The sequence below is a fragment of the Hypomesus transpacificus genome, unplaced genomic scaffold (assembly GCF_021917145.1).
Source record: "Hypomesus transpacificus isolate Combined female unplaced genomic scaffold, fHypTra1 scaffold_105, whole genome shotgun sequence".
NCBI lineage: Eukaryota > Metazoa > Chordata > Actinopteri > Osmeriformes > Osmeridae > Hypomesus > Hypomesus transpacificus.
The window spans coordinates 539,807-799,970 of NW_025813697.1; the positions used below are offsets into that span (position 1 = coordinate 539,807).

The 260,164-nt window shown below is 41.4% G+C and overlaps 3 protein-coding genes and 2 long non-coding RNA genes across 12 annotated transcripts; 2 read left to right on the top strand and 3 right to left on the bottom strand.

Annotated features, from left to right (window-relative positions):
* The first annotated feature begins 41,319 nt into the window (after positions 1-41,319).
* On the top strand, positions 41,320-87,795 carry itgb2 (integrin, beta 2). 4 transcript variants are annotated; one of them, XM_047050222.1, is made up of 17 exons: positions 41,320-41,436; positions 41,944-41,999; positions 42,506-42,560; positions 42,699-42,790; positions 44,787-44,973; positions 45,069-45,239; positions 45,323-45,564; positions 54,334-54,492; positions 54,607-54,702; positions 54,841-54,930; positions 55,177-55,314; positions 55,413-55,603; positions 55,795-56,027; positions 56,395-56,614; positions 67,608-67,816; positions 68,054-68,220; positions 87,308-87,795. In XM_047050222.1, exons 3-17 carry the CDS (start codon positions 42,509-42,511, stop codon positions 87,371-87,373), a joined length of 2,313 nt encoding a protein of 770 aa, XP_046906178.1. In that variant the 5' UTR covers positions 41,320-41,436; positions 41,944-41,999; positions 42,506-42,508; the 3' UTR covers positions 87,374-87,795. The 4 variants fall into 4 exon arrangements, with proteins under 4 accessions (XP_046906178.1, XP_046906179.1, XP_046906180.1 ...); XM_047050223.1 differs by having other exon boundaries at positions 42,506-42,557; XM_047050224.1 differs by lacking the exons at positions 42,506-42,560; positions 42,699-42,790.
* Positions 59,559-63,450, bottom strand: LOC124487862. The gene is made up of 2 exons (XM_047050227.1): positions 60,356-63,450; positions 59,559-60,250 (listed from the first exon to the last, which is right to left on the bottom strand). The coding sequence occupies exon 1, from the start codon at positions 61,908-61,910 to the stop codon at positions 60,363-60,365; it is 1,548 nt and encodes a 515-aa protein (XP_046906183.1). The 5' UTR covers positions 61,911-63,450; the 3' UTR covers positions 59,559-60,250; positions 60,356-60,362.
* A 1,027-nt stretch (positions 87,796-88,822) lies between the features above and the next one.
* Positions 88,823-240,976, top strand: vil1 (villin 1). 3 transcript variants are annotated; one of them, XM_047050221.1, is made up of 20 exons: positions 88,823-88,903; positions 110,748-110,853; positions 111,083-111,157; positions 111,306-111,502; positions 138,432-138,540; positions 139,295-139,405; positions 139,744-139,949; positions 140,335-140,413; positions 140,613-140,711; positions 154,897-155,050; positions 155,277-155,377; positions 155,583-155,720; positions 155,871-156,029; positions 208,918-209,097; positions 209,405-209,550; positions 227,376-227,520; positions 227,682-227,870; positions 228,072-228,140; positions 228,387-228,530; positions 240,126-240,976. In XM_047050221.1, the coding sequence occupies exons 2-20, from the start codon at positions 110,773-110,775 to the stop codon at positions 240,237-240,239; spliced, it is 2,496 nt and encodes an 831-aa protein (XP_046906177.1). In that variant the 5' UTR covers positions 88,823-88,903; positions 110,748-110,772; the 3' UTR covers positions 240,240-240,976. The 3 variants fall into 3 exon arrangements, with proteins under 3 accessions (XP_046906177.1, XP_046906176.1, XP_046906175.1); XM_047050220.1 differs by lacking the exon at positions 88,823-88,903 and adding an exon at positions 108,502-108,558; XM_047050219.1 differs by lacking the exon at positions 88,823-88,903 and having other exon boundaries at positions 109,734-110,853.
* Positions 154,946-159,446, bottom strand: LOC124487863. 3 transcript variants are annotated; one of them, XR_006958553.1, is made up of 4 exons: positions 159,370-159,444; positions 155,614-155,668; positions 155,330-155,416; positions 154,946-155,037 (listed from the first exon to the last, which is right to left on the bottom strand). It is a non-coding gene; the product is annotated as an uncharacterized LOC124487863 (long non-coding RNA). The 3 variants fall into 3 exon arrangements; XR_006958551.1 differs by lacking the exon at positions 155,614-155,668 and having other exon boundaries at positions 159,370-159,446; XR_006958552.1 differs by lacking the exon at positions 155,614-155,668 and having other exon boundaries at positions 155,330-155,372.
* LOC124487864 lies at positions 166,328-172,710 on the bottom strand. The gene is made up of 2 exons (XR_006958554.1): positions 168,546-172,710; positions 166,328-168,304 (listed from the first exon to the last, which is right to left on the bottom strand). It is a non-coding gene; the product is annotated as an uncharacterized LOC124487864 (long non-coding RNA).
* Positions 240,977-260,164: the final 19,188 nt, after the last annotated feature.

Sequence of the window (260,164 nt, forward strand, 5' to 3'; positions counted from 1 at the left end):
GGAAAAACTCCCAGAAAAACTCCCACCGGGAGAAAAAATTGAAGAAACCTTGGGAGGAGCAATTCAGAGAGGGATCCCCTCCTCCAGAGACGGTTGGTAAGAGAGAGGAGCAGAACACAAGCTAAACATAGTCATACAGTGTCAATCCATTGTCCACCAAAATCCATTGTTCGGCTTTATAGACGTTGGATGGGACCGGGAAACTCGCTGTTGGCCGTCATGGAGACTGGATTCCGGGTGACGACCTGGTTCAGCGTTGGCAGACCGACGACCAAGCAGGTCCTGACAGCTCAAACCCCCCACACCACAGGGAATGTGTGGGGGGGGACAGAGAGGAGAGCAGGGATTAGAGAATGCCAGGAGCAGCTAACAGTTACAGTCAAAATAGAATGAGATCCCCACCGGTCAAGTGTGGACTAGTGCAGCAATTTAACAGAGCAAAAAGGGTATTTGATGCAGCCCCACACACCAAAACAACGACAGCCCCCCTCAGTTGGAACATGAAATCTTGTTTTGCTGTTGCCTTTTGCTGTTGACACCTTTTGTTACTTACAATCCATTATGGAGAATAATGTGTTCATTATTTGTATTAGTCAACAGTTGTTTCGAATTACTGGATGTTGTGAGTCTATATAAGACCTGATGTGTTTTGGAGTCGTCCTCACTCGGCTCAACGACATTTTTCCTCCAGTGGAGGAAGACCTTTAACAGAGCGCTCTGTTGAAGGTCACATGATATGCTGTTTTTGGATGCTTTTATATAGGCCTTAGTGGTCCCCTAATACTGCATCTGAAGTCTTTTTCCTGAAATTCAGCCTTGGTGCATAATTACAGCCACTACGAGCAGTCCCACAATGAGCTTTCCTCAAGACGCGCTGTTTCTGTGTCTGTACCTTTAAATGCTAATGAGGAGGAGAGAGGCAGCACCATGTGCTAATGTTAACAATGGATCGCAATGGCTCGTAGCCCCGTTGCTGTAAGAATTTTCCGAATTCTCATCTGATCACCCTGGTTTGCAGAGGTGCACACTAGTCATTTCAATGAGAGGAAAGGCGGATATCGCGCGCGCCATAAAAACAGCAGAATGGTTATCCAAATAACAACGAAGTGTACAACACTGCGTTACAGCATGTGTATTCACACACGTACTTGATGCTATTTACTTTTACATTAGCGACAGTAACTGTTAGCTGTTAGCTGCAGAGCTAATGTTACAGCCACATTCTACGGGTAGCACTTGGTAACCATATACAGTAAAGCAATAAAATGATATAGCGTTAGTTAACTTACTTGTCCGAGGTTTGTAGCTGGACTTATAGGAGTTAGTGCTGATCCAGAACTTTATTTCAGCAAGGCCAGCTTTGTATTAGCTCAAGTTGAGGAAACAGTCGTGACTGAAATATTTGGTGCAGACAAACATTTACATTTATTCATTTAGCAGACGCTTTTATCCAAAGCGACTTCCAAGACAGAGCTTTACAAAGTGCATAGGTCACTGATAATAACAACAAGATAGCCCCAAAGCATTGCAGGTAGCCAAAAACAGAAGTACACATTGTGAACAACCAAAAATAAGTGCTAAAGGGAAGAAACCATAAGAGCATGTAGTTAAGTAAATTACAATTACACAACATGAATCTCTAAGTGCAAGTGTACCTGTAGGAAAGCAATACAAATAGGATTAAATATAATACAACTGTTTAAATCAGCTACCACTAACCAACAAGAGCAACAGTCTAAGCAAGAGTCATTGTGATCCTTGAGGAAACTAGCGTTGGGTTCAACAAACCATTCCTAAGTACCGTTGTACTCCCGGAACAAAACTTTGGGAAGTTGTGTCGGCGCATTTTCAGAGAAAATAAAATTAAGACACTGGATCTTCAGAGGCTCGGATGAAGGAACTGTAAAAATACTTTTGTTTTCAAGTTCAAGTCTTTTATTTGTCAGGTACACAGAACAACACAAGGTCAGACTGGGCCCTGAAATTCTTAAGACAAGACAATGCAAGCACCTGGCATAACATGACATATAAGTACACAGAACATAATTTACATCTATGCTGAACTTAAATAAGTGAAACTTCCTAGATATACAGACAACAATAAATAATACACAATACTAACTCTAAATGCATATAACACCTAAAACAACCCTACGACCTATTCTAACTTAGGTGGAGTACAGTACAATAGTGCAAAATTGCAGATCAGTGACTGTCAATGACCATACAGGAGCCTGATGGCGAAGTACAGTGAGGTACAGTAGTGCAATGTTACTGATAGTGCAACCAGTACTGAAAGTGACTAAGTGACTAGTGTGCAGTGAATCAATGTCCATATCAGTGTCCATTCGGAAGCCTGATGGCCCTTGGGTAGAAACTGTTGTCCAGTCTGCGTGTGCGCGACCGGATGCTGCGTTAACGCCTGCCAGAAGGCAAAGGGGTAAACGGGGTTTTCCTTTGTACATCCAAACTGTGCAAATGCTTTGTTTGTTTGCAAGCCATGATGTTTCTTGAGGATAAAAACACTTGCACGGTCGTAGCTCAGTTTCTCATGGGCGGGCCAGATTATTTGGGTGGGCAAAGCAGAGAGGGGAAATAACCTTCCTCCTTGTGACGTCACAAGAAGGAGATTTTCAAACGGAGTGTATGAGCTTACATTTTCTCAAAGGCGGAGAAGAATACCCAGGGCTTGGTTTACACCTATCGAAATTTCTAGCCACTGAGGGACCAAAGGCAGGCAAGGGGAACTCATATTGGCCGCGTTTCCCAGATTCGTTAAGAAGCTCTTAACACTTAGGAGCGTTATAAACGTTATAGAACGCTCCTAAGAATCTCTTAGCATTAAGAGCTTCTTAATGAAGCTCTTAATGTTAAATAATCTCCCAAAGTGAAGTTTTCATGTCATGTGACCTTAAATTCTTCAGGGTATGGAATAAATAATTTGTATTAAATTGGCATCCTGATTATTTGAGCCCACAGTGTCTTCAGATTTTCCACAACAGATTGGTGGCAGCGGTGGGATTCCTAGTTGAACTACAAAGGAAAACCATGTGTCTCCCTGACAACTGATCATCCAGCATAGCTGCCTTTCCCTCACTTCACAATTGTAGGTGAAAATGCGGGGCGAGGAAGCGCTGGTCTGACGTCTGTGGTTGACGCAGGAATCGCAACAAACGGTGAGAAGTCCTTTGACGGTCACTGTGTGTTTGAATTGTTTGCCGATAGTCTGGGGGTGTTATATAGGCTATTTAGGTCAAAGTTATATACAATTACTTATTAATAGTTATTAGGAGGTAAAGGCCTGTTATGTTAAAGTCGTGCAAAGGAGTTCGAGGAGTAAGATGCATCAGAGGAAGTGGAGTATTTACGAAATACAGATAAAAAGTTGAAGTTGATTAAATTTAGGGGAAAAGTGGATTAAATTAAGTAAGAAGTGAATTAAATAAGTGAATATATTGTGGAAACCAGCTGTGTTGTAAAAAAACAAGTTATAGAGTACTTAAGATGGAATTTCAGTTCAACGTGATTATTTGTTTTATTTGAGTTGTTCTTTGATATCTCGGATATCTCTGTATAAGAATGATTCTGTGTTCAGCATTCCTTGTGTGTAGAGAGAGGCCTACCCCCAAGTCTGAATTTTGGGTAACACGAGTGTTGTGTATTCGGTCTATATTGTATAGCCTATTGTTCATGCATTACAATAGCACAACACCACCTAAGGGCGCTGTAGCCTAAGTTCTGTATGCTGGGTGGAATGCCATTGAACTTAAGATGAAGAAGTGAGAAAAAGTATGTACGTTGAACATACGGTGCACGTTTCTGCCTCGTTATTACTTTACAATACTAAACTACAATACTAGTACAAGTGTTTACATCTAGGGATAGAACAAATTGGCGACGAGGATGGCGACTGCAGCCGTGCCTCTACCTGCTTTATTCCTGCCGTGTGCCGGACAACCTACAATTCCGTTCGACATGTGGTCTAAAATGTTCATTCTAAAACTGGTTGTTCCCATCCTTGATTGTGATTGGCTATATCGCATTCCAAGCCATTGTAAAATCCAGCATAACCTCACAGGTTGTCCTCATAACATTCTTTAACATTCCATATTACTGCGCATCGAATATTTCAAATTGAAAAAGACGGCAAAGATGTCCATCTGGCTGTTGCGTGGCAACGATTTATGTAGGAACTATACTTTGTGGTAGCGGAAGAATGACAGTTTATTATTAAACTATTTTGTTTCTAATTGTTTTTATTGATGAAACCATATCAAATATTTGTAGTAACAGTTTTAGAAAAGCAATAAGCCCCGCGTGTCCGTGGTTTACGCTGATTTTAGAACAGGTAAGGGGGTTTTCTAACAACTCCCCTTACCTGTTCTAAAATCAGCGTAAACCACGGCCTCTTGGGGCTTATTGCTTAATGAACCACCTGCTAGCTGTTCATGCAGAGGGGGACGACTGGCCAGACACGAGGTTACGTGCAATCCTCTTACACTGTCTGGGTACAGAGGGCCAGCGTGTGTTTTACACACTTGCAGACACAGGTACGACCTACAGTGAGGCAATGAATGCACTGCGTGCACACTTCAATCCAGCAATAAACGTTGTGGTGGAACGGCATAAGTTCAGGCAAAGAATACAGAGACCGCAAGAGTCCATTACAGAATACGTTGCGGCGCTGCGCGAGCTTGCCACGACGTGTGGATTTGAAGAATATAGAGACGAAATGAAATTATCCGTGATCAGATAATTGAGCATGCTAGCTGCGCAAAGATACGTGTGAGACTGCTAGTGCAAAGTGATGTAAATTTGACACTAGAGAAAACACTGCGAGTTGCATGTCAGGTGGAAGCTGCCATCGGATTTGCGCGGACTCTAGGCCCAGAGTCCCAGGCTCCCGTGCACGCTGTGACGGCGAAGCCTGCATTCAAACGTCCATTCAAGAACAGAGTGAAGAACAACTCTGCAGAGCATGGGAACGCCAATCCAAGACAGGGGGATAGATGCTGTTTTAGGTGTGGGTCATCTACTCATCTTGCAAATGCTCCGGACTGCCCTGCGCTGAAAGTGACTTGCCGTAAGTGCAATAAAGCAGGACATTTTGCCTGAGTTTGTAAGTCATCTGAAAGGTCAGCTGAAAAGCCAGCCAAGAAAGTAGGTTAAGTCTTTGTGCTGGGAATAAATACAACACAGCCAGCTCAGAAAATAGCCTGTGAAGTGACTATTAATGCAAAGTCAACTTCCTGCCTTGTAGAACTAGTGGTGGATACGGACGCTGCTGTGTCCATCATTCCTGAACCTGTTTACAGAGAGCATTTCAGCAATGTGTACCTGACTGAACCTCAGGTTAAGTAAGTGTCATACACAAAGGCAGATATCCCAGTGCTAGGCTGCTTATCAGCTACAGTGCGGCATAAAAATACTACAGTGCCAACGACATTATACATTGTGAAAAAGGCAGATACGGCTGTTTTGGGGATGGTCTTATTCAGGGCACTGAGACTTTCCATTGTGAACAACACTGTGCTTCCAACTTGTGTCTACAGACGCATCAGACTACGGCCTGGGGGCGGTACTGACACAACTACACCCAGATGGGACAGAACGTACGGTTGCATGTGCCTCATGCTCACTTATCTCCGCTGAACGTAAGTACTCCATTGTTGAAAAGGAGGCGCTAGCCTGTGTGTGGGCAGCTGAAAAATTGAGGACTTTTTTTATGGAGTACTAGGTTTACACTACGCACAGACCACCAGGCTTTGACCACTTTACCTGCAACAAAAGGCCTGGGCCGCGCAGGAATGCGTATTGCACGTTGGTCTGCGAGACTACTGTGCTTCACATACGATGTGGAGTACCGTCCTGGCTCACTAAACCAGGCTGCCGACTGCTTTTCCCGGTTGCCCCTCGCAGCAGACGAGGATCCAGAGCCAGTGACCGAGCCAGAACTTGTTTCTCTGTTGGACACAGAACTGAAAGCTCTCTCTGTGAAAGACTTTACTGAGGCATGTCAGGTGTGCCATGAGCTTACAGCTCTTAGAGCACAGATACACAGGGGCTGGCCTAAAACAACAAAGTCGTTACCAGAAGAGCTCAAACCTTACTTTGCCACAAGAAATGAACTGTCAATACAGGATGTGATCATTTACAGGGGCCCTCACCGACGACTCGTGCCTGTGGCCTTAACCTGTTTTGCGTGCGGGCCCGCCCGCGGGCCCGAAACACTGCCCCCTCCTCCCCCAGTTATTACGCATTAAAAATCATAAATAATTTTTTTCGACTAGTACACATGTAATACATCGTTGGAAAGCTACGATTCTTGTGCTTCCATTGAAATAAACCAATTCAAGCTCAACTTGCAACAGAAAGTAGCGTCAACGTCTTTGTCCGGTGACCGTTCATTCAACAATGCCAGAGAAAAAAGTTGTACTTACCTTCGATTACTTAGGAATGTCCAGGTATGCACACAACTCATCAAAACCTCATCTGCTTACATTCCCAAGGGTCCAAAGTATCAAACCATGTCGAGTAGTTGTCCAAACAAAGAATTATATCCACACATAGCCACGATCTTGTTGCTTCATTGTTACTTCGTAAAAAAAAATAATTCTGTCTCTCAACGCACTTTAGCTCATAGCATGAGATCTGGGTCAATTAGAAACACCGGGATAGTCTTAAAATGGCCGCTACACTCTGACCTTTTGATAGACACCTTGGTTTAGCCAATAGGAGCTTCCATGCCCCGGTGACAGTCCTCTAAAGCCAACTAGGTCTGTGCGTCCAGCCCACCCCCCGCCCACCCCCCCCCGCCCCCTCTACACGATTTTTTCTAACTGGCTTGGACTGACTATGAAAAGAGCTAGTTATCCTTGTAGCTTAGCGCTAGCTGTAAATGGCGATACCCCATATGCCAGGTTTTGTGGAGCCTTCAAAATAAAAGTCGATTGCTGGATAAAACCGAGGTTCAAATTTTTGGTCCGAAAAAACACCGAAATAATTTATCCCATCTAACCTTAGACTTAGACGGCGTCAAAGTATCTCAAAGCCAGCTGGTAAAAAAAAAATCTGGGAGTCACAATGGACCCAGACCTTTCGTTTGAGTACCATATTAAGCAAATCACCAGAACAGCATTTTTCCATCTACGTAATATTGCCAAAATACGAAAATTCCTCTCAAAGGATGATGCTGAAAAACTATTACATGCTTTTGTTACGTCCCGATTGGACTACTGCAATGTGTTGTTCTCTGGCCTCCCAATTACCTACCTAAAAAACTTACAGCGGGTGCAAAATGCTGCTGCTAGACTATTGACTAAAACTAGAAAGTTTGATCATATAACATCGACTCTTATCTCTTTACACTGGCTCCCTATCCAAGCCAGAGCTGATTTCAAAGTTCTACTACTAACTTACAAATCTCTGCATGGATTGGCACCACTGTACCTCTCCGGTCTCCTTGCACCCTATTGCCCCGCAAGGACTCTAAGATCTCAAAATGCCGGCTATCTGGTAATACCCAAAGTTAAGAAAAAAACTGCTGGAGGTAGGGCGTTCTCATATAGAGCACCTCTTCTTTGGAACAAATTACCCATCTCAATTAAGGAAGCTGATACTGTCTCGACATTTAAAACTAGATTAAAAACGTTCTTGTTTAGTCAATTCTATGATTGTTAAAGGGAAGTATGTGTGTACTTTCTATGTAAACCTGGGGTGTGTGCTTGCCTATGTGTGTATCACATGTAACTTTTAAATTGTAATTATAGCTTATGTTCACATTGCCCAGCTAGATGTTACAAATAAAGTAAACCTGTTACTGTATATTGTTAGTATTATTATTATTATAGTTCCGTTGCTGTATATTGTTACTGTTATAGTTTTTATTACTAGTTGGAGACAACGGGGGACTGGTTGTTTTCATCCTTATTCGTATAAGTATAACCTACTTTAGAGTTCTTTCCCCTGGAACAGATTTCATGTTCCAACTGAGGGGGGCTGTCGTTGTTTTGGTGTGTGGGGCTGCATCAAATACCCTTTTTGCTCTGTTAAATTGCTGCACTAGTCCACACTTGACCGGTGGGGATCTCATTCTATTATGACTGTAACTGTTAGCTGCTCCTGGCATTCTCTAATCCCTGCTCTCCTCTCTGTCCCCCCCCCACACATTCCCTGTGGTGTGGGGGGTTTGAGCTGTCAGGACCTGCTTGGTCGTCGGTCTGCCAACGCTGAACCAGGTCGTCACCCGGAATCCAGTCTCCATGACGGCCAACAGCGAGTTTCCCGGTCCCATCCAACGTCTATAAAGCCGAACAATGGATTTTGGTGTTTCAAAACCCATTGACACTGTATGACTATGTTTAGCTTGTGTTCTGCTCCTCTCTCTTACCAACCGTCTCTGGAGGAGGCGATCCCTCTCTGAATTGCTCCTCCCAAGGTTTCTTCCATTTTTTCTCCCGGTGGGAGTTTTTCTGGGAGTTTTTCCTTGTCTTCCTTGAGGGTTTAGGTTGGTTGAGGGGCAGTTCTATGGGCGCATGTGAAGCCCTCTGTGACATGCTTGCGTGTAAAAAGGGCTATACAAATAAATTTGATTTGATTTGATTGCGCAATATGTCAGTGTTCTTTGTGTGCCAATCCTGGGAATCAGATAAATCACTCCAATGTGTTCATGCTTCAGTTTTTGTGTTTCATTAATACTAATGAGGGATTTAGCTGTTATATATGATAGTTCTAAGGACCACCTTTCATTAGAGATAACAATTATACCTTTTTATCCTAAGAATTTGACCTTGGTTAGAAGGGTCATTCTGGAGTCTCCAAAAGGCCCTTTTAGAAAACGCCTGGATGTACTCTAATAAAAACATGTGTCAAATATGAATATATTGTGGTATTATGTTTGACTTTTGATCTGAATTGGGTAAGGCTTCAACCTGTGGTCCAATTCTGTCTTCCAGATAATACCTACCACCTCTAGGCCTCTTCAGGCCTCTGTTTTCAAAACAAAATCCAGGCGGAAATAGAAACGTTCACTTTCCTTGTGTTCAAGCTTCTATTACTCAACACCAGTAGGACTGACAGGGGTCCTGACAACAAGGAACATAACTTCAGAGTGTCAGCTTTCAAAAGAGTCAATTTACATGCATGTACTCCAAATGGTTCAAGAACAGCTTTCAATTTACTTTGGGCATGCTGTTTAGGCGTTTTTAGGCACATTTAACAGTCTCCAGAACAGGTTAAGGAAGCAGCTGGTGGGCTTGGCACACGAGACACACCAGGGTGTTGTCCGCACCAAACAGAGGCTGCGGGACTTACAGGACTGTCTCAGAAAATTAGAATATTGTGATAAAGTTCTTTATTTTCTGTAATGCAATTAAAAAAACAAAAATGTCATGCATTCTGGATTCATTACAAATCAACTGAAATATTGCAAGCCTTTTATTCTTTTAATATTGCTGATTATGGCTTACAGCTTAAGAAAACTCAAATATCCAATCTCTAAATATTAGAATATCACGAAAAAGTATACTAATAGGGTATTCAACTAATCACTTGAATCGTCTAACTTGAATCACCTGCAAGGGTTTCCTGAGCCTTGACCAACACTCAGCTTGGTTCAGTAAACTAAATCACAAGTATGGGGAAGACAGCTGATCTGACTGCTTTCCAGAGGACCATCATTGACACCCTCCATCAGGAGGGTAAGACACAAAAATAAATTTCTCAAAGAGCAAGCTGTTCACAGAGTGCAGTGTCAAAGCACATCCACAAAAAGTCTGTTGGAAGGGGGAAATGTGGCAGGAAACGCTGCACAACCAAGAGAGATGACCGCAGCCTTAACAGCATTGTGAAGAAGAGTCGCTTCCAGAATTTGGGGGAGCTTCAAAGACAGTGGACTGAAGCTGGAGTCCAGGTATCAAAAGCCACTGTTCACAGACGTGTCCGGGAAATGGGCTACAATAGCCGTATTCCCATGGTCAAGCCAATTCTGAACTCAAGACAACGGAAGAAGCGTCTGACTTGGGCTATGGAAAAGAAGCACCGGACATTTGCAGAGTGGTCCAAAGTCCTCTTTTCAGACGAAAGCAAGTGTTGTATTTCATTTGGAAGTCAAGGCGCCAGAGTCTGGAGAAAGGCGGGAGAGGAGCAAAATCCAAGTTGCTTGAAATCCAGTGTGAAGTTCCCACAGTCAGTGATGGTTTGGGGAGCCATGTCAGCTGCTGGTGTTGGTCCACTGTGTTTCATCAAGTCCAGAGTAAATGCAGCTGTGTACCAAGAGATTTTAGAGCACTACATGCTTCCGTCTGCTGAAAAGCTCTATGGAGATGAGGATTTCATTTTCCAGCATGATCTGGCACCTGCCCACAGTGCCAGAACCACCAGTAACTGGGGTACTGACCATGGCATTACTGATCTCGATTGGCCTGCCAATTCCCCTGACCTGAACCCCATAGAGAATGTGTGGGGTATTGTGAAGAGGAAGCTGAAAGACACCAGACCCAACAATGCAAATGAGCTAAAGGCCGCTATTGAAGCATCCTGGGCATCCATAACACCTCAGCAATGCCACAGGCTGATTGCCTCCATGCCACGCCGCATTGAGGCAGTAATCCGTGCAAAAGGATTCCCAACCAAGTACTGAGTGCATTAATGGACATTTTCAAATGTTTGATTTTGTTTTGCTGTTATAAATCTTTTTTTTTACTTGGTCTGAGGAAATATTCTAATATTTAGAGATAGGATATTTGAGTTTTCTTAAGCTGTAAGCCATAATCAGCAATATTAAAAGAATAAAAGGCTTGCAATATTTCAGTTGATTTCAGTTGAATCCAGAATGCATGACATTTTTGTTTTTTTAATTGCATTACAGAAAATAAAGAACTTTATCACAATATTCTAATTTTCTGAGACAGTCCTGTATACTGGTGGCCCGGCATGGACATGTGTGTGCAGGAGACTATCCGTACATGTGGATCATGCCAGATCAATGACAAAAGTGCCAAGACGCATCCCACCCCTCTCCAGCCTATCCCACTTCCAGATGCCCCGTGGCAGAAAGTGGGGATAGATATTGTGGGACCATTCGAGTCAGCAAACTGGGACTGTCGCTTTGCAGTGTCGCTGACTGACTACTACACAAAGTGGCCAGAGGTCGCTTACACGTCAACCATCACAACCGCGGCGATCACTACCTTCCTATCTACTGTGTTCTCCCGGTTTGGAAATCCTACAGAACTGGTGAGTGACAATGGAACTCAGTACACCTCCAGCGAATTTGCAGAGTACCTTGCAGCGAGAGACATTGAACACAGTAAAGTGTCTCTCTACTATCCCCACAAGCTAACGGAGCCGTAGAACGCTGGAACCGCGTTCTCAAAGAAACACTGCTCTCTACCGAGCAAGAGAAGAGGCCATGGAAGCCGTATGTACAAGATTTCTTGCTCACCTACCGTGCTACTCCACATGGCACCACCGGGGTGTCACCGCATGAACTCATGTGCAACCGACTGATGCGCACCAAAGTGAACATCGGCCCGGCACGAAAAACTGACCCACTGCCAGAGGAACAACTGCGCAGTCGGGTCGCCCCCAAACAGAAGGCATCGAAAGCGTACACACGGGGAGCACGTTTTCCAAAGATCAAAGAGGGAAGCTTAGTCAGAGTACGGAAACCTTTCCATGTGAAAAAGGGACTGTCTAAGTTTCAGAGACCTACCAGAGTGATACGCAAAGCTGCTTCAAGTGCCTTTGTGCTAAAAGATGGGCGTACATGGAACGCTACCCACCTCTCTCTGGTCCGTGAGAGTGAAACAGACAGAGGTGCAGTCCCTGAACCAGTCACTTGCCCCTGCTTCCGTGACGGAGTCGGCTCAACAACCAGTTGGTGCTGGGGTCATGGACAGACATATGAGAGTGAGAAGGGAGCCTGCTTGGCTTAAGGAGTATGAACACTTGTTCTGATGAACTGTGAGGGATGAAGAGAGAATAAGTTGAGTTGAAAAGAATACTGTTGAGTACTGAAAAAAATACTGTTTATGTTGAACATTTCTGATTGTGATTTATATTAGGCTGTTGTGAGTGCCTTTCTTACTTTGATTTAAAAAAAAATGATTTTACAGGCTCAAGAGAGATTCCCCGCTCAAGTTACAGTTATTTTACAGTGAAGCTGTTGGTTATGGTTATTATGAATAACATTACTAATGTGAAGATTTTTTATGATGCTGAAAAGATAGCACTTATTATTTATTTAGTATTGCACTGCTGGTGTCTGTGTAACGGGACATAGTACTTTTGTTTACAGGTAAGCTTCTAAAGAGAGGGGGAATATGTTGTGTATTCGGTCTATATTGTATAGCCTATTGTTCATGCATTACAATACCACCACACCACCTAAGGGCGCTGTAGCCTAAGTTATGTATGCTGGGTGGAATGCCATTGAACTTAAGATGAAGAAGTGAGAAAAAGTATGTACGTTGAACATACGGTGCACGTTTCTGCCTCGTTATTACTTTACAATACTAAACTACAATACTAGTACAAGTGTTTACATCTAGGGATAGAACAACAAGGCATATGTAAACAAGGTTACCTGGGCTGACCACTCTCTCTTACTGGAGAGGCCATAAAAGATGTCTGGCCTTATCTGTGTTGGGTGAATCATATGGTCAAGCTTACAGGGGTCAAAGAGCGCACACACGCACACACTCAAACACGCACACGCTCCAGGTCTATGCAAGGGAGCCAATGAAGAAGAGCCACGGGACATTTGCATGCGTTTGTCTTAACCAATGACAGTCAAGAGCGCTTGTGTGTAAATAGCTAGCTAGCGCAACATGCTAGCAGACAAAACTTTTTTGCACAATGGCACAGACATCCCAAGTCTGTGGGAAATTCCAGGAAGTTCTGGTTGAGGGGGTACATCATGCGTGCGGATTGCGTCCCGGGGAGGGGGGGGGGGGGGGAGCCACGTCCCGGAAATGAGTCTCTGCAGGTTGGGATGTCTAATGGCATGTGATGTTTTTGTCTCCTTACGGCCGCAAGCAATAAAGCTTTCTTAAACTTGTTCACCGACTAACTGTGCAATGCTTGATAGATGAATATTTCTGACACAATGGTACTTCGAGAAGCCTGATTCCAGTATCCTTTCCATCATCCACGAAGAACTGAAATCGTGCACAACAATGGAGAAAGAACTTGCAGCAAATAATTGTTGTTTAAAAAGAGTTGCCCTCCAATGGGTTTTTCCCTGGGCGATGGAGGGTGATGGAATTCTGGACTAACTATGGGCAGAGGCACAGCTTTCGATGGACAAGGTAAGAATAAATTGTATATATATAGTCAACTTTTGTGTTCAGAATTGAGAATATTCACAGTGGGGTCGTTAAAGAGCACTGTGGTCATAGCTACTAAGATCTGTGATCTGTAACAGTGAACAAATCAGTGAACTAAATATTTTTGTTAAAATCCTATAAATATATTAGTGAAGTGAATTGTGTGTGCACTCTTTTAACTAAGACCTGTGACAGATAGGTGAATCGAAATGTTTGGTTGAAGCGATGACAAAGCAGAAAGATCGGTGAAGTATTACCCAAGATCCGTGATCGGTTAGCCTACGATCAGTTTTTGAGGCCTGTCCAAACAGAACTCTATTTGTGCTGGAGGTTGTAATACCCAGTGTTGGGAACGTTACCGAAAATTAGTAATCAGTTACAGTTACTAGTTACTTATTTTAGAAGTAACTGCATTACTTTACTAGTTGGATAAAAGCGTCTGCTAAATGACTATATTTAGTTACTGCATAGAAAAGTAATTAGTTACAAGGGAAAGTAACGTATAACGTGTATGTTGCTCATTAGTTGCCTGAAGGCAACGGACTCAACTGTTGACATAGGTTGCATGTCTTGACAACATACCTGGCAATCAGTCTGTTTAGTTCTGCCTGGCTTAGAGACTGGAAATACTTCTGTTTAAAATCAAGCCCGGGCTGTTTTGATGAAGTGGCTCCGACTGCTTGATCAGCGGAGCTAGCACTGGGTTCTTTCACGATTAGCTTTGTAGAAGCGTGTTGTTTTACTAGGTGCTTGTGAAGATTATAATTACTATTCTTCGCAGTGGATAAAGTTCTCGCACCTGCACACAAACTACAACTAACCAGTATATTTTTATCCTTGATCTGGACAAGGGAAAAATAATGTCGATATTTCCATGACACAAAGCTTGCATGGTCCAAACTGTCGGCCATTGTGTGGGCTGGTCTAAAATGCAGAGAGATTCATTCATACACTGCGTCACCGTACACTTGTTTAAGTTAGATTAAAAACAGGAAATTGGGGAATTCATGCAAGAAAAAAGTTACGAGTAACGAGAACAATTTCAGTAATGTAACTGCGTTATTTAATTGAAAAAAGTAATGAGTTACATTACTAGTTACCGCCAAAAGTAGTGGAGCTACTTTGTAACGCGTTATTCCCAACACTGGTAATACCCATCCAAATGAATATGCTGATGAATTGATGCGAAAGCAGAAAGATTGGTGAGGTTGTTCACAGTCAATTGAGGGACACTACAGAAATAAACCTCCGTGTTCACGTAAAAGATTGAACCAGTCCGGGGGACTGAAGTGTATACAAGGGCGAACCAGTTTGAGAAACTGAAGCGCAATTGTTGTTAAGGGCAAAGGTGCTGCATATGTGTTTCATACTGCTGAGGTTGTTTTGCTGAAATGTGTGGGTTTGGTGGCATTAATATTTACCTAATCAAATGGAGTAGTTGAAGGCTTGTCCAAACAGAACTCTGATATTTGTAGCTAAACATCTCTGACGAGTCATCTAAGGTGCATATGTAGACTTTGGACCAAGTTTTATGTTGAAATTGAAATGGTACTAAGAGTTGATAACATTGTAAAAATCTAAGTTCTATGTAAATATAACCATGGTTAATTGTTTGAAAAGTTGTACAGAGGAAGTGTGAAATGCTTAGAAATATGGAAACTTTGGAAATTTGGGTTCAATGGTGAAATTTTAGTTTTGTTTGAATTCCGATTTTTGTTAAAAGTTAAAGAATATAGTGAGGAGAATGTGGTCACTTGTCTCAAATGTGTCTTAAACGGTGTTGGGTGTAATGCGTTACAATCTAACACGTTACAGTAGCCAGACTCCTTTTGTTAGGTAACGAGTAACTTAACGGGTTACTTATTTAATTGAATGAATCCGTTACTAGTTCCTTGTTCAAACAAGTAACTCGTTACTTAATTTAGTCTTTTGGTCGCGAGCCCTCATCATGTAGCTAAAAGTCTAGGAAGGTTGAGGATACTTTTCGCTAGGTATACGAAAACGTCTTAATCTGCTAGACTGGTGGGTTCCCATTCGTTCTTTTGGTGAGCAGTCTCACAAGCCCAATTTACCCGGCATCATGGAGCCGACCAGCTAAATGGTTATTTAAGACTTGCATGTACAGGCCTACGTAATGTCACATTAAATAATGTATTGAACTCAAGCTTGTGTGATGTGTTGCTGTATTGTTCAGTGGTTTAAGATTATATAACAGTAAATAAAATAGTCTGCTTCAGTACATAAGTGAACACCATTTTGCTACCATATACCTAGCTATAGCTTAGCTTTGTTTTGCTCCTAGATTCAAACCTAGCCCTGGTAAATTGTAGAGCTAGCTAACCACTAGACTTCTGCATGGCATTTTACAACATTTATTGATTAAAGAGTTTCTTGATTCAAGAACTTCATGCAAATATTGCTTTTCATTATGGTGGATTATTACCTTGATCCGTCTTGCTGTATAAGGATTGATCATGTTATGTTCGAGTGACACTGAACATTCGGTACAATATGTACTATTGCTGAGGTCAACCCATTAAATGTGCCTTCTGGGCATAAGAGTGACTAAGGTGAATTGTCTTAGAAATAAAATACTTTTCCTAATGTAATGCCAAAGTAACTTAACGCCTCACTCTCTACAGCAAGTAACTAAGTAACGTAACTAGGATTGAGGCCTGCCTCGCTGACATCTCTGCCTGGATGACCGAGCACCACCTCCAGCTGAACCTCGCCAAAACAGAACTTCTTATCATCCCGGCTAAACCCTCCATCTCCCATAATCTGTCAATCACCCTGGGATCTGCGACGGTGACCCCTTCATCCTCTGCCAGGAACCTTGGGGTTACCATGGATGACGAGCTCTCCCTCACGGCCCACATTGCCGCAGTCTCCCGGTCTTGTAGATTCACCCTCTACAACATCCGGAAGATCAGGAGATACCTGTCTGAGCACTCCACCCAGCTGCTAGTCCAAGCAAAGGTCCTCTCCAAATTGGACTACTGCAACTCGCTGGTCTTCAAGTATGTGCAACCCGCCCTCTTCAGAGGATTCAGAACGCAGTAACGCGCCTGGTCTACAATCTACCCAGACGCTCCCATGTTACCCCGCTCCTCATCTCTCTCCACTGGCTACCCATCAACGCCCGTATCCGATTCAAGACCCTGGTACTGACCTTCCGAGCAGTGAACGGGACTGCACCCGACTACATCAAGTCTCTCCTGCAACCTTACACCCCCACCCGTCACCTACGGTCTTCCTCAGACAACCGCCTGGTGGTCCCACCGCTCAAGACTGCCAGGTCCCAACACAAGCTCTTCTCCTGCCTGGCCCCCCAATGGTGGAACCAGCTCCCCACCTCCATCAGGGACACCGACTGTCTCCCCACCTTCAAGAAAAGGCTCAAGACGCACTTGTTCCGGGAGTACAACGGCACTTAGGAATGCTTGGCTAGACCTGTTGTTAGTTTCCTCCAGGATCACAATGACTCTTATTGAGTGACTTGTCGCTCTTGTAGGCTTGTTATAACGAAGTTAAGTCTTGTACTCGCTGTGAAATATTTTACTATTGATTGTTCTTGCACAGGTACAGTCCTGCACTTTTTTGTGATTCATGTTGTTTTAATTAGTAAACTTGTATAACTGCATGCTCTTATGGGTCTTCCCTTTTGGCACTTGTTTAGTTTTTTCACGATGTATGCTTCATGTTTTGGCTGCTTGCAATGTTTGGGACTACCTCGTTGTTATGATCAGTGATCTAGGCTCTTTTGTAAAGCTCTCTCTTGGAAGTCGCTTTGGATAAAAGCGTCTGCTAAATGCATAAATGTAAATGTAACTAGTTAACAAGGAATGTAACTAGTAACTGTAATTAGTTACTTTAAAAAGTAACGTTACCCAACACTGGTCTTAAAGAAGGCTGACATGTTTCTAGCGAATTTGCCAGTCCGCTGTCTGTTGAAAAAGTATTTAACAAAATGCTAGGATAGCTTTGGGATCTGAGAGGAAAAGATCCAGGCTGTGACTTTGTTAGCTAATAGCTAAAGGCTAACGGTGAAAACGTGGAGGAAGTGCATTTTGCACTGTTCTCAGACAAAGGAGTGTCCAGAAAGCTAGATTTGCAACTATGGCAACGACATTTGTAGCTAACAAACTTACACAGACTCAACAGCGATGGCGGCGGGTACAGGCTACTGAAGGAATTATAGCTTTACAATTGATAGTGGTTAACCGCATAGCACATGCACAGACGCAAATTTAGAGAAATAGATTAATTTGGAGCGAATTTTACATATTAATTTGGTTACTTTTGAAATATGTTACGTGATGAGTATTTTGAAACATTTGTTTACAAGATTTATGGTTGTTTGAGTACATTTTACATGAGTTTCAGAAATTTCAAGGAAAGGTGGGGGCTAAAATAGAGTCCCGTTAGGTTGAAGTTTTACAAAGGTGATCCCAGAGGGTGTAATTCTGATTAATTAGTGTTAATGGTGAAAGATGTGTTCGTTTGGATGAATTTGAAGTTTGGCGGGTTACCAAATGCGTGATCAACATTTGTTGTAATTTCTAGCCAAACAAGGAGGTTTTTTGAAGCCTTTCCGACCAGAACTTGTATTTATAAGCGGCATATCTGTGATGTGTGATGGCATGTGAAGAAATTGAACCCTTGTTTATAAATTGGTTCTAATACAATTGGAAAAGTTATACTACAGCAAAATTAAGTTAATAGAAGGTAAATGCCAACCATCTGTGTTGTTCAAAGAAAAAAAGAGAAGAAAAGGTTTAGAGTTTTTGCTTTGTCCCAAAGCGCGGTGTTTGTTTGATTCGAGTATGAAATACGCGCTGATAGAAACAATATGATTCGAGTTCTTCGAGTAAAAACTAAGATTACTTGAGAAAGTAAGAAGAGTGTTACATTAAATCATATACAAACTACAAATTATTCAAATTAAATATTTTAATTTGGGGTTTTTGGTCAACAAATTTGAGATTTGAAGAATTGTCCGTGCATTACGCATGCTGAGGGCGTAATGGCTGGTAAATATAGGAATATTCTAAGAAGTATTATGTATTACATTCTTTGATAAGACGTTTGAGAAGTTAAGAAGTTTTGTTTTACGGGTTATGTTACTCTTGTTAAATTGTGAATTTAAAGGTTTAAAAAGAAAAAGGGAGAATGTATATTTTCTTTTGTCTTAAGGGCATTGTTTGATTGACGTGATTGCGAGTCGTAGCGTAATTCTAGAATGAATTACTTATTCTAAGAGCAGTTTTAACTGTCAGAACATGGATTTCATGAAACAAAGTTATGATAACGATAGTTTAAAGCAAATTCAAATATGGGTCAGAGAATTAGTAGAAGGCTAATTTTGAAATCAAACGGCGAGATTCAGTTAATAATGGCAACCTTTTGTGTTATGGGAACTTATGGGAAGTTTGTGTTCAGACAGGAAGGTTGTTTTTGTTTGACAAAGGAATGTGTTTTGTTTAAGAGTTTGATTTGAAATGTAACTTTATTTTCTAATAACCACGTGCACATCAAATATCCATTGACATGGAATCAATGGATGGCACTTTTCCAGTTGGGTTATTTTGAAGCTGTGTTTTCACAAATGTTTTATTTTGGTTTGAGGAAATGTATGTAATGTTTTTTCATGAGGAAGCGATTAGAAAGTTACATAAAATATTGGTTTAGAGAAGGTTATGAAATACCATATTGTGGATGTGAAGAGATGATTGTTTTAAACACTATGATGTTCTGAAAAGGGAACTATGCATATACTTTGAAGGTATATGGGAAAACATTTTAAGCTCTGTTGCTGTTGCAGGTAGGGCTGTCCCCACTCAGTCAACTAGCCAATTTACTGGTCAATATGCTCTTGGTCGACCAAGATTTTTTTAGTCGAGCTGCTGTATGGTAGCCTGGTCCTAACCAGACCCTCGTACATTTCAATTGTACAGAGGGTCTGGGATTACTCCATTGACAAGCGTTAACTTCCTTGAAGGCGGGTCCTCTGTTGAAGTTTAAAACTATTTGATCTGCCCAGAACCACTCTGATCTGCCATAACCAATCGCAAGCGTTCGCCTTAGCCAACTCCTTAACCACTACTGTAATGGAGCTAGCTGCCGTAGCTGGAAAATCAAACTTTTCCCGAACCCCGTGGGGAGGAGGGCCACAACATCATGGCCACCAACAAAACTCAGCAAGGAATGTTCTTGCTCCGGCTTTAACTTATGGATATTCGGCAGCTTTGCCACAACCGCACTACGCAGAATAGCTTCGCTCGCATCTTTCTCCGCCGCCATTACTGAACTACTCAAACCAGTGCACGACATTAACATCATCGTTCTCAGCCACTTCCTCTGTTCGCCTACAAAAAATGTGTTTCTGAAAACCGACTTCAAAGTCAAACTCCCAGACCTAGTACAGAAGCAAAATCCAAATTGAGCGGAAGTAGGCTACGTAGGAGGGCAGAGCCAGGCTAGCTGTATGGCAGTGTGAGATCTGATTCCCGCTTGTGTCATCATTGCTGAATTAACGAAATGTTCTACAGAAATTGTAGATTATATTATTTAAGACAAATAAAGCAACTTAAAAAATATATAATTTAAAAGGAAAGGTGTTACTGTTTTCCCTTTCGCTAATCTGCGCTCTGTTTTGTTTTGGTATTTTGCACACGGCACGAGCACAATTGGCTGCAGCACTACAAACTCTGCCATAGCCTACTTTGTCTGTGTTATTAGGCCGAATCCCAATACTCCCCCTTACCCCTTACTACGGTGGCCGACATGTGCAAACGTGCTGCAAATTACAAAAACACATCCAAATACACAAAACACAAGCAAATTAAGAAAACGTCTTCATGAATTTGACAACACATGCGCAGCATTCAGCAAACGTGATACACAGACACACAATACAACCAAATACATAAACGCGCTGCAAATACATAAACGCGTTGCAAAAACGAAAGCACGCAAACCAAAAACGCTGCATCCAGTTTTCACAACGGAAATTGACCAAGCCTCTAGGGGGAGCACTAAGTGGAACAGCTTGATTTTCGGCCTCACGGAGTGAAAGAGAGAGAGTGTAGGGGGTTAAATATTGGCCAAGCAACCAAAACGAATTCCCCTATGGTTTAAAGGAAGATGGGAAACTGAACAGTGTATTAGCATGAACCATTAATGCCAAAACCAATAGAATTCCAGGTATTTGACAATATGGGTTAAAGCAGAGCAAGAATGGTCAAAGTACGGTTAAATGAAATACGCATTTAATAACATTGCAAATGAATGAAATCAATTACAAGGCAAACATGTTACAAAATGAAGGCTTTAAATCTTACCCACTCTACCATGATCATTGTAAATCAGAGAGAAAGCAAGAGGTGAGCAAGGAGTAGGACAGTAGGACAAGGGAGAACTGAGGAGAAGGTCTCAGGAGATGAAGAATCCAAAGAACAATGCATTACAATTCCCTTTATACACAAGAACAACCAATCAGACCACATCTTGAATGGGGTGTGAGAGCCATCAAGTTGAGACCGTCCAGAAACTCCAGACTTTAGCATATGAGAGGTGGGGGCAGGTTTGACACCCAGCCTTACGATACAAATGGAAATTAGTGAGACAGTGTCCTAAAACTCAAATGGAAAAAATAGGTGAACAACAAGAGCATATGAGAAGTTTGGACCAAAATCGAAGTAAAGAGGCGACATAAAAAGGTTAGTATTCATTTTTACATGTGGCCCTCCTTTTTTACAGTTTTTCAAAAGAGCAACTTCGATTTTGGTCCCATTTCCAAAACAAACTTCTCATATGTTCTCTCTCTCTCTCGCTCTGTGGGGCGGAAAATCAAGCGCTCCCCCTAGAGGCCTGGATAAGTTCCGTTGTAAAAACTGGATGCAGCGTTCTTGGTTTGCGTGCTTTCGTTTTTGCAACGCTTTTATGTATTTGCAGCGCGGTTATGTATTTGGTTGTGTTGTGTGTATTTGCAGCACATTTGCTGAATGCTGCGCATTGTGTTGTCAAATTCATGAAGATGTTTCTTAATTTGCTTGTGTTTTGTCTATTTGCAAGTGTTTTCTTAATTTGCAGCGCGTTTGCACATGTCGGCCAACATCCCTTACCCCTAGCCCTTAATTTACCCCTAGCCCTTGGCCCTCGAAACTGAGGGGATCGATATCTCCAAAGCAAGTAGTGTTACGCACTGATATCAAACGAAATTCGCTGCTAATGGATTTGACTTAAAACTGTAGACATGCTAGTCAGAGAAATGCGGGACTGTTGTGCAAATCAGCACTGTAACATTAGCGTACCAAACTAACGATTTTTTGAAACGTTTCAATTAGGAAAATGGTTGCAAATATATATGTACAGGACTGTGTATACCACAAAACAAGACTGTCATCATTTTTTAATCAATTAATTATGCCGAAAATATAACATTTATCGGACTGGATGATCTGGCCGCCATTGTTGTTGGTTTACATTTACATTTCTGCATTTAGCAGACGCTTTTATCCAAAGCGACTTCCAAGAGAGAGCTTTACAAAAGAGCATAGATCACTGATCATAACAACGAGGTAGTCCCAAACATTGCAAGCAGCCAAAACATGAAGCATACATTGTGAAAAAACTAAACAAGTGCCAAAAGGGAAGACCCATAAGAGCATGCAGTTATACAAGTTACTAATTAAAACAACATGAACCACAAAAAAGTGCAGGACTGTACCTGTAGAAGAACAATCAATAGTAAAATATTTCACAGCGAGTACAAGACTTAACTTTGTTATAACTAACCTACAAGAGCAACAAGTCACTCAATAAGAGTCATTGTGATCCTGGAGGAAACTAACAACAGGTCCAGCCAAGCATTCCTAAGTGCCATTGTACTCCCGGAACAAGTGCGTCTTGAGCCTTTTCTTGAAGGTGGGGAGAAAGTCAGTGTTCCTGATGGAGGTGGGGAGCTGGTTCCACCATTGGGGGGCCAGGCAGGAGAAGAGCTTGTGTTGGGACCTGGCAGTCTTGAGCGGTGGGACCACCAGGCGGTTGTCTGAGTAAGACCGTAGGTGACGGGTGGGGGTGTAAGGTTGCAGGAGAGACTTGATGTAGTCGGGTGCAGTCCCGTTCACTGCTCGGAAGGTCAGTACCAGGGTCTTGAATCGGATACGGGCGTTGATGGGTAGCCAGTGGAGAGAGATGAGGAGCGGGGTAACATGGGATCGTCTGGGTAGATTGTAGACCAGGCGGGCCGCTGCGTTCTGAATCCTCTGAAAAGGGCGGGTTGCACATGCTGGGAGACCAGCGAGCAGCGAGTTGCAGTAGTCCAACTTGGAGAGGACCATTGCTTGGACTAGCAGCTGGGTGGAGTGCTCAGACAGGTATCTCCTGATCTTCCGGATGTTGTAGAGGGTGAATCTACAAGACCGGGAGACTAAGGCAATGTGGGCCGTGAGGGAGAGCTTGTCATCCATGGTAACCCCAAGGTTCCTGGCAGAGGATGAAGGGGTCACCGTCGCAGATCCCAGGGTGATTGACAGATCATGGGAGATGGAGGGTTTAGCCGGGATGATGAGAAGTTCTGTTTTTAGTGGGGCAGATAACAGCATTTTTTGATGAAGAATCGTTCAAATGTGGATACAAGCGTCAAAATTGGCACAATTATTCTATGGGTACTGCTCTTCCAATAAAGAACGTTAGCCAACGCAAAAAAAACTCATGTCGGCCGCGGCGGCCATTTTATTTCCCGCCATTATCAAAGTATGCGTTTTCCATTTTATCTCCTGAAAAAAACATCAGACCACATATACGATAATGTCAACCCCTATGTTTTGATGGTTAAGGAATGCAATGATACCATCGACAACATCATTGAATGCTTTGTGGCATTCGTGGCCGCCATTTTGCCTTCCTCCATAACCAAATTCTGTATTTTGCGTCATATCTCTTCAGCCAAACACAATAAATGGAAAGTGGTAATTTCTACCTCTATGTTTTGATGGTCAAGGATTACAATTGGTTCTTCAATATGAAGCATCAGCCAGTGCCAGGGAGGGTGCAAAGCACACCAGTCACCATGAACAGACAGAACATGCTCAGATATCGTTCCTTGATAGAGTGAATAAGCTAACCAGTGTTCTCGAGGATCTGGGGAATCCTTTTGCTGAGGAGAGCCATGATCTGTTTTCACTTGACACCAAGGATATTGCCAACCCAAGTGTCGCTGTGTTAATTCATACCCACTTTGAGAGAGGTAGAGCCTGTTTCAAAGAGTTCATGAAAGGGTTAGAGGAAAAAGAGCCCAGGCTTTATGAGCCAATCAAGAAAAACTACACAAACTTCTTCCATCATGGCTCACCCTCAGTCAATCGCTCAAAACAGAAAGTGCTGAAGGAGGACTGCCAGCTTTTCTCCAAGCTTTTTATCTCATGTCAGAGCAGAGAATGTGATCTCAAAGAGTTTTTTAAACATGAAAATCAGCCATTCCCTGCTGCCTTGAGTGATGGTGGGAGGCTGCACACTGTTCAAAAAGCTCAGTTGGCAGCCATACTTGAGTCTCTTATCAAAATATATGATACCGAACCAGAAGTAGAAACCATTATCATTGATGGCTCTGCACTCATCAACAGTTTGCCCCCACGGAGCTCAAAGACATTTGACGACTATGCATCATTTGAGTTTCTCCCAAAGGTACAGGCATACGCTGTGAAATACGAGAGAACAGACATAGTCTTTGACGTGTACCAGCAGTCAAGTCTGAAAGCAGAGACCAGGTCTAAGAGAGGACATGGAGCCAGAAGGAAAGTGACCAGCAATGGCAAAATACCAACTAACTGGCGGAACTTTCTTAGAAATGACGACAATAAAACCGAGTTGTTCCGCTTCCTTGCTGACAAGGTTGCACAAACATTGGCACCAAATGTGCTTATAGTGACCAAAGAGGAGCAGGCTGTCAGCAATCAGTCTATCAACCTAGATGAAGTCAGTTCATGCCCACATGAGGAAGCGGACACCAGGATCTTTGTCCATGCCAAGCATGCAGTAAAAAATGGCAGCAAAAACATCATGGTCAAAGCCAGCGATACAGACGTCCTTGTTATAGCAGTCAGTGCTTTGCCAGTTCTTCAAGCAGCAGGTCTACAACAATTATGGATTGCTTTTGGTCAAGGAGTTAACATGAGGTGGATCCCTGTACATGACCTCTGTCAGTGTATAGGAAGAGAGAGGAGTAGAGGAATCCTTTTCTTCCATGCCTTTACAGGCTGTGATGTTGTTTCAGCCTTCCGTGGCAAAGGGAAGAAGACTGCTTGGCAAACGTGGGCTGCATTTGATGAAGCCTCTGAAGTCTTCACCAAACTCAGCCACTATCCACCAAGAATAGATGACAGTGACCTGAAGACTTTGGAAAGGTTTGTGGTCATGATGTATGACAAATCCAGTGAAGCAGCAGGAGTGGATGATGCCAGGTTAGACTTGTTTGCCAGAAAACAACGGTCATACGAAGCCATTCCTCCGACTAAAGCAGCATTGCTCCAGCATGTAAAGCGTGCAGCCTACCAGGCAGCCTGCATTTGGAGTCAGGCAACAACATGTCAACCAGAACTAGTGAGTCCTTCTGAGTGGGGATGGACCAAGAAAGATGATGAATGGCAGGTCCTCTGGACAGAGCTATCACCAATAGCAGAGAGTTGCCAGCAGCTGACCAAATGCGGATGCAAGGTAGAATGCAAGGGAAGATGCAAATGTTACCAGTTTGGTCTTACCTGTACAGCTCTGTGCAGCTGTAGGTGTCTGGACTAGAAAGAACTGCAATGAACTTTCAAACATTTTAGATGTCCTAGAAAAACTAAATAGATCTAACCTCAATAGCATGATACATTCTGTCAATTAAACATTCTTTATATTAAATCATTTTTCTGTCTTTTTCCATGTTATTTACTAGAGCCTTTTAAAAGACCCTCAATCCTTAAGATTTTGTACATTATTGATGTTCCCAGGGCAAATAATAGAGTATTTAATGGTAAAAATATAAAAATATGTCCCATGGGTACAATTCTGTGGCAGAATATGTCTGTCAAGCAGCAACATTGGCGGCCATCTTTGAAAATGGCGGCCATCTTGGAAATTTAAGTGGCTAACGTTCTTTATTTTATTAATGACCCCAGAGGGATGCATATACAAAATGTGGTACTTGTATCCACTTTTGAACGATTGTTACAGTTATCTGCCCCACGAATTTGGCGAGGTTCAGCTGGGGGTGGTGCTCGGTCATCCAGGCGGAGATGTCTGTGAGGCAGGCCTCAATCCTAACTGAGATCCCCGGATCAGTCGGGGGGGACGACAGGTACAGCTGCGTGTCGTCAGCGTAGCAGTGGTAGGAGAAGCCATGGGAGGTGATGATTGGTCCAAGTGAGGTGGTGTACAGAGAGAAGAGGAGGGGGCCAAGGACAGAGCCCTGTGGGACACCAGTGGAGAGCTGGCGAGGGCCTGACAGTTTGCCTCCCCAGGAGACCTGGTAGGATTTTCCCGACAGGTAGGATGAGATCCACTGGAGTGCGTACGGTTGCGCAGTATTCACATAGCCCTAGGTTTCAAGTAAGCTCCCGATCTTACTTGGTTTTAAGGGGTGTATACCCCTTCGTCTTAGCCCTACCCCTAGCTCCAAAAGATTATTGGGACACCACTAGCTCTCACGGGAACGCGCAAAACTAAGGGTAAGGGGTAAGGGGGCGCATTGGGATTTGGCCTTAGTCAAAATGGCAAAGAAATCTGTGGTATGGCAGCATTTCATTAAAGTACATTTAAAAGGTACCGGGTGACTCGAAAAACGTTGAATGCTAACTCTGCCAACAACGGTTTATTTTTCATAGTTCAACGTTGAATATGATGTAGCCTACCACCTGAAAAACTTAAGTTGCCCTAGCCCTACTTCGCTCATGCTAACGCGCTGGATTGAAAAATGAATACGCCTGTTATAAGAATCACATCCAAATCGAATGACATTATCTTCTCCGGCCAAGACAACTAAATCTTTCTCTGTTCCACCGTTCCCCACTCAGCTTCTACGTAAGTTCGCATGCTGCAAGTTTTCAGGCAGTGATAAGCGCTCTGATGATTTGCATGTTAAACATGCATTTAATTTGTAGTACATTGTGAGAGATACATACAGTCGGCAATTGGTTACAACAGGAATGGTGTGCGAGTCTTATTATTAGTAGAAAGAAAGACCTGGTCCAGCCCAGGTGGGAGGTACTGCTCACCACACCCACTACAGTCAAAATAGCAGAGAGGACATCTTGGATACATTTGTCACATTGTAAGAAAGTAAGGGACAGATTAGTTACTCACCACAGTCTTGAGGCGCACATCTGACTACAAAGGGGTGTCTTTTTCTTATAGAAGGCCCCGTCTCAAACTCAGTGAAGAAACCAATGACCAACAGAGACATAGGGTGTAGACTACATAGGATAAAAAGATAGGAGACAGTAAGCAAAGCTATACCTCAACCAGGCACACTGCTATTCCCAATAAATCCCACAGGTTTACAATGTATGCTTCAACATTATAACAATAGTTTTATGTTTACTGAACAATGCAAGAGCCTCTCATTACTGTTCGCTATGGTCAAAAGATGCAATATTTTCTACAAGGGAAGATAGCGATTGTGAAGAATTTGTTTACTCTACTAGAAGTCAGGCATGAAACGGGTCAGGGGTGAAAAAGGTGAGAAGGATCAGGGCTCGACAATAACGATGGCCCAGGGCCAGTAAAATGTAACGTCGGGACAGTTAAACTAGCAACTCACTGGCCCGATCGGGCCACTGCAAATTATTGATTGAAAAAAAAAAACGCATTGTAAAACTTAACATCCTTCATATGTTTTGCTATCTGCTAAATGCATACAGTGCCCTCCAAAAGTATTGGAACAGTGAGGCGAATTCCTTTATTTTTGCTGTAGACTGAAAACATTTGGGCTTGACATCAAATAATGAACGTGAGACCAGAGATCAACGTTTCAGCTTTTATTCCAGGTATTTACATCAGGATCTGATGCACAACTAAGAAAATATCACATTTTGTTTAAATCCACCCATTTGTCATGTGAGCAAAAGTATTGGAACAGATATACTTAAAACATATTTAAGTGAATAAGACTTAATATTTAGTTGCAAATCCTTTGCTTTCAATAACTGCAGCAAGTCTGTGACCCATTGACGTCACCAAACTTTTGCATTCTTCCTTTTTGATGCTTTCCCAGGCTTTCACTGCAGCCTCTTTCAGTTGTTGTTTGTTTTGTGGGGTTCCTCCCTTCAGTCTCCTCTTAAGCAGGTAAAATGCATGCTCTATAGGGTTTAAGTCTGGAGATTGACTTGGCCAGTCTAATACCTTCCATTTCTTGCCCCTGATGAACTCCTTTGTTGTTTTGGCAGTGTGTTTTGGGTCGTTATCTTGCTGCATGATGAAGGCTCTGCCAATCAGTTTGGTTGCATCTTTCCTTAAATTGGCAGACAAAATGTTTCTGTAGACTTCCGAGTTCATTTTGCTGCTGCCATCATGTGTTACATCCTCAATGAAGATTAATGAGCCCGTCCTAGAAGAAGCCATGCAAGCCCAAGCCATGACATTACCTCCACCGTGTTTCACAGATGAGCTTGTGTGTTTGGGATCATGAGCAGTTCCTTTCTTTCTCCAAACTTTAGCCTTTCCATCACTTTGGTAAAAGTTAATCTTTGTCTCATCAGTCCATAAAACTTTGTCCCAGAATTTTTGAGGTTCATCTCTGTACTTTTTGGCAAATTCCAGCCTGGCCTTCCTATTCTTCTTGCTAATGAGTGGTTTGCATCTTCTGGTGTAGCCCTTGTACTTTTGTTCATGAAGTCTTCTGCGAACAGTAGATAGTGATACCTCACTCCTGCCATCTGGAGGTTGTTGCTGATCTCACTAACAGTTGTTTTAGGGTCTTTCTTTACAGCTCTCACAATGTTTCTGTCATCAACTGCTGATGTTTTCCTTGGTCTACCTGTTCGACGTCTGTTACTTAGTACACCAGTAGTTTTCTTCTTCTTCAGGACATTCCAAATGGTTGTACTGGCTATGGCCAATGTTTCTGCAATGGCTCTGATTGATTTTCCATCTTCTCTAAGACTCACAATTGCTTGTTTTTCACCCAAAGACAGCGCTCCGGTTTTCATGTTGTTTTCACCTCTGAATACAGTCTGCATAGACAAAACCTATCTTACCCAATCTGAACCTGAGTGTAGACATTCAGTGGTATTTATTGATTGAATAATGTATGTAATAGGACACACCTGGGCAACAAAACACACCTGTCAGTCATATGTTCCAATACTTTTGCTCACGTGACAAATGGGTGGGTTCGAACAAAAAGGTGATATTTTCTAATTTGTGCATCAGATCCTGATGTAAATACCTGGAAATAAAAGCTGAAACTTTGATCTCTGGTTTCACATTCATCGTTTGATGTCAAGCCCAAATGTTTTCAGTCTACAGCAAAAATAAAGGAATTGGCCTCACTGTTCCAATACTTTTGGAGGGCACTGTAAATAACTTTGCAGCTCGTGGGGCACACAGTTAGCAAATCAAGAGTTGAGAAGTGAGTGTCGAGACGTCATATTGTAATTCTCTAATCTCGATACACTTTTTAACAACTGGCGCGAGACAATAAAGTGAAGATGGCAGCAAAGTAAAGCTACGAGCTCAAACGGAAGCAACTTTTTATATGGAACGAAGATGCACTGTGTCGTATGTTCCCTTCTAAAGCGGACAAAAGCAGATATTTTTACCAAGGCACCGACCATTTTTCGAAAACAATCCCTGACCAGCCATGCTAGCAGACAGCACCTGGTTTGCGTGACAGCTAAACGGATGGTTGACAATCCATCTTCCAGGCCGTTGACCATGCTGGTCAGGAATTTAAATGTAGATGCCCATCGTGTTTTTGCACGACTTATAACAACGGCATTATACGTAATAAAGACGGCCAGCCGTTCGCCTCGTTCCCTCAGGCTATTGAACTGCAGCAGAAGAATGGTGTCGACTTGGGTACTTACTAGTACCATACTATGGAAGTTTTTATATATTAGCAATGACGGACCAGAGGTTTCAGTTTTTCTGTCAGACAGAGTCGTGCAGAGATGACTGTCAGCAGGGAAGAGAGCACGTCATGTTTGAGGTTAAAAGTCAATTGTTTTGATGACTATTACCTTTTTATCACTAGAAATGTGATTTCATTGTTGTTATTTTTATATCCAGGATGTGTTAATTAAATGGTTAAACATGTTAACAGAATAACACAACTAATAAGTCTTTGGTTTTGTTGGGGGGGCCAGTAAAAATGGTCTTGGGGCCAGTAAGTTTCAAACCCACTGGCCCGGTGGGGCCAGTGCCAACATTTTTTTATGTTGAGCCCTGAGGATATTACAGGGTTCATACACATTTTGACCAACGGATTTCCATGACTTTTCCATGCCTTTTTTAATGACTTTAAACCAAATTTCCATGACCAAACTTTTTGTGAAATCTTGGTGTATACGTTAAAAAGTTGTATTACACGGCTGTTCGTAATACTGTAGAATGCTCCTTTCACTTAAATAGGGCTTCCCAACATTCTGCGGTGAACAATTTTTTTACATTTGAACTTTGCTATGCTTATTTGACCGCTGTCAAGGGAAGTGGCCTTTTTGCCTCGGATTCACATCTTTTGTAGCACTCCGCAACCAGTCCGGTAACTTTTCAACCCCAGCGTACTCCGTTGCTTAGCGACGTCAGCTGATTTGAAGCCTAAAGAATGTTCAACGTCGAACTATTTTTCTGCTGATCAACACTACGAACGGTAACAAATAAATTGTAAAAAGACACACTGTATTGAGTAATTTTTTTGGCAAGTAGCCGTGTAATAAGCGGCATAATGTATAGAACGCCGGTCATAGTCGGGAAAATAAGCCCCTTCAGCCCACATTACCTCCGCAGTTAGGACTTCATTTTTTGTCACAGCATCGTTATCGACCCCTGCTGCTAGGCGTAGCAGTGGACCTCGCTGTGGTGAGAAAGCCGGTGATGGGTGCTGCTGTAGCTTTGCTAGCAGCACCCATCACCGGGCTGTTGTAGCTTTGCTAGCAGCAGCGCTCTGATGTTTGCTACCTTTGGAATGGCTAGTTAATGCCGCCTCTCCCATGTTTGAAATGTCGAATGACTTTCCACCACACAACCGACATTTTGCTCGTCCCGGGTCTTTGTCTGTTTAATGTATCTTTCCATTTGTAGCCAAGCATCGTTAAAGCTACACGTTCCTGGCATTTTGAATTATCCCTCGCGCTTCTCTGAGTTACTGTTGTTATGGCCATCTAACTTTTCAGTTAGTATGAGAGCGTATGCCTGCTTAAATTTTGAACGTATTTCTTTTAAACGCATGTGAATTATTTAAAACTCAGCGTAAATGAACGACATGAAAATATGATTATAACAACTTTCCATGACTTTTCCAAAACTTTTGGGATTTAATTTTTTTCAAGCACTTTTCCAGGCCTGGAAATAACCATTTAAAAATTCATTTTCCAGGTTTTCCATGACCGTATGAACCCTGATATTACCCCTCTAAGGGGGTCCGGGTGCATGCTCTCCCATATTTTAAAGCATCAATCTGATGCATTTTGAGACACTTTTTTTGCCAACCTGGGGAGACTCCTCAAAAAGGGTTAGAGTCCTACTGTATGTTACTAAGGGTTGAGAGGCCTTGAGGTGAAATTCCTCAAAAAGGGTTAGAGTCCCACTGTATGTTACTAAGGGTTGAGAGGCCTTCAGGTGAAATTCCTCAAAAGGGGTTAGAGTCCCACTGTATGTTACTAAGGGTTGAGAGGCCTTGAGGTGAAACTCCTCAAAAAGGGTTAGAGTCCCACCGTTTTATGTGTCTTTAGGGTTCGAATCTGTGTACTGTTTTGTGTGTCAAAGGTGTTAGAGTCCCTTGAGTCCTTACAAAGAGGGGTTAAAGTCATCTGAACGAGCCATATTTGAGTGGAGTAAGATTGTGTTAAATAACAATAGAGAGGAGTGTGGTGGTTTTTTCTTTGACCAGGAAGTTAAAGAAATCCAGAGGAGAGATGGAGAAAGGTGGGGGCTAAAAGAGTCCTTTTACTTGAGATCTTACAAAGGTGGGTGTATACCCAGAGGGTATAGTTCTGCATAATTATGTGAGTATTAATGCTGAAAGATGTTTGTTTAGATTAATTTCAAGTTTGGTGGTTAACAAATGCGTGATCAACATTTGTTATAATTCCTAGCCAAACAGTATATATTTTTTTTTTAAGCCTTTCCGACCAGAACTTGTATTTATAAGCGGAAAATCTGTGATGTGTGATGGTATTCAGTAAAAATGCAGACATGTAACCCCCTGGTTTATAAATGGGTTCTAATACAATTGGAAGAGTTATACTAGAGCAAAATTAAGTGAATAGAAGGTAAACGCTAACCAGCTGTGTTGGTCAAAGAATGGTTTGAGGAAATGTATGTGAAAAATATGAGGAAACAATTGGAAAGTTACATCAAATATTGGTTTAGAGAGGATCATGGAAGGTTATGAAATGAAACAAGGACGTTTTGTGGATGTGAAGAGATGATTGGTGGAAACACTGATGTTTTGAAGAGTAAATTAAGGTATATGGGATAACATTTTAAGTACAAATAGTAAACATATGTTTTTTAAGAGTTTTGATAAAGGTATTAGATGTAATTTGGTTAAAAAAGAGCAAGAGAAAACACTAAATCAGAGTTTTTCCTACATAGAGAACATTTTGGTGCGCGCCAAAGCCGTTTTCCCAAGCGCCAATGACAAATCCCGAGCGCCAAAGGCAAAAAAACCTGTGTTCATCACACGTGCAATGCATGTCAGTGAATATGTTCTCAATAGTATGTTTCAAGTAGGCTGCAGCCGAACCCTCGTTTTGATCAATAATAATCAAGTTGATAAGCGTGTGTTCTTGTCTGATCAATACGCAACTGTCAGGTGCGCAAATGGACAGAGTGGCCACTAAACTGTCGTTCCGCTACGAGGGCCATCCCGACGTGCACGAATAGTACACCTGTAGCCTACAAATGCTAATTACATTTCCACTCAAAATGCTGACAAAAGTTTGATTTACGATTTCAAACGCAGCCTCCATTGGTATTCTTAACCTGGAATGATAACATATAGTGCAGTGTTTCCTCTATGGCTACATTTCTGCCGCCACAGTATTAGAAATCAGGCTGTACAAAAGTTTAGTCCGTATATCAGCCGTGAGTGCATGTCGGAGAATAGCACGGGCACGCGCTTCACACCGCAGTTGAGATTACATCAAGTTAACTGGTGATTTTCGTTGTTTGTATTCTTCCCCTGCTTGCTAAATTGCCCATGTCTGTTGATTTGATAGCGATTGCTGCCCTTTCTCAGTTTTGTATTTTAGGTGCATTATTATGCTGAAGTAGTTTTAATTAATAAAAAGTGGGTATATTGTTAATATTTGCTACAGAATGCCTAGCCTATCAAGATCAAATGAAGCAGGCAGTGTACATGCTTCAGAGTGGCCTACCTTAATCGATAGGCTAGGCTACTGACCATTTACATTAAGTTGTTACGTCAATTATTAATTGGCAGCATTTATGCCATTTAAAACATACTTTATAACTTTATTGCTTTAGGGGAAATAGGACGAAAATATGTGTGTGTGTGTGTGTGTGTGTGGGGGGGGGGGGTACAAAACACTTTGAATATTGAATAAATACATTGATTAGAAAAAAGAAAAAAAAATATAGATATACATATATATATTTTGGAGCATCGAAGACCCATTTTGACCCAGGAAAAACCCTGTGTATTGTTATTTGGATTTTATTTGTAATTTGGTTAGTTATTTGTGGTAATTTGAGAGTTTTATCTGAGCCTGGCATACTGTTTGGGATAAACAGTTAGGCTGTGATAATGTTGTATTAATAAATGGTATTAGTGCATGTTATTATAAACATGCAGTCTGATGAATTGTGGTTATGATGGTTTGAGATAATTGACTCGTTTTGAACTGCAGCAAAACGAGTTATGAAGTTCTACCTATCTGACCTTTATAGATAATATATTTGAGAAAAATGTTTGATTCATAGCTACATAAAGAACATTGTTTGGTCTATATTTCATTTAAGAAACATAAAGAGTAAATTCTGGTTTGGCATAATGAAAATTGCTTTTATCATATCTTTGATGAAGAGAGGTGTGATTTGTTAAAATGGAGAATCTGAAACATTATAGGTCTTAAACTTAACTTTTAAAAGGAAAAAAACGTATATAGAAGTGAAAGAAACAAGACTAACTGTTGATTCTGTTTAAATAAGGAAACAAAGAAACAGATTGTACATTCTGGTAGGTTATGTAAATTCACAGGAGGAACTTATATTACTAAGGAATCTGTTTCATTATGTGCTGATTTGAGCCATGGGATGAATCATGTCTCAAACAGGAGGGATGGAGATAACGAAAGAGTGTTTATAGCATATGGATTAAAAAACGATTCAAGAAAACCTTAGGATTTTTTTAGCATACCCTATTAGTGCAAACATGATATGTATGAACTTTATTGAACTAAAGACATGTGAAGGGGAATTGCCTGGTAATTATAGATACAGTATGTTTACTATGTGAATTGAAGTCTTTCCCAGTCCAATAGACCAATTATTTGTTTGTAAACATTCGGGATGCGCACGCAACGTGGTTGCAGAAAACAAGGAAAGGATAGCATTTTAAATGGCAAAAGGAACACATGGATAATACAAATAGTTAGATTTAAAAAGACCAAAAAGGTCGAGGAGGACAGCCTTTAGGAGAGAAAGCGATTACCCATTGATCTGTCGCATTATAATTTAGATTTGGGTCACGAAAGTCTTGAAATTTGAGTGAGAATGTCGCCCGGTACAGACTGCATAGTCGAGCGGCAACCACGTCTTCACGTCATGTCACAAAGTTCATAATTTTACACTTTTACAGTCAATTTTACATCTAAAAAGTCGAGCAGGGCAGCTTTCAAGAGATATGCAAATTCTGCTTTTAGCCATCTGGCCCAATAATTTTTCTGATTTGTTTAAACTGGCAATCTGAGTGAGACTGCATCCCCGTTACACTGTTTTGCCGTTAGCCTCAGTCAGACTTGCTCACTGGCAGTGTGCACAATGTTGTATTTCACCCCATTATACACCACAAACGTCAGGGAGGACTGCCTAACTTTATTGGTTCGTCGCAGTTTAAAAACAGAATTAAAAACCAATGTACACACATAAATAATCATTACTAAATCGTTACATTACACAATATAAACAGATATTTAGATGAGTGTACAACAGACAATATATTATGGATAAAATACCAACAAACTGTGAGCTACAAATGACCACACTGGTTTAAAAGACGTGTCAGATATGGTATAGGCGAGTTACTGTATCTCAGTGTGTTAGCCTTTGGAAGGCTGAGTTTGTATCAATTTCTGATGCGAGCCTGATGAAGATAGCCAGCATCTCGGATTGCTTTAACCGAGCCTGTTTCATTCGTCATTTACCTGAGAAAGCGACCTCCCTTAGCCAGGTTAGTTTTGTCCGATCACTTGGTCAGGCTAATTAAGGGTATCGGGGTCAAGGGACTTTTGTGCATAGACAAGTGAAACGTAAATGTATTTGTCCAAAGGCCAAGAGCCTCAAAAAGTTAATATCAAGCCCTGCAATCCAGTGGCCAGAGATATATGATGACCTGAAGGACACTCCAAGAGTAATAGAACGGGGAGAAGTTCGTCTTTTGCAACCCACATGCGCAGTTGAGCCTGCTTGACAGTTGTGTGACGTAGGGTGATAATTGGTCTATAGAATCTTCAATTTTCGCGATCTGACTCAATGGCTGCTGGACATTGCAGATTCAGCCGCTAATAGCCTACTAATAATAAGACTCGTATCACCAGTCCTGTTGTAACCGAATGCCGATGGTATTTAGTATCTCTTACACTGTACTACAAATTAAAAATATTGTTTGTTCAACATGCAAATCATCAGAGCGCGCTTATCACTACCTGAACTTGCAGCATGCGAACTAACATAGAAGCTGAGTGGGGAACGTTGCAACAGAGAAAGATTTTGTCTTGGCCGGAGAAGATAATGTCATTCGATTTGGATGTGATTCTTATAATAGGCATATTCCTTTTTCAACCCGGCGCGTTAGCATGACTGAAGTAGGCCTAGACCAACTTACGTTTTTCAGGTGGTAGGCTACATTAGGCTATTTCAGGTGGTAGGCTATCATTTTCGACGTCGAACTATGAAAAATAAACCGTTGTTGGCAGAGTTTGCATTCAACATTTTTCGAGTCACCCGGTACTTTGTAAATGTAAGTGTACTTAAATGAAATGCCGCCATACCACAGATGTCTTTGCCATTTTGAATTGACATTATTTTAGATGAGACTGCACCATGCCCATTGTAATTACAAAAACTGCAGCTATACAGTGTACAGTAAATACTGACCTTTCTTGGTATTGCTGGTTGTAAATACTGTACACCTGCATTCATACTTGACTGATAAGACACACTACTATAACTACATTTGAACAATTTGAGACAACCCTTCAGTTACTAACTATAAATTATGAGTATTCATTATGGTTCCTCAATATACATTTAACATATTACGATGTAGGCTGTCTTACAGCAATCATTTTGGTGTCCCCCTTAGAAATTGCTCTCGAGAAAATGTCATATAATTGTCCCCCCCAAAGTTGATAGCAGACTTTTGCCACTGTGCTAATGCACAGAACACCAAACGCATTGACGACCTCGAGCAGTCCACCCCAGAGTGGAGTTAATCAGTCATGACTCTTGAAACTACTGTGAGACAATTGCAGTCAGAAGTGTGCAGTTTGACAGAGAAGTGCTTGGACTTGAAAGGCCAGAGCCAGATATCCGTCTAATAGGAATAGAGGAGTGTGTAGAAGGTAAAAACCCACGGCAGTTCCGTGCGACTATATAGAAAGAAGTATTGGATTTGGAAGACGCCACGTCTGGACCGTGGTCATCATTCACTGGCACCAAAACCTCGAAAAGGAGAGAGGCCCAGACCGTTCATAATTTAAGTGCATCACGAAGACGTGAAGGATCGCATCCTCTGCATTTATCCAGCTATATTCTGTATCACTTTCAGGGATGATGAGAAATCCTTCACTGATCCTGAACTTTCCATATCTTACATAAAGGAGATCATTCTGCCATCATCATGATCAGGTACATTGTTATTAAAATGCATACCTTACCAGTTGGTTAATCCAACTTGAATTGCTCAGGTTAAACTCTCACTGAACTGCGTTTTTGTACTATTCACATTTCAAAATGTTTCTATGGTCAGAATATAGACTTAATATTAAAAACCCTGGCTTGGGCCCACATTGTGTTAAATTACAGGTTGTCTTATTTTTTTTATTTCTTTTTACGTGACACTCTTTCCTAACTGTTTGATTTTAATTTATGCAGTATCTGTTAGGTTTAGGCTACAGAGTGTTATGCATAAAGTGACAACTCTCTCTTTATTTCGAAGCAGTTGTCACACTGCCTAAGTCAATTTTTTTGTGTTACCTTTTATATGCAGTTATGGTATTTTGCACTGCTTATTCTTTTTATTACTATTGGATTGCTTGCTGTGCTTTGGGTCAACCTAGGTTAAGTTTTAAGAGACCTAAGTTAGTGAGTTTGGGCATTTTGCTCTTGGGGATATGCACTTTGTTTGGGATGGTGCTGGCAGGTGGGTAAGTGTTTTTTTTTCCATTTAATGTTTTTTCTTTGTAATTAGTATTTTTACCTTGTCCATTTGTGGTTGCATTTAATTTTGAATCTGACTTTTGTCAGAGTCACAGAATCCATTTACATCAAGACAGATTGTCATGCCTGTTATATCATCTATATTCAGACATGAAAATCCCTCACCTTTCGTCAAAATTCGCAGTTTTTAAAGCAAAATAGGTAATTAGATAATTCTAATTCCACTTAGTACTGCTAGTTTATGTACCCTTAGTATAGATAGTCCACATATTTTTATTTTAGGTTCCTATATGTTTATTGTATGCACCTTCCTGAAGTAAATTCCTTTTCCTGTGCAAACTTTCATGGCGAATAAATCCCTTTTCTAATTCAGATTCTTTCTAACTGCGTTGCAGTTTTCAGTATGGTTTTGCAATTCACCGCTGGAACGTTAGGGGCTGCGGGAAAGAGTCGTTATCTGACCAATGACAGCCCCGCGGTCTCCATAGGTCTTAGTCTCAGTCGCCTCGACTGGTAACATTTTTTGGAGGCACATGTCGGCTACCATAAGCAAAGCTTTACTTTTACTCTGGGATTCTTGAATCGGCCAAAACAGTGTTAGGGCCAGTCTGATCTACAAAGCAACATTCAATTGCTTGCAGATTTGGCTGAAAATGAAGTAACTGAGCAGGTAATGTATAATATGTAAATATGACTGCAGCCCCCTTATTCAATAATATCATACTGCTTTAATCACCAATATTTAAAAGCTAAATGTTTGTCTGATGCCGCTGATCCAATAGACCTTTGGGATGTGGTACAATGGGAAAATGACAGCATGAATGTACAGCTAACACATCTGCAGAACTTGGGAGATGGATGTTTGTCGATGCTTGAATTTAGGCTGTTTTGAGACCAAAGGGAGGCCCTACCCAAATTTATCAGGGTGTTCCTAATTAATTGCTCAGTGTGTGTACATGGTGAACAACTAAATAATTATACATGAACATCAACAAAAGACTAAATTCAACGACACAGCAAATTTGTAGAAAGGATACATTCATAAGTAAGCTAGCTTGGCTGTTGGCTGTTGGCATCTTTCAAACTAAGGCTATGCATTCAAACACCACACATTATTGACAGAGTATAAGTATTATATTAAGTATTAGTAACAGAACAGCGGTCAGTCAACCTGCATTTACTTTTGCATCAAATTTGACCAAGCACTCTGGACACTTACCTTTGCATAAACTTTGGCCCAGGTGGTCTGTACATAGCCAGGTGTTGAGGCACTGGCACTCGAGGCACTGGCACTCGGGGCACTAGGTTGGCGGCGAAAGGTAAACCTATTTTGGCCCTGCCAGCTAGGTCAACCCTCACCACCTCCCTCCCCATGCACCTCATAGTGCCCACCAGATACAAGGTCACTTGGGTTGAAAATGCCATCTGGTCCTGGAAGTATGCCTCAATTGTTGTCATCGGTCATAAAAACTGAATGAGCAGGGACATGGAAATAAACAGTTTTAATTACAAAAGACTAAAAATCTCTTGAAACAAGTGGCTGCACAAATTAAAGTTTGTGATTGCTCATATTTATCTTTTGCACAGTTTAGTCAGTGCTTGCTTGATCTTGAATCAAAGACTTAATTTATTAGTACCTCATTTATTCTTTTTAGCCAATGAGTTAAGTTGTCTCTCTGCCATCACGTGGCATGCATCCTAGGCTACATCGTTTTTTTTCCAGCCTATTTGGCTAAGCAGAGGGCCGTCTCTTCTCACTTTCTAATCTAGACATAAGGCTACACGACAGGGTTCTAAATGAGATCAAACGTGATGGATAATGTTATAGGGAATTTACCCAAAGTTTAAAGCTAGCAACGGGGCTGCATTACATTGCTAGTAACGTTTGCCTTAATGTAACTCCAATTAACTAAATGGCCAACTGTCTATAATATAGACATTACCTGAAAAATCATAGAATGTTTTTTTCGTGAAAAACAATAAAGCTTGCAGCCATCTGTGCATGTAGGCTACTAAAAGAAATGCGCCTGCACCTCCACATTTCCCCCAGAATTCCACGACTTCATCAAAATATTACAATAATGAAACAATCACAATGAAAAAATTCCTTTTCCCGTTTCCTGTTTTGGTTTTGAAACAGAAAAACATGTTTGTTTTTCGGTTTTTCCGATTTGGTTTTGAAACGGAAAATTGAAAGAACGAAGGGTACACGGATTCTTGTACCACATTCTGACAGTTTTCTGCAATGTCTTAGCTCCAGCTCACAAACTTGCGAATAGTTGTCGCAAACTATGACGTATACAGCTAGTTGCAAGCATGCACGAGTTTCGGAGCTAGGAACAAGCTTCTGCGCAAGACCGGACGAGTCGGTCTGGAAGGTGGCGAGGTCCATTAGGAGCTCTCGCTTGCCTCACTGTGCCACTGAGCACTTTACATAGAAATTAATGGGGACGCCATCTTGGAAGACAGAAGTAGCTGTCTCAAGGTGCGTTCGACATGGACTGCGGCTGCATGAAACGACCGGCGAGAGTGGCCGCTTGCAGTCGGGGAGGAGTTGGGCCGATTAAGCGCTGTTTGCTTACTTTACTCTATTTATAATTAAACAGTCTTTCCGTTCGTGAAGAGGCGGAGTAAAACTCTTCCATACATTTTTTTTAAATTCAACAGTTTGGTCCGGATTTGAGCATTGGCGAAACTGAAGGTGTCCGAATGTTACTAAACACGCGTCAAAGTTGTCGTGTGTGAGTCTGGCCAATCATGAAATAGCTGTGTCGTCACTTGAACCCGTGCAGTTGCTCTTGAGAAAATGCGCTCTGCTACACAGCCGGCAGTTCTCTAATCGATCTCACGGTACTTCGATGGCTTCGTCACAGTGACGTATCCTCGGCGCCGTCTCAAGTCGGACAAAAAGTCTAACCAGAATTCACTGTTTCAAGTCAGCCGCCTGCAGCGCCTCATGAAGTCGGGTCATGTCGAACGCACCTGCGGCTGCATGAAACGACCGGCGAGAGTAGCCGTTTGCAGTCGGGGAGGAGTTGAAAACTGCTCTGTGAAGTCGGACATTCCAGCTTCTCGTGGTTTGCTGCATTGATGTCAGTCATGGCCGATCAAGCGCTGTTTGCTTACTTTACTTTATTTATAATTTAACTTAGTCTTTCCGTTTACTTACTTTCCGTTTCCGTACTTTTTTGAGGTTTGTTTGGCGAAACTGAAGGTGTACGAATATTACCAAACACGCGTCAAAGTTGTCGTGTGTGAGTCTGGCCAATCATAAAATAGCTGTGTCGTCACTTGAACCCGTGCAGTTGCTTTTGAGAAATTGCGCTCGGCTACACAGCCGGCAGTTCTCGAATCGATCTCACGGTACTTTGATGGCGACGTCACAGTGACGTATCCTCGGTGACGTATCCTCGGCGCCGTCTCAAGTCGGACAAAAAGTCTAACCAGAATCCACTGGCTGTTAATTAATCCGAAGGACGCTGAGAACGCAAGTACATTCTTTTGAAAAACGTTCTTGCAAGCGTCCTTGCGAGAATGGTCTTGCAAGGACGCAAGGAACTGACGTCAGTTCGGGGGCTTTTTAAAACCGACTGTTTTACAGCAAAACATTTTTATTTTGAGACTCAAAATATTACTAGTAGTTTCTAAGAATGTTCATGTTCTACTGATGGTGTGAATGAGCAGTTGCTTCATGAATCAGTTTATTCTTTCTAGAACCATTTCACCAGTTGTAAGCTCATGATAACACTAGTTCTAGTATTGTTTTAATATTACAAAGGGTATTAAAACACAGACCACTGTTAAAAACAGCTCACCTTGTGCATCTTGCCCAAACTTGGTAGTACTTCTACCTGCGTCCAGGTGCAGATACAGTTCATTACAAAATCAAATAGGAAGTGAAGAGGCATGGGACCTGATAAGTCACTAAGAATTTCTGATCCGAACATGTTAATCAAATTGACCATACAAATGCTTTTATGGATTTGTTACTATATTCATTCAGCTTTGACATTACAAGTAAAGTGAAGTTAAGACTTATATTTGGGTAGACTCAAAATTGTTCACTGTTTTGGGAATGTTATCTTTTTGGTGATACCCTCCTGACTCACTGAGCATGCGTACATACATCATAGATTCCTCTTTATAAGCTGTTTGTTGCTTCACCCTGCTTCCTCTATGTTAACACATACTCTTATTGTTGGTTGTTTCGACAGAAACAAGAAGTAGGTTTCATCTGCTCTACAAAAAATCATTTACAAAGGCTGGAGGGTTGCTGACTTAGGTAAGTGGTCTGTTATTATACATGCTGTTTAATTTGATTTCTTCTGAAACAAGCACTAAAGTATATGATTATTTTTCACAATATACAGCACATTAAACTAATTTTATAATAGCAATAGAACATTTTTCAGTGGATTTTATTGTTTATAAAAAATATAGGAAAGGTAGTGACAAAGAGTTGAGCTGTACTTTGTTGATCCTCACATACCATTAGTTATTTTCCTTTACTGATGATGGGAGTTTCTAAGCATATATTGTTTTGTGAAAATATTTAGTTCCATAAGGTTACAGTGATACTTGACTTATACTCTGGATTAGGTAGATAACAAGCAAACGTTGAATTAATGTGATGATTTAAAAAATGGTTTGTCATTTATCAAGCTCATTGAGTTCCACCACTGAATCAAAGTATAAATGTTCAACTTTGTTGCACATCTTTGTGAATGCGGAAAGGGTGTAAACATATAGTGAACCGGAGGCCAAGCATTCATTTCCTTTTCCCTTCAAGGCTTTGGTTTCATAACTCACTGTTTGGTTTAAATACTGTGAAAAGAGTGCAAGGGGGTAAGTATATCATTACTTCTTGCTTTGAACTATTCAAGACTTCCTTTAGATAGCCAGGTTACATTTTGTAATGTATTTTACAGGTAAATCATTTGAGTTATTTCAGTATATTTATATAGTTATAAAGTTTGGTGTCCAGCTAGTTGCCTCTCTGACTGGTTCTCTGAAAATACCGTTGGGTTGTAACTTCTGTGTCTATTGTGTGCTTCCAAATATGTACCATTTTGCATCATCAGTTGTTTTGCAACACATTTCATAACCCTTCAAATTAATGTTGACACTTAGTTTAAGGCACCGCCCTTCCCCACACAAACATGTTAATGGTTCCCTTGTCAAAGTTTCCCTGTTGTACTCGTAAAATAAATCCTTATTTTCCTTGTATGTGAGCAAGAAATGCATAGTAATACGCTTTTATTTAATGTACATCACCAAGCTTGGATGGATATACATTTATGTTATCAAGATTGCTAAGGTTGTAAGCAAATTCTCCTGTATATTTTCTTCAGGAAATGGACAAGTGGCTGTTTCTTCAAGTTTTTCTTCTGTTAAAAGGACATGGTGGTACATTTATACAAAATCTTACAGTGGCTGTAACTTTAATTTGAATCTGACTTAATCATGAGTTTCATCAATTGAAAGAAGAGTAACTTTGTCTAATACATTTGTTTGCACATTTGTTTCCACCAATGTTGTCGGTAGTGTTTTCCAAAGAAGTATGCTCAAAGACTGTCATCCATTCCTGCAATGACTGTATCAGATCAGGACCATACTGTGTGTGGTGCAAACAACTGGTGAGGAGAGGACTATGTGTGTGCGTATGCAGTGCTAAAACTAGAGATGAGCAAGGTGTGATTACTCATATGCAAGATACGTTGAGCTGGAGGAAGGAGGTTGAGATCTTTAAATACATTTACATTTATCAGACGCTCTTATCCAGAGCGACTTACAGTCAGTACAGGGACATTCCCCCGAGGCAAGTAGGGTGAAGTGCCTTGCCCAAGGACACAACGTCATTTGCACAGCCGGAATCGAACCGGCAACCTTCTGATTACTAGCCCGATTCCCTAACCGCTCAGCCACCTGACGGGGCGCATACCTGGGCACTGAGATCGATCACCACCTGTCCTTCACACAACATGTAGATGGGGTCTACAAAAAGGCCCAAGACCTCATGTTTCTACTGAGAAGGCTGAAAGGCAGACAGGACATTATAACAACAGTATACTAGGGGCCTGTTCCATAAAGGCCGCTCAAATAAGGTGGACTTAAAGTCCCAAACCAGACTTGAATTATCTTAACAAGTCAAGCTGGGCTAAAGCGGTTCCATAAAGGCCAATTTCAACTGACGCAGTCCTACTAATTCAAGTCAGATTTAAGTAGTCAAGCTAATGGCGCATGCACAGCCGTGTAAACTTGCATTGTTCACCCCCCACTCCATGGCGAGAGTTACATTGAGGAGTGAAGCTAGTGAAAGCTTGCCTCGGGGGGGAGGGGGGGGGGGGGGTTGTGGTGAAGCTCGCGAAAGCTCGCCCCTCGCACCAAATCTCACGCCAAGATTTTGGAAAAAGTTGGCAGCCCTGTGGTTGTGTCGGGAAAATGGAGGATATAGATGTAGCCTAGGGATTTATGTTTGTTTTGCAATTGTAGACTACTATTAACAACTATATAGCTATGATAATTATACTTGGATAATTTAGATTGAGATAGGCCTATGCCTGATGCCTAAACATTTGAAATCACAAACTAGGCTAGCCATAGGCTACGTTCAACGTGGCGTGTATCAAATCAATGTTCATCATCGTTTAATGCATTAGGCTAAATGTTGTAGCCTATGTAGGCTATTTAAGTTGATTTTCTATCAATGTTGAACATATTGAACTGATGAGAATAAGAAAATTAGAATATCCGTGGTAAATCATTGTTTTCCCGTTGGGTTAGTGTTACAGGAAGGTCTGGTTAAGCACCAATTGACGCTAAGCCTGACAGTTAGCCTGCCCCAGACCAGACTAGTTTCGCAGCCTAAGTTGCCATAGTAACCGAGTTCAAACTATGTTGAGCTAGCTTTATGGAACCGAATGAATTAGAAATGAGTCCAACTAACTGACATAAGTCTGGCTTATTCGGTAAACTCGCTTTATGGAACAGGCCTCTGGCATTTGTCATGTTAGTCACATTCAACATTGCATCCGGATAAAACTTCCTCTCAGAAATACAAGAAAAAAAACAATATATTTTAAGTCACACAGGAAAAAGAAAGGTAGACTGAAGGACCCCTTCACACCCCCTTAGGCAATTGCTTCAGAGCAACTCTGGCCAAGAAAAGAGCGTACAAAAACTTACATGAAATGTACATTTTAAACAAAGCTAAATAGTCACTACTTTTTGATGCTCCTCTGCACATTTGAACACATAAACCACAAGAAATTCAAGACTTCCCAAAGACACAAACAAAAGTGACAAAATAAATAGCAAACCAAACAAGACACAAGTGCTAATACTTAGAACTGATTAGCCAACCATAACAGGTGAGAACCCTTTAAACACAACAACAAATTAGAACACGGAATCTAATGCAGTGGGGGAGGCAGAGTGCAACCTGGTTGACAGCTCTGTGGAGCTGGGCGTTACAATAGCCACTATGAGGATATGTATTTTGATTCTAATAGAATATGAATCACCCAAAATGGAAGTAATAAATCAACGATTCTAGTTTGTTAATGATTGTGCTGCAGTATAATGTATTTACTGCTCCTAAGACATGTTTGGTCTTCTGTTCCTTACTCCTAGAACTTTACCAAACCAGGGGAGCCAGAAGCATCTCGTTGTGACACAAAGGCACAGTTAATTCAGAAAGGATGCATGGATGGCAACATCATCTCCCCAAGCAATGTACTACAAACTGAAGAGAACAAGCCTCTGATTACAGACTCTGTCCAGCTTAAACCACAGTCGGTCAAGCTGCAGCTCAGACCTGGTGATTATTCCGAAATAGTCAAAATAATTGTTTGTGTTGATGCAATTGAATGTGCCACTTTTCCATCCTTCCTGTCTTGTTTTCATACACCATAGGAATGCCTCACACCTTTACACTCGAATTCCAAAGAGTTGAAGGCTACCCAGTTGATCTTTACTATCTGATGGATCTGTCCTATTCCATGGAGGATGATCTTAAAGAAGTTAAACTTCTGGGACAGGCCCTCTTTAAAGCTCTGCAGACCATCACAGGAGATGGTCAAATAGGTAACAACATTTTGGATTGACTCAATTCAAGATGAGACATTAGTGATTACTAATCTCATGTTAATGCTGTGTTTTCGGTCCAGGTTTTGGCTCTTTTGTAGACAAAACAGTGCTACCTTTCACAAACACCAACAAAGTGAAGCTACAAAAACCTTGTGATGAAAAGGAGGTGAACTGTCAGCCAGCGTTTGGATATCGTCATGTTGTCAGTATGACTAAAAATAGCTCTGAGTTTAACTCTGAAGTGTCCAAGCAATTCATCTCAGGGAACTTGGATTCTCCTGAGGGAAGCCTTGATGCTGTAATGCAGGCTACTGTCTGCGGGGTAAGCTAAAAACAAAAAGTGTAATCTTTGAACAATGCTCATGCACAATAAGTGAAAGTAGTCAATGGTATGCAAAAATATGCCTTGTGTTATTGCTTTGGTGTTTACTTTGATACTTTTAAAATGACAAATGTTTCAATACCTAATAATTTTATCTCTTACTGATGTTTTAGTGCTCACAGGACAAAAATGGCCTTAGTTTGTGTAACAAATTAAAACACAAGACATAGTTTGAAAATGGTTTCTGTGAACAGGATACAGTTCCTTCACCTACTGAAATTGTTATCTATCTGTTATCTTGTATGCGTCTCTGCATCAATACAGGGGAGCATAGATTTAAATATTTGTTCAAAATAAAGGAGTTATAGCTGTAAATGCCCAAAAATCGAATTAAAATGAAAGTTCATGGTGTGAATAAGTTGCAGCACAAGTGCCCACCACTTTATGTATCACAACAGGGTGCTGTCTAGTTCGTCAGCCAAGGATGTTTAGAGATAGGGAGACTGTTGAAAGGCTTGTGTTCTCCTAGTATAAAGAGGTGCAAATGTGTGGTCTGAACTTGGTAACTCCTTGATGTTTTCAAGCACATGGCATTGGTCACAAGTGCTTAAAGCTGGGTAGAGGGCCTACAGCAGCTGTTGCTTTTTGCAGTATGAAACCTTGACATAGATGCAGTTATTTCCTCTTGCATAAGGTGGTTAAGGACTGCGATTTATAAAAAACATGTCACATGTTGTTGCTGTGTGCTGTGGCCTGGGTACTTAACAAAAGCTGCAGAGCTTTTACATCTTCAAATGGTAGCCCTGCCCTAGCTGGTGGCAGTAGAACACGCTAAGGCCAAATCCCAATACTCTGTCTTACCCTTACCCCTAGCCCTTGGTTTACCCCTAGCCCTTCTCTCGAAACTGAGGGGTAAGGGCTACATAGCCTTATGAAATGAGACACCACTTGGTTATGGTTATGTATATTGATGTCTCCAAAGCAAGTAGTGTTAAACACTGATATCAAACTAAATTCACCGCTAATGGAGTTTAATTAAAACTGTAGACATGCTAGCCAGAGAAATGCGGGACTATTTTGCAAATCAGCAATGTAACGTTAGTGTAGCAAACTAGCAATTTTTTTAAACGTTTCAATTAAGAACATGGTTACAAATATGTATGTATAGGACTGTGTATAGCACAAAACAAGACAATTTTTTAATAAATTATTTAAGCCGAAAATATTACATTCATCTGACTTTCCGGATGATCTGGCCGCCATTGTTGCCGGTAGCGCAGTATTCACATACCCCTAGGTTTCAAATAAGCTCAGTTTTCACTTGGTTTTAAGGGGTGTATACCCCTTCGTCTTAGCCCTACCCCTCGCTCAAAAAGAGAATTGGGACACCACTTACACGAACACGCAAAACTAAGGGCTAGGGGTAGGGATAAGACAGAGTATTGGGATTCGACCCTATCCACATCCCCAGTAGTTTACATTTACATTTAGTCATTTAGCAGACGCTCTTATCCAGAGCGACTTACAGTAAGTACAGGGACATTCCCCCCGAGGCAAGTAGGGTGAAGTGCCTTGCCCAAGGACACAGCGTCATTTGGCACAGCGGAGAATCGATCCGGCAACCTTCTGATTACTAGCCCAACTCCCTCACCGCTCAGCAGAAACCACACTGAGGCTATGCCTCGACATCCGTGGCTGAGAGCTACGATTTCATCATTTCCCCTGCAGATACAGCTAGATAGAAGCTGGAGGCTGTGGTGATGGGGGCAACATGAGCAAAGTGAGTGCATCACACCTCGAGCAGTGTCAGTGTGTGAGTTCCTGGTCTTTAAATAGACCACCCTGTGAATTTAGAGGGGTTCATTGAATGTACATAATATGATGCAGGAAGCTGACTAACAGTGAGCTTGTCACAGTCTCCCACATGAACCAGCACCACTTGTTTCTTTTGTGTTATTCCCTCAGAAGGAAACCTATTGTTATTAGGGTTCCTCCATTAGGAGGAATTGTTATTGGTATTATTATAATAATAATTAGGGTTCCTCCAAGGACCTCCATAGCTTCTAAACAGCTTAGTAACTTTTACAGACCATGTATAAACTTACAGAGACCAAATAATTGCCCTTTGGTGGCAATGTTTTGCCATTGTGTAATAAACACCGCCCTCGATTAAACGCAGCACCAAAAAAATCTTAAAACTGTTATTTCATTAGCTAATTTAGCTTGTCGACTCTCTCACTCACAAGCGTTCCAAAAGGCCTTCAATATAAAGGCACTGTACTCTTACCAAATAAAGTCACTTATTAATACTGAATGCAATTATATAATTCAACATTATGACATTGGTTGATAACGAATTTACATTATAATTTTGTAATTGCGACTATTAGATGTAGCCTACAATATAGCGAGATAGCTGACTTCATCACTGGCGAATTTGCCTTTCATCAACCCCAAGTTCACGTGCTACAGATCTGTTGTTGCTGGTGAGCAGTGTTGGGGGAAGTTACTCAAAAAAGTAATATATTTCTTATTATTGTTCAGTAAGAGTAGTGTGATTAAGTTACATTATTACTTTCTGTACAAAGTCATTATTACTTATTGGGTGTGCTTTGCCTTCGGCGAGGGCGCAACCTTTGTTCTCTCACATATATATATTTATTCTTATTGTTTCTTTTTGCCCCCCTAAGGATGCCTCAATAATTGGACCACATAGAAAATGTTGGTGTCAAAAGTTTTGTCTTGGTAGTGATTGAGTTGCTTGTATTTTTATTTACGTTCCGTTGCATGGTTTAAGTTTAACTTACGTTTTTGTGGAGAAAAGTGGAGTTAATGGTGGCTAACTTGCTAACCACAGTCACTGACGTGACGTTATACGTCACTAATGTCACGAAAACACGCGTGACTACCTCTAGCAGAGGAGTTCCAAGATGTAAGTCAAAATGACAGCAGCGGTGTGATTTCGCTCTGTCAGGTAACTCGGGGGGTTTGAGTTTAACTAACCGATGCAACTTTAAATATTACTAGAAGGCACAATAGATAAGTGACAACATAACAAGGACCTGAATGGCCAAATGGAAAAGCAAAAACCTTGAGTCTGGAGAAAACTGACAACACTCATGTTCCTCTGAACATGCAGCACATGGATGAAGCTAGCAACAACCCTTTTGACATGCAGGATGTGGATGAAACTAATGGTCAAGAAAAAGATGGTGACTGGTTTGAGGCAAGTCCAGACGCACAAATTGATTCGGAGTCACTTGTGACTCCACTTCCAGATACTCCGATAAAACCTCCAACAAAAAAGCAAAATGCGACAACAGAGAGACTGCTGGTATTCTAGAAGCTATCCTTGTGTTATCTGGGAAACATGATGAGGCTTTTCGGAAAATCTCTGCTATAGAAAAAACGACGGAGTCAACTTTAAAACAAATAGAAAAGCTAACTTCGACAGTTCAGCAGCTCACTCTGGATGTTAAACAACAGTAACAAACACTAGAAGTTATGAAAAAAGAGAGAACTTTATTTTCACTTAACATTTACACCTACAGTTTAGTGTAGTGTAATTGTTTGCTGTGATAAGTAAATGCTAGTGTGATAATAAATGACAAACTATCATGATACATTATTTTAATGCAGGAATTTCTTTTGAAATAGTATCTGCTGGTGCCCCCCCCCCCCCCCCCCCCCCCCCCCCCCCCCCCCCCCTCCCCCCCATTGAAATGAATGAATGACTCGAAAAAAGATTTGTTCATTTTACTGAACGAGATTCAAAGAACTGAATCAGCAAAATGATCTGAATTTCCCATCACTATCAGGAGTAGAATCATCCTGTGCAAAGTGGCTCCTAATATTCGTGACAACCTAAAGGTGGGGATCGACATCGTCCGTCGTGTTGGGCAGCGTTTCTTTTAGATAACAAACTGAGACTCACAGAAGCTCTATCCCCTGAAGAGAAAGCAGCCAGAGAGATACTGTGGCCCTTAGTGACGAAAGCAAGAGATGAAGGGAAGAAGGCCTCGTTTCGCGGCTCCTTTGTCTTCAACGGAAAAAAGATGGACTGTTCACAGGTAACATAGAAAGTCTATACAGTCGTAAGTCTCAGCTTATACTGAGAATGGTCACTCAAGATCTTTGATACTTAGGCCTAGGGCTGGGCGATAAATCGATAAAAATAACTACCGAAGTAATGACTTCCCTCGATAAAGATATTGTAACATTAATTCATTTTCAATAATATTGATAATGTCGATAGAGAATAATTAGGAACAGCAGTCCATTTAATTTCTGTGATGCAGCAGGAAGTTGCGGAGAAATGGTAGCCTATGCTCACTAAAATATACTGAGCACGTCGAGTGGAGTAGCTAATGTTAACCGCGGAAAATTAGTCTTATTGCCGAAAACAGTGGCAGCAATAGCCATGGCGAGGGAGCAACTTCCAATGAAGAAATTGTTGATAAAAAGGGTTAGTCTTGTTCAGTTATTTGGAAGTTGTTTGGCTTTTTGAAATCCTACAAAGAGCAGAGCAATGTTCAGTGCAAATTGGTGTAGTAAACAAACAGGTGGTTACCAAGTCTGGTAATACGACAAACTGCAAATGTGGACTTATTGTTGACCTCGACCTACGGTCTCGGTTAACAAAAGTTTTAACAAATCTCTGCTTACAAAGGTGTTGGTAGATCTGTCGAAAGTCCATATTCGTTTTTTTATATAATATAACAACACGTAGGAAAATCCCAAATCAAACACGACGAATCTGGCGCAGACGCCATGTTGTCAACATCTCCAAGGCAACCGCTTGCTTGGTCCGTAAATCGTTTGAGGACCTCTGGAGAGGTCGACAAACGGTTTTGCGGATTTCTTATAACGTCTCTGGACATATAAGAACAGCGTTTTGGTCCAATTATAATACCAATATATATGAAACCTTTTTTACATTTACATTTACATTTAGTCATTTAGCAGACGCTCTTATCCAGAGCGACTTACAGTAACTACTACAGGGACAATCCCCCCTTTTTTACCACCTGAAGCAAAATCACTCCTTGGAACATGCAGAAATTTAGCTAACGAATTTCCATATCGAATGCTGCTTGGCCCCTTCATTGCTGCTTGCAGCTATATTTATTATTATTATTATTATTATGCATAGCGATTGGTGCGAAGTTTTGAAATTTGGCACACTGATTTGGAACGGTCTCCTGATTATCGTCACCAAGTTTCATGTTGATCCCTGAAGCTCTATAGCGCCACCAAGGCGTCAAAGTTGGAGGTGCGTTTACGCCCACAACTTTTGAACTGTGAGACCGTTTTTCTTAATTGAGGTATCATTGGATTCCTTGGATGCAGATGATTCGATTGAACCCTGTGACGTCATTGTCGTCATGATGGTTTTTACGTCATTTGTATTTTAAGAAATTGCTACTTTTTCGAACTCGTCCTAGGCCGTTGCTCCGATTTTCATGAAAATTGCAACAGATCATCTTCAGACCATGCCGACAAAAAGTTATCATAATTTTTTTGATGAGTCAAACCGTTCACGAGTAACGTGCAAATGATTTTGACAAAGAGCACGCCAAAGCGGACGTGAGGCCTTGTCTCTGCGACGGTTTACCGTATGGAGACGAAACTTTGAGAATGTCATCACAAGCATGTCATCTAATCATCTTCCTACCACAATCACCTTGATATGTCAAAATATGACTGAATTACAGCTGTTTATTCTTGGGTCAAATCTGACAAAGCTCGCCACGGGACAAACGGCTTCCTTTTTTTTATAAAGTAACCAAACACATCATTTCTTAGCAGACAGAATAGCTCACTGGGATAAGAAGGGCTGCCTTGAAACGCAAGGTCGTAGGATCGAATCCAGCCACAGTCGTCAAGCATGTCGTGACACTGGATTATCTGTTTAGCGAAGCCAGGTATGCCACAGTAGCTGTCTAGCAGTATAATCATAATGGTAACGATAACGTTTCATTGTCAGGGGATTTATAATCAAGAAGAAGCGGATTTATTGTGCTTTGTAGATATAACGCTGCTACATGTAGCCAGCGCATTCTGTCTCAAAATGACATGAATGTTTTTTATGAAAAGTTTTGCTTTTTAGCAACTGAATTTCCATATCGAATGATGCTTGGCCCCTCCATTGCTGCTTGCAGCTATATTCATTATTATTCTTGAAATTTATCTCATGAACACATTGGTTAAAAGTTTAGAAATTTGCCATATTGATACAACATGCCACAACTAAGGCCCAAACACAGGCTGGCCCACATCAGACCATAGGGGGCGCCACAGGCCACGCCCAAATGTCCACTTTTCAGAGTGACTGCATTTCCACCCCATTGATCCAATTCTTCTGAAACTTGGTGTGCATGCCTCATTTTTCATGAGGAACGAAAAAGCCTCAAGGACCCAAAATGTCCACCATGATTGATTTTCTTGTACAGTGACGATTTGGGAAAACCTTCAAAATAGTTTTCATCCAACAAAAAAGGTCAAATTGACTTGAAATTTTTACAGATATGTATCATTTACATATAAAAAAATGTTACTTAAGACAGTTGAATCAAATACAAAATGGCTAAAAGGGGTGTATTTATGTAAATGTCCACATTGCCTCAATAAGTTTGTGTCACTAAATCAAATGTCATTTTGAATGATGGGTTTTCAAACCTAATAGGCTTTAAGATGAAACCACCCTGAAGTACCCTGCAAAGTTTCACCTTGATTTGTGAAAATATGACTGAATTACAGCTGTATGAGCTTGACCAAATCTGATAATGCTTGCCATTGGAAAAACATCTTATTTTATTATCCAGTTGATGACTGAACATGGCTGATTTCAGATCTGGCAATTGCTCAATTAGTTGAGACGTTGTGCTTGTAAACAAAAGGGTGTAGGTTCAAAACCAGTCAAAGGCAAAACACTTTTTTTTGACAGAACGGTTTCTAGTCTTCCGGTCAAACCTCCGGATGTAAAAAATAACAATGAGTGTTTATTTGAGCCCATAAAAACCCTCCGATCATCTGTTTAGCGAGACTGTGTAAACCACTGCAAAACAAGCCAAGTTTACAACAGTAGCTAGCTACTTGGAGTTTACGCATGGTAGTGTCAGATTCACAACCGAATTAGCTCGAATGAAGGATATTGATTATTCAGCCTGTTGCCTGTTGCGCAAATTCATTTCAGGAACCTAAGCCAGGACAAATCGCAACTGATGCTAGGCATGATTTCAAATTCCCTTACATGACAAGTTTTGGCACCCCAAGCAACCTTTTTAAAGCACTACGAGTAAGCTATTCTTTACAGCAGCAACTCAGTCGTCCCGTTGTCCCGTCTTTATGTCCCATATATAAATTGGACCAAACTACAGCTGTTTGAAGTTTAACCAAATCTGACAATGGGTGCCATTGGAGAAATTTCTTATTTTCTGATACAAAAACTGAATAATCTATGTCTAAGTCTGTTAATGGCTTAGTAGGATGAGATGCAGTGCTGATGTGTGAAGAGTTGTGGGTTCAAATCCAGTCAGAGATTCAAACTTTTTTATTCTGACAGAAATTACAGTTTCAAATCTTCTGGTTAATCCCAGTGTAACTATCTAATATGTCAATTTGGCCATTTTCAAGGAGGAATCTGCCATTGCTGCTTGCAGCTATATTTGTAGCATATTTTTGTCAGAAGGATTTCGGATCAGAGAGTCAGAGTGGAATATCTTTCAAATTGTGAATGATACAGGAAGACATAGCTAGAGACTCCTATAATCTAGCACATTATATAGTCAAATATGAGGTTGTCCCTTGCCCTCCATAATCCTATCTCTCAATATTTTCCCACACTTTCTCTCAGTTCATTCACCCTCTCATGACACGACATGTGTTCTTGGCTATATCAGTCTATGGTCAGCCTGACCGGCTCTTTCTGTTCCCTTTCTCCTCTTAAGGATGGGACAGATACTCATAACAAAGGATATGTTCTTCTGTTCTATGGGTTTCTCCTTTTAACCTCTGGCCATACCCCTATCCCTAGGGAGCGTGATGATTCTTATTGTATTGTATTATATAATTCCCTGTACTATTTACAACAACATTTCCCGTGGAAGTGCAATCAATGCACACTCCCTCAGATGTTGGCACGTCGTGGCAACATCCAGCCCTCCCTACCATGTAGGAACATTCGTCATTCTAACCTCTAGTCTGTGTAATCAATACATTTTACGCTACATACAACATTATTTTGAAGTGCAAATGAGCAGCAACAAATGAAAAAAGCTTTTTAATCTATGCATCTAAATAAATAATAAGTATGCATACTTATTTATAAGTTATTATACCTAAATATTTGTTAAAATATAAGTTAAAAAAACAGGCCCATCTGCAACAGACGCAAGCACACCTCACAATTTCCCCAGAATTTGTACCCTCTCTAGTTATAATATAAAATATGGACTGTGCTTGAAAATAGGATTGACTGGAATTCTCAACATGTATTAGTAGTTGAGTATATGTGCAAAAAGACACAACGTTTTGTCAATAAACAAATATTTTTGAAGCACTTAGGTTTTAGTGATGGTAAGAATTACTCATACTGTACTTTTACTTTACTAATAATAATGTTATATACATGACCTTTATTCAGATGTTTCTTCTATGATTACATTGTTTCATTATGCATACATTATTTGTGGTTCTTCTATTCTGTGGTACATAAAACACAAGGCATACAAGCTATACTCATATGCAACTAAATACTTTTTATCACAGGACAAAATTGGTTGGAGAAATAGCAGCACTCGGTTGATAGTACTGGCCACAGATGCTGGTTTCCACATGGCAGGGGATGGCAAGCTGGCTGGCATACTGGAGCCCAACGATGAGAATTGCCACCTGGAGAGTCATCTGTACGCCAAGAGCAACAAGATGGTATGTGACGATTGGTAAAATGCTTTAGTTTGGGGTTTTACTGTGCCACCCTAAGTTGAATTAATGTGGCACTGTGTCTGACTATAACAGTTGTGTGGGTATTGTATTTATTAGGACTATCCATCTGTTGGTCAAATAGCGACACAGCTGAAAAATAACAACATTCAGCCCATCTTTGCTGTGACACAGAACATGAAAGAGGTGTACATGGTAAACAAATGTTTTAAACAATCTACTTTGGGCATCTACTTTGCTGTATATAATATACATGTTTCACATATATTTACTATGTTAATACATGTTTCTGTGCATTTATTATGTTGCTCTATGTAATTGCTTTTATCACAGGATCTTAGTGCCATGATTCCAAAGTCTGAAGTGGGAGTGTTGTCTGATGACTCCAGAAATGTAGTAGAATTGATTACAAAGGCCTATGATGTAAGTAAATATTTGCTTACTATTTTTTCCCTGTCAAGTCATCCTGGACCTAGTTCAGAGGAAAATAATTGTATATCATTTTAAACTACTGAACTGATTTGAACCTAATAATAAGCTTTTATATTTATCATTTTGATGTAAATGAAGTGTTCAACTCCTGGCCTCAGGTCATTTCATGAAATGGGTCAACAGAATGGATCAATACTCATAAAAATGAACTGTGGGTTATTTTGAATCCTTCCACAGAAACTGTCCTCCAAAGTCACTGTGACACATGGTGAACTTCCTGAAAATGTAAAGGTCACATACACCCCCATCTGCAAGGGTATTGTGGGAACCCTGGGGGACAAAGGAGCATGTGAGAACGTGGGGGTGGGACAGTTGGTAAGTCGTAAAAAAACATCTCAGTGAAAGGTCAATATTTACATCAAAACTAAACAAGTCATTTAAGATTTATCTCTCTCATGGCTTTTTCTTTCCAGATTATGTTCAATGTCACAGTGATAGCAGATGCATGTATCGATGAAACATCGTTTTTTATTGGTCCCCTTGGCATCAAAGATAAGCTGCTAGTCAAAGTATCAACTCGCTGTGAGTGTACATGTGACGATCCACTGGTTAGCAACCACGCACACTGCTCTGGCAATGGCACGGTCAGCTGTGGCATATGCAGGTAGGACAGCCATCAAGTCTCCAATTATATAACACAATTTCTAATATATCTGCAAAAAGTTCCCAAAGATTTATTGTGATCTATTTAATATCTTTGCAAAATCATATATATATTTATATAACTCCCTAATATTAACTTTTGTTTGGCACCTTATGCAAAGTAAGAGACCCATTTTTGTCCAATCTGTTCAGCTGCAAAAATGGATTTGTGGGGCAAAAGTGTGAATGCGCCATTGGTGAAAAGGATGAAAGCTCTCTGAGGGTGGCATGCCGGCGCAATAATGGCACTGAGTGTGAGGGACGTGGGGATTGTGTGTGTGGCCAGTGCCAATGCCATGCCCAGAAAGGTGGCAGCACATACCACGGTCAATTCTGCGAGTGTGATGACGAGAACTGTGAGAAATTCCAGAACAAACTGTGCGGAGGTAGCATCTATTTCTTTCTCTAAGAAATATACAAAATAAAAAAATGCTATTCAAATAAATTAAACATAGACCCAACACATATTTAGCCAATCATTTAGTAAGAAGACCATTTAGAAATGTTTTGTCAGATAATGCCACATTTGCATTGACCTCAAGTCTACCTACCTGTATAATCATCAAGATATGCTAACCAGTATCTGAAGCAAACACATGCAATCCATCTCTTGTGGGTCTTGTCTATTGCTGCCCATCCAAGCACTCTAAAGAAGCTCTAAGATGTATTTTGCATTAATAGAACATTTTGTATTATTAGGAAGTTAAACTTTGTACAAACGATGTGTGTGTAATTTATATTTTTTGCTTAAAGGTAATGGGAAGTGCAACTGTGGCAAATGTGAATGTAACCCAAAATATGAAGGACCTGCCTGTAACTGTAAGAAGTCGGATGAGCAGTGTCGCACACCAAGTGGATCTGTATGCAGTGGCAGGGGCACCTGTAAATGTAACCAGTGCGAGTGTTTGGAGGGTTATGAGCGTCCTTTCTGTGTTGTCTGCCACGGTTGCGCCTCCACCTGTCAAACCAAAGGGTAAGAGGCCTTACTGTACTTACTCATCAGTTATTTTAGTGCTATATAACACAAACAAAAACTAAATTGTATGGGTAGATTTATCTTTGCACTCATTCAAATTCGAGGACCCTGTTTTCTTAACTTTTCCTAGATGTTTTACCAACCAAAATGTAATTTTTCTAAATCACAAAGTGGAAGCTAATTTAAAACTACTGTAATTTGCTCCAGTTTCTGTCAAAATGCTGCAAGCTGCAATTTTTGACCTGCCTTTTAAGGCTGCTATTCTCTTGTCTATCAGCAGATGCCACAAGGGCTCCCTTGCACAAGTGTTCTGTCATTTAGACAAAGGTTATATCCTAAATACGATTAATATTTCTAGCAAAATATGTACAGTTTATGTATAGCCTTTAATTGTATGCAAAATACAATTAAATTCTGCAACAACAGTTTTGCTAATGGTAACCCATCAATTCATCTTCATCCACGGTTCGCTGTTGCACCAGGCTAAGCAGGGTACACTCCTCACCCTAACTTCGCCTTCCCGTCCCATCCATGAATATCAAAAACAGGATCAGATACAAGCGGCAGCCAACACCCACTGGAAATTATGTGTTTGACTTTGTGTTGAGAATGCAAACAAACTTTGTTTAAACAGAGACCGGATGGCTTATAGCAACGGCCCCAGTACCCCATATTCCCGCAATGCCTCCTACAGGATTCCTGGGAGTCATAAGTCTCTGAGTCCCATTTTATTTTTTTAGCTTCACTACCCATTCGTCATTTGTTCCTCTTGAACCACTCTGGATTGAAGGAGTGTTTTTTGTCCTCCCCAGACTGAAGGATATTAAAATCCTCTGGCTGGTGTGGTCCCTAACATTTAATCTCAAATTGTTCCTCAAATGGCAAAGTACAAAATATAACTCTTAATAAATTGTTGACCCAGTTCATAATTGCAGTAGTGGCTGGCCAACATACAGTAACTGTGAATGATTAAAGGATGACAGTTGAATTTGTCGACTAGCTGGGTAGCAACTACATACCAAGTGAAAGTCTTGACGTATGTCATTTGATTATGTTTCATTGGCTATGGGGCCAACATGATTGTGCCCCAATCATGTTTACAACAACAAACCTGGTTGTAAACTATAGCAGCTGAAATTACTGAATCTCCGGTCCTGGTGTCGTAAAAGCACTTCCAAAAAGATGACAAGCAAATGGTCACTAGACCTTACGGCCGAATCCTAATACTCTGTCTTACCCCTAGCCCTTAGTTTACCCCTAGCCCTTGTGTCTCAAAACTGAGGGGTAAGGGCTACATAGTCCTATGAAATGAGACACCACTTGGTTACGGTTACGTATATCGATGTATCCAAAGAAGCAAGAAGTGTTGTGCACTGATATCAAACGAAATTTGTTTGAAATTCGCTGCTAATGGAGTTTAATTAAAACTGTAGACATGCATGGAGTCCATTCAAGGCTAATCAGAGAAATGCGGACTGTTGTGCAAATCAGCAACGTAACGTTAGTGTAGCAAACTAGCGTTTTTCTTTTACGTTTCAATTAAGAACATGGTTGCAAATACATATGTACAGGACTGTGTAAAACACAAAACAGGACTGTCATAATTTATAACAATTATGTAAGCAAAAAATATTAAATTTATGGGACTCTCTGGATGATCTATCCGCCATGGCGGACATACCCCTAGATTTCAAGTAAGCTCTCGAGCTTACTTGGTTTTAAGGGGTGTATACCCCTTCGTTTTAGCCCAACTCCTCGATCAAAAAGAGTATTGGGACACCACTTACTCTCACGGGAACACGCAAAACTAAGGGCTAGGGGTAAGACAGAGTATTGGGATTCGGCCTACGTGTCCACCTAGCTTTGTCGAACAGTATCTCCTTTAAACAAACCAACATCCTCTAGTCTTACTCAATAACAAATGCTCACCCTTCCCCAGGTCAACAAGATAAGGGTCCAGTATGTTTACGTAAGCCTAGAGTTAATTTAGGGATAGCTTCTCTCTCTGTACACATGGAATGTTAAACACAGTATAATTCTATACCTAAAATCCTCTGGCTGGTGTGGTCCCTAACATTTAATCTCAAATTCTTCGTCAAATGGCAAAGTACAAAATATAACTCTTAATAAATTGTTGACCCGATTCATAATTGCATAAGTGAATGCTGCGGTGTTCTCAGCTAATGCTGTTGTGTTCTCGGCTGATGTTGTTGTGGTCTGAACCAATGCTGATGTGTTGTCACTTAATGTTGTGGTGTTGTAAGTAGTTGATTGTTTTTTGAAATGCAGTGTTTTTATAAATGTTTAGTTTTTGTTAATGTGTTTTGTGCTAATGTTGTTGTTTTTAACTTTTGTTTGCTTCGCTAATGTTGTTGTGTTGTGCACGCGTGGGCCACCGTAAATAGCTCATGATTCACGCACCTAAGACCCCCCCCCCCCCTTTCAACGGTGACATCCGGTAGGAGGCAGTGTTGTTCTCTGCATTGATGGCTGTGTAGTGCATTCAGGGATTTCGCTCCGTTAGGGCAATATCATCTAGCTATGGCTGGACAAAAAGGATCGCCTGCTGATGGTGTGTCTTCAAGTAAAAATCACATCAAATTGCCTTATTTGCTTAACAGTGAGATAGCAAGCCAGCTAGCTAATAAAATGTGTATCTTTGCTAAGAGAAGTTATTGAAACTGCTCATAAAAACATGACCTTACTACTTTGGTTCTTGTTAATTAGTTATTAGTCAAAGTTACAAATTGTATTAGCTAGCTGGTAAGGCAGTTTCAATGGATTTGTACTTACTGTCGAAGACACACCATCAGCAGGCGATCCGTCTTGTCCAGCCATAGCTAGATGATATCGCCCTAACGGAGCAAAATCCCTGAATGCACTACACAGCCATCAATGCAGAGAACTGCCCCCCTACCAGATGTCACTGTCTGCAGGGGGGGGGGGCTTACGTCCGTGAATCAAGAGCCATTTATGTGTGATTTAACGCGTGCATTGGGCGATCCACAAATGCAGATTCAACACTTCACACACGGAATTGTAGATTTACATAAGTGCACGTGTAATGTTGTACCAACTACGCCACCTAGTTGTACGTCTAGGAACTCAATTGGTTCGTTTTGAGAGGGAGGAACCTGTGTGTTTGACCAAAGGAACAGTCGACAACCATGCCATATAAAGTAATGTATTTTAATCAGTATAAAAGGTATTTCCAGGATTCCGAAATGTCTACAGGTTTAAAAGAGAGAATGTTTCAGTCTCTAACAGCGTCACCCGTGTGTGCTGACTGGTAGCCTCGTCTGTAGGGCCAAGTCCGTAGGTCTCCCTCCGTAATCCGAATCACTGTCTTGCGGTCCTCTGATTACCCTGGTTCCCGTCTCGTTCCCACAGCGTCGTCCGGGTGTGCCGAATGTTAGCCACGCCCTTAGATCTCCGTCCGTGGTTCCTCTGTGACTTCGTTGGTGGTTTAAGACTCTTGTTTCCCCGTGAATTCCTTGTTTTATAGGCCAGGTATTCCGCCCCAACTGCGCTCCAATTGGTCCTTTCCTTTATTGTCAATTAGGCCCAACTGCGCTCCAATTGGTCCTTTCCCTTATGTCAATCAGGCTCGGTGACTCCGGAGGTACAGCTCCGCTGTCAAAAGAGAAAGGCAAAACAACCACACAGTAACCAAACAAGGCACACTACTTCAACCCAAATAATAACCCAATTAACTAAATATACAAATACACCCTGTACCTCACTTTCAAGCCGGTGACATCCCCCCCGACTTTATCCTTGCCAGGCCCGGGCAAGCCAATCTTTTAGTGTCCGTAACTTCCTGGTGGTAACCCAGGTTGGCTCGGGCGGAGCGCCTAAGGACTTCCCCTCTGTCTGGGTCCCTTACCGGTAGGTGGTGTTCTGGTCCAACAACTTCAAGCCTTGGCACAAGATCATAAAATGGGGGCTGTGTCCCAGCCACAGCATCGCTGAAAGGTGCAGTGCTAAACAGTGGAGTTTTTATTTCTACCTCAGTCCTAGATGTTAGTTTCTGGTCCGGTATCTGGTGCACAGGAGTAGTGCAAACTTTAAGGGCATTTCGATGTTGGGTGCCTTCTTTCCCCCCTCTTTCTGGTCTGACTTTGTAGACCACCCCTGTGTCGCCTACCAGACCAACCACAACATAAGGCTCTGGGTTCCACCAGCTATGCAATTTCCCTTGCCCTTGCCTATTCCTGTCCCGCACCCACACCCGCTCACCAGGTAGAATAGGGGCTGCTTGGGCCTTAAAGTCATAATGGAGCTTTTCTCGAGAGGCTACCTCCATCATCTTTTTACTGGCAATGTTATATGCCAGTGTCAACCTCTGATGGTGATCTCTGACCCATCCCGCTATGTTTTGTTTTGGGTATACGGGAGTCACTCCTAAACTTACATCGACGGGGAGTCGGATATGTCGGCCAAACATTAGGTATGATGGGGCAAAACCAGTGGCACTGTGGGCAGTACTGTTGTAGGCTTGCAGCAGTTTGGGGAGGTATTCTGGCCACCTAGTCTTCCTCTCCGCCTCCAAGGTCCTCAACATGTTCAACAGGGTCTGGTTCATTTTCTCTACCCTCCCATTCCCAGAAGCATGATAAGGGGTGGTCCTACTCTTGACAATGCCGTAAAAGTCACAAAGTTGTTTCATCATGTCCGACTCAAAATTGGGGCCCCTATCAGAATGGAAACGAGCCGGGCAGCCAAATGTTTGAATTACTTCAGACCGTTTCCTTCCATATCGATTTTCCTCTAATAGCGCAGCCTCCATCTGGATCTCGTCAAAGGATGAATCTGGTTTCTGCCGAACATGGATTTTCAAAGTCTGAAGGAGGGGGCCATCCTCGAGGCCCAACAGGAATTGTTCTCTTAGCTGGATATCAGTAGGGGCTCCATCTGGGTCTAATTGCAGTAACCTACAATGCAGTTCTTGTAAGCGCAGAGTGTAGTTTTCTACCAATTCATCTGGTTTTTGAGTACAACTATAAAACTGGGACCTCAACACAGGGATAGGAACCTTCTCTGTATAGCGACCATCAAATATAGTAACGATTTTTGCAACAGTATCTCGTTGCCCTGGTGCAACCACACTAACCTGACGTTTGGCCATCCCTGTCAATGCTCCCATTAAAATGTTCACCTTCAAAGGTTCAGTCATGTCCTGTACTCCCAACAGGCTTTGCATCTGTTCCTTCCATTCTCTGTATCTAATGTCGCAACCTTGGCCTTGGAATTTTGGCACCCAGGGTGCTCCCGGATAAATTGGCATCATCATGATTCTGTCCTTTGGTGTCACACACTGTTCCCAAGTCTCAGATCCTGCCGACTACGCCAAATTGTCACCGACGTGTAGTGTTGAACCGACTACGCCACCTAGTTGTACGTCTAGGAACTCAATTGGTTCGTTCTGAGAGGGAGGAACCTGTGTGTTTGACCAAAGGAACAGTCAACAACCATGCCATATAAAGTAATGTATTTTAATCAGTATAAAAGGTATTTCCAGGCTTCCGAAATGTCTAGAAGTTTAAAAGAGAGAATGTCTCAGTCTCTAACAGCGTCACCCGTGTGTGCTGACTGGTAGCCTCGTCCGTAGGGCCACGTCCGTAGGTCTCCCTCCGTAATCCGAATCACTGTCTTGCGGTCCTCTGATTACCCCGGATCCCTTCTCGTTCCCACAGCGTCGTCCGGGTGTGCCGAATGTTAGCCACGCCCTTATATCTCCCTCCGTAATCCAGAACACTCCCTTGCGGCCCTCTAATTACCGCCGTTCCCTTGATGGTCCCGATCGGTTCCTCCGTGACTCATACATAAGTGATAGACCATGAGAAATGCACACACTAAATGTTAAGTATTTTGAGAAATTACAAACTATTTACAAATAGACATTTATGTGTACAAATCATAGCACATTTATGCCAACTTACAAATCATGATTAAGAATTTTGTTTTTGTGGATCGCAAAACAAATTTGTAGATCGCAAACATTTATGGATCATGGCACTACTATAATTTTGAGACATGTCTCTCTCCATACTTTAAATCCTTTACAAATACGTGTTCCGTTTTTGTTTTGTTTTAGGGAAAAGCCAGACTCACATAAGTAGGTGGTTGCAAAAGGGAGAAGGCATTTCAGAGCCCTCTCAGCCACGGCGGGATAGTTCTTTCTTACATGCAGCCAGAGAAGGAAAATGTTTTGGTTTGCCATCTCAATCAGCTCCTCCTGTGATTAAGTCCATACTAGAACCTACATCAGGGGCAAAGGGATCCCTGACCCAGTTAAGATGTGTGTTTTCAAGGTGTTTTTAAATAGTCTCTGAAATATCCCTGGAGGTGCTCCAGGTGAGATGGTGCCCAACTCATCAGGCGACAGCAGCTCCTGGTGAAGCAGTGGGAACATTTCTATAACTCCCTCCTGGAGCTTGTTTGGCCATAGAATAATCTTCTTGGAAAAAACATGCAATTTGTCTTGCACATGCAAAATGTATGTGTCATGCCCCCTTGGATGCTTTAATTCGGTAAATTTAGATGGGGGAACACGTCTGACATATACAAGTTTAGGAATGTAGACTGCATCTGTAAAACTGTCTGCCAGCTGATGCTTTTCAGATGAGAGGAACTATGCAACTTCTGTCCACACCTCATACAGAGTTCAAGACTGCTCCTTGTGACAGCCATAGCGCCCTTCTTGTTACACAGCAGAGTGAACGGTCTGTTTCCAGGGGCAAGCTTTAATGAAATTCAGTACTTGTATTTTGTCTTGTAGTACCTGATTAAGGCCGAATCCCAATACTCCCCCTTACCCCTTCCCCTTCCCCCTTCCCCTTAGTTTTGCGCGTTCCCGTGAGAGCTAGTGGTGTCCCAAGACTAAGGGGTATACACCCCTTAAAACCAAGTAAGATCGGGAGCTTACTTGAAACCTAGGGCTATGTGAAAACTGCGCGACCGGCAACAATGGCGACCAAATCATCCAGAGAGTCCGATAAATGTTATATTATCGGCTTAATTAATTGATAAAAAAATTATGACAGTCTTGTTTTGTGTTATATACAGTCATGAACATATATACAGTGCCCTCCAAAAGTATTGGAACAGTGAGGCCAATTCCTTTATTTTTGCTGTAGACTGAAAACATTTGGGCTTGACATCAAACGATGAATGTGAAACCAGAGATCAACGTTTCAGCTTTTATTTCCAGGTATTTACATCAGGATCTGATGCACAAATTAGAAAATATCACCTTTTTGTTCGAACCCACCCATTTGTCACGTGAGCAAAAGTATTGGAACATATGACTGACAGGTGTGTTTTGTTGCCCAGGTGTGTCCTATTACATACATTATTCAATCAATAAATACCACTGAATGTCTACACTCAGGTTCAGATTGGGTAAGATAGGTTTTGTCTATGCAGACTGTATTCAGAGGTGAAAACAACATGAAAACCGGAGCGCTGTCTTTGGGTGAAAAACAAGCAATTGTGAGTCTTAGAGAAGATGGAAAATCAATCAGAGCCATTGCAGAAACATTGGCCATAGCCAGTACAACCATTTGGAATGTCCTGAAGAAGAAGAAAACTACTGGTGTACTAAGTAACAGACGTCGAACAGGTAGACCAAGGAAAACATCAGCAGTTGATGACAGAAACATTGTGAGAGCTGTAAAGAAAGACCCTAAAACAACTGTTAGTGAGATCAGCAACAACCTCCAGATGGCAGGAGTGAAGGTATCACTATCTACTGTTCGCAGAAGACTTCATGAACAAAAGTACAAGGGCTACACCAGAAGATGCAAACCACTCATTAGCAAGAAGAATAGGAAGGCCAGGCTGGAATTTGCCAAAAAGTACAGAGATGAACCTCAAAAATTCTGGGACAAAGTTTTATGGACTGATGAGACAAAGATTAACTTTTACCAAAGTGATGGAAAGGCTAAAGTTTGGAGAAAGAAAGGAACTGCTCATGATCCCAAACACACAAGCTCATCAGTGAAACACGGTGGAGGTAATGTCATGGCTTGGGCTTGCATGGCTTCTTCTAGGACGGGCTCATTAATCTTCATTGAGGATGTAACACATGATGGCAGCAGCAAAATGAACTCGGAAGTCTACAGAAACATTTTGTCTGCCAATTTAAGGAAAGATGCAACCAAACTGATTGGCAGAGCCTTCATCATGCAGCAAGATAACGACCCAAAACACACTGCCAAAACAACAAAGGAGTTCATCAGGGGCAAGAAATGGAAGGTATTAGACTGGCCAAGTCAATCTCCAGACTTAAACCCTATAGAGCATGCATTTTACCTGCTTAAGAGGAGACTGAAGGGAGGAACCCCACAAAACAAACAACAACTGAAAGAGGCTGCAGTGAAAGCCTGGGAAAGCATCAAAAAGGAAGAATGCAAAAGTTTGGTGACGTCAATGGGTCACAGACTTGCTGCAGTTATTGAAAGCAAAGGATTTGCAACTAAATATTAAGTCTTATTCACTTAAATATGTTTTAAGTATATCTGTTCCAATACTTTTGCTCACATGACAAATGGGTGGATTCAAACAAAATGTGATATTTTCTTAGTTGTGCATCAGATCCTGATGTAAATACCTGGAAATAAAAGCTGAAACGTTGATCTCTGGTCTCACGTTCATTATTTGATGTCAAGCCCAAATGTTTTCAGTCTACAGCAAAAATAAAGGAATTCGCCTCACTGTTCCAATACTTTTGGAGGGCACTGTATTTGCAACCATTTTCCTAATTGAAACGTTTTTAAAAATCGCTAGTTTGGTACGTTAATGTTACGGTTCTGAATTGCACAACAGTCCCGCATTTCTTTGACTAGCATGTCTACAGTTCTAAGTAAACTCCATTAGCAGCGAATTTCGTTTAATATCAGTGTATAACGCTACTTGCTTTGGAGATATCGATACGTGCTAGATGACGTACCTGTAACCAAGTGGCGTCCCATTTCCTAGGGCTATGTAGCCCTTACCCCTTACTTTCGAGGGCCAAGGGGAAGGGGTAAGTTAAGGGGAAGGTGTAAGGGGGAGTATTGGGATTCGGCCTTAAGCTTGTCGTCGATCCTTTTCGCAATGAGTGCCTCGTGGTGGAGCTTGCAGTGTGTGGCAACTACATTTAGGGATTTCAGCTTGATGGAAGAGGTTACTCCACTGTTCCTCCCGGTAATGGCTTGTACAAAAACACCCACCCAATGAGACAAGTCAAGTCCATTAGATTTGATGTACTCATCCAAAATTTGAAAAAAATGTCACTCCCAATGGTTCTACTTTTGAGCACTTTGAGATTTCCTCAACACGCCTTTCCTGGGAAATTAATGTGATGTACAGTACACAAGCAGTTGTGCAGCATTGGATACATCTGTGCTCTCATCCAGCAGAATGCGAAATATTCCCTGGCTCTCACCTGCTCCAAGAGTTGAGCGGACACATCCTGAGCCATGTCACTAATCTGTCAGTTCACTGAATTATCAGAGCAGTGATTTTTTTTTTTTTTTCAAGTAACGCTAAAGTTGAGAGGGTTTTAGTCACTCATTTGAGAGGGTCTCTCTGTAGAGAACACATTTCACGCACTCATAGCCATTCTTACATGCAACAGTAAATCCATACTTTGTATTCTGCCTCATACTTTTGGGGGGGGGGGGTTTATTTAGCCAGTATTTCTTATGATTTTTCCAGCTCAGTTTTTGTCAGTTGGGCTGTTGATCTGCTCGTCAAGTCTTTTCCTTTTTTATTTTTTTTAGGGGGGAATTAGCACCAGCTAGATAGATGCAAGCTAAATTTCAGGAGCGAAGCAGTTTGTGGCAGGTGGCAGGCCAATGCTTGGAATTCCCCTGTGACAAAATATATGCCCACCTCTAAAATCCTCAGATTCAGTTATTCAGTAACTTCACTGGCACTGACTCTGGAAGAATCCGTGTTTGAATAAGGCAGGGATTGGTTAACTAATAGCTAACTAGCTATGTGACTTGACTTGCTCTATCATAATTAATCACTTTAACTACAAACTTATTTTGAGTAGTTATGCTTCAAAACTATATATTTAGTATTAACTCTCCAAACTGAGCTTAAAACTGAGCCTGCTGTCAGATAACTAGCTATGAGTTTCAAGAAACATGAGATGTGCTAGCTAACTTGCGGCTTGGCTGCCACTACATAGCTACATGATAGCTAGTGTACTGTTGCGGCGCACTAATTAAATCATTAGCAGACATTTTTTCAGAGCAGTTTCCCAGCATTGACTTTTCACTATCCTTTCTTTTCTTTTTCATGCAGCAGATTTATGTTGTGACGACATCTTCCTACCACCCGTTGCTAACACAATCCAACTGTCACACTGTGTCAATACTTCGCAAAAAGTAAAGTAATGTTATGACATCCGAATTGAGCGTGCCTTAGTCTACACACAGAAACCCAGGCTATATGGCTGACTACAGAAAACTTGTACAAGAATTGCAACCTAAAAATACATGTCTGAATGCTAGGCTGGCAGTTATCTAACAGAAATATGAGTACAATGACTGATTTTGAACATTTTTGAATATTTGGTTACAAAACACCCATCTCTATGAAAAGTCAAGAAAGCCGGGTCCTGGAATATTTTTTTTTTCAGTGCATTTACATGACTGCCGCTCATCACTAGCTAACTTCACTAGCTCGCTAATTAAAGGGCATGTCCCCTACCCCTAAGGTAACTATCATCGTCTGGCTACAGTAGCTAGATAGCTTGGACAAGAACAGAAGTCAGCATGTTAAAGCTGATGGAAGTTTCAGAATTTTTGTAGTCTATAGAATCCCAAAAGGTAAACACTTAGTTATAATACTTAAATAATGCCTTTACATTTAAAATACTAACAAAAAATCCTTAATCATTTGATAATAGTGAAGGTTAGGCTTAAGGTTACCCTAACACATCAACAATATACATTTTATGTGCATACTGACACTTCTCATCTTTCTTTTACAGGAAATGCATTGAGTGTCTTGGTTTTGGGACAGGCTCCTTCAGTAAGAACTGCTCTATGGCATGTAAGGGCCTCCAGTATGATATGGTGAAAGAGTTGAAGGTCAATAATCCATGCAAAGTCAGGGATGTGGACAGTTGTTGGTTGTCATTTTCTACTACCCAGCTGGATGGAATTGACAACTACACTGCCCAGATCTTAGACACCAGAGGTAAGATTCACCAAAGTACATTTGATCTTTTTGATACACCACATACGTTGCCAACACAGAGTGAAATCCCCAGACCCCTGGACATTTAAATTTGAAGTCATGTTTGTGTCACAGTTGATGCCAATGTATGTACATATTTCTTGTACATGAAACAGATTTAGTAGATAAAAAATGAAACTTCTCAGCCTTCACAGATAAATAAACATAATTTTTTGAAATATGCTTCCTTTGGTCTAGAATGTCCTGAATTGCCAAATATCTATGCCATCATTGGGGGATCCATTGCTGGTGTTGCACTGATCGGCCTACTACTCCTCTTCCTTATCAAAGGCCTCATCTACATGAAAGACTTGAAGGAGTTTAGGAAGTTTGAAAATGAGAAGTCGAAAGCCAAATGGGCAAAGGTGAGATTTTTAATCCAAAACACAGATGGCGATAAGTATGGCCCAATTTAAGACAAATATATGCCTTATTTGCAGTAGTCACATGTTAAATTCAGCACCTTAGATCAAACAAACATTCCTCTAAATCAGTGTTTCCCAAACTTTTTTTCTGGGGACCCATATTTCAAAGTCACAAGCCTTCGCGACCCAAGCCAATAGACATTATTCGTAAATCAAAAAATTAAGGTGGATTTGACCATTATTGAACAATAATGAGGATATTCTATTGTTATTTTATGGTGATTTCAGAACTTGTAGGCCTACTGCCATTGTTAATAAGCTATCTCAGACTGAGGGATCACTTCTCGCTGAACAATTGAACCAGCTCATTTTCGGCCTAAATCATATATATTTTACATTCATTTTCTAGTTCACTGGCTAGTTCACCCCTACAACGCTAGCCTAGTCTACAGTATATTTACATGTATTGATTTAGCAGACGCTTTTATCCAAAGCGACTTCCAAGAGAGAGCTTTACAAAGTGCATAGGTCACTGATAAGCATTGCGGGTAGCCAAAACATGAACAACCAAAATAAGTGCCAAAGGGAAGAACCATAAAAGCATGTAGTTAAACAAGTTACAATTAAACAACATGTATCGCTATGAATGAATGAACGATCAACGAAACAATATTAAACTCGAAGAAAATGTAGTAATTAGGTTCAACTGAAAGGCATGTGGTGTAGCTATAATTGTATGAAATGTATGATGAAAATTTGCTAGCAACTTAGCAAATACCAAGAAAGGTTGCAGCAGTTTGTCTTTCGACTACACTTACAGAATCCGCAATGGGACTGAACTTGAATAGCTTCGGTGACTTTTTATAGTACAAAATTAGTGTCAATCAAAAGGAGATGCAGTCTTTCGACAGGCATTTAGTCATTTAGCAGACGCTCTTATCCAGACCCTCCAATCATCACGCGGAAGCCCATCGTCCAGGCCAACCCACTCCTCCATTCACCCCCAGAGACGCTGAGCGTCCATGGGCGGGACATAATCGCAGTTTCGAAGCACTGAAAAAAACTGTTCAAAACTGCCCCATTGAAGTCCATGGAAGCTGAGCTTCAACATGGAAATGCACTGTGGCGCTACGGGAATGAACGCGAAGGAAATCAGTCAGTCGACCTGTTAATATGTGTAGCTGATTCTGAATGAACTCGTCTTCGATATGAACGTGTTCTAACGCATTTAAAATGTTAACGCAATTGTAAATAATTAACCATTAATTTGTTTAAGAAATCGCCATTGGCAGAGATACAGATCGTGACGATAGGCGACCCCAAAAAAATCTCTTGCGACCCACCTGAGGGTTGCGACCCAGTCTTTGGGAAACACTGCTCTAAATCCTTCACCCCCTCTTGTCCTAACTCCTTTTCTGCAAAATGTAAGCAGGATGTTCCCTAACAATGAACAAAGAAGCTTAAAGTTCAACCACTATTAAAACACATTCATTGTACATACATCCTGAAATTCTATTACAGCACTTAAAGCATTAACACAAATAAGTGTATCTTATTTTAGGGTTGAGCAGATACTCCGCTTAAGTGTACTTAGTAAGTACACTTGTTCACTCCGCTTAAACAAATGTACTTAGTAAGAGTATCATCCGAGTGAAATGTGTCATTATCTGTACTCGTAATAAAGAAAATCCTCATGGGGTAGTAGGGCTGAAACGATTGTCGACATTCGGGCAAAATCGTTCATGGGAACACAATGTGCATGTTGGAGCATTTAAAGCGGAAACATTCTGGCATGATAGGACACATACAACTAGCCTTGGCTGCGTTTCCCGATAGCGATAGATCGTAGCTGTTGCGAGGGTTCTCTACGATCAAACTAATGATCCATCGTTAGTTCTTACGTGCGTTTCCCGAACATGCTTGTACGGAGAACCATCGTACGTGACTCTTAAGTTGCACTTAACAAGACGCTGTCCATTGTACTGAAATGTGATTATTCTGACGCAACTTTAAGAATTTAAAATGGAAACGTTAACCAAAATAATTGACGAAATACGGTACACAATTTTTTTTGGGTCGCTACAGAAAACTACATTTATTTTAGGCTACTTATTTGAGTACTTTTCAATGTACATTGGATGATGCTACATGATTAACTCAGATGCAAACTATGCTGCATCTGAGTTTTACACCGGTGTTAAGACCCTACAATCAGCGACACAGGATGCTAAATACCAATAGGAGGTCTTGGAAATTAAGTGGGCTTGTCTCCAATATATATGAGTCCTATATTTACTACTTGATTGAACTACAAGGTTAAAAACCATGCATATAAATGGTATCACACATGGCATGTCCCAGCTAGCAGCCTAAATAACTCAATGTACAAATACAATACAACATCTCAATCCAAAATATTTACTGTTTTATTTTCTCGTGCTGATTATATCAATCTAGTGCAATCTTGCATAGGCCAACCGCTTTCCGTGACCATGTTTGCAATCTCATAATTCTCACATATTGGCCACATATGACATTGTGACAAATGACAAACACATAAGTAATGAATACCCCATGTTTTCAACATGGAATCATTGTTTCTGACATGAGTAATCAACTTTACTTTAATTGATGGTTGATCAATTATACTCATTATGAATGTAAGATATGTCAGATGACATCATGATATCATGATGCTCCTGAACCACATAGAAGCAGACCTGCAGAGGCAGGTCCTTTGCACTGACCCCTGCAACCCAACTACTGGCAGTGTTAAGGTTCTATGCCACTGGCAGTTTTCTGGAAATTTTTGGAGATGGACATGGGCTCTCAAAGGCCTCCGTGTCAAGATCTGTGCAGGCTGTCACAACTGCATTACTTTGCCACATCCCAGACCACATCCGATTCCCCACAACCAGAGGGGACAAGTCTGCGGTGCAGGACTTAAGCTATCTTCAATGGCTTTTATGATTTTTGAGTTTTCACTCCCTCCTGGGCCCTTCACCCTGTGTGACATCCCAGTCAACCCTGTGGAGTCTTTCCATTTCCTGGGCACCACCATCTCCTAACATCAGGCTTGGCTCTGCCACAAGCCTCTTCATCCACCGGGCTTGGCATGCTACCAGCCCTATAATTCTAATAAACATCTTCAATGTTTATTAGATGTCAAGGGGCGGCCCGCGAGAGAACAACTGGAGGTTGCATCCGTCCATCGTTTCTCTGATTAGGACATGCTTCGGCCAAGCACAGGTTTGCGTCACAAGCCAACACACAGTGTTATCTATGGTTCTTGCTGCACACAGAGTACAGACGCCCATACCTTACCAGATGGATGCGCTCTCTCAGGCCGGAGGCCTGGTGAAGAGCCCTCCAGTGATCAGAGGCCCACCCATGGCTTAGCTACTGAGAGGGAACTCTTACTGTGCAGAGGTCTGTCAGATGCTGTCATCCAGACCATTCAGAGATCAACTGCTAGAAGGTACGTGTCGTGCTGGCAAGCCTTTTCACGATGGTGTGGGAAACAGAACGTTTGCCCGGTCTCATGTCAGGTGGAAACATTCTTGTGTTGGTTGTTTGATGAGGGCTTAGCTGCAAGCACTGTTTGTGTTTTGGCTGCCATTTTATGAAGGCTGCCATTTTATGAAGGCTTTGCCAAAACGACTTTGTTCAACCACCCCTGCTGGTCAAGCGATTTCTGGCTGGGGTATGTAGGCTCAGACCCCCTCTAAGGGTGCTGCAGTTGAAGTCCTCACTAAGACCAAGAAAGTGGATCACATCACTCCAGTTCTGAGTTCTTTGCATTGGCTTCCTTTAAAAACCTGCTGCTGGTTTATAAAGCACTGGTTTAGGGCCTAAATACATTTGTGATCTGCTGCTACCTTATCAGAATGGGTTTTTATTCGCTATGAAAGTTTGCACAGACAAGGAATTTACTTTGGCCGGAAGGTACCGACCAAGGCAGCCATTATCAGCGCCATCTATTTTATGAACCATCCCGACCCCTCAGGTCATCTGGGACTGGTCTACTTTGTGTTCCAAGAGTCAGAACTAAACATGGAGAAGCAGCGTTCAGTTTTTCAGCTTCACATATCTGGAACAAGGTCCCTGAAAGCTGCAGGTCTGCTGAGACCCTCAACTCCTTTAAATCCAGATTGAAGACTTTACTGTTTGCTGTTGCGTTTAATTGAACCAGATTCAAGGATATCAATTTCTGCATCTCACTCCTGTATTTTATTTCTTAAACTGCACTGAAACTTTTATTTAATTTCTTGCTTTTTGACTGTTTTCAATGTTTTATTGAATGTTTTTTAATATTGTTTTTTTTCATTATGTTTTGATGCTTTTAATCGTTTCATGTGAAGCACTTTGAATTGCCTTGTTGTTGAATCGTGCTATACAAATAAACTTGCCTTGCCTAAGGGTGTCAAAGGGCTCTGTCTGGGGTGCCATTTGAGCCCATGGACATTGTGTCTCTTTGCGCCCGTCAGCGAACCCATCAGGATGTACACAAAGGCAGGACGTACGCTGGGACACGAAGATATGTTTATCTAGTGAGAATGACTAGTGTCAGCAGAGCACCTGCTGTTCTCTGGCCGGTGTCCAGGGTGTCTCCGCAGATATCTTGACTCGGACGCTGGATTCTGATCGATTGCTACTGAATCAGAGCACGTCTGCGGATCACCAGTGCTGAGCCAAGATCTACGGAGACATTCAACCATGATTGTGATCCGGTAACCTCTCATCCATACAGGGCAGAGTTACAACTGTCTCTAGAAACCCATTCCTCTAGCGCTGGTCGCCAACCCCAAAGATGTACGCGAGGCGTGCATGTACTATCAATGTCCCAATGTGAGAATGAGATAAACAAATGTCTCGACAGAGCACCCGCCGTTCCCTGGAGTCCAGGGCATCTCTAGAGATATCTCGATTCAGACACTATGGATTCTGATTGATAGCTACCAGATCAGAGCACGTCTGCGGATCACCACGTCTAAACCGAGATCTAAAGAGATATTCCACTGTTATGGGTTAACTAGCCGACCCAGCCACCATCTGTAATGCAGGCTTGTCTATTGACACACTGCAATTAGTCATTTGACAACGTGGCCGCAAAGCTCGTTCACATCAAGCTCATAGATCTCTGGACTCCTACAATGTCCAGGGCATTGGGGCATACATAGCGCTCGTAAGCCAAGGACGACCAGTCCCCATCATCTCAGCGTGGCTAGGTAATTGAAGATGCCCAGATGGCAGCCCCAATCCGAAAGCATTGCGATGTATATCAATCCGGGGACAGCCCACAGCGAATCGTTGCGCAAACCAGGATTTCGTCATGGCCTTGCCGGCATCGGTGACAACAGGAACTCGGAAGGCGTCGCCCGGGGCGACATGGCAGCTACCGGGACATAGAGGAGAGGTGACAAAACGCACTTAGTTTGAGTAATCACAATGGAGGCACCTTGTATAGTATCAGATTGGAATGTTCAGGACACAGAAAACTTTCACTGCACAATAGTGGTGAATTCCACACACCCTGTAACATTAAAAGGTTGTGAAAATACTGACTCAAGAGTATAATCGCCGTATAGGACCCGAAGTGGGCCTTCCCCTTGTTCAGTTGGACACCAGTAATTGAAGGGCATAGCCCTATAACAACAATGTCACACAGGGCACATATACGCCCACAGAACTTCCCTCAACCAACTTAACCCTTAGTGGCCTATGTGCAAGATGGGTAGAATGATGGTAGACTCTATCTTGATTCTGAATGCTGCTCTCTTGGCCCGTTCTTCAGCCTCTTGCTGAGGGCTCCAAACACCTTAATTGAATACCCAATACCAGTGTTAAACACATCTGCGCTGTGCACTCCACCACAAAGTTGCATCCTACATCCACCAGTGTGGATTTAAACCTTCATGTATTCGCCGGCAGACACCGACATAGGCCTACATGTGCACCGCGCACGCACCCGGGCCTAAGGTCCAACAGACTGGACACGAACTCTGGGGCATGATGCACGCCGAAGTAGGCGCCCCCGGGCCCCGCAACAACAGAAGTTCGTGCACAGCCATAGAAGCGGCGCCCGAAGCGGCCATCACAACGCCAAAGACACGCTCCGAGGGTAACGACGCCAGCATGAAACGCTTTCAGGAAATGCCGAGAACTAGGTGAATGGACCCACGGTCTACTCAAGAACAGAGAAATGTCCACGCAATCGGACGCGTCCGAACACTGAGATGCAGCATGGGAGGAGACCACGGAACATCCTTCCAAATCGTCCAGCAGGTGCACGATGCCAACTGGTGCTCATTACCAGGATCCGACATGGAGCCACTGACAGCGTGTCGATGTGTGGGGCCGCTGCGGCGGCCAATACCACTCCACCGAGAGTAGGCTACAGCTGCCGCCCGCCAACGCCGATTAGGTGCCACTGAGAGGCATGCAGCAGAAGCGCGGACCAGGGGTCATTGACCTGCAGGCAGGCTGAGAAATAGCTGTCCGCTTGAGATGTGAATGCTAGAGTTAAGGCCATTCCCTCAGAATGACGACACAAGAGGGACTGGTGCAATCGTTGGTTACTCGTAACTGTTAACCTATGTACTCGCTGTGAATCTCAATATTGTTACTTCGAATTAGCGTCTGCTAAATGACCAAATGTAAATGCAGTCACATTAACACAGATGATATTGAATGGTTCGAAGCATGTAATGCAGATAGACGTACCTTCATGCGATGATGCAACAGTACCCATCGACCCACTAGCCTACCAGCCACAGCGTAGGGGCACTCTGGTGGCCCATCACACGTCAATTACACCCGCAACGATTTTGCATTGCCACACTCTGCACACTTAGATGCGTGAGTCCAATAATCCCAACGCTCCCACAGCATGAGTGATTCCCTAAACCGTAGCTAGCAAGCTAGCTTGCTTGTTCCTTCCGGCAAGTACCTAGCATGACATAGCTAGCAACGCTAGACCTACTAGATGCTGGGGTTAACCTTTACGTTACCCTCTTGCCAGTATATGTTTGCCACACCAGCGTAGGTGCATAGAGCTAGAATAGTCCGTATGCCTACTGAAACATTCATTTGAAATATCTGAAGTCACACATCCGCGATGGTAGGCTACGCTGTGGGGCCCACACACGACGACAGACAGATACTGTGACGCTACTCAACTGGTTAACCAATAATATAGGGATACCATAATTCCACCTTAGTATGTATTCGACGTTTGTAAAAATTGGCTACCTTAACATCTGGCCGGGGACAGCAGACAAAATTAGTCTCTGGCTAACTGCGCATTTACAGTTTCTGTTGATCAGTGCGCACCCCTGAAATAAAGAAAATTACAATGAACAATATTGACAAGCTGTTACATAAGCACTGGCTCATACATTCCCAATATCAATTTTGTTTGCACAGCATATATCACTGAATGCCATGGCAATCAAACAATACAATCGATTGAAAGAGCCGCAGATAAACAAACCCTCTCATTCGGGGTACGCCATTCCTGATTACCAGCCGGTGGTGTCATAAGACACGGAACCACGTAATTCCTCCCTTGAAGTCAGCGCGAAGTCGAAGGCCACGGGAGCGCCTCCGAAGCAGTACCGGGGATCGGCGGATCCACCGCCGTCTTCCAGCGCGAAGACTCGAGCACTCATTTCCACCAGAGACCTCGACGTCCAGAGGGGCCAACAGCAGCGGACCTTCCTCCCTGGACCAGAGCCTTCTTAGTGGGCACCTTTCGAAGAGAAGGAGAAGGAGCGGCCTCGCTGCACTCCACGAACGTGCGGTTCATCATGAAGATGATGCACTGATACACTCAGTGCATCACACTCAGTACACTTCCCTTGAGTGTATCATACACTCAAGGGAAGAGACACGACCATGACATACATGGAGTCCAGGATGCGTTGGACCGCCAGTCCTGGTAGTAGGCGATCTTTGAGCCGACGCGAGTTACGCCGGGCTTGGCTACCTGCATCGTCGCAACCGCCATCGGGGTGGTTCTCAGAGATTGCGAATCCGGGTGAATGCCCAAAACCTCCTGCAAACACCCCCAAAAACAGTCAACCCCCGGTTCGCAAGAACCGGACATAGCAACACAGGCGAAAGCAACAAGCCGACAACGCAGGAATACGAACACATTGGCAGCACTGATCGTACAACAACCAGGGGGAGTGTGCGCGTATCCGCGCGTCTTTTAAAGACACCTTATCGGACGTGGCCCAATGGATATGCGCCGCTAACATGGGTGTGGTAGTGGGCGGAGGAAAGGACGGTGGAGTGATTGCCCTGCCTGAACTAGCTCCGCTTATTGGGGTGTGCTTGCCTTCGGCGAGCACAAACCATTGTTATCTCACATATATATATTATTTATTGTTTATTTTCGCGCCCCTAAGGCTCAGTCAATATTTGGACCACATAGACAACGGTGGCGTCAAAAGTTTCGTCTTGGTAGCGATTTCGTTGCTTCTATTCGGATTTACGTTCCGTTGCACAGTTTAGGAGGTTACAACGTTTTTGTGGCAACAAAGTGCCTTTAGTCGACGAAGGGTAATCTGTGCTAGCTACGTCACCACATCAACACACGTTAGCAACGACGCATGGATACAACATGATAGATACTTTCTAGCACACAAATTGGAGCTTGGATTACGAGTGAAAAATCCCACCCCAAAAAATCCCAACCATTTGGCTTTGCCCGGGCTAAAGCGATTTCGAGTGGAACTGCAATCTCGGATGTTTGATTTAGGTCGTCAAAGTCTTTGTAATTTGAGCGAGTCTGGGTCGCCCGTGAGACCGCCTAGTCTTTTAGGCGGCAGCCATGTTAGAAAGCGTTATAGTAGTATTTTTAGTAGCTAATTTTATAGTTCAATTTTACACAAAAAAACAGAGAGGGAAATTTTATGACGATATGACTATTGTGAAGACTGCCAGGTGGTGAGATTTTAATGTAGGCTGCTGTAAAAACGTTGATTTGTTTGCTACGTGAGAGCCCCGTCAGCCTCCATTGACGATTGCGGCAGCAACAACAGTGTTGTCAATGACTGTTTACACTCGTCGACAACAGTGTTGTCGATCTGCGTCTGATGAGTATTTTCTTAATTTCGTTAATTTAGGCTACAGTACTGTCTTCAATGCCACAGCTATGGCTAAACTTTATCATGTCTTATTACACGGCTGTTCTTAATATTGTAGAATGCTCCATTCACTTGAATGGGGCTTCCCAACGTTATGCGGTGAACAATTTTCTCATATTTGACCGTTGCTATGCGGTGTTGTGCATGGATGCGTTCATTGAACACGTTCATTTTTATGAGAACGATGAACGAAACTTAATGACAAATAATGAATTGAACGGTGAACACGTTCATATTATCAGAGGTTTAGCTAAAACGTTACGGAATGTTTTCCTTCTCTTAAGGACTGACGCTGTCTAAAACGAATGCTTGCACCATGTAGTTGCTCAGTGCCCGTAAAATGTTTGCTATGTAGACTAACCTAAATTAACTAACTCGACTTCGCACTACGTTACCCATGATTCATTCCACACACATGTAGACCAAACAAGCAACGCTAGGTTGCTAGGTAACGGAAGCCAACTAAAGCTGGCTAGGTTCCGTTTCGGAAGTGCTTCTGTGGCTTTCAGTGGTTGTGATGAAGAAAATTACGTCACCCTGCTGAAAATGATGGAGATGGGTTACATTTATGGAACTATCTAATTGAAAAGTGAATGTCTCAGTTATTCCTTATATTATACCCTAAGTTGTATTATGGGAAATGTGATGCAAAGTTCTGACTGAGTAAAAACAATGGAAGTGTGAAACGTTGGTTTTAGCAAAGGAGGATAGGGAAGTACCACTCTAAGGAATTCAGAGGCCTAGCCGTAAATTAGAACGTACACATAGGGCCAAGCTGCAGGAAAACTCCTCCAAACCAAGTCTGAAACTGTCACCCAGGTCAGGCCTAGGTCTGTGTCTAGGGGTTTTCTATGTTTATAAAGCACAAGCATCCCATACCAACTAGAAGAAAGTCTAAGATGTGTGTGCACCCAACACAAGCCTGGACATGGTCAGATTTATGTAAGGACAGAGATGCCAACGTGACACAACTTCTGTAATCAGAAACCCTAGTATAGGGGCCAATTGGGTGACAAAGCGTGGAAATGGTCATCAACAGAAAGGTACCAATAATGTGAGGATGCATAATGTATCTGTGACCAACAGTGTTGTACCAATAGCAAAAAATGACACAAATAATAGGCAGAAAATACAGTATATAAGAGGACGTTTGGAGAGAACTTGCCAGTCTGCTCTTGGGAGCTTACTCACTTGGATACCTTTTTTTTACCCTGTGTTGGAATAAACCTTTGCATCAATACTCTGAGTTTCAGTGCATCTTTGGGGACTTAGCCTGAGTTTTGACTGGTTTGGACTTAGAATAATTTTCAACGTTGGGACTTAGCCTGATTTTTGACGGGTCAACACTTAGAATAATTTTCATTGTTTGGACTTAGTTTATTTTTCATTTGTCTACACTTGGAATCATTTTTAACCTTTGGACTTAGTTTATTTTTGACTTGTACGGACTTAGGATTTTCTTCACTTCGACACTCTGATTTATTTTCACTATACACGGGAACTGGAATAATTATTTACGACAGTTGTTTATGTGGCTTGTCCATATATTAAAGCAATAAATAAAACAAATAATACATTATTTATATAGCCACATATTAAAATAAGAAAATAAAGACATTTACGTTTCGGCATGGCTGCAGATGTCATGTGCTGTTGTAAACAATGCAACTAGTGGAGGCGGTAAGGTGCTCAGTGTTGCCAGATTGGAAATGCCGAAGTATCGTAGCTACCAAAGGCAAAAAATTATCGTATTTGGAGGATAATGATCGTGCATCTGGCAACACTTCTTGTTCGCACAAGAAGGTGGAACGTAAGGGAGATACACTTGTCTAAACTTGTAAGGGCGTAATTAATAGTTTGTTCAAGACATGTATATATGTCTATCGTACGGTGGCCAAGACCCAAAGAAACACAAACATCCAACGAGACGAAATCCCAGACGTTTTTGGAATCCGTGCCGGACGCATTTTTTAGATCTTGAAAAGAGGACATGTCCGGGTAAAAGAGGACGTCTGGTCACCCTATGTGTTAAAAAACAAGTTTAGTCTTTAATTTGCAATTTCCGCATTAAAACTATGAAATGAACTGAATTATGAACGCGTTCAGAATTTAAATGGTGAACTATGAACGTGAACCATTCATATTGACTTGTATTTGACAGCTGTCAAGGGAAGTGGCCTTTTTGCCTCGGATTCAACTCTTTCGTAGCACTCCGCAAGTAATCCGGTCACTTTTCAACCCCGGCGTACTCTGTTGCTTAGCGACGTCAGCTGATTTGAAGCTTAAAGAGCGTTCAAAGTCTATGAAGTTCAACGTCTTTGGCGAACTATTTCTCTGCTAATCAACAATACGAATGGTAACAAATACATTGTAAAAAGAGACACTGTGTTAAGTTATTTTTGTTGGCAAGTAGCCGTGTAATAAGTGGGATAATGTACATAACGCCCGTCATTATTGGGAAAATAAGCCCCGACAGGGCGAACAGCACCCCGACGCGAAGCGAATGACCGGCGTTCTATACATTATCCCACTTATTACACGGCTATCAGGGAGTCAGATGGCTGAGCGGTTAGGGAGTCGGGCTAGTAATCAGAAGGTTGTCGGATCGATTCCCCGCCGTGCCACATGATGTTGTGTCCTTGGGCAAGGCACTTCACCCTACTTGCCTCGGGGGGAATGTCCCTGTACTTACTGTAAGTCGCTCTGGATAAGAGCGTCTGCTAAATGACTAAATCTAAATGTAAATTATCCATTACAAAAGAAACGTTCTCATTTCCGGCGCTTTCAAACAATCAGTGAAGTGTGGATAGCAACAGCAGCTAGCTTGCCTCTAGCAAACTGCTTTTGAATTAGCCCTGTCCCCTTAAATTAATATCGAACTTATTGACGTTTTGGGGGGCTTATTTTCAGTTAACAGACGGTAGCCTACTATTCTATTTGAATCGCAATTCCATCTGAAATACTGCCAGTGACAACGTTGTTACAGTAGCTTGTTTCAAAGGAGTTTCTTGTTTCAATAGGTGTTCTTAATGAATTATGCAATATGATTAGGCTAAATGCTTGAAAATATCACTAGATGGGAAAACTGACCCACCTGCAAGCAAGCACACCCTACAATTTCCCCAGAAATTGTACCCTCTCTAGTTTGTCTTCCACTACAGCAAATTATTACATTAGTTATGACAACTTAAAACTTTGTTGTAGCTACTCAATTCATTTGAGGAAACTGATTGCCTTAAACCTTTTCAATTGGATTAACATAATTTAAACATGTATGAAACAATTTAGTTGAATGCTGAGCACTCATAATTGAATACAAAACATTTCATGTTCAATTCATGTACACAGCCCTCAAAATGTAGTTTACTACTCTCTTTTCTTCTATTAATGACAACAACAAAAAAAACACCTGTTCAAGGTTGAAACTTCAGTAGACTTCATCCTCATATTATCATCAGTGTCAGCCTCTAATCTAAGCCAATCAAATTGACATAAAACAATATGTATGTGTATTTAAGAGGAACCCAAATGGGTCTATAATCTGTTATGACATTTTACTCACCATCTTAAGTACCGTCTTACTTGTGGTGGTGCGGCTTATATTTCGATGCGGCTTATAGCACGTTCTTGTAACAAAACAACAGTAGAAACACTTTTTTCGTGAATGCTATTTAAATATTATTAGTTAAGTCCCGGGCAATAGAAAACATACATTACACACTTACTTTCGTTTTCGAAGTGTTACACAACGGCATGCTGTAAGATCGCCTATACTCGTGCATTTCTTGTTATCATTGTTCCCATATCAAGTGCGGCCTATATTCCAATCCTTATACTCAGATTTGCAAACACAGCTCCCATTCTGGTGTGTGCAGCTTATACAAGGTGCAGCTTATTTCCAGAAAAATGCGGTACATATTTTGGACACTGATGATAGAGACCACAGATCCTATTCCTCAAACAGGTTTACCCTTGCAAAAAAGAAGTATACTTCAAGTTTATTTTGTAAGTATACTTAGTATAAAAAGTATACTATTATCATGTTACTTAAAGTATACTAGCAGTGTACTTATTTACATACTTTTTTGTACTAAGTAAACGGAATTGGTCCACTTTATAGGTCATTTAGTACACTTTAAAGTGCACTTAGTGTATTTCAAGGTTTACTTTTGAATACTTCAAAGTAGCCTGTGTAGTGCACTTTCAGTTCATGAAGTATACTTCCTCAAGTACTTAAAAGTATACGTTGGAATACTCTAAAGTAACCTGTGTAGTGCATTTTCAGTTCATGAAGTATACTTCCTAAAGAGCTTCAAAGTATACTTTGCAATACTTACAAGTGCACTTTCATTTAATGTAAGTACTTCAAGAAGTAAACTTCAAAATTTAATTTGACTGTTACTTACTAATGTATTAAAATGTTTAGGTGCCCCTCAAACGCCTCAGATCTTAAATCACGTGGTGAAAACGGGGCCCTCGCATCATTTCACTACGGCTTCTTAGCTGAAAGAAGCAATGCGCCACACATGGTTGGAAGAATCCAGCTGTTCTTATCAAATGTAACAGTCATTTTACTCATGGTTACAATGGTAAACCAGCACAACAATGACAATTACCACGCAACAAAACACTACATTCTAAGCAGACACATTTAAAAAACGAAATTCATGAAGTTACATTTGTATTTCGAGCAAACGGCAAACTTATCAGCATAATGTAACACTATTTACCGCCTTGCATCATGGGAATTGACTAGCCAATGAGCCACACTATCTTCATTATTTCACGTCGTTATTTCGTTCTTCAGTCAGTTTGACAGTATAACCTTCAAATGCATAATGCAACCCTTCTGTCTGCTTGTTTCTCAAGTAGCTTTTTCGTTTTTTTTCCATTAATATTCCAATTGATAATTATTAGTATAAGATTATAGGGCTTCAGAAAGTTTTGGCAGTAATTAAGGTTACAGCTTCAATACCAAACAAGATTCAATGTGCAATGCATAATAGATTTTCATAGACATTAATAATAAGGATAAGATGGATCAAAAAAATGTACTTAAAAATTAATTTGACAGTTTTTGCTGTATAACGTAGAAAACGTACATCCTACTCCAGAAGAAATGTATACCTTTTTCTGTTTCGAAGTATACTTCTTAAAAGTATATCAAAAGTGAACTATTTTTAAAGCATACTTAAAAGTATGTCAAAAGTGAACTAAAAGTGTACTATCCATATTTTAGTATACTTATAGTATACTTTAATATACTTCTTTTTTTGTAAGGGTAAGCCAATTTTTACCACTTATAAAAAAGAAAGATCACGAAACTCAGATCAAACTGTCAAATAAGCAGTGCTGATCAAATATGGATCAAGATTATGTTACTGCATTTCCTTTTTCTCACCTAAGATGTTTTCAGAAACATATTTTAGTGACTGTTTGGCTGTAATATGAGAAACTTTGTAACCTGGCCACCATGTTGAAAACGGACACAGGGAGGACACAGAGGGGCTCACATTAAGTAACATGCCTCAGCCTCCACTTTTACAGATAAAAGTGATATCAACCTTGAAACTCTTGCCACTCACTTGTCCTCAAAGTTATTGGGTGTGCTTTGCCTTCGGCAAGGGCGCAACCATTGTTATCGCACATATACATTTATTTATTTATTATTTTTGCCCCCCCAAGGATCAGTCAATATTTGCACTACATAGACAACGCCTGTGTCAAAATGTTTGTCTTGGTCTCGATTGCGTTGCTTGTATTGGGATTTACGTTCTGTTGCACAGATTAGGAGGTTACAATGTTTTTGTGGCGAAAAGTGCCTTTAGTCGACGAAGGGTACTCTGTGCTAGCTACGTCACCACGTCAACACATGTTAGCAACGACGCATGGATACAATGTGATAGACACGTTCTAGCACTCAAGTTGGAGCTTGGATTACGAGTGAAAAATCCCACCCCAAAACATTTCCAACCATTGGACTTTGTTGGGAAAGCGATTTGAGTGGAACTGCCATCTCGTATATTTGATTTAGTTCGTGAAAGTAATTTGAGCGAGTGCGGATCGCCCGTGAGACTCTGAGAGTCTTTTGAGTCTTTTAGGCGGCAGCCATGCTAGAAAGCGTCATAGTAGTATTTTGGTGATTTTATAGTTAAATTTACACGAAAAAACTGAAAGAAGGAAATGTTATGAAGATATGACTATTGTGAAGACAGGTGGTGAGCCAGGTGGTGAGATTTTATTGTAGGTTGCTGTAAAAACTTTATTTGTTTGCTACGTGAGAGCCCCGTCAGCCTCCATTGACAATTGCGGCAGCTACATAAGTGTTGTCAATGTTGTCGATCTGCGTCTGATGAGGATTTTCTTAATTTCGTACCAGGGTCAATTCTACATCAAAATGGAGAGCAGTGTTTCAAAGATATGGCGATTGCGAAGACAGCCAGCAGGTCAGCATATTTTTGTGATTTGTGTAAAACTTGGAATTTGAGTGAGACTGCGTCTTGTTTTGACGTTAGCCGTCAGACTCGGCTTTCCCACTGACAGTGTGTAGTAGTAGGCTACTGCCTTCAATGCCATAGTTATGGCTAAACTTTATTATGTCCAAAGAAACGTTCTCATTTCCGGCGCTTTCAAACAATCAAAAGTGTGGTTAGCAACAGCAGCTAGCTTGCGTCTAGCAAACTTCTTTTGAATTAGCCATGTCCCCCTAAATTTATGTCAAACGCATGGGCGTCAGCAGCATTTTGAGAGTGGGGGGGACACATTTTGCCGGGGGGGTCTGTACTTTTTTTTAAAGATGTAGATGCAATTTTCCGCATTCTGGTGCATTTACCACAACTATTTAGCATAGTTGTTATCCACATACTGAGGGGTTGGACATTAAAATATTTTGAAAACTAAACTTCCCAATAAGCAATGGGACATCTTCAACTACCTGTCACCTTTCAGCACTCATCTCAGCAACAGAGCTGTCTCCAGTGCCCCTGCATGCTGCCCCTGCCTCTGACTCACTCTCAATCTCAACCACCTAGGCTATATCAGGAGACATGGAGATGCATTGAGCGTTCTTTCACATTAATAATTGAAATAAGCTTCTGGTAGATTGTTCATATTAATATTTCTGAGATGTAAATCATGTTATCAGCATATAGAATTCACAATTGGTATAGGTTTAGTAGCCTAATAATCATGTAGGCTACATAAAAAACAGCATCTCCCTATAGCATGACTGGACAGTTCAGAAATGGTCAAATCTGTGTTCAAACCTGAAGTCCTTTACACAGATCACTTCCTTAGGACGTAAGCTTTCAGAAAATACATGGTTTAGGTGGTTGAATCTGTTTCCCGAAATGGCACAGCCCAGAAATGTATCAGCCATACTCCATTTACCACTACCGAATTTTTTATGCATGGGCAGCATACTAATATGGAGAGAAGGACGTGTCTCTTGTCTCATAAGATAACATCCTGAGTGTATAAGCTTTCAGAGGATATGGTTTTAATGGTTGAATCACTTTTGCCTTCATGTTACAGACTAACATGTGGCAATGAAATTCTGCGAATTGCCAAAATCACAAGTTGAGCATCCTTGTTTAATTTGGAAGACAATTCTGAATAAAGGTTGTTTTTTTTCTTCTTTTTTTGTCGTTAGAAAAACTAGCATATAAGCGAAGGTTAACTCCAGATTAGCTCACGGTTGTTATTGCAATAAAATAAAAAAACACCAGGAATTTCTTTTGTAGCTACTTGGAAAAAACATCCTTGTCATCTTTTTCTGCCTGAAACAGACGCCTAGGTCTGAACACGGCCAAAAGCACAACATATTTCAGACCCAGATTAAGAAATCAACAAATTCTGTTCCACTTGTAATGGGTAAATAAAGTATTGTATTGCCTAGCGCTAGATGTAGGTAAAAAGCTTGCTTATCTAGCTAGCTATAGAGGTTTTTCACCGACTTCACGTTCTGGGCAGTAACCCGGATGCGCGGCCATTGTGGAGGCACTCGGTGTAAATAACTGAACGGAGTACAATGGAGTATTGTGCGCTTTGGATACTTTAAGTGAATGTAGCCATGTCCAAACAACCGAAAAGCTCATCAAAACGCGTCCAAGATGCAAAGGCATATAGGGAAGGAAAGGACCACAAGAAAATGCACGATATTTCGAGAAATTACGATTTATTGGCGGTGCAGATCCCTACGAGTTAGCTCCCTCTTGGATCCGTGACAACCCGGTGATTCTTCCTTTAGTTGCATATCCCGATATAAGCTAGTCAACTGCCTGGTTTTCTCGCCGAGCCCATACACAGCGGAAGACCTTAAATCCTACAAAGGTTTGGAGGCCTATAACCAGATGGTGTGTGGATGGGTCAGGGAGACGCAGTACCAAGTTATCAACGACCGTTGTGTTGTGAAGGCCAAAGTAAGTTATACAATAACGTTTTTAACCAACCTAACCTTAACTGTATGATATCATTGCGATACTCAATGAGGTGTAGCCAAGTGACTCTCAATCCAGTTTTTTCCCTGGTAGATCTTGGTTGAGCATTGCCAACCACAAGCACCTCCTTTACTTTGATAATCTCTGACATTCCTCTCCCTGGTTTTTAATAACTTTTGGAAGTTGCTAATATTGCTAATATTAATAAATGTTTTTCTCGATCTGTCCTATTGGTACAACCTGAAACACGGCAATAATTAACTATTTTCCTTGACGACGTTCGGTATAAACTTCAGTGCCTGTGCTTTGTTGTGATGCGGAGTGCCTCCAATATGGCGACTTCCGATCTGATGACGTGCCGTGAAAACCCTCTATAACCATGATGTTTGCAGAAGGATCTTTGTGACTTAACTAATGCTATTATAGTCAGAGAATGTCTCATAAGGGTGCTTTGGCCACTGAAGGGAAAACTTGGGCAACTCTGACTTACTTTTCTCTCCCTCGAAAAAAACCTCCTTATGTCCATCTCGTCTGTGGAACAGTCATGTCCGAAGTGCTAGCTGCAGCGCGATGCATCGATCAAAGAGTATGGGAGTTGAATCTGCATGCGTGATGCTGTTAGTCTAGAAAACGCGGAGTGGAATTCTATTGCTATGGGTATTCTCCCTACTGATAAACTGGAACGGATTGGATTGTTAAGCAATGGAAAGATCGCTGGACTAGTAGACCAGTCATGCACTAATATGTTTATCCCAAATGTGGGGGGGGGTCCAAACGACTTTTTTTTTAAGTGAGGGGGACATGACCCCCCCAAGTTACAAATTAACATTAATAGGGTTAGGGTTAGTAACACTTTCAGGTGTGGTAAACTAACTGATTGTTATTGACAATGACAGAGCCATTATCAAATTGACCGTTATGTGCAATGAACATATGAAAACATATATTTACGTTTAGTCATTTTTTTTAGCAGACTCTTATCCAGACACATGCATTCGCATCTGCCTGACTGAAGCAACAGCATCAGTTTTAACCTAATTAACTTTTTTGGGACACAGGGAACGCTATAACACGGCAAACGTGATGTCATTTACAAATCAGTTAAAGGTTATTTTGCTGCTGCTCAACAACAAAAACGGAGATGGCCAAAGTAGTGGAAAGTTGCTAGATTTGTTGCTCGTTGTTAGATAGGATTTTTTGTCACTAGGGAAGGGGAAAATTAACCAAATCTGGCAACACTGTGGCCAGTAATTGGCCCCACAGCAGTTCTCACTGGCAAATAAAAGGCAATTTTTCATGTCTTTCACCATTGAAGTTTTTTTAAGTACTGTCCCGGTCTCATGAGCTGAGTGTATTGTCACATCCCTACTCCTTACTTATGCATAAAAAGTTGTGTATGCACGTTTTTTTTCTCATTGACAGTTGAGAGACACATGAGGCATATAGCTGACATATAGCTCTTTAATATCTATGATTTAATATTTGTCCCATCAACAGGCTGGTAACCCCCTGTTCAAGAAAGCTACCACCACTGTGGCGAATCCAACCTTCACTGGAGAATAAGACCTGACTCCTACACATCATTCTATATTACATGTGGTTTAGGTTAACATTGATTAACAATTCTATTCATTTTCTCTTACTTAAATCTTCAGTATAATAATGTTTATTTCTTACATGGATGAAAATCAAGACAGTTCTGAATTTCTATCCTTTTGTAGTATTTATCGCATTTCTGTCATCCTATCTACTGTATAATGTACAAAAACATTATGACTGGTTATGATCAAAACCATTATGATCTGCAGTATGGTATAAATCAAGGAAATGTTCTTCATTGTTTTATTTTACAAATAAAGGGAATGTTTGAAATTCCACTCTTAATTGTGTAGGTGTCTCAAAAAAGAGGAGACAACCTGGATTCTATCCCATGGCACTAGTGGTTTTTGCCAGTATAAATAAAGCGTCTTGTTTGTAAGCAGAAACATGCTGCCTTTGCTTTTTGTAAATTCTGCCACATTAGTCCCTTAGCAAAAAGGCAGCAGGCATGTCTCTTTTACATCTTATAACAACTCTTTTTTCCACGGCGAGGCACAAGTATAAAGGGAGGGCCATTGAACTGAACTAGTGTGCTGGTCAGGGCTGAGTTTCAGGGTAATTTAAGGAAAGGGGGGTCAGAAACTTCCTGGAGCCCAAGTGGCTGCGTCTCAGCTCCATTGGCTTGTTTCCTTTCTGAGGGTAAGCATCAACGCAGTACTAAAGGCTTGGTTAATGAGTTCAGGGAGCCAGAGGGAGAGGCTGGCCAAATAGGGGTGAAGTTCACTGGAAATCAAGCAAGTGTAGAGAAAGAGAGAGAAGGTGATTGTGTATGATAGCTGGACGCAGCACTGTCAAGGAGACACACACACCCTCCACCTGGTATATAGGTAAGTGTAAACAGTGTTTGAACAGAGCAAAAAAAAAAATCACTTTTCTGCTGAAACGGCTTTGATTTTGAGATGTACTGTGTTATGCAGTGGGAAAGTAATGCAGACCACTGGGATTTTAAAAGGAATTACATTAAATATAAAGACGTCAGGGCTACAAAAGTTGTGTGTGTTTGGGTGCGTTACACCATGCGATACACCATGTATGTGTGTGTTTACTGTTCTATAGGTTGTACCCTGTTCTTGTCATGTATCATTTATTGCAATTCTGTAATTGAATGCATTAACCTGTCAAGGAACCTGGCATATTTGTTTGTGTCTGCAGTATGACAGGTACATAGGTAATTTTCCCAAGCTGTCCTCCACTCTAATCATCAGTGTTCAGGGGGTATGTGTGTAGCATTGATGCATGATTTCCACAAGACAAAAGCAGGGCCCATTAAGGGTCCAAACAGTTGTGTACTGTACAGAGGATCTCTGTTAGCCTCCCTCCCACATTTCATGGCTGGTTTAACTCTCTGAAGCGCCGGCTCTCAGTGATTGGGCCAAATCCGATCAAGTCGACCCACAGATAGTCCATAGTTCCTAATGTCCTGTATAGCTGGTTTGGAGACAGAGAGACCAGTGTGACAGAAGTGACAGAGGAGAACTTGGACAAGGTGAAGAGGTAAGAGTATTTTTTTTACTAGAATGTTGTGCTTTTTTGTGTGATAAAGGTTAGGTTTGTAGTAATTTGGTGTGTCTGTGTGTATTTGTTGGTTTATAGTGCTTTACAGACCTGTCACAGTACAACAATGAACAAAAGGGTTTAACCAATTGCACATTCCATCCCAGATTTGGGTTGCTGGGGGTGTTAGTAAAAATACCATTAAGATTCATTAAAGATCTCATACCATTATCCATAGATTTGTCACAGTTTGAAAAAAACTACGGACTCACTTTTTATTTGTGTGCTTGCAAGTCACTATGGAACCAATACAATGTTCTCAAATGTTGATGGCCATGCATGTGTAGCCGGTGCTTTTCGCCTAGGGGCACACATCTGCTGAGTGTACCTCTGACGTGGGTGCGGCCCACGGCCAACTCTCCCTCAAGCCAGCCACCTTCTCTCTAATTACCCAGAATTCACTAAAAACCAATCAAGGAAATAGCACATGATGTCAATGTCGTTTTCTATGGAGGATTATAGGGGTCAAAACTAAATAAATAAATATTATAACACAAAGCTTAAATAAATGACTAATTATATAATGTACTGCCTAATTGACAGACAAAATATATAAATTACAAATTAAATGAGACACTAAATATATAAATGTTACATGTATTTGTGTATATATATATATTTACGTTTTAATGTGTTCACATTTATTTATTTATACTTACATTTATTTATTTATACTTACATTTATTTATTTATCCTTACATTTATCCACGGTGTAACTTGCTGCGGCAAATCGATCTCAAGACCGACAGTGGCCGGGTTTGGAAACCCGGCAACTATCGATACCAACGTTGGTATCAATAGCCTGATTGATAGCGTGATAAGATCAATACTTAAGTTTCATTCCACACTGAGTACACAACTCCCTTTACATCATAGTGGTTGTGCAAACACCGTCTAACTTCGCTCAAACTCACTTTGCCCCTCCCCTGCTAGGCTGAGTTGTTGCCGTGTACGTGCAGTAACACGACTCAGCGGCACACATTAACAGTACTTTTGACAAAACTCGTTGTCCTATGTTTTATTAGGATCATAATCATGAACAATTAATTAAAGGAAACATTTTAAATGTTCATTCAAATATTCATATTGATGATGCATTCATTTAATCAATTATGAGGCATTGCTTTCCCCGACACGAAAGTAGATAAACTGCTTTTCTAAGCCAAAAGTATCGGTATTGGCAATACTGGCCCTGTATTTACTCCTTGGTATCGGATCTATACCACATCGTGCAGTGTCGCACACCCCTAGCAGCTGTAGAGTGAGGCGATAGAGGATCCCTCTACATTGAAGAGAGCTTGATCGACTGGTGGAGTCTGCCTTGTGTGTAATACTGTTTATTCATACTGTTCGTTCAATCAGAGGCTTTAACCCGCCCCCTGACTTGGTGACGGGGGACGACTGACTTATTTTATATATAATATATAACATTTATATATTTAGTGTCTCATTTAATTTGTAAATTATATATTTTGTCTGTCAATTAGGCATTACATTATATAATTAGTCATTTATTTAAGCTTTGTGTTATAATGTTTATTTATTTAGTTTTGGCCCCTATAATCCTCCATACTTCTTACCCTGCGTCATGGAGCCTAGCAGCTAAATACTTATTTAGCACTAGCGTTAATACTGTATCCCTGCCTGTGTTTGCGCTGTTATACTCGGCATGTATGGTGTCGTGGTGTTGGAGGACTGATCGAAAAGCGCATGATACATTTAAGTCATTTAGCTAAGACTTGCATGTACAGTACGTAATGTCACATTAAATAATGTATTTAAACTCAAGCTTATGTGGTGCGTCGCTGTATATCAGTTGTAAAAATTTCAGTAAAAAACGGACCCATCTGCAACCGACGCAGGTACCCCACAATTTCCCCAGAAATTGTACCAGGGGCGATTCTAGGATCAGACCTTTAAAGACCCCAATGAGAATGTGATATGAATACAGTGCCTTGCAAAAGTTCTCAACCCCCTTGCTAATATAAATCCGTAAATTCACTGGATAACAATTAATACATGTATGGATTATTATGCAAAATATTAAATTAATGAAAAAACTAAGGATGTCCCTTTCTTCATGAACTACCAGCATTAGGTCTAAAATTGCCACTGAATTGTACCCTCTCTTGTTACATTAATAAATGCATTGCAGGTCAATATAAGGTGTGCCCCTAAATGTTCTGCTTGCGCTCCAAAAAATTTCAGTCAGGGGCTACTGTGTTCCTTGTAAAAAAAAGTTAGTCTGGAGCCCTGCCTTAGGTTGTAAATATTCAACCCATGGGTGGGTTTGATACCAATGATTGTCGAAGCATCTTCTTGCCCCTCCTTATACAGTTTTGGGAAATACCTTCAACTGTGGCTGTACTGGTCCATCATTTTTATATTTTGACACATCTAAAAAAGTAGAGCAAAACATTGAAGAAAAAAAATATTATATTAGCAATGCAACTGTATAAACAACTGTTGCTAAATTCAAAACTAGACTGCAGTGTTGCTTACTACTACAGTATACTGACCTTCTCTAACCTAATATCACAAACGCTTTCAGTAATATTTCTTGCATTTATTTCACTATTATTGTGAGTATTATTACTAGTAAAGTAACACTTGGCTGTACAAAAATCAGTCAACTAAGGCAAATAACTAACGCTTATGGTTATCTACACCACAAACAAACCATGTGGTTCAGCTACACTTGGGGTAGACATTTCAATCTCTCCCCTCACTTTCCAACTCTAGGTTCCTGGCTTTCTCTTTATCTGTCCCACTATCTTATTCCTTCTCTCTATCCTTATCCTGATCAACACCTGTCTCAGAATCTCCTTCTTCTGTGGGTCTGCTGATTCCATCTACATGACTCTCTATTTCTTTATTTCTGTTTCTCAGTTCACCATCACTGTCCTTTCTCTCACTATGCTCTCCTTCTTTCTCCAGCTCTCCCTCTTTTGTGAAATATCCCCACTTTTACATTTCCTTTTAATTTCCCTACAGTATTCAAGAATAATCATAAATAAGTTGCTTTAAATCATGAAAGAAATGCAACAGTGTGAAAACTCCTTGATTATTAATATACAAATACGTATTATGAATTTAAATGAAAAATAATAATTACAACTACATAAGACAGCTTTGTGAAATGGATTTAGCAATACTTATGAAATACCAAACATATTACCATTTAGCATGGCCATATAAGAACAGTACTGAATCAGGGCTCAAAATTAAGGCTTGTCCACGGCGCTTGTCGGGGACAAGTGGATTTTTTAGTAGGGCAAGAAGTAAAACTGAAACAAAATAAAATGCCATGTTACCACTCATTACGTGTATTTGACCGATTTTAATTGACCGAATTCTGCTTTAGAAAAACACAGGGGACAAAGTGGCTCTTGTCCCAAGACCTCTACAGACTGTGCAGCTAATTTAATGCTCAACACTTGAATGGGGGCTACTTGAAAGAGGAATTATTTACTGTGTTGTCTCAGTTACACTATCAGGGCCTGGAAATACTGTGACTTGGCAAATCGCTAGTAGAACATAACATTTCATAACAATTTCAGTAAATAAAACCGCTGGAAGACCCAGTGAAATGTTGTATTCACCTTATTCCGCCCCGCCCACTTTTTCATCTTTTTGCACTTCTGTTGTATTGGCACTTCCGGTTTACCGAGGATATCATTCAATTCAATGGAGAACTGCCGAGAAGTCCCGCTGCTAAAATATTAAATAATTAGGTGGATTTGTGCCAGATGTGCTATGTCCGTGTGCTACAACGGATCGCTGCCCTGCGCTCTGCTGTGCTGCGATGGCGTTACATTTGCCACAAACATTGGATGTTCTAACGATTTCACTGCAGGGGATATGCATTTGCTATACCTTTTTTGAAAGCTTAGGTCCTCTAGAATTCAGTCGTGCGAGTAATTTTACAGTCAGTAAATGTATTTGAGATTCCCACGCAAAGCTGACCAGCTAACATTGTTAGCAGTAGAACCAGAGAATGTCTAATAAAGGGAGAACTCCCACTCTCGGGAAACTTCCGGGTTCTGAACTGCACTTAAGTTCCATATGAGGGCGCGAATGAATTGAGGTCTATGGAGCTATACCCCTTAAATCCACTTTTGTCAGGATATAAATTTTTATCTAGTAATTTGAATTCTGAATTCGAAAGGGGAGGCAAAAAAATACACACCGCTGGGTGTTAGATTTTTTTTAAATCGACTTTCCGTTTTAAAAAGCCTTTGAAAATGTAATTGACGTCATACACAATGTACGACCAGAGCTACTGCTTGACGGCAAGCTCAGGTTACTTCCACTTTTCTCTCGAGGCATCGACAACTCAGCTGACAGGTTAGGCTCTCCCTGTCAATACACATGCTAGAAAGAGTTTTGGCTTGTTAATGTTGTTGCTAATGTTGCTAATGCTCTGACATTCTGGTTTTGCTTCGGATGCCGTCAAGCAGGATCTCTGGTCGTAGTCAGTCCTTCACTAACCACAGTACAGACACAAAATTGATTGATTGACCTTAAAGAAAGACAAGGAAGGAGCTGTTCTAACTTCCAGAAGAAGATTATTCCAAAGTCTTGGAGCAGCAATAGAGAATGCTCTATCTCCTCAAGTCTTAAGTCTCGATCTAGGAACTATTAAGAGGCCTAAGTTTGCAGATCTCAAAGTTCTTGTAGGTTGATGGACTTTCAGCTGGTCAGAAAGGTAGGACGGAGCTAACCCATTTATTGATTTAAAGACTAAAAGCAAGATTTTAAAATGAATTCTGTGGCACACCGGCAGCCAATGAAGTTTCTGACGGGCAGGAGTTAAATGTTCCCGTTTTCGAGTTCCTGTCAGAACTCTGGCAGCAGCATTTTGGACTACCTGCAGGCGGTAAATGGATTGACTGATCTCCAAATACAGCGAGTTACAATAATCCAGCCTTGAAGTGATAAAACCATGTATAACCTTTTCAAAATTTGCGAAAGAAAGGAAAGACTTAATTTTAATCAAGGTTCGGAGTTGGTAAAAGCTTGCCTTCACAACTTGGTTCACCTGTCTAACAAGCTTTAGGGCACTATCCAATACCACACCCACGTTTTTAACATATGGTTTAATATAGGATGCCAAAATGCCAAGATACACATTTGTTGTGTTATGTACACTGGAAGATGTAAACACCATAACATTACTCCTAAAAGATTCAAAGACATCCATGCTTTCACATCCTCAAGGCAGGCAGTCATCTGTTCTAAGCAATTTTTTTGTTTAAAATAAATATATTTAGTTGATTTGTTAATCCAATGAACAGTCACCCCCATGAAACTTTTATTGTTAGCTGTCCATACATCTGCTCTAGTGGCTACATATTCAATGCCATCTAAGGTTTTTCTGAGCTCTTAAGCTTTATCCAAGTCAGCCGTAAATGTCTTTCGATCGGGTAGTGAATGCTTCCTTGTCGAGATGATTGGTATTTTGCTGATAAGTTTCCTAAATGCAAGCGACTCGGCTGTTGACAAATGGCCTCATGTCTTCCACAACAAGCAACACAACAGCAATTAGTTTGTTTAACTCTGCTGGTGTCACCCCAAGGTCTACATTATCTAACTTTGTCTGCTTGGCTGATGATGAACCAGCAGCCACTTGTTGCAATGGGTCGCCATCTCTCTTTAAAGTTTTGCTAGCTTCCAGCGTTGTTTCTTTGTGTACAGTTTCAAGGTTTTTTTTCAAGTTTGAGGTACTGTTTTTGGCAGTAGATTATATTTTTAAAACAAAATGAACCCCAAAAAGTACAAGACTGTACCTGTAGAAGAACAATCAACAGTAAAATTATTCACAGCAAGGTATTACTCAATGTCAAAAACGAACGCGATAATTTGTTACTCACTTAATTATATTGCATAACGCGTTACCCCCAACACTGGTGGCAGGGCTTTAAGTATTCCAGCACCGTGCGGCCATGTTTTTTGGGGAACTTGCATGCGGTTTAATATTTTCGAGTCAATTGATTTCCCCTACCAATCACATCAGAGGAACGCAGGTATAACTAATGTTACAAGCCTATCACAAGCAGAGCAGGGCGGGTCCTGGCAACACAGTGTGAATGAGATCCATACGCAAAGTTAGCATTGTCGGTGAAAGCATGGAGCGCAAATTCATGAAGCCTGGGGATGATGTCCTACCCATAAATAAATGAGTCAAAAATAAATGGAATGGCGCTGGGCGTGGATAGAAGAAGGTAGAGACTGAACGATTCATTCATTCATCTTTGTGTCTAATCCAATATGTAATGATGGTAATCAATGACACAAATATGTGGTGTCGCAGAGGTCCGATAATATCAGCTTTAATGCAGCAGTTGGAAATCAACAAGTACAGAGCTCTGGGGTTGTCTACGTTTCCCTACCCGCAACAGAGTTTGGGCTGGTTCACGAAGTCCAACTGGCTATCTGTCCCTGCCCCAGCATATATTATACAGTGCAATTGAAACAGAAATATCAAAAAAGGGTTGAGCTTGTTCTCTCGTGCATCAGGGAGTTTGTTCTTCCCCACGCATCCCAGTTAGTATTGTTTCTTTCACTTCAAAAAAGGTTTTCTTTCTTTTAAAAGATAAGTTCTACAAAGGTCAGATAGGTAGAACTTCATAACTCGTTTTGCTGCAGTTCAAAACGAGCCAATCAGCTCAAACCATCATAACCACAATTTATCAGACTTGATGAGTCTTCCCAAATGATTTCAGAACTCTGCTACCAATAATAACCCTCTTCATGCACTAATACCATTTATTAATACAACATTAGCACAGCCTAACTATTTATCCCAAACAGTATGCCAGGCTCTGATAAAACTCTGAAATATACGGAGCCCCTAAAGGGCCATGAAAAAACAAAAAAAAACAAATCTGAAAGGTTCCCGTGCGCACGAGATCCTTTCTGGTGCGCACAAGAACGTTTCTGGTGCGCACGAGATACTTTCTAGTGCGCACGAGAAAGTATCTTCTCAGACACTGTTACTTGTAGGCGAGGTGGAGGCTCGAAAACCACATTATTTGGTGGCCGTTGGATCACCAATAAAAACTGTGCGAGTTGCAGCATATTGCTGCTGCCATCAACTGTGCCAGCGATACCCCGAGTCGAGATACAATTTGAAAACAAAAGCGTTTTGTTATTAACAGTATTACAGTTTGAAATGATAACGAGGACGTAAAGTGTTGCGATTGCGCCGGGGCTTATAACTGTATTTCCAGTTTTTGACATGATGATATATGCACATTATTAAATACATATATTTAGTTATCGGTTATTAGAGCTCTGGGGTTGTCTACGTTTCCCTACCTGCAACAGAGTTTGGGCTGGTTCACGAAGTCCAACTGGCTATCTGTCCCTGCCCCAGCATATATTATACAGTGCAATTGAAACAGAAATATCAAAAAAGGGTTGAGCTTGTTCTCTCGTGCATCAGTGAGTTTGTTCTTCCCCACGCATCCCACCTGCTTGGGTGCTGTCTCAGCCCGGTTTCAAGGTTGCTTCTGAAATGGAGTTCTAACGATACAAAATACAGCCTGTTTCCTACACCCTGTGTGAGACACAATGTTTAAGCCTGAGCACACTTATAAGTTCATAAGACATCCATTTAATAAGCACAATACATAACTTTAATAAATGCATCCTTTATAAAGTCGTGCGAGCATTGTTCCCGTTGCTATATTCACTAGGGCACAGTGCCCGTGATGTAGCTAATGATAACAGTTCTAGAATTGTATTGTCATGTATTATACATTTTTTAAGACGCCAAGCCTTTTGGCAGTTGGTGCAAGAAACTGAGAGAGCCTGATGTTTGTTTCTGCACGTTTTGCTTTCCGTTTCGAGGAAGCTACTATATGCCAGCAGCGGTAAGACAGTGCTTGCTCGTCATGTCATAGAGATGCACTCAAACCACTGCACTCAGGCACGCGTGCACTCAAACTTACCACAACGTTGCCGGGAGCAACTGTTACAGCTGACACACCGTTGCCTATGACTGACCGTGTCTGCGACTTAAAAATACGTTTGTGCACATTTATTGCGGAACATGACTTGTCATTCACAATTTCTTAGCCACTGGTCACCCTGTGTAGAAAGCTAGCAGAAGAAAAAGCGTTTCTCTCTTCTCCCCACTGACGGAGGAATCCTAATAATAGGAATAGGTAGAAACCTTTGCAGCTTCGCTGCTTGGCCACCAATAAGAATAGGTTGAATCCCTCTAGGTGGCTTCATAGCTTCGCTGCTTGGCCACCAATAACTAAAGAGGGTACAATTTCTGGTAAATGTCTGTTAAATGTCAAATCCATCTATAAATGTATAAAACAGAGTTCCAATCAAATAAAAAAAAAAAAATTACCTGCAGAAAACAAATTACACTCCTGAACTTTTAAAACATATCTAATGGATTACGACAATTGTAAATATCCTATGGCTTCTTCTCATATTGGGCATTGATACAATGCTATGTCATCTGCCCATTCTGCACAGTTTTTTACTGACCAGGCATTGGATTTGTCAAAGGCATTCTGGTAGATTCATTTTCACTCACATGCATGGCTTTCAGGTGGTGAAAGAGATTGCTAGTGTTTCCACCTTTGGCTAGCACAATTCGATGACACAATTTACAGAGTAGGCTACTGTTTGTTGATTGATGTTGGATAACTTGAAACCAAATCATTTGCAAACGACAGAGAAACGATTTTTTTTTAACCAATTCTTTGTCCGGCAAATCAACCCCACTGGCGTTATTTTCAGACATCATTAAGGCTTGCTTACACTTGCCAACAAAAGCAGTTTACTCATATGAATGTTTGCTTCCTCTGGAGTTGCGCTAGCTTGTTTGTTGACTTTCATTGGCTGGCACAATGTGTGCAGTGTTCATGCTGCATGTTAAAAGATACAAATTAGAACTAACCCACTAGGCAGTGGGTTACAGCCAATTCATTAATACATTTATTAATTATGGTGAATGACAGTATTACACACCAGGCAGGCTCAACCAGTCGATTAAGCTCTCTTCGATCTAGAGGGATCCACTATCGCCTTACTCTGCAGCTGTTAGGGGTGTGCGATACTGTAAAATGTGGTATTGATCCGATGCCAAGAGTAAATACAGGGCCATAAGGCGCCCTTGCCAATAATACAATGCTATTATTTCAGCGAAGCTCTCAATATGATTTAATTTGTAATTTATAGATTTTGTATGTCAATTAGGCATTTCATTATATAATTGGTCATTTATTTAAGCTTTGAGTTATATCATTATTTATTTATCCAAGTATTTATTTATTTAGTTTTGGCCCCTATAATCCTCCATACGGGGAGGCTGGTCTTTACTCACACACTGACTGTGCCCGTAAATAATTTTTCTGGTTCGCGCACGCATCAAATTTAGGGGCATATGCGAGTGAAATAATTCCACTGTAGAGCCCTGGCTCTTATTATTGAGGCTTATTTCTGTCAACGATAGATACTTGCTACAAAGTTGGGGTGCGCTCACTGCGCTCACCGTGCATACCTTGGGTGGAGGAGGAATATTGTCCTGCAACGGCAGCTGGAGTTGGTAACGTTGCTTCTCGAAGACAGTCGAATGTACTGCATTTTACCTTTAGCTGATGCACAACGTTGAGGTGCTTATTCATTGCACTAGTGTTTCCCCCCCTCAGAAGAAATGATCTTCGAACATATAGACCAATTATTTGTTTGTAAACTATCGGGATGCGAGCGCACTGTGGCTGCAGAAAATCGTGAAAGGATAGCATTTTTAATGGCAAAAGGACCACACGGATAATACAAATAGTTAGATTTAAAAAGACCAAAAGCGTCGAGGAGGACATGCCTGTAGGAGAGAAAGCGATTACCCATTGATCTGTTGCATCATAATTTTGATTTGGGTCACGAAAGTCTTGAAATTTGAGTGAGAATGTCGCCCGGTACAGACCTGTAAAGGAAGAATTCGAGTGGCACTGTGTCGATCTGAATAGTCAAGGGATATGGTTTTAATACAATTTATTAGACTATACAATTACATATGATTTAAACAAAGTACTTTGTGATCCGTCTTGGCGAAGGGTGTGATAGCCACAAATCGTTCGCAAGAGTGATGATCAGCCAGCACTCATGCACTGCCTTATATAAACTTAAGATCAAATGGCATTCTATATGGTCAATCAATCAATGAAACAAACTCTGTGATTGGCCAACTCAACTTGGTGACAGTTTGAAACAATACATCTCCCTAGCGATTGTTTCACTGTTCTTTGATGTCACAGCTCTCCCCAGAGCAGTAGATAATAAAGCCACAGGGGTTGACCAGTCAAATGGTCAACTGTCCTTTGTGTGACCATCTTCAAACAATACTTTTAATTAACACAAACAATGAAACAGGACACAGTCCTTCTAGCCAAAGTTCAGAGCAACTGTCTCATTGACCCCTTACAGTAACCAGAGGACAGAAGGCCATATAAAATGCTTCACCCATCCCCCAGGGCAAGCTGCCCACAGAGCCATCAGCACCTCACATTCCTTTGAACTCAACTTAATTACCTTCCCTTCCTGTCTCTTACCAATGAACATAGAAGATTATAGATTTCATACACATACATCTATGCATATGACCAACATTTCCATTACATTTCCATTCTTTTTTTTTTTTAAACAACACCATAATTCAAACAGTGCATTGAGAAAAATAAAAATCAACATCAAAAGAAGTATGCAATGCAACTCAGTAAAAAACATCCATACCGAATACAAACATACACAAAGCAAATGTATTCCCATCAATTTCTCTTTGACTCTACCTACCTCCATCCAATTCTGAAAAGCCATCCAACCAAGCTAACATCTATTATTTTCCAAATCGTGTAACAATTTCTCTCTGCACAAGCTTTTCATAATTTCACAACAAAATGAACCCACACTCCGAAATCCACATATATCAATCCATATTTGCATTTGCAATAAACTATCGTTACCATACTTTTGCTTTATGTAATCGATGTTTGGACAGGTTAATTCTGCCTCCAGACCAATCTTTAGCCCTATTCATTTTCGAATTACAATCCATATTTGAACACATTGAACCAACAATAACCAACGAAGGAACATAAAGACACAATTACCCCCTTCCTTCCTTTCTTTTTTTTTTTTTTTTTTTACTCTCAATTTCCGATTTCACAACTTGTCAATGAACATATACCCTTACCGAATAGCCTACAATCGTAAATTACAAACGTTCAAACCAAAATAAAAATAATTTAAAATTTTGATTTTTGTAATTTGTAGATATAGCTTTTACGTTGACACCATTAATTACTACCCATACTTCTTTTAACCTCAAAAAACATAACTTGCAAGTAAAACAAAAATGAACACGCGCGTTTACAAACTTCATAGGCCTATACCTACTTCCTAACTTCTTTTCTTTATCTTTTTTTTTTATTTTTAACTCAGCTGGTTACCGGTTCTCACAAGTATACTTTTCCACTTCTCTTCTGGACTTAGACATCATGTAGCGCCTTAGTAATAAATAAGAACTGTTATGACCACAATTGCCAATACAACTTCTCAAACTATCACCAATCCAACATATTCTAATCCTTAGGGTCTCCAAGAAACACATAACACGATATCACATGTGAATTTTTTCTCCCTCTGTGTTGTTTCGTCAAACACACGACCTCTATGTATGTCCGTCGACACACTCTGCAGATTTGTTTTTTACGACTCTCACGTAAAAGATAGGTTCAACAACCGTACCTCATTAATTCGTACGACTCACACGTACAGGACACTGTTCCTCAGACCACTGCCCAATTACTAACTTTTAACCGAATTATTGACAATAGCCTATAACCATATTTAGACAATTCAATATCACACAGTGACCAAAAAGAATATCTCACCTGTTTCTTTAAGACCCCGCGTCAGCAACAGCGTAACCAGTAAAACTCCCCTAGAATCGGCCCCGCTGTCTCCGAAAAATTTTGGAGGTTAAGGCAGCTGTTCCAGCCGGATTGATCAAATCGCCATCAGAGGGAGAAGTCTGTTAAACGCTGAGCAGACGAGGATTCCGAGTTCCGGCACCAAGTGTAAAGGAAGAATTCGAGTGGCACTGTGTCGATCTGAATAGTCAAGGGATATGGTTTTAATACAATTTATTAGACTATACAATTACATATGATTTAAACAAAGTACTTTGTGATCCGTCTTGGCGAAGGGTGTGATAGCCACAAATCGTTCGCAAGAGTGATGATCAGCCAGCACTCATGCACTGCCTTATATAAACTTAAGATCAAATGGCATTCTATATGGTCAATCAATCAATGAAACAAACTCTGTGATTGGCCAACTCAACTTGGTGACAGTTTGAAACAATACATCTCCCTAGCGATTGTTTCACTGTTCTTTGATGTCACAGCTCTCCCCAGAGCAGTAGATAATAAAGCCACAGGGGTTGACCAGTCAAATGGTCAACTGTCCTTTGTGTGACCATCTTCAAACAATACTTTTAATTAACACAAACAATGAAACAGGACACAGTCCTTCTAGCCAAAGTTCAGAGCAACTGTCTCATTGACCCCTTACAGTAACCAGAGGACAGAAGGCCATATAAAATGCTTCACCCATCCCCCAGGGCAAGCTGCCCACAGAGCCATCAGCACCTCACATTCCTTTGAACTCAACTTAATTACCTTCCCTTCCTGTCTCTTACCAATGAACATAGAAGATTATAGATTTCATACACATACATCTATGCATATGACCAACATTTCCATTACAGACCGCATAGTCGAGCGGCAACCATGTCTTCACGTCATGTCACAAAGTTCATAATTTTACACTTTTACAGTCAATTCTACATTTCAAAAGTCGAGCAGGGCAGCTTTTAAGAGATATGGGAATTCTGCTTTTAGTCAGCTGGTCTGATTATTTTTCTGATTTGTTTAAACTGGCAATCTGAGTGAGACTACATCCCAGTTACACTGTTTTGACGTTAGCCTCAGTCAGACTCGCTCACTGGCAGTGTGCACAATGTTGTATTTCACTCCATTCTACACCAGAAACGTCAGGGAGGACTGCCTAATGTAGATACGAGTCTGGTGAAGATAGCCAGTATCTCGGATTTCCTTAACCTGTCTGTTTCATTCGTCATTTGCCTGAGAAAGCGACCGCGAAGGCTAGTTTTGCCCAATCACTTGGACAGGCTATTTAAGGGTATCGGGGTCAAGTGATTTTTGTGCATAGAAAAGTGAACTAAATGTATTTGTCCAAAGGCCAAGAGCCTCAAAAAGTTAATATCAAGCCCTGCAATCCAGTGGCCAGACATATATGATGACCTGAACGACACTCCAAGAGTAATAGAACGTCTTTTGCAACCCACATGCGCAGTTGAGCCTGCTTAACAGTTGTGTGACGTAGGGTGATAATTGGTCTATATTACACGTTGCTTCGTCCTTATCTTTGGCTAAAAGCACAATTCCCACATCTCTTGAAGGCTGCCCTGCTTGCCTTTTTGGTGTAGACCGAACTGTAAAAGGGTGAACTTCGCGACCAAAACATGGCTGCTGTGTTCACACTTGACTTATTTTATTAGAAAAAAGCACCTTTTCAGAAAAGCGCTGGGTGACGCCAAATGCCTTTTTGACGAGAATTCTGTAACATGAACGGGAATCATACATTCTAGCGATACATTATTATCCATTATTTTCCGTTGGTTACTTATTGACAGCTAGCTACTATGGCAAATAAAATGCAATTACTTCCTTTAGCTTTGGCGTTTGAGGAGCCATAGCCTGGTAACTAAGGTAGAAGGTTACTAGGGAAGGTACACTCGTACCTACTCTCCTCGTCCTGATTGGTCAGCTGTCAGAAAGGCTCTTGACGTCACCCAGCGCTTTTCAAAAAAGTTAAGAAAATGTAACTCAAAGGCGTCGGGTGCTGCACTTTTTTTTAGACGTTTTTTAAAGGCGTAAAAGAGTAAATACAGGGCCATAAGGCGCCCTTGCCAATAATACAATGCTATTATTTCAGCGAAGCTCTCAATATGATTTAATTTGTAATTTATAGATTTTGTATGTCAATTAGGCATTTCATTATATAATTAGTCATTTATTTAAGCTTTGAGTTATATCATTATTTATTTATCCAAGTATTTATTTATTTAGTTTTGGCCCCTATAATCCTCCATACGGGGAGGCTGGTCTTTACTCACACACTGACTGTGCCCGTAAATAATTTTTCTGGTTCGCGCACGCATCAAATTTAGGGGCATATGCGAGTGAAATAATTCCACTGTAGAGCCCTGGCTCTTATTATTGAGGCTTATTTCTGTCAACGATAGATACTTGCTACTAACTCAAAGGCGTCGGGTGCTGCACTTTTTTTTAGACGTTTTTTAAAGGCGGCCGCTTTTTAAAAAGGTGTCCGCCCTTTTTCTTTTCCCATAGGGTTGCATGTAAAAAGGCGCCGAAGTCAGTCATGTGTGAACACGGCCTAAGCCTATGCGGTCTCCCTGGCATCCGAACTCACTCCAATTTCAAAGACTTTCACGACCCAAATCCAAATTCTGAGCAGATAGGTCTGTCGAGAATCACTTTTTCTCCTGAAGGCTGCCCTCCATGACCTTTTTGTTGAAGAATTCGCCGAGATACAAAATGATTCACTAATTATAAACAGAGGAAAAAAGCTACCTACTTTTCGAGTTCGGTTTTCCGTCACTTCAAACTCACGATCTCAAGGTCTAAAGTGCTCAAATCTTCACCATAATTCAAGAGTAGTGTACTTTTTTTGTACCCAATCATTGATTCTAGCTTAAAATGTGTAAAAAATAGGTGAAATTACTCACTGAACGTGGCTGCCTCCAACACGGCTATCAAGAGATTCCAGTTGAAAACAACAATGTCCGGTGAAAAATAATTTATATTCTTAACGGCAAATTGGTTTGGATCTATATCCAAAGGCTTGAGCACACCCAATAAGAAGAAAAGGTAGAAACACTTGAGGTGGCTTCGCAGCTTTGCTGCTTGGCCACCAATAACAATAGGGTTCTCCTACTGGAGGAACCCTAATAAAACTAACAATAAATATACCTGCAAGCAGCAATGAGGTGGCCAAGCCGGTAAAGCAGGTAAAATGAACAAAAAACATTTTAGACATCCTCAGAACAGGGTTCTGCATAAATGCAGCTTTGAATCCATCAAAGATTTGCTGAGATACAACCCAACTTCCTTTTTGACGGCTTTGCCACTGCCCTCCAGTCTTCCAGAGCGGCTTCGAGGTCATCCGTCATCATTCTGCTGGACCTTTCTGCAGCGTTTGATACGAAGATCAGGAGATACTTGTCTGAGCACTCCACCCAGCTGCTTGTCCAAGCACTTGTCCTCTCCAAGTTGGACTACTGCAACTCGCTGTTCGCCGGTCTCCCAGCATGTGCAACCCTCCCTTTTAAGAGGATTCAAAACGCAGCGGGACGCCTTGTCAACAATCTACCCAGACGCTCCCACATTACCCCGCTCCTCATCTCCCTCCAGTGGCTACCCATCATGGCCCGCATCAGATTCAAGACCCTGGTACTGACCTTCCGAGCAGTGAACGGGACTGCACCCGACTATATCAAGTCTCTCCTGCAGCCTTACACCCCCACCCGCCACCTACGGTCTCCGTCAGACAACCGCCTGGTGGTCCCACCGCTCAAGACCGCCCGGTCCCAACACAAGCTCTTCTCCTGCCTAGCCCCCCAGTGGTGTAATCAACTCCCCACCTCCATCAGAGACACAGACTGTCTCTACACCTTCAAGAGAAGGCTCAAGACGCACTTGTTCCTAACAAGTGCGTCTTTAATTTAGGGGGACATGGCTAATTCTAAAGAAGTTTGTTAGAGGCAAACTACCTGCTGTTGCTAGCCACACTTCACTGATTGTTTGAAAGCGCTGGAAATTAAATTGTTTCTTTTGACATAAAAGTTTAGCCATAGCTGTGGCATTGAAGATAGTACTACTACTACACACTGCCAGTGGGCGAGCCGAGTCTGACTCTGAGGCTAACGTCAAAACAAGACTCGTTCTTACTCAAATTCCAAGTTTTACACATCACAAAAATATGCAGACCCACTGGCTGTCTTTGCAATCTCTATCTTTAAAACACTGCCCTCCCTTTTGATGTAGAATTGACCCTGGTACGAAATTAAGAAAATATTCATCAGACGAAGATCGACAACAGCTGCTGCAACAGCTGCACGACCTAAATAAAAATCTGAGTCAGCAGTTCCACTCGAAATCGCTTTCTCAACAAAGCCCAATAGTTCGTAATATTGGGCGGTGGCATTTCACTCATTTTTCACTCATCGCTAGCAACACGAAACATTTGACACCTACATCGTCTATGTAGTCCAAATATTGACAGATCCATAGGGGGGATAATAAACAATAAATATAGCTGCAAGCAGCGATGCAGGTTCTTCCGCAAAATGGCAAAATATGATCATGTACAATGTAGAAGCAAAACAACTTCATGTTTGGCCAACAACAATAGGCTGGATGGGGATGTGAACTCATGAGCGTAAGGTTACAAGTCAGTCTCTCTATCCTCTCTGCTACACACTAACTGTTGCGGTTTTATGAATAGAAAGGGCAGAGTATTACCTTTGGTCAGCTTTGGGACAAAGATTAGGAAATGTCAATGTAAAATTTACATGAAATTGCACATGGTAACTACTTCAGAATGATGTCATCTCAAAGCCAATAAGGTTTGAAAAACCATGAGTCAAAATGACATTTGATTTATTGACACAATGATATTGAGGCAATGTGGACATTTACATAAATACAACTAGGCCTGTCGCGATAGTCAATATATTGACTTATCGCACGGTATATGGAAATGAGCGCAATAATTTTTGGTGCCGCGATATATTGCAACTGCTGGGAGTAATGAGTGAACTGTTGAATCATTGGGCCAAATTGGAAAAAATCGGGTCCAGGACTTTGAGCTATAGAGCCATTTAACGGAGAAGAAAAATAATAAGAATACTAACAAAAACAATAGGTTCCCTCCAACTGGAGGAACCCTAATAAGAAGAATACCAACAAAAACAATAGGTTTCCTCCTACCGGAGGAACCCTTATAATAATAATAATTCATATTATTACAAGAGTCTTCATATGAACTTGTGATTGAATCTGAGTATAAGTTTTTGACTGGCTGATGTGTAAAGCATTATTTTAGTGTTAGCGATAAGTTCAATTTGCTTTATATCAATAATTTGGGGAGATATGAAGTTGCCTTTGCACATGGTGACATGTTGTAGTGTCCTCCACCAACATACCAAGTTTAGTGTTGATATCTCAGAGATTTGCTGAGATTTGATCCAAATTCCTGTTTGGTTGCTTTGTTGCAGAATTTGATTAGGCTGTCCCGGAAAAACGGTTTTGACATTCAAAGATAAAAGTAATGCCTGAATGAATTTGAATTGAATTGAATTGATGTTTATTGGCCATGAAAGTTTGCACAGAATTTACTTTGGCAGGAGAGCCTACCTAGGCAGCCATCAGAGGCGCCAACCAGAAAGATTACAGCAAAGCATAACATGAGGAGAGAGGAGAGAAAAAGGCAACCCCCATACAATGCTCCTAGAGGAGTACAGTATGGGAACAGGCAAAAACCTCAGCACATAAGCCCACAAACATTAACAACACAACATTACAAACACTTGCAATGGGAATGGGGGGGGGGTAGACAAGCAGCATCTGGACCTGCGACCGTAATAGGCGCTGGACACAGACCCGCCAGCCACCCAGGGAAAAGCAGTCGAAGGCGTTGGATGGGGGTGGGGGGGTGGTGGTATCTGTAGTTGGTGAAAGTTAGTGTGTGAGTAGGTCTGGGTTGGTGCCCTCGACCTAGGCCACAATCAGTCCGAGTCTCTCTATGCAGATAGTGTTGGCAAGGAGACGTCCTTGGTCATGAACCGGGTAGAGACCAAGCCACAGATGTTGATGGTGGGGGAGTGGGAAGGGAAGAGCAAGATAGTCTCGCTTCAGCGCTCTCCAGGGGAGTTGTTTTCCAGCAACGGCCTTGGCCAAAGCCTGAGCTGGTTACGGGGCCGAAAGTAGATAAGATTGGCTGAGATGTTTAGACGAGTAGACGCGACTCAATTTTCACGTCCACCCTTCAGGAAGGCCTCCAGATCCTCTAACCTTCTTTGCTGAGCCGCGAACTTATCCCTGTTGTACTCCCTATTCTGCTGTAAGTTCACAGTCAGTGCTCCAACGGCTCTGCCCACCGTCTCAATCAGGTCGGGCAGCCTAAGGGGGCTTTTGATGGCTGCAGCCGTTTCCTTGACTTTCCGATATACAAGCCAACCGCCTAATCCACACAGCAAAGCCTGTAATCATGGTTCCGAAAATAAAGATGTCTTCAACATCCTCAACGGAAAGTGCCGCTAGACACACGACACGCCAATTGTCCCACGCGTCCATCGTGTAGCCAGCTGCAAACGTCCCATCCGGACATTTGGGTTCCCCCGAACCCGAGCTTCTCTTCGAGAAGATGGTGTCAATTGCATTGAGAGACCAGCTAATTAATTCCATGCTTCCAGTTTCGGAGAGTGATGGTGAGAGAGTATCTTGAGACAGACAAGACAGACAAGACAGAGCAAAGCAGGGAAGGTCAGGGAGGGGAGGAGAGAGAAATGCGACCGCCTTCGTCGAGAGCCAAGAGGGAACGAATGAGGGTTGCTTTGACAATGATATTTTTGGGGAAGATTGGGAAATAATTGTTGGAGGAGTAGGCTTTCAAAGGTTTTTGATAAAACCGGAAATAGCGGAAAATCTATATAACCGGAAATTGATGTTGAACTCGGCTTGATCAAGGGAATCCAATGGTACCTCATTTTTGAAAATCCGTCCAACTTTGACCCATTGATGGCGCTAGAGTGGTCTAAATGGGAGACATGAAACTTGGTGTAGGTATAGAAGGAACTGTCCTTAATGAGTGTGCCAAATTTCACAAAAAGTTACCATATGGTTCTAGGGGCTGCCATTGACTTCCATGGTACAAGAAGAAAAACACTAACAATAACAATAGGTTTCCTCTTTACGGAGGAATCCTAATAATAAGAATACTAACAAAAACAATAGGTTTTCTCCTACCGGAGGAACCCTAAATATATATGTGAGAGAACAATGGTTGTGCTCGCCGAAGGCGTGAGCACACCCAATAATAAGAAGAATACGTAGAAACACTTAAGGTGGCTTTGCCACTTCGCGGCTTGGCCACTAACAATAGGTTTCCTCCTGATGGAGGAATCCTAAAAAGGTAGATACACTTAAGTGGCTCCACAGCTTTGCTGCTTGGCCACCAATAATAGTTAAGAGATGGCCTTTTTCAGTACATCTGTATGCAGACCACCTCCACTTTCAATATATGGTATGTGAGGTCATAAACAATTAAAAGGGAGTGTGCATGTGTGAGAGGGAGAGGTAAAGGCAAAGTCCAGGTGCTGTAAAAAGGCAAGTTCTGAGATCTGAAGGTGACGGTTGTTTCATAGATACAGGCCACATCTCTTTCCATTCTCTCTTTCACATCGGGTAAGTTCTGCTACCAACAAATATCTGATGAATTGTCTATACAGAATATTTTGTGGTAGTTGTGTACCACCTTAACCAAGAGCAGCCAAAGTATTTACAAACAAAACTGGGGAGTTATGTTGAATGTTCAGAATCAGCCATACAGAGTTTGTGTTTTCCATGGAGTTAAATCGGGAAAGGAGTTCTGAACAATTATGCAAATATTGTGGTAAAAATTATATTCTTTAAATGCACTTTGTCATAAACAACGTTTTCGAATATAAACTGTTCATATGATTATTGTACAGAAGAGGCCACAGAGACAAGATACACATTCATCTAGGGAACTAGGATGTGGCTCCAGGGGCAGTGCCTGGAAAACAGAATTTGTGCTAAGCTTCATAAATTCTGTGCTTCCTTTTGTTTCATGTGCTTAGTACCTGGCATTCTATTGTGCTAGAATGAATGCTAAAAATGTTATATACTAACTACTGTCAGTCTGAGATTCTATCAACAATCATAACACAAAAATTATTGAATTCTATCTCAACCCAAGGTAACACTCTTTGAACTGGCCTGAGGCCATTGATAAGTTGAGTCATATTGTTAGCCAATGCATTGGAAGGGTTGTCAGTCCACCAGCCACTTGGAGTTTACCCTCACCAACTTTTATCTCAGTTTAATTTAACAACACTGAGTGTGGTGATGACTATGTGTTGTAATTTTCTCATCAGATCTCTAAACAAAAGTAAAAGGGAGGGAATGAAGTCACTGATAGGGATGTTATTGCTTTATGACAAACAAACAAAAGGCCCTTTGTGACAATGCAAAACCAGCCTAAGCTCCAAGTAAACACAATATTCCAAATAGACAGACCGACATCCCCTCATTCCTCTAGAATTTGAATACTAAATGTAGAAGCTGTATGAAATGTTGCATATAATGTTCTTGGCACAATGAATCAAGGAAACTGAAAAGAGAGATAGTTTGGTTAGTTTAGTTTATCTCACACAGCAGACACATTCTTGTAAATTGCTAATTGCCTAATGGTACTATAACAGTGTTCAGCAAATATTATCTTATTCAACATCTATATTATTGTCTTTTGTTAAATGTTTTGTAGTAAAGTGCAATTAGATACCCAATTACATACTCAATAGCCAATTAGAAAAGCATTAAGCAGAATTTTCTGTGGTTTTGAACAGCTGTTTATTTTACTCAGGACAGGGCATTTGGTTGATTGACAAACACAATGTCAATTATTTCAACAATGGCTGATGTTTGGGCTGGTAACTTATGGAAGCAGCTGGCAAATGTACGTCAAAAAAGCAAAGCAAACCGAGAATAATGTCTTCACAGCCCACGGATAATAAATTGTCAACTTAGCACAGTTTATCAGCAACCATTAAGATATCAGTATGCTGTTGCAACAGCACCTCTTGTATGCGATAGAACAGCAGTACATTATTTGCAGATGCTTTAATATAAGTAAACATATTGTGTCCAATACCAGTCCAAGCAAAATGCTTGATGTCAGCAGTCACAGTATGAATTAGTTATCTCTTCAACTGTACTCAATAAGCATAAACATGTCAAACCTTGCATTTTATTGAGGGTGTGTTGAGTACAATATGCATATTCTTTCCTTTTGAAATGTCATAAATGTTGATGCAACACTGGATAAGCTTAATGTTGAGAACCAACATGTTGGACTGTTTTTAATATTCATTTCGAAAAGGGAAGCTCCTCCTTAGTTCTGCATTACAGAAGCCACTGTTTAAGATTGGTTGTGGTCTACGTGGTTTTAAGCCTAGTTCCTGTTTCACAGGCAGAAACAGGTTTGCTTGTTATTTTGGGGGATACAAGTATGCTGTTTCTGTCAAGACTCAACCCATCACTTGTGGTGTAAGCACAAAGAGAAAAGGGCCTACCTTTCACAACAGGTTATGAAGCTAATTTAGGAAACATTTTAATGTAGCTTTAATTAATGAAAGTCCTTTCAATGAATGATGTATAGTACTCTACATGATTCCTTTATGGAATTTCTGGAAAAAGTATTTTTTTAAAAGCCTAATGGTTTTGATGCCACCTTATATAGCTGTTGTACAATATAATCAACATGGAAAAATATTATGGACAAGACACTGCCTAATATATGCAATTATTAAAAACATTATTAAGTCATGGATGTATTTCTCTTTACCTGTTAGGGAATTTCCAATTTCACCGGGCAACATGCCAGAGATTCAAGTCAAAACCCCCGTTAAGAAAGTCCTAAATAAAACCACACCTGGGTTGCAGATATGGAGAATAGAAGTAAGTGAATTATTTCGTTTTGCATGGTTATACTGAATGGTAACAAAACCTGAAAGAAAGATGATATTTCTCTAAACATTGTAATATTCTGTCTCTTTCTATTAAAAAGCTATGCAAGATCAAATATTATATTATTTTTTGAGCGTGCATTTATTACTGTTTGTTTTGGTTGAGTGTTGCTGTTCTTTGTGTACCACATATGATTCTTTTTTATTGACCTGTTGGTTAGAACATGGAGGTGGTTCCCTTCCCTTCAAAAGCATATGGGCAATTTTTTGAAGGAGACAGCTATATCATCCTATATGTAAGTATTTCTCCTTATCCTCTGTGTCTCCCTACTATAAATACATAAAACCTGAAAAGGAAATTCATTTCAAGCATTTCTATTTAATTGCTACTGTCCATATCCTAACAATATTGCCTAAAACAATTATGTTTGCATCATCCTGTAGACTACTCAGGTACACAGCTCTTTCACCTACGACATCCACTTTTGGTTGGGGAAGTCCACCTCTCAAGATGAGCAGGGGGCGGCAGCCATCTACACCACCCTGATGGATGACCATCTGGGGGGAGTGGCTGTACAACATCGTGAGATGCAAGGCTACGAGAGTGACACTTTCCGAGGATACTTCAAACAGGGCATTGTGTAAGTATAGACCGCACCCACATCCACAGAGATTATGGTGTAAGCATAAATTACACCCACACAAAATGCTAAAATGATTGTATCACACCACTCACACCCACACACTCAGACACCATGTGCCAACCTCTTGCTTTTCAGGGCCCGATTTCGAATGAATGCCTAAAATGACGTGGAAAGTGAAATGACAAGTTACAAAAGATAATTATAAGAGGTCATCAAAGTGTCCCCTCAAGATTTTGCCAGATATCTCCATAACATATCTAAAAGTGCCCAAATTGGCCTAGGGGTTCAGATTGGTTACATAAGTGTTAACAACTGTGATAATGTTATACAAACCCATATTACAGCAGACATTCCTGTAACACTGACCTGATGGGAAAACTAGAACATGCATTTCCTGCTGAAAATGCGTTGGAATGCTGAAATCTGAAATTATTTTTTTTTAATGGCTGAAAATACAGAAATGAGAAAATAAATGCAAGCTGAAATTAACTAAAAACATTTGAGACTCACTCTAAAGAGGCAGTGTGGTAGCTGAACTGCATCATCTAACAAAGCTAAGTGCTTAAATACAATGCGGGAGAATAAGTTTGAACGTTGTGAAGCAATCGAAGAAAAAGTTAAATTTCAACAGGCAGTGTGGAAGCTGAACTGCATCATCTAACAAAGCTAAGAGCTTAAATAGCCTACAATGCGGGAGAGGCTGAACTGTTAAACAGAAGAAGAAGTAGGCTAGCTAGTCGTAACAAGAATATAATAGTTAACAGCTGAGATTATAGTTGGGACAGTAATATCAGTAGCAGATGTAGCCTATCATTGAGTGCGTTTACTCGGCTTTCCTAGTAGGATTCAATGTGTTGATTGAATGAAACATACAACATACAGGAAGACACGGCGACACTTTTTTGCAGGATGATGGTGCAAGTTTTGTCCTTGCAGCATACAACGATTTATAAAAAGAATCATGTAGACGTGTTTGAGTAATCGCATAACTAATTACACATGTAAACGGAGTAATAGTATTATTGGGATAAACCGACAATGGCTATCGGGTTTCTCATGGTCAAGTGAACGCACTCAGTGGCGTAGTAGAACAAAACAGTACCATTAGCATAGTAGTTAGTAAAAGAGATATTAGCAGCATCTGCAGAATTTGTAGTTGTAGTGTGGCATAAGATATGGCAGTATCAGTAGTTCAATCAGGAGAGACCTGGATAAGTGAAAGATATTTATTACAGAATAGTAAATGTACTACAATGTTTGGAGCTTGGATCCCGCGGGGAATTATATAAATCAACGGGCGCCTGCCCAACGCCCGAAGAAGAATCCCCAGCGGAGTCCAGACACTGGTGGCGGTGGCACAGCCGACGACCAATCGAGCCGAAGATGGAGACAGGAACCGGGTGGCGACGGGGAGGTGGAGGGTCGCGCACTTGACAGCATGAACGAACTACACAGGGAGAGAATCGTATTTAAAGGCACGGATCATATGACGTCATGTAATGTAGGCTGGAGCGCTAATCAACCTGAACCCCAGTGAACGCCCGACCCGGGAACGGGGGAAGGTAGGGCGTTCTTAGGGGGGGGAGTGAGTAGTGTAAACTACGATTGAGCCCGAGTGCAGAGATCGGTCTTGCCTGACTGAACTTGCGCTATGCTTCATTTGTGTTGTGGTGCTCTTAGTCTTTTAATGAGACGAGTTGACTGAATAGCTTGTCTTGTGTATCCACTAATCAGCTAATACCAATCACCTGTGTAAGAGACTGGCGCGTGTTTGTGTGGTTGCCACGGGGCAGAGAATACCAGAAATTTAGCTAGAATCCACACTTCAAACAAGTTAACCTAGAAGCAAAACTAAACGTCCAATCCGGAAAATAAAGATATTTTCCGAGACCCTAGACTCTGCCGAAACCAGACATGTCCTTTATATGTCTGTGCGGTCAGAAATACGACTCTACCGGCAGTTTCTAAATACGGTTGTTTTTGCCTTTTCTGACGAGTTTGTCACCAGATTTGCATTGGACTCTATGGGGCGAGAGTTGGACTTTGTCTCGCTTTCGTGGGGCTCTGAACAAATGTGTAAATCTTTTGGATTCCACAGACAACTGTCTACGACCAGCACAAAATTAGCTTTCTATTGATCCAAAAACGAAGCAAGAAGAGCGAAAATTGTGGCAATGCTGGCAAACTAGAAATATGTTTTCAACGACATCTGAAGCTACCCTCCACTCTAAGCGATTCAGTCTGCACGCTAGGCTTTCTCGTACACACGCATGTAAATATCAGAAACGGTTTGAAAAAGTCATGAAACATAATCAGTGATATTTTAAAAAGTTGAATAAATATCAAAAAGCTGAATAAAAAAAAAATGTTTAGGGTTTTGTCAACATTTTAAAGTTTAAATGGTGGCTGTAGCTGAAGAATTGAGGAAGAAGAAGGATTTAGAGGTTTAAGAGGATTGAGAGGATTAAAAAAAAATAAAAAATGGAAAACCATGTAAAAAATTTGATGAATATTGATTTATATTAATTCAAGCATAAGAGGTACAAAGCTGAAAAGTCATAGCGCCCATGGCCTGAAACTGCTGAATTTTAGTGGAACGGTTTTAATAGCTGAAGATTTGAAGGCGCTGAAAGGTGTCGCGTAAGAAATAGAATAATAATATGAAGAAGTTGAATAAAGATTCAAAGAACAATATTTGGAATGCTGCTTCAGCATTCCAACAAATATGAAGAAGTTGAATAAAGATTCAAAGAACAATACTTGGAATGCTGAAGCAGCATTCCAACAATAAAGATTCAAAGAACAATACTTGGAATGTTTATTAAATAACGTTCATTTTTGGTGCGTGCGTTTATTCAAGGGCGGTGTTTATTTGAGGGCGGCGTTTAATTTTAGAGAGAGATTTCGTGAATTGTAGCTGCAGTGCAGCCATAGACATACTCGTTGCTGGCATTGTGACAAATGAATCATGCAGCTAAAACGCAGGTTTCATTTACGACCGCTGACCTCCTTGTCTATTCTTTGTTTGTCTATGAGTGCGGCAACTCCCTTTCTCATTGGCTATCAATTAGGTGTGCGTTGGTAGTACAACTTTCTCAAGTGTTCTACATTGTGTAGCAATCTGAAGCAGCATGCCTAAACGTTCATACACGTTAGCTTTCAAACAGAAAGCTGTGCAGAAAGTTATGTACATGTGTAATAAGATACTCCTTTATTTGTCCCGCATATAATAAATACTGGGATTGAATTTAACCAATTAAATAACCGTTTTCAGATGTTTAGGGTGCAGCGTTTATTCCACAACGTTCATTTTTGGTGAGCGTTTATTCGAGGGCGGCGTTTATTCGAAGAAATACGGTAGACAAAACATTTATTGGTTAATAGTTTACATTTAAAAACAATGTAGTTGAATGTTTTTAAATGTTTTATCAATAAAGTTAAGGTCTATAATAAAGGACCTGAACGTACATATCATTCATGTCAATCATGGCGTGTCATAGGGCTGGGCGATATGGGTAAAAAATTATCGATAGATATTTATATTTACATTCGATAACGACAATCAAACGATAGACCACAGATCTGTAGTAGTAGCCAAATAAGTCTCCTCCTCAACATTTTCCCTACACTCGGCATAAAGTTTAGGCAGAGCGGTGTGAGAAAAAAAATTGCGGCCAGGGGGCACGTACCTGGGGTCACTTAAGCTTTTTAAAACCTTGCTTTTTATCAATAGCCTACCCATCAATACCTTGGCGCAAACTCACACTTTCTGCATGTTCCAATGACTGATTTTGCTTCAGGTGGTAAAAAAGGTTTCTTATATATTAGTATTATAATTGGACCAAAACGCTGTTCTCATGTCCAGAGACGTTCTAAGAAATCCACAAAAAACGATTTACAGACCTAGCAAGCGGTTGCCTTGGAGATGTTGACAACATGGCGTCTGCTCCAGATTCGTCGTGTTTGATTTGGGATTTTCCTACGTGTTGTTATATTATATAAAAAAACAAATATGGACTTTCGACAGATCTACCAACACCTTTGTAAGCAGAGATTTGTTAAAACGTTTGTTAACCGAGACCGTAGGTTGAGGTCAACAAGAAGTCCACATTTGCAGTTTGTCGTATTACCAGACTTGGTAGCCACCTGTTTGTTTACTACACCAATTTGCACCGAACATTACTCTGCTCTTTGTCGGATTTCAAAAAGCCAAACAACTTCCAAATAACTGAAGAAGACAAACCCTTTTTATCAATAATTTCTTAATTGGAAGTTGCTCCCTCGCCATGGCTATCGCTGCCACTGTTTTCGGCAATAAGACTAATTTTCCGCGGTTAACATTAGCTACTCCACTCGAGGAGCTCACTATATTTTAGTGAGCGTAGGCTACCATTTCTCCGCAACTTCCTCCTGCATCACAGAAATTTAATGGACTGCTGTTCCTAATTATTCTCTATCGACATTATAGATATTATTGAAAATGAATTAATGTTACAATATCTTTATCGAGGGAAGTCATTACTTCGATAGTTATTTTTATCGATTTATCGCCCAGCCCTAGCGTGTCATTTTATTTGATAAGTTGATGGATGAGGGAGCTGTCACAGTATGCAGTTTTTCAGGGTGAGGTCACTTGGCTATGAACATTGCATTTTGCTAGAGTGCATAATTTTGATCCATGTTCTACCTTTCGGGTTGCTTAAGAAGAGCATACAATCACAATATTCTCAACTACTTGAATCTTGAATTTGTCCAATTACAGGAACTAGAATTGTCCTTTATGGAACTGCTTTATCCCCAAATGATTTGTCAATTTAATTCAAGACAGGTTTGGAACATAAATCCCAGAATTCTTTGCAGGCTTTATGGAACAGGCCTCTGTTGACACACCAAACATATTGGCAAGAACCTATTGCTTCTCAGGGCACGTCCCTCTGGTGGGATTTTTGAAAATTACATGATATGAAAAAAAAAAAAAGTTTAACCTGTCCTGCTGACAACCACGTTCAATCCAATCGAGTTTCAAACAAGCCATGCATGGTCATATTAGGTCTAGGTTACAATCTAGGAGCAGAGATGTCAGGATCTGTTGAAAAACTGAACTAGTGTCTCGTACAAAATACTTTAGTGCACAGGCACGTTGTTTAGACCTCTCTGCACTGGCCAATTATGACTCGCTCAACGTAGGGTGGCATAAGGAAGTAGCAGACACAGTGAAAATACAAAGAAGCCTCAGTAAACATAAAACATAATACAGTCAATCAAAACTAAATAGCAGCAAAAACAATAAGTAAAGATAAATAATCAAAGATTGACAAATAAAAATAAACATTAACACCTAAATACTTTTGTACACGGTTACACAGTTGAACCTTTCGTTGTTAACATTCAGGGCTTAGCCCAAACCTACCATAGGACTTGGCTTAGTTTGGCCTCAGCTAGAGACATCAACAGAGAATGCGTGCAGTGCGTTTGACTTAGTTACATTTCTTTAAAAGCTGCATTCTTATCTTTACTCCTCTTTTCAAAAAATACCCAGTTGTTTTTGCATACATTTTACATTTCTCCTTTAGTCTCTTTCCGCTGACTCTCTTCCCACTTTCACTGACTAGTGTCACTCAGAGCCAGGGGCAGGGCGTCCCATTGGGCAAGTCGGGCAGTTGCCCGGGGCCTCGTCGTATAGTATTTTTTTTATTTTTATAATTTTAATAAATCACTTGTCTTTGAAAACGAATGACAATTCAAATCAAGCATGAAAACACAATTCTTTATATTCTTTATAGCTAAATTGTATCTTAAATCCTGCATTGAACATATGATTCAAGTCATGATGTTTGAATTTGTCGTGTGGTGGAGTGTGTATAATAGAGTGGATCTATGATTGAACGGGGGCTTATTACTTGAAAGAGGAATTATTTACTGTGTCGTAATTTTGTAGACATAACAATGGATTCTGCCACTAAATGAGTGACTTGGCTTTGTTTCTGGACATACTATCCACAACCGAAGTGTGTTACACAATGCTGTAAGATCGCCTATCCCGTGCATTGCGCTTGGTACTCAGAGTGCCCAAGCTGAAAAGCTACTAAGTTAAGGGCATTAGTTTAGTTAAATAAGCGTTGTTTGGAGTTATGTTGTGTTTGTTCTGTTTTGATATGTGTAATGCTATGGTCTATAGTTTAAATAATTTGAGTGTTCACCTAGATTGCGAATGTTGTTTAGTTAGATATGTATCCAAGCTGTCCACCACGTGAGTGCGTCTGGGCAGGCGCAACGGTAACGTTCTTAGCTTAGAAGTGCAGCTTATACTCCACTTCACATACACACAGGGTTCTTTCTGGGGGTTTGCGGCATTTGGGGGGCCTCAAAAATGTTCTTTGCCCAGGGCCTCCAATTAGCTAAATCCACCCCTGCTCAGCGCGGACCATCAGACCCACACCCCCCCCCCCGACAGAGTTAGTTAGAGCTAGAACTGTTCACTGACAAGCTAGAGATACTGCATTTTTTTTGACAGACTGTTAAAGCATGTTACAAAAACTCACACGTCACACATTTTTTGTCTAGATATGACAATTATATTCAGGGCTACACTCAAGAGGTTCAGGGCTGAAGGTCATGAAGGTTTTTCCACCATTTAGTATTTTCTGAGAAACCTACCTGAAAAACTACTCCTAGGCCGTTGCTCCCATTTTCATGAAAATTGTATTAGATCATCTTCAGACTATGCCGACAAAAAATCATCAAAATTGCATTGATAAGTGAAACCATTCACGAATAATGCGCAAACGATTTTGACAAAAAAAGCCCACCAAAGCGGACGTGAGGCCATAACTCTGCAACTGTTTACCATATGGAGACAAAACTTTGGAAATGTCATCACAAGCATGATTTGAGGGTAGTTGCACAGTTTCGGCACAGCGCCACCCACTGGTCAGGTAATACAAAAAAATCTTCTGAACAGTTTTGTCATAAATCACAAGATTGGTCCCTTATTCTACGTGGCATACCAAGTTGAAATATATCACATTGACTGCTGTCCGCCATTTTGGGCGTCTGCCATTTGGAATTTTCACGAAACCTACTTTTTTGAACTTTTAATGAAAATGAAATCAAATCATCTTCAGACCACAATCACCTTGATATGTCAAAATATGACGGAATTACAGCTGTTTATACGCTTGCCACAGGTGAAACGGCTTATCTTTTTTCATACAGTAACTGAACACAGTAATTCCCAGCACTGAGAATAGCTCACTGGGATAAGACGGACTCCTTTGAAGTGAAGGTCATACATTTACATTTATCTTTAAGCATTTAGCTTTTTTATCCAAAGCGACTTCCAAGAGAGATTGTTACAAAAGTGCACAGGTCACTGATCATAACGAGATAGCCCCAAACATTGCGGGTAGCCAAACATGTAGCATACATTGTGAAACCAAATAAGTCCCAAAGGGAAGAACAATAAGAGCATGTAGTTAGACAAGTTACAATTAAACAGCACAAACCTCAAAAGTGCAAGAGTGACAATAATGTTCATTCTCAGGGGATTTATACTCAAGAACAGTCAGATTTATTGTGCTTTTTAGATACTAATGCTGCTACATCTAGCCAGCGCATCAGATTTCTTGCATCATAACTTCTGAACAGTTTGACCAAAAATCACAAGATTGGACTTTTCTGATTCTTTGTGGCATACCAAGTCATAAAATAGAACACTTTCCCACGTTGGCCATTTTGGGCGTCGGCCATTTTGAATGTTGTCCTAAAATGCTATATTTACTGAACGCTTTGGCTTATCATTACAAAACTCGGTATACGTCTTTTGCACAATGCCATGAAAGTAATCAAAACGTTTCGGGGTAGCGCCACCGTGTTGCCAAAAAGTATAATGCAATTTTTTAAAAGCAAACATTTTTTATTAGTTTTGCTTTGCTTCTTAAGCTACTGCATTTCCATATTTTGTGCTGCTTGCTACTATATTGGTACATGTATTCATACTGAACTGTCACGATTCAGTGCATGCTGTCAGATAAAGAATACATGTGATACATACAGTACATATTTCATGCCTTCACACAGGGTGTGTGAAGGGGGTTCAATTGTTTTTGTGTTAATCTGTAGAAGCGCCGAGCACTGGTCATTTGACCACAGTGAAGAGAAAATATATATCTTCGCAATCACTTAATTTCCAGGACCCTGATGTCTTCACTTTTCCTATATGTGTGTTTTACCAGTATTTATTTGACACACGGAAACAATTGTTCAAAGCTACTTTTCTCCTGGTTCTGTTAAATAGCCGCCAGCTGCACATTCAGAATTTTCTTTCCTTGCCTTTCAACACTGCGATTTGGCATTTCTATCAGCAGATATTGGAAGGGCTCCCTTGCACAATTGTCATTCAGAAAAAGGTTATAGCCTAAATGATTAGGTATAGCAAAATATGTAGTTTATATAGCCTAAAATGTTAAGCAAAATGATGACAGAAATTTAATTGAATCCCATTAAGTGCATTTGCTTCACTACATAGCCATTTGTGTGCAGACAGGTAAGCGCAATTCTTATCTTTTGTCATTAGCGGCAACAATAATTTTATTTCTGAAATATCGAGAGATGTAAACGAGTCAAGTGAGTTACAATCTTAAACCCCGCTGCAATTTATGCCCATATTCTGTACAAAAACATGCACAAACATTAAAAGAAGCCAATCTAAATGTATTCTTGAGGTGGCGAAAGAGCTGTGTAAGCACCAGAATGGAATTCTTGGAATGTTGACGGTATCTAGACTTGGGTGGAATAAGTTAAAGGGAATTTGAGGGACCAAATCCATGTATTCACTACGTGATCGATCATTAGAAAGGGGGATGGGATATTGCACCTTTCAAACAGCCTATGTAAAGGGAAAAACAAATGCCATATATGTAAGCCTATATGTGCAAACGAGATTTGCATTTGATAAATCAAGTAGGCGGCCTATTTACTTGGTCTACAACTATAATGACACATACTAGACAGTGAACATTAAACTCACCGGCCATTTTATTAGGTACACCTCTTCAATTGCTTGTTAACACAAATAGCTAATCAGACAATCACATGGCAGCAACTCAATGCATGTAGACATGTTCAAGAGAACTTGCTGAAGTTCAAACCGAGCATCAGAATGGGGAAGAAAGGGGATTTATGTGACTTTGAACGTGGTATGGTTGTTGGTGCCAGACGGGCTGGTCTGAGTATTTCGGAAACTGCTGATCTACTGGAATTTTCACGCACAACCATATCTAGGGTTTACAGAGAATGGGCCGAGCAGAAGACCACACCGGGTGCCACTCCTGTCAACTAAGAACAGGAAACTGAGGCTACAATTCGCAACGGAAGATTAGAAAAACATTGCCTGGTCTGATGAGTCTCAATTTCAGCTGCGAGATGGTAGGGTCAGAATTTGACGTAAACAACATGAAAGCATGAATTCATCCTGCCTTGTATCAACAGTTCAGGTTGGTGGTGGTGTTGTAATGGTGTGGGGGATACTTTGGGCCCCTTAGTACCAATTGAGCATTGTTTAAACTGACCAGCCAATCTGAGTATTGATGCTGACCATGTCCATCCCTTTATGACTACAGTGTACTCATCTTTTGATGGCTACTTCCAGCAGGATAATGCACCATGTCACAAAGTAATAAATAATCTCAAACTGGTTTCTCGAACATGACAATGAGTTCACTGTACTCCAATGTCTCTAACCCTAACCCAATGGCCTCCACAGTCACCAGATCTCAATCCAATAGAGCACTTTGGGATGTAGTGGAACGGGAGATTCGCATCATGGATGTGCAGCCGACAAATCTACAGCAACTGAGTGATGCTATCATGTAAACATGGACCAAACTCTCTGTGGAATTTTTCCGACACCTTGTAGAAAGTATGCCACAAAGAATCAAGGCAGTTTTGAAGGCAAAAGGGGGTTCAACATGGTACTAGCGAGGTGTACCTAATAAAGTGGCCAGTGAGTGTATATCATAACAGAAGCAAACACTACCCCAATTTCCCAACTCCACTGGGAGCGCAGTGGAGTTGCACACTCCTTTCTAGCGCAGATCCCAAAGAAGTCAATGAACCTATCATAGCTGTAATGTTCCATAGTAAGGCTGTGTGTTCCTAAACATGTTTATTTTATTGAGTGACATCTTCAACACTTTACCTTTTGTATTATGCAAGAAAAGGAAAACCTAACAGAAGCAAACCAACGATTAAAAAAACGGAACGCTGACAATGGCGCCTTTTCACCATACCCTGTCCTAAATATCTCACCCCCTCCCTTTAAAGCCACTCCCACAAACCACGCAATGCCTGACTACTGCCGGAAAGTTGGTAGATAGACAGAAAGTAACACCATCATTGCATTGGTCCGAATTAGGGCTGCAACTCCTGATTATTTTGGTAATCGATTAATCTGTCTATTCTTTTTTCGATTAATCGGTGAATCGGATCAAAAAACAAAAAACAAAAAAGCATTCATTTCCAACCCTTTATTCAAAAACAGAACTGACAGTGCAAATTCACAGTGCAAAACATCTTCAGAATGTGCACAAACAAGCACACAATTTTGAAAAAGTTATTAGCGTGGATTTAATGCTATTTTCAGATATGAGCAATTTATTTGAGTTTTGTTTAAAACATTTAAACATTTTAAAACTTTGAGAGGTTGTGTCGGCGCATTTCCAGCGAAAATATGTGCAGACGTCAAAGTGACGTCAAAAGGACCAGATTTTCAAACAGAGCGTTTGAGCCTTCATTTTCTCCAAGGCGGAGAAGAACACCCAGGGCTTAGTTTACAACTATCGAAAATTCTAGCCACTGGGGGACCAAAGGCAGGCTAGGGGAACTCATATTAATGTTAAATAACCTCCTAAAATTTCATGTCATGTGACCTTAGAGATTTGCGAGGATTAAGCTATTTTTAAAGATCAGTGATTTTCTATCATTTTATATGAAACTTAACTGAAAAAGTAAAGGCAGCGGAAGTATCCCAGACATTGTTAAGATACTCTGGTGGCTGTCCCACGTCACCAAAGAGCGCTTGGGTTGAATTTGTTTTCAACAAACAACATATTACGTTGCTCTGGTTGTAGGTCTATCCAATTGAGCGAAGAGGCATTTGTTTTACGAGTTGAACAGTGAACAGTTTTTTTTTGTGCTTCGAAACTATACGGTTATTGGATAAATGCTGAGATTATGTCCCGCCCTCAACGCTCAGCGTCGCTCACGCTGGGTTTCTGCTTGATGATTGGAGGGTCTGTCGAAAGACTACATCTCCTTTTTAATGATAGGGATTTTGTACAATAAAAAGTCGCCAAAGCTATTCGAGCTCAGTCTCATTAGCAGATTTTGCAAGTGTAGTCAAGACAATAGAGCTTTCCCCGACGAAGATCTTCTTTGGGCGACCAAAACTCGACTAAGACGTCTGAAAATCGACTAATCTAAATTTGAAATGCTTAAAAAAATTAAAAAAAATAAACGCACAAACATTTTCGCGATCTGACTCGATGGCTGCTGGACATTGCAGATTCAGCCGCTAATAGCCTACTGGGCAATTCCAGCATTATGGATGTGACATTTGCACTCAAAATGACAAGACAAATTTATCAGTAAAACAAATCTTCTTACAATATTTAAATTAGTCATGCATATTCTGAAAGTAATACCCATAAATAATAATAATAAAGTAATACTCAATGGGTAGAATAGAGGAGGAAATAGAGGAGGAAAACTATTTTTTGCAAAACATATTTTTCAGACACAAAATTATTACAAAAACACCTGCGTTATGGATATGACGAGAAATGACAGTCATTTTTTTGGAGACTATACTTTTTTCTGTAACTCTGTGAACCCTAAAGTCTAATGTAGAAAGTTTGATATTGACATGATCATGGAGTCTTAGGTAAACATAAAAATAGCCATTTTAAAAACATGTAGTCTTTTTATGCAGAATTTTATGAGGAAAAACCTGCGTTATGGATGTGACATTATTCTGTTATGGATGTGACGTGTCTGAAATACACACAGAATCTGTTGGGAAATCAAGAATCAAACTTTCACAGCGCATTTCTCAACATCTAAAATAACTTGTGAAATAGTTTTAACATTAAGAAAAAACCATCTGAAATATCACTGGAGATTTTCAAGATGGCCACCAATATAGCATTGATAATGACATTTTGGGCCCTATTTTAACAATCTGAAACGTAAGTATCAAAAAGTGAAACGCAAGTGACTTTGTGGGCGGGACTCCGGCGCTGTTGCTATTTGGATAAATGACTCTTCGCCTGGCGCAAATCTAAAATGGCTTGGTCTGAAGTAGCTACATTACTCATAGGTGTGGGTTGGGCGTAACGTGCAATAAACCAATCAGAGCAACATCTCACATTCCTTTAAGAGCAGGCGCGCTTGTTATCTTGTGGATTGCTATTATAACGGAATTTGCCACAATTGTTAAAAATCAAGTTCACATACAGAGACTCATGAAACTCTTTTCAGAGAGTCATTATCATTGACATGGAAGAAATGTAAAGTAGCTTGCAGGAAAAGGAGCCATTGACTTTAGACTAACTTTTTCCTGGTCTGTGGCGGAATTGTTTTTTGCAAACTGCTAAATAACACCAAGGAACGTTTGCGCCGGAACACGCCCCTTCTTTTCGCTGAACTGCCCTGGGAGCGCAAGTTCCTTCCCTAATTTACCGACATTCGTCTGTGAAGGGAAAAGTCTGCTTTCCGTTGAGTGCAAAATAGGAATGATACTTGCGACAGTGTACAAAGTCAATTGCGCTGGGTACAAGAAAAGGACCCCCTATCTTTTTTTTAGATTGAGTTGTTGTCAAATTACTATTATAAAAGTTCAGAATGGTCACCAATCATCTTTAGCTGTGAATACTCTCACACAGTCTTACAAATGATTTTGAGTAATGTACACAAAAAAAGTATTTTTTTTAATCTTTGTCTTTTTTGGGAAACCAGCATTTCGGATATGACATTTGAACGTCATGGATGTGACGCGTCTGGACCAGTCTTCTGCAAATTACATAAAACGCCTACATGAATAGTGATATTCAACATTAAACTATTAATTAAGCACTGAAATTAAAAACATTGAGTTACAAATAAACTGTGTGAAATACCCCCAAAACACAGTCAATGACCCCTTTAAGACATCTTTGATCGAAGCTGTCAACTTTACCTCAGCTTGATCCGACAGGTAGCGCAAGCAAATTACAGAGCACCGCCTTAAATGCCTAAACCAATCGAGTCCCTCAAGCACTTTCGAGTTGCCTCTCTAGTAGGAAGTAAATATTACAAACATGGAGCGGGGATCGAGGTTTTGGCAAAGACAGTTACGGCAAGACAATTAGGCCACTCGAAATTTCAGTATCCCAGGAGAAGATGTCGATCGTTGAAGATGTTTAGGCTATATCATGTTACCCATGATTCCGACTGGAATGTCTGTTTCACTGAAACACGTCGGTGAAACAGAAAGCCGAAAACAAGATTGTTAGCTTTGCCGTTTCATTTGAGAACATTTCCATTGTCAGTGTATTGTGAAGATTTACATTGTGTAGCGTCCGTAACGTCACATCCATAACACATCATTAAAGTTTTTAGAAGTAAGAAAGGGGCAAGTTTTTTTAATTAAACTAACCATTGGTATAAATAAGCTTTGCACAGAAACTTTGGATGTTGTAGCATCGGCACTGTTTGATAGGCATAAACTTATTCTACACAACGTTACGGACGTGACTTGGCCATGGAACTCACTTACTCATAAACAAGAGGCTTAATGCATTTAAGGAGTTGTGCTTTTAACTCAAGCTGAGCATACACAATGCTCTATCATTCCCTTGTCAATCAGGAAAATGCTAAATGGTAACATTTTATTGAAAACTGGAGTCCATTTACCCCGTTCTTGAAATGGTACAAAACGGCCATTTGACAAATGTTTTTTTTGCATGAGTGCACAACTTGTATATTATGTTAAAGAGTGCAATTGTCTATAAATTTAGATCAGAGTGGTTACATGCAACAAAATATAGACCTAAGTGAACATTTTAACAACAGTTATATTTGTATATTTATATTAAAGAACCTGCTGCTATGTCGTCAAGAGTGTAGGCCTACAGATCACAGGTCGTTGCTGTCCTCTGGTGTTCGGAAGTAATAACACTCCCAATCGTTTAGCATCTCTCCCTCTCTTTTTCACTTGTGCCAGTATGCACAATACGGCCGATCAAACAAACGAGTAGGCTAAATGGCTCGTTATACCGTTTGTGTTATATGGATATTCCGTAATTCCAAAATGAAACAAAACAACGGAAACCAAGCCTTTCCCCATAATCTGGTTCTGACATCCACAATGGACAAAACGATATTACGAGGCTATTTTTCATTTTTTGCAGATATTAGCATAAAGGATATGGAATAATCAAAACAACGATTAATGGCTCGTTATACCATTTGTGTTATATTGTTATTTCATTAATCCCAAAAAAACAAAACAACCAAAAACAAGCCGTAATACTTAAATGTGTGTTTGAGTTACTAAAATGACAAAACGATATTACGGCCCTATTTTGTGTTTGTCAACACGGGTTGCAAAATAGAAAAACCAATGGCCACAAGGTACACAGACCCATATCGACCAGAAAATTGACTAGTCGACCAAGTGGGGACAGCCCTAAAAGACAAATGGCTAAAACCTATTTCTTGGTATTTGTTGGTGAAATTGCTAGCCAATTTTCATCATACATTTCATATAATTATACACCACATTCCTTGTTTCAGTTAAACTAATTCCCACATTTCCTTCGATGTTTATCCTAATTCATCCCCACCGGCAGCACAAATGCATAGGCCTACTTGTCAGCCCACTCTGTCTGAAATTTGCAATTTTTGGAATCAACTTTTCGCTTTAGGGTTGTCTCGCCATTATTTTCGCTAAAAAAGAAACAGGTATCGCTAGCAAATCGATGAGCCTGTGTTGTTGCGAATGACACACACAAGCTGCGTGATCCACAGAGGTTGCGGCCAACGTTGAGTGAGTGAGTTGACATGGTGATTATTACAGCTCCTGATGGAGCTTTAGATTGGACACGGAAGATATAAAGCACATCTAGTAGGAAAAAATATAGGCTACTATAGCACAAAATCATGCACCAATGAAAACTTGCTTGTATTGTGTCTAGTTCCGGATCCGCCTTTTGAGTCACCTCGCCATAGACAGTAAAAGATACGCAGCAAGAAGACACACGAGTAGGCTAGTTCACGCTTGCGCGCATACTGCTGATTTTCTTATTTCCTATTTACTTGTTTGGTGGAGCCAATCCAGAATTACTGTTGGTGCAATTATAAATCAGACCCCCCCCCCCCCCCCCCCTTAAAAAAAGCTGTTTGGATCTGCACGATTCACACAAGTCACCCAAACTGATGTGAAAAAAGCAGGAAGCGCCGAAAAGCGCGCTATTTACATCCCTGACATTGACAGAAATCAGCCTTTATGGTAGTAACAAAGTCTAGGGTAATTCACTTCTTGCAAGGTACCTAGGTATGAACAAACTTGTCTTAATTACTTGCCTGACAGCAGTTCAATAGGAAATGTGTCAAACCGTATTCCCAGCAAACTTTTATTATATACTATATACAGTATCCCAAAATACATTGAGTTATTAAAAAATATATTGGAAGGGGGGGCATATTTTCAGTTAGCAGGTGCTGATGTTTGTATTGCGATACCAGCTCAATACTGGACGGCCAGGAGTGACAACATTGGCATTGTTGTTTTAATGAGCTTGTTTCAAAGATGTTTCTTTGTTAATGAAATGCAATGAGAGTAAGGCCGAATCCCAATACTCTGTCTTACCCCTACCCCTTACCCCTAGCCCTTAGTTTACCTCTAGCCCTTGTGTCTTGAAACTGAGGGGTAAAGGCTACATAGCCCTATGAAATGAGACACCACTTGGTTACGGTTCCGTATATTGATGTCTACAATGCAAGTACTGTTATGCACTGATATCAAACGAAATTCGCTGCAAATGGAGTTTAGTTAAAGGGGTCATTGATTGCAAAACCGATTTTACCTTGTCATAGTTGAATAACAACACGGTGGGTAAAATGGACATACAGTGAACCTCAAAGTCCATTGACACCTCTTTCCTATCTAAATGTCACAGCTTGAAACTGCAGCTGTACAACGATCGGTTTTGAAAAAGCTGTATTTGTGATGTCACAAATGTAGCATCACCTTTTGTCATGCCCCAACATTTTTTCTTCTTCTTTATTTTCCTTCCATTTAGCATTTAACATTTACATACAGACAAGCCCTCTGGTGTTCTGGCCCAGGATCTCAGACACTAATTTAGCTGCGCACTCTGCTGCTCTGCTCTGTGTACTTCCACACGAACAACAAAGGAGAAAGTTTGAAAGTTTTTAAAGTATATTGAAAATGGACTATCTTAAATGCAGTGTTCCAGGCTGTACTGGGAATGCTGACACTTTTCATAAGCTTCCTAAGGAACCAGACACCGACAGGCATGGCTGATGTTTATCTATGGGAAGATCCCTATTAAGTACAACACTAAATTATTACTTTGCTCGGACCATTTCACCAAACACAGTTTTTAATGAAAACCTTGTACAATTTAAAGAAGGATTTGCTAAGCCGTTGTTGCTTAAAAGAGGTGCTGTTCCGACCGTATGCTCCTCACAAACGCAAGCTGTAAGTATGATTTTGTCACAAACAGTTAGCCTATTAGGAATTGTTGATTTGAGTGGGGGTCAAATGCTCTCATACAGTAATCTGATTGGACGTTACGTTTTGCTGCATGGTATATAAGCACGTGCACAATAAATGTCTGTTCCTCTTTCCGGTAAAGTAATTCAGATGGCGATGTGTCACTTATTCCTCCGTAAATGTGTAGATAAGTAAACCGTTTATCCTACCCTAAGATGTACAACGCAACAGGTTATGGGCCCAGGCGGGGCGTTGGAAACCGATGGAGCAGGCTATGCTTTGATAGAAATTAAAATAATTATGAGATATGGAAACAAAGTTTTTGGGCTAACTACGTCTTCAAGGGCTGAAAGAGACCATACTGCAAGAACCAAACGAGGACGATGTTAATGACGAAGTTAAAAAACGAAGAAGCCTATGCCGAGTTAATACAGTTTTTGGATGACAGAAGTCTCTCTGGTCATGAAAGAAGCAACGGATAACGGCCGAAAAGCTCTGACCATTTTAAGGGATCATCACGCAGGTAAAGGAAAACCACGTGTAATAAGCCTATACACTGAGCTAACGTCCCTACAGAAGGAAGCTACTGAGAGTGTCAAAGACTACATAATTAGGGCTGAGGCTGCCACTACAGCACTTCGAAATCCTGAAGAAAACCATAGTGATGGACTTCTAATGGCAATAATTCTGAAGGGGTTGCCGGAGTCATTTAAACCATTTGCCATCCACATAACCCAGGGTGACGAGAAAAAATTGAGTTTACGGAATTTAAAACCAAGCTGAGAAGTTTTGAGAGCACTGAGAAGCAAAGTGCTAACTCAAGTGATGACGTTGTGATGAAGGTGACTGCCTCAAACTCCGGAGCGAAAGAGAGTGCATTACTTGCTACAACTGCAATCAGAAGGGACATATAGCTAGAGCATGTCCGAATGAGCAGCACCAGCGACCGAAGCAGTTGTGCAGCTTTTGCAGAAGTCCAACACACAGAAACGTAACGTGCAGACGGAGAATGGAAGATGATGCAAAGCAAGCGATTGATGCTGAAGAGGAAAAAGAACATGGATATGCGTTCAAGATAAGTGAACAACAACTCAACGGATCAAGACAGAGAGGCCTGATGGTCGATACGGGCGCTACATCACACATAATAACTGACTTTGAAAAATTCAAGAACTTTGACGACACTTTCCAGCCAGAGAAGCACGTTTTGGAATTGGCCAATGGGACGAGGACGTGCGGTGTCGCGACAAAAGAGGTGATGCAGAGATCTTCCTCATGACCAGCGAGGGCAAACGGGTGAAAGCGACGCTGAAAAGGGCGTTGTATATTCCATCCTATCCGCAGGACATTTTCTCTGTGAAAACCGCGACGACCAACGGAGCTTCAGTGAACTTCAAACAGGGTCGTGACCAGCTCATCCACAGGGACGGGACCAGGTTTGACATCAACGAGTGCAACAGACTGTACTATCTGAACACTTATAGGGGTGAGAATGATGAGTGTAATGCATGTTATGATATCCAAACCTGGCACGAGATCCTAGGTCACTGTAACTATGATGATGTCTCTAAACTGCTAAATGTTGTAGAAGGAATGAAAATCAAAGGGCCAATCGATAGATCTAGCTTAAATTGTGAGGTCTGCATACAAGGGAAATTTGCTCAGAGCAGGAACAGAGAACCAGATAAAGGAGCAAAGGCTGCACTTGATCTAGTACACACTGATTTAGCTAGCCCTATCGAGCCAGAAGCAAAAGATGGTTTCCGATATGTTTTATCCTTTACTGACTACAAAGATACTTTTTTCTCCAACTGCACATATGACATCAATATGTACTCGGATGCAAAAGGAAGCCCAGTATGACCTTAAACTCCAAATGGATGTCAAGACGGCTTATCTTAATGCTCCTATAGATTGTGAGGTTTACATAGAGCAACCAGAAGGCTTTGAAGTCAAATCAGAGACAGGTGAAAAACTTGGCGGTAAACTAAACAAGTCACTATATGGTTTGAAACAGTCTGAACGGAATTGGAATAGGGTGTTACATGATCACCTCAGTGAAAATGGATTTAATCAGAATCCAGCAGACAATTGTGTTTACTACAAAGAAACGGGAAATGATAGGATCACACTGGTCATCTGGGTTGATGATCTACTCATAGTATCTAGGGTCAGTGATTCACTCAATGATGTGAAGAAAATGTTGACAGCAAGGTTCAAAATGAAAGATCTTGTAGAACTTAAACACTTTTTAGGCATAGATTTTAACCAGAGTGAGGGAGAGGTAAGAATGAACCAAAAGCGATACATATCGAAAATACTGGAGAAGTTTGGTATGTCAGAGTATAAATCAAGGTCGACCCCATGTAAACAAAAAATTAAACTTGGATGGTAATGAGGAACTTTGCGATTCTAGGATATCGAGAGGTGATAGGCAGCTTGATTTATGTTATGACATGTACAAGACCAGACCTATATTGGATAGTCAGCAAGCTTTCACTGTACCTATCACAGCCAAAACAACAACACATGATGGCAGCCAAACATGTGATGAGATACTTGAAATGTACAATCAACAAGGAGTTATGCTATAAGAAAAGTAAAGAGGCAATTAAACTTGTGGCATATAGTGATGTTGATTGGGAAGCAGGCCTGAGGGATAGACGCAGTACTACAGGGTATTGTGTAGGTCTAATTGAAAATGGTCCTGTTGTGTTATGGAAATCAAAGAAGCAGCCAACAGTTGCGTTATCCACATGTGAAGCTAAATATATGTCTATGGCTGCGACTACTCGAGAATTCCTATACCTTAACAACTATGGAATGGAATGGATAGTGAGAGTAAATATGTGCCAGTCAAAATCTTGGAAGACAACCAAGGAGCAATTGCTTTGTCCAAAAATCCTGTAAATCGTCAGAGGTGTAAATATGTTGATATTCGTTTTCATTTTGTTCGATCAGCACTCAATGATGGCAATATAACCATTGAATATTGCCCAAAAGCAGAAATGTTAGCAGATGTTATGACTAAGCCTGCAATAAAGTTTAAGCTTGAGCAGTTTAGAATTTTTTTTTTTGGAATGTAGCCTAAGTTGCCAAACAAACGTCAAATGTGACATATTGTTTTATGTTTTTTGAATATTTTTTGTGTGTATTATGAAAGCAAGTGGGGGTGTTGATTTGAGTGGGGGTCATATGCTCTCATAGAGTAATCTGATTGGACGTTACGTTTTGCTGTATGGTATATAAGCACGTGCCCAATAAATGTTTGTTCCTCTTTCTGGTAAAGTAATTCCGATGGCGATGTGTCACTTATTCCTCCGTAAATGTGTAGATAAGTAAACCTGTTATCCTACCCTAAGATGTACAACGCAACAGGAATGCTAACGTCTCCTGTATGTACCATAGGTATAATGCTAAATAAGTTTCGAAACACATCAACATACATACGTTACTTAGCAAATGACTCTAGCTAGACTAGTTGTAATCGGCATTAGAAGGGAAGCTTCCGAAAAAATACCCAGAAAACGAATAGCAGTCTAGCCTATTGCTAACGCCTGTCTAGATTATCTATTTGAAAGAACTGGAGAAAGGCAGGTGCTAGATACAAGATACGTTATTGCTAATAACTAGTAACGTCAAAATACTACAGCTTGCGGTTGTGATGAACTTAAGGTCGGAACGCACCTCTTTTCAGCAACAGCTTCATAGCAAATCCTGCTTTACATTTTCAAAACCGTCCTTCGTGAAATGGTTCGAGCAAATGTGTAATAGGGGTTATGCGCAACATTCTTCCGGGTTCTAAAAACAGATGTAACTACTTCCGTAAACACAGCGTAGTAATGGCCACCTTCTATAGACCAATTATTTGTTTGTAAACATTCGGGATGCGCGCGCAACGTGGTTGCAGAAAACCGGGAAAGGATAGCATTTTAAATGGCAAAAGGACCACACGGATAATACAAATAGTTAGATTTAAAAAGACCAAAAAGGTCGAGGAGGACAGCCTTTGAGAGAAAGTGATTACCCATTGATCTGTCGCATCAGAATTTTGATTTGGGTCACGAAAGTCTTGAAATTTGAGTGAGAATGTTGCCCGGTACAGACCGCATAGTCGAGCGGCAGCCATGTCACGTAATGTCACAAAGTTCTTAATTTTACAGTTTTACGGTCAATTTTACATCTAAAAAGTCCAGCAGGGCAGCTTTCAAGAGATATGCGAATTCTACTTTTAGCCAGCTGGTATTTTTCTGATTTGTTTAAACTGGCAATCTGAGTGAGACTGCGTGCGTCCCTGTTACACTGTTTTGACGTTAGCCTCAGTCAGACTCGCTCACTGCTAGTGTGCACAATGTTGTATTTAACTCCATTTTACACCAGAAACATCAGGGAGGACTGCCTAATGTAGATACGAGCCTGATGAAGATAGCCAGGATCTCGGATTTCTTTAACCGAGCTTGTTTCATTCGTCATTTGCCTAAGAAAACGACCTCCGTTAGCCAGGCTAGTTTTGCTCGATCGCTTGGTCAGGCTATTTAAGGGTATCGGGATCAAGTGACTTTTGTGCAGTGAAAAGTGAAACGTAAATGTATTTGTCCAAAGGCCAAGAGCCTCAAAAAGTTAATATCAAGCCCTGCAATCCAGTGGCCAGAGATATATGATGACCTGATCGACACTCCAAGTGTAATAGACCGGGGAGAAGCGATGTGGTTATAGTACCAACAGTATAATTACTACGATGTCCTGTGTGTTTATGCTGGTCAACCGTTAGGTAATCCATCTGACTAAGTTTAACGTGTCGACTGTAGGTCTAATGTAGACTGCTGTTCTGGCAGGTGTTTCAGATTTCTAAAACATTGTTAGAATAATAATAAAAGTACTGAATGGATGAATGTTGTATATTCTTGTCCACCAGTTTCAAACAAAGACAGGTTGACAGGCAGGCCTACTATCAGTGTCAGAGCAGCTTGTCACAGGTCCATGCAGAAGAATAACAAGTACATTTAAAAAAACAGCTTGAGAGTAGACTAATGTTTAGGGATGGGTTAACAGACCAATTCTTAATTCAGCGGTATCTGAATAGTAGCAAAATTCACTTCTAAATCACTTAAAAAGATACATCAGTATCAATATTTGTCTAAATGTCTCTGTGTGTTCTACACAGATAGTGCCACGTGATTCAGAACCTGTCATCATGACCTCCAGTCAGTGTTCGTGCAAAGCTGGCAATCACACTGCAAAGTGTAATCACACTGCTGCACTGCTCTTTCAGACAGCTCATTACTCAGAGCTCAATATCCAGGTTGTCCCCCCTGTTCATGCCTTCACAGAAACTGACCAACAATGGCACAAGCCCAGAACTGCAGTAAGGGTTGAGGCAAATGTACTGTATATGTATGTAAGAGTTAGGCTATGTATGCAGCAATAAAAATAGTAAATTGCTAAAAGAAAAGTATTGTGATCTAAGGTCAGAAGCATTTTGAGGTGCAGCGTAATATAGCGGAGACTCAGTTCATTTTCAGAGCGGTCTTCTTCTGACAACCGTCTGGTGGTCCCACCGCTCAAGAGCACCCGGTACCAACACAAGCTCTTCTACTGTCGGGCCCCCCAATGGTGGAATCAATTCCCCACTCCCGTCAGAGACACTGACTGTCTCCCCACGTTCAAGAAAAGGCTCAAGACACACTTGTTCCAGTACTTAGGAATGATTGGCTGGACCTGATATTAGTTTCCTCCAGGATCACAATGACTCTTATTGAGACTTGTTGCTCTTGTTGGTTAGTTGTAACTGACTTAAAGTTATTGTACTCGCTGTGAATTATATTATTGTTGCTTGCTTTTTCTACAGGTACACTCTTGCACTTCTGAGGTTCATGTTGTTTAATTGTAACTTGTGTAACTACATGCTTTTATGGTTCTTCCCTTTGGGACATACTTGGTTTTTCATAATGTATGCTTCATGTTTTGGCTACCCGCAATGTTTGGAGCTTGCTCGTTATGATCAGTGACCTATGCACTTTTATAAATCTCTCTCTTGGAAGTCGCTTTGGATAAAAGCGTCTGCTAAATGCATAAATGTAAATGTAACTCTCCCTCCTACGTCAACTGCTGTAAAGTTCCATAGTCTTCGGGTCTTTTACCAAATGATGGAGTGGAAAGTGAACGTATGGACCAAAAGACATGTTTTGGATAGGAGATTTATGCCAATAATGACCATCAGGTCATTGGCAGTAATATGATTGGATGAAGATTGGGCCGATGTATTTGTCATATGAATGGTGTTTGTGCCTATATTAGAGCATATTCGATTAGTGCATAGCTCATTTGCATATTAACATTAATTTTCAAAGAAACTTGTAATACAAAAAATGTTACTTGTCATGGGTAGTTTCAGTGTGTACAGTTTCATTTTGATAAGAGTAAAGGGAAAAAAATTGCCCCATTGGGGTGTAATGTTGCCTGGCCTTATTGGCACAACTTATTGGCACACATCTCGGATTGATGAGAATTTAACATATTTACATTTAGCTTTTATCCAAAGCGACTTCCAAGAGAGAGCTTTACAAAGTGCATAGGTCACTGATAAAAACAACAAGATAGCCCCAAAACATTGCGGGTAGCCAGATCATGAAGGGTAGAACCATAAGAGCATGTAGTTAACAATTAAGCAACATGAATCGCTGTAAGTGCAAGTGTACCTGTGAAAAAGCAAGTAAGAGTAAAATAAAACATTTCACAGCGAGTAAAACAATTTAAATCAGTTACCACTAACCAACAAAAGCAACAAGGCTCTAAGCAAGAGTTGTGATCCTTGAGGAAACTAGCATTGGGTCCAGCAAACAATTCCTAAGTACCGTTGTACTCCCGGTGTTACGTCCCAACTGGTTTCCAATTCAACTGGTTCCCCAGCTCTGCTTGCACCTATCAGTCCGCCTCTATCACCAGATTCGTCACAAATTCACAAACATATTACTGGCGATTTTCAAGTCGGATCTCATATTTGCTGCGGCAAATATGAAAGTAGGCTACGTGCGCACCACATTAGGCAAAAATTTGCGACAAAATAAATGGAGACAAAATAAAACATTTGCAGGCTCGCATGAAGTGGGATTCGATCCCACTAGAGCAAAAATACGTGCACACGTAAGTCCGTTGACTTACACCGCGTGCCATACCAGCTCTGAAATGTAGGCAATATGATTACGTACTTGTTAACTACGTTGGCCTTCAGGTAACATTTTGATTTGGCTTCTTCTGAATCAACTGGTTCCCATAGACACTACCCAAATGTAGGCTACTAATCACGTATTTGGGGTTGTTCCGAGGCAATAGCCGTATTTACCACAACAAATACGAAGAACGTCGCTGCTAACCCAGACAATACGATCAAAATTTGCGTAACACAACATGGAAACATTTGTTTCCTATGCGATTTGTGTAGCCTATGTCTGAGTGTTTCTTCGCTATATCTTTTGAAATCAATTCATTTCATAATTGAATATTCTGAACAAATGTAGTGAGCGCTACATTACAGCCAAGCACACCATAATAAATGGAAGCTAAGAAAATAAAAGATTTGAGTTGGATTCGATCCCACAAGCAAAAACACCTGCATTATTACAAACCATCGCATTATACCGCGAGCCACTGAAGCACATGCATGTAATGGTCACTAATTTTTTTAAGTACGTTGGCCTTCAGGCAACATGTTGTTTTGGTTCTGAATCAACTAGTTACCGTAGACACCACCCGAATGTAGGCTACTCATCACGTATTTGGAGTTGTCTCAAGGCAATAGCCATATTAACCACCTATCTTTTGGGGTTAGGCTAACTGGAGTTCACCCAAAACAGCTGGTTACCTGTTAGGGTTACATTGCCATGATTATCAAAAGTATGATCATGTCTGTGCCCACGTTTCTATATCATGCAGCGACGATTTAAGTATTATTTTGCAATATGTGGTGTCATTAGCCTAAGAGTCTGTGATATCGTGGTTAATATGGCTATTGCCTTGAGACAACTCCAAATATGTGATGAGTAGCCTACATTCGGGTGGTGTCTACGGTAACTAGTTGATGCACAGGATGCATCAGGGGGCATAGAACAGCACCCGGGCCATTTTCAGCCCAACCAATGTTACATACCCTATTCGGAGACCTTAAGGAACAGTGTGAAATCCCCCTAAAACCCAGTCAATCACCCGTTTAAAACTGTAGACATGCTAGTCAGAGAAATGCAGGACTGTTTGCAAATCAGCAATGTAACGTTACCGTCATTTTTTTATCAATTATTTAAGCCGAAAATATAACATTTATGGGACTCTGGATGATCTGTCCGCCATTGTTGCCGGTCGTGCAGTATTCTCATACCGCTAGGTTTCAAGTAAGCTCCCGTTTTCACTTAGTTTTAAGGGGTGTATACCCCTTCGTCTTAGCCCTACCCTTTGCTCAAAAAGGGTATTGGGACACCACTTACTCTCACGCGAACGTGCAAAACTAATGGCTACGGGGTAGGGGTAACACAGAGTATTGGGATTCGGCCTAAATGCTTATCAGCAGAAGGGGAAAACGTAATGGGGTATAATTCTATCCATAATATAGTTTGGGACCATTTTTCAGGGTTCGAACAAGGTGCTTGAAGTACTTGAATTTGACTTTTTGAAATTTAAGTCCTGGAAAACCCTTGAAAACAGTCACATTAATGACGAGGTGCTTGAAAAGTGCTTGAAATATTTAAAGACAATATATATGAATTCAAAAAGTAATTTTGAAGTTGCTCAAAATTAACGCCTCAGCCCAGCTAATTTAATTAAAGCACCATCCGTTTTTTCTGGCATTCTTTGGTTTGCGTTATAGCATATTATCATGTTCTCAATGAATTTAAAGTGTTTTTCAAGCACGATAAGAGCCAAAGTAGTTGGTTCTGAAGAAGCGCTGTCTGAAGCGGCATTCTTTGCACAAACACCAGACTCAAACACCGAGAGAAAAAACGCTTCTTCTCAGCCAGTGCACGCCAGTACTGTATTAATTAGGCCTAATTGAGGACTAAACAGAACATTTTCAAAATTACCATTTTGGCGAGAATCCTCGTAAGCAGTCTTTAATGAGTTTCAAAGTCTTAAATGAAGGCGAAGCGCTGGAAGAGAACTGGATTTGTGTCAGATCCGCGACATGTGCTTCAGGTCGTAAAGCAGGGTTGGCCAATCCTGGTCCTCGAGGGCCACTGTTTTAGATGTTTCCCTGCTCCAGCACACCTGTTTCAAATGAAGGGGTCGTTATCAAGCTCTGTGGAAACCGGGTAATGAACATTCATTTGAATCAGGTGTGCTGGAGCAGGGAAACATCTAAAGCATGCAGGACAGTGGCCCACGAGGACCAGGATTGGCCACCCCTGTCTTAAAGAGACAGGCGTCTAATAAACCGCCTGCTGTCCATTTCATTAATGTTAATCAAAGAAAAAGAGAAAATCACTGTTCTTGATTGAATAACATATGTAGCTTTAATAAGGATTAATTTAAAGTGAATAAAGTATATGTTTGATAAATGAGATCTCTGATTGTAGTCCTTGAAAACCCCCAAAATAGTGCTTGAAAAGTCCTTGAAAGTACTGGAATTTCAATATACAGTATCTGTACGAACCCTGATTTTTACACTGGGTTGCCTAATTTCTTAGTTTTGATGCAGCTGTTTCAACTATGTGAGCCACACATCAACTCTAGCCTAAGGTACCTCTTGCACTCAAGAAGATAAGGGAAGCGTGTTCCACCGTGCCCGCTTACGCCTATAGGTGGTGCTGTAGGCCACTCCTATAGTACGTGATTTTGCCTCTGCCCCATAAGTCCAAAATGTCGGAACATTTGAAAATTGGTGTACTAGTTAGCAGCCTGTTATTTTTGGGCTAGGCTGTTGAGCTGCCATACCAAACTGTTATTGGAAAGTTAGCACAGTACAGTAGAAATGTAACACCTCTTTCCCAGAGAACACAAAACTTTCGGAACCAACAAAAGAAATTAGCTTTTTTGGTAGTGTTGGTGATGATATTGTCTCACTTGAAGGCGGAGGAGCAACTTTAAAGTGTATATAGGCTGGGGTGAGTCAATGTGTGATACTATTACTATTACTCGTCTTCATCTGACATTTTCCTTCAGTTACAAGAAGGGTGGCGTTGCATCTGGAATGAAGCAGGTTGAAACCAACACCTACAGCATTCGCCGACTGCTCCACGTTAAAGGGAAGAAACATGTGGTGGCAGGAGAGGTGAGAGTCAGAAACAAAACCTTAATCATTGTTGTCTTGACTAAAAACAAACACTACTTTATTTGTCATAACTGCCACACAGATGCACCCCGCCCATGCAACAAAAAACGGTACCTTCTCTTCACATATAGGAAAAGTCCTGGTGGTTCTCAGCTTCCTCCACGTTTCTACATCTTGTATAGCCCAACAACTTGAAATGCCCTATGTGCAGTGGCGGTTCTGGCACATTGTGCGCCCAGGGCGAGTTTATCACTTGCACCACCCCCCCCCCCCCCCCCCAAACGAAAACGAAACTGCTGCACGGCAAGCAGGGATGCCTGCAGCTGCCTGAAGGGGGCGCCAATATGCCATTTCCCCACTAACTGAAATGATCGATATGAGAAAACCGCACAGATATTTCTTTTTTTTTAATGCTCGTGCGCCCCCCACGTGACATGACCGGGCAGACCTGCCGGTCTTCCCGTGCCTAAAACCGCCCCTGCCTATGTGTCAGCGTCTCAAGCCATTCGGCTTCTGAGACTCAGTACTGAAATACGTTCCTTATACCTACTGACTGTACACACTGCAAACACTAATGTGTGTTATTATAGCTATGGTTTACTCAAACAAAATGTTTCACTACACTGTAGACATGTTTACTAAACAGCTTTCACATGACTGGCTGTTGGAGCAATCCATCCATAAAGGGTAACACACAGAGTTACATTATTATAATAATTGTCCCATTAATACTCACCCTTATCTCTTTCCACAGGTGGATATGACCTGGAGTTGCTTCAACAAGGGGGATGTATTCCTACTGGATCTGGGCAACCTCATCATCCAGTGGAATGGACCCAAGAGCAACCGTCTGGAGAGACTAAAGGTATTTTGGGTGAAACATAAATCAGTCCATTCAAACACAGCATATACATTAGGAATGCCTAGGTGTTTAAACAAAAGCATCTATTCTCCAGTTGTTTTTGTTATTACCTGGGTCAATGATAATGAGGTGCAAAGCATAGAATTTGTAGGGCAGTTTGTTTCTTGTTGTCTTTTAAAGAGTAAACCATTGTTTAAAATATGACTGCAAAACCTTGGTTTGCAATGTTGACCTCTCATTAGTCCTGGGGTACTGTGCAACCTTTGATTCAAGCCAAATTTAGATGTAGTTGCGTGTCATCAACATTTGATGTTCATGATTATGGTCATTGTTTACTTTAGGGAATGAATCTTGCCAAGGATATCCGTGACAGGGAAAGAGGTGGCCGGGCTCAGGTGACTGTTGTAGAAGGAGATGACGAGAAGGCATCGGAGGAGACAATTAAACTGATGAAAAAGCACCTTGGAGAAAAACAAGATATCAAGGATGCCATCATACCTGATGACATAGTGGATGACAAGCTGAAGTCCAGTGTGAAACTCTTCCAGTGAGTTCTGGTTAATTATTGCTCTTTATTCTCTCCAAGAATAAGTTAAAATCCATTCAAACTCCTAACATATCAGAAACCTCAAATGTTTGCTATAGGTAGATATTGTCATAACTTTTGTAACACATTTAAAAACAAAGTTAATAGTATAATCATGTGAACCAGCACTGTAGTGAACCCAGACTGTCCCACCACATCAACCAAAATTGTATTTTGGACAATAACAGGTGTGAAAACACCCAAATACGTATTACCAAGAGAGCAAGTTAATGCAATAGTATGTGCCAAGAGAGTAAATGGTGCTTCTAATCAGTTATTAGCTAATGGGCAATCTTACGTTACAATTGTCATGCTAAGTGCAGCCTGACTCTTCCCCAACCCACAGTATCTCAGATGCCCAAGGAAACCTGGTGATTCAGGAGGTGGCTGTAAAGCCCCTGACTCAGGACCTGCTCAATCACGAGGTGAGCCACCATGTCAACAAGCTCATAGCTTAATTAGCTTAATGTGTCCTTACACCTTTATCAGTCATTCAATCAGTTTATATTTATCTTACTTCCTCTCAAAGAAAATGTATTTCATGGGCACTCACATACACTGGAAAACATTTTCTGAAATTTCAAATTTACAAACCTAAAAAGAATCTTCAATTGATTTCCTTAGGACTGCTACCTTTTGGATCAAGGCGGTATAAGAGTCTTCATTTGGAAAGGAAAGAAGGCCTCAAAGACAGAGCGAAATGGGTCATTGGATAAAGCAGAAGTGAGACACTATGACACACATGATACATTGTGAAACAGTTGCACACTTTCTTTCATATTTTAAAGGCGTCATTGATTGCAGAACTGAATTTACCTTGTCACAGCTGAATAACGACAATTCAGTTGGTAAAATGGACATACAGTGAACCTCAAAGTCCATTGACGCTTCTTTCCTATGCAAATCTCACAATAAAACATTTAGCTGTAAAATGGTAGGTTTTTTGGCTCTGGTCTGTACCTTTGACACGTTTTGTAAAGCAGATAAACATAGCTAATAAATGCATTTTGCATATTCACACGAGCAAAACAAATCATATTATATGACTTTGGTAGTTTGCAACTATTTTGCAAATAGCATGCTATACCATTAATGTATGTAAGGTAGGCCTAATAAAAGGAGATGATGGCATGGGTGGGGGCTGTTATGATTGAATTTGCAATAGTGTGCAATAGTGTAAAATAGTGTAAAGGATCGTTCTTGAAGGCTTATGAATTATAATATTTAGAGACACGGACAGACTACTGGGCTCCGTAACTCCTCGATTCGTCCGGCCACACTTTATTGTCTCCACTCTCTTTGCAACGAGTTTGTCCTACAAGTTGAGTTTGTCCTAGACAACGTTGAAAGGAACTGTTGAGACCAAATGCGTTGATACACTGCGCAATCGAATTAGAAGGGGGGGATGGGATATGCAAACAGTCATTCATGGTTTACCAGAAAAAAAGAAAGAAATCCTTTGCACAATACAATACCCGAGATTAGCCTTATTCTATTTAGACCGTAGTTGTAAAGTGAAATAAAGTGGGCTATTCTAAATGATCTGTCAGCCAGTTGTAGTAGATGGGTTGCCTACTTGATTTATCAAATGCAACTTTCGTTTTATATGCGCTTCTGCCATTGCGTAACACACCATCCACCCTTGAAACGGGAGTCCCAATGTTACAGTAATAGCCTAAATAAAACCAAAATACACATTCTCAACCAGTATGATATTATCCATTGCCTATTATAGGCTACACTGCCTGTCTTGTCATTCCAAAATTGGTTAAATTAGGCTAATCATCAAGTAAGCCTATAGCCTAGAATGTCCAAATAACACATGGCTCTCATTTTTGCAATACTTGGACCGTGTCCGGACAAACAATTGTTACATTTACATTTAGTCATTTAGCAGACGCTCTTATCCAGAGCGACTTACAGTAAGTACAGGATTCTCCCCGAGGCAAGTAGGGTGAAGTGCCTTGCCCAAGGACACAACGTCATGTGCCCCGACCGGGAATCGAACTGGCAACCTTCAGATTACTAGCCCAACTCCCTCACCGCTCAGCCACCTGACTCCCTACTGTTGTTAATTGTTATTTATTTGAAAAGGGCAGTGTACATTAATAAACACATAAAAATGTAAATGCACCGGAATGAGCTAGATTAGGTAGTTTTTATCCGTTGTCCCTTGGCAGGAAAATTAAATGCATAATAAAAACCAGACAAACATACAAAGTAAACAACAGTGTGACAAAACAGTGAAGTTGAGATAAAAACAGACAGATAGACATACAAGGTGTTAGACATAAAATACGTTACGGTGTGAATAATGCAGTGGCCTAATTATGGTTGCAGTTTGGGTTATTTTTTTATCCATTTCTTAAGTTTATTTTTGAACACTGAAATACTGGCGCACTCCCTTACATCAGTAGTGAGGGTATTCCAGTAATTAGAGGCGCGTACTGAGAAGACCGTCTGTCCAAACGTACTGTGTCTATACTGTATAGCACAGTCTCACCTGGTGACTGCCCTAGTTGCCAAGCCATTACCATCCTTCGGCTTTACAAAGTCTTTTAATGGTGGAGGTGCCAGCCCATGTAATATTTAAAAAATGAGACAGGCATCCAAAAACTGTAAGAAACAGTCAAATTTGAATAAGTTATACTTTGTTGTTATATGGCAGTTGTGATAGCTGATAGGTTTCTGGTCTAGAGTTTTCAAGGTCTGCTTGTAGAGGGTCTCTATTGTTTTCAGAGTTGTTGTACTTGCTTGTGACCAGCTTGTGTAACAGTACGAGATGTGAGAAAAGATCAAGGCTGCCTCTAGTTAAGTACGGCCTTACATGTCTAAAATTAGCAAAGTTAAATGTAATGGTATTGGCCACCTTTTTGACATGTTTTATAACTGTTAAATCGGAATCTAAAATTATCCCCAGATATTTAAAATCAGACAAAGTTGTGAGCTTTTCTCCTTCAATAAAGACATCAGGGGGCTGTGCATTTGATGATTTCTTGGAGAAGAACATACAGACTGTTTTATTTGTGTTAAAGTGTAGGGATGACGTTTTTAGCCAGTCAGAGACATGGACCAATGCTCCAGTTAGTTTAGTGGCAGCCTGTTCTTTGGTTTTTGTGTGTGTATAAAGAACAGTGTCATCTGCATACATTTGAACATTAATAGATGGACACACTGAAAGTAAATCATTAATGTACATGCTAAACAGGATCGGCCCCAATACTGACCCCTGGGGTACACCAATATTATTACTGAGGTATGGAGAAAGGCTACTTCCAAAGTGTACACTAAGTTCTATCAGCCAAATATGACTTCATCAATTTTGTGGCTTCTGCTGAGAAATTTAAATATGAAGAACATTACATGTTTTGCCAGTATAACTGGATCTAATTATACCATTGAATGTTTATGATGTCCCTGTGTGTTTATACCTTTGGGGACAACAACGCAATCTTGTCAGTCCGTCCGTCATCTGCCGCTTGTCCGGGGATCGGGTCACGGGGGCAGCGACCTAAGCAGGGAGGCCCAGACTTCCCTCCCCCCGCCACTTCCACCAGCTCTTCCTGGGGGACCCCGAGGTGTTCCCAGGCCAGCCGAGAGACATTGTCCCTCCAGCGTGTCCTGGGTCTTCCCCGGGGCCTCTTTCCAGTGGGACGTGCCCGGAACACCTCACCAGGGAGGCGTCCAGGAGGCATCCTAATCAGATGCCCGAGCCACCTCAGCTGGCTCCTCTCGACGCGGAGGAGCAGCGGTTCTACTCTGAGCCCCTCCCGGATGACCGAGCTTCTCACCCTATCTCTAAGGGAGAGCCCGGACACCCTGCGGAGAAAGCTCATTTCGGCCGCTTGTATTCGCGATCTCGTTCTTTCGGTCACTACCCATAGTTCGTGACCATAGGTGAGGGTAGGAACGTAGATCGACTGGTAAATAGAGAGCTTCGCCTTTCGACTCAGCTCCTTCTTCACCACGACGGACCGATGCAGAGCCCGCATCACTGCGAACGCCGCACCGATCCGCCTGTCGACCTCGCTCTCCATTCTTCCCTCACTCGTGAACAAGACCCCGAGATACTTGAACTCCTCCGCTTGGTTCAGGATCTCCTCCCCGACCCGGAGATGGCACTCCACCCTTTTCCGGTCGATTACCATGGCTTCAGATTTGGAGGTGCTGATTCGCATCCCAGCCGCTTCACATTCGGTTGCGAACCGCTTCAGTGAGAGCTGAAGGTCACGGCCCGATGAAGCCAACAGGACCACATCATACGCAAAAAGCAGCGACCCGATCCTGAGGTCACCAAACCGGACCCCCTCAACACCCTGGCTGCGCCTAGAAATTCTGTCCATTTAGGTAATGAACAGAATCGGTGACATAGGGCAGCCCTGGCGGAGTCCAAACTTCACCGGAAACAAGTTCGACTTACTACCGGCAATGCGGACCAAACTCTGGCACCGGTCGTACAGGGACCGGACAGCCCCGATCAGAAAGTCCGGTACCACGTACTCTCGGAGCACCCCCCACATGAGCCCCCGAGGGACACGGTCGAACGCCTTTTCCAAATCCACAAAACATGTGTAGACTGGTTGGGCGAACTCCCATGTACCCTCCAGGACTCCGCGGAGGGTATAAAGCTGGTCCACTGTTCCACGGCCAGGACGAAAACCACATTGCTCCTCCTGTGTCCGAAGTTCGACAATCCGACGGACCCTCCTCTCCAGGACCCCTGAATAGACTTTCCCAGGGAGGCTGAGGAGTGTGATCCCCCTAAAGTTGGAGCACACCCTCCGGTCCCCCAGTCCAGAGGCACTGTCCCCGATGTCCACGCGATGTTGCAGAGTCGTGTCGACCAAGACAGCCCTACAACATCCAGAGCCTTAAGGAACTCCGGGCGGACCTCAGCTCCGGTCAGCCGCTTCAACAATGGAGGCCCGGAACATGGCCCATTCGGACTCAATGTCCCCGGCCCCCCCCGATACATGATCGAAGCTCTCCCGGAGGTGGGAGTTGAAGCTCCTTCTGACAGAGGGTTCCGCCAACCGTTCCCAGCAGACCCTCACATTACGTTTGGGCCAGCCAGGCCTGACTGTCTTGTCAGCCGAATTTAAAATGTTGATAATGTCGGGCTACTGTATAGACCAACTGTGGTCAGAATATACAAGTTTGACATCCTTGAACCAGTAAATGACATTTTGATGAAAGTTTGAAGGGCTGGACAACAAACTCTAATTAAATTATCACTGACTAATAACACAGAAATAAATGATAGATTGATGAAGGCACGATCATTTTCCGACCGGGCTTTTACTCTGTGCAAGAAACGCTGCACAGTTACGTGTCAGTAACAACGTTATTTGACCCTTAACTCGGCTTCTGGAAGGTAAAAACCAGCTTGGCGCTTCTAGTGTTAAGACTTGTCATTCACTGGATCAGTATCCACTGACTCACAGCTTGTATTGATTTTACAGGTCTTTATTTTATTTTTTTATTTAGAATTCAATTTACAAATATTCAGTCATCACATTTCGTAAACATAAAAATTTAAACAAATAAAATTGAGATAAGTAACAAGGTGACAGACTTGCAAACTTCCTTAAAGATATTGACAACAGGCGTTCTTAATCAAAGAATTTTGAGTAGATATCAGTTATTAAACTACCTTTCTTATTTGTTACCAATTTAAGAGACTGAAATATATCAGTTTCAATTCGCAATAGCTTAAACCATGGGGTCGATTTGGAAAATGTTGCTTTGTGAATATGGAACTTACCTAATAAGATAAAGAGGTTTTACAATATTACATAAATTGCTATCTGTACATTCAAAATAAGTAGTCATATGTTTTCCTTTGTTGAACGATCGCCTGGGGACTCGAGGTGCGCGAGGTGCGCGCGGACCAGGGTGCTGATCCCCCGGCAAATAGTCACTACTATTTTATTACGCCTCGCCCGTCTCCCTAGTTTAAGCTCGGGGTCTCACGAGTTTGCATAGGCTACGTGAGCGGAGATCACACGCTCGGTTGGTTTACAATTTTGTCGGAGGCTCCCTCTAGGAATCCCCGCACCCAACACAACAACCACAATGTCACAGACGTTCACTGTGCCTCCAATCACAACCTCAAGAGATCTTTTATAGCAGCAAAATGCTTATGGCCCTTCTTTGGGCAACACATCATAGTTTATCGATCACTTATTACTTGGCCATGTTTTCCCTCCCCGTTACCAATCGTGGGAGAAACCTCTGTGTATGATTGACCTCTACCCTTTTCGCTCGCCTGTTGTGTAATTTTGATGTCAAGTAACGCAAACTCTTTTATTTATATTTTCTCCACTAAAGTTCTCCTCTCAAAAGGATTTTGGAGAGGATATCTGACAGAGTTTTAGAAATGAGAACGTCTGAAGTCCGGTCCGGAGTCATTTATTTTCAATAACGTTAAGTAGGCCCTACAGTCGCAAAATCACTTCTATACTTTAACTCTGCTTGGGGCGCCAATTCCAGCGCCCTTTAGGCATAATTTTGAGGACGCTGATTGGCTAAAAAAGTTTTTCTTGTTAGCAACGGTTAGTAATTCACCTATCGCAAGCAGGTTGGTAGGCGTTTCGATGGGCGCTTTTTCTAGCGCCCCAGATGTCGAGCATGAAGTAAATTTATCCCAAAACAGAACTTTAGTATATATATATATATATATATATATATATATATACACACAACACTTTAGTGTGTATTTTTAACATAGTCGTGCTTAAAATTAGTAGTTATTGTTTAGAAAATATATTACATGAAAAACAAAAATATTAAACACTTTTCACCAGGGAGGGCGGCGCCCTAGTGCCCTCTATTGACCAGCCGTCACTGGTGACGTGGTTGATTACGTTACTGTTGATCATCTGTCCATCATCGTATAAAGCCCGCCCTGACAATTTGATTGGTACGAACAGTTCTTGTTCGGGCATAGTTCGTCCCCAACGGTGCAATGCCAGACTGAACTTCCTGACCCAGGGCTCTACGCTAATGTTACCACCAAGGATTACATGTGCTCCTAAATGAAAACATTTAGCACACAAAGAAATTTAGGAGCAGTGTTTTTTTTGGGGGAGGGGGTTTATTAAACATAACTTAACACAGGGGCGTCGTTAGTCCCTTTTTACAGGGGCACGTGCCCAGTATAAATCTGCCGTGCCCCAGCAAAATCTAAAGTTTGAGTTTTAACAAACCTAAAACACAAAGCTTGCATTAACTATAGATGTCCCTGCCAAAGCAGATATCAAACTTCCGTCCCTCAACTGTTATATGGTGGGTTAAGCGAGGGGAGTTTCTATAGCCTATTAGTGCATTGTGCGCAACAAGCTTGGAAGAAGGGATATGAATAGGGGCCTGTGCCCCTGTACAGTTTTATGTCTAACAACGCCACTGATTTAACAGTTAATACTAGACAGCAATTTTCACTCTGATAGAACTAGAACAAATTGTTTAAGAAACATGTATATAGTATAGTTCATATTTTCTTAAAATACTGGGACATTACAGACTATGTAAGCCCGCCACAGATTAAAAGGCTTGGTAGTCAAAGCTAGGTAGACCCAGAGCCATTTAAAAAGAGAGTTGGGACACTTCCATAGACTTCCATTGTAGCCTAATCGAAGAAGGCAGAAGTAAAGTGTGTCATTTGCAACCTATAGTCCCAAACATTGCATTTTGCAACGTTCAACCCCATTCATGTTCAGTGTTACGAATCGAGTTAGCTGATTTCGAAAATAGTTTTAAAATAATGCAGTAATTTGATCAATTTACCAGCTGACTTGCTTTGTAAAACTGAACATGAATGATGTAATAGTTGGTGAAAGACCCCTAGAAACACACATTTCCGACACTGCAAAATCCCGGACAATTTTGGAATCCCTGCCGGACGCATTTTTTTGGTTTCGAAAAGAGGACATGTCCGGGTGAAAGAGGACGTCTGGTCACCCAAATTTTATATAGACAGCTTTACTTCAAGTTTATTGTAAGAAATAGCTTGTTAGATTCTAAATGCACAACTGATTAGAGCTAGCAACAATGAATTGCAGATTAAGTGGTCCCCTATCGTCAAGATTGCTGTCGACGCTCGGAAGGAATTTCAGGTCCACTCACTTAAAACAAACTTGACCCTCTCACTGGACATATTGCATAATAAAATGTTTTATGGAATGCAATTGGTTGCCTTGTATATTCTGTTCTATTTACCAAACTCCTTGTCTTAAATTGAGCTGGTGTGAACTACAGTATGGTAGCTAGCATAGCCATTTCTAGCTCTGCTTGACAATATTGCTGCCTAGTGTTATAAGTTAATGTAATACATAAATGTTAATAAAGTATCAGACATATACATAATACAACACACCGGTAACCAATTGATATTATGTGTTAATATACTGAAAATGTCAGTAAAGCGAGATGCTGCTACTGTCTGCCCTGTTGAAAACCATTCAAACAGGTTGCCAGCAGTGTTTTCTTTTGCAAGCTACTTGAACCAAGTGATCACATGTCGGCGAGATCAGAGTGTCTCTTTTTATCTGGCTCTGGCCCATTGGTTGCGAATGGTCGCTCGCGTGCTATTATGCTATGTTCACATCGTGCAGTCGCGACTCCGTCACTTTCTTTCCAAGTGAAATCAATAGGTGCGTTCGACATGGACTGACTTCATGCTGCAGGCGGCTGACTTGAAACAGTGTATTCCGGTTAGACTCTTTGTCCGACTTGAGACGGCGCCGAGGCTAGGTCACTGTGACGTAGCCATCAAAGTACCTTGAGATCGATTCGAGAACTGCCGGCTTTGTAGCCGAGCGCATTTTCTCAAGAGCAACTGCACGGGTTCTAATGACGACACAGCAATTTCATGATTGGCCAGACTAACACACGACAACTTTGACGCTATTTGTCATTACTCTGACACCTTCAATTTCGGCAATGCTAAAATCCGGTCCAAACTGTTTAATTAAATAAAAAATATGTTGAAGAAAGGGTTTTAGTCCGCCTCTTCACTAACGTAAAGACTAAGTTTAATTATAAATAAAGTAAAGTAAGCAAACAGCGCTTGATTGGCCATGACTGACGTCAACACAGCAAACCACGAGAAGCTGGAATGTCCTGGAACTCCTTCCCGACTGCAAGCGGCTGCATGAAACGACTAGCAAGAGCAGCCGCTTGCAGTCGGGGAGGAGTTCCAGGACATTCCAGTCCATGTCGAACGCACCTAGTGGTATACTCCACTTCATCGCGCTGTTGTTCCGTGTATTGACAACAGCCCGTCGTAAATTATTTTTTAAGTTCGCACATACCTATTTTTAGGCGCAAATGTGAGTGAAATGCTCACGCTGTAGAGCCCTGTGACCTAAAATGTTGTGGGCGGGGAGCGTTCCATTGCACGGTTTAAGAGGTTTCAATCTTTTTGTGGCAAAAAGTGCCTTGTGTCTACAAAGGGATCTCAGTGCTAACGTCACAACATCAGCACACATTAGCAATGACGCATGGATACGACGTGCATAGATCTGCTGTTCCTGACTGTGTTTCATTCAAATACATAACCCGTGTTGTCATGTAAATCTACAATTCAAATTGCATGTTTGACCAGATCTATTTTTCAGCAAGCTAGCTAGAGCTAACTGAAGCTGAGTTGAATCACGATAGTTTGTCTGCTAAACTGTAGTGCTAACGTTACCCACCTAAGTCTATCCTGTTTGCTTCGACAACAGAAGTGGAAACAACTAATGTAATAATTTCAAATGATATCTAGTCAATCTGTTGAAATCAGTGATGTGTATATACAATATATTTATTTGTAAGTTTTTATTTCAAATCCCCACCTTCTTGTTTCAGTGAGTGCTGTTGGCCGTGTTGCGTCTTTGCTCAGCAGCTTCACTCATTGTAAACCAACCAATCAGCGCACAGCTCATCTATATATTCATGAGCATACCATAAAAGGAGAAAACCTAGCGTTTTTTCACGGGACAAATTCACAGGAAGCATCAGGGGGCATAGAACAGCACCCGGGCCATTTTCAGCCAAACCAATGTTACATACCCTATTTGGAGACCTTAAGGAACAGTGTAAATACCCCCAAAAAACTGTCAATCACCCCTTTAAGTTTATCCCTTCTAGTGATATTTTCAAGCATGTTGCCTACTCGTATTGCATGAATTCATTATGAACCCCCTTTGAAACAAGCTGAAACCCCTTTGAAACAATCAATTCTAACAACGTTATTTTGAGCAGATGGTACTGTTTGAATCACGATTCCATCTGAAATACTGCCAGTAATAACTCAAAATATGCCCCCCAAAATGTAAACAAGCTTGACATTTATTTAGGGGCAAATGGCTAATTCAAAAGAAGTTTGCTGGAAGCAATCATTGTCAGTAACAATGCCAAATTTGGTAAATTGAGCTACGAGCAAGATAGCTGATGTTGCTAGCCAAACTTCTCTGAGGGGATTGTTTGAATGCGCTGGAAATGAAAAACTTTTCTTTTCACATCAAGTTTAGACTGTGGCATTGAAGACAGCGACGCACCACTCACGCTTGGGTTTAAATCCATTATTTTACGTGACATTACTTACTGCACATGCAAGTCTTGAATTGCTTAAATGTATGATGCTGCTTAGGGCTGGGCGGTATGACAGTATATACCGCGTTGCTAGCATTCTTGATCTAGAATGACTAGTGAAGGCTATCTACTTACATTTACATAACATTTTTAAATTTAGTCATTTAGCAGACGCTCTTATCCAGAGCGACTTTCAGTAAGTACAGGGACATTCCCCCCGAGGCAAGTAGGGTGAAGTGCCTTGCCCAAGGTCACAACGTCATTTGGCACAGCCGGGAATTGAACCAGCGACCTTCTGATTACTAGCCCGATACCCTAACCGCTCAGCCATCTGACTCCCCCATCTGATCTACTTACTAACTGAGTGAGGTCATGCCAGGAAATATCAAACTGAGGCTTTAACGTATCGACTGAGCTTTAACGAGGTTGATACGCCGAAACCGAAGTTAGATATGAATAGTAAAACTCACGCATTACGAATCCGTATTTAGCTGTGAGTAGGTCACCAAGCAGATGGCATGACTGCGCATCAGCCAATCGGAACGCTCGTATTGTCGTTGCTTTTAAATAAAAGACAGTAACGTCTTGTAGTACATGCATACATACAGTACCGTGATATATACCGTAACCGTGACATAAAATTACTTATACCGTGATAGAAGATTTTGGCCATATTGCCCACCCCTACAACAAACCAAGAAGAGCAACACGTCTCTCAATAAGAGTCATTGTGATCCTAGAGGAAACTAACATCAGGTCCAGCCAATCATTCCTAAGTGCCGTTGTACTCCCGGAACAAGTGCGTTTTGAGCCTTTTCTTGAAGGTTCGGGAGACAGTCAGTGTCCCTGATGGAGGTGGGGAGTTGATTCCACCATTGGGGGGCCAGACAGGAGAAGAGCTTGCGTTGAGACCGGGCGCTCTTGAGCGGTGGGACCACCAGACGGTTGTCAGAAGAAGACCGTAGGTGGCGGGTAGGGGTGTTAGGCTGGAGGACAGACTTGATGTAGTCGGGTGCAGTCCCGTTCACCGCTTGGAAGGTCAGTACCAGAGTCTTGAATTTGATTTGGGCCGTGATGGGAAGCCAGTGGAGGGAGATGAGGAGCGGGGTAACATGGGAGCGTATGGGTAGATTGAAGACCAGGCGGGCTGCGCATTCTGAATCCTCTGGAGAGGGCGGGTTGCACATGCTGGGAGACCGGCAAGCAGCGAGTTGCAGTAGTCCAACTTTGAGAGGACAAGTGCTTGGACTAGCAGCTGGGTGGAATGCTCAGACAGGTATCTCCTGATCTTCCTGATTTTGTAGAGGGTGAATCTACATGGCCGGGAGACCGCAGCAATGTGGGCTGTGAGGGAGAGCTCGTCATCCATGGTCACCCTGGGATCACCCTGGCAGAGAATGAAGGGGTCACCGTCACCGATCCCAGGGTGATTGAGAGATCATGGGAGATGGAGGGTTTGGCTGGGATGATGAGGAGTTCTGTTTTGGCGAGGTTCAGCTGGAGGTAGTGCTTGGTCATCCAGGCGGAAATGTCTGTGAGGCAGGCCTCGATCCTAGCTGAGATCCCCGAATCAGTCGGGGGGAACGACAGGTACAGCTGCGTGTCGTCAGCGTAGCAGTGGTAGGAGAAGCCATGGGAGGTGATGATTGGTCCAAGTTAGGTGGTGTACAGGGAGAAGAGGAGGGGTCCAAAGACGGAGCCCTGTGGGACACCAGTGGAGAGTTGGCGGGGGCCTGACACTTTGCCTCCCCAGGAGACTTGGTAGGATCTTCCCGACAGGTAGGATGAGATCCACTGAAGTGCAGTGCCAGTGATGCCCATCTCAGAAAGTCTTGGCGAGCAGGATTTGATGGTAAATCGTATCAAATGCTGCATAAAGGTCCAGCAGAATGATGACGGATGACCTTGAAGCCGCTCTGGCAGACTGGAGGGCAGTGGTGACTGACAGGAGGGCGGTGTCTATGGAGTGGCCAGTCTTGAAGCCCGATTGGTTGGGGTCAAGCAGGTTGTTCTGAGAGAGAAGGTTTGACAGTTGGTTAGATACAGCGCGTTCAATTGTTTTAGAAAAGAAGGGTACCAGTGATACCGGTCTGTAGTTCTGGAGTATTGCTGGGTTAAGGGAGGGTTTTTTGAGAAAAGGACTAACTCTGGCCTGTTTGAAGGCAGATGGGAAAGTGACGGAAGTGAAGATTTAAGGACATGGAGATGAAAAGTTATGATGGAGGGAGAGATGGTTTGAAAGAGAGGGGAGTGGACTGGATCAAGGGGACATGAGGTGGGGCGATGAGAGAGAATGAGGTCAGAGATCTCTGCCTCTAACAGGGGAGAGAATGAGTTTAGACATTTAGTTGAGTCAGTCATAGAGGCTGAATGGGTAGGAAAGGTGGGTTCAGGTATCCGACTGCAAATGTCAGCAACTTTTTGTTCTTCTCAAAGAAGGAGGAGAAGTTTTCTGCTGTCAGGGGGGTGGGGGTGTGGGGGTGGGGGAGGGGGGTTAAGAAGGGTGGAGAAGGTGGAGAAAAGTTTGTGAGGGTTTGAGGCAGAGTTAATTTTTTTCAGAAAGTAGTGGGTTTCAGCATCAGTTATGTGGGCAGAGAAGGATTTGAGGAGGGAGTGATACTTATCAAGGTCCAGACCGTCTTTGGACTTGCGCCGTCTCCTCTCAGCTGCCAGAAGGATGGACCGTTCTTCACGAATAACATCCGTGAGTCACGGGCAGGAGGGAGAAGATCGCGCAGGCCTGGTTGCTAGGGGACAAAGAGTGTCGAGTGATGCAGTTAGTGTGGATAACAGGGTGTTAGTGGCAGTGGCAGTGGGGTGGGATATGAGGGAGGATATTACAATGGAGGAGAAATGGGAGGGGGATAAGGAGCGGAGGTTGCGGCGGAAAGTTGGGAGGGGAGGTAGTAGAGGTTGGAGGGAGAGAGACAGAGAATTGGATGAAGGAGTGATCAGAAAAGTCTTGTCTGGTTACAGAGGTTAAGTCACGATATGGTTACGTGTCAGGATGAGGTCGATCTCTTTTCCTGCCTTGTGGGTCGCCGGTGTGTTCAGCAGCTTCAGGTCAAAGAAAGTCAGAAGAGACTTGAATTCGACGACATGCGTTCCTTCGAGGTGGATGTTGAAGTCCCCAAGGAGTATCAGCGGTGTTCCATCATCCGGGAGGACGCTGAAGAGCATGTCCAGCTCCTCCACAAAGTCAGCTAGCGGCCCTGATGGGCGATAGAGGACAACTAAAAATGCTTCGATAGGATCAGTTAGCATCACATAATGGTGTTCAAATGATTTGGCAGTAACAGAGAGTGGGGTGGATGTGTATTTTATATGTGGGGAAAGAAGCAAACCTGTCCCACCACCTCGCCCGTTGAGCGAGGTGAGTGAGAGAACGAGTGGTTGACAGAGAGAGCAGCTGGAGTTGCAGTGTTCTCTGGGCGGATCCATGTCTCTGTCAGCGCAAGGGCATGCAGAGAAGCATGGGATGCAAATGCCGGGATGAAATCTACCTTGTTCACAGCAGACTGGCAGTTCCAGAGCCCTATAGAAAGAGAGAGGGCAGGTGGAGAAGATCTGGATAGGTGGCCAAGATTAGAAGTGGACCGTATATACTTTGTGACATATCTACGTCTACGTCTGCGAGTGGTGTAATGAAGAAACGCGTTCTAGCTATGAATGTTTCTAGGTGGATTAGAATACAAATAAGTTGATACTTATCAGAAGAGGTGATCCGCCTCGTCGGCCATCCTCGGTGTACTCCCGCAGGTACACTCTCTGTCTTTGTTCGACCGAGTCTTTGTGCACCGAGGCTGCCAGACGTGGCTGCCACTGCAGTGCTAGCCACCTTAAATATGCAAGGCGCAGCTGACGACGGCCCTAATTATAATGTCAACAGAGCTGGGTCTGCGGCGGCGAGTACCCTAAAACTCAATCGCTAGCTACTTACCTTAATACAATCTAGCTTTGTACCCTAGAGCCCTACCCGTGATGAGACTGAAGTCTACCTAACACAAATAATGAAACAAGGTCAGATTAACCCACTAGTAAGATGGACGGTCACGATGTTCACTCAGCAGAAACACAGATGCACTCATTTGAAAAGTAGTTTTTTCCGACAACAAAACCCTTACACTAACATTGTAGATAATTAAGGGAATAGTCTTACTCTACCATAACTGTGCTTTGGAACAATTATATTATTATTGTCAAACATAGCAGAAATTAGTCAGTGGTAAATGTTCAAACTATATCAAGAACTACAACAAATGACTGAAACAAAGTATAGCCTATGTGTTTATATTTTTATTGTCCTCACTGATTGCTATTCTTGGTATTATAGGCATACAAAAAGGCAAAGGGCTACCCTCCCTCAACTTACGTGGAGACAGTGAATGATGGTTCAGAGTCTTCAATTTTTCGCCAGTTGTTTCAAAAGTGGGTGGTGAAGGGACAGATTACAGGGATGGGAACCACCAACAGCCTAGGAAAAATTGGTAAGCAAACATTTTAGAAAATAATGTGTCAAAATAGCTAGTAACACTGTAAACCTACAAATTAATAGGGTTAGGGTTAGGGTAAATAATATTATTTTGGGTATAAGATTATTAAGATTATTAAAACAATTAGAATTATAAAATAATTGTACAATTATTATGTTATTGACCATTTCTGAATGCTTATTAGTAATTATCTTTTCTTCCAATTATTCTTACAATGCAGCTAAGGTTGAACAGGTCAAGTTTGATGCAACATCTATGCATGCAAGGCCTGACCTGGCAGCTCAGCAGAAAATGGTGGATGATGGATCAGGCGAAGCTGAGGTCAGAAACAACAACCAAACATTGTTGAAAACCTGAGATCTGGAATATCAATGTCATAGGTTAAAAGGCAAAAATCCTTGTTGAAACAAGTTAGTTTTTATGTGGATTTTGGGTATACTGTTGCATGTACATTTTTGTATCTAGGAATTAAGAACATTAACAACAGCTGCATCTTCTCAATCTGTGATTTTCTTGCTCTAATGAGGTATGGAGGATAGAGGACAACGAGATGGTACCTGTAGAGAGGAAGTGGTTGGGTCACTTCTATGGAGGAGACTGCTACCTCATACTCTACAAATATGAAGTCAGCAGCAAGATCCATTACATCCTGTATATGTGGCAGGTCAGCATCACATCATGGCTATGTTCCGTCTTCTAGTGTATTTTAATGTTTATACAATATGAAGGGTAGCCCCTTCAATTACATGATAATCCAGAATGTTCCTGAACATGCCTTGGAACTGATCATACGTGGTTGATGTGATCAATGCAGGGTCGCCATGCAACCACAGCAGAGCTCACAGCCTGTGCTTTTCACGCTGTGGCCCTGGACCAGAAATACCATGGAGAGCCAGTCCAGGTCCGCGTACCGATGAGCAAAGAGCCACTCCACCTCATGGCTATATTTAAAGGAAAGATGGTGGTCTATGAGGTAAGTCACCCACTGCCATATTTGTTTAAAACAATTACTTGATTGAGATGTAGAATTGTTTTCGACTAATACACATGTTATACATCGTTGGAAAGCTACGATTCTTGTGCTTCCATTGAAATAAACCAATTCAAGCTCAACTTGCAACAGAAGGTACCGTCAACGTCTTTGTCCGGTGACCGTTCATTCAACAATGCCAGAGAAAAAAGTTGTACTTGCCTTCGATTACTTAGGAATGTCCAGGTATGCACACAACTCATCAAAACCTCATCTGCTTACATTCCCAAGGGTCCAAAGTATCAAACCATGTCGAGTAGTTGTCCAAACAAAGAATTATATCCACACATAGCCACGATCTTGTTGCTTCATTGTTACTTTGTAAAAAAAAAATTCTGTCTTTCAACGCACTTTAGTTCATAGCATGAGATCTGGGTCAAGTAGAAACACGGGGATAGTCTTAAAATGGCCGCTACACTCTGACCTGTTGATAGACACCTTGGTTTAGCCAATAGGAGCTTCCATGCCCCGGTGACAGTCCTCTAAAGCCAACTAGGTCTGTGCATCCAGCCCGCCCCCCGCCCACCCCCCCCCACCCCCTCTACACGATTTTTTCTAACTGGCTTGGATTGACTCTGAAAAGAGCTAGTTATCCTTGTAGCTTAGCGCTAGCTGTAAATGGCGATACCCCATATGCCAGGTTTTGTGGAGCCTTCAAAATAAAAGTCGATTGCGCAATATGTCAGTGTTCTTTGTGTGCCAATCCTGGGAATCAGATAAATCACTCCAATGTGTTCATGCTTCAGTTTGTGTTTCAATAATACTAATGAGGGATTTAGCTGTTATATATGATAGTTCTAAGGACCACCTTTCATTAGAGATAACAATTATACCTTTTTATCCTAAGAATTTGACCTTGGTTAGAAGGGTCATTCTGGAGTCTCCAAAAGGCCCTTTTAGAAAACGCCTGGAGGTACTCTAATAAAAACATGTGTCAAATATGAATATATTGTGGTATTATGTTTGACTTTTGATCTAAATTGGGTAAGGCTTCAACCTGTGGTCCAATTCTGTCTTCCAGCTAATACCTACCACCTCTAGGCCTCTTCAGGCCTCTGTTTTCAAAACAAAATCTAGGCGGAAATAGAAACTTTCACTTTCCTTGTGTTCAAGCTTCTATTACTCAACACCAGTAGGACTGACAGGGGTCCTGACAACAAGGAACATAACTTCAGAGTGTCAGCTTTCAAAAGAGTCCATTTACATGCATGTACTCCAAATGGTTCAAGAACAGCTTTCAATTTACTTTGGGCATGCTGTTTAGGCGTTTTTAGGCACATTTAACAGTCTCCAGAACAGGTTAAACTATTTACTTATAAATACTTATTTAGCACTAGCGTTGTTACTGTATCCATGCCTGTGTTTGCGCGGTTAAACTCGGCATGTATTGTGTCATGGTGTCGAAGGACTGATCGAAAAGTGCATCATACAATTAAGTCATTTAGCTAAGACTTGCATGTACAGTACATAATGTCACATTAAATAATGTATTTAAACTCAAGCTTATGTGGTGCGTCGCTGTATATCAGTTGTAAAAATGTCGGTAAAAAACTACTAATATAAATCCGTTATTTCACTGGATAACAATTAATACATTTATGTATTATTATGCAAAATATTGAATTAATGAAAAAACTAAGGATGTCCCTTTCTTCATGAACTACCAGCATTAGGTCTAAAATTGCCACTGAATTGTACCCTCTCTAGTTACATTAATAAATGCATTGCAGGTCAATATAAGGTGTGCCCCAAAATGTTCTGCTTGCGCTCCTAAGATTTTCAGTCAGGGGCTACTGTGTTCCTTGTAAAAAAAAGTTAGTCTGGAGCCCTGCTTATTGCATTCATTTAAATCCCAGAAAAAAAGACATGCAGTATCCCAATCAACGCTTGTAAAATCAACCCAGTTTAACCGAAAACACAAATTGATGCCTGCCCGCAGAATTCCATATCCGCGCGCTCTTCTGTGTTCGCTATAATAGCCACTGCAGCGGCACACAGAAGTCCAGATGTCGGCACACAAGTCAGAATTGAGGGAAGCTAAGTAAACATTACAAAACAAAATAACATTTCTAAAATATAGCTGCAAGCAGCGATGTGTGTTCCTCCTCAAAATGGCAAAATATCATAAAAATGTACAATGTAGAAGCAAAACAACTTTCTGTTTGGCCAACATTAATAGGCTGAATGGGGATTTGAACTCATGAGCGTAAGGTTACAAGTCAGTCTCTCTATCCTCTCTGCTACACACCAACTGTTGGGAACTATGAGTGATGTCTGATAAGTCTTGTGCAGTTGTCCCACGTTGTCAACAAATCAAACTAAACCTACTATATTCAACCGTGTTGGTTAAACAGTACTAACTAGTTTGTTCACTGTGTGAATGAAATGCACTCCACGGCTACAAGCTAGCTAACGCTATAGGCTACACGAGTCATTAACTTAATCATGCAAGCCCGGGTAACAAAACAATTGAGACCCATTCCCTTTCGACTACAATACCTTTAAAAAAATATATATATATTTAACCTTTATTTAACCAGGAAAAAACCTATTGAGATTAAAAATCTCTTTATCAAAGGTGACCTGGCCAAGACAGGCAGCAGCACAATGAACCACAGTTACAGACAAACAGTTATAGACAAACACACAGGGACAAAATTAAAATAGCACTAAAAAATAAAGCAAATCAATTCACACTGCAACAATCCTAAGTAGACCCATTTCTGTAACCAGGAAAAAAAACTATTAAAAACACTGACATCTTTGAGAGATGTCATAACCTCTGCTGTTAAGACCGTTTAAGAAATGTTGCAACAGGCTACAGTCTGAATCACGGATATAACTTTATGACATAAGTTACAAACAGGGGGTAAATTGGGGTTTGATATATCGGGGGGCTCTGTGGTTTCTGGGTTTCGATGGCACATGTGTATGCAAAGCCTGCTAAACAGGTCTCCTTCTCAGTTTAATGACTAACGCAGACTACCTAACTCACTACCCCTTCGAATAAATTTGTATAGTACTACTATGTGCCTCTTTCAATTATATCTTTAAGATATGAAACGTTGAGATTGTATCATCTTGCGGAAAAAACATGAAAAACTGAACCTAACAACAGCTAGGCTAGGCTAGCTCATAACGTTCAGTTCTCGTTTGGCCAAACAACAGTTAGGGTCTACTGAAATTATTACCAAACTTAACTTTACGCTAGTAGCCTAACAAACTCATTCACTGTTGACTATATAATATATTTAAGTTGTATGCATAATTTGTGATGACTTACTTTGATTTAGTAGTTGCTTCTCTTAGACGCTTGTTTGCCTTCGTACCTTGTGGCAGAAAATAACCGGAAATGACCAGGCTTCACACCTGTTTTTAGGTCACTTAATGATTTAATCATAGACATTCTTTATTATGTCTATGGATTTAATGGCCAGACATAGTAAAACAACAAAACTTTATTATTCATCAAATGCACACATTTTTACATTTTTCTTTGCCATGTGGCAGCACAGTAAGAAAAAAGGCAGTAAACACATAACTGACAGCACACAAGCCTATAATACCAACAGTAGACTACATAGTAAATGGCAAACCAAAAGGGTAGACAAGCAACAAGTGAAACCAACGATCAATTGTGTTGACTTTCTATAGAGCAAGCAAATCATGACTTTTATAGTTGTTAATTATGAAAGGAAATTCACCTTTATATTAACTATAAAATACAATTAAACATTTAAGTAAATTGCATACCTTTGAAAAGACTGACTTATTGTCTGTTCTAAACAAGAAATGTTAATCTTTCCATCAATCAAGCTGTTGTAGTGAATATATATAATTTAGTGACTTTCTGGAAAGTTTCTGAGAAAACTGTAGCCTTGTGTTTTGATACTTTGTGCTAATAATATGAACAAGACACTGATGTGTGCAGGTGGCTACAGCTGTATCTCCATGTGTAAAAAGCCTGTCTCTGGAGAATGTTTCATCAGATGCCGACAGACTACCCAATGTACGCTGTGTGTGTCAGGTCCTTTCTGCAAAAAGCTATATTCAATAAATACTTACTACATTCTAGCAGCTTTGGGTGTATTCATTCTCAAATGTCCATTGCAATTGTCAATACCCCTGAGCCATAGCAACTACCATGTAAAAGGAAAACTTGCCAGTTAAATGAAAAAAGAGCCAGATTTAGCTATTGTGTAGGAATCCCCTCAGAATGAAACATTACCGTTACTATTTTGACTATACAGCTAGTCATACTGTGAAGTACCTGGACACCTGTTTAACTAAATAAATAATCAGTATCACAAAGATTTGAGGCAATGTGGACATTTACATAAATACACCCCTTTCAACCATTTTGTATTGTACTGTCTGTCTCTGGAGGGCTGGCAGGCAGTGGCAAGCAGAGCCTGCAGGCAGGCAGAGCAGGCCAGCTGGATGAAGCCATCCTGGGGTCAGGGCTGAAGAGAAGCTGTCCAGCTAGAAAGGGGTAGTCCAGCAAGGGGTCTGTGTTGCTCACAGCATCCTCTGTTGCATCCTGATAGATAGATCTTTATTTGTCATTGTCACAGGTACAACAAAATTAAAGTGCTTCCAGTCAGTGCAACATTCATTGGCCTAAAAATCAATAAAAGGATAAAATTACAAAAGTACTAAAAAACTAAAATAAACAACAATAATAAATCAGAATAAATATACCTGAGACAGTCCCATAAACAACACACCCATGTCATTCATCCACAGTCATCACATAAAACATAACATGACATTGTGTTTTTGGCAGCATTGACAGTGGTTATTGCAGTTGGATAAAAACTGTGTTTGAGTCTGTTTGTCCTTACCTTGATTGATCTGTATCGTCTGCCTGACGGCAACATTTCAAACAGGGAGTGCCCAGGATGTGAAGTGTCTTATGATGTTCTGGGCTCTTTTGAGACAACGGGATCTGTGTAGGTCTCCCAGTGCGGGGAGAGGGCAGCCAACAATCTTTTGAGTGGTGTTGATGACCCTCTGGAGCATTTTCCTCTGAGCCACTGTACAGCTGGTATACCAAATGCCTATGCAGTATGTGAGTATACTTTCAATGGAGGCTCGGTAAAAGAACACCAGTAGTCTTTGTGTGATGTTACTCCTCAATTCCTGAGTATTCTCAGGAAGGACAGTCTCTGCTGGGCTTTTTTAAGCAGCTCAGAGGTGTCCACACTCCAGGATAGGCTGTCCTGTATGTGGACCCCCAGGAAGCGAAAGTCTGCCACCCTCTCCACACTGATCCGGCTGATGGTCAATGGTGTGATCTCAGTCTTCTTTCTCCTGTAGTCTATTATGCCGCTGATCCACCTGCATGTGGTATAAGGGAGCCCGAGGTCCCCCAGCTTAATCACTAGCTTGTGTGGGAGGATGGTGTTGAATGCAGAGCTGTAATCCACAAAGAGCATTCGCACATAGCTCCCCTGCTGCTCCATGTGTGACAGAGCGGCATGGAGTGCTGCCGCCACTGCGTCTCCTGTGGATCTGTTCGCTCTGTAGGCAAACTGGTGGGGGTGAAGGCTGCGGGGCATCCTCTGTTACACTCCGTATTTTTTGTTGAGCAGGCCTCTGCATGACCCTCCAGACCTGTAAAAGTGAAGAAAAGATCCATGTCAGTTGTGAAAAATGAAGCTTTTTACATCAACACTTGACAAACTACAGTTGACTGTGAAATGCAATGGCATTACTTGAACTTAAATCCAAATGTGTTGAACTGATGGAGACCCGGACATGCAAAGTCACTCAAAACATTTGGCTCGATTCCAGGCTCTGGCAAGAGTATTTTTTAGCTCTAAACTAGTCAATATACACATCTGACCAAAGACCAGCTCGCCCTTTGCCTGTAAACAGTGATTCTGACTGTCAGAGACCTTTAAATAGGCTGACCGAGTGAAACTAGCCTGGCTAACGTAGGTCGCTTTCTCAGGAAAATGACAAATTAAATAGGCTTGTTTTGAAAGATCCTATATACTGGCTATCTTTAGTAGACTTTTGTCTACAAAAAGCAGCCCTCCCTGACGTTTTAGGACTAGAATTTAGTGAATTACGATATCGTACACACTGCCAGTGAGTGAGCGAGCCGAGTCTGTCATTGAGGCTAAGTCAAAACAATGTACCCTCGGGACGCAGTCTCAATCCACTTGCAAGTTTTCCACAAATCACAAAAATAATCGGAGCATCTGGCTAAAAGCACCAGTCCCACATCTCCTAAAGGCTGCCCTCCTCTGCATTTTTGGTGTGGACCGAATAGTGAAATGGTGAACTTATGAACATGACGCGACCAAAACATGGTCTGTGTAACATAATTACGCAGAGGGAGAAAAGTTAGCTACTTTTCGAGTTCGATTTTCCGTCACTTCAAACTCAGGATATAAAGGTCTCAAAGTGCTCAAACCTTCACCATAATTCAAGAGTAGTGTACTTTCACGAACCCAATCATTGATTCTAGCTTAAAATGTGTAAAAATAGGACTTACCGAACGTGCCTGCCTCCAGCATGGCTATAAGGCAATTCCAGTTGAATACAACAATGGCCGCCGAAAAAGAATTTATATTCATAACGGCGAGCTGCGATTGGAAGCGAAATGAGGGTGAGGGTGGGGCTTGGTCAGCACACCATTTCCAGAAAGGATGTGTGTGCGTCTCGCCAAGCTCGCACGTGTCAGTAGGTTGACCACCTGTTCCTCTTTTCGCTGTATAGCACAGCATTTTTTATATGCGACCTGCGGAACAAGGGGTGAAAATGATGTGCGACACAACGCAAAGCGGGACAGGTGGTCACCCTAGTGTCAAGGGGCAGGAGGAGTCTGTGAGAATTTGGAGCGTGCGCACTGTGGAGCAATTCAATTGAATTCAATCATGTATTGACATACCAAGGTGAAAATTGTTTATGGTACTAGAGATTGATGTCGTCTTGAACCCTATTAGGTTTGAAAAACAATCAGTCAAAATTATATTTGATTTATTAACGAAAACAATATTGAGGCAATTTGTACATTTACATAAATACACTTCTTTCAGCCATTTTGAATTGCATTTCTTATTCCATGTCACCCTATGTAAAGACATGTATTCTACACATCTGGAACTAATTTCAAGTCGATTGGGTCTATAGTTTATGAGTAGAAGGGTTTTGAAGGTTGTACCAAATTTGGACAGTACAGCAAAATCTATCATGGCGGACCTTATGGGTTCTTGAGGCTTTTTTGTTCCCCATGAGAAATAAGGCATGTATTCCAATCTTCAGGCATTTTGGAGTAATGGGGCGCTGGGGAAATCACGTAGACTTTGGGCGTGTTTTATAGCGCCACCTATGGGCGCACATGGGCCACTAGCCGTCTGGGAGTAATGAGTGACCTGTTGTATCATTGGGCCAAATTGGAAAAAATCGGGACCAGGGGTCTCATTTATAAAACTGTGCGTAGGATTCTTACTAAAAGTGTACGTACGCCCAAAAGCCTAAAATGCCGTACGCACACAAAAATTCAGATTTATAAAACCGTGCGTACGCACACCTGTACGCAATGTTCCCTTTATAAATCACAGATTACCCACAAGTGTGCGTACGTGAATCGGCATTGTACCCCGCCCTGTACACGCCCATTTTTTACCATAAATAGTCAATGCAAAGCACCTCATGAATGCTAATCTAGTATCTCGTCATGACGCTGGCATACGATTGTTCTTTACGGTGAATCATAGCGCATGACAACTTCTCAGACACTGTTGGCCTATTGGTGGAGCCCGAAAACTCAGAACATTTTGTGGCTGGTAGATCACCAATTAAAGAAAACTGTGCAAGTGGCGTCAACTGTGCCAGTGATACCTGATGAAGAAAGTGTTTTGTCCGTCTCTTCATAAACGGAGTGACTAAATTCAGTTGAGGTCGGATTTTAATAAGGATTATCAATCTGCAAGATTGGGAGAGAAAACCAGACCTCTGACAATAAATGCAACACAACACCAGGCTTAGGTCTCAATCATGTCTCTGTGTTGACGTTTAACGTCAACACAACAAACATGTATCTACTGTTTATCTGGGGCCTGCTGTAGTACCTTACATTTCACAAGTTTCATAGCATTTCAAAACCTTAACAATCAAACAATACAGTATCTGTTACTATTCAGCACAGCATACATGATTATAGGATTATAGGTATTAGGTAGTACCCAATCAGATGAAAAGGTACAAAGTCAATGAAGTGAATAGCATAATGACAATGATTGTAGAAACATAGGCATGTTTCTCTACTGGACATAACCAAGGGTCATGCTCTCATGAGCTCAACACAGCAGGGTATAGACCAAACACTGTTCATTACATGTAAAATCTGAGCATTTCAAACAGTTTACAAGTAATAAAGTAACCATTATCTTTAATTATTATTAATTGATCTGTGGTTAAGGACAGATCTCTTCAGATTGCATTCAGCATTGTATATCAATTGGAAAATAGAAGGAGGCAAATGGCCATCTTTATTACATTGGCAAAGTAGTCACTTGGTACTTGGTACAGTAATCGTCAGTTTTGCTTGCTTTTGTCTGTGGCTTGATTTGGGCTACCATAATCTTACTGGAAGCCTTACGAGAGCCCACTGCACAGCACTGTACACAGCAGGCAGTACACATCCTCTAAGCACAAACCACAATCAGCACAACAACGATTAACATGCCCAATCCAGTGATTCCCATTTGAATAATAGTCGAAAAAGAAACCCCCAACAGAGGAGGTCAGTCAGCACAATTCCAAGCTTCAGGTTCCCCCAAAAGCTGAAATTATCTCTTTAATGTGAGCATATTTGTGATATTAGCAGATTCATCTGGGATAAAAGTACATCAGTCATGACCTATCACAGAGCTGACAACAGATAATCCAGTGCCATACGGTTCTGTAGCACTACCTGCCTTATGGCCTTCATCTCAGAAGCAACTGCAGTTAAGGCGTCGGCTGTCTCATTACCAATAGACTCCAACCCTAGTGCTAAGCTCCTAATATCTGTTAAGGCAGTGATAACACCATACACAGGGAAAATGGCAGCTGAAAACGTGACAAGACTGAGGTACTATTTAATCCACGTAATGTGATCCCAGATTCTTAGCATCTGCTTTAATAATACTTCTTTTGTGGCGGTGCCACCAATGTTTGGGAAAGGGGTGCAGGGGCAACCCATCTACAGGTCTGAGGGCTCCTACAATAAACCCAAGGTAAAATGTTCCTAACCAGTTGGCTGGCAGAAAATAATAAGCACTCTTACCACATACCCACATGGTGCCATTGTTAGCTGCATGAGGAACCCAAAATGGTGATGCCCTTATACAGTACTTACAGGTCCATCTGCAACAGGCAAATCATGCAACAGGCCGTTAGCATACATAAACACAGTGTGGTTAAATTTATTTTTTCCACTACCTTCCCATAATTATTTGAACAAAAAAATCTACCATATACTATGTCTTCTGTAGTATGCTAAAGTTGTATGAATAGCATAGTCAGCAACATCAGGAATTAAGGTGACCCGTCCAAATGGTATACAGGACAAGTAACATTGAACTCAGATACAATTGAACTTTCGAATCATCCAGTAGAGTGTGAGCATACATAGAAACCGTATCCTTACATGTATTATTCCCCAACACTCTCACTGTACCACTGTGCCATACACATAACCATGCAAGTGGGGCATATTCAAGAGATGACTGATTCGTTCCATAGAACAGTCACATTTGTTACATCCAACCTTACACAAAACCACTTCTTAACCTTACACATATCAGCCATTGACAGAGGGACAGATATCCCTGGATAACCTCCAGGGTGCTTGAGACTCTAACCACAAACTCTGCAAGGTCTGTCCCCTCTAATGCTGGTCCAGTCACTTTTTTTCATCCACGGTAAGGTGTTGTTGTACAGATTGTTCTTCATGTGTGCTTTATGATGAATCTCAATGTTCACATCAGTATAATTGGGAGCGTGCAATAGTGACTCTCAGTGTGGCTCATGTATGCGATGTCTGTGGACTCGTGCATCCAGTATCAGTAAATGTCTGTCAGGTGTGTGCGTCAGTATGTCTGGATCTCATCTCGCATCGCAGCTCAGGCAGCGGCCTCGGTTTCCTTGAAACAACCGAGGGCCTCTGCCTCAGTATCCTCTCGTCCCCTTTCTGGGTGCTGTCATCTGCTTCATGTAGAGGCCGGAGGAAGACTGAAAGTGTCTTCCCCTCTCCAGGCTCATCTCTCTGGTTTCCCGTCTGGGTGCTGTCATCTGCTTCATGAATCACACATGGGGGAGAGAGGCATGGTAGCAACAGCAGCCCCTCTCTGGCTTTCTCCACATGTGACTCACCTTTCGACGTCTTCAACACCTCCGGGTGGGTGCTCTTTGGGACCTCCTTCTCGGCACCCCTGGATTGGAGTGCTGGATGGCGGGGTCCTGGTTCTGGCTCAAATCAGTCCGCTGGACTGGAACCTGCTCCAGGATCAGCTGCTGCAAACGGGTCTCCACCCCCCTTGGTGTACTCCTGGAAGAGTAACCCAGTGGGGATGAGACAAATGAAGTTGGAGCAGGCACCATTTGGAGGTGCACCTGCTCCTCCACCGGTCCCTGGCTCTCCGTTGAAACCCTCCACCGTGTTGTTCGGTGGAGGGGCTGTTTCGCAGTGTGTCGCATGGCTCCATGTCGGACAACCCTCCACTTTCACAGCTGTGAGTCACCAAGATAAACAGCTATGGACTGCTCCATCTCGGTGAGAGGCAGTCCTCCGTTTGTGCACTTTCACGTACACGTAGTCTCCCGGTTGATAGGGATGACATGGCTCCCCAGGCAGGGCAGCTTTCACCTGTGAATGCACAACCCTGGCTGCTCTAGGAAGGGCGTAACAAAAGTTTAACATTGTATCATCCATCTGGTGGATATCCATCTGTATCAATGATGGTGGGAGATACAGGCAATCTCATTGGTCCCCCCACAATATATCTTGTGTGGGGAAAGTCCATTCCTCCTCTGGGGAGTGGACCTCATGGCCATAAGAGCTAGTGGAAGTGCATCAGGCCACTTCAGGCCTGTCTGTTCACATATCTTGGCTAGTTTGTTTTCTCAAGTTCCATGTTGCCTCTCCACTGCCCCAGGCCGCAGACTGTGGGTGGTAGGGACAGTGGAAATGCCGGTTGATCTGGAGCGCTTTACAAAGTTCCTGAACAATTTTGACCCATAAAATGTGAACCTCTATCACTGGACAGTCTCGTGAGGATCCCATTTCTACAGATCACATCTCTAATAATAAAATCTTGGCTACCGTGGTAGCATCAACTTTCCAACATGGGTAGGCTTCTACCCATTTTGAGAACATGACAACAGTTACAATTACACATTCAAAATTACAACACTTGTTCATCTGCATAAAATCTATTTGTAAATTAATAAAAGGACCACTTGGTGGTGGGTGGGCTGCGTCTCTTCTCTTTGGTCCCTTTTCGGGATTATGCTGCTGGTAAATATGACACTGAGCACAATGTTGTTCAGCCTTTGTGGAAAAACCAGTCAATCAGACAATCTGTATTTACTATTTAGACCATACCCCCCTTGATCGTATGGGCACATCCGTGTGCCATGCGAGCCAACCAAGGGAACAATGCACATGGAATCTTTCACACAGCCAACAGATAACCAACCATCCCTCTCAGTGTTATCAGCAGCGACATGAAGGTCCACCACAACATGAAGAGAGGAAGTGCGCGTTTCCGGTTGCTGAGACACAAAAAACAAATAGAGACCTGGGACACATCAATGGGCCGCAGCCTTTGCTGCAACATCAGCTCTAGCATTTCCTCTTGAAACATTTTTCTGTATTGTTAGTATGAGCCTCACACTTAACAATAGCTAGCTTTCTCAGTAGTAGTATTAAATTATCAAATCATCTTTCCATTCTTAATTGCTCCACCTGAGGAGTTAATGAAACCTCTTTCTGGCCATATGGCACCAAAATTGTGAGTAACTCTAAATCCATACCTCGAGTCAGTGTGAATATTTACGACCTTGCCTTCTGACAAACAACATGCCCTTGTCAAAGCAAAACTCTAACTGCTGTGCAGTGCATTGTGGAGACTGTTTACCAGATTCGAATGTCTCACTGTCCGTGCAGACCGCTTATCCGGAGTTTAGAGCGCCATCCCATGCTCGGGACGAAGATCCATCTACATACAACACAAGTTCAGCATTATTCATAAGTTTGTCACAACATATCAGGTCTGGGTGTTAGCACTTTATCGACAACCATCTCACAGTCATGTGGTTCACCATCATCAGGGGTGGGCAACAATGAAGCTGGAGCATCTATGGATCGTAATGTTACCTTGAGTCAACAAAATCAGTTTACTTTGTAGCTCTCGTGGCTGACAAGTATTGAGTTTTGGTGCGTAACAGAAAAGCACTTACTGCATGAGGAACCATCACTGCCAAGGGCGACCCCAGCACTATCTCTGAAGTTGCTTCCACACATGTTGCCGCAGCACAGACTGCTCGTAAGCACGGGGGGGGGACCTGCTGCCACAGTATCTAAAGAAGAACTCACATAGGCGATAGGCCTCTTAAGATTACCATGCTGCTGGGTCAGTACACCCTGGTGTAGTCTGGCAGACCGAGAGCTGGCGCTTGGGCCAAGGCCTGCTTGAGAGATACAAATCATTTATCAGCAACAGTTTTCCACAACAAATGAGTATCAGTTTCCTTCCTTAAATCAAGGAGAGGTTTAGCCAACACAGCATAATCAAGGATCTACTAACGACAATACCCGGCTGAACCTAGAAAAAGTCTTGAGTTGTTTTGGTGTTCTACACTTAGGTATCCATCGGATGGCCTCCACTCTGTCAGGCGTCAATAGACGCTCTGTACCTTTTGAGTGTATGGCCCAGATACTTGACCTCCTAAGACCATAACTGCAGTTTTGCCTTTGAGGCCTTGTGGCCCTTCTCAGCCAGTGCCTGTAGCACAGCAATAGTGTCCTGTTGGCAGGAGGCAAGATTCTTAGAACATATCAAAAAGGTAATCAATATACTGCACCAGAGTAGAGCCGGCTGCTAAGGTGACATCCTGGAGCTCCTCTCATAATGCCTGACTAAACAACATAGGTGATTCAGTGTACTCCTGCGATAGAACTGAAATGTATAGTAGACCTGGCGAAACGTGAATGCAAACAGATACTGGCTCTCTTCTGCAATGGGAACAGAGAAAAGAAAACAATAGTCATTCACAGAGCTAGAAAGTAACAGGGTTATTTGCTAAGTATCGTAACAGAGTTAGGCACAACAGGATGTATAACACAGGCATTACCAGCTAATAAACCCATGATAAACTTCTAAGTATTTCATTAGCCTTAAAGGATCAAATTGACCTTAAGTCTACCTATGACTCCTTGTTTCAACAACGCATCAATAACTGGGACAATACCTTTCCCTACTTCTCTATTACTAGCATACTGAGGTACGGTTCTCAAGAGTATTACTACAAACAATGATAACAACTGGGGTAGCATTCTTAATGCGCCCAATGTGATTAGCTTGTGTGGACCACAGGAGCTCAGGCCCAGCTTCTAGCAAGGCCACATATGTTGTGGCTAAAATCTCTGCATTCCACTGCTGGGGGATGTGTGTGGGATTTCTAGGCCAAGTGTTCTTTATCCTAAGGAATAGACAAGAAAATCAGTAGTGCATATCATTTTGGTTCGGTTTGCACAACAAATTCCTTTCCAACAGATTTATTTGACACCCCATAGTTGTAAGAAATACATAATCATTCAAAGATCCATCTATCCACCCATAAGAGCTAACTGACAGTTGTGTCCACCTGAACCCCAGAAACTACCACTACCATCTCATTGATTTCGGGTACTGTCTACAGTTGAACTGGCTGACCTAGTAGCTCTGTATCTTACTTGAAAAAGAGAAGCTCTCTGCCTCCCCTATTCTTGATTATTATTATGATTGTGGTTGTTTACTGTCTGAGTGTCCTTGAGCAGGCCTCAGCAAGCTCTTCGTTCTGAAGAAAACGGAAGGGGTTGAGTACAGTAGTATGGAGTACGTGACTGAAGGATCCTGACTGTACTATACTGTGCCTGGACAATCACTTTCCCTGTGGCGTATCTGTTTACAGAGTATGCACAAATCCCTGTCTATCTCTTACTCCCCTTGTTGTCTGCCCCTGGTTCTCCTTTTCCTTTAAACATATTATTTTCTTTCCGTAAGACATTCATTTGCAATGTTGTTCATTTCTCAACTTTCTTTCCTGCATTCTCCAGCATCAGTGTACAATTATGCTTGGCATAATCCATAATCATATCCACAGGTTTGTTCTCCCAATGTAGAACCTGTTTCTTCTTTTCTATCTGGAGTTCAGGAAGCAATCCACATATGAACACATGACAAAATGGCATGAGGATGCAGCTGCTGTAAAATCAGAATGTTTTTTTTCCAAAAACATCCTAGTAAGTCTTTCCATATAATCTTTAGGATCCTCCTTTTCTCTGTTTGCGATCATACACTTTGCTCCAGTCAAGCAACACCCCTCCAGTATTACTGCCATTAAACACCATCAGAAATGTATGCTTTAAGTTTTCTCACGTCAGGAAATCCCTTTCCTAGCTCCCTCAGCTCAGTCACTGACCATGGGCGATAAAGGTACAGAGGCTGTCATACATCAGGGCCTGGATATGCACACATAGGGTTCATTGATACCTGGGGGTTCAACTGATAGTTACAGGCATTCCTGAATAACCTCACCAATCATATTTGTTGTGATATGAACCTCAACATTCTCTTGTAAGTTCTGTGCTGGCTGCACTTGACCCGCTGCTTCTCCTAACAATGCATTTTCCCTGTCTCTGGCTCTCCTCTGCATAGCCACAGCTATAGCAACAACATCATCTTTATCGTCGGTAAATAGGCTAGTCTTAGGTAGACTCTTTTGTTTCCCTTGAGAATTAACGCTACTTTCAGCCTGTTTCACAACTACTGACTTCTCACAATTAGTTTTTGCTCTATTAGTCTGCTCAAGCAACTTCATGTTAACATGTTCAAGCAATATCTTGAGTTCCCTCACTCTATGACAGTCTGATCACCTTTTAACAATGACTTTTCTGTTCATCTCGTCTCTGTCTGAGTAGACTAGCATTCTATCAGAATCAGTTTTAGCTTGATCTGACCGTACTTTCTCAAGAAAATGCCACATCGTCTCTTAGATTCAGTTAACCATGTCAACATTTGCCAGCTGCAATATTGTTTACACGTCCGACTTGTCTCCTCGTCTTTCAAAATGACCTTTTAAACTCCAATATTTTTACATCAAACGTTCCCTCCAGCGGAAAACAATGTCTCGGGTCATGATTAATCCACGCATGCCATCTCTCAATACTTGACACTGCTTGAATTCCATGTAAATCAAACATATATCGGGCTGGACTAACAACGTCTCTATCGCTCCCGTACTGGAAGCTAGATTACCCATACTGAAAACAAATGTATCTGAATACAAAGTATCTGTAACAAATCTCATAACTGTAGGCTATGTAGCCAACTCTTATGATTTACTGCGGCAAGAATCACACAGCACTTTAGAATTTCGTCACAAAATCACATAGCACTGTAGAACAGTCTCACAATCTAATAGCACTGTAAAACAGTCTACGGTCACAATATTGAAGAATAAAAGAACTACAATATCATATGGTAGTGAACTACAAATATGGCCTTTTTCAAGCCAAACTATCCTCTATCCTCCTACTGTGCTTGGTCTTTAAGAAATAGCCCAAAACAAAACTTAATACAGTTACAATTCAAACAAAATTAAAGTCCCAATAAGATCTCTGTTCAAAAGAGAAAAGCCCAACACAAAACGTAATACAATTCAGTTAAACTTAATACAATTCAAACCAACATAAGATCTCTGTTCAACTAAAGTTTTCAGCTGTAAACATGCATTTAAAAAATAACACATACCTTTCCTTGTTTGGTTCACCCCTGGTCTGTATCTGTAAAACCATACTCTCTGTTAACAGATCCTTTACCTCAGATCAAGAGTATGGTCCGTATTCTCTGTTAACAGATCCTTTGCCACAGATCAAGAATACAGATTATATTACATACTTTTTCAATACTTCACGCGACCAGGGTTCTTGTACGCTATCAGAGTTTGCCAACTCTGACCTAGACAAAGTAAAAATAGCAAGTCAATTAATTACCCAAATTTACCAAACCAAAACTCTACCTAAACTAAACCTACTATTATCTTCCTCCTGTTGAGGCCTAGCAGACTCTGGTCTGCTAAGACCAGGCTCCCAACTGAACATCACAATAAAAGGTTCTTAAATTGTTTACGTTACCAGCATCGCAGAGGGACAGCAGGGGCACCAAGCATAAAGCAGTCCATGAATGGGGTTTTGGAAAAGGATCCCCTTACCATTTTGTTTTGTGCACCACGGGTTCTGCTTTATACTGGTGCCGCCGTGGGTCTCTCCTGGATCTGGTTCTGCAATCCTGCTGCTCGACAACGCCAATTGATGAAGAAAGTGTTTTGTCCGTCTCTTCATAAACGGAGTGACTAAGTTCAGTTGAGGTCTGGATTTTCAAGGATTATCAATCTGCAGATTGGGAGAGAAAACCAGACCTCTGACAATAAATGCAACACAACACCAGCCTTAGGTCTCAATCATGTCTCTCTCGGCTCTGAAGGCCGGAGGACCATCTTTTATAGGGCACAAGAATGTAAACATAGATAGTGACAGTCAGGCAGTAATGACGTTACAACAGTCTTAGAGAAAGAGATTCACAGCTCCCAACACATGACCACTCAGACTAGAGAGTTCATAGTTGGAGCTCTCCTTGTAGTCATGACAAGGAACATTTACCCAGAATTTTCTCCTGACCTCGAACATCTATTAACCCTGACACATACACAATCTACTCTTATTAATAGCAAGCTTACATGCGAACATACTAACTAGTATCCAATGACTAGTTCTCTTGATTAGTGAATAATGTAAGCACACAGGAAATCTAAATTTCTTCCACATACCGCAAGTCGAGATACAATTTGAAAACAAAAGCGTTTTGTTATGAACAATAATCTATTAAAGTCTGGACTGATAACGAAGACGTAGAGTGTAGCGATTGCACGGGAGCTTAACGACTGTATTTCCAGTTTTTGACATATGAGGATATTTGCACAGTATTAAAGAAATATATTTAGTTATACACTGTGTTCTGCAGTTAACTAAAGGTAGGATATGTGATGTTATCGTGTATTCCATGCAGTTGGGGAATCTCCTGAACTCCCGTAGTGGACAATCTGATGGTAAGGAAGCGCTGAATTTTTATTTAAAACTTGAGTTGGATTGTACAAGGTGTTTCTGGAACAATAATCACTCAGTTCAAGCGCAAATAAACACTGCTAGATGTAATCTTCATTATAATCATGAAATTGAATGAAAAAAACGTGTGTGAGGAAAACGAAATATATAAATATTACGAGTAATGTTCTTCCCACATTCAATTTCTGCAGTCTGGCTACAGTACGGTCATCTGCGTCGCCAATTCCAACTGTTTTCAAAATGTGCGTAGTCCTACGGGAGGGTCAGAGTTTGCGTGGAGGACCGCACCTTCTCCCATCAAGTTTGTTTTTTATAAATCACAACCTTTGCGTGGAAAGTGGTGTACGCACATTTTCAGCCCGCTTTTGTGCGTACGCAAGCTTTATAAATGAGACCCCAGGACTTTTTGAGCTATTGGGCCATTTAGCGGAGAGATATAATAAGAATACTAATAATAAGAATACTAACAAAAACAATAGGTTTCCTCCTACCGGAGGAACCCTAATAATAGGCCTACTGATTATCTTATTTTGCCTCAAACGTAATAACAACAAGGTCCAAGGTATTGTTAGCCAAATTATTGCAAAAAATATTGTTTATTGATGTCCCTGCTAAAGCTGTATTAAAATGTGCATCCCTGAACTGTGTATAGTGGGTTAAGCAAGGGAAGTTTGTATAGTGCATTGTGTTGCACACAAGCTTGGAAGACAAAAAAAGAATATGAATAAATATAGCTGCAAGCAGCAGGGTGGCCAAGCAGGTCAGATGACACAGAAAACATTTTAGACATCCTCAGAACAGGGTTCCGAGTACTTGCAGCAAGTTTGGTGTGAATAAATCAAAGGTTTGCTGAGATACGACCCAACTTCCTGTTTGCCGGCTTTGCTGCAGATTTTGTCTGTCCAGTCAAATGTTTTCGAAAATCAAAAGTTCATGTGATAGCTTTTGTGAGGCTTGGTCTGACGATAATCTCTGCCAAATTTGTTGCAGAATGGACATGCTACAACGTAGAGAAAGTTTTTTCATTCAAATGGTTTTGAAAATCAAAAATCCTTTGATAATTTGAGTCAGGGTTGCTCTGACGATGATCTGTGCCAATTCTAATGAAGATTAGACAACAATTGTGAGTAGCGAACAAGTTTCCTTAAAATTCAAAATGGCGGAAAATCTATATAACCGGAAATTGACACCATAGAGTGTGTTGAACTCGTCTTGATCCAGGGAATCCAACAGTACTTAATTTTTGAAAATTGGTCATACGGTTCAAAAGTTAAGTGTGTAAACACAAGTCCAACTTTGACCCGTTGGTGGCGCCAGAGTGCTGGAATGGTAAATATGAAAATTTGTGAAAATAAAGAGGGAACTGTCCTTAATGAGTGTGCCATATTTCACAACTTTTTACCATTTGGTTTTAGGGGCTGCCAATGCCATAGTCTCCAATGGCAGAAGAAGATGTGTAATAAGATATACCTTTATTCGTCCCACAATGGGGAAATTCGGGCATTGCAGTAGCAAAGTGAACATAAGTATACATACAATTTAAAAAGTAAGCACGAGATATAATAAAAAAGATAACAGTTGCATTTAGTCATTAACCGACATTTAGTCATTTAGCCGATAGAGTAGCATATGAGTTGCATATGGAGACCAAATATAAACTCAAGAGGGTACAATTTCTGTGGAAAAAAGTTTTGAACAGCGTTCTTCAACGTTTAATTTTAAACGCTGAAGAACGTTTGTAGAACATTTGACTAACGTTGCACGCGTTTGGCAGTCGTTACCCTAGCATTAATCAAATCAAATGTATTTGTATAGCTGTTTTAACACGCAAGCATGTCACAGAGGGCTTCACATACGCCCATAGAACTGCCCCTCAACTAACCTAAACCCTCAAGGAAGACAAGTAAAAACTCCCAGACAAACTCCCAATAGGGGAAAAAATTTAAGAAACCTTGGGAGGGATCCCCTGAGGGATCCCCTCCTCCAGAGACGGTTGGTGAGAGAGAAGAGCAGAACACAGGCTAAACATATTCATACAGTGTGAATGGCTTTTGAAATACCAAAATCCATTGTTCAACTTTATAGATAGATGTAGGACAGGACCGGGAGCCCGATGTTGGCCGTCATGGAGACTGGTTTCCGGTTGACAACCAGGTCCAGCGTTGGCAGACCGACGACCAGGCAGGTGCTGACAGCTCAAACCCCCCACACCACAAGGGATGTGTGTGGTGGTGGTGGTGGGGGGGGGGGGGGGAGCAGGGATTAGAGAATGCCCGGAGCAGCTAACAGTTACAGTAATAATAGAATGAGATCCCCACCGGTCAAGTTTGGACTAGTGCAGCAATTTAACAGATCAAAAAGGGGTATTTGATGCAGCCCCACACACCAAGACAGCGACAGCCTCCCTCGGTTGAAACATGAAATCTGTTTCAGGGGAAAGAACTCTAAAATAAGTTATACTTATATGAATATGGATGAAAACAACCCGTCCAACATTGTCACTAACAAGTAACAGAAACTATACCAGTAACAATATACAGCAATGGAAACTATAACAATAACAATATACATTAACAGGTTTACTTTATTTGTAACATCTAGATGGGGCAATGATGGAGCAAACATATAAGCTAGAATTACAATTTAAAAATGACATGTGATACACACATAGGTAAACACACACCCAAGGTTTACAAATAAAGTACATACACACATGCTTACCTTTAAAAATCGTAGAATTGACTAAACAACTACGTTTTTAACCTAATTTTAAATTTTGAAACAGTATCAGCCTCCTTAATTGAGACAGTTAATTTGTTCCAGAGAAGAGGTGCTCTATATGAGAATGCCCTTCCTCCAGCTGTTTTTTTCTTAATTTTGGGAACCACCAGAGAGCCGACATCCTGAGATCTAAGTGTCCTTGCGGGGCAATAGGGTGCAAGGAGACTGGAGAGGTACAGTGGTGCCAATCCATGCAGAGATTTGTAAGTTAGTAGTAGAACTTTGAAATCAGCTCTGGCTTGGATAGGGAGCCGGTGTAAAGAGACAAGAGTAGATGTTATGTGATCAAACGTTCTTTTTCTAGTCAATAGTCTAGCAGCAGCATTTTGCACCCGCTGTAAAAAAATTGGTAGGTCAGAAGCCAGAGAACAACACATTGCAGTAGTCCAATCGGGACGTAACAAATGCATGCATTAGTTTGTCAGCATCATCCTTTGAGAGGAATTTTCGTATTTTGGCAATATTACGTAGATTGAAAAATGCAGTTCAAGTAATTTGCTTGATATGGTACTCAAACGAAAGGTCTGGGTCCATTGAGACTCCTAGATTTTTTACCAGCTGGCTTTGTGAGACTTTGACGCTGTCTAAGTCTAAGGTCAGATTGGATACATTATTTCTGTATTTTTTAGGACCTCGGGTTTATCCGAATTTAGAAGAAGGAAATTTGCTGTCATCCAAGTTCTCAACCCAGAAACAATTTTTTCCATAGCATGTGGAAAATCTCCAGGCTTTATAGACATATATAGCTGAGTATCATCTGCATAACAGTGAACATTTACCCCAGAGCTTCTAATTATGTTTCCTTAGGCAACATATAGAGTGAAAATAACAAATAACAGAGGGACTAGAACTGAACCCTGTGGTACTGTGGATCTCCTGCATGAGCAGCCATCATAGTGGACATATTGTGATCTATCAGATAGATACAATCTAAACCACTGAAGTGAAGTACCAGAAATTCTAACATAGTTTTCCATACATTCCAGGAGAATCTAATGATCCACAGTGTCAAAAGCTGCACTTAGATCTTGAAGAACCAGGACAGAGAAAGAGCCCACGTCAGAGTTAATAATAGATCATTGACTACCTTGGCTAATGCAGTTTCAATGCTGTGGTGAAGACGAAATCCAGACAGAGCTGTTGTGCCACAGCTTTTTCTAAAATTTTGAACAGAAATGGCAAATTTGAAATTGGCCTGTAGTTGCTAAGACTACCTGGATCCAGGTTTGTTTTTTAAGAAGGGGCTTCATAATATGGAGAGAGATATGTCTCAAAAGTATTCCTAAATGCAAGTACCATGATCCACAAATGTTTCACGATTTACAAATGTGTTTTGTGATCGACAAAAACAAAATTCTTACTCGTGATTTGTAAGTTGGCATTTACATAAATGTTCTATGATTTTCACACATAGATGTCCATTCGTAAATATATCGTTTGTAATTTCTTAAAATATTTAACATTTCGTGTGTGCATTTCTCGTGGTCTGTCATTTGTAAATCTACAATTTGTGTGTGAAGTGTTGAATCTGCATTTGTGGATCGCCCAATACACGCGTGCAATCCTTCTTCCAATGACAACATTCTTTTCGGTCTTTTGCGATCCACACACAAATAGATTTTTGATCCACAAACAGAAGGCCCCCCCCCTCCCCCCCTTTCGACAGTGCCATCCGGTAGGTGGCAGTGTTGTCCTCTGCCCACCGGATTTCCTTTGACTGAGCTATTAGCCCGAAAGCTAACGTTATGCTAGCAAGATTCAAAAGCAATAACATTGTGTACGGTTGACAAACAGTAAATATAATTTTACAGTAAGTTTGACAGGAAGATTTGAAAGCTGACCAGCCATGTCACTGTCCCAAAATCAATATCAAGATTTTCACGAAAGTATCGGCCAAATACTACCAGGCTACAGTACGGCCGCAGCCTTTGGAGCGAGGTGAATAGCAAATGCCAGATACTCGTGACAACTTAAGTTCAAAGCACATGTATGGGGCTATTATTGTAGCAAAGCTATTCAACAATAATAGCCCCATACCACATACCATTGGTAAGGGGTTACTGGTAGGGGAAAATAAATGTATTTTATTTACATTTATTTAAAGCACTGGCGTACAACCATCAAGGTAGAGGACAACACTGCCACCTACCGGATGGCATTGTCGAAAGGGGGGGGGGGGGGGGGGGGGGGGGGGGGGCTTGTGGATCAAAAAGCTATTTGTGTGTGGATCGCAAAAGACCAAAAAGAATGTCTCAAAAAAACGTCATTGGAAGAAGGATTGCACGCGTGTATTGAGCGATTGCAGATTCAACACTTCACACGCGAATTGCAGATTTACATGACAAACCATGAGAAATGCACACACGAAATGTTAAGTATTTTAAGAAATTACAAACGATATATTTACGAATGGACATCTATATGTAAAAATCATAGCACATTTAAGTAAATGCCAACTTACAAATCACGAGTAAGAATTGTGTTTTTGTGGATCGTAAAACACATTTGTAATTTGTGAAACATTTTTGGGTCATGGTACTTGCATTTACGAATACTTTTGAGACATATCTCTCTCCATATAATAACAGCTTGTTTGAAATCGTCGGGGACTTGGCCAGATACAATAGATTCATTAATAATACTAAGCAAGGGTGCCCCAATAATAGAGTGAAGTTCTCTACAAAGTTTGGCAGGGAGGGGGTCTTGAGGAATCCATCAGCTCGATGAACGCTTCCATAGAAATAGGGTTAAAGTGAGTGAGAGGCTCAACATGCACAATGCTGGGTATAGAGGAACATTCAGTGTCGATGGCCACTCCTCCAGGACTAGTCTGTAGTTTGTCCTTTATTGCATAGATTATATGGTCAAAGAAATAATTGGGAGAGAGATCTGAACTAACACAGAGTGTTCTTTTCTTAATGAGTTTTGCAATAGTATCAAATAGGAACTTAGTGTTGTGTTTGTTCTCACTAATCAATTTAGAGATATAGTCTGATCTGGACCTGATGAGGACTTGCTTGTACTCCATTTGGCTGTCCTTCCATGCCAGGCGGAAAACCTCTTTAGTGGTACGCCACTTATGTTCTAGTTTTCTAGTGGACATCTTGAGAGTGCAGGTTTCCTCTGAATACCATGGAGCCAGTTTCTTGTCTTTGCTTTTCCTTGGTTTTGAGCGGGGCAACAGAGTCTAGGGATAGCTGAGAAACCAAATTTAGATCCCTCATTTTAGCATTTAATGATTTATTTGGGACGTCAAGTGCTTCTAGTGCAGCGGGTAGAATACTAGCCAGTTCCAGAGCTGTGTTTGGGGTTATGCAGTGGCTAGTAGAAATATTCTGGGTGCCTCCAAGGCTCTGGCAGAGGTCCATTTTGAAGGTAACCAGGCAATTGTCTGATAATATAGAATTGTGGGGGTGGACAATGATGTCACTAATCTTGATTAGTACGCGAGTGAAGATGGGTAGGTTTGGAAACTACCTGAGCGAGACCTGTGAAATACATTAGACCAGTAAAGGCTTTACTTAAAGGATCTTTTGGGTCATTTACATGAATGTTAAAATCACCCATAATTTAAATATTATCAGTATATGTCACAAGATCAGCACTAATATCTGCAAATTCCTCTAGGAAGAGGGAATACGGGCCGGGGGGCCGGTATGTAGTAACTATACAAAATGAGGGAGGGGGGTTAGGAGTAGTAGCATTTTTCCTTTTTAAAATAGTTGGTGGTTTCATGCAAATTATTTCAAATGATTTAAAGGTGTTAACAGATTTTAGGCTGAGGTTGAAGCTAGCTTCATTTATCATAGCAACACCACCACCTTTCTTTGATACACTAGGGATGTGTGAGTATGCAAAATCCGGAGGCGATGCTTCATTCAGGGGGGAATATTTGTCAGGTTTTAGCCAGGTTTTGGTGAGTCCAATCAAGTCCAGGCTGCAGTCAGACATCAGATCATTAATCAAAACGGCCTTTGTGGATAGAGATCTGATGTTTAGGATGCCCAACATTCCAGACAGGGTTTTTGGCAGCTTTAGACGTAGATAATTCTTCTGCAAAGGTGGCACTGTCATCAGAAAACTTGGTGGGAAGAGCAACGGGGGAGCAAGGCTGAATACATATTAAATTGGTATAATTCCTAATAATTGAACGCCGAAATTTGGAAAAAGGTTGGGGGACAGACACCGTTTCAATGGTAAAAACGACATCAGCACACTGACTACACTACAAGCTAGGCTATCGGGCACCCAACAGCTCACAACATAACTATCAACAGACCTATCAGACTTTCAAAGAGACGGGCTTGTTCTAGTGAGTGTCAGGTCTGCTCTAAAATAGCTTCAATAATCCTAGACAATAGAAATGCACCTCTCCAGCTCGGATGGAGCCCGTCACTTTTCAACAAGCCAGGTTTGGCCCAGAAACTAGACCAATTATCTACAAATCCTAAACCCTGTTCTGAGCAGAAGCGAGCCAACCAGCGGTTAAGAGAGACAAGTCCGCTGTAGATATCGTCAGTCCCCCTAACAGGTAATGGGCCAGAGACTATTACTCGATGCCGACTCATCTTTTGAGCAAGGTCACATGCCCGAGCTATATTAACCTTCATGACCTCTGACTGCCTCAGCCTAACATCATTGGTACCGACATGAATGACAATATTCTCATCCCTATCATCAGTGCGTGCGCCATGTGCCTTAGCTTGGGCCTTTGCCTTAGCCCTAGTGCTAGCCAGCACCGTAAGATTAGCTTCTATGTCAGTAGCTCTGGCCCCAGGTACACAGTAAACTGTCGCTGGTTGCTCCAATCTAATGTTACTAGTGATGGAGTCACCGATCACTAACGTCTGAGGAATCCCACTCCCACCATGCTGCAAAGGTGAAACCGGTGGGGCTAATCTTGAGTCCTCCCTCGCGCTAGGACTCCCTGCCAGTGATGTTGTGCCAGTCGCATCTAAAGTTACTAGCATACGTTCTTCCTCAAGCGACTGGTCTCTAACAGAGTCAACTTTTCGAGTAAAATTACACATGTAGGACAATGTGAATGGGTGTGAGAAACTATAGTTAACTTGCGTTAATAGTTTATGCCAGCCAAGATAATCAGTCAAGAACGTTGAGTTGGCTAGTTCAACAGGAACAGTAGCGTCGGACTCCAAGGAAGAAAGCCGTGCCGAGTAAACCTATAAGTAAGACAGGAAATGTGTAGATTAAATCGGGATGGACAAAATAAATGACGTAACATATATATATAAATAGCGATTAACAAGGAGCAAGAAAAAAAGCTTGGGAAAAGTTTTGGAGCAGTAGCTCAGGTGCAGTGCGGTCTTGGTTGTTATTCATCCAGCGTTTTATACCCGTTTGACCATAAACCCACACGCCAGCAAAACGCTACTCTGTCGTTATTCACGTTAGCCACACGCTCAACACGCTCATCTAACGTTTACTAATCGTTAGTCGCGCGCCAGTGAAACGTCATCACACGCTAATAGTTTTCAGGGGTGTCTTACTTGGTCGCTGTTACTACACGCTCCTCATGCGTCAGTCCCACGCTAGTCTACGTTAGTCACACGTTAATCACACGCCAGATGTGTCCACCTCGCCCTACAACACTCATAATTGATTGACCAGCCAGAACGTTTTGGTGTGACAGGGCCTTAAGACTGGGGGGGCGTGTCGCCTGAAACAGCTGAAGCTCCATCCCCTCGAATGTGATGAATTAGCAACACCAGCTAAATCAATTGCAGATATCAGAACAGACCCACCTAGGGCCTGTAGTACGAATCAAGATCAACATGCTTTGGATTACTTTCAGTTACCCGGCTTCACAAACCCTAACAACTGCAATCACGATAAGCGGTATCACAACGGTGGTTATCAACTGTCTAACTCAACACAGATCTTTCCAATATAGAGACGTGCGCGTTCACATAAAAGGGGCAGTGTTAGCCACATGAAACATGGACCAAACAAGAGCCGGATATTTCATGCAGGAGGAGCAGACAATAATCTTACAAACTTTGTCTACTCCTCCTGCGTGAAATATTGTAATACAATATGAGGCAAAAAGCAACAAAGTTGCTTCTGCCAAGCTGGCAGAAAATAGCAGACACTGTTAATGCACATTACTTGATATCACTGCCCCAGGCACAAGGTGTATTTTAGTTGCAACCCTGGCAGTGGCAAACGATCGTGGGAACAAATAAAAACTCTTTCAAAACGGTAAGTAGCTGTAGGCAATACTTGCACATATTTTAAGGCCAACAAGTACAAGGCTGAATTGCCTGAGTCAGTCCCTTTTGTAGGATATTGGTATACAAAGGGCCTATAGAACAATGAAATTGCTTGCAGCCAACAGGAAGAAAAATTAGGCAAAGAAAACTGGAGGGGGCCCTCCTCCACAGCACTTCACTCCTGCTGAGGAGCTGGCCTTCTCCAGCTATCAGGGTCGCCCCATGATGGAAGGAGTGGAAGGGTGTATTTCTTCAGACCCCGGTGGCAGCAGCTTGGAAACCCAGGCATATGTATGTTTCAGTAATCTATGTGACCATGTTCATTCAACAATTATTTATGAATATTGTAGGGGTGATATGTATTAGGCGCTACTGTTCCCTGCAGACAGGAAATACAGTGATGTGCCTACAACCACCCACTGTCGTCCCACTGTGCCATACAGAAGTAACAGTGAAACTATTAGTCAATGTTTGGGCCCTGTATAAAAGAACCCTGGAGCATGAGCTAGAGTCTTTTCACCGTTTCTTTCAATTTCCTATTTGTTTTTGAAAAGTGCTATAAAAGTAAATGAAACATCCAAATTCATTGAAAGTAGTGAAATTATAATGTATTTAACTTGTGGAGAGTATTGTACAGTACCATACACGTTGTTCTTTTTGGTTTGAAATGTTTTGGTTGAAGGAAACCCACATTTCTGATATGGAAATAATTCGAATATGGGTCAAAGCAACCGAAAGACAACAGAAGGGGTTAAGGCGAGACACCCCAGTGAATTGGGATAACATATCAACATGACACTACATAAAAGTACCCATAGCAAAATAACGCAACGCTATGCATACAGTCTGTGGGACTGTGAGCGCACGGAGCGCACGGCTTCGATGTGTCGCATTGGCAACATACGGCTCAAGCCTCAAAGATACGTAATTCCCTCAGCTGAGAATCTATATATTTCATAAAGATACTCATCAGGGAATGCCAAAGGGTTTTGTCCGTCTCTAAATGTTCTGGCTCTTCTGAGTGTACCTCTCACTATCCGCGCACCAAGCTCCACAGGATCTTCTAAGAACGGTGATGCCATTATCATCAAGAATGAATGGGTCAGTGGGCTGTGCTTTACCGGTTGATCTTTGATCTCCAACTAAACCTGATCCCGACCATGTTAGGCGTTCAGCATGTGTTACCATGGCAATCTACCCGGGAAACAAGTGATCCACCGTCGTGATACAGAAAATGCTGTGTTGAACATGAAGTTACCTCGTTAACGCCAAATCTTGATTCATAGTACAGGCCCCTGCAGGCCTGTACAGGCCCCTCTTAGTGTTGTATGTGTTAATTACTTTGTCCTTGCATCGTACCAGCTGAATAACAGAATGCAACCGTATGTGATCTGACGTAGATAGTTCGCTGTGACGAAGAGGTTTTAGCTAGGGTGACCAGACGTCCTCTTTTACCCGGACATGTCCTCTTTCGAGAATAATTAATTAAGAACCCCCTTTGAAACAAGCTGAACCCCCTTGAAACAAGCTATTCTAACAATGTTGTCACCGGCAGTACTTCAGATGTAAATATAGCTGCAAGCAGCAATGGGGTGGCCAAGCAGGTCAGAAGAAGAAGAAACTTTCGACATCCTCAGAAGAGGGTTCCGAGTACACAGATCAAGTTTGGTGGTTTCGAAAATCTAAAATCATTTTGATAGTTTGTGTGAGGATTGCATTGACTATATACAGCTTGACTGCAGGTAGCTAGCGTCTGCGGTCTACCTGGCTTCCTTTGCAGTGGCTTACAGTCTTGCTAAACAGAGAATCATATATTTGATATTCACCAAAAACGTTTTATTCATTCATTCAAAATTCAGTCCTATTTTGACATTACAAGGTGATTGTGGTCTGAAGATAATCTGTGCCAAATTTGGTGGATACGTTTTATTCATTCATTCAAAATGGCGGCCACATCAATTCAGCTGGTATCACAAGTTAACATGTGTCAGTCACGGGATCGCCCCCTAGCAGTTAGATGACACAACCTTTTGTGGACCTCTTCGGAACAGGGTCCCGAGCATCTGTACCAAGTTTGATGTCAATTCAGCAAATATTTCCTGAGATATGATCTCACTTCCTGTTTTTGCAGCTCCATTGCAGACTTTACCGGAAAAAACGGTTTTGAAAATCAAAAACCATGTGAAAATGTTTGTGAGGCTTGATCTGAAGATGATTGGTGCCAAATTTTGCTTATTGCAGCGCCACCTAGAGGTAAAATGGCATGACCTATTTTGGACCTCTTTAAAACAGGGTTCCTAGTCCCTATACCAAATTTGGTGTCAATGCAGTAGAGGTGCTGAGATATGACCTCACTTCTTTTATGGTGGCTTGGTTGACGACTTTTGCTGTTCCAGTCAAAAGGTTTAGAAAATCAAAAAACGTGATGTAACCCTAACCCAGTGAACAGGCTGTAAAACTGTTGGTTAAGAGACTCGTGAAAAACTGATGCTAATAATCTGGGATTTTTTTTCTACAGCAGTCAAGTTGTCATTGTTTGGGTCAAACAAGTTGTGAATTTGTTGTAACATTAAAACAGGAGATCATGACTGTGCTCAAAGTGATGCTCAAGCTCCAGCGGTTTGCTTTGTAGGTGAACAAAACATTCGGAAGACGTAGCAGAATCACGAAAAATTACAGGATATGCTTTGTTTCCATTCGTTGTTGCATTAAATCTTACCCGGATACAATGGTGCTATTTTCCGATTGGCTATTGTATAGACCCTTTTTTTTGATTGGCTGATAAGTGGCAGGCTCGACTACAAACTCCAGGGGAGACGCGCTTGACTGCCGGTTCCATAGTGACACTGGGGCGGCCAGAGCAATTCTGGTTGGGTGCTGCAGCATATTAAATATGTTGTAAATATTTTTTTTCTGCGTGAGAAATGCAATGTGTGGCGGGAGGGTGTGACTATTGACCGAAATGAATGATTGTCACTCTCAATGCGTGACACTTGAGAGCCCTGTTTAGTGCCTTTCTGAATCCAGGCTAACATAATTACTTACAAACGAAAGTCGTTTAGTTTCTAGGTTTGAAAGCAGCAGTGAAAAATCTGTTTTACTCAGGCATCAGTTGATGCTGTCTAGATAACTTTTCGAATCTAGCGTACCGGCACGCAAGAAAAGGTGCCGGTACGCTTAAGAGTAAAATGTAAAGGTGCCGGTACTGCATACCGGTGAGTACCGGCCCACTTCGAGCACTGCTTAAGACACTAAAAGTCAGCAGCTTGGCATGCTGGGACATGGAAAGGATAACAAATTTAGACAAAAAAACTTTCATCAAAGTAAAAAATACTGGTTTGTCCTTTTTCATCAATGTCTTCAAAAAAGCAGTCTGCAGAGCTACTGTGTCTGTGGGGTGACTGTCTGTCTCTGGAGGGCTGGAAGGCAGGGCCTGCAGGAGGGCAGTCAGGGCAGGCCAGATGGATGAAGCTGTCCTGGGGTCAGGGCTGAAGAGAAGCTGTCCAGCTAGAGGGGGGTAGTCCAGCAAGGGATCTGTTTTTCTCTCAGCATCCTCTGTTGAACTCTGTTGAGCAGGCCTCTGCATGACCCTCCAGACCTGTAAAAGTGAAGAAAGGATCCATGTCAGTTGTGAAAAATGAAGCTTTTTACATCTAAACTTGACATAAACCACAGTTTTGACTGTGAAATGCAGTGGCATTACTTGAATCCAAATGTGTTGACCTGATGGAGACCCGGCCATGCAAAGTCACTCAAAACATTTGGCTCGATTCCAGGCTCTGGCAAGAGTATTTAGCTCTAAACTGGTCAATATATACACATCTGACAAAAAACCAGCTCGACCTTTGCCTGTAAACAGTGATTCTGACTGTCAGAGACCTTTAAATAGGCTGAACGAGTGAAACTAGCCTGGCTAACGTAGGTCGCTTTCTCAGGCAAATGACGAATGAAATAGGCTTGTTTTGAAAGATCCTATATACTGGCTATTTTCAGCAGGCTCTTGTCTACAAAAAGCAGCCCTTGCTGATGTTTTAGGAGTTGAACAGTGAAAGATTGTTTACACACTGCCAGTGAGCGAGCCGAGTCTGTCGTTGAAGTTAATTCAAAACAATGTACCCCCGGGACGCAGTCTCACTCCACTTGCAAGTTTTCCACAAATCACAAAAGTAATCAGAGCATCTGGCTAAAAGTACCAGTCCCACATCTCCTAAAGGCTGCCCCCCTCTGCATTTTTGGTGTCGACCAAATTGTGAAATGGTGAACTTATGAACATGACGCGACCAAAACATAACTGCCGCCTAAGCCTATGCGGTCTACCTGGTGCATAGGCTTATTTAAAAGACTTTCACGAGCCAAATCAAAATTCTGAGCTGACAGGTCTGTGGAAAATCGCTTGTTCTCCTCTAAGCTGCCCTCCTCTACCTTTTTGATGAATTTGCTGAGATGCAACATGATTCAGTAATTACACAGAGGGAAAAAGACAGCTACTTTTTAGTTCGGTTTTCTGTCACTTCAAATTCACGATCATAAGGTCTCAAAGTGCTCAAACCTTCACCAGAATTCAAGAGTGGTGTACTTTTACAAACCCAATTATTTATTCGAGCTTAAAATGTGTAAAAATAGGACTTACCGAACGTGGCTGCCTCCAACACGGTAGAATATTACCACATGTATAGGCCACTACTCTTATTACTGTGCCTCAGTGTTGGCATTTAAGCGTATTTTGATCGTATTGTCTGGGTTAACAGCGACGATCTTAGTATTACTTTGCAATATGTGGTGTCATTAAGGGGATGTGATATCGTGGTTATATGGCTATTGTCTCGAGACAAGCCCAAATACGTGATGAGTAGCCTACATTCGGGTAGTGTCTACGGAAACTAGTTGATTCAGAAGAACCAAAACAACATGTTGTCTGTAGGCCAACGTAGTTGATAAATCCATGACAGAATTCCTGAAATTCCCATGTGGTTCAGTTGCTCGCGGTGTAATGCAACTGGCTACAGTAATGTTATGATGATATTCTGTCGGAGGATGGGCCAAGGAACGCACCACAATGAAAAAGAGTTGACTTCATTTATTAGCGATCGAGCTCGGATCACACCATCAGTCCACAACAGAGTGATAGGCATGAGTGAGAAACATGTTTCTCAGGTAGACATTATACATGAGCTGGACCATACAAATATAGTAACCACTCAAAACATATCCTTGAACGGTAGACATTCCACAACTTAAGGCATAGGAAGAACAACGCACAGGTGGTGCAGCAATCACTCATCGTTTATACTATTTTCTGCATGTTGCTCTGTCCAAAGGTTAAAGTGCACATTCTCCTATCTATATGTGTATTGTCCGAGACCTGCTGCGTGACCTCTTGACCACAGCAAGAGACTCAAGCTTCTCTGTACACAGAAAATCTGCCTATCAAGTAATGAATGTGGTTTTGCTTGTTGGATTGAATCCTACTTCATTCGAGCTTAAGAATGTTTTATTTTCTTAGTTTGCATTTATTATGACGTGAAAGGCTGTAATGTAGTGCTCACTACATTTGATCGGAATTATGAAATTAATTGATAAATAGCAAAGAAACACTCAGCCATACACAAAATAGCATAGGAAACTAATAGACCCAAGTTGTGTTTTCAAAGGGTTACGCGTATTTTGATCGTATTGTCTCGGTTAGCAGCGACGTTGTTAGTATGAATTTGAAATATGTGGTGTCAGAAGGACCTTTGATGTCGTGGTAAATACGGCCATTGCCTCGAAACAACCCCAAATACGAGATGAAAAGCCTACATTCGGGTAGTGTCTATGGGAACCAGTTGATTCAGAAGAAGCCAAATCAAGATGTCACCTGAAAGTCAACGTAGTTAATAAATACGATTTAGGTACTTTTTCAGAGCTGGTATAGCTCGCAGTGTAAATCAATGGGCTTTGGTGAATACGTACTTTTGCTCTAGTGCGATCGAATCCCACTTCATGCGAGCCTGCAAATGTTTTATTTTGTCTTCATTTATTTTGTTGTGAATGGTAATGTAGTGCGCACGTAGCCTATACTTTCATATTCGCCGCAGCAAATATGACATCCGACTTGAAAAACACCAGTAATATGTTTGTGAATTTGTGACAAATCTGCTGATAGAGGCAGACTAATAGGTGCACACACAGCTGGGAAACCAGTTAGTTTGGAAACCAGTTGGGACACAACACCGGCTCTTCTTCGTGACCCGGCTCGTTTGGCTCAGCTCACTGAAAAGAGCCGTTTCTTTGGGCTCCCGAACGGCTATTAAAAAATAAATGTTTTAACTATGAATTTGACTGTGATAGGTGTGAAAACAATGTGAATTAAATTATTAATGAAATCATGCTCTACCTTAACCACAATGTCTTTAAAAATGCATTGATTTGTTATGGCTCCCAGTCGAGTTTCGACTACTCGTCTAACTGAGTGTGTGTGAGTTGGGTCAGCCCTCCCTCATGCAGTATAATAGTTTGACACCGCTTGTATGATTGACCGGAACAGAATGTGATGATCAAATCAAATCAAATCAAATTTATTTGTATAGCCCTTTTTACACGCAAGCATGTCACAGAGGGCTTCACATGCGCCCATAGAACTGCCCCTCAACCAACCTAAACCCTCAAGGAAGACAAGGAAAAACTCCCAGAAAAACTCCCACCGGGAGAAAAAATGGAAGAAACCTTGGGAGGAGCAATTCAGAGAGGGATCCCCTCCTCCAGAGACGGTTGGTAAGAGAGAGGAGCAGAACACAAGCTAAACATAGTCATACAGTGTCAATGGGTTTTGAAACACCAAAATCCATTGTTCGGCTTTATAGACGTTGGATGGGACCGGGAAACTCGCTGTTGGCCGTCATGGAGACTGGATTCCGGGTGACGACCTGGTTCAGCGTTGGCAGACCGACGACCAAGCAGGTCCTGACAGCTCAAACCCCCCACACCACAGGGAATGTGTGGGGGGGGGACAGAGAGGAGAGCAGGGATTAGAGAATGCCAGGAGCAGCTAACAGTTACAGTCAAAATAGAATGAGATCCCCACCGGTCAAGTGTGGACTAGTGCAGCAATTTAACAGAGCAAAAAGGGTATTTGATGCAGCCCCACACACCAAAACAACGACAGCCCCCCTCAGTTGGAACATGAAATCTGTTCCAGGGGAAAGAACTCTAAAGTAGGTTATACTTATACGAATAAGGATGAAAACAGCCAGTCCCCCGTTGTCTCCAACTAGTAATAAAAACTATAACAGTAACAATATACAGCAACGGAACTATAATAATAATAATACTAACAATATACAGTAACAGGTTTACTTTATTTGTAACATCTAGCTGGGCAATGTGAACATAAGCTATAATTAAAATTTAAAAGTTACATGTGATACACACATAGGCAAGCACACATCCCAGGTTTACATAGAAAGTACACACATACTTCCCTTTAACAATCATAGAATTGACTAAACAAGAACGTTTTTAATCTAGTTTTAAATGTCGAGACAGTATCAGCTTCCTTAATTGAGATGGGTAATTTGTTCCAAAGAAGAGGTGCTCTATATGAGAACGCCCTACCTCCAGCAGTTTTTTTCTTAACTTTGGGTATTACCAGATAGCCGGCATTTTGAGATCTTAGAGACCTTGCGGGGCAATAGGGTGCAAGGAGACCGGAGAGGTACAGTGGTGCCAATCCATGCAGAGATTTGTAAGTTAGTAGTAGAACTTTGAAATCAGCTCTGGCTTGGATAGGGAGCCAGTGTAAAGAGATAAGAGTCGATGTTATATGATCAAACTTTCTAGTTTTAGTCAATAGTCTAGCAGCAGCATTTTGCACCCGCTGTAAGTTTTTTAGGTAGGTAATTGGGAGGCCAGAGAACAACACATTGCAGTAGTCCAATCGGGACGTAACAAAAGCATGTATTAGTTTTTCAGCATCATCCTTTAAGAGGAATTTTCGTATTTTGGCAATATTACGTAGATGGAAAAATGCTGTTCTGGTGATTTGCTTAATATGGTACTCAAACGAAAGGTCTGGGTCCATTGTGACTCCCAGATTTTTTACCAGCTGGCTTTGAGATACTTTGACGCCGTCTAAGTCTAAGGTTAGATGGGATAAATTATTTCGGTGTTTTTTCGGACCAAAAATTTGAACCTCGGTTTTATCCGAATTAAGAAGAAGGAAATTTGCAGTCATCCAAGTTTTCAACCCGGAAACACAGGTTTCCATAGCATGTGGAAATTCTCCCGGCTTTATAGACATGTATAGCTGAGTATCATCTGCATAGCAGTGAAAATCTACCCCAAAACTTCTAATTATGTTTCCTAAAGGCAACATATAGAGTGAAAATAACAGAGGGCCTAAAACTGAACCCTGTGGTACTCCGTATTTTACAATGGAGCTGCTGGATGAGCAACCATCATAGTGGACATATTGTGATCTATCAGATAGATACGATCTGAACCACTGAAGTGAAGTACCAGAAATCCCAACATAGTTCTCCATACGTTCCAGGAGAATCTCATGATCTATAGTGTCAAAAGCTGCACTTAGGTCTAGAAGAACAAGGACAGAGCTAAAGCCCGCGTCAGAGGCTAATAATAGATCATTGACTACCTTGGCTAATGCAGTTTCAGTGCTGTGGTGAAGACGAAATCCAGACTGGAGAGGTTCATAGAGCTGATTTGAGGAGAGGTGCTCAGTGAGCTGTTTTGCCACAGCTTTTTCCAAAATTTTGGAGAGAGATGGCAAATTTGAAATGGGCCTGTAATTGCTAAGACAACCTGGATCCAGGTTTGGTTTTTTAAGAAGGGGCTTGATAATAGCTTGTTTGAAATCGTCAGGGACTTGTCCAGTTACAAGAGATTCATTAATAATACTAAGCATGGGCGGTCCAATAATATGGAGAAGTTCCCTACAAAGTTTGGCAGGGAGGGGATCGAGAAGGCAGCTAGTGGGTTTCGAGGAATCTATCAGCTTGATGAATGCTTCCATAGAAATAGGGTTAAAGTGAGTGAGAGTCTCAACATGCAGAATGCTGGGTACAGAGGGAAAATCAGTGTTGATGGCCACTCCTCCAGATGATCATGTGCGCCTTTAGGCCTACAAGTATTTTTTACTTGTTTACTTGTCTATTTGCGACGACGCCATATTGGCTACCAGCTGTGCTCCGACTGCATGATATGACGAGATGCTAGTGTCGCGCTACGGTCCCGGAGCCTCCCATGAACCAGTTCTGCCCAATTAACAAGCTGTATGGACAACAAACTCTGATGGTAGCAGTAATTGAATCATTAGTGAACATAAGGTTTAATGCATTTTAAAGCACAAAGCTGCTAAGAAGGTATGCCCCGACTGCGTGATATGACGAGATGCTAGTGACGCGCTAAGGTCTCAGAGTCTCCTGCATGAACAGGTTCTGCCCGATTAGCAAGCTATTTTTACTAATGTTTTGTTAGCGATTGAATGGTAATGCAAGCTAGCTAAAAACAATGGGCCTCATTCACCAATATCCTGCTACGTTATTTCTTACATTTTTTCTTAAGAAAGTTCCCTAAGAAAAAAACATGTGTGATTTATGCAGTGTTCTTAAACAGCATAATCGTTCGTAGGTGTATTCTTAGAATGATGAATCCCAATATTTGTAAATTGAAAGCTTGTGCCCCGTTGCTCCTATTTAGCATAGGTAAACGCCCTGTTGATTCCCATAAAAAGGCATGATATGGCAGGGCCGTGTGCACACTCAGAGAAATGTCAAAACAATGTGGCCTCAAAAAAAGGCAGAAAAACTTAATCAAAATTCTGAAGTGGAGGTACAGCTGCAAGAAGTTCGCGACAAACAACACATCATATTAATAGCGTCAGCTGTGGATACAAAGCAGTAAATAAAACAGATGGATGGAATGCAATTACTCATGCAGTGAACGCTGTATCTGGAGAAATGCGCAGAACTGATGAAGTGAAAAAATGGTTTAACTTTAATCTGAATTAAGCAAAAAAAAAGCCTAGAAATCAGTTAACTATTACAAATATCCATGAAGACTGCTCTTGGAAGCCTAAAGCGTTCCAACAGCCTACTCGTCACTGTTGGCAAATAAATCGGTATGCTCAAGGAAGATGTGTTCCCTCCTCAGGGAACGATGTGCAACATTTTGCAGCAGCAATAAATACGCCATTGTGTGGTGTAGTCCTAGTGTGCGGAATAAGCCTACTTTGGGCCTATAAATACAGTGATAAGTCACTTATTATTTGATGGCAAAGTTCCCTGTTAACATAATTGATTTGAATTGAAGGCAAAGAAAGGCTAGTTTACAGTTTTTTTACACAACAATCTTTTCAATACATCTAACAAGTTTCCTTGTTACTTGTTACTCTTAATGCACCAACACACCTACCACACACAATTGGCAAAACGGTTAATTACATGCTCAAAATCACATATTTTAAACTAAACTCAAACACTCATTTTCATAACACAAAAATACACTAACAATACACCATGTCTACCAAAACACTAACACACATTCGCTTTCAACTGGAACATTTAATCAATCATAGCACATGTCATAACAAACACTATCAGATGAAATTACAGAAACTGCCTTCTATTATACAGTATACGTGTTAGGTCTCACAGTATATGGATCATAGATTGTGTTTTGCAATGCAGTTTCTTTTGAGGCCTCTTTAAATTTTTTGTTTTGTTGGGTTTAGTAAAGGAATGCCTTTTGTTACTTTTGTTGCCGAAATTCAGAACAAAAAAGTTAGTTACCCTAGCTCTGGCCCTTCTCTGATTACCACCACACATACTAACTCCTCTCCCTTGTCCTGGTAGTTGTCTTCCTTTCCCTTGCCATTGTCCCACTCCTCTCCCTTGTCCTGGTACTTGTCTTCCACTCCCTCATGCAGGCATTACATTTGCATTTATGCATTTAGCAGACGCTTTTATCCAAAGCGACTTCCAAGAGAGAGCTTTACAAAAGAGCATAGGTCACTGATCATAACAACGAGGTAGTCCCAAACATTGCAAGCAGCCAAAACATGAAGCATACATTGTGAAAAACTAAACAAGTGCCAAAGGGAAGACCCATAAGAGCATGCAGTTAAACAAGTTACAAATTAAAACAACATGAACCCCAAAAAGTATGTACCTATAGAAGAACAATCAACAGTAAAAAATATTTCACAGCGAGTACAAGAGTTCAAGAGTTAACTTCGTTATAACTAACCTACAAGAGCAACAAGTCTCTCAATAAGAGTCATTGTGATCCTGGAGGAAACTAACATCAGGTCCAATCAAGCATTCCTAAGTGCCGTTGTACTCCCGGAACAAGTACGTTTTGAGCCTTTTCTTGAAGGTGGGGAGACAGTCAGTGTCCCTGATGGAGGTGGGGAGCTGGTTCCACCATTGGGGGGTCAGGCAGGAGAAGAACTTGTGTTGGGACCGGGCGGTTTCGAGCGGTGGGACCACCAGTTAGTTGTCTGAAGAAGACCGTAGGCGATAGGTGGGGGTGTAAGGCTGCAGGAGAGACTTGATGTAGTCGGGTGCAGTCCCGTTCACTGCTCGGAAGGTCAGTACCAGGGTCTTCAATCTGATACGGGCGTTGATGGGTAGCCAGTGGAGAGAGATGTGAAGCGGGGTAACATGAGAGCGTCTGGGTAGATTGTACACCAGGCGGGCCGCTGGGTTCTGAAACTTCTGAAGAGGGCGGGTTGTGCATGCTGGGAGACCGGCGAGCAGTGAGTTGCAGTACTCCAACTTTGAGAGGACAAGTGCTTGGACTAGCAACTGGGTGGAGTGCTCAGACAGGTATCTCCTGATCTTCCGGATGTTGTAGAGGGTGAATCTACACAACCGGGAGACCGCAATAATGTGGGCCGTGAGGGAGAGTTCGTCATCCATGGTAACCCCAAGGTTCCTGGCAGAGGATGAAGGGGTCACCGTTGCAGATCCCAGGGTGATTGACAGATCCTGGGAGATGGAGGGTTTGGCCGGGATGATGAGAAGTTCTGTTTTGGCGAGGTTCAGCTGGAGGTGGTGCTCGGTCATCCAGGCGGAGATGTCTGTGAGGCAGGCCTCAATCCTAGCCGAGATCCCCTGATCAGTCGGGGGGAACGACAGGTACAGCTGCGTGTCGTCAGCGTAGCAGTGGTAGGAGAAGCCATGGAAGGTGATGATTGGTCCAAGTGAGGTGGTGTACAGAGAGAAGAGGAGGGGTCCAAGGACGGAGTCCTGTGGGACACCAGTGGAGAGCTGGCGAGGGCCTGACAGTTTGCCTCCCCAGGAGACCTGGTAGGATCTTCCCGACAGGTAGGATAAGATCCACTGGAGTGCAGTGCCAGTGATGCCCATCTCAGAAAGTCTGTAGAGCAGGATCTGGTGGTTAACCGTATCAAACGCTTGCCGAAAGGTCCAGCAGAATGATGACGGATAACCTGGAAGCTGCTCTGGCAGACTGGAGGGCAGTGGTGACTGACAGGAGGGCGGTGTCTGTGGAGTGGCCAGTCTTGAAGCCCGATTGGTTGGGGTCAAGCAGGTTGTTCTGAGAGAGAAAGTTTGACAGTTGGTTAGATACAGCACGTTCAATTGTTTTTTAAAAGAAGGGTAACAATGATACCGGTCTGTGGTTCTGGAGGACGGCAGGGTTAAGGGAGGGTTTTTTGAGTAGAGGGGTAACTCTGGCCTGTTTGAAGGCAGAGGGAAAGGTGCCGGAGGTAAGAGAGGAGTTTAAGACATGGAGAAGAAAAGTTATGATGGAGGGTAGATGGTTTGAAAGAGAGGGGAGGGGATAAGATCAAGGGGACAGGAGGTGGGGCGATGAGAGAGAATGAGGTCAGAGATCTCTGCCTTGGACAGGGGAGAGAAAGAGTTTAGACATTTAGTTGGGTCAGCCATGGGGGGTGAGAGGGTAGGAAAGGGTTAAGAAACCGACTGTTAATGTCGGCGACTTTTTTCACAAAGAAGGAGGAGAAGTCGTCTGCTGTCAGGGTGGAGGGAGGGGGTGGGGTGGTTTAAGGAGGGTGGAGAAGGTAGAAAAAAGTTTGTGGGGGTTTGAAGCAAAGTTAATTTTGTTCAGAAAGAAGAGGGTTTTAGCACCAGTTATGTGAGAAGAGAAGGATTTAAGGAGGGAGTGATACTTATCAAGGTCAAGACCGTCTTTGGACTTGCGCCATCTCCTCTCAGCTGCCCCAAGGGTGGACCGTTCTTCACGAATAACATTCGTAAGCCACGGGCAGGAGGGAGAAGATCGTGCAGGCCTGGTTGACAGGGGACAGAGAGAGTCAAGTGATGCAGTTAAAGTGGTTAACAAGGAGTCGGTGGCAGTGTTAGTGGGGTGGGACGATGTTAAGATGATTTTCTGTCGGAGGATGGGCCAAGGAACGCACCACAATAAAAAAGAGTTGACTTTGTTTATTAATCGAGCTGCTCGGATCAGGTCACCACGACAGGCAAAGTGGTTGGCATGACTGACAAACATGTCTCTCAGATGAACATTATATGCATGAGCTGGACCATACAAATATAGTAACCACCAAAACATATCCTTAAACGGAAGACATTCCACAACTTAAGGCATAGGAAGAACAACACACAGGTGGTGCAGTCATCATTCATCGTTTATACTATTTTCTGCAGGTTGCTCTTTCCAAAGGTTAAAATGCACATTCTCCTATCTATACTGTATGTGTATTGTCCGAGACCTGCTGCGTGACCTCTTGACCACAGCAAGAGACAACCTCACACGTATAGAAAACCCGCGTATCAGTCCCCCCTCTACTGTCTTTGGAAATGGTTTTACCATTTTCAACACACTAAATAACTGAACAAATGTCTGATAATCCTGCACCCTTTTAATCAATCTGGAATCAACTTGAATTCCCATCACAATTACCAATGATGCATGAGTTATCAGTCACCTGTAACCTATACTCGCACAACCAAAACCCCACTCCACATTTGGCAAAGAATGAGTAAACGATCATGAGGCTAATCTACACTACACTCCACACAGACACTCACTTGGTCAAAACCCCTCTTATCATACGGGTAAAATCCCAAGCGTAATCTCCATGTGACAATTCAAAGTTTACAACACTCTCATGCTAAATATACATAACACTCAATAGAATTTTTAATATGATCTCTATTACATTCCTAACGGGAGGAAGGCTCTGAATTTATAAATCTAAATTAACATCACACACAAACAAGTTTCAAGAAAGAGGATGTCTTCATCCGAGATTCAGCCTAACTCGAATTCCTCTTTAGGTATGGCCTCTCCTTCTCCTCTCCATCTGTTCAACTCAGTTTACCCATAATTAGAGTTGCATGCCATGCAATGTCTATCTTTCCTAATCAACATTGTCGATGGAGTCAATTGATGAGAATGAGTCTTCAGAAGAAGTATCAAAACGTCCTATAATAGATTTGATGTTAACCGCTATATTTCCTGTGGTTATGATCGGCATGTTAGTGATGGAGTGTAATGAGAATTGCATGAGAATTCAGTAAATCCGGCTCATTTCCCTGACTCATATAAATATTTATTATTTATATATATTTATATATATAAATATTTGAATAGATTATATACTGTGACATCATGTTCAACAATCCTTTGGCTTTGACTACCAGGTTACTAGCTTTGGCTACGCAGATGTTATTCAGCAAAATAATTGGTCGTACAGGAGTCTTTGAACTAGGTTGCTCTCCTAACAAGGGATGCTTTTGCAATAAATACTGATAAGCGAGAAGGCACATGGATGGTAATCCTTCAGGACCTTGAAGTGGAACTGTCCAATAGGGAAACAATTCTTCTGTTGATTGAGGTAACATGGAACATGCATAGCAAGAATTGGGAGTCAATCTTCGAACCCTACCCTTGAGAGCGCTGTACCATAGATTAGATGCAAAAGGATGATCCTTATTAACTGGCATATCCTCATCTGTGTATTTTACCTCATCCTTCTCTTTAAAGGTTCCAGATAGATCATTAGGTGAAATTTCTGGCCATGCGGTGGGAATTGTCACTTTCCCAAATACAGTACTAGGTGGTATCCAATAAGGAGCACATCTACCTCTCCAATAAAGTGGAAGATAAGTGTAAATATTGTTATTGCAAAGCCAGATCATAAGATCAGTAGCTGGCCATGGAAAAAGTGTTCCCATGAAGATCCTCTTATCTGGACAACCCTGAGTAAAACCCACACGATGCATGGTTTTAATACCCTCAGTAGAGCTGAGACAAGTTACAGGTGCCTTCATTTGTGTAGCCTTAATAACTACTGGTTGAATATTATCATATGCGTCTAAATCTCGCTGAACCAGAAGTTTAGGAGTCAATGTTTTCCAGACTTTATTACAGTAATCAACAGTGACTGTGCTGGGCTTGGAAAACATGAGTGTTTGGATCATTATCAACACTTCTTCATCTTCTAGTGATTCGTATTGTGCTTCAATTGATATCATACTTTCCGTCATAGTAACAAACTTGACCTGCTGAACATAGAGTGGTTTCCTCCCTGTTGCCATCAAAGGATAATATAGGCAAATCATGTCTGATTCATTCATAGGAATATGATTCTGTACTTCCACTCCAAGAATGCTTGCAGGTGTTGGAGCGTTACAACGTACACAAACATGCTGATCAGAACTAGAATGTTCAATCAGTTCTATCCCGGCTTTGGTATCATTCCCTGAAACATCATTCAAATTAGTAGGGTGTTCGAGCATGACCGCATAATTGACCGTGATCAACGCTAGAAGTGAGATGATGCTCCTCACGACCATGAACTTGATTCGAGTTCTCTGTGGAGTATCCTCCATCTTTTTTTCTGGTCTCATGGTGCTCACTGCTCGGTATTATCGCCAATGTCACCACTTCTATATATCATGAAACAGAAAGAGAAAAACAACACCATATCCAAACTCAAGATAATGAAATATTTATGCTGAGGAGAGAAATATTACCCATCCTTTGAGGTTCTGTCTGCTTCACTCCACAAATCCTAATCTGCATCTGCTATAGGAGGTGCTTGTCGTAGTCGAGATGTATGAATCCATTGTGGTTGGCCTTTAACCTTAACAGCTGTTCTGGTCACCAAAAGAACCTGAGTCGGAGGTCCGAACCTCGGTTGAGCCAATGTTTTCAAACTGAGTACTAAAACATAATCTCCTGGCTTAAAACTATGAATACTCTGATCACCTGGAGTGGGAAGAGAATCTGTGACTTGTTGATTATTTTCAGACACAAAAGACCACAACTGTTTCACGTAATTTTGTCTCCTGCAACCAGGTTAAATCATTCGCCGGTGTTTTGTCCATCAGCACACCTAGAGGAAAAGGTCTAGCCATTAAAACTTCATGAGGGGCCAAACCCGTACCTGAATTGGCCATTGCTCTGATAGATAGAAGCACTCGTGGAAGGGCGTCTATCCAAGTTGTTTGTTTAGTCTGATGTAATTTCACAAATTTTTCTTTAATGGTTCTATTGGTTCTTTCCACTTGTGCAGATTTAAGGGTTATAGGGAATATGAAATGTCCAATTAATCCCTAATGCAGCAGCCAATTGTTTAGTTACTCTAGATGTGAAAGGAGTGCCATTGTCAGAATCTATCCCATTTGGTATCCCAAAGCGAGGAATAACATGTTCCATCAAACACTTGACTACTGTTTGAGCGTTTTCTTTCCTTGTCGCAAAGGCCTCTGGCCATTTTGAAAATCGATCCACTATCACTAGAAGATACGAAAATTCTCTGCACTTGGGCATGTGAGTAAAATCTATCTGTAATTGTTGGAAAGGACCTTCAGGTTTTGGCAAATGATCTCTTTTAGCTGGATTGACGTGTGGATTACAACGAGCACAGATTAAGCATCTCTTAACAAAATCTCTAATTTGTTGTTCTAGTCCAATTGTAAAGAACAGTTGTGAAATATAGTGCATGATGCTCTTATACCCTACATGAGTAACACCATGTACATAGGATATTAAGGATTCATACGCTATTTTTGGTAATGCTATTCTATCATCTACATTTTTCCATAAACCATAATTGTGCTTTACACATCCTTTCTTCTCCCAAAGTAAAACTTCAGACGGTTTTGCCTGATTCTGAAACGATATTAAATCATCAATAGTAAATGGAGGATCAGAAATTTGAATATTCAAAAAAGAATGATTCATCCATGGTGGGAAGGAATCATTTAACGCTGCATCTTTTGCATGTTTGTCTGCTAAATTATTACCTTTAGCAATATCAGAATCTGCCTTTGAATGACCTGCACATTTTACTATAACAAGGTTAGTTGGTAGCATCATAGCATCCAATAGACCTCTTACTAAATCTGTGTGTTGTATGGGTTTTCCTGCAGTAGTTACAAAACCTGTTTTCCCAAATTTTACTGAAGTCATGTGTCACTGAAAATGCATATTTGGAGTCTGTATATATGGTAACTGATTTATCTTTGGCATATAGACATGCTCTAGTCAAAGCAACTATCTCGGCAGCTTGAGCAGAAGAAACAGGTAATCTATAGGCTTCGATACAATTTCCTAAATTATCCACTGTGGAATATCCTGCAAGAATAGTTTTATCATCTGGGCACATTGCTGAACCATCACAAAATAAGACAAAATCATTATGTTCCAAAGCTGTTTGTTGCAAGTCTGTCCTTACACTGGATGTGGAGTTAATAATATCCATGCAATCATGAGGAGCTACTTCCACTGGTTCTGTTCCATGCAATAAAGTTTTTAGATGCACAGCCCGATTTGTGTGTGTGGCCGTGGAAATAGTCCAATTTTGAGTTCCTGTCAACATGTGTTCGTAATTACTACGTCTTTGGCTTGTCATGTGTTGTGTTGTGATATTTACTAAGATAATGTTTACGGTATGTGAAGTATGTAACACCATTGGATGTCCCAAAACTATAGTTTGTGCCTTCTCCACCATCAAAGCGGCGGATGCAACAGCTCATAAACAGGGAACCATGCCCTTGACAATTCATGGCAACATTTTACCATAATAAGCTACCGGCCTAATTCCGTTTCCATGTTCCTGTCCCAATACTGCGGATACTATTTCACCATTGTCTGCAACATAGAGATGAAAAGTTAGTTTGTAGTCAGGTAATCCCAGTGCAGGAGCAGTACACAAGAGATATTTGATGTGACGGAAGGCATGTTTCATTTCCTCATTCCATTGAATGACTTCAGGAGAGTCTTTGAGTGTGGCTTTGCGCAATTCTGCATCATGGACGGCATACTCAGCTATCCAGTTCCTACAATAGTTCACCAGTCCTAGGAAAGACAACATCTCAGTCTTGTTCCTCGGTCGTACAATGTCCTTAATGCTGTGCACTCTTTCTTGTGCCAAAAATCGACAGCCATCCTTTAAGATGTATCCCAGGTAGTTTACTGATTCTTGGCAGAATTGAAGTTTAGCAAGTGAGGCTCGGTGTCCACCTGCTGCCAAGTGTTTTAGCAGAGCTATCGAATCTGAGACACATTCTGTCTCATTTCTGGCCGCCACCAGAATGTCGTCCACATATTGCAATAAGGTTGAGTTACAAGGAATGGACAACTGGGCCAGATGTCTATTTACCATGGCACTGTAGACAGCTGCTGAGTCAACATAACCCATTGGAAGGCGTGTCCAAATATACTGTTGTTGTTGAAATGTAAATGCAAATAATGGTTGGGTATTTTTATGTATTGGAATTGAGAAATATGCCGAGGAGAGGTCCACCACTGTGTACCTCTTAGAGTCAGCTGGTAATGCTGTTAATATTGAATTAATGTCAGGTACTATAGGTGAAATAGGTATGACTGCTTCATAAGTCTTGTGTAAAGCGATACTTGTTAGTACCTGGTTTCAAAATGGGATTAATAGGAGTGTTATTTGGGGACTGAGCTTTACATACAACACCTTGCTGTAATAAACTGCCAATGACAGGCTTAATCCCCTCTTCTTTTTCTTTGGATAAAGGATACTGTTTAATGTAAACTGGATATTTACTCATGTTAACCTTAGCTTCATAAAGTGGTACATCCAATAATTCTACATGGTTGGCATGTAGTGCCCATAGAGTAGATGGTACCTCACGCAACACACATGGTGCACATAATGATATTTTAATATTGCCATGATTACGAATCTGTGGTTTCACGTCAGTTTGCAAATCTTTAATAAAGAAGTGAGTAGGTTCCACGCCATACGTCCAGATGACACAACTTTTATGAGTCTCCTCCTGATCAGGGGACTAAAATATTGATTACAAGAATCAATCAAATGTGGTACATCCGAAAAATCATTTCTTACTGCACACACATAGGTCTCAACGTTACCAGGAGTAGTCATCCACAATAACAGAATCCCATGTGGTGAGATAAATATGTTCCTTGGCACTTCCTGCAAGGTATCTGGATTTATAAGTTTATCTGAAAAAGGAAAATCAATTGATTTCATATTAACAATCCTAGCAGCTGCAGCAACATTACAAGAAGCTACATTTTTAATACCACTAACGGTAGATAGTGTTTTGATAACTCAACTTGGTCTAAAACAGACTTAGCTATGTGGTATGTCTTAACACAACCAGAGAAAAGCTGATAAGCATTATTTGGGGGTATGTGGACCTTGATACCATCCTGTGAACATAAGATGGTTGCATTCAATTAACTTAATAAGTCTCTTCCCAATAATGCCATCGGAGAAGTTGCACTAACAATGAAAGAATGTTGTAATTTATAATCATCTAAATCAATCTGTAATGGAAGAGAAACAGGGTTTATCTGAGGCTTACCACTGATGCCGACGGACTGGACCGTATTTTTACTTAGAGGACAATCAATATCTGTTTTCCTTAAACAGGACATAGTGGCTCCAGTATCAATCAAAAAGGGAATTCTTTTTCCTGCAATACTCAAACTTAATTGTGGTATTTCAGAGGGTTTATCTGAAATATGAAATTGTGGGGCATGAATTATACATTTAACATTGTCCAGATCCATCGATATACAGCGTCACTTATCCCACATCAAGTTAGCAGGCGTATCTGCTGGCTGTGTGGCCTGTGGTACCATGATTGACCTCTGAGGAGTAGCATGCCATGACTGGGAGGGGCCGATCCCATCTGTCCTCATCTTCAGGATTGTCAAATTCAACAGATAAAGTTGGACAAGCTTCTATTAATGTGTCTAACGTTACGTTTGGCATTAATGTAGTCAAAATATAACGGGAATCTTTACCACTTAAACCTGAATGCATCAAAACAGCCGTGTACCAATTTATGAATGCTTTTGGATGTATAAACGGCTTTGGGGCATCCTGCGCAATGCGAGAAATTTCAGATAAAGACAAAGGTCAATCTAAAATGTTATCCCCGAGGGTCAATAAAGGAGCCATAAATGTACCTCGTCCACTATGTTGATGTTCTCCGGGTCTAGTCCGTAGCATGTCCAAAATCTCATAAAGGCATTTCAGCAAAGCAGTATTTGTGATGCATGTCAACACACCATTTATATATTTGGGGGAAACTGGAGAGACAGGATCTAATTTGACATTATGCTTATTTTGATACGGCTCTACTTCAACAAAAGTGTCCATCAATACACCAGTAAAACGATCAATATAAACGTCAACAGTTTTCCTCTGTTTCAAAAGGTGAAATATCTTTTTGAATTCTGCCTGTAAACTTTCTTTGGTATATCTTAATTGTTCATCCTCGATCCGTCTCTTGTCACCTTTAAATTTCCTATTTGCAGTATCAAAAGCCCTGTTGCAGTTATCAAGCCACATGTTAATACATTGATCTCGCAATTTTTCAGCTATTTGTCCTGAGATTCCCCTTGGGAAGACATACGTAGCAGTAGCGCGGGGACAAGTCTGTGTTTTTGGCCGTCCGACTAAGCCGGAATCTAAAAACAACCAGTCGTAAATATCGTTATCCATCTCAGCGTCATAAGCGGGAGGGCTGTTGAAATCGGATACTTGAGGGTACTGGGAGTTAACAGTGCTTGCAGAGTTTGTGTTTGAACCAGGCTGAGCAGAGAGCTCAGTTTGGGAACTATTCTGCTCCATTGCAAAGTTTGTGAATTTCCTTAGCTTCTTTTTTACTTTTCTTTCTTTTTTAGCAAAATTAGCCGGCCATTGTTCACCCATCAACTCCCATGCAATAAAAACCTCTCGCATGTAATCCGTATCCCAATCCGAATTGCTGACAGCTAGATTATCAATAAGATATTTTCGAGCAATCTGCAACAGGTGTCTATCAAATGTGCCCTCAAGCGGTATTTGTCCGTCTGTCCATTCATACAGATTAGTCAAATAAGGTTCTACGTAAAATAATCCGACTTTAGTGAGCATCCATTCTCTTGGGGACATTTCGGTTAAACTCTTATTTGGAACTTGCTTTAAATGTGGATTGGTCTTCAAAAGTTTAGACATAACTTTACGTTCTTTACGGGGCAAATCTTTCTCAGTCTTAAATTTAACTACTAATGGCAAATTCCTACTGGTTTGACACCCCATGTTTACATGCACTTTTATAAGATAATTTTGTTAATATATTAATATCCAAAGTCAAACCTTTTATTTTTCATGTTCATTTGAGTATTTAGCTTTAATCTTTAATCATCTTTTAAGAAGATATTCTCATACTCAGAAATGTACAACTTGAATGACTGTAATTGTATTATAATATGTTTTCAGTCCTTGGGGAACATTGCTCGAGTCTTACACATAAATAACGTGTCTTTAAACGCTTTACCAATCACGGGCGTATCTTCAACCATTAACCGAAGTTTTTATATCGTTCGAACCAGCAACGAGACTTGTAAAATGGACTTTACAGTACTGGGAATCCTGCCCTTAAATTACCGACCTTTCTAACCAAGTATTGGGAAAAGGGTTTTACGGTCCATACGTCACCATGACAACAAACAAACGGCCTTTCACCGCATATAACCTACCAAACTTTAACCGATTTTTAAAGCCAAGCGGATAAACCCTTGCTGACAGTCTCCTGTATCCTTCCCGTAGTCTTTTCGCTCTCCAAGCAACTATTTAGGCCTTCTCATATTACAAATAATTAGCAGTCATCGAGTGAAATAAGAGTTTTCAATTTTCTATTAATCCACTAGACTATCTCAAAGTCGTGCTTCCCGTCTTTCTCCCGTACAGAAATCACCATGTCCCCTTTAAAAATTGCCCAGGTTTGTTACTACAGTCAGCCAATCCTCACAGGTAAGCAGAAATTAACGTAACCATATAATAATGATAATCATAATCTGCTCACCTGTGTTCTTAGCTGATGAAAATGATGTTCGCGACGCCAATTTGTTAAGATGATTTTCTGTCGGAGGATGGGCCAAGGAACGCACCACAATGAAAAAGAGTTGACTTCGTTTATTAATCGAGCTGCTCGGATCAGGTCATCACGACAGGCAAAGTAGTTGGCATGACTGACAAACATGTCTCTCAGATGAACATTATATGCATGAGCTGGACCATACAAATATAGTAACCACCAAAACATATCCTTAAACGGAAGACATTCCACAACTTAAGGCATAGGAAGAACAACACACAGGTGGTGCAGTCATCACTCATCGTTTATACTCTTTTCTGCAGGTTGATCTTTCCAAAGGTTAAAGTGCACATTCTCCTATCTATGTGTATTATCCGAGACCTGCTGCGTGACCTCTTGACCACAGCAAGAGACAACCTCACACATGTATAGAAAACCCGCGTATCAGACAAGAACTTGTCAATGGGAGGGAGGATGTTACGATAGAGGAGAAATGGGAGGGAGCGGAGGTTGCGCCGGAAAGTTACAAGGGGAGGGGAGGTAGGAGGGGTTGGAGGGAGAGAGACAGAGAATTGGATAAAGTAGTGATCAGAAATGTGTAGTGGTGTAACAGAGGTTAAGTCAGTGATACAGTTACGTGTCAGGGCGAAGTCTAGCTGTTTGCCTGCCTTGTGGGTCGCCGGTGTGCTCAGCAGCGTCAGGTCGAAGGAAGTCAAGAGAGACAAGAAGTCGACGGCCTGCGTTCCTTGGAGGTGGATGTTGAAATCCCCAAGGACTATCAGGGGGGTTCCATCATCCGGGAGGACGCTGAGGAGCATGTCCAGCTCCTCTACAAAGTTGGCTAGCGGTCCTGGTGGGCGATAAAGAACAATTACGCATGCTTTGATAGGATCAGTTAGCATCACATAATGGTGTTCAAATGATTTGGCAGTAACAGAGAGTGGTGTGGATGTGTATTTAATATTACATTTACATTGACATTTAGCAGACGCTCTTATCCAGAGCGACTTACAGTAAGTACAGGGACATTCCCCCTGAGGCAAGTAGGGTGAAGTGCCTTGCCCAAGGACACAACGTCATTTGGTGTGGCCGGGAATCGAACTGACGACCCTCAGATTACTAGCCCAATACCCTCACCGCTCAGCCACCTGACTCCCTAATATGTGGGGAAAGAAGCAAACCTGTCCCACCACCCCGCCCGGTTGAGCGGAGTGAGTGAGTGAAGGAGTGGTTGACGGAGAGAGCAGCTGGAGTTGCAGTGTTCTCTGGGCGGATCCATGTCTCTGTCAGTGCAAGGACATGAAGAGAAGCATGACATGCAAGCGCCGGGATGAAGTCTGCCTTGTTTACAGCAGACTGGCAGTTCCAGAGCCCTAAAGAAAGAGAGAGGGTGGAGAGGATCTGGATATGTAGTGAAGGTTAGAAGTTGACCGTATATACTTTGTGACATATCTACGCCTACGGGTAGTGTAATGAACAGGAATGCTAAGGAAACACATGCTAGCCATGAATAAGTTCTAGGTAGAATATAATGTAAATATGAATAGGTTGATACTTATCAGAAGAGGTGATCAGGCCAGTCGGTCTTCCTCGGTAGACTCCCGCAGGTAGACTCTCTGTCTTTGTTCGACTCCCGCAGGTAGACTCCCTGTCTTTGTTCGACTCCCGCAGGTAGACTCTCTGTCTTTGTTCGACCGAGTCTTCGTGCACCGAGGCTGCCAGGCGAGGCTGCCTCTGGAGTGCCAGCCGCCTTAAATATGCAAGGCGCAGCTGACAATGACCCTAGTTATGTAAACAAAGGCCAGGGTTTCACGCAGCGGCAAGTACCCTGAAACTCGATCTCTAGCTAGCTACTTAACGGCCTGGATAGCTGCTGTCTCTCAGCTTTACCCAGACACGTTTAGCAAAAACAACACAAGCTACAAATGTTAAGTCAGTTACTTAGTCAGGAGACAGTCACGATGCACACTCAGTAGACACTATTCACTCTCACAATCGTACATATTCTTTCTTTCTTCGTGTTTCTCTGTATTGTTCTTTTTCCACATAAGATTAGCCCAAAGAGGTCCTCTTACTGTATATACCTTATGGTCATGCGATTGAAAGAACCTCAAAACCTGAGTGTTTCCTAGTTGGGAATCAGCTGTGATTTACAGTATTTGCATAACTTCAACCAGCTGTTTTTCAGTAGCAATGGAATAAAATACAGGGGATATGTTTGTGTTTCAATTTACAATATGAACAGCTGTTTACCATGGCATTAGCCAATAAGTTAGGTTTTGAACATGATGTTATCTGTTCCGACATACAGTGTGAAAGCATTGGTAAATTGGGCAGTAAAAATCTATTGTTTTGGTCTTGGTTGAGCTTGTGTGTAAAAGAAGTTCAAGCATTTAAGATTTGTGTTTATTCTATGCATTTTGTGTCAAAGCAACAAGAAATGTGTTAATTGTATAGCCAACACAGACAAATGTTGTGCTAACTGTGTCAAAAGTTTAGGAAACTTGTTATAAGAATTGAAAACATTGTCATAGCGATTGTAAAATACTGTATTTATACAGGCCTAGCACAATTCATACACAATGGAAATTCCAAGTGCTTTACAAATGAGCAGAAGTGCGAGTGTAGTGTGTATTTATAAAAAAAGGTGTACAATTATGAAAAGCTTTAGTTGGAAAATTATAAAGGAGAGAAATATTCCATTTTAAATTAGAACGGACGAAAAAGGTATAACTACTTATTTTGCGGAAACATGTCAGCTTTCAATTGTGCTTAAGAGTGCTCTTGGGTGTGCGTAAATTCTGTTCTTACTTAAGAACAAATCCCAAATATAAATGCCAGAATCTTCCTGAAAACTGCTAAAGTGGGGTTTGAGAACAAATTTATTAGTAAGAATATTTGGTGAATGAGGCCCAATGTTAGTTAGCTTGGCTAAACTGGTTTTCATAGCAACAAAAATCAACAAATCAGATCAATTGAACTTTATTCAGGAAATCGGGGGGTGGGGTGGCGGGAACATTAAAAGTGTAGGGTACAGTGAAAGTGAAATGGAACGTGTCTTTCTGCCTTGAAGCTGCTTGCGCATCCTCATTGTTTGTAAACACAAGACCCCATCTTTATGTAAAGATAACATCCAAGCTAACAATTTTGCCAAATCTGACTGCAGCTTTGTATACCATATATTCGGTGTTATGGTTGTTTGAGTTAAACAACTCGCTAAATGAATTAAATGTCAAATCCAACCATAAATGTATAAAAGAGAGAGTTCCAATCAAATCAGAATTTGTTTTAAACCTACAGGTTTAAAAGGCTACCTTTGCCTAAACTGACATGCACCAACTCAGAGCACTGAGTTTCAACATCCATTTACACATTTAGTCTCTACTCTTAACGCATGACTATGTTTAACTTAATGTCTGCACTTCTTTGTCACCAACTGTCTCTGGAGTGGGGGGTGGGGGCTTCATATCCAACAAATTACACCCCTGAACTTTAAAAAAAGATCTAATGGCCTACTACAATTGTAAATATCCTATGGCTTCTTCTCCAATTGGGCCTTGATACAATGCCATCTAATATTTTCTGCCCATTTTGCACAGTTTTTGGGGACTTTCCACACCAGCACCCTTTGCTCAGTTCTTCTATTCTGCCCTACTACATGTGCTTTCCAACACCAGTTACAGTCATTCCTGGCCCCCCAACTGGCCCCAGCTTGGCCCCCCATGATTTAGAACATCCCCTAGTTGAAAATCAAATCAAGACGAGCCTTTTCATAAGGCACAGTGGCGGACTCATGCTGTCTGAGGCCGTTAAATGTCAGCACTCATGGAATTCCTCTTGTCCAATCAAAGTATGCCTTCTTGGTTGGAACAAACTGTTGTGTACACATTTATATTCAAATGATAAACAAACAACAAGAAAAATTGTATGTGGACAGCCGCCCTTCTAATTGCATTCACTCATATTTCCATAGGTATTGTGGTCTCAAACTAACATTACTACATATATGTATCCTACACATACATAACACATTTTAAGTCAATTGTTGTAGTTTCTGTAGCGTGGTGAATACGAATGTTACCACCAGTTGGTTTTGGTTGTGTTTTTTAAAGGAGGGGAGCTCCAGAATAAGCACCACACAAACCCTGCCTGCTGTCCGTCTGTTCCACGTGCACGGCACAAATGAATTCAACACCCGTGCCATTGAAGTGCCAGCACGCTCTTCTTCCCTCAACTCCAATGACGTGTTTGTGTTCAGCACAGATACATGCTGCTACCTGTGGTATGGAAAGGTGAGCACTCTCATTGACAATCCACACAATTTAGGCCTATGGATTATGATGGTTTTAACATATAACAATAAAGTGCCATTGGTTGTTTAAACATATCAAAGAGTGAGATTGGTTCCCAATTACTGCATGATAAAGTGATAATAGTATCTGTTAATTGTATATAAAATAACTAAGTTATCATTATTAAGGACTTTACGGAATAAAAACAGATAAGCCATAGGTGATGCTAAACTCAATCGTACACAACATCATAACATTCCTTAGCAGTGTACATACTTTAAGATGGAATTGATTGTGTCTATTCTAGGGCTGCAGTGGTGATGAGCGAGAGATGGGCAAATCTGTGGCAGACATAATCTCCAGGAGGGAAAAGCAAGTCCTTGCAGAGGGCCAGGAGCCAGCACACTTCTGGGTGAACCTGGGAGGAAAGTCCCAGTATGCCAGCAGCAAGAGGTCCTATGCATATACTATATTTCAATCTTCATAGCACTAGTTCTTCTGCAGTCCAATAGTATACTGTTTTTTTTTAAACTGTTTTCCTTTTCTTGCATATTACTAAAGTTTAAGTGTTGAAGAAGTCACTCAGTATAATAAACAACATGTTTAGGATCACTAAAATATTTGTTGGATGTTTAGCTAGGCTTCCAGTTGAGTTGTGGGTGCGTGATGTGATTTAATTTGTATCACGGTGTATCCGGCTTTCCTTACTTATAGTACGGATAGCTTCAGACAGGGACGTTGTTAAAAGTAAAAAATAACCATCAAGTATTCAGACAAATCATAGTATAAATTGTATTTTAGATGAAGCTAACTGTTTTGTTTAGAGGCGGGAGGATTGTAGTGGGAGCACTGGAGTTTCACGTGTGACTGTGTGGTAATGGCAAATGGTTTACATGGCTCATGGGTCAGATAAGTCCCCTTAGAATAATTTTGCCTATGGCCCCAGGGAGGTCAAGACCGGCTCTGGGAATTGGAAAATATAAGTAGTGTTTGCTTCTTTGACGTGCTTATGTGATACGACATAATGTTCACTGTTTATTATCTGTTATCCTAGTTGTAGGCCTAGTAGATAAGCCGCCTACTGGATTTATTGAATGCAAATTTCATTTGCATACACAATGCACAAATGCTCATGCGTAGCCCGGGATCCACACTGGAACTGGAGTCCCAATGTTGAAGTAATTAAATTACGAATTTCAGAAGAAATATTAGATTTTACAAACTAGTTACACTTGCCTCTCATATTTGCAATACTTGGACCGTGCCCTCAATGTTCTCCTCCCATTCAATGCCCCACTCAAAATCTGTGGAGTCAGGGTCATAGTACAGTGAAAGTATTTTAGGTGCATCATACCTGGAATGTAATCCTTGTTATAATCTTGTCTCATGCGTCTGCAACAGTTCAACAACCAATTTTGTGGATTCCAGGAAAGTCCACAACGATCCTGGTAATTATTTTATTAGAACGTGTGTTGTCTAGCCCTTCATTCATTCAGCAAAATGTGTATTAAGGATCTTACACAAGTTGCAGGTTAGACTGTAGTTGGTCTATAAATCACACTCCAAACTCTACTATGGCCAAGACCAAAGAGCTGTCAAAGGACACCAGGAACAAAATTGTAGACCTGCACCAGGCTGGAAAGACTGAATCTGCAATAGGTAAGCAGCTTGGTGTGAAAAAAATCAACTGTGGGAGCAATTATTAGAAAATGGAAGACATACAAGACCACTGATAGTCTCCCTAGATCTGGTGCTCCACACAAGATCTCACCCCGTGGGGTCAAAATGATCACAAGAACGGTGAATGAAAATCCCAGAACCACGCGGGGGGACCTAGTGAATGACCTGCAGAGAGCTGGGACCAACTTAACAAAGGCTACCATCAGTAACACACTACGCCGCCAGGGACTCAAATCCTGCAGTGCCAGACGTGTACCCCTGCTTAAGCCAGTACATGTGCGGGCCCGTCTGAAGTTTGCTAGAGAGCATTTGGATCATCCAGAAGAGGATTGGGAGAATGTCATATGGTCAGATGAAACCAAAATAGAACTTTTTGGTAAAAACTCAACTCGTCGTGTTTGGAGGAGAAAGAATGCCGAATTGCAGCCAAAGAACACCATACCTACTGTGAAGCATGGGGGTGGACACATCATGCTTTGGGGCTGTTTTTCTGCAAGGGGACCAGGACGACTGATCCGTGTAAAGGAAAGAAGGAATCGGGCCTTGTATCGTGAGATTTTGAGTGAAAACCTCCTTCCATCAGCAAGGGCATTTGAAGATGAAACGTGGCTGGGTCTTTCAGCATGACAATGATCCCAAACACACCGCCCGGGCAACGAAGGAGTGGCTTCGTAAGAAGCATTTCAAGGTCCTGGAGTGGCCCAGCCAGTCTCCAGATATCAACCCCATAGAAAAAAGTTGAAAGTCCGTGTTGCACAGCGACAGCCCCAAAACATCAACAGTGTATGAAAAGCTTGTTAAGACTTACAGAAAACGTTTGACCTCTGTCATTGCCAACAAAGGGTATATAACAAAGTATTGAGATGAACTTTTGTTATTGCCCAAATACTTATTTTCCATCTTAATTTGCAAATAAATTATTTAAAAAAATCAGACAATGTGATTTTCTGGATTTTCTTTTCTCATTTTGTCTCTCATAGTTGAGGTATACCTATGATGAAAATGACAGGCCTCTCTCATCTTTTTAAGTGGGAAAACTTGCACAGTTGGTGGCTGACTAAATAGTTTTTTGCCCCACTGTAAGTGTATTAGTTTGGAACTTCTAAGCTAGAAGCTACAATCTCTGCTTGCTCTCCCGTTTTTCCTGCTCTCAAATGTTTGCTCCCTGAACAGGACTGTGGCTTTTGTGTTTACGTCAACACGAAATTGTGCAAAAACAATGTTTTCATCAAACCAAACCTGCCAAGTGTGAACACACCCTCCGCTCCATAGGGATGCTAACCTCCACCTTCAAGAAAAGGCTTAAGACGCACTTGTTCCGGGAGTACAACGGTACTTAAGAATGATTTGCTGGACCTGATGTTAGTTTCCTCCAGGACACAATGACTTGTTGCTCTTGTTGGTTATTTGTAACTGATCTTATGGTTCTTCCCATTGGCACTTATTTGCTTTTCACAATGTATGCCTCATGTTTTGGCTACCCCCAATGTTTTGGGGCTACCTTTTGACCATCTTGTTGTTATGATCAGTGACCTATGCACTTTTGTAAAGCTCTCTCTTGGAAGTCACTTTTTGATAAAAGCGTCTGCTAAATGAATAAATGTAAATGTAACCCAGCTCGCCTTATTAAACCCAGCAGTTTTTCATAATAGTTTTGGGAGAATGAGCGGCGGGCTGGCGCCCTGTTATATGAATCTTAGCGCAAGTTCAGTCAGGCAAGACCGATTCCTGCACTTGGGCATACTCAATAATGTTTCACTCCTTGCTCCCCCCGCTAAGAACGCTCTACTTTCCCTCTTTCCTATGTTGCGCTGTCATCTCGATTTCAGTTCATTTAGCGCTTAATTAAAGTCGGCTGCCGCCACCGCCACCAGTGTCTGGACTCAGTGGGGGATTCTTCTTCGGATGTCGGGCAGGCGCCCTTTGATCAATAATTGGGTGTGCTTGCCTTCGGAAAAAGCCCAACTTTTGTTCTCTCACATATATTTTTATTTATTGGTGTGTTTGGTGTCTTTCTACCTTTTCTTATTATTATTAATCATCTTCCTCTGCCATTGGAGTCTATGGCAGCCCCTAGAACCGTATGGTCACTTTTTTGTGAAATTTGGCACACTCATTAAGGACAGGCCCCTCTTTATTCTCACCAAGTTTCATGTCTCCCATTCGAGCACACCAATGGGTCAAAGTTGGACTTGTGTTTACACACGCAACTTTTGAACCGTATGACCGATTTTCAAAAATGATGTACCATTGGATTCCCTGGATCAAGACAAGTTCAACACACCCTATGATGTCAACTTCTGGTATATAGTCTTATGCCATTTAGAATTTTGTGAAGAAACGTTTTTTCACTTCTCCTCCTTCAATTTTGTCAAATCTTTCCAAGATTTGGCACAGATCATTGTCAGAGCAACCGTCACTCAGGCATTATTTCTATATTTGATTTTCAAAACCGCTTGGCCGGTACAGCCAATCAAAATCGGCAACAAAGCAACCAAACAGGAAGTACAGTCATATCTCAACAACTCCTTGAGGACTCGAAACCCTGTTCTAAGGATGTCTAAAATGTTTACTGGGTCATATGACTGCTTGGTCATTGCTGCTTGCGCTATATTTTATTGTTTATTTTCGCGCCCCTAAGGCTCAGTCAATATTTGGACTATATAGACAACGTCGATGTCAAAAGGTTCATCTTGGTCACAATTGCGTTAGTTCCTCATGGATTTATGTTCTGTTGCACGGTTTAGGTTTTAACTAAGTTTTTGTGGCAAAAGTTACGTTAACGGTGGCTAACTTGCTAGCCACAGTCACTGACGCTACTGACGTCACTAACGTCACAAAATATCGCGTGACTACCTCTAGCAGAACATTAGTTTAGTAGCTTGTTAGCCTAGCTATCTCCCAGAAGTTAACTGCTTTACTGCAAGGGAGCTGCAGAAACGCCACAAGCAAAGAGGCCAGGGTGAAAACTATTTACTCATTTTACTTTGTGATATGGAACACAATTGTGAAATGTAATGTACAATATAAGCTGATATAAAGAAGTAGTTACATCGACTTTCGGAAACAGTAATCTACTATTTCACTGAAGCATTAGCATCATTAGCCTCTGTTGCCCGGGCAACACATACTACAGCGGTCTATGATGCATCTGTTTTTTTCGAATCGTTAAAATAAACATTCCTCACAAATACATTTTCTTTGTAGGATTTATTATGACATTAGATTACAAGTAAACGATTTGTTGGTGAAAAGATCATTACCTGTGGTTTCAAACCAGTGTAGCTCACTGCAACGTTGTACTGTAGCCTAGTCTAGTAGCTAAAAAAAACATCTCCACAGCTGTTTACAGTACGTAGGAAGTCAAACGGCGGCAAATGTTCGGCACTACCCTTACTTAAATCAAAAGTCTTTCAATAGGTGAAACTATCTGACTAGTGACTACCAGTGTTGGGAATAACGCGTTACAAAGTACATAACTTTTTTCTTGCATGAATTCCCCAATTTCCTGTTTTTAATCTAACTTAAACAACTTTACGGTGACGCAGTGTATGAATGAATCACTCCGCATTTTAGACCAGCCCACACAATGGCCGACAGTTCGGACCGTGCAAGCATTGTGTCATGGAAATATCAACATTATTTTTCCCTTGTCCAGATCAAGGATAAAAATTTACTGTTAGTTGTAGTTTGTGTGCAGGTGCGAGAACTTTATCCACTGCAAAGAATAGTAATAATCTTCACAAGCACCTAGTAAACAACACGCTTCTACAAAGCTAATGGCGAAAAACCCAGTGCTAGCTCCGCTGATCAAACAGTCGGTGCCACTTCATCAAAACAGCCGAGGCTTGATTTTAAACGAAAGTATTTCCAGTCTCTAAGCCAGGCAGAACTAAACAGACTGATCCCCCCAGGTATGTTGTCAAGACATGCGACCTATGTCAACAGTTGAGTCCTTTGCCTTCAGGCAACTAATTAGCAACATACAATGATATAACATTTTGCAGTTGTCTTGTCCCACAAAAAAACTAAAATATTATAACTATCTGTGTGCGTTAATTTGATAATAGAAGCAGGGAATTAGAAGTAACGCAAACTTTACTTTCCCTTGTAACTAATTACTTTTCTATGCAGTAACTACTAAAGTATAGTCCATGGGCCCAGACCTGAAATTTCACATATCGGCACCATCTGGGTGGGCAAAGTCTAGTTGCTATTTTTTTGTTGTTATACATCCCAAGAATATGTTTTGATGTGATAACCCTTTCAGAGTGGCAGCTTATTAGTGGTTTTTACCTCTTTAACAGAGAGACCCCTATCGGGCTAACCTGGAAAGATGAATCATGTATAACTGTACTTTTATACTATTGTTTCGTCTCCATTGAAATAAACCCACCAATAAATACTTGTAATGGCCTCTAATGTACTGGAACAGTTCACATTATCAATTTTATAAGGACATATAGTCTACTTTTGCGATATTTGCAGTTTCATATAATAATATTTAGTGGTTCTTTTTTCAAATAAAATATTAGGTTAAATTTGACTAAATAATCAATGTATATAATCAACCCACAATAATTATGATGAACAACACATGATACAGTTGTGGCATGTAAAATAGTTTTGTTTTATTTTTCTTATTAGCAGTACTTCAAAACACACATTACATGTACATTTGTTTAATTCGTTGTCTGAAAGTGCATATGTCTGGATGATGCTACACCATGCTCACTTAACATGAATTGGCATGTTTTATAACATTCTAATACTGATGGCTTGAATATTAGTGCTATTTAACAACTGTATATATCAGGAATATTAGGTCCACACCCTCAATCTAGTATTCAGTCACCCTCACCATCATCTGAGTCAGTTAACTCGACAATGGGTTCTTCCTCACTGGGTTGATTAGAGCAGGTTTGGAGTTTGCACATATCTGTGCACTTCAGGCCATTGGTGAGACATGTGCACTCTGGCAGTTTGCATGACCTTGTGCACTTGCAGGTGAGCGACTGCAACACTGCATCGGGTGCTGGTGAGCCACTCATCCACTCAATCGCCAGCTTCCCTTCATCATCTGTGGTCCACCCACTCTCCTTTGGATCCGGCACGGAAGGTTGGGTCTTCAAAGACCTCCTCCATATTGCAGCCTGCAATTGCATGCATGAAGAGGCAATCCTCACACGGTGGGAGTTGACTGGAATCTACTTTGCCACGTCTAGCACAGAAGAGTTGGTGACGAAGGGTGTTCACATCTGTCGTGTGGGTAGAATGCACATAAATACGGCATGTGATCTCTTGCAGCTTCTCAAAAAGTTAATCAGAAACATGCCAAGAATGTCCAAGCTCACTGAAGGCCTCTTGGTAGGCCTTGTCAGACTTCAGTAGCTTCAAGGCACCCATCTTCCCACGGCCTGCAAAGGCACTGACGGTGTCACAACCAGTGAAGGCATGCATGCCAAGCAGGGCATCAGAGACCCCACTTCCTAGCGATTGGCCTAGCTTCGTTATGTCCAAGAACCTGGTCCTATTTTGGGTTCCACATTTCAGATGTGGATGGACCCTGCCAGCTCAGTCTCCAATTTGCGACAAAGATGTTTCTTGGTCGAGTCTTTGACCTGGCTGAAACCAAGAGAACCATTGACGACACTAGTCTTGACGTCAGGGGTGTCATGGGTATTATCTCTGGATTAGAAAAGAGTTCATTCCTGATATATGCAAGCAGTTCCTCATGGGCATGTTTCTCTGCTGCCTCATACTGTGTTTCTGCATTTTCTCCTTCTTCCATTCTACCAGAACTTGCAACAGACTCTCCACATGTGTATCCACGGTAGCAGGACCTATGGTATTGCCCCTCAGCAGCAACAAGTTATCTACTCATGATAGCAAGTATCCTCTGGTCGAGTTGCTGGTTGCAGCTTTTCTGATACGATCATCAGCGCGCAACTCTTAACATCGTATAAGCGGTTCCCTGGTGTTTTGACTCTTCTGGTATTTACTTTTTTTCTGACAGAATATACAATGTTCTTCAAGTACCCTTGAAGTTCTAGGGGCATCTCTAGATGATCTTCTTGCAAGTTGTTCCGCAGACTCAACAGAGGCAGCTTTTTGGTGATTGAGTCCAGGAGCTTCTTCATGGTGAATATGCTACGGCATTTCCGATTGTATTGAACTGGGGGGATCTCTCCCTCACCCAGGCCTTCGGCAAGGTCCAAAATTGGGGCATGTTGCGGGATTTGTGCTGCTTTCAATTGTTGAAATAAAAGTTCTGTACGTCTTCAGTCAATTTCTCGAGATGTAAAAACAGTACTGGAACTCAGCAGGGTTGATGCAAAGTGTTTTATTGGTTCTCAGGTAACAAAGTATGCCAATAGAACGTGAGCGTGATCCCGGGATCAGACTGAAGTTTTCTCTGGACAATTTAACTTATATAATCTTCTCCCCATTGTATGTTAATATGGTACGATATTTGTTGGTTTCATAGACATTAGGTAATCTTACAAAGCGGATCCCTTGTCTCAGGGGATTCAAAACAGGTACTTTCCTACATAGACACTTCTTGAAATTAGGCTCTTTCTGACCTTGAACAGCCAGCTGCATTAGGCTTCTGGGCGTAAGGCCACAAATATGTCTCATAAGTTACAGCTATGCATCCTGGTCCTTTATGAAAGCATACACATGCTCCTCTCCCCCACTCACCCTTTAATTATTTAAACCTTATATTTTGGGCTTCATGTCTCCTACCATTGTTTAGGGATAACAATAATCAGCCAACAGCTTTGCATCTGGTTTCCAATAATATAGCACGTACTACAAAGGTGATCACAAGTTTCATTGAATCTATAATCATTAACCATCTTCATAATTACAACAGTATGGTGGTTTTTTTCCACAACACAATAAAGTCTGCCACGATTCTAGATTCTGGGGTGACACTAGGTTGGAGTCATCACTGGAGCAATGGATGATGCACGTCATCCCTGCCTGCTTCTTAGTCACACTGCTAGTTTCCATCATTTCTTCAGGGCTGAACCAAAATTGTATTTTCTCTTCTGTTAAAAGCTGAAAGTAAATGCTTGACTGCTTATGATTATGGTCAACCGAATACAACAATGTACATAGGTGTATATCAAGGCTGATCTTGGTGCCATCTAAGAATCAGATTCTGAAGTGATATCAACAAAACATGCATGAAAAATCAAAATGTATTCTTTTCAATAGTTGCAACGTTTGACTTATACAAATTATTTAGATAATGACCACAATTATATCACTGTTAAGTTGATATTAGCACGTTAGCGATTTGGGCGAATTTCGCTAAAGCACTGTTCAATGAAAACGGTAATATAGCCCTAAAATATGAAAATCTGCTCTTGTGCATGGGTTATCACATATTAATACACTTATATCAGTCCTACAAACAACTTAGCATAGGTAAAGTTTTGCCCCCTCAGATGGTACCAATATGTGGTCTGGCCCATGGACTAGTAGTGCAGTTACTTCGGTAACGTTCCCAACACTGGTGACTACTAACCTGAACTCCATTGCCACAGCCTAAACTTTGTCAATGTGTTCATGAAAATAATTCATTTCAGCCTAGACTGTACAACGGAAGTGACGTTAAATCGAATTCAACCAACGCCATCGCTACCAAGACAGTCTAGTAGTAGTAGTAGCCTACAATTTACACAGCAGGGCTATATCGCATTTTGCCTTGTTACTAGGGTTGTCCCCACTCAGTCGACTAGTCAATTTTCTGGTCGATATGCTCTTGGTCGACTAAGATTTTTTTAGTCGAGCTGCCGTATGGCAGTGTGAGAACTGATTCCCGCTTGTGCAGTGGCGGATTTAGTGATTTGGGGGCCCCAGGCGAAGACAGTCCTATTCTTACTCTTTTCAATCCATATACTCATTATTAATATATATATATATGTATATATATATATATATATAATATTGATACGCTATAGCAGCCTCAGTTGAAAAGTTGGATCAAATGAAGATATTGGGCAATGCGGTGAAAACGGTCCTAACCTCTATGAATTTGTCACCTATTACCCTTCTAAGGATATTTTCAAGCATTTAGCCTACTCATATTGCATTAATTCATCAAGAACCCCCTTTGAAACAAGCTATTGTAACAACATTGTCACCGGCAGTATTTCAGATGGAATGGCAATTCAAACAGTACAGTAGTTACCATCTGTTAACTGAAAATAGGCCCCCAAAAACGTACATGAGCTTGACAATTATTTAGGAGGAAATGCTTAATTCAAAAAACGTTTGCTGGAGGCGATCATTGTCAGTACCAATGCCAAATCTGGTCTCAGTCAAGAGCCCTGCGTGGAGAAGCTGACCCCGGTAAATTGTGCTACGAGCAAGCTAGCCTAGCTGCTGTTGCTAGCCAAACTTCACTGAGCAGCACTTGTGCTAGCTGCCGCATCATTGGATACTAGTGGAGAAAAATTACGTTTCCTTCTGTAGTTTCAGTTTGGCAATTACTTGTTTACCCTCCTCTTTTGTCTTTCTCTTTTGTGCTCCGCTTGGGGAGTTTTGTTACATTTAGCAAATTGGTTTTTGCATTCACTTCACTCTTCTACTGTCTCACATTACCCAACTGATATGACGTGCTTTGCTGCGCAGTTGCTGCAATCGATGGAATAGTCCACAGAAGTATCGGGTGGGAGGGGAAGCCTGCGTTGACACAAATAGTATAAATGCTCTGTTGGTATCTTTGTTGATACTTTTGTGGAAGGTTATGACTTTTAATCGATTTGTATTATTATTATAGTTATTATTGATCATATAGTAATTTTATGTAGTCTTTCAAGGGCACCCCTGGTAGCTGGGGGCCCCAGGCGGTTGCCTACCTTGCCTAATGGGTAAGTCCGCCCCTGCGCTTGTGTCATATTGCTGAATTAACTAAATGTTCTACAGAAATTGTAGATTTATATTATTTAAGACAAATAAAGCAACTCAAATATATAATTTCCAAAGAAAAGGTGTTACTGTTTTACATTTACATTTAGTCGTTTTCCCTTTCGTTAATTTGCGCTTTGTTTTGTTTTGGTATTTTTCACACGGCACGAGCAGAATTGGCTGCCAAACTACAAACTCTGCCATAGCCTACTTTGTCGGTGTTATTAGTCAAAATGGCCAAGAAATCTGTGGTATTGCAGCATTTTATTAAAGTACATTTATATTTACAAGGTACCAGGTGACTCGAAAAACGTTGAATGCAAACTCTGCCAACAACGGTTTATTTTTCATAGTTCGACGTCGAATATGATGTAGCCTACCACCTGAAAAACGTAAGTTGGCCTAGCCCTACTTTGCTCATGCTAACGCGCTGGGTGGGTTGAAAAATGAATATGCCTATTATATTAATCACATCCAAATCTAATGACATTATCTTCTCCGGCCAAGACACCAAAATCATTCTCTGTTGTGTTCGTTCCCCACTCAGCTTCTACGTAAGTTTGCATGCTGCAAGTTTTCAGGCAGTGATTAGCACGCTCTGATGATTTGCATGTTAAACAAACAATAGCACAATGTCCAGCAGCCATTGAGTCAGATCGGGAAAATGTTTGTAGCTTTCAAATTTCGATTAGTCGATTTTCAGACGTCATCCGGGGGTCGGGTCGCGGGGTCGGCGACCTAAGCGGGGAGGCACAGACTTCCCTCTCCCCGGCCACTTCCACCAGTCTTAGTCGACCAAAGAAAATCTTAGTTGGGGACAGCCCTACTTGTTAATGACAATGATCGCTACCACTGACATTTTTATGAATGAGTGATTTTCCCCTAAATAAATGTCAAGCTTATTAACGTTTTTGGGGGCATATTTTCAGTAAGCAGATGGTACTGTTTGAATCGCGATTCCATCTGAGATAGCTACTGCTGGTAACGTTGTTGTTAAAATAAGCTTCAAAGGGGGTTCTTTATTAATTAATTAATGCAATATGAGTAGACTAAATGCCTGAAAAAAACACGAGGAGGGAAAAACTTATAATGACGTTTAGTCATAGAGATTAGGTCAATTTTTACACCGGTCTGCCAAATGTATTCGTTTTGATTCAACTATGAGGTTGCTGATCACCATTCCCTCTTACTGGGGAAATGAGAAGATAACTATTTCATTCTACTCTTCACTCTTGGTATTTTGAGTTGTAAATGAGCAGAAAAAATATGCTTTTAAATCTATGTAATCTTTATAAATAATAAGTAGGCTATGCATTTTTATATAAAATATACAGAAATATCAGTTATTAAAGTAATTTAAATACGGACCCCTGCAACCAATGCAAGCAAGCACACCCTACAATTTACTCAGAAATTGCGCCAAACACTTGTAATACATTTATCGTTCTGTAATAAACATCACTTTACTCACTTTAATCAAATCAAATGTATTTGTATAGCCCTTTTTACACGCAAGCATGTCACAGAGGGCTTCACATACGCCCATAGAACTGCCCCTCAACCAACCTAAACCATCAATGAAGACAAGGAAAAACTCCCAGAAAAACTCCCAATGGGAGAAAAAATGGAGGAAACCTTGGGAGGAGCAATTCAGAGAGGGATCCCCTCCTCCAGAGACGGTTGGTAGGAGAGAGGAGCAGAACACAAGCTAAACATAGTCATACAGTGTCAATGGGTTTTGAAACACCAAAACCCATTGTTCGCCTTTATAGACGTTGGATGGGACCGGGAAACTCGCTGTTGGCCGTCATGGAGACTGGATTCCGGGTGACGACCTGGTCCAACGTTGGCAGACCGACGACCAAGCAGGTCCTGACAGCTCCAACCCCCCACACTACAGGGAATGTGTGGGGGGGGGGACGACAGAGAGAGGAGAGCAGGGATTAGAGAATGCCAGGAGCAGCTAACAGTTAGTCATGATGGAATGAGATCCCCACCGGTCAAGTGTGGACTAGTGCAGCAATTTAACAGATTAACAGAGCTAAAAAGGGTATTTGATGCAGCCCCACACACCAAAACAGCGACAGCCCCCTTCGGTTGGAACATGAAATCTGTTCCAGGGGAGAGAACTCTAAACTAGGTTATACTTATACGAATAAGGATGAAAACAACCAGTCCCCCGTTGTCTCCAACTAGTAATAAAAACTATAATAGTAACAAGATACAGTAACCGGTTTACTTTATTTGTAACATCTAGATGGGCAATGTGAACATAAGCTATAATGACAAGTGACATGTGATACACACATAGGCAAGCACACACCCCAGGTTTACATAGAAAGTACACACATACTTCCTTTTAGCAGTCATAGAATTGACTAAACAAGAACGTTTTTAATCTAGTTTTAAATGTCGAAACAGTATCAGCCTCCTTAATTGAGATGGGTAATTTGTTCCAGAGAAGAGGTGCTCTATATGAGAACGCCCTACCTCCAGCAGTTTTTTTCTTAACTTTGGGTATTACCAGATAGCCGGCATCTTGAGATCTTAGAGTCCTAGCGGGGCACTAGGGTGCAAGGAGACCGGAGAGGTACAGTGGTGCCAATCCATGCAGAGATTTGTAAGTTAGTAGTAAAACTTTGAAATCAGCTCTGGCTTGGATAGGGAGCCAGTGTAAAGATATCAGAGTAGATGTTATATGATCAAACTTTCTTGTTTTAGTCAATAGTCTAGCAGCAGCATTTTGCACCCGCTGTAAATTTTTTAGGTAGGTAATTGGTAGGCCAGAGAACAACACATTGCAGCAGTCCAATCGGGATGTAACAAAAGCATGTATTAGTTTTTCAGCATCATCTTTCTAGAGGAATTTTCGTATTTTGGCAATATTACGTAGATGTAAAAATGCGGTTCTGGTGATTTGCTTAATATGGTACTCAAACGAAAGGTCTGGGTCCAATGTGACTCCTAGATTTTTTACCAGCTGGCTTTGAGATACATTGACGCCATCTAAGTCTAATGTCAGATTGGATAAATTATTTCTGTGCTTTTTTGGGCCAAAAATTTGAACCTCGGTTTTATCCGAATTAAGAAGAAGGAAATTTGCTGTCATCCAAGTTTTCAACCCGGAAACACATTTTTCCATAGCATGTGGAAATTCTCCAGGCTTTATAGACATGTATAGCTGAGTATCATCTGCATAACAATGAAAATTTACCCCAAAACTTCTAATTATGTTTCCTAAAGGCAACATATAGAGTGAAAATAACAGAGGGCCTAGAACTGAACTCTGTGGTTCTCCGAATTTACAGTGGAGCTCCTGGATGAGCAACCATCATAGTGGACATATTGTGATCTATCAGATAGATACGATCTAAACCACTGAAGTGAAGTACCATAAATCCCAACAGTTCTCCATACGTTCCAGGAGAATCTCATGATCCACAGTGTCAAAAGCTGCACTTAGGTCTAGAAGAACCAGGACAGAGCTGAAGCCCGCGTCAGAGGCTAATAATAGATCATTGACTACCTTGGCTAATGCAGTTTCAGTGCTGTGGTGAAGACGAAATACAGACTGGAGAGGTTCATAGATCTGATTTGAGGAGAGGTGCTCAGTAAGCTGTTTTGCCACAGCTTTTTCTAAGATTTTGGAGAGAAATGGCAAATTTGAAATTGGCCTGTAATTGCTAAGACAACCTGGATCCAGGTTTGGTTTTTTAAGAAGGGGCTTAGGGGTCTTTTATGGGAGAATAGCTTGTTTGAAATTGTCAGGGACTTGTCCAGTTACAATAGATTCATTAATAATACTAAGCATGGGTGGTCCAATAATAGGGAGAAACTCCCTACAAAGTTTGGCAGGGAGGGGATCGAGAAGGCAGCTAGTGGGTTTCGAGGAATCTATCAGCTTGATGAACGCTTCCATAGAAATAGGGTTAAAGTGAGTGAGAGCCTCAACATGCAGCATGCTGGGTAGAGAGGGAAAATCAGTGGTGATGGCCACTCCTCCAGGACTAGTCTGTAGTTTGTCCCTTATTGCATAGATTTTTTGGTCAAAGAAATCTAAGAAATCATTGGGAGAGAGATCTGAACTAACACAGAGTGTACTTTTCTTAGTGAGTTTTGCAACAGTATCAAATAAGAACTTAGTGTTGTGTTTGTTCTTACTAATCAACTTAGAGAAATATTCTGATCTGGACCTGATGAGGACTTGCTTGTACTCTATTTGGCTGTCCTTCCAGGCCAGGCGGAAAACCTCCAATTTAGTGGTACGCCACTTATGCTCTAATTTTCTAGTGGACCTCTTGAGAGTGGTGTCCTCTGAATACCATGGAGCCAGTTTCTTGTATTTCTTTTCCTTGGTTTGAGTGGGGCAACAGAATCTAGGGATTGCTGAAGAACCAAATTCAGATCCCTTGTTTTAGTATTTAATGATTTATTTGGGACGACAAGTGCTTCTAGTGCAGCGGGTAGAATACTAGCCAGTTCCAGAGCTGTGTTTGGGGTTAAGCAGCGGCTAATAGAAATATTCTGGGTGCCTCCAAGGCTCTGGCAGAGATCCATTTTAAAGGTTACCAGGCAGTGGTCTGATAATATAGGATTGTGGGGGTGGACAATGACATCACTAATCTTGATTCCCCGCTTGAGAACTAAATCTAATGTATGCGAGTGAAGATGGGTAGGTTTAGAAACCACCTGAGTGAGACCTGTGGAATCCATTAGAGCAGTAAAGGCCTTACTTAGAGGATCTTTTGGGTCATCCACATGAATGTTAAAATCACCCATAATTAAGATATTGTCAGTATATGTCACAAGATCAGCACTATAATCAGCAAATTCCTCTAGGAAGAGGGAATATGGGCCAGGGGGCCAGTATAGCGTAACTATACAAAATGAGGGAGGGGGGGCAACAGTAGTAGAATTAGTCCTTTTTAAAGTAGTTGGTGGTTTCATGCAAATTATCTCAAATGATTTAAAGGTATTTACAGATTTTAGGCTGAGGTTGAAGCTAGCTTTATATATCATAGCAACACCACCACCTTTCTTTGAAACACGAGGGATGTGTGAGTACGCAAAATCCGGAGGCGATGCTTCATTCAGGGGGAAATATTCGTCAGGTTTTAACCAGGTTTCGGTGAGTCCAACCAGGTCCAGGCTGCATTCAGACATCAGATCATTAATCAATAAGGCCTTTGTGGATAGAGATCTGATGTTTAGGAGCCCAACATTCCAGTATGGGTTTTTGGCAGCTTTAGACGTAGATAATACTTCTGAAAGGGTGGCACTGTTTTCAGAAAACTTAGTAGGGAGAGCAACGGGTGAGCAAGGCTGAATACATATTAAATTGGAATAATTCCTAATAATTGAGGGCCGGAATTTGGAAAAAGGGCGGGGGACCAACACCGTCTCAATGGGAAAAACGACATCAGCAACCACCCTGGCTACACCACAAGCTGAGCTATCGGGGCCCCAACAGCTCACAACATGCCTATCAACATACCTATCAGACTCTCTAAGAGACTGTGGCCCGGCTTGTTCTAGTGAAAGTCAGGTCTGCTTTAGAATAGCTTTAATATTCCTAGGCAAAAGAAAAGCACCTCTCCAGCTAGGATGGAGCCCGTCACTTTTCAACAAGCCAGGTTTGGCCCAGAAACGAGACCAATTATCTACAAATCCTAAACCCTGTTCTGAGCAAAAGCGAGCCAACTAGCGGTTGAGAGAGACAAGCCTGCTGTAGATCTCGTCAGTCCCCCTAGCAGGTAGTGGGCCAGAGACTATCACTCGATGCCGACTCATCTTTTGAGCAAGATCACATGCCCGAGCTATATTAACCTTTGTGACCTCTGACTGCCTCAGCCTAACATCATTGGTGCCGACATGAATGACAATATTCTCATACCTATCGTCAGTGCGTGCGCCATGTGCCTTAGCTTGGGCATTTGCCTTAGCCCTAGTGCTAGCCAGCACCCTAAGATTTACTTCTATGTCGGTAGCTCTGGCCCCAGGTACACAGTAAACTATCGCTGGTTGCTCGAATCTAATGTTACGAGTGATGGAGTCACCGATCACTAACGTCTGAGGAGTCCCACTCCCACCATGCTGCAAAGGTGAAACCGGTGGGGCTAAGCTTGAGTCCTCCCTCACGCTAGGACTCCCTGTCTGTGATGTTGCGCCAGTCGCATCTAAAGTTACTAGCATACGTTCTTCCTCAAGCGACTGAACGCGACTCTCTAACAGAGTCAACTTTTCGAACAAAATGACACATGTAGGACAATGTGAGTGGGTGTGAGACATTATAGTTAACTTACGTTAATAGTTTAAGCCAGCCAAGATAATTCGTCAAGAGTGTTGAATTGGCTAGTTCAACAGGAACAGTAGCGTCGAGCTCCAAAGAAAAAAGCCGTGCCGAGTAAAACTTCGAGCAAGCTCTTGCTCTGTTTGGCTCTGTTGCAGAAAACACGGGGTGCTCAATCAGGTCTCTATTTCAATCAGGTCTCTTCTGATTGAAATAGAGGGCACCTGGCGGTGGTTACATTTTTGGACTTCAGTGATTGGCTTTGTGACCATAGAGGGATAAACCAATAGGAGCAGAGCCCCTATAGGGTAGAACTACACAACATAGGACTTTGTTTTTTGCAGCGGTTGGCATACAGCTATTACCATCACCTTCTGTTCCAGAAGTGGCGCAGTCCGTTCCACTCAGAGCTGAAGTTATCTCCATAACCATCATTCTCATGCGCAGAAAGCAATTTGTAGTGTTGTATAAAACACTTTCAGCCTCCATAGAACTACTATTAAGAAGATCAAAATTCAAAGCTGTTTGAATATGTTGTCCTGTTAATTTCTATGGGAAGTGCTCTGTGGCGCATTGAGGATCGAAAAACCAAGATATGCTCACTGCCACGTTGAACTTCCAGCTCGTCCAATTTTGCACAGTACAGTGCTGTGCCCAGGGCTTCATAATTGGTCAATGCCGTCTTTGAAGTGTGCAAATAAATGGGGTCCTAGTTTCCCAATTTTGGATTCCTTTCAAAATCTGCAAATTCAGCATTCTTCTATGAAAAAGCTAGTATTTGGAGCCAAGTTTGAGAACATAATTTTTTTTTTTACATATATAGTTTGGGATATTTAGACTTGAATTAATAAAATGCCAAAGAGGTGCCAAAATTGAAATGCAATACCACCTAGATCCATCAGGGTCTTTGCTTCAAGCCGAGGAGTGAGGGGTGTACGCATGGAAGATCTAGTCTAATCAGCACACTAGTGGGTGTAACTTGGGAGAGCCACGGGCATGGCCTTGCTTGAAAATCTTTTTGACCCAAATTTGCCAATGAGACACGGCCAAAAGTGTGAACGCGCCAAATCGTAAAGGCGCAAGTTTTGAAGACACAAATCTGTTATGCGCTTTTGAAAATCGGTTTTGAAGAAATACTTGAAAATCTTTTGTACACTAATTCACCTTTATGCAGTAATTTCCAAAACTCATACCAAATTAATTCATACCAAAACAATCTAGATGGATAAATGGAACAACAGTTAAGATTTGTTTTATTTGTGTTGAACTGTCCCTTTAAGAATCCCCTGTAGTTCAATTGTATTTACAGTACAATCAGCAACAGATGCTTTTTACCCGAAATGTTCATATTCTTAAAATATCCACAATGTTATTGTGATCCCCAAAGACTTCAGGAAGAGCACAGCAACATCACCCCACGTCTCTTTGAGTGCTCCAATCAGACGGGACGTTTTCTGGCAACAGAGATCACAAACTTCAACCAGACAGACCTCGATGGGGATGATATAATGCTGCTGGATATTTGGGATATGGTAAGAACTAAAAAATCTTTGCATTTGTTAACTTACAACTCCAATTCCAACTGAATAATATGAATGTTCAATGGAAATTCCAAGTGCAGACTCCTTCTCTACCCTCCTCAGTGTCCTTCCTCTGTCTCTATGTTCTGTCTCTACTGTGTCTTCCATCACAGGTGTTTCTGTGGATTGGCAATGGAGCCAATAAAGAAGAGAAGGAAGCAGCCATCAGCACAGCACAGGAATATCTGCTCACCCATCCTGGGGGTCGGGATGTGGAAACCACCATTGTACTGGTCAAACAAGGCTTTGAGCCCCCCACATTTACAGGGTGGTTCAAAGCCTGGGACCCCTGCATGTGGAGTGTATGTACAGTAGTAATCATTTGTTTAACAGCTAGGTTAATCATATGATTTTAATGAACAGCACAGTGTAGTCTTTTTACTATTCATTGTCATTCATATTTTATTTATGCACTGTAAGGGAAACTAAATTAGTACCTAAACTAAGTTAAGGAAGAATTGTTCAAATAACTGTCCATGTCAATATTGTGACTGTGACCAAAGGGGGGGAAGTCCTATGAAGAACTCAAGGCTGAGCTTGGGGATGCCACTGACTTGATCCAAATTACAGTGGTGAGTAGATTTATACTTACTGCATCTCAACATTTCCTTAATCTTCCTTCATTCCCTCTGTACATAATGGCAAGAAAATGACAGTAATCCTCCATTATTGCTACACTGTTCTTTGTCAGTATCGGCCAACTCTTACTCTTGATGTTTTTGTCAGAACCCACAAAAGCCTACAATTCCTCCCAATGGAGGAATTCAGTTTGGATTGGATTAAGTAGTTTGGTAATGGGTGTCTGTGTCTGGGTATAGGACAGGCCTACTTCCAACTCCACACAAACCTCGACAGAAGTGGGAGTTCTGTCTCCCACTGTTCTGCCCATCTTCCCTGCTGACAAGCTGGTTAACCGCTTGGCTGAGGACCTCCCAGATGGAGTGGATCCCACTAGAAAAGAGGTAATTTGATGATATCAAAATTGGATTACACTGTAGTTGACACAACAGAGTCGAAAGAGAGAAAGATGGGTTTAATTCATCCCCTAGGGGAAATTGCTCATGTAAAATGTAATCAAACAATCACACACAAATTACAGTTTTAAACAAATTATACACAGCGTTGTATTCCAAGAATATATACACTAAGTATACACAGAATACCAAGTAGTATACAATGACCAATTATTAACAAGTGATCTTGTACAGATGAGTGTGTGCTAATGCAAATCAACGTTCCTCATTTAATTTGAGTTTTCTGGCGTTGCGGAAAGATGCAATATGATGTGAGATGTTATGTAATTGGTATATTAGAAATGTTTGCTTACTTAAAATAACAATGACATGGCTTAAAACGATAGAGTTACAGGGTATCCGCGGGGTCTTAAAAAGTATTAAAAGTTGATAAATCCATTTAGGGAAAATCAAGGCCCTTAAAAGGTATTAAAAAGTCTTAATCCCGATTTAATGAGGTATAAAATTTTGTTAACGCTTTGTCCAAACAGTTTGACTTTAAAAAGTATGCATGAATATATTTTTTCCTCCCCAAGACTATTATAAACAATGACGTGCTCGGTCAGCGAGTCACATATTTTGCGACATGCACGGTTAGGTGATGTGTCGCCCTCCACATGTCGCGAAACAGACTCTGAAATGGGGAAATGTAAATTTGCGGACTCCTGGTTGGAGAAGGATGAATTTATACAATGGCTGAAGCCTGTCCCTGAAAACAGGCTTACTGTACATATTGTAAAAAGAAGATTAGCGCAGCTTCGATGGGCATCAACGCCGTTGGCCGCAGAGAGCAGCTGCAGCAGTCCATTGCCAGTTTCTGTGCTCCACCAGTGACACCACTACCCAACACGACAGCTGAACTTGTCAAAACGGCTACAACAGCGACTTCTGCCCATTCGTCTGCCGATATCAGGGTGGCTATGGGTGGCACAACAACGATGCGCGCGGAGGTTATCTGGTGTCTCAATACTGCGGTGAATCACCGCTCACTGAACTCAAACATTCAATTATTTCTATAAACCTTGCCTTTTATTCTTTAATGTATTATTTTGAGCTCTGTTATGGTTGTGCTCTATAGATTTATTTGCAAACTACAACTGTTTATTAAGTTTAAGGTTTTTGCAGATTAAAACTTGAAGTGGCGATGAGGTCTTAAAATATTTTGAGTAGGTCTTCAAAAAGTCTTAAAAAGGTATTGAAATTAACTTCAGGATTCCTGCATATACCCTGAGTTACAAATAACAACAATTTATATTTCTCATCATCAATAACTTACCATCTACAAACTAATCATCAAGGGTGCATGCACCCAACTACACTGAGTAGAATACATTTAGCTAGTTTGTTAGCTAACGTTAACGCCTGAGCAGCTCTTAATGGGTATAGCCTATTGCTCAAACCATGTCTAACTTATTCTCATTCACAGACCGAAAACCCTACAAATATATTTTTTAAATTAATACTGCTGTCAGTTTAACGCGTTATTAATGGCGTTAACGCAAACCCATTTAACGGCATAAATTGTTTTGTCACGCGATTAACGTTCTTTTTGGCCAAGCAAACTTTGTTGTTTTTTTCACATGCTGCTGCAGCAACTACTGATGTTAGAAAAACGACAACACCACGCCGCACACACTTGTATGGACTTGCGAGGCAGGCTAATGAGTAGTAGGCTAACGTTACGTTTTGAGTGGATGGCGAGCGCGAGACTTCAAAATGGATGCCAATAAGATTCTGAATGGAAAATGTACTTTTAAAAAGTTGGCAAATGGTTCCATTGACAAGACCAAAGTGATATGTGTGTTTTGTCGTTGTGAACTGAGCTATCATCGCAGCACGTCCAGTCTAAAATACCACTTGATGGCCAAGCACACAGCTGATGCGAATTCTCCTCCCCCTCCTCAAAGACAGGCGATTGCAATGTTGTTTTCCTTTTTTGTTTTACATTTGCACTAAGCAATCCGATCCACTTTTCCATGTTGATAAGAGCATTAAAATGTGAAAATAAAGGGACACAAAGAAATCAATGTACATTTAGAATAAATAAACATGTGCGATTAATTGCGATGAATCGCGAGTTAACTATGACATTAATGCGATTAATCGCGATTAAATATTTTTATCGTTTGACAGCACTTATTATTAATAATGAGTCATCAATCATAAAAATAAACATTTAGTCCCCAAAAATTGTAAACATTCATTCACTCATTCCATCACTCATTCACTCACCAATCAAAGGCATTCGCAGTGAAAAGAAACTAAGCACTTAACGCACCGGAGTTTGTAGTAAGGAAAATAGGGAAATTCTGTTTCATTATTTAGAAGCAAATTATCTTTTACAACCGATAATCAACTGCTTTCAAAGGGATTTCCTGGCTAACTAACAGAATGACAATTTAAAGTGGATATACTTTCAGAATAGACCAGTGAATTCTGTTACATAAATGTATGTGTTTACTGATGTCAAAACTGCCCGCATAATTTTTTCTTCTATTAACTCTCATACTACTAGCATTTTCATAGAATATTTTTTCTGCAAAATTTGAAACCAATCCGAAATGGGTAAATTAGCAGCCCATTTATTTGCTTACGTCAAGAAAAGTTGCCTGTAAACGTGTTCGCGGATACGAACAGGGGACGAGCACGAACGGGAACATCAGCAAATCGCTGATTTACCTGAGCTGAATGAGAACAGTGTTGCCTGAAGGAGAAGTTGCCTGCCTTTATTGTAGCAAGTTTTACAAATGGTTGCACACATAGGCTACATGACGGTTGTTTGGAGAGTTTATGTCCGTTATTTTAAAGCAGATTTAACCATTTCGTAATAAATGCTATTAAGCTCACGGCATGACAAACGTAATTATAGCATAATATAATTAGTTGTAATATCGTGGCATGTTACGGTGTCATTATTGATTGTTGATTGTTATTCTGGAGCAAAGACGAATATTAATAAATCATGTCTGATAGCCACAATATTGTAGCGTGCGGGGAAACAGACAGGACTCAGAACACAAGAGCCAGAGACCACGTAGTCAGGTTGATAGCTCGAAAGCCCAGATATATTTTCACACACAGCTACCCAGGGTTGAGATGTCCGCCCCAAAACAATAAAACCCAGGTTGGTGAGTCCGCCAGAACCAAAAACGCCCCCCCTCTCTTTCCGGTCAGGTTCAAAAACAAGCCCTGTATTTTAACCCTTCCCCTTCAACGTTTCCACCAATACCCAAACCCGGCTAGACATCTCTCCCAATGAACAAATGACACTTGAACTTGTGTAAACCAAACCACCCAGCGTTACACTGCCTCCCATGTCAAATCTCCTCGCCCCCGAGGAGTTCCACCTCATGATCCCAGAACCGCAGTGGGACCCTCCGCCGTCTCCTCGGCCGTACATCCTCCCTGGGTTCCTCTTGCACCCTTGCCATAGGAGGAACGACTGCCCCCAAGGACGTGACCTGAACTTCAACCTGGGGCGCCCTCCCCTGTTGTACCGGACGACCTGTAGCGCCTCCCCCCCTGACTCTCCCTCGTTGTGGCCTCAAGGTTGGTGCTGGCTGGTCCAGTGCAGACTGGTCCCTGACTGGGGATGGGCCTGAGGGTCCCCTGCCGTACCCAGGTTGAGCGTTACCCCGATAGGGTGCCAGACGATCACAATGCTGCACCACCACTCTTCCCCCCGGAGCCATCTTCACCCTGTACACCACCTCTCCAACCCGCTCCAGCACGCAACATGGCCCGATCCTCTTGCTGTTTCCACTTAGGCGACCTTCCCTTAACTCGCTTAGGCCCGTACACCCACACCAGGTCCCCTCCTTGGTAGTGAGCCCCCATTGTGTGTTGGTCATAGGCTCTCTTCTGCCTCATTCCTGCCTCCGCTGGCTGTTTCCTAGCAAAGCCATGTGCCACTTCCAACCCCTCCCATAACTGCTGGGCATATTCAGGATCCGCCGCTACCTTCAGTGTATCCGGCGGCTTCCCATGCACTAGAGCAGGCGGCGGGCGAAGCTCCCTCCCGAACATAAGCAGTGCAGGGGTGCAGCCCGTTGACTCTTGTGTTGCTGACCGATAAGCCAACAGAACCAACGGCAGCTGCAGGTCCCAGTCCTTCTGGTCTTTTGCCACCACGAGCGCCAGCTGAGCCCCGAGCGTGCGATTACACCGCTCCACCAACCCGTCACTCTGGGGCCGAAGTGGTGGATCTTGTGGATGGCCAACTGCCTGCACATCTCTGCAAAGAGTCAGGCTTCAAAGTTCCTTCCCTGATCAGAGTGAAGCACAGTTGGGACCCCAAACCGACTGAACATCCCTTCAATGAGTGCCTCACAGACTGTGGCCGCCTCCTGATCAGGGACTGCATATGCTTCGGGCCACTTAGTAAAATAGTCCATCGCCACTACCACAAAGCGGTTCCTTCTGGAGGTGCGCGGGAAGGGTCCCAGAACATCAACCGCCACCCGGTCCATGGGGGCTCCAACCTGATACTGTTGGACAGGTGCTCTGCTCTGACCTGTTGGCCCCTTCCGGGCTGTGCATGAGTCGCAGCGTTGGCAGTATGCTTGCACCTCACGCCGACATGTGACCCAGTAGAAGGACTGCTGCAGCCTCTTCAAAGTTTTGTTGATCCCGAAGTGACCAACTCCCGGTTGCCCATGGTGATGTGCCAACACCTCCTGCCGGTGACCCCGTGGCACCACTACTTGCCACCTCTCCTTGGCTGTGGCTGGCTCCTTCCACCTTCTCCAGAGCATCCCATTACAGAGACTAAGACTATTCCATAGTGCCCAAAACCCCCTCACTCCAGGGCTGGCCACAGCTACGTCTTGCCACACTGGTCGCTGTCCTTTTTCCACCCACTCCATTACAACCTTCAGTTCTGGGTCATTTTGTTGTTCTGCAGTCCAGTCAGCAGGCTGGTCCAGCCGTAGTGCCCTGCAGTTAGCCTCTTCCTCCTTCCCCGCTTCACGGTCCCTGTTCTCTGCAATGCGAGCACTCTGCTGGACACGGGCGCCTGGACAACCCATCTGCGTTGGTGTGGGCCTCACCCTTACGGTGGACGATAGTGAAGTTGTACTCTTGTAGCCGCTCCATCCATCTTGCCACTTGACTCTCTGGCTCTCGGAACGACAGCAACCACTTGAGGGAAGCATGGTCAGTGCGAACTAGGAACTTAAGGCCACACAAGTAGTGTTTAAATCTATTCACCGCTTCCACCACCGCCAGGAGTTCTTGGCGCGTGACACAGTAGTTCTTCTCCGGTCTTGAGAAGGTTCTACTGTAGTAGGCGATCACTCGTTCCCCCTTGGTCGTGACCTGGCCCAGGACTGCTCCCAGCCCCTCATTGCTGGCATCTGTATCGAGCACGAACCCTCCAGGCTCTGGTGTTGACAGTACGGGAGAATGGCACAACAAAGTTTTGAGTGTGTCGAATGCCTGCTGCTGCTCTGGTCCCCATGTAAACCGGATGTTCTTGTTCGTCAATTGGTTAAGCGGGGCTGCTTTTGTAGCAAATTCCGCGATGAACCGACGGTAATAGGACGTCAATCCAAGGAACGATCGTAGCTCAGTAAGGTTTTGGGGAGTCGGCCAATCCCGAATAGCAGCGACCTTGCCCTCTTCCTTGTCCACTCCTTCCCCACTGACCTTATGGCCCAAGAAGACCAGTTCCTTCCTCATCAGCTTGCACTTCTCTGGGTTCAACTTGAGTCCAGCCTGTTGGATCTTTGACAACACTGTTTGAAGGGCTGTTAGCGCGGTTTTAAAGTCGATTTTGTGCACCAGCACATCATCTAGGTACACCTGCAGGTTGCTGGCCGGGACCCCCGCCAGCACCCTCTCCATTAGCCTCTCGAAGGTCGCTGGTGCGTTGCACAGTCCAAATGGCATGGCAGTGAACTGCCATAGGCTTGAGCCTGTTGAGAATGCAGTCTTGGGGCGGGCCTCTGTAGACAGTGGGACCTGCCAATATCCACTTCTCAGGTCCAGCGAGGAGAACCCCTCCGACCCGTTGATTCGGTCCAGTGACTCGTCGACCCGGGGCAGCGGGTAGGATTCCTTGACTGTGATGTAATTTAGCTGTCGGAAATCAACGCAGTAGCGCCAGGTCGCATTTTTCTTCTGCACCAATACAACCGGCGACAACCATGGACTGTCGGATGGTTCTACCACCCCTGCTTCGCGCATCTCTTCCAGGCACTGGTCCGCTGCTGCTTGTTTCATGAGTGGTAGGCGTCGTGGCCGTTGATGTATCAGGTGAGCTGTTCCAGTGTCGATCTTGTGATGTATTATGTGGGTACGACCCATGTCTTTAGCGCTGTTGCAAACGCTGCACGGTGTTCATAAATGATGTCCCACAGCTGGTGTTGCTGGGCCACCGACAACCCGTCTTTGTTCTGTTCCATAACTACCCTAATGGTCTCTTCCACTGCCTGGTCCGTCGTTGTTCCACACTCTGTTGTGGCCTTGGTTGCCAGTGCACTGGGCAATCGAGTAACGTGGTCATGGGGCTGTCGTTGGGCTTCGGGGTTTGATGCATTCGGGAGCCTACTCGGCGGGGCTGGTGAGGCCATTTCTATCCTAGCTGGCAGCTCTGTAGAGGTTTGGTGGGACAGAAGGGAGCATACCTGCCGGTGGCCCTCAGAAAATCTATACCTAGTAGACATGGTTCAGGAATGTTGGCTACCCAGGTCAGATGTGGGAAGGTCTGGTTTCCGATCTCAATGTTGACCTTGCTCTGCCCCAACATTTCGGCCTTGTCCCCAGTGACTGTGACCAACGGCAGCGTTGTGGGAAAAAGCACCTTCCCCTCCCCTACCAAGTCGGGCCGGATGAGCGTGACTGTAGACCCTGTGTCTACCAGCGCATTAACTGACCTTCCTTCTATTTTAACTAGCAATCGGCACTCCTCCGCTTCCGGTGACCCCAAAGCACTAGCCCTTACGACATAATTATTTCCAGCTGACGTGGGTTGGAACAGTACTGTTTCGGGGACGGTGGTACTGTTCTTTACACCGCCCCCGGGCAGTTTCCCTGAGACAACCTGTCGTTTTGTTCGTCATCCTGCACTGTGCAGGGGTATTGAATGTGGCCTCTTTGTCCACACCGCCAGCAGGTCTGATTTTGTGGGTCTGAAGGTGTCCGACCTGAGTGAGTTATGGCTGCTGGCCGTAGAGTCTCCCCGTCTCTACGGCCCCTCTCATCAAATTTTCGCCTCGCCGCTGAACTGGACATTGGGTCTCCAAACTGTCTCTCTATAGCCCGTGCGATTGCTAGTGGGTCAGTCATGTCCACGGCAGTGAGGTCCAACAACACCCGTCGAGCTTCGCCGCCAGCGGCCAGGTTGGTTGAGGACACTCCAACCAGAGCAGCAGTGATAGCTTTGGTCAAAGCCGCTATGTCTGTCGTGGAAGTAGCGTTGGTTTGTTGGGTCACATTCCCTACACTTCTCTCTATGAGTTGCCAAGCCACCTGGGTTGAGCACTGTCAGGGGAGTCACAAGTCCGGGGGCCATAATGCTAGCTGTCGCTGGGACTGGCTGACTAACCGGAGTGCTCTGGTACACTGGCGGCAAGCTATACAGTAACAGGCGCTAGCCCAACTGGGTTTGTGTATTTGAATGGGCTACCGAGGTCAGCAACACCATTGGAGCTATTAAGTCTGCTCTGGTTAGCCTGGCTACTGTGACTGCCTGGATTAACGTAGCTAGCATGGCTAATGTAGCTGGTGGGGCTAACGTAGCTAGCGGGGCTAACGTAGCTAGCGGAGTTAGTAACGTAACTAGTGGGGCTAGTAACGTAGCTAGCGGGGCTAACGTAGCCACAATCCACTTATCGGCTCGAGAGAATAGAATGTGGCATGGGTAATTTAGCAGCAGAGCTACTCGCTAAGCCAGTATCTTCTCCCTTAACGGCTTCGCAGTAAGTCGATCTCAACCACTCGTTATGCTATATTTGTATATTTATTGCCACCTTTTGTTAATTTCAGAATTGTTTTCATAGCCATATTTATTTATGTATGTAATTATATCTTTTTTTATTTACCATTTTTTTTTTTTTTATTCCGTTTTGACTAACTCGGCGTTCCATAAAAACCCTCGCATTACATTAACATTCATTCATGTAGCAGAAGCTTTTATCCAAAGCGACTTCCAAGAGAGCTTTAGTGCTAGGTCAACACCATAACAGCGAGACATCCCCAAAATCCCCAAAATGTCATTCACCATAACAACGAGACATCCCCAGCCATCTGAGGGAGTCAGATGGCTGAGCGGTGAGGGAGTCGGGCTAGTAATCTGAAGGTTGCCGGATCGATTCCCTGCCGTGCCACATGTTGTTGTGTCCTTGGGCAAGGCACTTCACCCTACTTGCCTCGGGGGGAATGTCCCTGTAGTTACAGTAAGTCGCTCTGGATAAGAGCGTCTGCTAAATGACAAAAATGTAAAATGCAAAACAAACAACGCACAGGCCAAGGGCACAGCCCAGTAGAAAAGGAGAAACGCCCGCACCAGAACACGCCAACTTACCGAGCCCAGCAATGCGCGGCTCGGTACTCCAGATCCAACACGGACCAGGCCAGAAGTTGATGACCATATAGACATACAGGGCAGATCCTGCGGAAACGCCATGCTACTCGCAGAACAGACATATCCAACGTTGTCCCGCCGTATCACGGCCACATACATCCCCACATTCGCCCATGTGTTTCTAAAGATTCAGCCCCACACAGCGGAATCCGCCAATTAACGTCCTTACCCGACGACACATTTGTTCACGCCACCTAGGAATCAGATCGATCGGACACAGGGTTTGACACGAGAAACAGCAGATTTAAGAGAAAGCAACCTGTGTCGCACTAACAAAAAGGAGTGCAGCGATATTCTGATTAAATAGGCCCGCCCTGCTAAGAAGGTGTGCCCATACTTCGCGATATGACGCACCACTAGTGACGCGCTGCTAATGAGGCGCTATTTTTCGCGTCCCCATGCATGAACCATCTCCGCTTGATTCATTCGCCATGTAAGTTCACACAGACACAGAATTTACTACGTCAGGAAGCTGCAAACAATAAACATATACGAGTCTTAAATTTAAAAACTAGAAAGTAGAACTTTCTGTAACTGATTGATCCTGGGGTTTGTTTGCCCAAATAACTGCTTTCTGCATTAGGCACAAACAGGGTATGAATGCTATTGAATGTTTGGGATATGGTTGTTGTATTGTTTAGGGACAGATGAAAATGTTCTGCCAGGTATCCCAGTGGTTAAAGAAGCAGATTGATTGACTGGTATTTGCTGGTTTGAATTAAGCTTCAGAATTCTTTTTTTTTCCCCAGAAATACAAATCTTTTTCGGGACAAATGTTTGTATTATTTATTCATGTTATAAATGTAAAAAAATAAGCAAACTAACAACTTGTCTTCCATCAGTTTACTGTGAAATGACAGCAGGAACCATTTTTTACAATAATGCTAGTATTTAAACCTTACAGCATTGTGTATGGCATACAAGCTGTATCTCATCTCTCGTCACCATTTCACATACATGGGTTTTGTGTAAATTCTTTGTAGCTTATTTAATTAGGCTAAAGACAATGCACCATTGCTACATTACATTTATGCATTTGGCAGACGCTTTTATCCAAAGCGACTTCCAAAAGAGAGCCTTACAAAAGTGCATAGGTCACTGATCATTACAACGAGCCCCAAACACTGTGGGTAGCCCAAAACATGAAGCATACATCGTGAAAACGAAATAACGTCCAAAGGGAATAACCATAAGAGCATGTAGTTGAACAAGTTACAGTTAAACAATTACACAACATGAACCTCAACAAGTGCAAGGGTGTACCTGTGAAAAAAAAGAAGAAGAAAGCAACACAAAGGTTACACCGCAAGTACAAAAAGTTTTAAGTCAGTTACAACTAACCAAGAAGAGCAACAAGTCTCTCAATAAGAGACATTGTGATCTTGGAGGAAACATCAGGTCATGCCAATCATTCCAAAGTACCGTTGTACTCCCGGAACAAGTGCATCTTGAGCCTTTTCTTGAAGGTGGGGAGAAAGTCAGTGTCTCTGATGGAGGTGGGGAGTTGATTCCACCGGCCAGACAGGGGAAAAGCTTGTGTTGGGATCGGGCGCTCTTGAGCGGTGGGACCACCAGACAGTTGTCAGAAGAAGACCGTAGGTGGCGGGTGGGGGTGTAAGGCTGGAGCATAGACTTGTAGTCGGATGCAGTCCCGTTCGCTGCTCGGAAGGTCAGTACCAGTGTCTTGAATCTGATACGGGCCGTGATGGGAAGCCAATTGAGGGAGATGAGGGGCGGGATAACATGGGAACGTCTGGGTAGATTGCTAGGCAAAATTAGAGAGTAAGTTTGAGGTTATCTGAAATCTCTTTAGTCAAAAGGTTTATTGTACAGCTGATGAGTGATTTGCAAGACACAGACACTGTACTCATGAGCATGCTTTTATAACCAAAATTATACACATTGTAAAACCCTTTATTCAGAATATCCTATAAAAACAAATCCACTTATGCTTCCCCAAATGATTACTCCAATCAAAAACCCCAGCTGTATATTTTTGAGAACCTTAATCAATCTTTCCAATTTTGGGGTTGACCTGACATTATGTAAATTCTCAGAAGCGCTTTTTGAAAATGATAATGGTGTGACGCACACTAGACTATCCCTGGAAACAAATATATAGGTTGATCGAATGTTTATCCTAGACCAAAAATTATAAAATATACTCTGTTTATGCCAAGATCCACCATCTCATGTTTCACAACACGTTAAGGTTGAACATAGTTTATATGAGAACATTGTGTCTCACCAGCTCCTGACTCCATTACACTGACTTGTTCATGTTAATAAATAAATAGCAAATCATTTTAATCGGTTGATCGAATGTTTTTAAGTTTGTTATTTCTGTGAAACATAAATATACCTTCTGTCAAACCCAGTTATCAACATTATGATATAATAGCTAGCGAAGTCAAACCTATTTGGTTGTATGGTTATCAATAAATGGTCAAATCTAATACGCAAGTGTCTTGACTGAAATACGTTTGGATAAAAATTGTGCTGGCACTATTATTGCTCCATTTTATCACTCAGAACAGCAAATCTAAAGAACCAGTGTGGCTCTTCCTGAGTTGCCTACTGACGGCTGTTTCACAATTTTACCAAAGTTCACCCCTAAAAATTAATTGGTGGGAAAACATCACCTGTCACGTTCCATAATTTTACAATTAAATGAGAAACATCTGTACCTAACATAAAGAAGAACAATTCTTGTCAATTTAAATATTATAAACAGTATTAACAGTATGATCACAGTAAGAACAAAATAAAACAAGTTGATTAGCAACCAGCCCTGCCAGTAATAGTCTTTAAAGTAGTCTTAAAACTGGCAGGGCTGGTTGGGTGAATGGCTATCTTAAGTCCTTCCTGCCATTAGACTTTATTTTATTCAAGTATTACGCTGGCAGGATAACTATATGACAACTTTGCTTGTGACACCTTCAATCCTACTTCTTTTACAGGAGCACCTCTCAAATGAAGACTTTGCTCAGACTTTGGGTGTGTCCAGACCAGACTTCTATTCCATGCCGTTGTGGAAGCAGCAGAATCTGAAGAAAGAACATGGTCTGTTTTAAGATGAGAAAATGTACACAATAGGTTTAATCCTGACCCGATGATATCAAATAGTCAATACCTGAATAAAAAAATGAATTAAATTAAATTTCTTTTAAATGTGTCTGTTAACCCTTTACATTTGTCAGGCAATTCAATTTTTGATGCTCTGCACTGTTCACGGGTTATCAGTTGATTCACACAACAGAGAAACTACTTTGTCAAAATAGATTCCGTTGTGATCAGAGGCCCAATTATGCTTGTTCAGTGTATGCTTAATCAGAGAATGTCTGGATCAGTGATAACCAAAAGATTGGAATTCATTGTGTAAATTATCTTGCAAATAAACTGTTGCTACATAATCTACAATTGAGTAATCAAACAATCTGCCACCTAAGACTTTGTCATATTAGACTTTACATAGACACTGTTATAAAAGTAACTTTTTTCCTGTAAAGAAACTGTTGTTAACAAAATTCCAGTAAGGTCTAATTTTTATAGATTAATGTTGGCTCTGTACGTGTATTTATTAGAGGGCCTCAACTAGATTAAATAGGAAACTAAGTAGATGTCATGTATTTCACAATTTGTGTCAAGATCTAAAACACCAGATTAAATGAGACTCACATGAAAATAACTGTTATTTGGCTTTCTGTTCTTTGATCTCTTTGCATAGATTCATTAGTTAAATCTCTTTGCACAGATTAATATGTAATTTGAGGTATTTCAGTTGCCATACTAACCAGTCAATAAACAAGATTTCCCCAATGTTTGTTTGTCACATCTTTTTTTGGTAAATTTGTCCCAAGATGACTCCTAAACAAATAGTGAATATGCAAAAAAGGCAGCCATATAAATTGTTGATGTGGAGTCTGCAAAGAGAATTTTGTTTGCAATGTTATGTGTTCTACTGATGGATGCCTGAGATATACCTAGTTCGTCTGTGCTGCATAGCTGCATTTTCCCTGTGGTTAAGTAGCGTTGCGTTGTCAACCTTGATCTCTGGTGTTACTGGGTTGTTTCTATAAGTGACTGCATCCCTGATAACTCTACTACAATCATTATACCTTTTCAAAAAAGATCATTATCACAAAAGGTTTCTAAAATGTTTATGTTCCAAGGATAGTTTGTGATTTGGTCTCTTGACTATCCCAAAGCCCTATTCACAATGGACACTGTGGCGTGTTATGGCTGCGACTCGAGTTCGACGCAACCTCAATTCAAAGGACGTGTCTGTGGCTGACCAGAGCCACATACTACGAAGCCGGATTTAGGGTTAGTGAGGTAACTTCAGGTTTAACTCTGATTTCCAGTGTCACAATGGTGGTTCCCTTCTTAAGGCCCCGTCACACCATAACGTTCTAGTAAACGTTCTCTGAAAGTTCTAATCGTTCAATTTCGAGCGTTCTAGGGCGAGGTCGACACATTGGCATATGATTAACGTGTGACTATAACGCATGACTAGCGTGGGACTGACGCATGAGGAGCGTGTAACAGCGACAAAGTAAGACACCCCTGAAACTATTAGCGTGTGATGACGTGTCACTGGGTCGCGACGACGTGTGACGAAAGCAAACGATGAAAACGAAGCAAACAATGAATAACAACCAAGTAACGCTAGGGTAACGACTGACTAATGATAGCCAAACGCGTGCAACGTCAGTCGAACGTTCTTAAGCGTGTCCAGCGTTAAAAATTGTGTGTTAAAAAATCTCAGCCGATTACCAGTGTCACCAGCGTCCACACAACGCTCTTCTGGCGCTATACCAGCGGTATACCAGCAACCATGGTCCAAGCAACTTTGTTATACCAAGCAACGTTTCCTGTAACGTCATAGAACGTCGACCAGAACGTTATGGTGTGACGGGGCCTTTACCAGGATAGATCACCATGGTAACTCATGCTGCACACCTAATCTGCAGGTTATGTTCGAGATCACAGATCAACATATATAAAACCACTGCACACTGACCAACCAAAATCGTCTTGGAAAATGGCATCACCATTTGTCAACAATCCTGTGGATCTGATTGTATGGAAAACGTGTTTAGAGTCAGATCTACTGCCTTAATGAGTGATATTGAGAAGGTCATTAATTTACGCATATGCAGAGTTAGCAATTTTCTCCAAACATTCCTTTCTTTTATTGAAATAACCAACAGTGGCTTTTCGCTTGAATTATGCTCTTAAAGGGGCAATTGACTGCAAAACCGATTTTACCTTGTCATAGTTGAATAACGACAGTTCGGTGGGTAAACTGAACATACCGTGAATATCAAAGTCCATTGACACCTCTTTCCTATTCAAATCTCAAAAAGAAAAAATTTGGCTGTAAAACGCTAGCTGTTCAACAAAGCTACCGGTCCTACGTAGGACCGGTGATCGGCCTATTATTGGCTCTGGTCTGTAGCTTTGTCACGCCCCAGAATTTACATCCAGACCAGCCCGAGGTAGCGTCTATCTCCGATACTAGTTTAGCTGCGCGCTGCTCTGTGTAGGCTACTTATAAGGAATTACAAAGAAGAACGTTTTGAATTATAACAAGGATATTGAAAATGGACCACGGTCGTTAATGCTGTGTTCCAGGCTGTACAGGGAAGGCTAACACTCACAGTCTTCCCAAGGAGCCAAACATTCAGCAGGCATGGCTGCTGTTGTCTATGAGATTCCGGCGAAGTTCGACACTCAATCATTCATTTGCTCTGAACATTTCACCCAAGACAGTTTTGACAACCTTGGACAATTTCAAGCAGGATTTGCTAGGAAGCTGAACCTGGAAAGAGGTGCTGTTCCGACCGTATGCTCATTGCAACCGCAAGCTATAAGGACAGTATGATGTTGTGCTAACAGTTATTAGCAATGCTAACGTTTCCTGTATATAGCATACCAGGTAGAATGCTAAATACGTTTCTACACACATTAACTCTAGCTAGATAGACTAGCTGTAGTCGTCATTAGAAGGGAAGCTTCCGAAAAATAGCCAGAAAACGAACAGCAGTCTGGCTTATTGCTAACGCCTGTCTAGATAATCTATTTGAAAGAACTGGAAAAAGGCAGGTTCTAGATACAGGATACGTTAGCATTGCTAGTAACTGTTACTAGTAACACCTAGACTGTAGGCATGTAAACAAGTTTAGCTTGTTAGTTAACGCAAGAGCATAGGTAGAATGTGTGATAATTTAGCCTAGTTTATTGGCAATGGGGCTAACGTTGATTCATGTTCCTGACTGTGTTTCATTCAAGTAAATAACCTGTGTAATGAAAATCTACAATTCACGATGCATGTTTGTCCAGATCTTTGTCATGTTATTTTACTGCAAGATATCTAGAGCTAGCCTAGCTACCTAACTGAAGCCGAGTAGAATCACAATATGGTTTGGTTGCTAAGCTGTAGCTAGCCTAACGTTCTACCCACCTAAGTCATTCCAGTTTGCTTCAACAACAGAAGTGGAAACAAGTAATGTTATCATTTCAAATTATATATAGTCAATCTGTTGAAAACAGTGTTGTGTAGACACAATAGATTTATTTGCGCGTTTTTATTTCAAGTCTCCAACTTCGGTGTTTCAGAAAGTGCTGCTGTTGGCCATGTTGCGTTTTTGCTCCCAGCTTCACTCGTTGATAACCAACCAATCAGCGCGCAGCTTATCTAAATATTAATGAGCATACCATAAAAGGAGAAAAGCTAGTTTTTTTTCCCGGGAACATTTCAGAGGCTCTGTCAGAGGGCATAGAACAGCACCCGGGCCATTTTCAACCCAACCAATGTTACAAACCCTATTCGGAGACCTTAAGGAACAGTGTGAAATACCCAAAAAACCCAGTCAATTGCCCCTTTAAACACTTTGTATTTGTTTAAAATTAATGTTTGCTCTTCTTGTGTGAAGTGCTGTGCTTTAGAATTGACCATTTTGTAATTGGTCATATTTTGCTAACTTATGTGAAGTACATTTTCTAATTTGGCACATTGATACTACATCCAAGTGGGTACCCCCACACCAAATATGGGTCACATCGGACCATAGGGGGCGCCACAGGCCATGCCCAAAAGTCAAATTTTCAAAGTGATGGCATTTCCACCCCATTCTTCCAATTCTTCTGAAACTTGGTGTGAATGCCTCATTTTTCATGAGGACCAAAAAAGCCCCAAGGACCCATAAGGTCTGCCATGATGGATTTTCCTGTACAGTGATAATTTTGGAAAACATTCAAAATTCCTGTTCTCTTGAACCAAAGTTCTAATTGACTTGAGATTTGGTACATATATGTATCATTGACGTATTTAAAAATGTTACTTAAGGCAACTGAATCAATACAAAATGCCTGAAAGGGGTGTATTTATGTAAATGTCCACATTGCCTCAATATGTTTGTGTCACTAAATCAAATGTATTTTTGATGTATGGTTCAAACCTTATACGCTTTAAAGTGACATGCCTCTGAAGTACCATGCAAAGTTTCACCTTGATATGTCAAAATATGACTGAATTACATCTGTTTGAACTTGGACCAAATCTGACAATGCTCGCCATTGGAGAAACAGCTTGTTTTATTATCCAGTTATTGAACTTTGTGTATTCCATGCCTGGGAATGGCTCAATTGCTGGTAAGCAAAGGGTTGTAGGTTCAAAACCAGTTAGAGGCATAGTTTTTATTTTTTATTCTGACAAAACGGTTTCTAGTCTTCCAATAAATCCTCCGGTTGTAAAACATAGCATTGCGTGTTTATTTGAGCCCATCACAACACTCCAATCATCTGTTTAGCGAGACTGTGTAAACCACTGCAAACAAGCCAGGTTCACCACAGTTGCACTAGCTACTTGTAGTCTACGCATTGTAGAGATAACGCCAATGGTAATCTCTAATGAAGTTAATTGATTGCTCAGGTGGATCCCTTGTCTGTTGCACAAATTCATTTCAGTAACCTAAGCCAGGACACATCCCCACTGATGCTAGGCATGAGCTGACCAAAGCTAATACTCTGCCCTTTCTATTCATACAATCTCAACAGTTGGTGTGTAGCAGAGAGGATAGAGAGACTGACTTGTAACCTTATGCTCATGTGTTCAAATCCCCATTCAGCCTGTTGTTGGCCAAACATGAAGTAGTTTTGCTCTTTTGTTGTCCAACTCTCGATCTTCTACATTGTACATGTTTATAAAATTTTGCGGAGGAACCTGCATCGCTGCTTGCAGCTATATTTCTTGATGTTTCCCTGCTCCAACACACCTGATTCAAATGCATGTTCATTACCAGGCTTCTACAGAGCTAGATAACAACCCTTTTATTTGAATCAGGTGTGTTGGAGCAGGGAAACATCTAAAACATGCAGGACAGGGGGTCCCTGAGGACAGGGTTGAGAACCACATTGTTTACGTTAGGACTTCGCTAGCTAGAGGTAGGGTAATAGGTTAAACCCTCCAGAAAGTTGAAATAGTGAAAATGCATATATGATATCAAAGTTTAGCGTCTCACAAATCACCCACAAAAGAATCAGTGAAAATAAACGTTCAGAACTTTTAGAAAACCTTCTTCCAAAATAGTTTATTTAGCCCTGGATTTTCAAAGACTGTGGAGCTAGCGCGTGGCTGATCACGTTTTGATTACAGTCAGTCTGGCATGCACAGCAATATGCTGTTGTAAAATTTAAAATGTATATGTTTGAACCGTCTAATTCAAAATCACCTTAAATTAATTGAGTGGGTTACAAAATGTTTTGCTATCAGCTAACAACGGACGTCCTGGGGACGTTCGGTGACGTTCCTATTTGGTCCCCCCTACGTCACACAACTGTCAAGCAGGCTCAACTGCGCATGTCGGTTGCAAAAGACGAACTTCTCCCCGGTCTTATACACTTGGTGTCGATCAGATCATCATATATCTCTGGCCACTGGATTGCAGGGCTTCATATTAGTTTTTTGAGGCTGTTGGCCTTAGGACAAATACATTTACGTTTCACTTCTCTATGCACAAAAGTCACTTGACCCCGATACCCTTAAATAGCCTAACCAAGTGATCGGGCAAAAACTAGCCTGGGTAACGGAGGTCGCTTTCTCAGGCAAATGTCAAATGAAACAGGCTTGGTTAAAGAAATCCGAGATGCTGGCTATCTTCATCAGGCTCGTATCTACATTAGGCAATCCATCCTGACGTTTCTGGTGTAGAATAGAGTGAAATACAACATTATGCACACTGCCAGTGAGCGAGTCTGACTGATGCTAACGTCAAAACAGTGTAACGGGGACGCAGTCTCACTCAGATTGCCAGTTTAAACAAATCAGAAAAATAATCAGACCAGCTGGCTAAAAGCAGAATTCCCATATCTCTTGAAAGCTGCCCTGCTCGACTTTTTATATGTAGAATTGACTGTAAAATGATGAACTTTGTGACATGACGTGAAGACATGGTTGCCGCTCGACTATGCGGTCTGTACCGGGCGACATTCTCACTCAAATGTCAAGACTTTCGTGACCCAAATCAAAATTATGATGTGACAGATCAATGGGGAATTGCTTTCTCTCTTAAAGGCTGTCCTCCACAAACTTTTTGGTCTTTTTAAATCTAACTATTTGTATTATCCGTGTGGTCCTTTTGCCATTTTAAATGAGATCCTTTCCCGGTTTTCTGCAACCACATTGCGCGCTCATCCCGAATGTTTACAAACAAATTATTGGTCTATAGGTAAGGACGTCTTCCACATCTGCTCATGCTAGCTATTACAGTAGTTGCTTACTAGATATCTACTTATTTAATTTTAGCTTCGTAGCCACTTAATTGCATGACCTGGGCCTGTACTACGAATCAAGATTTGACGTTTGCGAGGTAACTTCAGGTTCAACCCAGGGTTTTCTGTACTAAGATGGTGGATCGCCATGGTAACACATGCTGAACGGCTAACCTGGTTGGGAGCAGGTTAATTTGGAGATCAGAGATCAACCGGTAAAAAAACCCCGGCCACTAATTCATTCTTGACGATAATGGGCGGGTTTCCTAGATTTTTTAAGAAGCTCTTAACAAAACCCTTTTGCATTCACTCATGAGTATCTTTCTGAAAGATATAGGTTCTTAGCAGAGAGAATTACGTATATTGCCAGCTTCTTGAGCCGTATGTTGCCAATGCGACACATTGAAGCTGTGCACTCACAGTCCCACAGACTGTTTGCAAAGCATTTCGTTATTTTGCTATGGGTACCTTTATAGTGTGGGTGATGCAGAGAACCTGAGCAAGAACTCGGTCTGCTGCGCAATTTGCAATGGATTTTCTTTAATGGCTTGCCACCATATTCTGATTATTGGAGTGATGAAAAAGAGATATCCAGTGCCCTTTGTAAAACTTTGGACGAATATGTTGACAAAATTAAACAAGGTTTTTCACTCAATGTTCTGATTTCCGTTCTGGAAATGAATGCAAATGATATCATATTTTACAACTTAATCATTTGCTCATTTAAACATACATTTACAGGAAACTAGTAATGAAAACTATATTTGACCTACTATTAGTTATCAACTGGGGAGGTTTCATGTTAATATATTATCCTTATTCACTAGGGTGTCTCCCCTTAACCAATTCTGTTGTCGTTGGGTTGCTTTGAGCCATTTTCTAATCATTTCCATATCAGATTTTTTTTATTTTCAACCAAAACCTTTCAAACCTAAAAGAACAATGGGTATCTGTACAAAGCTCTTCAGAAGTGATACATAAATAATCATTTCACTACTTTCATAGAATTTTGATGTTTCATTCACTTTTATAGCATTTTTCAAAAATATCAAATAGGACATTGAAAGAGATAAGTGGTGAAAACCCCCAGAAAAGATTTAAAAGGCACAACAAAAAAGCCACAAAAAGGTTTAAAAGACCAAAACGTAGAAAAAAGTTTAACAAACACATCCTCATGTGTTCTTCCTTCCCTAGGAACACAGAAAAATGTGTCAGTGTAACTAAGTTTAGTGTCATTCATTCAGTCATGTACTATCCCTTCTCATATTCCAGTTTTTCTGTCTCCTGCCTTGTTGTTTTTAAATTAAAAGCCTCTAATAATCAAGCTCCAGGTTTTTTTTTATACAGGGCCCTCACATTGTCTGCTCCAACCTGAAACAAATAAAAAACATTGTCCCTTTCCAAGGCACACTTGGACAAAGTTGAAGGTGTCCATTTGACCACTACAAGTTGCTTATACCTTGTGTCTTTGTCTTGGCCTTGAAGTGGAGTCCCTAGGCTCAGGGGGAGGAAGAAGTTCCTCTTCCTGCTAAGTTTAACACCATAGCAATTTAATCAATTGAGTCATATTTGAAATGAGCACTTTAAGGACTTGTGTCTTATGGTGAGACCACCACCATTAGTAAATAATTAGAAACACTTCAATCACAGCCACACGTTCACACATACTCACCATTTGTGTTGCAAGTGGTAAATAAAAATCTAAAGTGTACCCCCAAAATTAGCAGGCAGACACAGTTTCCTGATCATCTAGGACAGGGGTGTCAAACTCAAATACACAGAGGGCCGAAATAAAAAAAAATTGGTCAAAGTCGAGGGCCGTACATACTCAATATTTATTAAGAAAGAAGTATAAAAAAGGTAAAGATATATCATATGTAAACATGAACTTAAACACCAGTTTAATTTGCAATGAAAATTGTTTTTTTTCCACATGCCAACAACAGCCAAAAACGTATTTCCTTCAATGGACATCCAAACATCCAACTATTTACAGTACACTTGGAGTAGTAAGAGAAAGGTGCAAAAGGGAAATTTAGGCTTCATTAAAGCTCAGTTTACAGCACTCTGTTGTGCTCTGATGCACATTAGCCTGAGCCAGATACCTGGCATCACATTTTAGAGACAAGTTCATCGATCGAAAAGACGAAAGAGAGAGCGGTGATATTCTCGCCATCTGAGCAAACTATTGTAATGAGTGTCTACGAAGACAATAAGCATATTATTATGGCTTAGTCAAACACCGCCACAGCTGCCAGAGCAAGACAGGCAGCTTGGCAAAAAAAATTCCGATAAACGAAATGCGTATTTTGGTAAAATGTATAGGCTGATCTTTAGTGCCTTATTAAAGTGCTTTTCAGCTCCTGAATAGCGTTGTCCATGCTTTCACAATGTTTGGCATGTAACTTTTGGCTGAAGGGTTTTCTTAATGTTTTCACTGCTCTAACGTGTTTATGTGGGTGTAACTACCTGGAAAAAGTGTTTTGTGAAGATGTTTAGCCCTCAGATCTCGTTTTTGAGACTTTAATTTTTTTATTGCCTTAAAGTGCTTTTCAGCTCCTGAATAGCGTTTTCCATCCATTCACTACCAAGGGTTTTCTTGATGTTTTCACTGCTCTAACGTGTTTATGTGGCTGTAACTACCTAGAAAAGGTGTTTTGTGAAGATGTTTAGTCCTCAGATTCCGTTTTTGAGACTTTACTTTTTTTATTGCCTTAAAGTGCTTTTCAGCTCCTGAATAGCATTTGCCATGCATTCACAATGTTTGGCATGTAACTTTTGGCTGAAGGGTTTTCTTGATGTTTTCACTGCTCTAACGTGTTTATGTGGCTGTTACTACCTAGAAAAGGTGTTTTGTGAAGATGTTTAGCCCTCAGATCCCGTTTTTGAGACTTTACCTTTTTTATTGCCTTAAACTGCTCTTCAGCTCCTGAATAGCGTTTGCCATGCATTCACAATGTTTGGCATGTAACTTTTGGCTGAAGGGCTTTCTTGATGTTTTCACTGCTCTAACGTGTTTATGTGGCTGTAACTACCTAGAAAATGTGTTTTGTGAAGATGTTTAGGCCTCAGATCCCGTTTTTGAGACTTTACTTTTTTTATTGCCTTAAAGTGCTTTTCAGCTCCCGAATAGCGTTTGCCATGCATTCACAATGTTTGGCATGTAACTTTTGGCTGAAGGGTTTTCTTGATGTTTTCACTGCTCTAAATTGTTTATGTGGATGTAACTGCCTAGAAAAGGTGTTTTGTGAAGATGTTTAGCCCTCAGATCCCGTTTTTGAGATTTAATTTTTTTATTGCCTTAAAGTGCTTTTCAGCTCCTGAATAGCGTTTGCCAAGCATTCACAATGTTTGGCATGTAACTTTTGGCTGAAGGGTTTTCTTGATGTTTTCACTGCTCTAACGTGTTTATGTGGCTGTAACTACTTAGAAAATGTGTTTTGTGAAGATGTTTAGCCCTCAGATCCCGTTTTTGAGACTTTACTTTTTTTATTGCCTTAAAGTGCTTTTCAGCTCCTGAATAGCGTTTTCCATCCATTCACTACCAAGGGTTTTCTTGATGTTTTCACTGCTCTAACGTGTTTATGTGGCTGTAACTACCTAGAAAAGGTGTTTTGTGAAGATGTTTAGCCCTCAGATCCCGTTTTTGAGACTTTACTTTTTTAATTGCCTTAAAGTGCTTTTCAGCTCCTGAATAGCGTTTGCCATGCATTCACAATGTTTGGCATGTAACTTTTGGCTGAAGGGTTTTCTTGATGTTTTCACTGCTCTAACGTGTTTATGTGGCTGTAACTACCTAGAAAAAGTGTTTTGTGAAGATGTTTAGCCCTCAGATCCCGTTTTTTAAACTTTACCTTTTTTATTGCCTTAAAGTGCTTTTCAGCTCCTGAATAGCGTTTGCCATGCATTCACAATGTTTGGCATGTAACTTTTGGCTGAAGGGTTTTCTTGATGTTTTCACTGCTCTAACGTGTTTATGTGGCTGTAACTGCCTAGAAAAGGTGTTTTGTGAAGATGTTTAGCCCTCAGATCCCGTTTTTGAGACTTTACTTTTTTTATTGCCTTAAAGTGCTCTTCAGCTCCTGAATAGCGTTTGCCATGCATTCACAATGTTTGGCATGTAACTTTTGGCTGAAGGGTTTTCTTGATGTTTTCACTGCTCTAACGTGTTTATGTGGCTGTAACTACCTAGAAAATGTGTTTTGTGAAGATGTTTAGGCCTCAGATCCCGTTTTTGAGACTTTACTTTTTTTATTGCCTTAAAGTGCTTTTCAGCTCCCGAATAGCGTTTGCCATGCATTCACAATGTTTGGCATGTAACTTTTGGCTGAAGGGTTTTCTTGATGTTTTCACTGCTCTAAATTGTTTATGTGGATGTAACTGCCTAGAAAAGGTGTTTTGTGAAGATGTTTAGCCCTCAGATCCCGTTTTAGAGATTTAATTTTGTTATTGCCTTAAAGTGCTTTTCAGCTCCTGAATAGCGTTTGCCAAGCATTCACAATGTTTGGCATGTAACTTTTGGCTGAAGGGGTTTTCTTGATGTTTTCACTGCTCTAACGTGTTTATGTGGCTGTAACTACTTAGAAAATGTGTTTTGTGAAGATGTTTAGCCCTCAGATCCCGTTTTTGAGACTTTACTTTTTTTATTGCCTTAAAGTGCTTTTCAGCTCCTGAATAGCGTTTGCCAAGCATTCACAATGTTTGGCATGTAACTTTTGGCTGAAGGGTTTTCTTGATGTTTTCACTGCTCTAACGTGTTTATGTGGCTGTAACTACTTAGAAAATGTGTTTTGTGAAGATGTTTAGCCCTCAGATCCCGTTTTTGAGACTTTACTTTTTTTATTGCCTTAAAGTGCTTTTCAGCTCCTGAATAGCGTTTTCCATCCATTAACAATGTTTGGCATGTAACTTTTGGCTGAAGGGTTTTCTTGATGTTTTCACTGCTCTAAATTGTTTATGTGGATGTAACTGCCTAGAAAAGGTGTTTTGTGAAGATGTTTAGCCCTCAGATCCCGTTTTTGAGATTTAATTTTGTTATTGCCTTAAAGTGCTTTTCAGCTCCTGAATAGCGTTTGCCAAGCATTCACAATGTTTGGCATGTAACTTTTGGCTGAAGGGGTTTTCTTGATGTTTTCACTGCTCTAACGTGTTTATGTGGCTGTAACTACTTAGAAAATGTGTTTTGTGAAGATGTTTAGCCCTCAGATCCCGTTTTTGAGACTTTACTTTTTTTATTGCCTTAAAGTGCTTTTCAGCTCCTGAATAGCGTTTGCCAAGCATTCACAATGTTTGGCATGTAACTTTTGGCTGAAGGGTTTTCTTGATGTTTTCACTGCTCTAACGTGTTTATGTGGCTGTAACTACTTAGAAAATGTGTTTTGTGAAGATGTTTAGCCCTCAGATCCCGTTTTTGAGACTTTACTTTTTTTATTGCCTTAAAGTGCTTTTCAGCTCCTGAATAGCGTTTTCCATCCATTCACTACCAAGGGTTTTCTTGATGTTTTCACTGCTCTAACGTGTTTATGTGGCTGTAACTACCTAGAAAAGGTGTTTTGTGAAGATGTTTAGCCCTCAGATCCTGTTTTTGAGACTTTACTTTTTTTATTGCCTTAAAGTGCTTTTCAGCTCCTGAATAGCGTTTGCCATGCATTCACAATGTTTGGCATGTAACTTTTGGCTGAAGGGTTTTCTTGATGTTTTCACTGCTCTAACGTGTTTATGTGGCTGTAACTACCTAGAAAATGTGTTTTGTGAAGATGTTTAGGCCTCAGATCCCGTTTTTGAGACTTTACTTTTTTTATTGCCTTAAAGTGCTTTTCAGCTCCCGAATAGCGTTTGCCATGCATTCACAATGTTTGGCATGTAACTTTTGGCTGAAGGGTTTTCTTGATGTTTTCACTGCTCTAACGTGTTTATGTGGCTGTAACTACCTAGAAAATGTGTTTTGTGAAGATGTTTAGGCCTCAGATCCCGTTTTTGAGACTTTACTTTTTTTATTGCCTTAAAGTGCTTTTCAGCTCCCGAATAGGGTTTGCCATGCATTCACAATGTTTGGCATGTAACTTTTGGCTGAAGGGTTTTCTTGATGTTTTCACTGCTCTAAATTGTTTATGTGGATGTAACTGCCTAGAAAAGGTGTTTTGTGAAGATGTTTAGCCCTCAGATCCCGTTTTTGAGATTTAATTTTTTTATTGCCTTAAAGTGCTTTTCAGCTCCTGAATAGCGTTTGCCAAGCATTCACAATGTTTGGCATGTAACTTTTGGCTGAAGGGTTTTCTTGATGTTTTCACTGCTCTAACGTGTTTATGTGGCTGTAACTACTTAGAAAATGTGTTTTGTGAAGATGTTTAGCCCTCAGATCCCGTTTTTGAGACTTTACTTTTTTTATTGCCTTAAAGTGCTTTTCAGCTCCTGAATAGCGTTTTCCATCCATTCACTACCAAGGGTTTTCTTGATGTTTTCACTGCTCTTACGTGTTTATGTGGCTCTAACTACTTAGAAAATGTGTTTTGTGAAGATGTTTAGCCCTCAGATCCTGTTTTTGAGACTTTACTTTTTTAATTGCCTTAAAGTGCTTTTCAGCTCCTGAATAGCGTTTGCCATGCATTCACAATGTTTGGCATGTAACTTTTGGCTGAAGGGTTTTCTTGATGTTTTCACTGCTCTAACGTGTTTATGTGGCTGTAACTACCTAGAAAAAGTGTTTTGTGAAGATGTTTAGCCCTCAGATCCCGTTTTTTAAACTTTACCTTTTTTATTGCCTTAAAGTGCTCTTCAGCTCCTGAATAGCGTTTGCCATGCATTCACAATGTTTGGCATGTAACTTTTGGCTGAAGGGTTTTCTTGATGTTTTCACTGCTCTAACGTGTTTATGTGGCTGTAACTACCTAGAAAATGTGTTTTATGAAGATGTTTAGGCCTCAGATCCCGTTTTTGAGACTTTACTTTTTTTATTGCCTTAAAGTGCTTTTCAGCTCCCGAATAGCGTTTGCCATGCATTCACAATGTTTGGCATGTAACTTTTGGCTGAAGGGTTTTCTTGATGTTTTCACTGCTCTAAATTGTTTATGTGGATGTAACTGCCTAGAAAAGGTGTTTTGTGAAGATGTTTAGCCCTCAGATCCCGTTTTTGAGATTTAATTTTGTTATTGCCTTAAAGTGCTTTTCAGCTCCTGAATAGCGTTTGCCAAGCATACACAATGTTTGGCATGTAACTTTTGGCTGAAGGGGTTTTCTTGATGTTTTCACTGCTCTAACGTGTTTATGTGGCTGTAACTACTTAGAAAATGTGTTTTGTGAAGATGTTTAGCCCTCAGATCCTGTTTTTGAGACTTTACTTTTTTTATTGCCTTAAAGTGCTTTTCAGCTCCTGAATAGCGTTTTCCATCCATTCACTACCAAGGGTTTTCTTGATGTTTTCACTGCTCTAACGTGTTTATGTGGCTGTAACTACCTAGAAAAGGTGTTTTGTGAAGATGTTTAGCCCTCAGATCCTGTTTTTGAGACTTTACTTTTTTAATTGCCTTAAAGTGCTTTTCAGCTCCTGAATAGCGTTTGCCATGCATTCACAATGTTTGGCATGTAACTTTTGGCTGAAGGGTTTTCTTGATGTTTTCACTGCTCTAACGTGTTTACATGGGTGTAACAACCTAGAAAAGGTGTTTTGTGAAGATGTTTAGCCCTCAGATCCCGTTTTTGAGACTTTACTTTTTTTATTGCCTTAAAGTGCTCTTCAGCTCCTGAATAGCGTTTGCCATGCATTCACAATGTTTGGCATGTAACTTTTGGCTGAAGGGTTTTCTTGATGTTTTAACTGCTCTAACGTGTTTATGTGGCTGTAACTACTTAGAAAATGTGTTTTGTGAAGATGTTTAGCCCTCAGATCCCGTTTTTGAGACTTTACTTTTTTTCTTGCCTTAAAGTGCTTTTCAGCCCCCGAATAGCGTTTGCCATGCATTCACAATGTTTGGCATGTAACTTTTGGCTGAAGGGTTTTCCTGATGTTTTCACTGCTCTAGTGTGTTTATGTGGGTGTAACTACCTAGAAAAGGTGTTTTGTGAAGATGTTTAGCCCTCAGATCCCGTTTTTGAGACTTTACTTTTTTTAGTGCCTTAAAGTGCTTTCTCAGCTCCTGAATAGCGTTTTCCATCCGTTCACAATGTTTGGCATGTAACTTTTGGCTGAAGGATTTTCTTGATGTTTTCACTGCTCTAACGTGTTTATGTGGGTGTAACTACCTAGAAAAGGTGTTTTGTGAACATGTTTAGCCCTCAGATCCCGTTTTTGAGACTTTACTTTTTTTATTGCCTTAAAGTGCTTTTCAGCTCCTGAATAGCGTTTTCCATGCATTTACAATGTTTGGCATGTAACTTTTGGCTGAAGGGTTTTCTTGATGTTTTCACTGCTCTAACGTGTTTATGTGGCTGTAACTACTTAGAAAATGTGTTTTGTGAAGATGTTTAGCCCTCAGATCCCGTTTTTGAGACTTTACTTTTTTTATTGCCTTAAAGTGCTTTTCAGCTCCTGAATAGCGTTTTCCATCCATTCACTACCAAGGGTTTTCTTGATGTTTTCACTGCTCTAACGTGTTTATGTGGCTGTAACTACCTAGAAAAGGTGTTTTGTGAAGATGTTTAGCCCTCAGATCCTGTTTTTGAGACTTTACTTTTTTTATTGCCTTAAAGTGCTTTTCAGCTCCTGAATAGCGTTTGCCATGCATTCACAATGTTTGGCATGTAACTTTTGGCTGAAGGGTTTTCTTGATGTTTTCACTGCTCTAACGTGTTTATGTGGCTGTAACTACCTAGAAAATGTGTTTTGTGAAGATGTTTAGGCCTCAGATCCCGTTTTTGAGACTTTACTTTTTTTATTGCCTTAAAGTGCTTTTCAGCTCCCGAATAGCGTTTGCCATGCATTCACAATGTTTGGCATGTAACTTTTGGCTGAAGGGTTTTCTTGATGTTTTCACTGCTCTAACGTGTTTATGTGGCTGTAACTACCTAGAAAATGTGTTTTGTGAAGATGTTTAGGCCTCAGATCCCGTTTTTGAGACTTTACTTTTTTTATTGCCTTAAAGTGCTTTTCAGCTCCCGAATAGGGTTTGCCATGCATTCACAATGTTTGGCATGTAACTTTTGGCTGAAGGGTTTTCTTGATGTTTTCACTGCTCTAAATTGTTTATGTGGATGTAACTGCCTAGAAAAGGTGTTTTGTGAAGATGTTTAGCCCTCAGATCCCGTTTTTGAGATTTAATTTTTTTATTGCCTTAAAGTGCTTTTCAGCTCCTGAATAGCGTTTGCCAAGCATTCACAATGTTTGGCATGTAACTTTTGGCTGAAGGGTTTTCTTGATGTTTTCACTGCTCTAACGTGTTTATGTGGCTGTAACTACTTAGAAAATGTGTTTTGTGAAGATGTTTAGCCCTCAGATCCCGTTTTTGAGACTTTACTTTTTTTATTGCCTTAAAGTGCTTTTCAGCTCCTGAATAGCGTTTTCCATCCATTCACTACCAAGGGTTTTCTTGATGTTTTCACTGCTCTTACGTGTTTATGTGGCTCTAACTACTTAGAAAATGTGTTTTGTGAAGATGTTTAGCCCTCAGATCCTGTTTTTGAGACTTTACTTTTTTAATTGCCTTAAAGTGCTTTTCAGCTCCTGAATAGCGTTTGCCATGCATTCACAATGTTTGGCATGTAACTTTTGGCTGAAGGGTTTTCTTGATGTTTTCACTGCTCTAACGTGTTTATGTGGCTGTAACTACCTAGAAAAAGTGTTTTGTGAAGATGTTTAGCCCTCAGATCCCGTTTTTTAAACTTTACCTTTTTTATTGCCTTAAAGTGCTCTTCAGCTCCTGAATAGCGTTTGCCATGCATTCACAATGTTTGGCATGTAACTTTTGGCTGAAGGGTTTTCTTGATGTTTTCACTGCTCTAACGTGTTTATGTGGCTGTAACTACCTAGAAAATGTGTTTTATGAAGATGTTTAGGCCTCAGATCCCGTTTTTGAGACTTTACTTTTTTTATTGCCTTAAAGTGCTTTTCAGCTCCCGAATAGCGTTTGCCATGCATTCACAATGTTTGGCATGTAACTTTTGGCTGAAGGGTTTTCTTGATGTTTTCACTGCTCTAAATTGTTTATGTGGATGTAACTGCCTAGAAAAGGTGTTTTGTGAAGATGTTTAGCCCTCAGATCCCGTTTTTGAGATTTAATTTTGTTATTGCCTTAAAGTGCTTTTCAGCTCCTGAATAGCGTTTGCCAAGCATACACAATGTTTGGCATGTAACTTTTGGCTGAAGGGGTTTTCTTGATGTTTTCACTGCTCTAACGTGTTTATGTGGCTGTAACTACTTAGAAAATGTGTTTTGTGAAGATGTTTAGCCCTCAGATCCTGTTTTTGAGACTTTACTTTTTTTATTGCCTTAAAGTGCTTTTCAGCTCCTGAATAGCGTTTTCCATCCATTCACTACCAAGGGTTTTCTTGATGTTTTCACTGCTCTAACGTGTTTATGTGGCTGTAACTACCTAGAAAAGGTGTTTTGTGAAGATGTTTAGCCCTCAGATCCTGTTTTTGAGACTTTACTTTTTTAATTGCCTTAAAGTGCTTTTCAGCTCCTGAATAGCGTTTGCCATGCATTCACAATGTTTGGCATGTAACTTTTGGCTGAAGGGTTTTCTTGATGTTTTCACTGCTCTAACGTGTTTACATGGGTGTAACAACCTAGAAAAGGTGTTTTGTGAAGATGTTTAGCCCTCAGATCCCGTTTTTGAGACTTTACTTTTTTTATTGCCTTAAAGTGCTCTTCAGCTCCTGAATAGCGTTTGCCATGCATTCACAATGTTTGGCATGTAACTTTTGGCTGAAGGGTTTTCTTGATGTTTTAACTGCTCTAACGTGTTTATGTGGCTGTAACTACTTAGAAAATGTGTTTTGTGAAGATGTTTAGCCCTCAGATCCCGTTTTTGAGACTTTACTTTTTTTCTTGCCTTAAAGTGCTTTTCAGCCCCCGAATAGCGTTTGCCATGCATTCACAATGTTTGGCATGTAACTTTTGGCTGAAGGGTTTTCCTGATGTTTTCACTGCTCTAGTGTGTTTATGTGGGTGTAACTACCTAGAAAAGGTGTTTTGTGAAGATGTTTAGCCCTCAGATCCCGTTTTTGAGACTTTACTTTTTTTAGTGCCTTAAAGTGCTTTCTCAGCTCCTGAATAGCGTTTTCCATCCGTTCACAATGTTTGGCATGTAACTTTTGGCTGAAGGATTTTCTTGATGTTTTCACTGCTCTAACGTGTTTATGTGGGTGTAACTACCTAGAAAAGGTGTTTTGTGAACATGTTTAGCCCTCAGATCCCGTTTTTGAGACTTTACTTTTTTTATTGCCTTAAAGTGCTTTTCAGCTCCTGAATAGCGTTTTCCATGCATTTACAATGTTTGGCATGTAACTTTTGGCTGAAGGGTTTTCTTGATGTTTTCACTGCTCTAACGTGTTTATGTGGCTGTAACTACCTAGAAAATGTGTTTTGTGAAGATGTTTATTCCTCAGATCCCGTTTTTGAGACTTTACTTTTTTTATTGCCTTAAAGTGCTTTTCAGCTCCTGAATAGCGTTTTCCATGCATTCACAATGTTTGGCATGTAACTTTTGGCTGAAGGGTTTTCTTGATGTTTTCACTGCTCTAACGTGTTTACATTGGTGTAACAACCTAGAAAAGGTGTTTTGTGAAGATGTTTAGCCCTCAGATCCCGTTTTTGAGACTTTACTTTTTTTACTGCCTTAAAGTGCTTTTCAGCTCCTGAATAGCGTTTGCCATGCATTCACAATGTTTGGCATGTAACTTTTGGCTGAAGGGTTTTCTTGATGTTTTCTCTGCTCTAACGTGTTTATGTGGGTGTAACTACCTAGAAAAGGTGTTTTGTGAAGATGTTTAGCCCTCAGATCCCGTTTTTGAGACTTTACTTTTTTTATTGCCTTAAAGTGCTTTTCAGCTCCTGAATAGCGTTTTCCATGCATTCACAATGTTTGGCATGTAACTTTTGGCTGAAGGGTTTTCCTGATGTTTTCACTGCTCTAACGTGTTTATGTGGGTGTAACTACCCAGAAAAGGTGTTTTGTGAAGATGTTTAGCCCTCAGATCCCGTTTTTGAGACTTTACTTTTTTTATTGCCTTAAATTGCTTTTCAGCTCCTGAGTAGCGTTTGCCATGCATTCACAATGTTTGACATGTAACTTTTGGCTGAAGGGTTTACTTGATGTTTTCACTGCTCTTACGTGTTTATGTGGCTCTAACTACTTAGAAAATGTGTTTTGTGAAGATGTTTAGCCCTCAGATCCCGTTTTTGAGACTTAACTCTTTTTATTGCCTTAAAGTGCTTTTCAGCTCCTGAATAGCGTTTGCCATGCATTCACAATGTTTGGCATGTAACTTTTGGCTGAAGGGTTTTCCTGATGTTTTCACTGCTCTAGCGTGTTTATGTGGGTGTAACTACCTAGAAAAGGTGTTTTGTGAAGATGTTTAGCCCTCAGATCCCGTTTTTGAGACTTTACTTTTTTTAGTGCCTTAAAGTGCTTTCTCAGCTCCTGAATAGCGTTTTCCATCCGTTCACAATGTTTGGCATGTAACTTTTGGCTGAAGGATTTTCTTGATGTTTTCACTGCTCTAACGTGTTTATGTGGGTGTAACTACCTAGAAAAGGTGTTTTGTGAACATGTTTAGCCCTCAGATCCCGTTTTTGAGACTTTACTTTTTTTATTGCCTTAAAGTGCTTTTCAGCTCCTGAATAGCGTTTTCCATGCATTTACAATGTTTGGCATGTAACTTTTGGCTGAAGGGTTTTCTTAATGTTTTCACTGCTCTAACGTGTTTATGTGGGTGTAACTACCTGGAAAAAGTGTTTTGTGAAGATGTTTAGCCCTCAGATCTCGTTTTTGAGACTTTAATTTTTTTATTGCCTTAAAGTGCTTTTCAGCTCCTGAATAGCGTTTTCCATCCATTCACTACCAAGGGTTTTCTTGATGTTTTCACTGCTCTAACGTGTTTATGTGGCTGTAACTACCTAGAAAAGGTGTTTTGTGAAGATGTTTAGTCCTCAGATTCCGTTTTTGAGACTTTACTTTTTTTATTGCCTTAAAGTGCTTTTCAGCTCCTGAATAGCATTTGCCATGCATTCACAATGTTTGGCATGTAACTTTTGGCTGAAGGGTTTTCTTGATGTTTTCACTGCTCTAAC

Coding starts and splice junctions, on each gene's coding strand:
- itgb2 (XM_047050222.1), top strand. CDS start 42,509: ATGGACAAGTGGCTGTTTCTTCAAGTTTTTCTTCTGTTAAAAGGACAT. Junction 54,931..55,176: donor TGATTACAAAGGCCTATGAT/GTAAGTAAATAT, acceptor ATCCTTCCACAG/AAACTGTCCTCCAAAGTCAC. Junction 68,221..87,307: donor CGAAAGCCAAATGGGCAAAG/GTGAGATTTTTA, acceptor TCCCATCAACAG/GCTGGTAACCCCCTGTTCAA.
- LOC124487862 (XM_047050227.1), bottom strand. CDS start 61,910: ATGATGATGCCAATTTATCCGGGAGCACCCTGGGTGCCAAAATTCCAA.
- vil1 (XM_047050219.1), top strand. CDS start 110,563: ATGATTCCTTTATGGAATTTCTGGAAAAAGTATTTTTTTAAAAGCCTA. Junction 138,541..139,294: donor AACATGTGGTGGCAGGAGAG/GTGAGAGTCAGA, acceptor CTCTTTCCACAG/GTGGATATGACCTGGAGTTG. Junction 227,521..227,681: donor TGCTGGATATTTGGGATATG/GTAAGAACTAAA, acceptor CTTCCATCACAG/GTGTTTCTGTGGATTGGCAA.